This window comes from Amyelois transitella, chromosome 6, assembly GCF_032362555.1.
Source record: "Amyelois transitella isolate CPQ chromosome 6, ilAmyTran1.1, whole genome shotgun sequence".
Taxonomy (NCBI): domain Eukaryota; kingdom Metazoa; phylum Arthropoda; class Insecta; order Lepidoptera; family Pyralidae; genus Amyelois; species Amyelois transitella.
The window spans coordinates 7,984,139-8,272,496 of record NC_083509.1 but is presented as its reverse complement, the minus strand read 5'-3'; the positions used below and the strand labels follow the sequence as shown (position 1 = coordinate 8,272,496).

Here is a 288,358-nt window from a genome sequence, read left to right as displayed (position 1 = left end):
TAAAAGAGTTGCAACCGCTTATAACGACTGTTAATTTTCTTGAATTCGCTTTTAACTTTATAACTTTGTATTTTTAATTGTGTTAAAGATTACTGATTAAGGCATTGTAAATTAGGGAGAGGCTATGTAATAATTTCACCAAAGTATATTATTAAAACAATGTTGGCTGCATTTAAAAATTTTATGTACGCGATATTTCTTTTTGTTATTTAAAATACAAATATGTTTGTAAAAAGTACCGTTGTATTCCAAGCCTACCGATAATGGGTTAATATAAAGTCATCTCGATTGCCATCTAAAAATGATTGATAATTTAATTGATCTATATCGCATCTGACTTAATGGAAGGAAAGGTAAGTACGTACACTGTTCCCTTCGGCTTTTGCGAACTAAAGCAAATTACACGGAGACCAATAATTAGCCTGTCATTGTAGAATTTATTATAATTTTTAATAACCGCATCGATTTCGTTGCAAGCATGATAGCATAGTATCCAATATTTATGTTAGATCGTCATTTCATACTAGAAGATTAATAAATGTATTAAATTAGTGTAAAAACGTGATTGAAGTGTCGAGGAATAACTTTTTATGTTTCAGATTTTGTTTATCTGCCAGAAAAGCACAGATTAACACTGTACATTGTACAAATTTAAAGTATATAATTAGTTTTCATTACAGATACAGGTATAATAACAAAAACACATCAAATGACAACGTCTAGCTTTTTTTGTGTTACGTACGCACATTTACTGCTACTATAGTACACATATTACCATAAACAGTCATATTATATGAACATAATTAAGATTATCCTTACCCGCCACTGTCACAGGTGTATAACCAAAGTTCCTTTAGAAACTGTTAATAAGGACCACCAAGTATTTCGGTCATATTTAGCATAACCAGTGGATAATATCGCCGCAAACAGTTATTTAATACCCCGCCAATTGCAGTTTTATTTCAAGTCTAGCAAGAGTTACAAGCATTACAAATGATAATACCACGGTTGCGGACACAGATAGATTCTGATTGTTATCAAGACAAACGCTGTCCAACGCTTTCTCCCACTAAATAACGCGGGGTTGCAAGCAATAACTTGTCTAGCTATCTTGAGGCCTATCATTTACGAAATAAGAATGTATTGCCCACCGCATACTAATAAAGTTGGAATGCTCAGCGTTTAAGGGTGAAACATTTGTTAAATTTATTGCTCGTGAAAATATCCGCTTATTTCGCAAAATATTGTAAATGCTTTGTCTTTTTGCGAATTAAATACAAATTGATATAAATTATACCTACGAGGTTGGCTTTTTGTCATTTTGAAAGTAGAAAAAACAATAATTGAGTAGAATAATAATGAAACTACGTCAAGGTGCTGACACAAGCAATAAGCAAATAAATATGAAAGCTAATAGAATAAGATGAATATTTCTTTGTTATAAAGAATTTTTTCAATATAAATTGTAAGAATACAAACATATGTCAATAAAATTATAATGGTTTTAATTCAAGGTTTTGAACACTCTTGCTTCATAAGTTTAACTGCAAGGCCTGGCTAGTTTTATAAACATGTTTGTGTATTTATTTCGAGGTAATAGTGACGTAAATATAAACCGCAGTCACTCCCAAATTAATAAAGACACAAAAGAGTAAATCAAGTAAAATGCATTTCCGTTAAAAATTTAAAACTCGAAAAATCTTATTAACTGTAGGTTTAATAATTTTCAAAATTAGTTGATGTAAAACTTTACCCTTTAATATTTATACAAATAAATTAGGTTATTACTGTAAGCCACTATTGTTTTACCTTCTCAATTTTTTTCAGTAAAAACATCAGTTATCTGGATGTGCCGGATTCCTCACGTTTTCCCTTGCCGTTTAATTAGAACATCGGTTAATAATTTTTAAAGTAAGTAGAGTAATTTGTAAGTAAGAGCCGCAGTAAAATTTGAATCTGTATCCCTCTGTGCATCATGCTTTTTGGCCACCGATGCTATCTATGCATTATACAATTTCGCGTCCACTCTTGCGCACTGTTGTCAGGCTATTTTATCCTCTATTTTTCGGGTGCATGTGATACTGGTTTCTTATTGTTATTAATAAATTTAAAATTATTACGCCTCTGTTGCTATTGATTACCGTTTCTGGTTTACCGCCGTCCAAAAGGACACATTACTTTTATCTGAACCATTTTCTTGTGGACATGACCAACGTTTTCCTCCCAGTTATTCTCAGTTAGTGTACTTACCTTACTGGGTAACACAACACGTGATCCATCTGTACTATCTTTAATACACCATCCAATGTATAATTTTACGTCGACCGCTGACACGCTCCTCTCCGTCGAGTACAATATATCACGTGGCCGCTCTGGCACACTGTATAATTCGTGTAATTTATAGGCTACCGTCGACTAGTAGCAGGCTAGCCAGGCGCCCGCCGCGGCTAATAGCGCGCAACCACGCGACAGACGCATTCTGCTTTGAGGGCGAAATCTTTTAGAATACGGAAAGGAGAAATAGTGAAAAAAATATAGATAAATACATAAAATCATGCCTGTTTCCCGATAAATAACATACATGGATTAAATTACATAGAAAAAGCTAAGTGAGTTGGAAACTAATGGTGAACTTACTTACCTATATCATATTTTAAAAGAAGAGAAAAAGTGCGTATCTCTATTTCGATTTAGTAAGTCATAAATATTTCAATTGATTCAATAGCAAATATTCGAGAAAGAATTTATGACTGACTCGTTGATGTCTTTTGTTAGACAATTTGAGAAATTCAATCAAAGTCATAAAATATAAACTCTCCGACCCTGTGACTCTATTATATATATGTTTGGCATTGTCATTATTCATATTTGTTCCGGTATCAATTGATCAGAATAGAAAAACTAAATTTAATTGTGTTTCATAATACAACTTTACCTGTTTCTATGATCTAAATATTACTTGACCAGCATTAAGCAGAGCCCTAGGCATCCCATCATTGAACATTTGATTAAATGGCCAAACATGATAGTCATATTTAAGTATAGAAAGCATTAAGTTAGCTTAGATAGCAAGTACTTACATTTTATGCAGATGAGTAGCTTATTTATTCAACATTACGACCAAGTGTGTTAAGGGTCGTTAGTTTAATCGCAATAAGTTTGTTGCATTATGCATAAACTTATCTTTTTTAGTTACCTAAAGGTGGAAAAGTAACCCTTAACGATTTTTAATAAGATGTTTTATGCATGTTTGCAAGATTTGGTTTTTAACTTTATGTTCTATTGCATGAATTTATTGTTAATAAGATTACTTTGTTAAATTTTCTATAAAAATTACATACTTTATACTTGCTTTTGAACTTTTTACTTTATTTCAAATATTATATTTATTAAAGGGTATGTTAAGATGGTTCGGTCATGTGGAGAGGATGAATGAAAACAGGTTGACTAAGCTGATATACATGGGGAGTGTGGAGGGAAAGGTCGGAGTGGGGAGACCTAGACGAACGTATCTTGATCAAATTAAGGACGTCCTGGTAAAGGGTCAGGTCAAAAGTACCCGAAAGCGAAGGATGTATGCAGAGATCGTGGCAAGTGGAAAGAGGTAGTCTCTGCCTACCCCTCCGGGAAAGAGGCGTGATTTTATGTATGTATGTATGTATTATATTTATTGATAAACAGATTGATAAATGAGATTGTCGCAGGTGAAAAAATGTCGTCTCTTTCTCAGATAGACAAACATATTTGAAGTAAAAAGTAAGAAACTTAGTTTCAAGAAGTGTTCGAATAGATTTTTAATGTTTTTTTAAACTTCAGATTTACCATTTATTTGTTTAAATGCGAAAGTGAATTTTAAATTAAGTTTTTCTTCCTTTTTGATTAAACATTCTTTTATTTTTTTATTCCCGTTACCGGTTTATATATTTTTATGTTCTGCTAAGGATATTTATATTTCGTTTTACGCACTTACTCAAATTTTCTATCATTAATCAATAACATTAACAATGTAGCTTTGTATTCATATTTAATAAAGTATTCGGCTTGATTTATTTCATTGCAATTGAAAAAATATTACTGCTTCAATAAAATTCAGATACTTACCCGTGGTTAACTCCGTAATCTATAAATAACACGGTGTATGCGAAATAAACTCATACTTCTCCGATGAAATATTAAAAATGCACAAAGTACATTGCGATTCACAGTATTTACAAGTTAATAAATATTGCAATAAATTATAAGATTCGAGTGTACAGCGCGTCTATGCTCGCAACGCGGTGCTTTTTTATTTCCACGGTGTAAAGTTCTGCAACATGTTACTACAACTTTTATTTCTCTTTAGCTAACGTAGCAATTATTCATTGATCAAACAAATGGCCGGTCTTCATCAAAATAATATCTCCCCCATCTTGTGTTGTATCGAATGTAATATTAATTATTGGATTTATTTCGAGGTGTCGATTGAAGTGTAGTTTATGTCGCTAGATATGCAGAAAAGAAATGCCTTGGGAAAAAACGCTTCGACATTTTGTTGGATGATGCACGTTGTCTTTACTTTAATGATTTTAATATTTTATATCGTAATAAGGCGCCACACAAGAACAGATCGAATTTATGTTCTTTATTGATAACACATTAATGCTGCTTATACGTAGGTTATGTGTTTTTGTAACCTCAGCCATGTAGAGTAATAATGTAAGAAAAAAGCCCTGTCTCTTTCAAGTAGGATTAAAGCATGATTGAATCTTAATAAGACGCTGCGAATCGGTCAAGGCGGAATGAAAAATGTTGGAAAAGAGACCCCAGGCCCCGAGGCACAGTGGCACTCTTCATAACTGGGAACACGCAAAGATGAAATAGACATACCTAATTGAACTTTAATATTATATTAAAATATGAACCTCTTATATGTCTAAATATAGACAAAATGATAAAAAAAATCGAAAGAAGATATTTCTGATACTAACATAACTACTAACAAACTATATACCTACATAGTACTACATAAAACTTACATGCGGCGCACATATAACTCGCACGCGAGTAAATCTTAAAAGCACGAACGCCTTAGTCAGTACCTTTAGAACCACTTAATTTTTTGCCGCGTGTGGTTATATTTAAGTTAAATTTATGCTTACGGTACACAATTACGTTGTTGATATAGACGTATTAACTAACGAAGATGGAGGACGCGGTTTTACAAAAACCTAAAGCTGGCTGGAAACCAGTAAATTGCGGGACAAGAAATTCGAAATATTAAATAATCGATTGAATGTTTTTTTTTTTCATTTGTATTTTTGGTGAGATTTGTGGATGAAGCGAAGGAAATATGCAGAGATCGTGGCAAGTGGAAAGAGGTAGTCTCTGCCTACCCCTCCGGGAAAGAGGCGTGATTTTATGTACGAGTATGTATGTATTCTTGATAAGAAATATGTAAAGTAAGAAAAAGTAACTATTTTTGATTTGAACGCATTACCTATGATAAATACCGTTAGGTAGGTACTTTTATGATAAAGGAGGTATGATTTTAACAATTTATAAATCATAATATTATGAATAATAAAAATGATTTAACTTAGTATTTTTGCGACAGAAATATGTAGATGCTTTTTATAGGAACGTTACTTGACGGTTTAAATATTTATAAATATTATATAATATATAACTTTATATGATAAAATTTTTAGGTATGTAAAAAGCAAAAAATCTGGTTTTTTTATCTGTATTTTATTTGTAATAACTTATGTCTAAAGATCAGATCAAAAATAAAAAAAAGTTTTTCGATTTGGCTTAGATTTCGAAATGTATGAATTTACTAGAATTTGTAACCAAAATTGCATTAAGTATATGATTACAAAAGGCATCTTACTATTATATAAACATAATGTGTACCTATATAGAGATTCAAATGACTCCTCTTAAATCGTACCCAGACAAAACAAAACACTAACACATACACTGCTAAAATCACGCCATCCTTCCCTTGTGTAATAAGAATACTCAATTATAGGAATTAATGTGTTGCTATAATTACAGTTCTGGATTCCCTCGGGGTATCATGAGTCGTGTTAACCCACGTGGCTAATCGCACACGACAATTTTATTAATTAGTATTTTTCTCAAGAACCTATTACGGCTCCCAAATTGCAGGGCTTGTAAGAACACCATTTATTATCTGTAAATTTTGGTGATTAGTGGTATTACAGATTTAATTTAGCTTTTGAGGGAGCGACGTGATAAAGCGGGTCTACAAAGATACCGATTTAATTAAGTAAGTAGTAAGTATTTGTATTTATTACATTGATTCATGGTAGTTTTCGTTCATGTAAGATCAAAGAAAGTCCTTCTCAATTTGAGGGACTTTCATATAAAATCACCACTTTTTTATCATTTTATACAATCACACCTATTTTCCACAGATAGGCAGAGTCTAATAGAATTAAACTTCTTTTGATTTAAATATGCAGATTTCGCTTGCACTCTATATAAATAGAATTTTTGTTATTTTTTTTTTTTCATTTATTCTCGACGATAACGGATACTTCCTAAATCACTATTTTTAAGACATTTTGATTGTATAGTTAGTAATTTAAAATAAAACAGCTAGTTACTGAAAAAGTAAACAACAATAATCTAATAAGACATCTAATTCCAGTAAGATACCTATATCAATAATATTTGGAACTACTCGAATATTTAAAATAAAGTCTTATTCATTTCACCGAGTACCGACGTTTTCACATTATATTTCTACGAGTACCTATAACCCGTAACATAGTAGGTATTGAGCAAGCTAAGCCCAAGTACCGTTGCTATTCGGCCTATTGTTCAAGTCTTTCCTCTTGTAGGCGGGCCCGCCTCCTCCAATCACAGCTTAGAAAGGTTCTAACTAGCTATAGATTTGTGACCATTCAGTAGCTACGCATGCGCAATGCAGTAATTAATAAGAATTGCGAATGTAGTTATAATAATAGATATATTCATTACAGAAGTAGATTATCATACAAACATTTACTTAAAAACCTAAAAATATATGTATTTTAAATGAGACGTTTTAGTTGTAAATCTGTTATTTATTTTTTACAAAACAAAGTACTTAGTGTTATAAAATATTTCTTGATACTCGTAAAACTTTCAAACGAGAATTTCTAATTCGAAAATCGGCCTAGTCATGTCTTGTAAGACTTGTAAATGTAACCAAAATTTTAGAGAAATTAAATGAAACATGTGAAGTCTGATCTTACACAAGAACAATTCTTACAATATTTTTTAGGTACTAGTGAAGTGAAGAAGTGAAATTTTGCATAATATTAAGTCAAAGGTATTTAAATATAAAGTCCAATAAGAAAAAATCCAAACAAGTGAACAACTACTATGACAAATATTTTTTTTTATTTATTACAAAGTTTTTCATAAAAATATTCTTATCTCTATTTTCTACTAAACTCTATATATTAAAATTTTCATAAAATGGTTTATTTTACCAAAACTTAAGGGTTTAACAAAACAAATATAGCGCATCTCATATGGATCTTTTGTGTAACATGTCTCCACTTTCTACAAAACGGCAACGATTACTGAGAAATAAAACATTCATTCATAAGAGACGCCATTATCTTTATTCTCATTCAAGTCGCATCACCAATTTGACTTCCGAATACGCGCTATGGAATAGAGGTCGGGACTTTTACTTTTCTAAAAAAAACAATTCAAAAGAGTCTCGATACGTCACGTATTTATAATTTCCCCGTCATTATGGTGAACGTGTTATAATCTGTGACGAGATGGCGCCAGATTTTTATTGTCTGTGGTGGTTGGTGGCATTCGAATTACAAATCAGAGACATGCATAGGAACGTGATTAGATTAATAAATACTGTTAACTTTTTACGTGGCTGAGTAGTATTCTGTTTCTAATCTAAGTGTATTAATCTATTTCAACAAGTTTGAAAAAGGAAAAAATTAAAGTCTCTTTAAATTGACGAAAATTTATTAATTTAAATTTTTTATCGATCAAATATGATGGATAGATTTGTTGCTGTTGCAATTTTTTGAAATGAATGTAAGTCTTTATTACAAAGAATTTTTTTTATATATATTAATTAGTAATAAGGATTTAGATAGACCCTACTCTCATCGTATATTATACCAATTTTCTTATTTTTACTGGTCACTGAACTTCCTTCGCTCGTCGGAAGGTACTTTTATAAATGATCAGCAATCATTCCAAATTATATATCGGTTAATGGTTGGATCAGTTTTTGGATGTAAGTACGAACAATGGATACATACGTGGGGGACAATCCGATATATTTTGATTGTCAAATTGCTACTTGCAGAATTTCGCCAGCAACAATTACAGCTTATTATGTAATATCAATTTTGGTAATCGTTCTTTAAATTTCATTGCGACGGTTTGCATTTAGAAGTGCTGATAAATGTTTTGTCGGACGTGTTTGAAATACAAACTTTGTTTTTGATATTTATTTTTTTAGATGTTTATTGTTTTAAGTAAGTATATCGAATTAGGTAGTTATAAGACTTAAATCATCAAGTAAATAAACCTTTCTCTGTATTGAATTTTGCAATATTCATTATTCTTTTTCTTTTTTTTTTTAATGAAAGTATAGTTCTTCCAAATTATCATTTCGTTTTAAAAAAGCTTGGTATTTTATGAATTATTTAAATTTATATTAATGAGCGAGCATGCATTCTTATCAGAATACAGCCAAAAACTTTCATGGTCTTGTCAAGGAAATAAAACGACCATAAAACTAATTACTATTCGAGGTTTTACAACGTCATAAATAAATAAAATGGCGCCCAACAGTTCACATCAGTTGTCTATGGTTTTTGTGAAAATGCTCTCAGATGAAGACGTCTTGTTTATTTCAGTCTTAAATAAGGCATTTGTCCCAAATTTCTTTTGTATAATAAATAAAAATAAAATGAAGAGACAAAGAGTTGATTGTATTGTTACAAGAGATGTCTCTTTTTTATTTAGAATAATTTCTCAAAATAAAATAAAAATTGGAATAAGAACTGCGCGTCTCTGCAGAAGGATTTAAAGCTAATTTGGATAATGGTTACACATCGAGTTGTTGCCTTGTAGTAACAATGACCTTCCTTATGATGAGATAGTTTCCTTATGAGGTTTAAGTCTCCATTTTAGTTAGAATTAAAATTAATTTAAGACTTAAAAGATTCATAATATTGTTGGAAGGGAATATACGAGTAATAATTGAGTTTTAAAGTCAGATACCATTACCTTTCAGCCATTAATGTATAATAAGGAACATAATAAGTATCTACAGCATAGCAAGTATGGTACTTTCCTAAACCTGATTGAAGTCGTGGGAACGCATACAAGTCGTCGCTATCAATGTAAACCAAACCATTAATTGAACAGGCCGTCCGTTACTACGGGAGGTCCGAAAAAATTAAAACTATAACAATATGATATTGATGAAATGCCGATTAATTAACATCACTCCGCGGTGGGGTGCCATCTTGAAGTGATGCATAAATATTAAAAATCGTTCATTTTTAAAATGATCGGGTTATACGGTAAAAACCGATTTGCTGAGATTAGGTCAATCGCGACATGGGGTTACCAGCGGGATGTATCCAGTGTGAATTGACTCTTACATTCAGAAATTCAACGATTCCTATATTACTTATAACTTGTTAGGTCGTTAACATGCTACAACCAAAATTATTCTGTACAAGTCTAATTGTAATTTTATTCCCTTATGATCAACATAATTGTTTTATTTATCCCATTCTCACTACAAACTGAGATAACCATATTTTACCTACTTCGCCTTAGATATATAAAACGTTTGGTTTTTAATGAATAAAGCAAATTCTCAATTCACATATAATCTAGAAAATTAAGCAATGTGTTAAAATGATAAATATTTTTTCAACTTATTTATTTTCCGAGAAAAGGTGTTAAAGGTAACTTATAAATTTCCATTATGAAATAATGGTGGCGACATCTTCTTGCGCATAAACTCGTTTCTTTTTACTCCAGACTGCCTGAGATCGGTTAATACAGCAAACGGAATAAAAATGGCCACGGAATTACCTGACCACTTGGTAAAAATGCTTACCATTACCAACGCTTAAGAGCTCCTCACTTAATAAAGAAGTAGATTTTATACAAACCAGATAATCAACTTTGGATCCAGTCCCAAAATAATCCATGTAAGGCGTGTTACACATGATAAAATTATTAATATAATTATTATCATGCTAGAATAACTTTAGATAGCAAATATACTTATATAAAATTATATTTTAGCCAATATAGCTTGGCTAGGCTACCTAAGTTTTATTTTTTATAAATCCATCTTAAACCCAGGTCAATCAAAGAAATCACTAGACCAAGAGTTGAATGCAAGGTATAGGTCCGGAATAAATTGAATTATACTAATTCGACTATCTATAGCATTAAAATAATGTATAATTTAACTGACCGGATTTTTGCTTCCCTGTGTACCGCGCCTTAGAATTTAAATACTTCGCCAATTAGTACTGCTTCAATTGATGTAATGGCATTCCCTAGTCTTTTAAATTATCAGAGTAGCATAAATTCTTTGACATTTATCACTAAGCAATAAAATCATGGAGGCCTGCATCTCGAATTTACTAAATTACTTAATTAACTTACTACATTTTTGTTTACCATACTCGGGAGAATTAAAAGGTGGGTATGAAATTGTACGACATAAGTACTTTCCAGCCATTCGTTCATTTCTCAGGATAATTACATATATATTTAAATAAAGCGCACGATTTATTCAAAGACACGGTCTCACGTAAATAGTTCTCATACAAATTGAATGTAATATTTAACGTAATTATAACCATTTAAGCTTATAAATAGGTACGTTCAAAAGTAGCACTTAAGGGTACAGAGCAGTTATTAAATTAATATTTCTTCATAATCATATTTCTACAGAGTACAGTGAGCTAGCCGAAGTGGCGTGGAGTCAAATCCGATAATTTACAGCATTTCACCATAATTTGCATGTCCTCGGCCACAATGGCTGTGTGTGGCGCGATGTAAAAACTTTTGTAACGTGAAACGATAAATCAAAGTACAAAAACACGTGTTATCGAGGTCCGTTGTTTACACATACGCATCGACATTGTCGCGCACATAGAACATAGTAAGCAACAGATAAAATTCATGTTATGAATGTGAAAGATATCATGATTACTATAGTTTTTATGTAGGTATGCTCGGTAGATAGTAGACACAAAACTCCAGTCACAATTATCCGAATGGCTTTCAAATGAAATATATATTTAGTTATAGTAAAAAGCGTCAGGTTTCTGGCACATTGTTTTCAAGATTTTTTCTTTCCCAAATTTACAAACCTTTTCATCGGTCAATGTTTACAATCTACGTACAGCATGTAATCTAATAATAATCTGTCATATTATAACAAAAAAATTTGTTTATCATACAGCTTAAATAAAATCTTAATAGTAACTTATAAATCATAACGATAAAAATCATCACAGTATATTTAATACGTATCTAGGCATGAATGTCCTCACAGTAAGTATTTTAAAAGATTTAGCTAAGTTATCGAACTTAGCTAAATCTTTTAAAATAATTAGTTGATGGTTGTGTTATTCGAATAAGATATAATTAAAGAAGTGTAAAAATTGTTCACGTCCCTTTTTGAATCGAGACTAATTTCTGTGCTCTAAATATTTTGTGTCGCAGTCTTTTAAACGAATGTTGCACTTGAGTCGTTTAAGGCGAAGGCATTCTGTTATTACAAAAATAATGAGCGCGAACCTGATTTTCGCAAAATCGATTCACAACATTGTGAATCAACGTGTTTGGATTCTGTATAAAATATTTTAATTGTAACCAGTTTTATATATTAGTAGAAATTTATTATGGGCGCTGGTGGTGCAAATAAAATAGTTTAATATTTACAATTCAATCACAAAAATTAAGCTAGACCCAAATTATGTAAAAGACATAAAATTTTTTGAAGTGATAAAGCTGTTTCACTGAAATTTAATATTAAGGACTTGAACATTTCTATATAAAAAGTCTTTAAGGAATGGAATATAAATGTAACTTTCTAATTAGCTTCATGTTCATAATTACCCCTACAATTCCTCAATACAATTTCAAATATCAAACATTAATAAAAGCAATAATCTGACTGTATCTTAAGCTACATACGAATAAATACTTCTTCCTCATTACCCTACCGCCCAAACAGACGACGCGTGAGCAAAAACGGCAAATGACATACGCCTATATTTACGTACGAATTCACTTAGCGAAATTGAGAAATAAAGGTTTTTTGCAAACCAAAATGTGCTCTAATTGATATTTTATTCAATGCTCTGCTTTCTGGGTGGCGGCATATAAAAATGTCAATGATGAATACGACACCAGAAGTAGAGATGAAGTCGGCTTTTTATACTGCGTATTAAAATCCGAAAAGTTATGTGAATGGATTATAAAAAATGAATTGATTATAAACTTGTCTTTTATTCTTTTTGCTTTAACAGTTGATTCCGTGGTAGCAAAATGAACGAAGCGATCGGGATGACAGGAACTTTTTAAGGGACTATGGAAAGTGGAAAAATATAGTCTCTGCATACCCTTCGGGAAAGAGGCGTGACATTGGGTGATCCGCATATTTTTTCAATATTACTTCTTCCAGAGATTTCGTATGAACATCATACGAAATCTTAGTAGGCTAGTAACTGTGCATTCTTTGTACCAAAGTATTTAACAAAGTGGTTTTAGTTTTGGATTGAAAGATAAGACATATCCATTTTTAATTCATGTTTATAATATTTAATTTAGTTAAAAAAAAAAATAAGACTAACAATGCCTTACCACTACCAACAAGCAGATGTTACATTGTAAACCCAATTAAAAATAATAACATGATTGAATCACATAAAAAACAACCCTTTTCATCGAAACAATTGATTTGATGTCTTATTCCAAATCAAATTATACGTTTCAGTGCATCGTGATCTAAATACTAGTTGCGTGTGGTATCACTAAGAACATATAACTAATTAGTGTAATAGCTTTCGTGACACAACACATTTATATTACAGAAGTTGTTTAGTTTCAAATGATAGAAATTAACAAGTGGGTAACTCGCCCTACCGTACTTAATTTTTTATCGGTCGAAGATAATCGCATACTTTCAAACAAAAATTTGTACTAACCCTTTCGGACATCTATTTTTTGTAGATCATTCCCAGAGAGTAGGGAACCGATTTCATCAGTCTAACAGTGACAAAATACTTCGAGAAACCTTTCTTTGTCACGAGTATATTACCGAAGCAAGGAGATGTGTCCCACGATACCAACTTTGTTATTATTAAGACATCACTTACCCGGTGGCTGGGCCGATCTTTTTGGTGATAATATACATCCCACATTTATTTAGCCTGTGAATAAATGAACGAAATAAAAATTATCTTTTCAAACACAATGGAGTGTATTGAGTTTAAAATTCTTAGAATAATTTAAATACGAATAGTTATAAGTAAAAATTGTTACAAAAACTTTTATTTTTTTGGTGTTCTGAGATGTTCTAAAATTAATTCTGCTCTGATGAGCGATAGAATCGTGTCTTCTAATGCCAACAAAACTGTTAAATCGAACGTGAACGACTGTCACAAAACGTCCGACGAAGGAAACATTAATTAGTAGAGTGGCCTTAATTAAATTGTAACGTCTCAGCGAATTTCCTCGCGATGGAGGTGGTCGCGGGCAGTAGAGCCTTCCTGAACTTTATGGCAGTGGTAAATGGTACATTTTAATGATTTTAGTAATTAAATAGAAAACAGGTAGGACCGACCGATCGGAAGGTTAGTTAAAGAATCTCAAAAGGAAAGTTTCAACGTTCTTGATTACTTATTACCTCAAGGAATTACATGATAGTTAGTATAGTTTATTATTATCTTCTTATATGTTTTTTTTAATTAGGTTCCTATAATTATCTCATTCATAAAATTCAACACGTTGACGAAAATACCGTAGAAGCTTACAAATAATGACAAAAGATATTATACTTTTTATATAACATCTAATAAAAATTATAGTGGCCACGATTATGTAAAAAATAGATTATAACACATCAAAAATAAGTTATTAAATTGATGAGCGGCAATATCTTTTTAGAAAAAAGGCGTTAACCACAGAGAATGGATTCATATTTGTGTTTAATTAAAGAATTTTCATGCTATAAAAGGTACGACGTAATAATGCGAGGATAATAAAAAAGGATGCAACCGCGGCAAGGGGCGTAGAACACAGAAAAACATTTCGGAAGCCTTATGAATGAACTATGGATAAATATTTGATATATATTTTGATGTAAGTGTAAGAAATTTTAAAAACATGTATCAATATAGTCAAAATCGTCTTTTTTTAATTGAAAATAAATGAAAAAGTAGTGAACCAATCACATAGATTGAGCTAGCCCCTAAACCGAGACTTTTTGTTAAGAATACTGTATCAACGTTTGCAATACATTGCAAATGAACTAAATTAAATGAAATATATTTATTGTAGAACACAGGTTACAAAGCCTAAGCCAAAAAATAGATTTGAATAAGTTGTTTTGGCAGAGAATTTGTTCATTGATCAAAAATTAATGATGAATTAAGGAGAAGAATAAATAATATGTAAATTTTATACGAGAGCAGATCTCTGATTTCTAGTTTGAAGAGCCATTAGGATATTGGGTCTTTTTAAATTTCTCCTATCGATAATGGCTCCTCAAACCAATATAATCTGACATTGACTCTCCACAAAAAATATTCATACCTACTTTGGCGTGACACGATGATGTCACGGTTCAAGGAGTTTGGATATCTGTTTCGTCAACAATGACATATTAGTATCACCACACTGCCCCCGTTTCGCTCAGGCTGTCCAATTTTCTCAGCATGATGCCTGTCGTGCTGTGCCTTTGTCGAACTTGGAATCATTAATCAAGGCCATTTTATTTTAATACGGCTTATTAAGATTTGTTTCGCATTCTGCTGGGGTTAATTTTATGGCAAACGTATCTTTTGATAAATAACGATTCAAGTTAATCTTCCGTCGTTTCAATATGAAATGACATTATATTAATAGAAGTTTTTGGTCATTGCAACAATCAGTGGGAGGACTTTGTACCATAATGGAAAAATCAATGTTTTTAATTTGGTATTTTAAACATGCAACTATAATTATTAACCAGGTATGTACACTACAACTTATTAATACTAATTAATAATTCTAACTAGATCGATTCTAGGTATATTTTTAAAAGGATTTTCAAGAATCTTTTTCAAGAGTTTGACGTTGTATTGTTCTATTTATACACCACTCCTTTGTATTATAAATAGTCGGTATAAGCTCCAAAGGGCTACTCCCAGACAAAAAGTTTTGACGTACGTCTCGTATAAGTACTATTAGTTTTTCTGACACTGCGGTATCATACACTGACGACTGGTTAGGCTACTGAAATGACAAACTTGCTCATTGCCTTTAGACCATACCCTAGAACAAGTTGCCAAACATGTTGGAAGCTGCATATTATACATGGTCATAGGCTCTAGGGTGGAATACGCGTGCTAGGAATACTAATGAGACAGAGTACTATTTTAGAACATATTATTAAGAAACAGGTCACATAATGTTAAATGCAGTAGATCTGATCATCGTTTAAGTATACTTTGTTCAAAGTATGTACCGTAAGACAGAGATAAGAGATATAATCAATGAAAGGTGAGAATGAGAAAACCAATAATAGAGGCAGGTGTCACGATACATCTGCGCTCGCGCACTGATCGGCACGTGCTTCTCCACCAAAGCCTTCAATGTACTGCGCTTTAAGCTTAACAATTTACCATAAATTTTCTATTTTCTGCAGGTTTTCTATCTTGTTGTAATCTATTTTTTACTTATCAACGATGAAGACATTAATGTAGCCGCAAGGACGGGTTAAAGAACAATGCGGTGTTGTAAGATAAATTGCCCTCCATATGTCAATCTCGGATCATAATTGAAAAGCAAAGTCTTGAGTTTTTTTTTTGGTATCATTAACAACGGTGTGGTCGGCACGAGCGGTCGCCAATTTTATAAGCAATTTTGAGAGCAGGAAGCGGGCGCGCGACAGGCTGATTTCAATAATAAATCGATTTCTCCACAATTCATTGCCGGGCAGCGTTTGCTCGAGCTTCTAGCCTGAAATTATCGACATTGGCCGGGATCATCGGGGCGGGGCCAACGGTTTCTGCAGGCACCGCTGAATTTAAATCGGTAGCTGGAACCAACGATTAGGGCAACGACTTGCCACTTGACCTGCTATTACGTAGCATTGGAACGTGTCAATGATCTTTAAAAAGAGCACTAGGGAACGGAGTGCTGAATGATTCGTTGTTTTGACTAAAACCGAGTGAATGGTGAAGCCAAGATTAGAGTATATTCGTGTAACATAAAATATTTTTTTTCGAAATTTAATAAAGTTTAGTACTTAGGTTGTAATTTACGTACTAAACGTGATTTTTCGGCTTAAACAGTAAGGAAAAATCAATCGTTCGAAAAGATACATTTAACATTTTAACCTTAAAAAAATACAAATTACAAGGTTAATTTAATCGAGCATTTATTGTTTTACAACAAAAATAGTTTATAACAAATGTGATGTAGTAACCCTGAAAATGTTTAAAAAATAACATGACACTTTAACGGCAACTTATCAAAATATTTAAAATCATTTAACCTTGATTTGCAGAAAATCCATTATGATAAGCTTTTTATGTATTGAAATTTAACAGGCTATAGTCTTAAGGGGCAGCTGCTTACTGTATAATACGTTAAGTGTCCATTCAACCTAAATTGATGCCATCGGTTTTCCGAATCGCGTCGGCGATATACTGTCGCAAACCCGGTATTAACGTCTATCAAAAACGATTATTATCATATCCATACGTTGCGTAATTTGATTAAGAAAAATATGGAACCTTTACTTATAGTAATTCGGTAATGTTTAAAAGTGTGCAGTTTAAAATGACTGAATTTTGAATACCCACGTAAGTGTTCATTAGTTTCAAGGATTTTTTTCTACTAACTTCTTGCTTAGATGTTAACCATTTTACAGCTGAAATTACTGTTAAAGATTCTCTTAACTAAAAAAAGTATTTCAATTTATACAATTTTGTACAAAATAACAACACGTGTGCATACTTCCAATCTTGATCAAAAAATAAAACCAAGTTTAATATTTCTAAAACAATATAACGGAGACCATATTTTTTTGGCAGATAACAACAAAAACTTTAGGTTCACACCTAAAATGAGGTGTCGGCTTGTTAAAAAGCTATCAATTTAGGCGTATTCCAATAAACGTTTTAACACCTTTTCCTTGGGGTATCATTAGGGTGATTATTGCTTGGTGTTGACCATGATCACTATCAATTGACTCCGAATGTTTATGATTTTATATAAAAAAAAAATACCGTTTTGCAGTTTATATTGTTCATTGCATCTCCAATTACTTAAATAAAATAACTAAAAGATACGTGTTATTGCGTATTGTATGCATAGCGAGCATATGCGCGCGCATAGTGCTAGTAACTAAAATATAATGGATTCTGATTCTTCAGTGACAAATTAAATAATAGGCCTACACTTTGATTAACCAAAGCGAGTAATTTCCAGCTTCAAACATATCTACTCTTCTCCTATATTACAGTTTTCAAATAAAATCAATTAGCAGAAGACTAAAATTTCCATTTTACATTAGATATGCATCAAAAGTTCAAGAATTCAAACGAAGAGCCGAAAACGTATGATTGTGGGAGTTAATAAAACATTCAGAGTTCAATTAAAGGGTTTAAATTTTATCTTTGCTCAGTTTATGGTGATCGCCAGAACAGGGATTTGTTTCCGAATCGAACTAATTGGAGTTGAGTTTTGTACTAATTAGGATAAATTGTTGTTTTCATTCCACATACAGAGAAAGTTACACTTTTTATCCTCATCCTCAAATTAACTTAAACTTACTTCTTTAGCCGATGGGCTAGAAATTTGTCACTCAATTCATCATCAAACCATACAGCTAATTGTGGCCTTTCAGTTTTTTCAAGGCTGTTGGCTCTGTCTACACTATTAGGGATTAAACCGCGAAAGGGTAGTGAGGGATAACAATTCTTGAATAGATTTTAGGGCCACATTAAGCTGCATGGTCTGATGATGAAATTGAGATTCAGACAGGGAAAGGTCGCATTAAATACCTTGCTCAGAACGGATAAAATTGTCATTAGTATAAAATTAATTTAGTTCACGCGTATGACATAGGTATAGTAGGTAATATTAATTTTTAGGATTCTCTCAGATATTCTTCACATACCCAAAAATATACAATAATCTGGTTTTTTTCTCTGTCGAGACATTGGAATCCTTTACCAGTAACACGAGTTGATGACCAGGAAATGATCAGTAATTACTTATTGTAATTTACGGCATTATGGCTGGTGACCCAAATATTTTGAAAAAGAAATGTGAATTTATTTGATTGTTCACTAATTGTAGCTTGAGTCTCCTTGTACTTATACAAAATGTATGAGGCAAGAGAAAAATGCATTAAATTTGAAACGCAGCTCAAAGTTATTTTGGAAATGGTTTATATTTGCAATAACTTGATCAACTATAATAGCACTTATACCATAACATAATAGAACTTAAAGCCGCGAAAATATCAATAAATATTTAAGATCATTCTTATTTCAGTCCTAGAAATAGGCATATGTGAAGCAAAACTCTTAAACTGTAGCAAAAATATGAAAGGTACAAACTGCCCAAACTTATATGTAAATTCTGATAAAGACCGACCTCTATATAAGCTATTTTGTAATATTATTATCAATTTAAACATTTTTTTTTTTTACTTTCTTATATCCTAAGCATTGCTTTTACACTTCAACGTTGTTTGCATTTAGACCAACAATGTGGAAATTTCTCACAGTCAGTCTCATTCAACCGTGATTGAATCCCAAGTACAAATGATCCGCAATAGGTTAAGGGTTACAAACGGACGGACACAATCATTAGCTTACCGGATATGTAACTTCATACCCTTCACACCGGTTATGACACTTCATAGTGATTTATGTATACGTACAAACCATCACACGTCTCTGCTCATAAGTGTAGGCAGATACTTTGGATATGCACTTACTATAATCTTTATAGATTTTGTCTTACTTCCTCTACACTCTATTTATGTTACTCCTACTTATTTCTCGACGGGTACTAATAATAGTCACGTTGACGAAAAAAAAATTCAACATCAAAACCCATCAAAAAAATTAAAAGAAAAACACAAAATAAAACTAACCGTTGCCAAAGATTGAACTCGAGGCCCTTAAACTTGAAAACCGATCGCTCGCTAACAAAGCTACCGCTTCGTATATCGAGAAGCGGTCATGGCGCCGAAATGATCGATCTCTAGCGACCATCCTATACGGGAAAAATTTTTTGGGAATAAATATGGGACAAACGAATTTTCCTGGATGTGGGACCCAGCTACATCGATAAAATGCACTAATCGCAAAATGTAATTTGTTTTTAAACTTACTCATTTTATATACTTCCTCATTGAATTTTTTTTAATTTACAATCTCGTCCAATCTAGGTACCTTCTAGTACATATTCAAGTAATTAAAAGACAATATCTCAAAGGCCGACACGACACGCCGCGTTGACGTCGCGTCGCCGCACCGTCGCCGCCGCGTCGATGCTACAACAGCGACGTATGAATAAGTGCGTGTTGATTGGAATTTTAATGGGCGATAATGGTCGGTACAATGATATAATCCTTAGCGGAGATTGTATCATCCCTGTGTCCTGATAAGATAGACATCGCGGCTGTTTCAAAGGCAAATTGTGGACAGAACTGTCACTGTGGCCTTTAAAAAGGTGTACTTACACGAACTAAGTTATACATACGGCAGCTAAGAGTTTTGCTTAATGTATTAATAGCATAGGAAAAGATATAGCCGAACGTGGTCAATTGGAGACTTCTGGGGCAAAGTCAGGTCGAGAAAACCCTAAACCGACATGCTTGATGAAACAAAATTTCTGTGCAGTCTCTACCTACCTCTCCAGGAAAATGGCATTTTTATCGTAAAAATTATCAACGGAATCATTCACGAACTGGCTCTAATAAGACGTACGTCTTATCTTTCTCCTCTCTCTTTTTTTTGTGCTCTCGGATTCCAAAAGAGAGCCCAGATTAGAAATATCTATCCTTTAAACCTTATGTTAGTGAATAGCCTCTCAGTGTTACTTAGTGAAGTTGTATGCCAATAATACAATACCAAAACAAACAATAGCAAAACTCATAGTATCCGATACTTTTTGAAGTATTGTGTTTTCAGTATTTTTTTGATTACGACTTTTTAAAGTAAAATTTTTACGAGATATATATATATATATATATATATATATATATATATATATATATATATAGCAACTAAAATAATAATTTAAAGTACATACATACCTACATATCATCACGTCTATATCCCTTACGGGGTAGACAGAGCCAACAGTCTTAAAAAGACTGAAAGGCCACGTTCAGCTATTTGGCTTAATGATAGAATTGAGATTCAAATAGTGACAGGTTGCTAGCCTGTCGCCTAAAAAAAAATCCCAAGTTTGTAAGCCTATCCCTTAGTCGCCTTTTACGACATCCATGGGAAAGAGATGGAGTGGTCCTATTCTTTTTTGTATTGGTGCCGGGAACCACATGGAAACACACATAATTTAAAGTAATAAGAAAACTAATATTTATATGTAGCTGCCTATATCAAAAAATAATTTCACTATTAAATAAATCATGATACGTGACAATATTTAACAATAGAGGGTTACAAAAATACTGCAATTTAAATCTCTGTACAGTCCGTGGGAATGTATGAAGGATATGAACATTAGCCCTTAATTGTGGGTAATTTGGCTACAGGGGCAGACAACTATTGGGGACAAATACGTAGGACCCGGACGTAAGGGGTGATAATGACTAAACGCTTTATCAAACTGGCAAATCATCATGCCATGCCGTATTTATACGTGGGAATTCCATCATACCATATTTCTATGAAAATGTAACTACATTTTGTAACAGAGCTGAATTACCGTCCACTTTACATTGCATACAATTATTAGCAATGTCAACATGTAAGTCCATTCATCATGGTCAAATTACTTTGAGAGCAAAAATACAATAAACACAATAATTTGTAGGAGTACGAATTGGTCGCTATGTATGCCGAAATTCAACCATTTGATAGTGAAGTTTTTAATTATAGTAAAAACTTAAGTGTTACATTCAATATTCTCAAATAACTACCTAAATATATTCATCTCGCTGTACAGTTTTCTTTTAACTGAACATTAAATTATTGATTAAAATTCATCTAATTATAATTTAACAAACTATAAGTTGAAACATGTTCTTCTCTACACAATAAGAAAACAACTTTTGATTTGTATTCCCAATTTCCGTCAATGGCATGTTTTTTCTTGACCCAATAAACTAAGGTATAATGTTGTTTTATTTTATTTTGACTGTGGCTAATTTTGTTAGTTTTAACGCTAAACCCGGCGCCGACCGGAGTAAAAAACAAACAAATATCCCCTAGAACTAATGAGTGTGTAATTTCGTTAGGAAGGCTCTATGTAGGCGGTCCACTATGTAAGGATAGAGGAAATTAATATTCCAGTCAGGAGACTAAAACAAAAAATATCCTTTAAGGTTAAAAAATATACTCGATTTGCATAAATATTTTCCAAGTTTTGAAATAAATGCGCATACGCAAGCCTCTTCTTGCATGTAAATGCATCAATTGATAGTTATTAACAACTTTTGAGCGATGCGTCGTTTAAGTTAAATTCATCGTTGGGATCAATTGCACCCATGTTTATTTTCAGTTATTTTGGTATACTTTGTGTATTTTGCAATAGTGACATAATTATATAAAACTATACTAAACTAAATATAAATTTTTAGAATGCATAATGATAAGATTTCCTAACGCTTTTTTGGCATTATCATGATCTAGTATAACATTTTAAATGTCTGATCAAGTAATATAAAAGCGACAGATTCAATTCATTTATTCAATATTCATAATAAACTTAAGTCAATGTCTTCTTTAAGAATAAAACATAAGTAACTTGCAATTCTCTAAATAAAGAATGACTAGATATAAAAATGTACCATGTATCAAATAAAAGGTGTTCTGTAAAGTTCTTAGACTTTACAACTAAGGCATGCTGATTAAATCATCTCAGCGGGACCAAATAGGCGTAGTAAAAACAGAAAAGGCACTACCGATCACTAGCCTTGGTAATAAAACCAATTTAGATGTCTTTAATGAAGTACCATCGTGATCCTTTAAATGGCGTACCGTTTGTGGCAAAAAGACCAGGGATCGTATCTTAATTTTAATTTAGAACACTATAAACTTGGCGATTAAGGGGACCATAAAATCTTGCATTAACCTTTCACCACTATTTAAGTGGAATAATTGATTTCGTCCTCGCGGAATTAGGTTTTGCGCCGATCCATCCCATTGTTGCCGGCCGATCAAAATAACTCTACTATTTATAGGCTTCAATTATATAGTTTTATTGCTGCCCAGTCACAATCTTCGTGTTTCACGGTTGCGCCAATTATGTTGTTAATTTGTACTGTTGTCGTAAAATGCGAGTTGGGCACGTGGGTTGGTTCAATTGACGCGAAATGTATTTACGAAGGTTTTTTTGGATATCAAGTTTCAGAAATTTGATTGTAACAATCTTTGCTCTCCTTATATTTTTTTCTGTTTAGTGATTCACTCATATACCTACACTGTACATCTGAAGTTACTACGTATAGAAAGCTGAAAGTTTTTAGATCAAAGTGTCATATAATTTCTCTAAATTTCCACAGGGAAGGGAAATGTGGGTGATTAAGCGGGCATAATCTATCATTATAAAACCAATGCTCAGATCACTTACAAGATACTCCCGCCTTTGAAAACAACAACCTATAATGAGGTTTAATGAACACTTTAGATGTTTAACACAATGTCGCGTTGACACGTGGTACAGCAACCGTTTCTGATCTGTGAACAATCAGACAATCGGACGGGTGTCATTCAGGAGGCGATGCGTTAACGAGCGCATGCAAATACAGGCAAGGTTGTCGCGCTAACAATATTCTGTTGAGGATAAGTGCCGGTTTTATACGACGAATATCGATAGTTATAGTAAATGTAAAACCTTTTGGAAATACTCAATTTTAAAATTGTAAATATTGCATTTACCTAATTTTCGAGTATTATCTTTGAATTTGGGGATGATTGAATTGAATTTGATGAATTGAAGGATCTGAGAATTTTTTATACCTCTCTCAACTTCAGTTCTCATTTTTACTCGAAAAAATACATAAAAGTAGACAAAGTCCAGAATTCAAGACTAATAGATTCAAATAATGTGATAGATTCTAAACATCGTCTAGATCTATATCTATCATCATCTAAGTATTAAGGCTTAACCCCAGACAAAAGGAAAGAAGCTGGCTATATTTTTTCTCCGCTGCCAAACCAACATAATTAAAAAGATATAAGATTTTTAATAACAAATTGCGAATTCGTCCTAGCAGAGCAATACTTTGTATTGTAACAATTTGCAGTAGGTAGTAGAGGCTGTAGGAATTTTAAATTCGGATTGGCGTACGCAAATCCTTGCAAATTGTTCTCACAGCGACCAGTGACATCCGTCAACGTGTAACAAGGCATGGCTAGATGTGAAACATGTTCAGATCGTGTAATGACCGGGATTCTTTTATACGATCACCATTTCACTCTGAAGTGAGCTGTTGAATTCTTTCTGGGCATAAGTGTTCTGTGGTCGTTTTGGGTTTCATGCTTCCTTTATTTAAATTACTATATTTTAAGGTTTGAATTATGACTGTAAGAATTAGATACTTACATACATACATATAGTTACGTCCATACAAATATCCCTTGCAGGGTAGACAGAGCAAACAGTCTTGAAAAGACTGACAGGGCACGTTCAGGCTTTTGTCTTGATTCAAATAGTGATAGGTTACCAGCTCTTTTCGCCAAAAAAAAGAATTCCATGTTTTTAAAACTATTATTTAGTCGTCTTTTACGTCGTCCATGGGAAAGAGAAGGAGTGGTCCTATTTTTTGATTAGTGCCGGGAACCACACGGCACTGACGGATAGATAAAATTTAGAAACGAAATAAATAAATTGCTTACAATTTAGACTTCCCTAAAAATACACATGTCATTGATCAAACGACTCCACAATGTTTTTGCTAATTATCAAATAAATTTTTTGATTCTTTATTATCAGATGACACTAAAAATATATTTATGGCATTACTTTCTCTTTCACGATCCAATAAATAAAAGTCCCAGCAGGACTTTTGATCCTATTTGTTTTGAATCACAATAAATAATACAGAATGGATTCCATACTCCGCGTGATTCCTACGAGTGTACGCGCTAAGGTTCCGATAAAAATGATTAACAGGCGTTTTTGTCTGTAAAAAATAGCTATTGCCTTATAAGTCGAATATTGAAGTGACTGTGCTTGTAAAAGAATAGAATACTGCAAGTTTTGGTATAACATATAAAAATTGTTTCATATTAATTGTACCAATCTCTAATATCTCAAATCTAATAAGTCAAATGATAAACTTCACACATTGAACTTTTACTTGGTATTATAACCGAAAGTAGAAGTTATGATAATCGACTAGAAACAATAATATAAATGAATGTTCCAATTAAAACTGGTTTAATTGATATATTATATTAGGTAAAATTTAAGTCAGGTTTTGATTGCACTGCATTTTGTGTAAGTATGCATCTGAAAAAAAAAACAGCTCTAAAGGGTCAATTTATTCAAACCAAAACTACATTAAAACTGGTTTTTTAACTTGATATTATGATATTATTACAAATGAAAAAAAAAATGTTTTCCTGTTTAAATTATTCAAACTTAAATTTATCAATAGCCCTAACTTAATCCTTTATATTAAAAGGTGACAATTTAATTTCATAACTGAATAAAATAATATAACATCTGAAATATAGAAGGAGTATGCGATAAATTAAAGCCGGGCTTTATATCATCGAAAAGCGGACTCATCAAAGACTTAGAAAAACAAATATACTTTAGAGTATTTCAACATGACTGACCGACTATAGACCATAAAAATTTACAAAGTTTGTCGGTCTAAAAATATAGAAATTTGATTCTTAATCTTCTATTGATAAGATATATATAATAACCTATTGGTGGATTATAAAATTGGTTAATATATAATTCGATTTAGTTCAAGTTGTCCACACCTCTGGGTGGGCGCCGGCCTCCCGCTAACAACAGATTAGAGGAATACTGAAATAAAAAGTGTACGGAATAAACCTATGCAGTACCCAGAAGATGCTTTTGTCGCCATTGACTTGTAGTGCAGTCTTGTACATATGTTAAAAATATTAGATATCATATATAGTAGTAATTGTCCAAATTACACTAACTAAATAAATAATGTAAAATCCAATGTACCCCTGATGCAATCTATACTTTCCTTTTAATTACCTTTATAATTAATCATTATTGACAAGTCTAATAGAATACTTATTTAGTGTTTCTTTCAAACTCGCACCTTACTTGTAATAATATTTTTTTTTATTTAATTTTTATTAGTTATAGGTCATCAGTCTTAGTAATTGAATATGACAGTAATTTAAATTGACATTCATATAAATTATATCCAGCCAAAAAGATTTTTAAGTTTAAGTAAGAATATTATAAATCTTAGTTATGAAAATTCAGACATGATAAGCGAAAAAAGCACATTGCGAGAATAATAAAATGAGCATTCAGTTATCCTTATGTAATTTAATTATTTTACATAAATGATCTAAATGCTTAGCGTGGGCAATAAACATTTATTAATCGGGCGTAGATATTTGTTTCAACACCGTCTACTCACTGATTAAGTGAATTAATTCGATATAACATATGTACATGGGAAATATGTTCAGAGATACCTAACGTTGGACTGAATTAGATAATAAATATGTCAATCGTGAATTTCGAAATTTAATTTTATATTTATTAGCGTCATTGCCATTAGGGGAAAATGGTTTATAATTGTCTATTGCTAGATAGAATCTTTCATTAAATTTCAAAAGGTAAGAAAAGATATCTCAAAGCTGAAATTCAGCACTACAGTTAGTAAAGTTGATTACACAAAAACCGTAAAACCGTAAATTAACCGCAATTATATAAGTACAAGTAACAATTTTGGAATGTCACGTACCAAAATTTATAACGCTCATACAGTAAAACCGTCGGGCATGCGCGCGCGCAGCTTTACGACGGGCGGCTAGCATAATCGGCGCATTTACAGCGGTATCAGTGCGATGTGCTATTGTAATCGCCGATATGGTAAAAACTTTCGCGATCGGTCGTATAAACTCTTACGTAAATAACGAGAAAACAAATAAGACGTTTTATTTATTTATTTATTTATTTATTCTTTATTGTAACAATTACAATTTGTAAAGTACAATAGGCGGACTTAATGCTAATAGCATTATCTGACAGTCTACCATTGGGTTAAGCAGAGAACCTTTGTGTGGGTGATAATAAAATTTATAATAAACATACTTACTATACCATTTATACTATAAACCTATACTTAATATATACATGTATATACCCATAAACTACACTACACATACAATACATACATATATAAATATATATATACATATATATATTTGCAGCAGATTACATACAGAGATTATTTACTCTCTCATGACTGGGTCAGAAACAACTGGACCACGTGCGACTTAAAACTGGCGCGGCTCAGAGAAGCTTGAACGGAAACGGGAAGTGCATTCCAAAGTCTGACAGCTGTAGCAGCGAAAGAATTTGAATAGAAACCTGTACGGTGAAAAGGTGTTGCGAGGGTCAACCTGTTAGAGGAACGTAGGATTCTTTCATGGGTGGAACTTAAAAGTTGAAATTCGGATCTAAGATAATCTGGAGCTAGGGGATTATTAAGAATATTATAAAGTTGACAAAGAATATGAAGATTCCTACGTTGTCGGATGGGCAGCCACTTAAGCTGAGAACGGAATTCAGAGACATGGTCATACTTACGAAGACAGAAAATAAATCTGATGCAGTTATTGAGAAGACGTTCAAGCTTATTAAGTTGTTCTTCAGTTAGATCCAAACAACACACATCAGCATAATCAATAATGGGTATAACAAGTGCTTGCGCCAGCATTACCTTAGTTTTGATGGGAAGAAAATGTTTAAGACGTTGCAGGTAATGTAGGGACCCGTAGACCTTTCGACTGAGCTCAACGACATATGGGTTCCAGCAAAGGTTTGAATCAATAAGAAGACCGAGGTCTTTGACAGTCGGACTAAAAGGTATCGGAGTGCTGTCGAACATCAGAGGCGGCGTACTATTGAGGTCTAAATTATTTATTTGATAGGCACTTCCCACTACAACCGCCTGACACTTTTTTACATTAACGTGAATCCCAAAGTTTTTAGACCACCCTAGTATAGCGTTTAAATTGTGATTTAATATGGAAATTGAACTATCTATGTCGTCTATATTAGTATGTGTATAAAGCTGCAAGTCATCTGCATAAAAATGATAAGAGCATGTTATATGAGACGAGAGAAGATTAATAAATATAGAAAAAAGGATAGGAGATAAAATGCCGCCTTGCGGTACGCCGGCTTTCAGATCACACCAGTCAGATGTCTCCGCACCGTTGCGAACCTGCTGCCGACGACCGCGAAGATAACTCGAGAACCAATCAATCACCGAAGGGGATACGTTGCAACGGGTTAGAATAGTTAATAAAATATCAATATCGACAGTATTAAACGCGTTACTAAAATCAATTAACACCAATATGGTAACTTTTTGGTTTTCCATCCCCTTTCTTATGTCATCAGTAACACGAAGCAGTGCAGTAGTTGTACTGTGTCCGGGCCTAAAACCAGACTGATATCGATTGAGAAGATTGTTGTCAATCAAGTGTTTTAAAAACTGATTAAAGACAGATGCTTCGAGGATTTTAGACAGAAAGGGAAGGATGGAAATGGGACGCACATCATTTAAACGGATAGGATCAGGAATCTTGGGGAGAGGACGAACAAAAGCATTAAGCCATGAGGTAGGAAAACGATGTTCTATGAAGCTGGTATTTATAATGTGCGTGATGACAGGGAGAATAAAGCTGAGAATTGGGATCAACATCACGCGACTAATTTCATCTGGCCCAACAGCATTAGAAGTTATAGATCGGATGGTTTTTGAGACATCGTCCTCGGTGACTGTGGAAAATTCGAATAAACTACCATCAGGAACAGGCAAATCAAAAATATAAGAAATAGTACAGTTTTTAACTGTGCGATCCAAGAGTGGGACAGTTGTAAAATGATTGTTGAGAGCATTCAAGGAAAAAGGTATTTTTGAAGATTCATTTTTTATTTTGCCTATGCCCTGAGAATTGAGAAATTTCCAGAGATTAGCAGAAGAAACATTTTCGATGTGTTCAGTGAAATAGCGGCGTTTAGCGTTTCTACAAAATTGGTTGCATCGATTCCTTGCAGCTTTATACAATAACCAATTTTCATTACTGCGTTCCCGTTTAAATCTACGAAAAGCATTGTTCCGTCGCCTCATGGCTATACGAACTGCATTAGTTATCCACGGTGCGGGAGGACGCTTTATTTTGACTGCTCTCACTGGAGCATGCGCATCATACAGAGCCAAGATTTTATTATTAAACAGAGAAATTTTCTCATCCACTGTATTCGCTGCAGTCACCGGAGACCAGTCAATTTTAGAGGCGTCAGTTATTAAGGCCCTGTGGTCTATTTTTGAGAAGCAGCGCAGTTGGAGGATTTTAGGCTTTATTTTGGGAACTCTAAGCTTGTAAGAGACATAAATTAAGTCATGATGAGAAAATCCCGGGGCCGCTATTTGACCATGACTGGCGACAAGCTTTTCTGAGGAAGTTATTATCAAGTCAAGCAAAGTAGGTCCATGTTCTGTGAAGTGTGTTGGCCCAGATGGGAGAATAGAAAAATTAACCGACTTGACAATATTTAGTAATTTAGAAGTTCTAGAATTTCCCTTCAAAAGGCACGTGTTAAAATCCCCAAGGATCAGATGATGTGCATAGTCTGAACAAACCGATTCCAGAAGCGACTCAAAGGTAGAAAAATAATCTATCTTTAAAGAAGGGGAATAAAAGATGCCAAGAATAGATTTACAACCCTTAACTGTGACCTCTAACAAGATATACTCCATTGAAGCTGAATATTCAGAGGGTGACATGGAGATTACGCGGTAAGGAATGTCACTACGCAAATATATAGCAACACCTCCCGACCCCTTATCAACACGATCATTTCGTATCAGTACGAATCCAGGCAACGAGTAGCTAGTAGAAGGTAGACTAGGCTTAAACCAGGTTTCTGAGACAAGTACTGCACTCAGTTCATCAAAAGAAAAAGCTTCAACGAGGTCAGAGTAATGAGCGGGAATGCTCTGTGCATTTATGTGGCACACATTGAAATTTTGAGAAAAGCGGTGGAAGGCGTCCCTGACAAATTCTCCCAGTGTCCCTGAAGAGCCATGAGAGGCAAAACTGGAGGAACCAGAGTCCTCTGCAGTGCATAAGGAGTCATTATTGTTAATTGAATGTTGCTGTTGCTGCATAATAAATAAACACAATATATATATATATGGTTCTTACAAACTAACTATTAATATAAGGGTGTATTTAGTTTGACGAACTAAAGCAAAAGTTCTCGCCAAACCCGCCAGCCGGACTCAACAAACAAAAGAAATAAAAAAGTAAAAACACAAATTATCACAAACCGAAGCAAGAACACCATGGCTGTATGTAAGAAACAACTAAGCATACAATTGAATGAAGTTGACAGTTACAAAAACAAAAAAAAAGTTGACATTGACATTCACGAAATGAACGGCGAACGGCAATAGAAAAGAAGGAAAAAAACAAAGCAAAATATTTAAATAACGCCTGTGAAGTGCCATTTACAAAACAAATAACTATAAATTTTAAAACTGTCTACCCGTTTTTGAATAGTATAAAACTATGTATTAAAAGGTTCTGAGTTTGTAAGCTAGCTACCTACTTTTTACAATTGAAATAGCCTACAGGCAAAAGTACACAAACCAAACAGTACAATAAGGAGACGTTACACCCTTTACTTGGACTTGCCTGCCTGCATCTGACGACGAGTCATGTTTTTAGCAACAATGGTGGCAGTTTTTTTGGAAGGCTGCGTCTGCAACAAGGAGCTCCGCGGTTGATCGGTTCGCTGCTTGTTTTCCACTGGCGACACTCGCTTGTTATCAGCATCTACAGCAGGAAACCTCTTCGTCAAAACGGCCAACTCAGCAGCTGTGGTGAACTTCACGCGGTCACCCGCCGGAGTCCTGACACAAATTACGCCATCCATAGTCCAACACCGCCTCATACCAAAGTGCAATCGAGTAGTCATGAACACCTCCTGCCTGGCACGAGTGAGGAACTCTGAGACACTTATTGGAGATCCTTTTAGAACAGTTTTTTTGTTCCACACAGTTGTTCTGGCATCTGTCGAATTGAATCGGACAAGAACAGGTCTTGCACGATCCGGTTTAGTAGCTCCTAAGCGGTGACATACTTTGATGTGACTACTACCATCAGTGAAACCAAATTGGTCAGCAAGAATGCTGCATATTGTATGAGAGATATTTTCATCGGAGTCCTCCTGTATGCCATTAAACAGCAAGACTTTCCTACGAGTCCTCATCTCAATGGAGTCAATTTTGCTGCTCAAATTATAGATCTGTTGTTTCAACAGAAGGAAGATTGAGTGCACAATATTCTTAAAATCTGAGTACTCTTCCCGCAACTGACTAACCTCTGCAGCAGGAGTGATGGTTAGCCGCTTCTCAAAATTGGCCATGCGATCAGCCAGTGACTTCTCCAGTTGCCTCTGTGTCATCTGTACTTGCTCTAATTCAGAATGGTTTGATGTCTCCATTGTGATAAACTGTGTTGTGATGTGGGAGTCCAGAAAGGCAGGCTAGCGCAGAATTTATTATATGCACATAAACCTAAAGTTATTGTTTATATATATATGTCAAAATTATATATTATTATTATTGTATATTATTTTTAATCTTTTTAATAAAAGGATCAGCTGATTTTAGGTCTATTATTTGCAACTACCCACAGCAAAAAAAAAAAAAAAAAAAAAAAAAAAAAAAAAAAAAAAAAAACGTTATATGCATTGATTGTTTTTGATGGATTTTATCTACGTATTGTGTTTTTACACCATTTCAATCATTAGAAAACCGGAGTAAAAGTAACAAATGTTCCCCATTTTACTTGCGACATAACAATCTTTAACAATATTAAAAAAAGTAAGCTTTTAATAATGTATCAACAGCAAATAAGGGAACAAAATAAAAAATAAAATCATTGATAAGACTGACTACTTCCGGGGTAACATTTTAGTAACAGGTTGCTTTTATTCTCTTAAAAGAAATTATAACTTATTGCTACATATCCTACATATATAAACTTTCATTATTTTGTAACTGCACAAAGAATATAAGGAATAATAAATATTTATAGAGCCTTTGCCTTCTCGGGCAAATTGCGGTGTAATCGAGTAATGTGTATAACAATGTTTACATCAATACAACACGAGATTGCTACAAAGTACTCAATGTCCGTAGCGGATCAATCTCCAATTAGCTTTCAATAAATTGTTTTATTATTGCTGGTTGAATCAACCGTAAAAATTCGACCGTACAGAAGCTGCTATAACGAGGAACAATCAAGAATGTAAGTGTATCTACAAAAACCATCCCAATTTATGTTAATGTTTCTTGAGAAGTTTTTCTCAAATCTGCAGAACTTTGATCCTGAAACTAATAAAAAATTCAAGAATTAATCTATTTTCAAAATAACATGCTAGTCTGGTATAATGAACAAAACCAATTCCAATACTTCTTTTTTCCGCAGATCAAAAAGTCAATCCTAGAAAATGCTTTCATGGGGATTTTTCTTTTAGACGATTGGTAAGAAATCTGTCATTATCTTTCTTTGTCCAGCATTTTGAGTCTTTCGTCTTTTGGCTATGTCTACCCAGTAAGGGATTACGACGTTAGCAAGGTTATGGTTATTACACTATTTAGCGTATTTAAAGAGAAAATACATTAACGAGATTTATTTTATTTATATATTTATATACATCAAATAAAAAACCTAAACTGAAGATAAATTCTAGAGAAATGTCTTCCTACTAAGCCCATAGATTAATCCACCTTCTTCTATTACTCCTTAAATTGCATAAAACATTTTTGCTTTATAAATACTATCTACTATTTTTAAATATTGACATTTTGTTATCGTGTATTGCCCATAAAAAGCTTACGATAGAATCTGAATAATATACGGTTCACACTAGAAGCAAAATATTTGCATCGACACGTTTGCTGAGCAGAAATAAATTAAAAGTTATGATCATTAATGAACCAGTTTTAATTTACGATCAAACTGTAGATAAATAACCAAGATCAAGACACAAAACACGGAGGACATAGAGCTTCAACTACATAGATTTTATTGATTTTGGAAATATTATCAGATAACTGCAACAATATTTATTGTAATTTAAGGTAGAATGGTTAAGTTTTCTTTAAAGAATATAATGACACCGAGTATTCACGATCACGTCGTCAGCCGATGACTAGCTTTGAAGTTCTATGCCCATAGATAAATTTAAGATAAAGTTACTTATCTGCTATCTTAGGATTTTTATTTGATAACTGCAAAATTAAGGCCGATTGAGTTTAGAGTAACTCATGTTTAAACGACACTCTGCAAAAGCATTACTCTGTTATTATCTGCCTTAAATATGAGCTTTATTTCTATTCAGTTTTTATTTCGCGCTGAAAGTGGGTAGGAAAAAATTAATCGGACAGTCTGCGACATTCCGCCGATCCAGTTCGACTTGCTTCATCTTATTGCCTTCCATCCATATTTTACTGTAACATTTAAATTGCACGTAAATTGGCATTTATTGTTATAAAAGAGTCATCGATAAAATTTATTCATTTAAAAAAAATCAAGTGTTGTTAATGTGATATAAAACAATATGGCCAACGATTCGTTCAAGTTTTTTAGCACTAATATGAACGATTAGAATTTTCTGCCTTTTATTTGTATTTACTTAAAATTAAAATATTATTAACAAATTGTGGAATATATTCTGAAATAAGTATTATTTATGTTTATAAAAGAGATAAGCGGTCTGACATATTACTTTTTGTATTAAGTTCGGCAGTGAAAAATACAAAAAAAGTTGAAAAAAGGGAAATTAACATCATTAAATGTCTTGAGTGTTTATAATCTCATTGTGGATAATGTTAATGTGAATGTAATTTCAACACATACTGTATCTTTATTTAAAACAGAATAATCATGTTGTAATAATACATAGTAGGTACTATTATCTTGCATGTTATCTGTTACAAATATTATAATCATTCTGCACTGAAATTTTTGTTTTATAACTTTTTATGTAAATATTTCAAAACGTTTTTTTTTTTTACAAAATTAAATGAACAATTTGTTTGAGTCTGAAGTTTAAATTGTTTAAAGAGATTCTTTTGGGCCAGTATTAAAAGAGTAAAATTACTTATTTTACAAGAAATATCATCAATTTAAAAATGGAATTATTATAAATCGACACTCATTTGTCAGTGGCGTGACATTCGAACAGAGGCCGCGGGCGATTCGTCAGAGCATATCGATGGTGCGTCCCCACCGTCCCCACTCCGTCATACGAGATGACCCGATGACAGCGATGAGGCCAGATACAATCACGTCATAGTACAAACCCATGGGGGGTGTGTTCATTACGTATTCAACTATGCACTGTGTATGCGATAAATATTTAGCAGTCGATATAGATCATTGTAATCTATCTAAACTTCTAAATCAATATTTTAAAGTGAAAACATTTGTGTTTTTGTCTGTTATATAATGTTTGATTTTGAAGATATTTGATACAGTTATAGACAAAATTTTTAGAAGTAATATTGAGCTTATTAATATGATCAAGTTCTCTTCATTACTTAGAAAGCTCTTACTTCCAATAAATAATTTCTATACTCTTCACTCATTTTTTGAAACGATAAATATAACATTGCCTTAAAGATATCAATGAATGTTTAAAACTGGAAAATCCAAATCGAAAATCGGCAAATTTTGTTAGTAAGTAAATCTAGTAAATAGTAGTAAATCTCTGTCTTTTATATTGAAAATTTCACACTTAGCGGTTGTACGCATTTGCTCATTCAAAATTAGACCACATACATCTTCCGCCGAGATTGTGTCAGCAATTTCCCACGGCGCGTAATGGATCGGAGACTCCTTCGCTTGATCAAAAGCCGAGGCGCTATCGTGCAAATCGCCTATCTGATGTCCGAGCAATGGACCATAAACGCCAAACTGACAACGATGCCTGTTAATTTAAACGGACGTCATCAATAAACACAATTATCAATTCATCAGGACTTTGAGGTATTACATGCGGTAAAAGACTTCATTTAAAATAACCAAATCATCAATCTGAAAAAAGAAGGTAGACATCTAGAGAATACTCTTACTTGAAAACATAGTGACAAAACCTGCACTTTTAACAACCATAGTTATTAGCTGTGTTATATTATAATGCATTTTCATTAGACAGACTTAAAAAACAGTTATTTTCATGAATTGGAACAAAAATAACAACTAACCTTTGAATATCCTGTGACCAAACTTGATGACAAAGGAGATTCGCAACAGCAAAAGTTATTCTTAGTACATTTCTTATCCGAAGTATAAGTGAGGTGTTTTTGAATTACAGTGTTAATAAACACAAAAATAATAATTTGAATGAATCAAACGAATACGAATTTGATCGAGTTAATGTAAATGTCAACTCAATTTGGTACACTGCAAAATATATTAGAGTATCAAAATAACCAGTTAAGCGCAAAACTTATAAAGGCGATAAGGTTCTGTAGTTAGAAATATTATGATATTGTACATACATACATATAATTACGTCTACGTCCAGGGTCAGACAGAGCTTGATGCTGTATGGCAAAATGATGAAACTAAGATGCAAAAAGTGACAGGTTGCTAACCCATCGCCTACAAAATAATGCGAAGTTTATTAGCCTTTTCATTAGTCATATTTTACGAAATTTATGGGAAAGATCATGGCACAGTATGATTATCTCAAAACTAACAAATACTATTGTTTCCTACCCAAAATATTTTTGAAGGCTGACAAATATCTACAGCTACATGAAACTAGAAGACTTTGAGAGATATATATTCCAGCAATACTTAGAGAAAGCGACACCAAATAATACGAAAAAGAATCCATATATTCAACTAGGTATATTGCACTTAAAAAATATACAACATATAAATTAATGCCATATGAACCTGAGATCTGTGTACGGAATATGTTACTAAGTATACTAAGTTTATAAATAAACTTCAGACACAAAATTTGCAGTGTAAGAGTATAGCTATTTACAAAAAAAAATATCTTGGTTACACCGATCTCTAAAAATACACTCATCAGCACAATGCAAATTACATTTCAAGTTCAAAGCCGCTTTTTCAAATGCCTGTTGAAAAACTTTCGTTGCTAACAACATTATTTCAACAAGCGTGCCAAATGTTCTTCAATTGAGTAGGTGCTTATTTTGGATTGGAAGCATACGAAATTATTAATTGCGTTTACAATAACGTCTTACTTATACACGAAAAAATTGACGGATGTAAATTTAATGATTTCGGTGTTTGTGTCTTGATTAAGTTTACCGAAGAAGGGTGCTTTTTGTTGGGAATTAAAAGGTCTTGTAGTTTCGTTTTCACACATATATTTTATTTAAATGAAAGTATAAAGCATTATACTTCTGCCCAATCGTTCGATTGGATGTTAAAATGGTACCGTATTGTGACCTTAATTACTAACTTAAACTATAATTAATCTTTTTTGAGTGGTTTGGTGCACTATTTGTAATTGTTTATCGTTTATTGCATACTAAGAATAATACTATTCCCCAAGGAACATGAAGAACTTTGTTTTTTCTATTAACCTTATTTGTACTCTCGGCCCGAAACAGAATTTGATTACGTATAAAAATTACGAGTGGTATAAGTTGTTTCGACATTAACATAACTCCTGATATTATTTAACGTGTAATTAAAAATAACGCCCTCTTCCTTTACTTATATCAAAATACGAATAAAGATCGCTATACCAATAAAGGAAATGATATGATGACACGTAGCTACACTTTAAGCCCAAACTTTATGACATTTTGATTTCAATTTGAATGATTATGAAAGAATTTCTACATAAAATTAAGAAAAAGAAAGTAAATTTGAGGCTGTTAGGCTAAGACAGGTTATACTTAGAATAAGTTCGCCCTTGGACAAAATTTAATTACAATAGTGGTGCATTTTTGACAGTGACGAATTTTGTTAAATTAGATAATACTTAATTGCATTGTTAAATCAAAAATATAATGCCGGCTTAATTTTAATGAATATTTGTCATTGTCATTTTATATATACATATACATATAATACTTAATGTCAATATTTTCGAGAAAAAAGGTATTTTAGATAAGACAAGAAATTATTATATATCAAGAACTACATTATTTTCAGTATTTGATTTTAATACCATTATAAAGAACATTTTTAACGCATGTGTGTTCATAATTATAAAAGTTACAAATGCTGTACATTATGAATCTTACTTAGGTCCCAAAATGTCTAGAATACAGAAGTTTCTTATCAGTAAATTACAATTACCTTTTTATGTTTTTGGACCTCATTTACGTTTTAACATTATATTGTTGTGTAACCCAAATTACCAGACCAATAATTACTTATAAAATTTTATACATATGTATGTATACCATACGAGTTTGCCAAAACCAATAGTCATAAGACTCGTAAGCCACGTTTAACAGAAAAAGTGACAGGTTGCTAATATAAAGTCTAAAAAACGAGAAGATACCACGTTTTTAATCCGTTCCTTTATTCTTAATTTTGTGCTCTCCTTACTTTGTAGTTGAATGATGTTGGTTTTTGAGGTGGCAATTCGCCGCCCAACCGCGTCAGCACTGCGCTTGCGCCTCTGTACGTTGCGATGTATGGAATTTGTATTCAATAATTTAAACAGCTGCCTTCAATACATCAGTTTTAAAGACGTAATTATTTTAATCCCTAAATAAGCCATAATTCGTTTCAACCGACGCTCAATTTGACAGCTTACAAACCGTTAAGATCAATTATTTCTGTAAGTGCAAAGAATCATCATTCATCTTAACTTTTAGTGAGTATTTTTCTTTTTTATGTATTTGTTACATGTTTAGTACAGGTCATTATATATGTCTATATGTAAAATGGAAATATGGAATCATGTCTAATTATAAAAGAATTGAATCAATATGATTTTATTATTTGGAGATAAACTTCAAAGCTCTAATACAAAAACAAAAAAATATACTTAATAATTTAACTTAACTTTGTTATACGTCACAGTTCACAACACTAAATAAAAGTTGCCTATAATATCAAACGTTACTCTATCGGTAGCCTCTTTAACAAGATAAATGATGGATGATCCAGCCTGATTTGACCCCGATCGACTTTTTACTTGGTCTTCCTGTCCGATGTAAGGGAGAGGGTTCGCTTTATTGTCTCCTCTGTCGTTTTACTTTTCTAGAATAAATCAGTAGGATTACCAAGTATTTAGAAAAATACATTAACTTTTTAATAGTTTGTGGATTATTTAATTGTATAAAAGGTATTGAAGGGTAGTTTAATGATAATTGAATTTTTCTATCACAGTTTCGTTAATGTATTACTATGTTTTATGGCTTACCATCTAAATAATGTTAGATTTAGATAACGACATAAAATATGTAAATTTTTAATTTTTAAAAACCACCAATCAAATCTTGTCCAAAAAAAACGCAATGACCTTTTCTAAGTTTTCGAACCTGTACTGTACAGTTTTTAGCTCAGTTTGTGCCTTCTGTAATAATCAGTGTTAATAACATACTGATTGAGAGATTTGATATATTCTAATTCCGAGTTTTCCCAAAACAATCATATTTATTGGTCACCATAAAGAAGAAGGTTCATCAGCGGACGCAGGTGTTGTTCGCTCGAGGACACACTAGTATCAAAATGGACCCCTCAACAGTTGTGATTTAATTATTCTCGAACAAAGAGATTTAAATGTTGATAATGGCAATGATTATTTTGCAAGGTAAAGACAGTACTTACTTACTCAGTGGATAAAGTAATTTTTAGTTGATATTTATATTATTTAAGGAATTATGTAATATTACTGCTAAATCTTCGATATAGACATATCTACTATATACGAAATAATTGCACTTTTGAAAATTATCTCTCGAAAGCTAATTCGTAATATCGGGGTGTGTTGTATTCCATACATCGCATACACTCAGTTTAATTTGAGGAGAAAGAGATAGGTAAAGAAAATCCCTCAGTTTCAATCTCTGGAAAATATCTTGAAATAAATAATACTTTGGCTTTTTCAATCGTCTTGGGCGCCAATAGCTTCATAGTTACCCATCATAGAAAAATATACACTTTTTATTATTTTGAGTAAATAAAGTCAACATTATACTTAATTATACCATAAAAATACTTTTCATATAATTATTTCTAATCATAAAATTGTAATATTTCTTACCATTAAAAATCAGATGTCACAGGAATTCAATATATCGTCTTTACATCCACTGGATAAATTTCATAATTACAGTGTAATAATTACAGCACATAATAATCAATGTGATGTAAATTTATTATGACGTGGTCCAAATAAAGCCGGACGCAGGTGTGGCACAACACGGATGTTAAGGCCGGCCTACCAAAACTTACGAAAGAAAATAAACACTGAAAAGAAAACAAAAGATTTGAGCCAATTGAAGAGCGCAGTCTGCGATTCGCCTGCATTCGGAAATAATGGTGAATGTTTAAAGGTTGCGGAGACTTATGAATGTAGATGCAGCGAAAGAAGACGCGGTTTAGGGCCCTGAGATTCCTAGGACCACTTCTTTATGGATGGACAGCAGTCTTGCTGTAAAGGCGATAGAGGCGAAATATCTCTCTGAGATTACCTGCTTTTGGAATATATTAAAATAATGCAACGTTGTGTTACAAGCTCCTTATCATAAACAGTAATGACTTTCCTCTTAATATCTATATAATTATGGATATGAATAAATTGATGCTAGGAACATCTACGCAAAGTTTCAAGTTATTAATAACTTAATTACCAGTAGCACTTACGCTAATTGCAACCTCTTAAAATATAGCTCTTATTATCTCAATTTCAATTTAAAGTAATTTTTACTGGTTACTAGAAAACAATAAATTTCCAATAATACTAGTTGTATTGAATATAACTGAAACCTTTATCAGTAATGTTCAGTTAATAAAAATGAAACTTAATTGTAATGTTATATTGTCTAAAGAAATAGGTTATAAATAAGGGGTCATTATAGCGAATCTAATTATATGAAAACTTTTTTTTACCAAAAATAGATTCATTTTTTTGTCAAAAATGTCTCACCTCACAAAAAGTAAGGCCCTCATGGGTCCCTAATCCGAAACTAATCACAGCAATTTCAATGGATTTTTAATTTTATTAAACCTTTTTTTATTTAATAATATTTTGGAATAACCTCTTACACTATATTTTTCATATTTGAAAACTTAAATGTAAATCCACTCAAGTAATATAAGTAAAGATACGAGTATAGCACCTTATTATTTTACTACGTTTTGCGTCTATTAAACTTACAAATTTGTAGGTATATGCAGCCACCTTTATGACGTAAACAAACACAGGGACAAATAGATGAGCTATTTTGTAAAATTAAAAACCGGTAAACCTATTCTTATAGTAAACCGCACATAAAGTTACCGTTCATTGAACTCTATGACGCAGTAATAGAGGCGAATTTGCAGTAAATTTGGGTAGGTTGATATGTTGTTGTATTGTTGCTACTGTACTTGCAATGCATCTCATCATCAGTAAAGGATTGTGGCTAAATGGTTAAAATTTCTATCTCTTTTCACTGTTTGAAGAGTAAAAGAGATGTCTAGATTATGATTGAAAGTTACGTAGATAGCATTCATTTAGCCTTAGGGGAGCTATGTAAGAAGTAGTTTAATTGATTTACTTGAACATGGGGCTCTAATGAATTTTTCAAAGTGAGATATTGATACTTGTGAAACCTTAAATGAAGAGTTCCAATTTAGTTAAAAGTCAATTTCTTTAGATTACAATCAAACAAAATTGTAAAATGAAACATATCATAATGTGCCTCTATATCTCTAGTTTATCTTATTTGTTTCATAAATTATAGCATTTGGTCGAAAGAATCCCAAGAAAAGAGTTTGTAATGCCAGTTTCAAAACACGTCGGCTCGTATTGTTGCGATCGCAAGTGCGTTAAGAGATTTAAATTACAAAATGTTTATGGAAATAAAGCTATAAATCTTGTACCATTTTATTTCAATTTTATGATCGTTTAAATTTTTTTTTAATAAGAATCTGCACTCGGCGTCCCGTTACGCTGATTAATGTCGTGTAGATAATATGCGCAGGCGTAAATTAAAACATAAAATTAGCGATCGTCGATAGTAGCTCCCGTTTCATTAAAACGTAATGAAAGCTTCCAAGGATTATTAATTGATCAAGTTATGTAACAACTCGATTGGTTTATTTCATATATATGAAAAAAATTGAAATTTATAAGAATTATTATTTAGTTTTCAACAAGTATAAACTGCAAATTAAATTGATTCCAATGCTACGATTAACATAAAATTTAATTTCCCAATAAGCCTTAAGCTATAAGCATAAATCCACACTAATTCTCATCCACACTAATGATTAAGAAAAAAGCTACTGAACTGGTTTTCACGATATTTGGTACAGATATAGAGAATTCTGAAATTTCCCATGGCAGCGAAGCCCCGCGCAAATGCTAGTAATTTATAAATAGCCTGCCAGTTCTAGTTTATTGACCGTTCTCCTTTCTATTTAACATTGTAAAGCGACATGAACAAAATGACAGGACAAATCATTCGCACGACAGTGTAAACATATGAATTTTATTTCGCAACCAATTATCAAGTCACTTTTAGGATTCCGTGTATATAGAACGCCGTAGAACCATAAGTCCTGCTGACTGTTAACATACACACTTGGTTTGGTATGCTGAACACGTAAAAATAGCTTTCAATACAGAAACAGAAAAAGAATCATCCTCCTTGGCTTTAATCCAGAGTTCGTCCCCACTTTTCTGGAAACATCGAAGTCCGCTAATGACAAGGAGCCTAAATTAGAAAAGTGAGATTTTTTACATCCATATAATCACATCTATATCCCTTGCGGGGTAGACAGAGCCAACAGTCTTGAAAAAAACTGAAAGGCCACGTTCAGCTCCATGGCCTAGTGATAGGATTGAAATTCAAACGTTGCTAGCCCATCGACTACAAGAAGAATCGCAAATTTATTAGCCACTCCCTTTGTCGAGTGGTCCTATTCTATAAATTATAGAATATAACACAATTGGATCATGTTGACACATCTTGAATGCGCAGGTTTCCTCACCGTGTCGGTGAATCTAGTAAACAATATAAATGTCCATAGAACTCGTAATAGTTACACAAAATAAAATATTTTAGTAAACGTTTCTTTATAACAGTTTATACGGAACCCACGAAAAATAATCTGATCCATTCTTTTTTTGTTCCTCATAACTAGAGTCACGGACACAGACAAAGCTATAATTGCATACTAAATAGACACGTTTTAAATTTAATACTACCTCAATATCTTCAGTGCAAACAGACTCTGTCAATTTTATAATTAAGTTGAGACGTAATAACATAATGGCGGACTCAAACATATTTTTAAATTTGTATGCGAAGGCATGAGCCGAGCACGGGAGAATTTTAAATGTACTTATGACATAAATTTTGCCATTTACTCTTCCTAACTATTACTTTAAACAGGTTTTTTAAGTTTGGGTTCGCTGGAAGAGTTTCAGTGTTGAAAACCACATAATCTCATAAGCAGGTATAAGTAAGAAAGAAAATATTCTTCTATATGCAATGACTGTTTTATTTTTGTTATATTTATTTTTATGTGCAATAAAGAGTTTACAAACAAAATAAATCTTACTTGGTCATTTATAATTATCATTATAAAAAAAAATATATTAAGGTAATTGACGTGCATCATTGATCCTAAAATTATTTTATATTTAATTATAATAAAAGTAGATCTATCGAGTATGCACGTGTACTAAATATTAAAAAATACAGATTTTTTGGCGAACAGGGACGACGATAAATATTAAGAAAACGCTTGTGATTATTTAAAAATGTAATTAAACTGAATAAATGTAATGTTCGATAAACTGTGTAATAATGGAATTCCATTATTTTTAACCAGAACCCTCAAAGTTCAAAGAGCGCTCACAAAACTCGTACGAGTACTTATTCAAGTTTACGTTACTTTTTTTGGTAATTTGCACAACACTAAAATTAAATTATTAACGTGAACGTGGCGGCGTGTGTCTAATCACCATATTATGTAAATTCATGATATCGATGCCGGTTTATGACTAAATTTACTTACGTTATGTCAAAAGGGAACCAAGGACCATTTTTCCATACTTTTATTCATAATTTAAAACAAAAATAATTTCATCTTTATCGAATAACTTGCAGAATATCCGTCTGATGCTACATTTAAAATGTTCAGAGTAACTTTTTAAATAACACATTGGTAGTGGGAACCTTTCCAATGTAGAACCAGCATAGGATCGATTTTTTTTAATAAAAAATGATTTATAGGAACTCCCGCTATTCTTGTTTACGAAGTGATCGCCAGCACAAAGCGAGATCCGTATCAACAATAATGTGTTCGGCATGATGCGAGACTTTTGACACCAAACACGTCCGATAACATCTTAAAACATCTAATGTTTTAAACAAACTCCTTTATGTGGGCTAACTTAATTTTGTAAGAATAAAAGAGATATTTCCCGTCGTTTTGTTTGATATATCGATGCTTTTTTACTGTCAGGAGCAAATGAAACAAAAAATTTTGTTTTACATAATTAAAAATATCAGCCCGCCTGCTTGTTTATTCACGACCACTTAGGCGTAAAAAGAGTCGATCAAGAGTTAGAATTCGTCATGCATATTTTGCTATGATCTAGGTGCGCTATCTGACATGCATATGCAAATAAATTTCTATATTCAGCCAAGTGGCCGTCGCTACAGGTGTTCATTTACCTCAGACAGGAATGAAGATTACCTGTATTAGTTACAATCAGAAAACAGTTAAAGTGTTGGCGTTTTATTGACTGATACTAAGACCTTTTTCGTGAATGTATATGATTATGAATAGGTTCTTGAATTTGCATGCTTATTTTCTCAACTCAAATTTACAATGTGAAGTGCGAATGTATAAAATAATTCATAAACGCGTTTTAACGTTGATTTTAACTTCATTTTTATTTAATCATGTTTGACATCGCCCAAGGAAATCCTATTATTCAAAGTTTTATAGGTCCAAGTACCATACTTCTTTTAGATTACCCAGTAGCCTAGGTAGTAACTTTTTATACAACTACTGTTCAAGTGTCATTATTCATGTAATCACACCTACGCATAGCCACCACGTACGACATAGCCTTAGGTTATGATCCCATGAATATTAAATTGTTATTACATTTACTAGCACTTTTCATTTTTTATCAACCCACACTTCAGTATGTACGTGTATATAGTTTCTATATTTATTACGAATTCGCTTAATTTTTTACCGAAGAATTTAGAACCGAAAAGATTCATATTAGATTATAACAAGAACATTCTCCGTTAAATAAATACGTCTTTTTTGGAATAAATAATTTAAATGCGTAATTATAATATATATATTTTTTTGTGTTGTTATTATATTGATCAGTAAATTACATTATAAGAAAAATCTGCTTCATCGATAGCTTCAGCTAATAATTATAACAAGTTGATAAAAATTGCATTTGGATACACATTCCACGCTATTAATAATATATTTTACGGGCTATTACTCTAAAAATAATAGCAACATTTCTAGCATCATTCTAAAAGCAAAATATATCCAGATCTTGAGCCAGATATATTAAAAAATGCGGGCCTTAAGCTTGTTTCTGAGGGCTTCTACCTGCATGCATTAGGATTCCAAGTGGCACTTAGTCGCGCTCACCTACAGACCTGTTGCCCGTATTCCGATTTGAAACATAAAAAATAGACGCTGGATAATGTTAGGATCTATTCCAAGGACAACGAAATGCGTGGAGACGATTCAAATAAAATGAAAAGGTCTTTTAATGCACTTATTTTTACAGCGCTAGCTATGTAGTTACGATCGGCATTAGTAGAAATTCGATATCGGAGTTCCCTATAATTCTTACATGATAACCTTTTTAGTATATATAGTATATGTATATACTACTCTGTCAAGAAAGTAGCAGGAAAAGATCAATAATACACAAACTGTTTGTTATTCATCCAAATTTATTTTATCACCTTCAAAATATGCTCCTTTAGAAACGATACACTTACGCCAACGAATAATCCAATCATCAAAACATTTTTTAAACGCTGTTTCCGGAATTGAGGTCAGTTCTCGCCGCGAATTCTCTTTTATGTCTTCTACCGATTGAAAACGGGTGCCACGAAGTGGTAATTTGAGTTTAGGAAAAAGAAAAAAGTCGGCTGGAGCCATATCTGGTGAATATGGTGGTTGCTCGATGGTATTTGTTGAGTGTTTGGTTAAAAATTCGTTCACAATGATGGCCTTGTGCGAAGGTGCATTATCATGGTGCAAAATCCAAGAATTTTCTTTCCACAAATCTGGCCTTTTTCGTCGGATTTGCTCTCTTAAACGCCGCATAACACTCAAATAATATTCCTTATTTACCGTTTGACCTTCCGGCAAGAATTCCGAGTGCACAACACCGCGATAGTCAAAGAAAACAGTCAACATGACTTTGACTTTTGAACGACTTTGGCGTGGGTTTTTCGGTTTCGGTTCAGTTGGAAGGCGCCACTCCGAAGCTTGTTGACTAGTTTGCATGTCAAACTCGTAAACCCACGTCTCGTCACCAGTAACAATGCGTTTCATGAATGTTGGGTCGGAATTGACTCGTTCTAGCATGTCCTCAGCGACTCTCACACGATTAAGTTTTTGAAAAAAATTCAGGTCTTTTGGGACTAGCCGAGCGGCAACATGTTTCATACCCAAATTATTAGTTAAAATGGTACGGATCGACTCGTGAGATACAGAAAGTTCGGTGGCTATCTCTCTCAAAGTTGAATGAGGATTTTCAGTCACTATTTCCTTCACTTTTGCGATGTTAACTTCAGTTGCAGACGTTGATGGCCTACCAGAGCGAGGCAAATCTTCCATCACATCTCGACCGCTTTTGAACGCTTTGTACCACTCATAAGCACGAGTTTTTGATAAAGTCGATTCACCGTAAGCCTTCTGTAACATTTTCAGTGACTCCGAACACGATATTCCATTGGCAATGCAAAATTTAAGACAAACTCTTTGTTCGATGTTTTTATCCATTATGAAATTAGCAATACACACTAGATATGATATAACTAAAAATAGCACTGTATTTAATGTAAACAACAGATGCAACTCAAACTCCGCGCCAAAATGGAAAACAGTTGTGCCAATCTAACAACAACAAAAAAAACAAAAATTTGAATTTGGAACCATATATAAATAATCCATTCCCGATACTTTTCTGACTGAATGTAGTAATGTGCCTGTTTATTGACTTTGCATGCAAGTGCAATAAGAGCTGAAATCTATTGAACAGCAAAATCTTAACGTCTTTTTATTTGTAAATAAAATGATTCTTTATCTTATTTCGCAATAATTGTCTATAATATTCTGCAACATTTTATATGACTTGTATGAAATATAACAATAGATAAAGGAAATGTATTTATTAACAAGCAGAGGGGTTTATGGAGAAAAATAAGACAAAATTTTGAATCTGAGAACATGTTTAGTCTTTATTATTTTATATTGATTCCATTATTCTTTGTTAACCACTTTGCCACATTATTGTTTTATAAAAAAAATTGTACACAATAAGTCTCCATCCCTCATCCTAGACTTCTATGTCATGTATTAGTGGTCATTGTGGTCGGATGTGTGCAAACCCGACGCGCAGGCGCACCTGTAGTTTAGCCACTATTAGCCGATGCACAATCTACATATAAATTGTTTCTGCTCCTATATTAAGGTATTAGGATCGAAAATATTACTATCAGGCTGCAAGCTACTTAATTATGGACTGCAAAAAGATATGACTTAACGAATACAATATTATAATTAAACGTAAAATAAAATATTTACGTTACATACATACATACATATGATCACGTCTATATCCCTTGCGGGGTAGACAGAGCCAACAGTCTTGAAAAGACTGAATGGCCACGTTCAGCTATTTGGCTTAATTATAGAACCGAGATTCAAATAGTGACAGGTTGCTAGCCCATCGCCTAAAAGAGGAATCCTAAGTTTATAAGCCTATCCCTTAGTCGCCTTTTACGACATCCATGGGAAAGAGATGGAGTGGTCCTATTCTTTTTTGTAATAGTGCCGGGAACCACACGGCACTATTACATACTTATCACATTATATTTACGTTAAATTAAAGAAAACATACACATATCCTTTTTTTGTCCTTTACGGAGGGAGTAGGCAAAACTAAAGTCACAAGACTCAAAGCCACATTCAGCTGAATTATTTTAAAGACTTTTTTAAGTAAATAAAAAACAGATATTCAGAAACTGAACACTATAGGTACTTTGGATGGATACTCGTAGATTGCATTTTGGTTATGTAATAGTGAACAAATTATATTACATGAAATAAATATTATTTAGTAAAAAAAGTTGGGATTGATTTATTTGGATTTAATTTAATAAAATAATATGTTAATTTAACAGTAAATAAATAACTGTTACGAAAACATCCCGCAACATTGTAAATTTTACAACTACATGCATACTAACAACTAACTTGCTAGATCCACAGCCCACGGATGCGAGACATAATGACAAGTAATTATTACATCCGTTTTAGTATTTTAAGTTTTTTTAAGCGTGCCTATCAATTTGTATCATTAAACGCTTATAACATGTACACAATGATTTTCTTCTGCCACCAATAATGCAAATAAACGCTGATGTCTTTACCCTGCAATACAATTAACTCTTCTAAGGAGATGCACCTGCTAAAACTATTTAGTACATGGTAATTGTTAAGACTTCGCAGTAATAGAACGCAGGATAAATTCAGGGAAGCAAAAAAATGCACTCGTCTAATTCTCGATACAAATATTATTAAAAAAAAAGCATTATGTAGGCGTGCTTCACTTTTGACTACTAATTAAAGAACGTAAATTAATTCTGATAATAGTATACTTAGGTTTCTGTCTGATTAAACAAGATGTAGCTTATGAAGAAATCATAAAGCAACAGAAATGTTTTCATAATTTTCTACGTAACTATATAATGCGTGTACAAAAATAGTCCGGCATTAGAATAGCAAATGAGATAAAGAGCCGTCCTTCAGAAAGGCCGCAGGCTCGCGTGTGAGTGACCGCAGTCCGGAGGCTGTCACCGATCGGCTGCGCATGCGACGCTCGCGCGCGCCGCTCACGCCGCCTGGCCCATGTTAATTACTACCAGTAAGGCGCCCGACCAACGTCAACATACTTTTTTTACCCATTCGCAAACCCACTTCATTAATAACAGATCTATCTGCTTTTTTCAGCCGTGACCTTGAATAAAATGCCAAGATTATAAACCATTTTATAACGCAAGCACGAGTCCATATACCTTTTTCGGTATGATGTCGCCACTTGCACGTAAAAAGTTTCTAGGGTTGACACTAAATTCCATGACCTTATACTGCAATGTCTACATTGAATATTCACTAGCAAAAAGTGCATATTTAAAAGCAGATAACTGCAAAGAACTTGTTTTGTTTGGTGAAGTATTGTTATATTACATTAATTAAAATTCTTCAAGTTTACATTTATTTGTCATCGTTTAATACAGGACAGAGATGATCGGATTTTATACGAGTATTTTACGTTTCTCTTCAGTTGTATCTAGCTTAATTGTATTTAGACTATGATAGGAGCCTAACTATAAGTTTCTTATTGGAAAAAATAAACCCTAAGTAGTCTCAAAAGTTTGGAAAACCTAAATCTAAAATCAACGCCTTGCAAGTAAATAATTCACATTACAAAGTACCAAACCCAACTTTATCGATATATTTTGACGTGGAAGCAAAAACTACGCCTCATATTTTAATGCTTTATGTACCTTATAATTGATTTCTTAAAGGATAATACTCACAGAACATTGCACTTGCAACTCGATTGGTCGCAGAGCACGTCAAGCGATATCAAACGCGCCGCTGTCCGGCTCATATCGAACAACCAATCTCTGTCATTCGCGCTTGACGCGAGGCGACATAGCGGCAACGCAAGCGCCGCTGTTGGCAATTAATGTAACTAAAGATCATCAATAAACATCTTTATCACCTCATCGATGTTGACATCTCGGTACTTAAACAACTAGGTACCTGTATATTACGAGTTTTGAATATACAGTCACGCACATCTTTCAACGTGCTTCAAGTTGCTCTTGTATTTTGTTATTTATTATTCGACTACTGTGCGCGTATTAAAATATAGCATGTGTTATTTATGCGGTTTCAATTAATTTATTGAAATCACAAACTTAATACGTTCCCTTCGTCCTTGCGTTCAGGTTTCTTTTTCTTTTCCAAAGAGATAAACGCGATATTTATCTAGTTTATACAAAGTATTTTGCAATCAACATATCACATTAATAAAATATTATTCATTTTTGTGCCATTTTTAAGTTACCGTTTAGTTGATATCAGCCTCAGTGCACCCAATACCTTTTAATGATCAAGTGCTGTATTTTAAACACTCCTGGACCAATTATGACCATTTAAACGAATAGTATCGGCGTATGATGAACTGCGGGCGATACGGACGGAGCTAGCCGTCAAGCCTTCTATGGCAATCCGATGTTCGATCAATGTCGGCCTTCTCATATTGTTTTTCTTGGAAATTTAGACTCAATTTGAAAGTACCTCAACAGTAGCCGCCGATAACGAACACTTATCTTAGACCTGTTTGTCTCGTGCTAAATATTTATGGGTCTCTTAACGAAGTCCTAGATTGTAGATGACATTCATAAGAATTGTTATTGCACCCTGTGGGCTAATAATCTAAAAAGAGTAGGTAGTTCTGCGTGTTTCCTTCGTTTAGAAACTGGATATTAATCATAGTTTATCGTTGGCAAACAAGATTGGAAGGGCAACGCATCGATCGCGTGGTGAGATTCGGAGGCGAGTCGCTAAATTACGAAGACATAGAACTTTAACTCGAAGATTATTTTTATCCAATTCCATCAGCTAAACGTGAACTTTCAATTTTTTTAAACATTCGCTCTGTCTACCCCTTGAAGACGTGATGTAATGCATGTACTTTTTATTATTAGATTGACTCTCCCTCTCTTATCATTCAGTACTATATCTCCAGTTGCATTTTTATATTAAGGACTCAAAGTATTGAGTTCACTTAAAGTGCAAAGCTATTGTTTTTAATTATCTGAAGGTTACGTATTTCTTATACTTTCATAAAGTAAGCAAACTGCTCATTGACGTGTCTGCTCTGTTCACATCTTTATGTCGTAGTCGAGTTGCGCATAAGATTTGCGTGAGCGCAGATACAAAGGGATATGCGATTTAGATCATGCGCATTGATAAATTGATCACATACGTATCAGTTTCGTGGTCTGCATATCGTGGGACTATGTAGAGACAAGGAATACATTGAAAACACCAGTTTCTTTTTTAATAAAACCGATTTTTAGCATCCCTAAATAAATCCGATTTGCTTGAATTTCTTGTTTGAATTAAAAAACTTTTTTTAGAGTATATATATTTTTCATAGTTGACTGTATCAAACAAATCGTTTGTTTTAAATAAAAACTAAAAATGTCAACTTTTTCAAACACATTTATTATTATTGTATGAAATGTATTCTTTTCTTTATTTTAGATAACAGTAATAGATTTCATATTAGGACTAAAAAGTTCAACCACACGTAAGTCAAACCACACGAAATCTCTCATATAAAAAACTACTAAATAACACATTTTTAAGATTTGTTTACTGTTACAACCTTTTACTGGAACCAAAACTGGAACACATCAGTAGTGTACCGTTGCCACGATGTTCGTTCTGACTCGGATCCTCCTACCAATGTGCTTATGTCCAGGAAACCAAAAAATAAGTCATACGTCACATCGCCAAGATTTTTCATACAAAAAACAAATAAATAACATGTTTTGAAGAAATTCTTAACTGTAAAAATGATATGTAAACGCACTTGGAACATATCAGTAGTGTAGCCACGAGGTAGCCTCAAGCGCGGGCTCCTCCTACCATTGTGCCGGACAATACGCTGTAACTTCTCACTAACGAGACCAATTGTGTTCAGAGAATAAGCGGGTAGCGATTTTACATGTAGTGCTATTTAGATTAAAAAAATTACAAGAGAGAAAATTGCTTACCGTGATTAATTAAAATCCCTGTTGCCATGGAAATTCCATGAAACATTTACATAGAAATTTCTATCCAGCTGTTAACCGTGAAAACATAACAGACGAACTTCTGATTTCATAATTGTAAGGAAGTATGGATTTTCTTGAAGGAAAACATATGTTCGCTGTTTCGGATCCTGTCACCCAATTTTACACGGACCGTACTTTATAACGCTCCAATATCTACCACGTTTCTACTTTCATGTTTTTTTCTGCGTTGCCCAACTGTCACTTTTACACATAAGTTTTGGAACCAACATTGTACATGCACTGCCAGAAGAGCTATTTTTATATACCATTGGATATGGTTTTAAAAAATTCATAATCTTCTTCATCCTCCTGGCTTTAGTACTGGTTGGGTATACCTTTGACCATGGATTCTGGAGTAGGTGAGTAAGGTATAAAAGAAGCGACTCCCATCTGACCTCCGCAACCTTTGGAGGTAAACCTTACCGTACTAGATTAGACCCTTACCGATTGAGTTTACCCATCCAGTTGGCTAAATGTGTAGGTTTCCTCACTCTGATTTCCCTCACCGTCAGAGCATCAGTTCGTATTCTAACTAATGAATGAAAAAAAAATTCTCCAAAAGGCAAAATTATAACGGATAACACCGCTACATGTTTTCATTTGCACCAGCGGTTATCGCCCGCAGCGCACTCACATTTGTAAAAACCGTAATAAGCGCCCGCTTTTGGCATATTGCATTGACACACGATAAATATTTGCAAGATTATGCTGGACCGAGATTGCGGGTCTGATCAGTACTGGCTTTAGGCTCCGGGCATCTTGTAGTTACTACGGTAGGCTTAGTAGACTTTCCTGCCTCGCTATGAATATAACGAAATATTGAATGAGTCAAAAATATAGATAGTGGAAATGAGCTTAGTAAATATTTCCTAATCTCATTCCATTTCAAGATAAATCTATATTGATTTAATTTTATTGATTCCTTTGTTTATGAGATCCTGGTAACTTGTGGAGAATTCAGTGGTTAATTAAAATTTCATCATTCAAATAAAAAATATATATATTTATTTTACATTGTATTGAAGAGATGGGTTGGTAAAAAATTTAACATTTAATTAAATGTCATATAGCTGAACATGGCCTATCAGTCTTTTTAAGACTGTTGGCTCTGCCTACCCCGCAAGGATAGACGTGAGTATGTGTATGTATGTTAAATGTTATTTTGAATGTATGTTATGATAATTGAGTTTTGGAAGAGGAGGTAGTCATCTTCTATTATCTATCCCAAGTAATAGTATAAATGCGAAAGTAGGTTTATTTGTTTGTTTTCTTTTCACATGTTATAGGACTTACGTAATTACCATGAAGGTGGTATCTATATAGTATTTAAATAAAGATTTCTATGCAAAGATTTGAATGGCCCTAAACTAGTAGGTATTAAAGATTCTAAATAGGTTAATATACTTATGCATACCATCACACCAGTTTCCTATTAGGGTAGGCAAAAACTATAGATTTTACACTTGCTACGATTCCTACAGAGCTCTCCCGCTTCCTCCACACTCATAACTGTTTTCATGCACACTCGAAGATTACGGATACTCCTAACATCAACCCATAGATTTATTTTCTATTATAACCCTGCCGTAATGTAAATGAAAACACAGAGTAAATTAATGTTAATTAAAATCAAACTCCTCCCACCGAGAGTACTCATACAAATTATTAAAAAGAGCAATCATAAAAACTATTAACACGTGTGCGCCTTAATATTCGATGAGTCCGTAAATTAATACTGTCCTGTTTCTTTTTTAAACTCCACTTTTTAATTCGACTTACACCATTGGAATGCAAGAGCGCCACCCTTAAAAAGCCTAATTTAATTTAACAGGTAGGCAGGCTTACTTTAATCATAGGCTAACTTCTAAATTATAGTGTCCGTTAATAGCTCCCGAGCAATCAGCAATTCTTCATTTTCGCTACTGTTTTTTGTGTACATAAAAAGCGAGTATAAATCTCTACCCGGGTACCGTTTACTACTCCTTCCGTTTAACTATAGCAAACCCGGAAGAATTTTAAAATTTGATAGAAATAAAAATTGAAGTAAAAAAAAATATTATTCTACTAAAATACTAGGAGAGTTAGATGATGCTAGGCTGACAGAAAAGTGATAGAGTAATCACAGTAAAACACTAGATCAATGTAGATCAAGCAAAGCAGGCACCGGTATGTACTAGTGAACCCAAAATTTTTGGAATAGATCCTCAGTATAGGTATTAGGTATTCAACATTATTGAACTTTCCAAAATTATATGCAAGGAATACATTGTTAGATTTTTCAGCCTCTGTTATATTACTATTAAATTCCACAAAAATTACAGAGCGCAATCAAAATTTTTTTATGATTGCGCACATCATTAAAGTACGATGACTCTGCACTAATCGAATATTATTAAAAAACATGAAAGTTATGATCAGGGAGCGGTTCAGGATGAACACGTAGCCGGTAGCATTACACCCCAGCATGGGCTATCATGAGGATCACGTCGGCAAAATTATAGGGAGACTGAAGGAAAACTTAGCACGTTAGAGGTGTCAAAATTGCCATAATTTTAAAGGGACGCAGTGCACCCCGCCTCCTGTAAAGCAAGCCGACTTTTTGCTTGATCCAAAAATTCGAAATTCAATTTTTTTTATGATTTGTGGCCGCAACCGATATCGGGAATTGGTCGATTGGAAACAAAGATCGTGTGAAATTATGTCGGTTGTAATATGCGGCCTTCCTCTTGTTTGGTGAATTTAGTTTTTGTTTGTCTACGAATATCAATATTCTTCATAAATAAATTGTAACTTCGTTTAATATTCTATAATATTAAGTGTTAGAACATTATCTAGGATCTGGTCTTGGAATAAAATATGCTATTTATTAAAGTATTTGGAGCTCATTTATACTCACTTCCTGAGACTCTCACTTTTCCCTTTGCACCGTGACTGGCTTGTTTGACTCGTTACAAACAATAAACACTATTTCAATGAGATGATCTTAAAACAAGATTTACTTTCAATTACGAGACGATGACAACGCAGATTTATTCATAAATACAAACTCTTTTTATTTTTAAGTAATAAATTGAATTTCTTTCAAATTCCTATTAGTTGATTGAGACACATTTTGATCCAAATGGTTATTGCTCTGTAAATTGCTTTGTCAACCTTAGTTCTCTTCAAAATTAAGTATAAATTAAGTTTAAAGTAGTAATCAACGAAAATCTTAATTTCAATTTTTATGAGCAATTTTAAAAATAGATACATCTGTCTATCGTAGTTATTATAGTTAACGCATTTTTTTATTTAAGCAGGATTACGTTAATCTTATAGTTTGTAGAAAAAGGGACCTTCAGATACCATAATGTATACTCGTATAGGAACCAAAAAATATACATCACACCGAAAATAACAATGACTTTAATTCGATTGGGAACGCTCTATTATGGACAGCTTCAATAATAGAAATCGTTTTTATCAATCTTTCAACCCGTCTATCGATTTATTCATATCATATCTATATTCATACTTTCGGAATTTCATATGTTAAGAATGTTAATTAATTATATAATCAATTGATACTCTGGAATTTTATAAATATCTTAAGTAGGTACTTAATTTAGCAAACTTTGTATGAAAGCGGTGTAAATAATAATAAACCTAAGGAATTTTTGAATTAGGAAGCCGTCTATTTCACGCAAATTTTAACCGATTGTTACGCATTAAACGCAATATATCTTATGTTTTGATGTGTATTGATACACAAAATTAGTTACAAGCATTCATCGGTCAACCAGACGTGAAATTGAGTCTGTTTAAAGTGCCTCGTCGGGACAAGTGTGGCGACAACAACTCCTTACCTTTGTTGGCGTTACGGCGAATTGTGCAAAAGGGGTCCTACCTGACCGTACAGTCCACGTAAAAGATTCTCCGCAAAACGCAAAAGAATCCATAGAGATAACAGCCCAACTTGTGGGATGGACGCCGTGATGTCGTCTCGGTACATTACACAACATTCACAATAGAACCCTTCGTTCAATCTACTTAAGGACCTTTACATTTTTTGCACTTCATTTCGGTCTGTGTCGAAGTCAACAAGATGGACTTAAGGGTTTCGGTAAACTTCTAAACAATTGTTGCGTCATGGTCAATAGAATGGTTTTTGCGTAGTTTTTTTTTCATGTTTGGGTGTAAGAAGAACCGTTAATAGTTCGCCAGTTTTAATTAAGTTACTGTTAAAAGATTTTTTTGAGATTAAGTAATATAATTATGTTTGACATGACAAAATCTTACAAGCACGAAATGTAATTAATTTAGTGTTTACTAAAAACTAACACAAACTAAGTGTTACAAAAAATAGATAAATTTTAAATTGTTAAATTTTATCTTGTCTCACTTGTATTATAATTTAATGTGTTTGAACTTACGAACATAGTGCTTTACAATTTCAAAAAGAAATTATTTACACAAATCATTTTCATATCAAACCAGCAAGGTGGACCTCAGGGACGTAAAAATCCTTATCTCAAATCTTAAAAAAATTAAAATCATCCTTTATTGAAAACTAATTTACTTCATTATATAAATACAAAGACCGTGAAATTGGTGAATGGTTTTTTTCACAAAATAAATTTATACTCTTTTAACGCCTATTGTGCGAAATAGATTTTTACAAAAGATAATAGTCACAGGCATGTGCTTGTTAACTTCTGAAAGAAAAGGAAGGAAGTATGAAAAAAAAAGGTTTGTCCATATAAAACTCATCTGACAATGTGTAACATTTTGCCAATAATTCTAACATTGCAGAGAATCTATCACACTCATGTTGCGATGGGCCCTAGAATAATAGAAACCTACTTGTGGTTGTCACGCCTAAAGTACCCTAATAAATTTCAAAATCAAAGAATTGGTGACATACGTACACGCTAAATACACAATTATATTAGTACAATCACCCATACTCTAACCATACAAAGAATCACTCGTGCCATTAGAAAGATTTATATCTTGACACAATAAAAATCGTAAATTCGTTTCCTACTTGGGCCTAAACAATTTTATACAAAATGTGAGATTCCTGGAGAAGGAAATAAATGGCGTAGCAATTATACACAGCAGCCAACCGGAAACGCTCGAGTATTTTATCGATGTATCTTTTGAACGCTGTTCTGATTTTAAACAAATATGAAATGTATGGCCGACGTCTAAGCTGGGAACAATAGAGGATTACAGTGAAATCCTGTTTTTGTTTGTTTTCTTTGCTTTAATTGTATTGTAACGCTTAGGGCTCGGTTTGACGGTTCACGCACGTATTCACTAAAATAAGAAATGTTACAAAAATTAAATTTTCTATGCGATTTAGTAGGATAATGCGAAATGGTATTTCGAATTGATTTACCGTATTTCGTTAATCACAATCACTAAGCATAGCGTTTTACATTATGTTTTATGACAGTCAATGTGTGTTTTTTAATGGAACACGCAAAAGATAAACTTTAATCACAAAAAAACATTAGGACGTTGAGCTATCAAAATATAGCGGACAAGGATCAATTTTTTCTTGTTTACAAAATTGAACAGCTAAATTAGTGTAAAGAACGAAATCTTTCGAAGTTGACCACAACAGATCTTATCATCAAATATACGACGGGTCGAAACAACGGTCCATCTAAAAAAGTATCTAATCAAATAACCCAAACTAACACCTTTTGCGAAGAACATTCTCATGAGATGTTCATTTTTCACTGAACCTCAAATTGTATAAATTAAAATGCTAGATAAAGCTAAAAGCATTGGCTTCTGTATCCTTGGATAGGTGTCATACTTATCAAAATTAATGCTATGAATGATTGCTATGGGATCTCCCGCGAGGAGATAAACTCACATTTTAAGAAGCACTCTACCAGAATATTTCTCTTATTTGTAGTCATTCATAAAAATAACTTTACTGTTTATATTATACTTATGCTAATATGTATATTCATTCAAGAGTTAAATTTAAAGTGTCGATATTAGTTAACGATTTGTTGATAATATTTTTTTTCTCGTGTCGCCTTTGGTTCAACAAGAAGCGGCCGTAGTATCTCCAACATTTATTTAACGAAGGAAATCATCTTTATCGGCGACATGTTAAGTAACGTTGGGTACACTTTAATCAAACAGCTTCATTTAATTGGCCCCTCTTCTGGAGAATCTCAAATTCGATTAATAACACGAAAGTAATTGGAGCACCAACTGAGGCGCTTGTTGCTGATGGATGATATCAATTTTCGTACCGGTTCATTATACCTACAAATGATTAGATATCAAACGACTATTTCTAAAACAAGTTATAAGTGAATCAAAATAATAATAATGTAATCCAAAAGAAAACAATAAACGATTAGACTTAAATCACGTACCGTTAATTTTGTGGTCAGACAAAATCTTAAAGCTACCGGATTTCCACCTGACTGAGGATTTGCTAAATTATCCCTAAGCTATTGTCCAAATGGACATGTCTTTTGCAGCCACATCAAAGAAGCGACCGACAATGAACTCGGATCTCGATATTACTGGAGCGCAGACTCGTGCCTCTAATCTCTATTGATATAACGGACCGAACGAAACTTTGTATGAACACCTTACATCTTTTTATCCACACACTTCAAGCGAGAAGTCCTTATAAAACGATGCACCGCTACTTATTGTTTGCCCTTTGATATTAAAGAACGGTACTCCACTTTGCCGTTATGACAAACAAAAAAATGAAATGTTACAGTTTTTTGACATAACTGTATCACGTCCCTCAGCTTCCGAATCGATCGAATATTACCTACTTCAAGGTGTAAGGAAGCAATACATTTTACTCAACGATAAACATTATGTTATTGAATTACTTTTGATGTTGGTTGGGTTTGCAGAAGGTTTGCATCTGCTGGGGCATTGATTTTTTTTTGGCAAAGTCTCATAGTCTGTTTCGATGAGGGCTTTAATTATGGTGCACGTTGGTAAAGATAAAGTAATATAATCCTCGTTGCAAACAATTGCGATTCTACAAGGTGATGCGGTGCCCTTATAATTAATTCCAAAATGTGCTCGAAACGCGATCTTGGTCTATCAATCTGGAAAGGTGCCAGGTGTATTCGTTTGGCACGCTTCTGACTGTGCATGATTTGGATGCATTTTGCCCTATATTTTGGAACCAATATGTGGAACTTCAGTTGATTCGTAACGCATCTGCAAAAGGGTTATTGTATAAAATATTATTGTTGTGATTTGAATGGATCATAAGGCAAGGTGTGTAATATTTTTAAATAATAGCATGTGCTCAACTCGACCTATATATACTAGTGACAAGATAGGTATTTCTTGAAGACTAGAAATAGTTTGGAGTCGTCAACGCATACGTGTCTTTTATGCAGCGAGCGTTCGTTAATTGCGACAATCACCATCATTTGAACTATTATCTGTATTTTTACAAAATAAAATTTCACATCAAGTTTGTTTTAAGCTTGAACTCCGCATGTTGACTCGTAAATTTTTATATCATTGGCATATTTCGTCGCTGATTGTATCATACTGCATTTAAGCTGAAAAAGGCTTCAATAGTAAGAAATAATGGCTACTTATTGATTAAAGGTTACATGTAATCCCATAGCTTTTGAAAACCCTAGCGATTGGGATTGTCGGCAAATACTCAAAGCCCAAAAGCCGATGACAGATGACGTATCATTGCACAATGCAGCAGATGAAGGGGTGGAGTGCATTGCGATGCAATTCATAGGGGTACTTCACGGTCAAATGGCGTAACTTAACACTTGGCAAATCCTTTGACAACCCTTACACATGTGCAGATAAAAAACAAAATATTTAATGTTCTGTTGTCATTTTGATAAATTATTGAACAGACAATAACAGTCGTATTTATAACTATATTCCTATACTCGGTATCTTCAACAATTTTGCAGATTACAATGACAATAAAGCAGTAATAGGTAAACGCCACTGCTTACCTCAAAATGTGCAGTCAAATAGAAAAAACTTGGCACATGCTACAGACAAAGAAAACACAGGGGAATTGACTGACCTAAACAAACATTGCAGTTTGCCCACCGGCGCCTGTAATTTGATATTTCATTTGTTTGTGCACTACGTATTACCTATGTATTTTAGTTTTGATTATTACTATTTTCAATAGTTTAGGTCAATTTATTAGATTTGAGTCGGTTGGTTGGCAAATAGAAATAAAGAAAGTCTTGTAAGAACAAAAGTACCATACAATTTAGTAAATTATTTTTGGAATAAATATTAACTTATACCTACGTAAGCACTGATTTTTTAAAGCATCTTGTTCAAGAGAAAGCAGAAACACTTATAAAATAGTAGTATTTTGTGTGTTTTTTAGTTTGTTACATATAAATAAACTGATAATTTTATAATTAAATTAAATGACCTGTTCACGAAAACTATTCAGTGTAACATATACGAATTTTAACAATCCAAACATCTACATTTAACGACACAATAAAATGTTCCCATGTCTCTTTATTTCAAATTGAAGTCTCAATCAGGCCGTGTATGGGAACAACATTAATCACAAAGCCCAAATAAATAAGCTTCCGGATGCAAACTAAAACAATCGACAGCACTCAAAAAATATCAATCGTTCAAGAAGCCGAATAATTTGTATTCGACATACCGAACGATTCTGACACACGGCTCCTTGAAATTGCCAACAGACTTGTATAGAAAATCTTTATTTAAAGATTCCAACTAAAAGTAACTTTTGATTTTATTTATTCAATCAATTTTTTATAATTGCAAAAATGAAACGAATATTATATTCTTGCCCTATTAATATTATCAACATCCATAAATATAATCACGACTGGCTATGGCAATGTTATGTTCAGCTGTATGTAATCTAACTTAACAAACAAACAAATATTATTAAATTATCTAACTGTGCTACATAGAATTATGCAGTTTAATATCGAATGTAGGACTATCACGTATTCTCTTTGTCATTAATATCCATATCTCAAAATGCTTCCAATCAACTACATCATATCTCGAAATGCTTCCAATCCTTGTACAATTTCAACAACAGTATGTAGTCTAACATCCATGACATATAAATGGCATCGGCGGGGTCCCGATCAAATCTCCCCGGAATATAAGGCCAGGTACAAATTACTGGGACAGGATTCGATCACTCGAGATGGTGGTCGACGATAACGCGGCCCGACGTATAAAGACATAATTTAGTTAGCGTCCGACGAAATGCTGAACTAGACAATGTAGCCCCGCTTTAATTAACTAGCGGCTGCGTCCTGTGCAGAAAAAATTGTTTAATTGCTCGTTTTTTGTTATTGATAAGCACATTTCGCGGCCCTTACGAGAGCCGAAATACGTTTCATGGGGTCAATAATAATTATATATTTATAAATATTATGTATTTATACGAATTCTAATTCTTCTTTAGCCATTTTCGCCACCGCCTCCTCCTCTGTAGGCATCCTTCAGTTTCTTTCAACTCTTTCGCCTTAGAACAGTTCCCATTCATTTTGTTAGCTATTTGTTTGACAATATCATCGGTTTTTTCGAATTTGTCGAATTGAAAAAAGGTTATTGTTTTAGAAAATAAATAGTTTTATAAAAATAAGAGCATCTAACAAGGTTTCCGAAACTTCAATAGATGCTGTTGAGTCAATAAAAAGGATATATTAATAGGAGAACTTGTCCGAATTATTCAATTATCTCAGTAATAATTTTAGACAGTGAATCTTCAAATTTTAATAACTTAAGTGTGCGAGATTTATTAAAATGCATGAATAGAAAGGCTTGCATACACCCATCCAATATTACATGCAGGATCTAAACAAACTAAGTGATTCATAAAAGCGCGAAATATGAAAGAGAGATGTATTGTCGGCTCCTTTGAAAGGATTCTCGATGTGCACTTTTAGTGGCCAATAATGTATGGCTAATGAACCTTGCAACTTCCGGTAGGAACCGATTGAGTCGTATTCGCAACCCGGATACGTCTTTGTTGGACCCCATAAGAGAACGAAAGGGTGAATCGGCATTCTATTATGTTAATGCACGATAATTTTACGCCGGTATAAATATCTTTGATAATATAGACGGACCTTGAGACACAGATATTCTTAAGGTGCCGATTGTGAAATTGCTTTATAGATTTTAATAAAAGAGATTTCAGATATAAAAGGCAAATTGTTATTGTAATTTCTTTTTGTGCAGAGTTAAAGAAATGAAAACTTTGTACAGAATACAAGTTTATACCAAAAATTTATAAACATAGGGTTTTTTATTTATGGTTAAGTTAATATTTTTACCGAACTGTTTATGAGATACTATATATCTTATTCTAAGACTAAAGTGGTACACAAGAATCAGTCGATTTTCTCATGAGTTTGATCTAATTAATGTAGAAAGAAACATTTCCGTTTATCAACATTGTAAATCGTATAGACAAGGTTCATGACAGCCATTTGATCATAAACCTTTTTTCTTAGCGGGAGACGCCGGCCACCAAAGGTGTGGTGTTCATCATAATGCTAAATCAACCAAACGAATTATTTGTTTTAGATCTCCTTTGTATTCACCGCCCGAAAAGTATGGCACGAATAAGTTAATATATTGTTTGGTTACGTACTAATCTGTCTATAAGGAAATAAATTTCAGTGTTTCGTGTAGGTACTTTAATAAAATTTGGTTTATGTTTTTCTTTTAAATATTAGGTATATTTATTTATTATAAATTTTCACTTAGCCATAGCTGGAGGTGGTACTTATTTCGGTCTTTTCGTTTATTGTTGGCTATGTCTACCCCATAAATAATGAACATGTGACTATATTGATGTTGTTATGTACGTATTGATAATTTTTATTTTAATATAATTTAATATAAAAATATCTTATTTGGTAATATCAATATATTTAATCTTATTTTTATTTCAAACATTACGATATCATCCAGTTCCACAAGTGACGATCGCAAACTCTTCAGTTCATTTATTTATATCCCTATATTTGTAATGAGTAATTTACTGCTCAATAAGGAGATCAGAAAAATCAGCCTTAATACAGTCGGGATAGTCGAAGGAATCCCTTGCTGCGACTTTAAAGGGAACATTCTCCCATCAACGACAACTCTTGTAAATCTATCTGCGATAGCCATCTTGATATACGCACGAATGCAAAACGGGATCCCAGCACACAGTTTGATGTAAGCCTGTGTGCTCATCGAAATTATGTTTGCAGCAGTATTAACAGATTGACAAAAATAATATTTTCTGCTTTTAATCACTTTTTCTATCTAACAGGACACAAACAACTTTACATAGCTATACTTCTTGTTTTCGATTCGTCATGTCCATCCAAATGTCACACCGACTTTATTCAGGGAGCATTTGTACATAGAAGTTTAAAGATGATGATGGAACAAGTGAGAAAGGTGTTTTTGCTGAACCATAATAAATTGAGCAGCATGAACCTGAGAAATACAATTATTTACATTTTTCATTAAACTGAGGGATATAATTTTTTTTTGGAGAGATTATCGTTGCGATGTTTTATTAAGAGTTGACACTATCGATTTGACTAGAAAGGTCTTACAAATGACATTTTATTCAAAGTAAACATTTTAGTTGATACAACTTATCACCGAAAATTTCTTTCCTGCGAAGGGAATAACATTTGTTTTGTTCCACAGTGAAGACCTTGCTTGAGAACACACAACATCCCGACGAAAACAAGTATCATATGAACCATCGAATGATCTCAGGATGAAAAGCTTATCCGATGTAATCTCAATAGTTTAGTGAAATCATTCCATATGTAAATCGCATCTGATGTGTATTTCGCCACCGCACTTACCGAGTTTGAATTTAAAGATCATAATTGTTTATAGTCAAAAGTAACTTAATCAATTTTAAAGTAAGTTAGAATATTAAGTTCGAGTACAGTAATTTTATTATATGGTTATGTACATACATGTTATCACGTCTATATCTCTTGCGTGGTAGACAGAGCCAGCAGTCTTGAGAAGACTGATAGGCCACGTTCAGTTGTTGTTTGGTTAGCTAGATGATAGAATGCGATTCAAAGAGTGACAGGTTGCCCATCGCCTAAAAGAAGAATAAATATGGTTATTTACTGAACTTTAAAACCTTTATTAACACAGACATTAGCATTCACCAAAACTGCCTATGTCGACTAAATTAAATTAATGATTTTCATATTTTCTAGTTTTGTATATTGCTGCATGGATGTCTTGCTTCACCATTAACTAATAATTCTGAAAACCCATTTTGGTGGTTTCAGCGCTTCTGCCACCAAAATAAACTAAACCTTAAGTGATTATGACTCTTTTTATATTGGAAGTGCATCGACGATGTCGCATTCTTGTATAAACATTTATCGGCACCTTGTCCGGGGCTGTGGCACGTGCATGATGCAACTAACAAAACCAGGACTTCGATATTAAATTTTGGCACGTTAACGACCAGTCCTGTCGGCAGATGTTGTTTTTGGTCATTAGCTGAAAAAAATCAATTAATAACCTCCGTTTGTATACAAAATTGATTACCAGGCTTCTGAACTCAGCCGTCCAGCCACACCCGAGGCATTCGTGTGAACTCTGAAAATAATATTTACGTACTCTCTAATCCATCTCAACCCGTCTCTCTCTGGTTCAAATAGATATTATACGATCGAGAGGGACACAGCTTAGGAAGTAAATGCTGCTTCCACTCTTCAAGCCTACATTTTGATTGATGAACAGAGAAAACGCCTCGAGTGAGTTAATCACGCCTAAATTTAATTTAGAATATACAAAAATACGTGGGTCATTTATAACTTTTGTTTGTTTTGGAGCATTTTTCAATTTAGCTCAGATTTAATAACATTTTTCACTTATAAGGACTTTGGATCGCCTTTTTTGGTAAAATAAGTTATTTTGCAAAAAAGGTTCTAATGCATTATCACTTAAAACAATATTAGTAGTTGATTCTCGAACATAATGAGTTCATCTTTTTCTTTGCATTTCTGTTTATTTATTTTTATTGGTGGCATAATTTTACTTTTTTTTTTGTCAACGGGCGTCAACTCCAAAATATGTAAAGGGTCGCGTTAAACGTTTTGTGGAAGACTAAAATTAAGATAAACGTTTCCTATTAGATCCATTTAATGCCAGAGCAATTCACCGCTATAAATATAATGCTTTTAATCATAGGACGATAGTAAGGACGCATTATATCTGACACGATCACAAAAATACATGGACACCTTTGGTTTTAAAAATAATATTTTTTACCGAATATTTTCATACAGCCAAAATATTTGAATTACATTCTCTTTGAGTTTTTTCCTCATAATATGGTTTTTATTTCATGAAATTGTTACATACTCCATTATTACTGAAATACCTAATGGTAACGGCCTTTCATAAACACGAGTATTATATGAAGGATCTATATACATACTCGTACAATTAAGGTAGAGCTGTTATAACTATTGGCGTATGAAGAATATATAAATCTCATGTTTAACTCGACATCTTTTGAGCTGTAGCTGAAGATATAAAATAAGGCTCTGTATAATTTCATCGGCATCCAAAGATAGACATCGTGTTTACTAGCAATTTATTTGAATAATGGATATTGTAAAGCGGCTTTATTGTTTATAACCAAACAGCTCATTTCCAATAACAGCGTAAATTGTATTCAAGATATATTGTTCGACGCCATCCCAATTATATGAGCACCTATTTTTTATTCATTCATGAGATGTAAATAGTCATGTTATGAATCAGTAAGTGCAGGTTATGACAAAATTATTAATGTATTGTCAGACGCTCTCGTTATCTTTATTGATATTGTAGTGGACCGTGGTCGTTTATATCGAGTATAAATAAAATTATTGTAACATTGTATTCAGTGCATCTAGACTGATACGACAATATCTTGCCGCAATAATAATTCTGAAACGTTTTATGTAGGTATTTGTTTTTATCACGATTCTGGCTATTTGTTTTACTGAATGTTGAATTCAAGCCTTTTTGACCCAATTAGATCTCAACTTGGAAAGGATATATAAAGACGAGACATATCCTATTTACGAGTATGTTGTTTTAATTCTTAACCACTTTGTCGTCAAATTTATTGAACTCTTTCTATTCGGGACTTTTGTCATTAGAGGTTCCTCTCATATATATTTTTTTGAAAAAAAACAATGAGCCATCCAATGATGTTTAACACCTATCTTTAATTTGTCTTTATAATATTTGATTTATTTTAACAATCATGACTATCTTATCAACTATTCCACACAAGTCTATTCCACATCTTTTCTGTTCATTTCCACCACCGTCGCTCATCATTCAAAGATTACGCATAAATAAATAGATAATAAAGTAAATTGAAATCCTCCAATGATCCGTCGGCACGGTCATTGGCTGTAATAGCTTCCCTGAGTTGTAATGACACCGGACCCTTTGAATTAGAGCCCACTTAAAAGATACCTTGAGCAAATAGATCATCATAGTTGGAATTCGAGATTTAAATCACTTGACCTATTTTTTGTAAGACTCGAGGGTGTGCTCATTGTTTGAAGGTAACTAAGTACTAAGAAAACTAATTTATGGTAAAATAGTTGTGACCTATGTTGACCAACGGTGAATGTGAAGACCTATCCATAGTAAATATCAATAAATTTTTATTTGTGAAAACAGGTAACAATGGTTTGTGAAAACAGTTTGTTGAAATAAGTGCTTTGCATCCTGTCTACAGGCGTACAAATATACTTAACCTTTCTAGAAACCTCTCTTATAAATCAAATGACACTTATATTTGTGAAAACTCTGAACCCTAGTAATTCATTAGGTTACAAAGATTTAAGAAATAGTCCGTGACTCCACTTTATTAAAAAGTCAGGGAGTTTAAAAACAAAATATAAGTTGCAGAAAGTTACATTTGTTTATCATGTAGCAAATATACAAGGTAAGTTTTAGGTATATTTAAGGGAAGCGTCGAAAAGTGGAGCCCATACCGAACGCACCATAGAGCTTGCGTAAAAAGATTGCCTTATAAGAATGAAGCAATTGTGGCAAGAGGAAAGTTCTATTTTTAATGTGTTTTTTATCATTTTGACAAAGTGCGATTTTATCTCTTTTCCTTTATATTTGCATGTCAAGTGATTTTTCACTTGAAAACATTTATTTATAATTCCATAACATTTTACCTCACAACTGTACATTCTACTTATTATCTACGGGCAGATGTGTCACTTGCTATTTGCATTGCGTGGGTGGACGTGTGCTGAGGTGTTGCCGGTCAAATGATCTCAATGCTACCTTTGTTGGCAACCCCAGCAGAACTGCTAACGATGATAGTTACTGAATATTTCCTTATTTGCATATAGTTAGTACAGGCAGACACTCAATATTACTGCTAATAAGTAATTTCGCACGTAGATCTTTAGTGCAGTGGTAAAATTCCTGCATCTCTACCCAGAAGCCAGGGTTGATAACATATTGAATTCTCTATTTTTAAATTTTGTTTTTTTTTTTATGAAGTTCTTTAGACACAAAAAATCCGTACTTTGAACTTGATCAATTTGTGTAACTTGAACTTAATCCTCATCTACTTTTTGTCATCATGGAAACTAATTAGAAAAAATATTTACCTACTGCTATAATATTGAAAATCTGAAACTATTTTTCAACCCTTTCAACCATAGTAAGTAAACTTTATTGGAAGGAGGAACTTGTTAATTATTTATCACCTTTCTTCTAGTTCTCGCCTAACACTCTATCGGCTTAAAAAGTTGAATAAATCCGTTTTCGTCTGAATTTGAAATCTTTTCTTAGTGCTTCTCCATACTATGACAAATTTACTTTTAGATTGATTTTATTTCATCAGATAGTTGTATGGTTAGACTGTTAACTCTCTCTCATTTTACAGCTATATATAAAACCGTAAGAATATTTTAATTTATTAAACTAAGTGAATCTATCATTTAGGTAGGGAATATAAATGATTTGAACCCCAATCAATATTTATGAGGTTACTCGCAATAGTTAAAAAGTTAATCTTTGTTCAATCAGAGGGTTGCTGAATGAATCATATTCCCTCTTACATTACACAATAAAAACAACCATGTGCTTCTTATTCCCAAAAAATTGCTATTAATGGTTCCCAACTTTATTATGTAAGAATATGTTAGTTTTTTTTTTTTAAGAGATCTTTTGAATGAAAATGGAATGTTAGATTTTTCATAAATTAAATATGAAAATATACCCTTTGTAAGTCAGAAGTGGGATTGTGATCACAAAAAGAAAATTATATTGACAATTTTAACGGAAGCTTCTTTATAACGACGTAGATTTTTTAGTTTTTGGAATTACATACAAAAGTGATTCCCAAAAGCAATCTTACACATTAATTCAGTAATAAAGCATATATTTTACCGCGGAATAATTATAAGGAGTGATTCTTAATGACTCAAATGACGAGTAGAGATTTGATTAATACAACGGCAGTTCCATACCCTAATGATACAGCACCCTTCCAGGTAAGGGTAGGCAGACCGCCGGCCGCGAGCCACCCTCCAAGACTAACAAAATTACACACTCATTAGTTCTAACCCATTTTTATTTTATTTATTTTTTATATACCATGCAATAATCTACTGGCGCCGCGATTGGAACAGTTGATCAGTCACGACATACTTTAATTCCAGTGGTATTTTGAAGCTTATTTGACTGCACAGAAGGACTATATTTTTGATTTAATTAAATTTATAGTTTGTGATACTTCGAGACAACACAGGACTTCCTTCCAGCTCCATAAAATAAAGGTGTTAAAATGAGGGCATCTTTTACAATAATAATAAGGATTTTTTTTCCAAGCTTTAGTTCTACTCCTAGGTACAAAAACCTACGGAATAATTTATAAAATTAAATATATAATTACTAGTGATACATACATACCATCACGCCTGTTACCCATTGGTAAAAAAAAAACAATATTACTAATGATAGTCTCTGTAATTATATATACTTATATGTTTTTGAAAATCATCCATATAACTTAAAATGCAGCATACCTAATAAACATGTAACATGTCTTACTTTCAATAATAATAATATGTAAAAATGTAACCGTGCCCTGAGGTCTTGTTGACAGCTACCTACCGCGAAATGACTCTGAACATACACGTTACTGTCGATCCCGTCGGAACTCTTTGCATTCAAATGAGCCGCAACGCAATAAAATGTTGTATATTACCGCATTTCCATTTGCACACTGTTTAAAATATGAAAAATTGTCACGCACTTTCGGAATCCTGTTTGGAAGTTAATATGGTTTGAGTTTTAGCATTGTTGTTGGTTGGTTGCTATGATAGCATACCCATTTATGGGTACGTTAATTTATAGGTTAGTAGCTTACAAATAAGTTAGTACCTACTCGCTTATTATTAACGAAGTAATACTTTTTACTACAATTTTAATACAAAAGATTTTGTTCCTTAAGTTCTGACTTCAGATTGAAATTGTAAGCGTTTCATCTTGAAAATAAGGGCTAATAAAGGCAGTAGTTTTTGATGGAAGTAAAAAACAAAAACTTACATCATTTAGTTATACAAAGTTACTAATTTTAATTTCAATCCCATATTAACAACGGTTTTTGAGACTTTTTGCAAAGTATAGGATTATTCATTACGTCTTTTTCCATTGCAGGGAATGTTAAAAAAACTCTACTAATGTTATCAAAATAAAATAGTTTTGTTTCTTGCCCCATGCAAAATCTAAAAGGAAAAGTGACTATTAACTTATGCATATAAACGGGCTCGGAATCCTGTTCCACAGGCTACTCATATAAACAGACAATCACAACTTTGTACTCTGCCATTTTCTCTCCTTAATATTACAACTGGGGTTTTTACCCCGATATTAAACTTGCTTTGATTATAAACGGCTCGTTAGGATGGCGCCTCATAGTGTTTAATCTTCATGGTGTTGTTGACTGTGCCATGACAGTCAACAACACATCAACCAACGTAAATTCACTGAAATTTCTCCTCTATTATCTCGTCATGGAGTTCCTTGCAGGAAAACTCCATATCTCGTTGACTGTACAATTATATGCATGTTGTAAATTTATGATATCCGAGCCTTGAGCGAGTGTGATCCGTATTTAATTTTGGCTTTCCGATCTGATTCAAGACCTTTGCCCTGTACCTGTGTGGTGCCTTATCCATAGTTGGGTTATTATTATTTTTTTAACCGTTTTGTCATACGCGATTCCAACTTACGATACATAAAATCATGCCTCTCCCACAGAATCACTTTTTGTCATACAAACGATTATTTTACCTGATATAAAAATAATAATTCATAATGCCATTATTTTGAGTCTAGAATCCTAGTAACCAACTTAAAAGCATTTTGCCTCACTTCATGACAGCAGTATTTTCTAAGAACATCACACATTGTTAACAAAGAGCATTATTGAGAAGGATATTTATCATATCGCTTTATTTTTGTAAAGATTTGGCCCTATGAGTTCTCGAGCCCGTTTAAAAATATTTAAATATACAATGTCCTTTTCTTAAATGCTAGGAACCAAACGACAAAAAAATTTCAGTACTAAAATCTCTCCTACCTGTAATATAACTATAAAAGAAACTGAATAAAGACGAGACTATAGATTTATCGGACCTTTAACGAATGTAATGCGTTCGTCCGATAACAATTAATAAGAGATCTCGGTCGTGACCACCGAAGGGTGTCGTGATGGCGGCCTCTCTGACCTCCGCAGATTGAGATATCAAATTCGCGGTCCCACGTTTGTTTTATTTCAACCCCTGTAGGCGGACTTAGTAAGACTGTTAATTAGTTCAGTATTGTGATATACACTGTATTTGATATTTGGTTGACCGAAGTTGTTATGTAATATAATATACGAGTATTTATGAATGATTTATTTATATATTTATGTACAACAAGAAAAAATAGCAAAAAAAAAAAAAAACTTAAAATAAAGAAAAATTCAGTACAAGGGCACTACTTATTTCTAGAGAAATTTCTTCCAGCAGGCCCACGACAGGAAAGTGTAAAGAAAGGTATTGGCTTGTGTACATACCTAATATTTAATATATAAACTTACATAAACTTACTGATATTAATAGACCTAAAACATATTATCATAAAGTTATAAATATCAAATAAATATATTAAATAAATAAACATACATGAATACATTATAATATAATATAAATACAATATAAATGAATAGTGGATGCATCACGACGACAACGACAGGTAGTGTTCTCTCACTCCCCTCTTAAAACCTGATAAGGATTTACTATCACGTACGTCTGGCGGCAAACAATTCCACAATTTGACAGCCTGGACGGAAAACGAGTGGCTGTATGAAGCAGTACTATGCTGTGGCAATTCCAGTAGGAGTCTGCGGTGCGATCTACAAGGCGCGTCAAGTGGGTTTTTGTAAGAAAATCTTTCGCGCAGGTAGGACGGGTATGATATTAAGTTTATATCTTTTAATCTATATAATTTATAGATCGTTGGAAAATTGTTGATATTTGTAAGTAACGCAACGAAAACGAAACAAAACAATGCGCGTGTTATTAAAATTTACCAAATTCTAACATAATCATTATTAAACGTGTATACTTAAATAATAAACATAATTATAAGGTCTACTTACTACTTCGCGCGCTAACACTTTCTGTTAAGTTCATACTTTTTTTTATTAATGCTCGTCTAATCGAGTAACAAAATTAAATATTGAGCAAGTTTTAATGAACTTTATTCGTTCCACCACTACGAGCCAGACAATTTTTATTTTCAACATATCAAATATTTGTACGCGCAAATACTGGGCGTTAAAAGCCCGGAGCTAATAAAATTTAATGTAATCGCCAAACAAACAAACCATAAGGCACGGGAATAGGCGGTGATTCGCTCTTTATCTAGATTAGCCTTATAAAATTAAATGGCTCAATCCGAGCTCGGGGCTAAACAAACACTGGATACTATCGCTAGTACTACCGATTTGATCGGAGAATGCTCTACTGCTATTTGTTCAGTTTGCAATACAAATCAATTAGCTTGGGACTTACAAATTAGAAGAATAACAAGTCAATGGTTTTTGTAATTCGTTGAGCGTTTATTTTCAAATTCAAATTTATAAATTTTATTCATTTTTATGGCACACTTAATAATTATCATATCTTTTTGTTTAACAACATTGGTTGGTTGCTAACATCAACCAATGTTGTTAAACAAAAAGATAAAATTAATAACTTACTTAAAACTAAGTTTACTGCCGCTTCCAAAGCGTTAGTGCAGAAGAAGCGGTAACAAACTGCACTGCAGCATTTTCTTCAACAACGTCAACTTTACAACTATCTCAACTTAGAATATGAATGTGGACGAGAGAATACATTGTTCAAATTGACTAACAACTAGTAATTATTTTTGTTTGAGTTTATGGGGCTGTAATATTTTCAGGTATTATAATACTGGACTACAATTATATAAATACATAGGGGGAAGTCCCCTAGCGCCGAACGGCAGGTAGTACCGAACGAATGCGGTACCTTTAAAAATAAGCAAACGAAAGCGGTCATTTGTGGTGAGAAAGCAAGAGACAAAGCTAGATAAGCCGCGGGCGGCGCTGCAGCAGTCAGTTATGCTCAGAGCGGCCGTGAGAGGAGATGCATTCATTTTACGCGGGAACGTGACGTATCGTGTACAGAAGAAAATACCGGTTCTTACAAGATTTACGAGTGGAGACATTCCTATTAGAGTTTAAGTTGTCTTTGGTAAGTATTAATGCAATTTTAGTACTTAAAACTAATATTAAATAAGTACGTTTGAGTTAATTCTCATATTCATTTTTTTCTATGAGCCCCTAGTACCGAACAGTGTATTTTCCCCTATGACCGAACAATTATTTTTCTGCAATTATTTTATTTTCATTGATGTTAAAAATTTCATTTTATGGTTTCAGATAATCTTATATATTAATAATGGTGAGGGCGAAAAAAGGTCGTTCATCGTTCAAAACTCCAGCTTTTGGACAGGTCGTTCATGAAACCCTTTAAGAATGCCTATAATGAACAATGTGGGATCTGGATAAGAGCTTATTCAGGGGCTAGAATGACTGAATTCGATATTGCTGGACTTGTTTCAGAGGCTTTTAAAAAGGTAGCACGTTATGACATAGCAGCAGCATTTTTGACAAAAATATTTTCAGTGATTTGGATTATTTGCCAAGCGATATTACGAATATTCTAATGGAAGATCGTTATGAAAATCTAGCCTATCCATCCAGTTCTTCACGTGCAGATTTTGAGGAAGTGATTGATAGACATGCTCCTAGTATTCCTCAAAATTTACTGGAACAAGCGCCTGTTGTGGATATTTTACCAGAAAGCCCATTAATGTCGGTTGCAAGAGAAACACAGTCTCTCACCTCAGCCTTCTTTTAGCAAAGCCCCAGAATCAGTGCAACTCGTGTAAAGAATGGGCTCAAGAGGCATGCGCTGATATTCCAGAGTGCTCTGACATGTATATTTGTGACAGGTGCCACCTTTACTAGAAGTGTTAGGTCATAAGGACCATTTTTAGGTATGTTCGGTACTAGGTGCCACAGAATGATAAACCAAAAATTAATGCCCATGATTAGCTATAATTTTCACTAAGAATTTGTATTCTGTTAATTATTTGTTAATTTACTTACATGTCTACGATTGTTGTGTACCCAATAATGTGAAATAAATTAATAGAAATCAATTCGTATTTTTTTTAATGCCCTCTAAGCTTAGGTGTTCGGCACTGCGGGACTTCCCCCTATATTGACATCTATTCAGATTAGTTTGGCATTATCAATAAAATAAATAAATTATCTCATTGTGACCCCAACATAAATAAAAATAAATACCTAATATTATTTTAATGACTGTATTAAAAAACTAACATATAAAAAATAGGGATATTTACCCCACAATATTAATTTTCTTTTTCTGCAGAAGTGATTAAACATATACAACATTTTTTGCAATACAAAAATAACATTACCTATCTTGTTCGAGTAAACATAAATTATTTTGTAATTATTATTTTCATTGGAGTCTTGTCATCATTTATTTTCTAGATTATTATGTCATTAAGAAATCCTCATTTTTGTGGAACACAGTGACATGCATACATCACCCGGAGGCAGCTACCAATTATAGGCGATCTTCATATTCTCATAATATTATGGAAATGCACCCGATGTTATGGACTAAGAAAAATGCATGCATATCGATTCCTTGCCTACGCAGTTTCTCGATGGATATATTTATTGGAAACTTTACTAGCGAGGAACCAAATAATTAAATCATAAGTAGTTCTGCGTTGACTAAATACTTACCGTATCTTACTTGTCAATGTCCTCTTTGCATTTGTTGCAGCCTAGATTTCTTTTTAAATGTAACCACGAGTGAGAAACAAGACCTTTTTACCTTCGTAATTTTGTTAAATTCAGAAGAATTGAATATAGTTTGACACTTTTTTCTCCCACAATAAAAAAAGAACTTGTTTAATATTGTTTGATATTTTTACGTCTACCTAAATGAAATGGCAATGAAAAATATAGAAATTGCCTGCTCTCAATTTTTTTTCCTAACCAAAAATGAACTGGCGAGAAGTATCTACAATGAAAATAAATCGAAATTGTAAACCTTACAATGCCGTGCTAATACCAAATACATACAAACGCTTTAGGTCGCGATAAATCTGTTAACGCAATGAAATATAAATCGGGGCAGGACCGCCTCCTGCGCAAGCTTCATGCAACGGATACGATAATTTGCTACAAACAAAACAATTAACAGTTTAGGTGCCCACGATATTATAACAAGAGCTTGCCCAACTATTAGCTAGATTAAGATAAGGATACTCTGTTGTACTGCTAGTGTTATTGTTAGGTGCGATGGCGTATCGATTTCCAATCTGACCGCTCAGATAAAACTTTGATCTAGATAAAGCAAAAAATTTGCATGCTTTTGCATTTATGTCTACTGTCACTGTGATTGAAAATGAATGAATTTTTATTGTGTATAAAATTAAAACGATCCAGATGCTTTTTAACGATAGATTATAGTGATTTTATATATGTATATAAAAGGATATAGTGATTTTATCGTCACAAAGTATTTTACACCAACAGATTTAATTTGAAGATTGTTTTATTCTAGAAATAACACAAATGAAAATTTTACCGTTTGCACGTTCTTATGCAAAATACATACTTATCAATAAATCAATCAATCCGACACTTGAGCAACCTTGAAGGCAGCTGCCCTGTTTCCATTTGTGGGTTACTAACACAATTTTAAAATTCACGAATTCAGAAGCGTGACATATTACGAATACAACGTGAATGTATGTGCGTTCACATTTTACAGCGTACGGCGTAAATACAAAACCTCAGTTGTGCTTCCTTCTAACCAATGAATAAAATATCGTATGCAATACAAAGTTTTGCCATTTGAAACACGATTTTCTTTATACTTACCTATCATTAAAGAACTGTTTTTGTTTCCTATATATAAAGTTGATCTTAATCTCAATCGCCTACTGCAAACGTAGAATTATCTTAAACAAACAATCCAATTTGGAATATAAATTTTCTGTACACGAGTACCCACATAAATAATTAAGATGTTCATTCATCCCAATGAAATGTACATTTCACCATGTCATCAATCCAACTCAATAAACATTTATTCATTAGTACGCCAGCGGCGCCGGCTCTAACAAGTAAACGCAGTTGATTTCATCGTTACCTAAACGAGAATCTCAATATTACGATGCTTACTTATGAAAAATAGGTACTAAAAATTCAAGCCAGGGCTGTCTGAACCGTTGTCCCCGCCCCATGGGCAGCTGTGTCCAGAAGTCGCTAAGCCTCTATTAAGGATCCCGGCATAAACACGCGTCGACCCATAAAAGTACCCAATTGCCGGGCGTCAATTTATTCTTGAAATTAACCTGTCGCATGCACTTACGGCGCCTGCGCACCCGCGTGCCTTAAACGAATCGTTGCAATTTAAAAATGTCCAAAGTAATTAGACTTTTTGAGTAAATTACGTTAAATATTTCACCACTTCTGTTCAGTTCTGAATATTTTTTCGATATTGTCGTGATAAGGTTAATACACTTGGATTAAGGCATTTGCCAATTTCGATTAGGAACACTAAATTTGAAAGGAATGCTAATGGAAAGTACATTAAAACTTAATTTACATATTTTACAGATGAACTGAAAAACAATAAAAACAAATATGGCTTAAAATGTTTCTGATAAAGAAATTAAGTTAAAAATACGAGTACATTAGTCATTACAGCTATATTTCCACTCATTAATTAAACCTGTCATATGTGTAATTTCCGACACGTCTTTATGTCCAAAATGAACGAGTACACATTCAGTAACCACATAACGAGAGAATACCACACGGATGTGGTTCCCGAGATTACAAGTATAACAGGACCATTGAAAAACTTGAGGCGAAAATGACTTTATTAGTGGAATACATACCATTGAATATATCTGAGTCTTTTGTGTAGTTATTGACAAAATTAAATGTGTTTTCACTCTCATGTGTGGCGCCGTGTGGCTCCCGGCACCAATACAAAAAAGAATAGGACCACTCCATATCTTTCTCATGGATGTCGTAAACGGCGACAAAGGGCCTATCCCTTTGTCGCCGTTTACGACATCCTTACAAACTTGGGATTCTTTTTTAGGCGATGGGCTAGCAACCTGTCACTAGTTGAATCTCAATTCTATCGTTAAGCCAAATAGCTGAACGTGGTCATTCAGTCTTTTCAAGACTGTTGGCTCTGTCTACCCCGCAAGGGATATAGACGTGACCATATGTATGTACGTATGTTTCACTCTCATCAAAGCTTATACCTGTTTACAATCTCAAATATAAGCCACCGCAGTATGTTTGCTAAATGACGACTATAAGGCCTAAAGACTATATGGCCGGTTCAACAGATATGAACTCGCTCTATAAATATTGATTCATTTGAGTGATTCCATACTTGTTAGGAAATAACATACATACATATGGTCACGTCTATATCCCATGCGGGGTAGACAGAGCCAACAGTCTTGAAGACTAAATGGCTACGTACAGCTATTTAGCTTAATGATAGAATTTAGATTCAAATAGTGACAAGTTGCTAGCGCATCGCCTAAAAGAAGAATCCCAAGATTATAAGCCTATCCCTTAGTCGCCTTTTACGGCATCCATGGGAAAGAGATGGAGTGGTCCCATTTATTTTTGTATTGGTGCCGGGAACCACACGGCACTTGGGCAAAGAAAAAAAAAAGCATTTTTCTTACCAACCTGGATTTAACCATTACATTGAAATCATTATATTATTAACTAAGAATTAAGTTCGCATCTCATCTCCCGTCTCCCATGTCACAAGTAATGATTTATGTTCCATACGTACAACCTCATGAATATCAATTAGACCGATATACTCTAATGACAGCACTGTCATATTCAATACAAATTATTCAAGTTCTATAGGTACATACCCCGTTAACATATACGTTAACCGTATATGTAGAATAGCACCACCCCATACATTTCCGTGGATATCGTAAGGGGCGATAAAGGGATTAGGCGAGAGGTTACCAGTAGCGCCTCCTACGCTGATATGACAACATTGTCCAGAATCAATAGACACTGCGGTCACCAACCCGCTTGCCCAGGGTGGTAACTATGGGTACAACCCCCCATTTCTGGGGAGGCCTTAGCCAAGCAGTGGACTTTTGTAGGCTGCTAAGGTAACATAAACGGTATTACTATGGATAGATACAGTTATTTGTTTTCACAAGTTTCACAACAACTGTAATAAGAACTTAATTGTATATTTCTTCATTAACGAAAGAAAACGGCACATACATAAATACATGGGAGCATTTCAATCTATATACAAATTGTATGAATAAAAAATCTTACCTAACCATTAGATTTCTTAATAAAGCTAACAATTTCAGTTAACTTACTAGTAAAATTGTTTAGTTTATAATCTAAAGATGTACTTACTACTACTTATCGTTAAAATATCTTCCAGATTTGAATTTTTAAAATTGCTATATCTTTGAGATTTGTGACTGTTGGTTCTGTTTACCCCGCAACAGATAAATGTATGTGTGTGTGTGTGTGTGTGTTTATGTATCTTTAGAACCTATGTGCATAGTTACACGATTGTTCATACTTCTTTCATTACTAGAAAATAGAGGGGGAGAGGGGATCGTGGTCAGCGCCCGCGCAGATGTGCTATGACACCTGCCCTGTACATTTTACACCCCCCTACATACTTACTACTAGCTTAGTGATTTCTAATCGTCTACTTAAATCGGTATTTGCTTAAGGCATACTTGACAAAAAATATTCCTCGAATACATAGATTATATCGAGCGTATATTTATGAATAGCAATTTTTTGATGTATTTATATTTTAAGTATGCTTAAAAAAATATTTTATTATTTGATGTTTATCTTAAAATTAATATTAATCCAAAATAAATGTCGGAAAAAGGAAACTCCATTCCTTTTCATTTCATTCATTTTTATCATTAAGCTATACAGCTAAACATGGCCTTCCACTCTTCACGGGATTGTAGTCTTTGTATACCCCGCGTAAGGGATAAGGACGTGATTGTATTAATGTACTTACATTTGCGAAGGCATCTTCTCAAGACGAGGCGTGCAAAAGCGTTAACTGTCTACAAAAGAGTTATGGAGTACTACGTGAAATAGGCAACAATTAAGGCTAACATTTTTGCACTCCACCTTATAATTACGGAGAAAACTATACCTTAACAAGCACCTAGAACTTCACCATCGTTTTACTTATTTTATTTGAAAAGTAGGTATTATTTTGTAGTTTGTTCAATCAAAACTCGGTCCAAATGATCAGCTTGTAAAGACGGACTTGTTCTGGCAATTTTAAACAACATTGTATGAATTCCGTTTACAGTACGTACTACATACATGAAAGTTTGCTCCTAATTGTATATTATTAACTTAACCGTCCATCTACACCTTGAGTCGGTTGACAAATCTAATTGACGACAGAAAAACAGTTAAAATTACATGTTTACGATTTTCAAGTAACTGCTTTCAGTTTCTTTGAAAATGTCTCTATTTATAAAAATATTATTTTCTGCTTTCTCTACTTCACTCTTGGATCCTTTTAACGTTAACTTTATGATCCTTATCACTTTATAGGTTGTGATACAAGTATTTTAATTTCATACATTTATAACATTATGCTATTAGCTAATAAACATCGACAATGCATTTCACAGATGCTTATAGAATGTGACTAATTTTACTTTGTCAGTACCAACTAATACAAGAGCCATAAAAATATTGAAATATTACTATGTATAATAAGACATAAAATGGATGATTACGGAAGAACACCTCAAAAACATACCAAAAAGCAGGTGCTGGTGCTACTATTTTAATTACGGCCTTATGATTGTTGTCACCCATAAATTTCAAATATTTCAATGTGAACTTCAACAACCATACTACCTACTATTTACAAATACTTTTATCATATACACGAACACACTTAAAGAGTTAATTGTTGAATCTTGATCTAGCAGAATATACAAAGAAAACACAAGTTTATTTCAATGATATTAAAGATCTTTTCCTTACAACTACTTTTTCATATTTACATCATAACAGCTTAAAAAATGAGTAGAGCCGGTATTAAATTAATTTACGTAACTTTCAGTAGTATAAATGTATAACTTTAAAAATTAATCTGAAAGTGCATATTATCTCTTGTTAGAATGGTTTCGTGACGTATGTAAGGAATTCCAATACATGTTAAATGCTTAAATGATTTAATCTTTTCAAATACATTTCGTTCAACTTGTAAGTACATTATATCTAATGCCATAGCGTGTGAGAATATTTGAAGTTAAGTCTTGTAATTTAGCTACTTTAGAATCATATGCATGTACATAATATCACGTCTTTATCCCTTACAAAGTAGTCAGAGTTACGTTACGTGTGCGTTTAATACCTGTAGTATTTTATAAAAGTTTAATGTAGCGCGAAAGTTCGAAATCAGTTGAAGTGGTCAGAGTCTACTATTTTACATCTTGAGCCTGACTTTAACTATCCACTTGAAGCTGAATAAAAATTCTTACCAATTAAATTAATTCATACATCGGTTTTCGACTTATTTAAAAAAAGAACAAAGTGTCTCCACAGTTTTTCGTTACGTAGTTTCAGTAAGTCGTCGACTGGGCAGGTGTTGTCCGGGCGCACACTTCTTTCATTAAAATTAATACCAATGTCGCGTGTGCACATTCTTACTCGATAACGCCTTACCGTAATTAAGGTATGGTTTTAAAGGCGAACCCGTCCGCCGTCGGCCGCGCGCGCGCCCGCCACGCGACTCGCCCGCAAAATATTATGGAGAGGAAGCTGTTTATTTTAAAATTCAAAATCGGTATAATCTTCGTTCTCATAACATTAGTCTTGGATATTTGATTGCGACATGGTCAAAACGCGCAACTCGGGGGTGATACCCCTGGATTGTGTAAGTCAGGTTTTCACACTAAGTGACTCCCGTTTGGCCTACGCGACCTGTGCAGGGTAACTTACGTTAACACTTTTGATTGCATGAAGGCGGAGGCTTCCTCACGATATGTACCCTCCCGTAAGATAAGTTAGCATTTAAAAGTATAAAAAAAAAGAAAAGTATTAAAAGAATAGGATAAATAAGAATAGCATAGATATTTACAAATAGGTTTTTTCATATTTTGCAATTGATTTAGGATTTTTTTTAATCTTCATGGAATTTATAAGTAGGTTGTAATTTCTACCTGGAAAATAATAAATTTGAAAAGTAAAATAAAGCCAAATACATTTTTTAATGATCCAAGCCTCAACAATCCGTTCATATCACAAAAACATATCTCGAAGAATTTGTTAAGTTAAAATAAAACTTTAAATTTTTTGAACTCGCATCCAAATAATGCAGTCATGAACATTTATTGCTCAATTCCAAATCTCCATTTTATACGGCTTTTACTCTGTCCAATTAATGTTTTGCGCGTCAACGGTACTTCACAAACATTTTATTAACGAGGATTTTGGCTGATCGCATCAAATTAAACGATACATAATATCACGTTAGTTTATTGGCAATCAAAGCTTTATTTATTGGCAATTCAGTTGTCGCAGCCCATAAAGTGATTGTTAAGTATCCATAAAACTATCAACAAAAAACACAAAAGGGAGTTAAATAAGAAACAATACTAATTATCTATTTAGGCGTATCTTATCGCCGTTGCTAACGAGGTGCTGTAAACGAATTCTACCACACTTGTTTGTCGGAAATCGCGCCAACGAGACGAATTCCTACAGCCTTATTTATATACCACCTTAACTTAGAGCAACTTATACGTAGAGCGAGCTCTACGATTCTCGAGAATCGTTACGTAAGTATGTAACACAAGTCTCGATCTTACTTCGAGGGTAACTCAATCTGTCTTATTTGTTCCATATTTATTTATTTATAACGGTCAGAACCGCCTTACGTGATCCCTCGGGAATTTTCGAAACTAGTAAACATAAATTGTTCTATGTCTTCTGTCAATACTCTTTTTTTCATTTTTTTACGCCCTCTATAGCAAGCAAGGCACGACGAACTAACACTACGCCCTAAAATAACAACATTTTTATAACGAAACGTAAATTATTAGGTACACTAAAGATAGGACAAGATTTCTCAAGAGGTTCGATTTTACGTTCTATTAAAAATAACGTCTTAAATATTAATATTTACTTTGTTACATAAATGAATGTCGTAAGTAATTTATTTTAAGCTTTAGAGGTAATCACATATTTGCTTAGTATTAAATTGATTGATGATTCTTTAACTGGTATAAATATTATATGAATAATGGTACTTACAAAAATCTATATTACTAGTTAATTATATATACCCAACTCTAAAATACGTAGTATTTATTTACCTTAGTTTATATTTATTAATAAAAAAAAATCCACTTGACCGTTTCGCACGAGAGGAGACAAATTTTTCGCGCATAATAGGAACATGGAATCTTTATCTCGAAATTTGAATGTCGATCAGCGGCGGTGCCTAATCGATTACAATGCGAAATCGAATCACAGCAATCGTATCTCGGTCACCATCGGGCTGTCGGGGTGTCGTGTCGCGAAGTCGGATACGTCTCGTCGGACACGGACGTTTGATGTCGAACACGTTGAAGATTGGGCAGACGTGTCCGACGACTTGTATTCGATTGGTGTGCTGATAACTGTTTTATTTTTATGCACTTAGTTTTATTGTTATCTCTAAATTCGTTGCTAATTTGCATTAGCATCTAACTCTTACATACATACATACATAAAGTCATGCCTCTTTTCGGGATGGGTAGAATCTTTGCACTTTCCACAATCTCTGCGTACTACTTTACACACTCATAACTTTTTTTATACAAGCTTGTCAATTTCGGGTACTCTTGACCCTTTAATTTGATGTGTCGTGGCGTATCGTTATAAATAAATAAATATATACGGGACAAATTACACTGATTGAATTAGCCTCTAAGTAAGTTCGAGACTTGTGTTACAAGATGCTAACTCAACGATACCTACTATATTTTATAATAAATACTTATATAGATAAACATCCAAGACCCAGGCCAATCAGAAAAAGTTATTTTCTCATCATGCCCAGGCCGGGATTCGAACCCGGGACCTCCGGTGTCACAGACAAGCGTACTGCCGCTGCGCCAAAGAGGCCGTCGTTATTTTTCAACATTAGTAGGCATCCTAAACGTTAGTAACTGTAGATGATACATATTTATTTTAAAGTATTATGAAATATATCTTTAATTGAAAATGAAATAAATGCGATACATTTATTAACAACAATAGTGACCAGCGAATCATTGGTCACACCCGACACAGCCCGAGCTTGTTGGCGGAATGCTTTATAGTCCTCTCCTTTATGATGTCAAACACGACCACGCTTGAGGTGAAATGTAAAACATTCCCTTTATTAATACTTTATATGATCACCCTTTGACGTTGCGATGAATAGCAGTCACTCAACACGTCGTTAATCAAGGTATATTGGATACAAATCAGGTAGTTTCATTGTGTCGGCAAGCTTTACTAGCATGATTTATAGAGTAGTATAATTTTGAAAGAATTAATAGATCGTCAATGAATATAGCCAACTGAATGTGGGAGCCTATCGTAACACGGGTTAGTTAGCCTACTGGCGTGACTAAACAGAATACCCAACCATGAATGAATCTAATTCATGCTCACAGTATGTAAAAACTAACAAAATCATATTTCTTCAACGTAGAACGGTGATGCTACGCCCTACAGATAACATAATATGGTCAAAAAGTCTAGAATTAAATTCAACTGTTATTCGTTTTAATTCACATTATCATTATTTGGTTTTAGAACTTTTCCCAAAAAAAATTACATCAAACAATTCGACAAAACTAATTTGTGAATTGTATTGTGAATTCAACATTAAATTGTTTACCCGCTTGACCATCATGTCCCACGGAATTGAACCGTGAAAACATATGATTCAGTTCTCACAAAATCATCACTCACCCCATACGTTCATCTCATTTGTGTCTAATTGTTTTATACCGAATAATCGTTTCACATAAATGTCACTCAATTTCCGCTGTCGACTGGGAAAATATTGCGTGTGTAATTAAGTTTGTTTATTTTAATGTATTTTTGTTAAAACTTAATATATTATCTCTGATATTATTCTGATTTCTATGATTCATACTTATACACAAATATGTACACTCTCACATATCATATTTTAACTTAACGAAACAGCCAAAGCATTAATTTCAAGTTCAAAAATCAAAAGCCGCGTTTAGCTGGGTGGAATCGGGATTCAGAGTTCTATCTCTTGGTTGACTGTCATATGCACTACGGTATCTACGAGTACGCTTCACATATAACTTTCATAAAGTCATTATTATCGTGGATTTTATCAAAAAGACGTCCTTCGTGGGTATGCCATTATAAATAAGTCATCCCTTTAAAATATTAATATTTGGTAAAAATTCCATCTGTTCCATATTTTTTGGTGTAAATTCTGATATCATCTTTTAGTGCATACTTACTAAAATATTGGAAAAAATGCGAATTTTTCGGCTGTACGTTATGACTCACTCACTCAGTTACTTATAGTAACACAGGAGTTTTATAAAGTAGCTATAAAAAAAAATATAACAGTTTGGCTGCCAAACGCTTAAATCAATGGTCAAGGGCAAAACGGGCTTTCATTAAAAATGTTTTAACACTATTGGACTGATTGGTACATTACTGCATTTGGTACCTTTCCATCATTATTGTCCAACTAATGCTCAACCCGACAATCCTACAAATAAACAAGGACAGCTCGTACTCGTGGGTGGTTCCTTTTATCCCGTGATGCTTATCTTATTGGAATCACTCACTAATTTTATAAATTGACTCATAACAAGATACTTTAGCTCATTGTGGTACACGTTAACATATTAACGTCATTTGTGCCTATTGAAGAATATTGTAACAATTTAACCCTGCATTGTTGTTGGTCCTTTAGCTTTAGAATGTTCGGTGAAATATTTTTTACACTAATTTTATATGAATTCTATTTCGATTATAAAATGTAACTGACTTTTGGGGTATCAGGAATTTCGTTCCATAACTCGTAAATTAAAAAAAATCAGTGTTGCATGTATATTTATCTAATCTAGTTAGTATTATTGAGTATAAGTTTGTTGAGTAAGGAATTAAATATTTGGCGTTACGTAGTAAGAGGCAATTAAAGAAAATCATTTTAAATAAAATTCTTAAGTGGTAAGCAGTAATTTGTAAAAGTTTACAGTTCTTTTGCCACTACATTTAGTTAGCCACCTCGATATTAGAAACGAACAACTGAGAATGCAACAGAAAACTTCACTAAGTTAAACTTAACTCTGACCATGAACATTAATTAATAATCCTAATATTTATTATCATTTGTTACACCCCTACAGTTATTTAACCTTCTCCCCTCTTCCAATCAACCCTAACGGAACATGCCTTAGTCTAACTTATTACGCGTAATAGTCGAGAAAAAAAAAATATTTTCGGAACCCATTAACACTTCCCCGCGGGTCATATCCGGTAAAGAAATCAAAATTTTCAAAGTCATGGGATAATAACAACTATTGCAATACCATAAGGGTCTAGGCAATACATGTGGTATTCGGTTGTCGAAACTAAATCACGGGGTTTAAGCCCCAAAAGATGACTGGCCGAACATACCTCGTTACTGTGGCCAATTTAAATCTAATACACGATAAGTGATTGTAACTATTTTATACAAAAAGTTACTGTTCCCCTCTAGCTATCGATTTTTTCTATGTTATCTATACTTTCAATCATTATTAAGGTATACTTCATTCATAATGTTGTAAAGTACCTTACGTAATTCCATGTATCAAAAAGCTAAAAATTTTATTAAAACCGACAAAATAGTCGGGACTTGCTCACTTATTTAACAAACAAAAGGACATTTCTTCTATCCCGTCTCGTATAGTTAGAAACGTATAAAATAAAGAGTTAATTATGTTGATGGATACCACAATTAAGGAGGTAGTGGATTTTTATGGAAACCGTAAAACAAGCTAACTGCCTTTTACTAGATGAGACAAAGCCTTTTGTAGTGTTCTCGAAGCTCGATTGGTGGATGTATTTGGTATTATTGTCATTACATTACTGAAACAATGCGTTATTTACACGATTCAATTAAGTTTTTTGCTTACAATACATTCTCCACTTTACCAAACAGCTTTTTATATACTCGCCATAATCACTAGTTGACGAGTAAATGCTTGTTTTGTATAAAGTATTTTCGTTTTGGCTGTGTTGCGCGTTGGTGCTTATTTTCTGAAGAGATAGTTCCGGATTGAAGATATGGCCTGATCATAGAAAAGTGACATGTTGTGGACTGAATTGGTCTTGCTTTTTATAATTTTACTGACTCAGTATATTAATAAATACTACTTTAATAATAAAATTAATTACCTAAATCCATTAATACTAAGTGTTAACTAATGAAAACAAATGCCGCCTAAACACAATTTCGGATTCAATTAGTGCCGTAAAACGGATAGAATGATCGTTATTCGATTAAAGAGAGATTGTGTCTTTGATTAACCCGCCGACAGATAAACAAATAAGCAAGAAGCGCAATACGTGGCGTGTTTGGTTGGACGCTAATTGATGTCCAAGGAGAAGACACAATTTTTATAAAATTGACGTCTTGGAAAAAAGGCAACAGGGGAGTTTATTACGCCGCGACGCATGTTCTCTTTGGGAGCGGTAATACTTTACAACTTAAAGAGTACTAATTCATTCTTCTCACATTTGTCTGGGGTCGAGTTTATTAATTACATGAAGCAACTCCCGTTTGACCACTGTGACTTTGTTAAGAAAGAATCCATAACCAGCTCGGACACAATTTGTTGTACTTAGTAAAGTTAGTCTTCCTGAGTATTGTATTTTATCTATGGAAGAAATGAAACAGTTTTGTTATAAGTGCCAATAACCACACGGACACCCACACCACAACATATTTAATTGATGTCAAAAACATACCTGAGAAAGGATACCGTATATAAATAAAGAGTTTACAATAAGTTATTTTAAGACTTAACGTCTCGCATATATTATTATGTAAACGACGTGTAAAATAAATATACTGTTCATTTCCTATGTGTTAAAACATAGTCATTAACTAGATAAACAAGCGAAGCGGTCGTAAGACGACTGCAACACTTAAGTTTCACCCCTTGCTCTTTGCGTGTCTCAGCAAGTGTAAAATGTAGTATGACATATTAGCACACTACAATTAAACTCTTAAGTAAACATGAGAATGAAAAATAAACACTACTTGTCTAAGTTTAATTTTCAGTATTTAATTTAAAATAAAATAAAAAATTACACCCGTGGTTCTGCTGGAATAAAACGAAACATCCTTTTAATTAATTATTTTCTATACTCGCGAGAATTCCGGAAATATGCTCCCTTAGGCCATAACCTTAGGAACAAACGTACATACATACAGTTTCATACATACAAACATGTAATTGCGACTATATCCCTTGCGGGGTAGACAGAGCCAACTGTGTTGAAGGACTGATAGACTACGTTCAACTGTTTAGTTTAATAATTGACATTCAATTTGTAGATCCAGAAATTTGGGCCATGCATTGATATATTAGAACGTCAGTCAATTAGTGTCCTCTTGCACTTATCTCACAAGCTGCTTGCTTATTTTGACACCATTTTTGTAGCAATAGAACCGAACATACTTAGAACTGTTGGCATACCAAGCCCAAATTCAAACTATTCTCTTTAGAAAGTATTATAAATCTGTTGTAAGTAATACTGTAAATTCTTCTTTGGTATTCATTAATATCAATGAAAAATTTACAGCTTGTTATTTGTTTGTAGGAATTGTTAAATAACATATTTTTGAATCGTATAATAAACTGTGCAAAACGAAATATTAATTTATTAGAGTACGCCAGCAGTTCCGTTCGCGTAAATGAAGTAAGAAATATTTCCGTCCGCGGGGTGATTTCAGTAAATCCTCTCTTAATACACCCCATTGAACATAAAACAACACAAAAATTTTCTAAACACAGTTTGTGCTGTGCGTGGATAAGTCAACTGATTGGTCCGCTTTTATTTATCAAGATTTATTTACACTAAACTTTCCAGTCAAGTTCCATTGCATCTGTCTTGCAGTTAATACTCTGAAAATAATATTATTGTTCATTAAAGTAAAAGTTTTACTAATTTGAAAAAAATGAAAATACAATATTACCTAAATTTTAAATTCGGGAACACATCAAAGTTAATGTCAGCGTTCTCCACTGATAAAATGTTGATAACTGTGGTGCGACGTTTATCCGCCGGGTTTGACTACCTTTATGAGAAATTCCCAGTCAGACACTTAATAAGATACCCAGAGACAGATAACACTGATGTGGATTCTTAATACGATTGATTTATTCAAAGTGTTCCGAAATCGATAGGGCGATTATAACGTGCCATCGCTGGTGCCCTTTGAAAACCCCGTTACGAATTTGTAATTCTCTTTAACTCATTATTAACTTGATTAAGATACGCGCATTACCATCCGCCTGTGTAAAACGGAATGTTTGAACTGCTGATAACGCGAATTCAACAAATATTGAACTTATTTTTGTATTCAGTGGTCAGCACAAAAAACTGGGCACGCGTTAGCCAGTGTTTCCCTGCCCGTGCCGCGCTCCCCTAGCCAAGCCAGGTACGAGCCCGCACGTAGAGGGAAGGGATGATCGAAAATAATAGGGGAGGAGAGGAGAATTTTAAAATTTATATTTTTTGCAGCCGGCGCAGGTGATATAACGAGTGCGCGTGCGCCGGCGGCTCACTTGTGCGCGAAGCTCCGTAGCCGCCGCTCGCGTCCGCCCTCACGAAAGCTCCCACAAAGCCTGCTACGTATCAGTAGTGCTTTAACGTTCGCCGCGCGAACCGGTCGTGTGCTCTTATCTCGCGAACACGTAAACACGATGCTTCAAGAAATACAACTTGTTCAAGGTCAGACGAATTACGTGGTCGTCTCATCGGGTTACCCAACGGCGACTGTAACCAAGACTTCAGTCGAGAAGAGGAACATACCAATTGCTCCGGCTCCTGAAAAAAATTATGTCACACATGATACTCCGCCTAATCTTCAGTATAGAAAAAAGGTGCATTTCCGAACGAATCCATACACCGGACCTCAGGCTGCGTCGATCGCTCGCCGCAATGCTAGAGAGCGTAATCGAGTAAAACAAGTGAATGACGGATTCAACGCGCTGCGCCGTCATCTGCCCGCTTCAGTGGTCGCTGCGCTATCAGGTGGCGCTAGGCGCGGTTCTGGGAAAAAACTTAGTAAAGTTGACACTTTAAGAATGGTAGTCGAATATATCAGATATCTACAGCAATTATTAGAAGAAAGTGATGCGGCATTAGGGATAACTCGTGACCAGGAAAATAGAGAAAATATACCCAATAGTAACACACAGCCAATGACATCTATGGACTTAGACGATGGATTTTTCTACGGCAGCAGTTCTCCGAGCTCTGAGAAAGCCGCGTCCCCAGCACCTTCAGAATGTTCCTCGGGAGTATCATCAGCGTACTCCAATGTAGACCGGTATGAAGTTTCAACGCAACAAAACCTTGGGCCGATGGACGAAGAGGAACTCCTAGACGTAATTTCGTGGTGGCAGCAGAAATAGCATTAATTTATGTAAGTAGATTTTATACAGTTGTAAAAATTAACAAAAAAAAAGTTTTTATTATTTATTACAAGTTCTACAGAAAATATAATATGTCATAGTGGAGTCACTACTCCAACTTCACAAACAATCCGATTAATGTTCATTCACTAACCTTTTATTTTCTTTTGTTCACAGGTATATACATACAGCAATTTGGACGAATCCCTCCGAGAATGTGCATTATTTATTGCATTGTGAATTAGTACGAAAAGACTCTTGTAAATCTAGTCAACCCCATAGTGCCTTAATTAGTTCTAAGATAATTACCACAATTTGATTCTAATCAATTATTTTTATGGACTAAAAATGTTTCGATAGCATGTTGGGCTATTTATCGAGAATTTATGAATTCCATTTAGGTACGATACTTTTGAAAAAAAAATCGATGTTTATTTTGTCTGTGGCCCAGCGCAGTTGTTACCTGTAAGTGAACGATTTCGAGGCTTCAACGGAATGTTGTTACACTTTAAACTCTGAAGCCAGTAAAATAATTGTACATAATTAATTTAAGTGTTAAGGTTAAACATATAGAAATACATTATTTATTGAAATGGTTTATATCTTTTTTTCTTTTACATACATACATACATAAAATCACGCCTTTTTCCCGGAGGGATAGGCAGAGACTACATCTTTCCACTTGCCACAATCTCTGCATACTTCCTTCGCTTCATCCACATTCATAACTCTCTTTTTTCTTTTACCCCTTTAATATATGCATCACATCGTACGCAAATTATTACTGAGACTATTTAAGTAAAAGGTTTGGTGCTGACCGATAGGTGCAATTTGCTATTGCAGTATTAATAATGTTAAGGCTAGTTAAAATAAAAAGGTACTCGTACCATACACACCCATACTTATCATCATATACTTGGATCATCATATCCAAGCTTAAAGCTTTTGTAAGAGTCAATCAAGAAAAGGGTAATAAACTTGGAATTCTAGTCGAGCGCAGCCTTTGAGACTTTTCGAAACTTCTATACTATATCCCTTGCGGGGTAGGCGTGCCGACAGCATTGAAAAGACTGATAGGTCACGTTCAGCTATTCGGCTTAATGATATTCAATATGTCATTAAGCCGCATAGCTGAACTGATTCAAATAGGGACAGGTTGCTAGCCCATCGCCTAAAAAAGAAACCCAAGTTTATAAGCATGTCTATTAGTCGCCTTTTACGACATCTATGGGAAAGAGATTGAGGGGTCCTATTCTTTTTTGTATTGGTGCCATGAACCACACGGCACTAAGTTTCTGTCAGTCAGTCATAAGTTTTATACATACTGTCAGTCAGTCATTCAATCGGTATCGAGTTTTATGACCACAAAGTATCAGTTGGCTGTCCACCATCAACCTAAAGTCCATAAAGATAGCCTTCAATAATCCCTATGACCAGAATGTTTTTCAATATCTAATATAAGAACCTGATATTGGTGATCTGAGTGTGTGACAATGTATGTTGAAAAAAGTAGATATTTCTAATTCCAACCCTATTTAAAGGTAGATACGGTCACTAATGGAGAAAAATTCTATAATTAACTCCAAGATTAATTTAATAATCTTATACATTAGAAAATCCTTTTCAGTATTCCTTTTATGTCATAGCTCCCGCTTAACAAGGTAACAAAAAATAAATTCGATCCAACTTTATTTTATTTTTGCACCCTAGGGATTCGTGAATATTAATTTTCTGTAGACAACACATAAGATAACACTGTTTAAGTATTTTCTCTCACTTATAATAATAGTTTTTATTTGTCGGCTAGTGTAAACAAAATTAGCACGCGCAACTGGTCATCAATCGTCCATTTTTATTCGTGATAATTGGGACGTAAATGTAAAATACTAATAATTCCTGAGTATGGAAGCCAGTTTTTAATAACTACTCGATCCGCTCTGGTCTGGCGTTCATTAACCTCCTGTTTGTACTTTTTTTGTCCCTTTCATTGACGGACTGCCTTTGTACAGCGTTCCATTGATAAATGAGAAACTGCTTTAGGAAGTAGGTTGCTATGGCGCACGCTAATCTTTTTGCGCATCAAATATAAAAAAAAAATAAAATTAAAAATATATTTGGTCTACCCATTGAGCTGTCTGGGCTAGGATTGAAAAAGCGGTCATTGAAAAGAATTTTCATATTTAGCAACTTTAACTTCTGTTTTGTTCATATAACGCTACATTCCCCAAGACATGCACAGCTTTTACTGAACAGTTTTTTGGCAGCATGTCGGTCAATATTTTTGTTCTAAGTACTAAAGATATACCTAATCATACAAAATAATTTAACCTTTATATTACCCTTTTGTCATAAATCATCGATTCCCAGATGTACCAAATTGGCCGCGACGTGGCCACGAGGAAACATTTCCTAAAAACAATAAAAAAATACCTCACACGATCCCGATATACCATTATTATATGACACAAAGATGAGGGCAGATTCTATTAATTTATAACCAATGTGGGTGGATATACCAGCATTATTTTTTTATGTCGCAGATCATGCCCAATGAATAACTGTAATCATGTTTTTATTAAGACGTCGGATAGCTAAATTATCGCAAGGGTTGTCGTTATTCTGGGACTCGGGTTGACAAAAATACGAGTAAGTCCAAAATTAATTCAAACAAACAACTAACGACCATAACAATTTCAAAATTTAGACGAATGTTTAGTTTATTAAGAGGTATAACGAACACACATTAGTACCTTGCCACTATTGACTCCTTTGGCAAAAAGCACTTTAGCACAGGATTAAATTGCAATTACATATAAATAACGGGAACGATATGTGAGAAATTATAAATATAATTGTATTATTGAAAACAACTTAATCTATTGTTATAATATGAAACTGACAATAATTTAAACCCGGTTTGGTCCTCTGGGTAGGTACCTTCTTTTTCTGAGAAAGTAACAAACCAAAACCATCTAATTTATACGTCTACGTAAATTATACTTGATGCGATTGTTTGGCTTTTGACAAATTTACTCGTTATTAAAAGCTACGCGTGAGACCGACGGTTTTTAGTAAAAAATGTTATTGTTTTGATAAAAAATGACATGTATGCATCTGATAATAGGCGTGGGCGGGGTTGGACAAAAGAGAATTGGTTAGCACCACAACAACACAATGCGGGCTGAAGTTTTGATTCGGGTGTTAAATTAAGTTCTCTAACATCGGTCTTCCTTTGTTTGTCGTGTTTTTTCATGTCACACTTGTCCGACAATAGCATTATATACGACTGTTTGCTTTACAAATCATCTATCAAAATGATAGTTTATTTTTTTAACTAATGACATGGTCATTAAAAATGCTATGCCAAAACTGTTTTCAAATATTATTTTTATTGGATATCGATGAGGTGTTAGATATGAAAAATGTGCGTATCTCGGTGACTTCCTGCGCACGGCAAGATGAAGGCTGCTTTTAGGGTTTTTATCTTGCTAATGATGTTTTACGATGTAGCTCCATACGCGTTATCACCCGCCGTCGCCTACGGTAGCTGATGCACAATCTATCTTGCATCCGAAATTTCTCCTTATTTCTTACACTTTAGGGTTTGGTGTCATATTGAAGTTGTATAATTTTGGATGAAAGTAGTAGCATCTTCCCATCGTCTGTACCGTCGCCGCCTCTCATATCTTTGAGACAGTTAATTAATTGACGGATTGCAGTAGCCGCACGATTAGTGCCCTTTTTGTGCGACATTCGAACTCTTTTGTCAATCAACTTATCTAATAGATAATACGTCTCGGAGACAGCCGTTAAAATGTGATAGGTTACGATAATGAGTTGAATAATTAATAAGTAAATGTGGTAATGCTACGAAAGCAACTGGATGTGACCAGTGATAACTAATTAACGTATCACATTTAGAAGTTTCTGTGGATATTATATTGTATTACACACAGAGAGAACATAAAAATTTTCTTTCATGTTTTGAATCGAAGGTTATTTCAAGATAATGACGGACTTTATTTTACAGTTTCGCAACATAGAGGTTATAGTTTGATCTTAATTTTCATTATGCGGAAAGGTAAGTACTTTCAATTATTTTACACTTATTTTCAACAAAATCTAATCAATCTAGTCACCAATGAATTTATACTCAAACCGATGTTCAAACAAAATACTCGTTTCAATCTGCGTGATATCTAAGTACTCTTTAACGATATCGCTTTCACAACCATTATTAATTCAATTGAATATTTCGGGCAAGAGAACAAAAGCCGGCACCACGGCTGTCGGTCTTAACGCCTACTAATAAATCGGAGTCCGTCGCCAAAGGCCTAATTACTCTGAATATTCTTTGATATACTGTCTACTTAGTGGTCGTGATGTATGGCCGAAGTCAAAGGATCGGACGCCGCGTGCCTTGGGCGAGAAGATGCAACGATTATAAATAAGCATGTTTAGGGTAACGATTGTCTTCGCTATCGTAATGGAATTTTATGAATTTTCTAATCATTTTTGAGACTAATAGCTGAATTATTACTTTTTTATAAGCAACACCTTTTCCTCTGATATTAAAAATAGTCTTACATATGTATTTTTTTTTCTAATACGCACATATATATCATTATCCGTTAGATTCTATTTTCATAGAAGTCAGATTTTTTTTTATAATAATTTAAAACAAGAAATATCAATACAAAGTTGCGAAGTACAGTCAATAGTTATTAGTTATGCTTCGTGTATAAACCATGATACCTAATTCAGGACCGATAGTCACTTCTCCTATGAGTTGAAGATGAAACCCGCGAGGTTTACTATGATAGAATCAAAAAGAAAGGTTAAAAAAATAACCATGATAAAAAATCTCGTGTCAATGCGAATACTTCTAAATAATAACGAGTTATGTAAGAGTTAGTCAATGCTACGAGGCGTACCCGTAGAACATCTGTAGATGTCTACGAGATAAAGCTGTGCGCTACGAACATTAGAACTTAACACCATCGCAATCAAATAATATTTTAAAGTAAATTCATTTTAACAGTCGAATAAACATGTGTAGAAAAAATAAATACATATTTCTATAAATGCTCTATGTATTTTACATTACATCTGCCTGTGTTTATTAAATCAATTCTGATATAAAAATTAACATTACATTCGAAAAATAAAGAACGCACGAATTCAATTTATCTTTAAAATAGTTGAATAATGGAGCTCAATATTTTCCTGTTTCTCACAAGCCATTGTCGTGTCCAGATTCAATGATCGGCATATTCCTTCATTGAATTTACCTGCCGTAGTACAGTAATTTCTTTCAAATCGACATCGAGTGAGATATCCAGAAATGCAGTATTGTCTGGCGCGGCACACAAAGCAATGATCTAGATTAGTGCCGCATTGTGTCGCCAAAGGGTTGCTTTGTGTCGCAGACGCAGTGGCGCATTATGCGCACCCGCAAACATCTCGATACGGGATTCGCACGATTCTATGAATTTCCAAAGAAAATAAATATAACTTTTGACAGCGGTCCGATGGTCATTTGTCTAGTTCGGCGATCAGTTTGAATTTCGAATTTGTTATAACGTGATACTCAAATTTAAATCATTAACCAGAATGACAGTAGAATACTTAACTCTGAATGTTCTCACAAAATACGTTAAGAGTATTACAATATTATCGGCAAAGAACTGCAAAGTTAATTAAATTAGAAGCATTGGTTAAACTAATTATTAGAAATTGGGAGTACTGTTTTGTATGAAATTTACATACACATAATATGTATATAAGTACATTATTATTATTATATACTTTAAACACACTAGCAGTTCATTAAGCTGAAGCGATACATTCATACATAAAAAATCGATGTGCCGTATTTTGCATGATACAAGAATTTTGTCTCTTTTGTGTACATATTAGTACTGATAACTGCTTACAAGTAGTAATACTTATACGGTATGGTACAGGTTTTTATTTATTTTTGAGGTTATCATTCGATGCGAATAAAAATCATTATTCCTAATAATATTAGCCTGAGTTAAAATACTTTAAATCAATCACGTGACATCTCAGTCGTTGGTCTGAAATACGGCGTAAAATATAACTATGCTGTCTATGCATTCAAAACGAAAACAACAATTGCATTTAAAAAGAAAGGTGTCGGTGCGTAGATGTAATCTGTGAAACCCGACCATAACCACAATACCACAGATAAGATCAAATCTGCAGCTTCAGTAGACAAATTGTACTCATTTCGTATCTTTTAATCTATGGTTGTTTACAAAACATGTCATTTTTGCGAATAATACATTGTAATGTGAAATTGATTCTTGCGATATTGCAAGTAACAGATTTTGACGTTTGGTGGTCCGAGGAAAAGGAAAAAAGCAGTTCAATTTATAATAATTTGAAATCATTGAAGGGAAAAATTATAGATCTTTAGGGGAAATAGAGGTTCCGTCCAGTTTTTTTGCTTTTAACTAAATTTTTTTTTATTCATATACTTTAAGGTACTTGTATGTAGCTATAATTTATCAACAATTATTGTTTTTGTTGAATATCTTGCCGTTGTAACATAAATTAAGCCAACATTAAATCTTAATTGTATCTTGAATATTTACGTAAACTAGTAAACGACCAGTTCCCTTAAACTTGCTTATTTTGAAACGATATATCCAATATTAATAAATCAATCAACAAACAAAGCTATCGTCGATATTTTAATTAAATTTTGTTACTAATTCATTTGATATTGTGAACATTTATGCAAAATGTTAATAACTTAAAATCGAAATAGATAAATTTTAAATCTATCAAACTTTAAATAATCAAATTTTTATAAAAATAATTGAAGATTTAAGTCGTTAATAACTTTCCAATTTTATTAATAATCACAAAAATTTCAAAGAATTATCTCATCGATAACAATAACAGTATTTTATCACAAAATCTTGCAATGTCTTTATCAAGAATGTCTGCCCAATTCATAAATTAAATACCGAAACTTATTAATCGACACGTACAGTTAGCTATATTTTTATCTGAACATCTTAATCATCTCGATGTCGCAGGAGCAGAATTCTGGTCGCAAAGTGGACGTAGTTAAAGGCAGATGTTTGGATTGGTGGCAAGGTGTCCCGGGCTCAGGTGGCGGCTCTGAGTGGCACAAGCCTGAACTGTCAGCGAGTACAGTCATATGCGTAAATGATGTTTCTATTTAGCTCCCAATTGATACAAAATCAGAATGGTTATTTATTACCATATACAAATATTTATGGGCTTTGTAAAGTAAAAATAAAAACATTGTATTTTATTTTATTAGAGCATTAGTGTATTCAGTATTGCCTTATCGGATCATGGTTATAGCACTCCTCTCCTGAAAGGTAAGGGAGAATTTAACCAGCACTAGCGACATGGAGGAAGAAACATTTTGACTTGCAAAATTATGTACGAGTAGTTCTTTGTTTGTAGGAAAAGTAACCCACAGACTGACAATGTAGTCACATTTCTCAAAAAAAAGTCATTATTCATTGTTTTAACATCAAAATCTGCTCCCATAGCATGGCACGCGCGTCGCCGTTTTTATCGCGCGATTAACTATCGCTATTTAGCTTTCTATTATGGCGTGAAACGAGACAGCAATAGTTTATCGCGCGATATAAATGTCGTCACGCGTGCCATGCTAGACCCGCTGTACTCATTAGACGCCCATAAAATAATTGAAAAATGATAGCTTATTCTTCACGTGACTGTACGATGTGACTTCACAAGAAGTTTTTTAACATCCGGCCTGATATACAGCGAATAAGTGCAAAAGTAGCACGAGACAATTAAACTTATCATATTTTATTTTACTGCCACATAAAGTTAAGTTTTGGCCGTAAACATACTTTGAACTTTTTCGGCGGTAGGAAGCAAACATTACCAAATATAATAAACGATATATAAGATACGATATAATGCTTTACAATGTAGGTGTATTTAACTGGTAATCATTGATTAAGCCAATCTACATGAGTAAACTTCATTCCAAATACTTTGTATCGATAATAACATGAATGGAATTTATGTTCAAATGAAGCGTTAATAGTTTTAATTTAGCTGCACGTTTCAGAGAAGACTTCTTTTTTTTGTTTTTAAACAAGTTTTTACATACTGTACGATGTTTAACATCGATAAAGATAAAAAATACAAATAAACAAATGGTGCGATATATATCCACGATGCTATGTGTAGCCTGATAATAAAATTCATCTATTTCAGTAGTTACTATTCCATGAAAATTAAGACTTTAGTTGTAGCCGGAAAAAAATGTCTTAAACTATTCCTTTCAAAGGATTACTGAACAACCAGTGCTTAAAAAAGCCTGCGGTAATTTTCATATGGCTTGTTAAAAGGAAATAGTACTTACTTAGTTTCGATCATGGTTCCCCTGCATGGTTGCAAAGGTCAGACAAGAGGCGCTTCATGTGAGAATGTAATAGGAATTTATCAGGAGGTATAAGAATTTTCATGACTCGACTTGAGGCATCCGATTAAAGAAGTGCCAAATGTTTTACACCATTTATTTAGAGTGAGAATTACGAATATAGAATAATAGAAAAGGGTATGTTGAGATGGTTCGGTCATGTGGAGAGGATGAATGAAAACAGGTTGACTAAGCAGATATACATGGAGGGTGTGGAGGGAAAGGTCGGAGTGGGAAGACCTAGACGAACGTATCTTGATCAAATTAAGGACGTCCTGGTAAAGGGTCAGGTCAAAAGTACCCGAAACCGCCGAGCTTGCATGAATTTAATTATGAATGTGGATGAAGCGAAGGAAGTATGCAGAGATCGTGGCAAGTGGAAAGAGGTAGTCTCTGCCTAGCCCTCCGGGAAAGAGGCGTGATTTTATGTATGTATGAGAATTACGAGTATATGCCGCTTAACAGGCCCTCTAACTTTGACCGAATTTACTCCAGCTCTTTATTGTCAGATGCATTTAAATGAACACTATTTTCTTCATGTATTCTATAATTTAAAAAATGTGGTTGAAGATCGATCAAAAAAGTTACGTAGGTACAATGTAATCTTTTTTCAAAACTCCCAGTCATACTTTCATCAAACCCGTCTGCCCTCCCTGTAGAGGATTCGGTCCACCTTTGACCACGATCATCACTGGTAAAACATTAAGTGTTTATTAAAATATTCTTCACTCTTAGCATAAGGGATTTCATCAAGTAAATATTAATCTAATGCAATAAAAGCTATTGGTAGCGTGATTCCAAAGTCGCCCAAAAATAACCTTTTTAATGCAGTAACAATTGATATCCTCGTGCCAATGCATCAAACCATCATCAAGGTGCATCTTCACATATGTTCTCTTGACAAATGTTAACCGGTCAAATAGAGAGTGTTTGCGCAAAAACTTTCTATTCTACCCTTTCCTTTTGTGCAAGCCGACACCTGAAATTTGCACAATATTAGGCGCAAGCGACGCCAGGTGAAGATGCCGAATCGATTGTTACAACTCAAGGTGTTAAGAGTATTTTTCATTCATAATTTCTGTAAATTTTTGAAATAGGTGTTTGTTGTGTAATATTTTGAAAAATAAATTCGCATTTACAAGCAATAGGTATACCTAGGATTTAATTATCAGAATTATATCATATATAACGTTACTTTAAAAAGTAGTTAACTAATAATAAAAAAAAATCCATAAATTCCAACTAATTCCCAACCATTTGATAATAAAGTTCTCTGCCGCCATACCATTCCCTACTATACTTTCCCTATTAATTCGTCAGAATTTGAATGACAATGAAGCGAACGTAAAGCAAACAAACTGGCCAGTCCGAATATTTATATATTTTATAAGGCGACGTTTACACCGGTGTTAACGAGCCATCCCTCTATAAAAATGTTGTATCCATACATAAATCTTATACTAGAATCGGGGGACACATCAATGTAAACGTATAAATTTTGTGTATTAATGAAATATCTTTATTACACTGTAACATATAATAGGCATTGAGAACTTTCGATGGCATGTTTTGGGAGATTACCTGTGATTTACTGTTTTATTACAAAGTTGAGTTTACAAAATGCAAACGAAATTTTTTTAACTGCGTCAATCCATTGAAACAATACTCCTATCAGTTTATCTGAATTCGAACACGGCGTTCTGATAAAACTGCACTCATTGAGACATCACAGCCCTTACTTTCCCAGCATTTCTCAACTTTTTGCTCTGACCTGCCTAAGAATTCGCTCGCCACTTATCTCGTCTTATCGCTTGTGGTAAGCGATCTAATGAATTTCTTGTGTTACTATTGATTATAACTCCATTCTACAGTCTATTTTATACCTGATTCGTTCAATGAAAGTTTCCAGATCTGTAACTAAAAAAGGGAACTTACGCAAAATTCTATTTAAAGTTAATTTACGGGTAATATATTTCTTATTATTTTTGATAAAGTTTAATCAAGTAGTGATACACACTACAAGGCATGGTCTTTTGATCTTTTAAAATACACCGTTTCGTCGATCATCTTCCTTTTTCTCTATTTTCGCCTGTAGGTTTCTAGGGAACATTTCCTTATGGGCCTTATCGTTATAGACTCAACTTAGCCACTATAATCTTTTTACTTTGAAAAAGATGTTTTGTTGACATCAAATAATTGTTGTATATTCATAATATATCACTATCCTTATAGCTTTTATCCGATTGCATACCCAGCATGGTTTAACATACGTACATTACCACAAACATATGATCACGTTTTTATTTCTTACAGGGTAGACAAGAGCCAACCACGTTCGGCTGTAGACTTAATGATTATATTGAGATTCAAATAGTGACTAGCTGGACTGGTTGCTAGCTCATCTCCTAAAGTTGAAGCCCATTTTTACTCTTACCCTTTCTTGCCTTTTACGACATCAGCGGGAAAGATATTGAGTTGTCCTAATCTACAGTGCCGGGAACCACACGGCGTATTAAGTACTTGCTTTATATATCGATATAATAAAAACATTTCTGTGTTAAGATTTAAAACTATCAATTAGATGTCATAAAATATTATACAAATCTCAACGATTTAATTTAATACTCCCAAAGTGTAAAAACTGTGATAAAATATAGGTCGTTCAGCTAAGTGGCTGATAAGGCGAATAAGGTTGAAAAGTTATTTTTTTAATTAACACATTAAGGGCAGATATCTTAATCTGAGTGGCGCCAAATCTAAAGAGCTCTCTTACCCTTTGATAACAGTCCCCGACGTAGTTATCGCGCTTAGCCCCAGGACATATCTAATAATGTGCAAAAAACCTATCGTTCCCTTTTAATTAATGGTTTCTAGAGATATATTATTTTCCAACTAAGACCACCCACTCAATTTTATGACATTAAAAAAACATATAATATACCTCTTTTAAGACAATCAAATAGTCATAAATCTTTTTCGTTAATTGTAGTAGTTGCTGCAAATTTATGCGACGTTTATAAATTAGTTGGCGAATATGACAATTGTAATAACGAGGCACGCTATCTTCAGATGATAAATGAGATCATATCTACCCTATAATATTACTTACGGCCTACTATTTAATAGAGTACGTCTGTAAATAGCATTGTAATTAGTAATAAATTACAATTAATTTTATTTACTCTGTATAAAATTATTATATGCTCCATTAATATGTGAAGATATTTTTATAATGACATAAATGTTTTAAGGAAAACACTTAATGAATCAAATATCATCATGTTTTATTCCTAAAAAAATAAATATATATAAAATTTAAGTTGTAATTAAGTAAGTTACGATAACTTTAATTTTTTTTTGTTACAGGTGAATTATCCTGAATAGAATTGTATAGTTTGGAATAAAAAACGCTAACGCATGTCAAATTTTATGTCGTATGAATGGCTTAACAGTTCGTCGTGGGAACTACCGCCAGCTTGTAGTCCGAAGCTGCCCAGTAAATCACAAATATCAACTTGAGATGTATACGTCCCAAACTGGTAATTATGTCTGAGTTACGACGCAGTTTTACAGTGTGTTTATTATGAAATTTTCGGCTATGATAATGACGTGTTTTTTTTTCGTTCGGTGAAAATTTTTTTGCTAAATTCTATCACTTGCATTTAACACATTGTTTTAATATTGCTGTGTTTCTGATTAAACTTAACACGTAATTTTTTTAACTAGGCACATAAAATTAATAGTTTTGTAGATAATTTTAAAAACTATTTCAAATTCTATATCAAAATATTCAAATCCAAAAAGTTTACTATCGAAAAAAAACAATGATTGGAGATAATTATATAAAATATCAAAACCTAAGTAACTCTTCAATTCTGTTTCTCTCAGAACAACTAATAGAAGCACGTTTATAAATTAGCACAATCGCATAAACTTAAAACATGAAGAGAGTAAGATATTGGATCCTTTAACAAGCTCTTAGCGGAATTCTTTTGTCAGATATGAAATATGCCGAGCACATCCCGAAATTAAATCGGTATTGTTCCAACTCGGACATATATCACGGCGGGCAATAAACTTTTGAAATATTAGGGTAATTATAGAAAGGCAAAAGAAGAAAATTAATACGTATAAACACCGGAAGCCTGGGGGTATGAGGAGGGCCACTGTTTTGACCGCCAGTTAGAATATTTTTAACTAAATTGAGCACCATTCATATATTATCTTTTGGAGATGATCTTGAAAATGTGAGCGCCATATTTAGATATTGCTTCTAATTTTTTAAAAACAAGTAATCACAAACTGTTGGTATTCTGGGTAATTTCTTCAAAAAATATTGTTTATTAATACTCCATCGTCAAATACAAAATATTTTAAACTTAAAACTACTGAATTGTCATAGACAGTGATGCAAATAAAATCAATGCTACACGTCTATAAAATCAGTATTTGATTTCACTTGTAAAATTTAGCATCCACGTTTTTTATTGCTCAATGCGACTGCCAATATGAATGGGCCTTATAAATCCCTGAGATGTTATCAAAGTGATCCTATATCTTTCATTATGATTTATAACCGAAACATTTAGATTCTAAGCGGCGCTTGTTAGTATTCACATCAGATTTGCATCTAATTAGGTTAGTAAATTTTTAGTTTTATTATATTAGATATTTTTTCACGTCATGGTATATTGGCTGCTGTTTTTTTAGACCGCCAAAGAGGCGAATAATTTTTCAATGAATCATTTTATGACCAAGTATTTTTAAGATATGCTGCACTTAACTCTGACCAAGTGTCAGAACTTACTGTTCGTTATCAAAATCTTTCTTTGTGTCTCGTACCGTATCGATCGTATTGTCGGCCATTACTTTTATATAATATATATAAAACCTATTTCTTATTAATAAACTAAAAAATAATAATCTATTTTTTTACCTTTTATCAATAGTTTTCCAACCACGCAGGCAGCAGTCCCGCAATAGCAGTAAAACCTAACGAATGAACACCTCTCTTTTTGACCTAGGTTAACACGCTCGCGGCATGCGGTAAAAGCCGAGCGGATATATTCAAGGCGAGCTCCGAAGCTCTAAAGCTCCCACGGTTGAAGCGGCAGTCTCGGCGTATCAGTGATTGAACTCCATAGTAATATTTTTATTGCCACGGTCTCTCAAAACTTATTTTGCTTCATCCACATATATCTAGGTATATCTTGCAGATCGGTTAATTCTTAAAACCTATGTAAACAAATTAAACTATTATGATCGTTTACATTATTACATAAAAACGTACATCACGTCTATATTCCTTGCGAGGTAGACAGAGCTAACAGTCTTGAAAAGACTGACTGGCCACGTTCAGCTGTTTAGCTTAATGATAGAATTAAGATTCAAATAGTGACAGATTGCTAGCCAATCGTCTAAAAGAAGAATCCCAAGTTTGTAGGTAAGCTTATCCCTTTGTCGCCTTTAACGATAACCATGGGAACGAGATAGAGTGGTCCTATAAACTATTAATCAAAAGGAATTATTAACAAAAAATTTAATTTATGGATTGCAGAATAAAGTTAAATTAATAATGTGACAAACAAAACAGGTGAGGAAATTGGCACACATTTTATCAAGCCAATCATTGCGATATAAACCATATAAATCAAGGAGCATACACGATTTATCCTTGATGCTGCGCGGGCGCACCGAAGCGCGGAATTCACGGCAATCCGCGGATTAACGAATGCCCCTTGCTACAACAATGAAATACACACGGACATCAAGGATCACTTAATTCGGTAAGGATATTTTTTATCTGAATAATAATATATGAAATAAAAAATCCCGCATATTTGCTTTCACGCGGGTATTTTTCAACATTTTATTATATGCACATTTTTAAATACAATTTTTTAACTTTTTTTAACCGTTCAAAACACATTTAATCAAATAAAATTTCGTCACTTTTAAATCAAGTCGCCTTTGATATTATTTTGTCATTACCAAAATGGTTGCGGATGCTTGGATTGTTTTATGTTTATAAAGTCCGTTTGTGTAAAATGAATGGTGAGAATCTAATCGGGTCTAACGCCAGAAGGAAGAATATATATACCTACTTCAAATGTTTGCACTGAGGGCATCATCAAAATATTTATTAGGGTGAATTTTATTCCGAGTTGATCATACGCATTGCACCTATGTCAGACGACGCCAGAGGCCTTCACCAACCGCCCAGGAAGAACAACTCAACGCGCGAATAAGAAATAAATTTACTGGCAAGCGTAACAAAGCTAAAGTAAAAAGGAAGCGGCCACCCCCTAGGCCATGCGCAGATTTACTTCTGCCCTGCGCCCCGTGTGAAATGAGAAAAATTGCGGTAAGCTCACGTTGACTGTGATACTGATAACTTGTAATAAATTATCATGTACAACTTATTTTGAACAAAACTTGTTTAAAGTATTCATAAGTTGAGAAGAAGCTTCTCAAGAGACAAACTTTTGCCAATCTGCTTATAACCAGAAATAAAAGATCAACAAATTATTTCACAGCTGTTCAGATTTGCAAGTCGGTGTCATTTCAATGTAGGTAACATTAAAAACTTATATTCTTATATGTAAACCCAAACTTATATTCAAGTATACATAACTATCACACAGCATTGTACAATTGAAATATTAACATAATTATTTAACCAAATACAGATTTAAGACATGAAAAACGCGATCTTGATCATATGTTAACAGCTATAAAGATATGACCGGGAAGCCATGATGTATGGATCTGCAAGTATATTAAAAACCAATATATTTTGTTCGGGTCCTCTTGAATCCAATTAAGGGTGACATCTTGAGGATAAATCAGTAGAACAGTGACAAGTTTCGGTGTTCAGTGACTAGTTAAGTTGGAAGCAATTTGTCTTTTTTGTAGATAAACATCAGGTCGACAATCTTCACACGTAGTGACCCTAAATCTAAACTAACATGACCACAACAGGTCCTAGTGATTTTCGATATTTTATTTATCGAAATTACTTGATACTTTAAAAAAATATATATTTTAATAATTAAAATTATTTTTTTTTGATAAGCATTGAATGGACAAAGGATGATAGAAAGGTAGCTAAGAAAAAATACGTTTTCAGCGAGGGAGATGCATATATACACTTATCGCATTTTTAATCACCAGACTCTGGCCATGGTACGCTAAAGAAATAGCTTAGTAATTTTTGATAGATATAATTACTTAAAAGGATTTTTGAAGTTATGGTGGCTACTCAATTCAGGTTTAATAAAACATAAATAGTTCAACATTGCTAAGTTGGAATTATTCAAAAGAGAAGAATATAAATATTTGCCTCGACTCAATACTTACCTACCTGTAAATCTATATTACATTTACCCCACACAAGAACTAAATACAAAAACTATTTCAAATTTAAAATTACAAAGAAATAGTAGCAACGCTGTCAAAACACTTGAAGTGAGTCCAAATGTTTATACAAACAATTGTAGATTTGTGATAAGCAGTAATCTAAACACGATCTGGGATTGTACGACTCCGCGCATGCGCAGGCCCCATTCAATCCTTTATGTACGAGGTATTAAACCTTGCTGCTTTACAATGAAAGTTTTTCTTGGCGCATGAATAATGAATAAAAGATATAATCGGTCGTTCGTATGACGCACTCTTTAAGAGCAAAAGATATCAACGCGTTTTGGTATATTTTGTGAGAAAAATAATGTTATTTTATTATATTAGACTTTATATTCGTCAAAATATATTTTATTTTGTGGTTCCTGTAAAAGTTTATAGTCTGTAAATTTAAGAGTCTGCTCAAAATATCACGAAGTATAAAATATAATCTTTCATAAATCTATTACAACAGACAAGACTGCTACAATCATCTTCTTAAGAAGCTATTTTACAACTTTACAATAAGTCCACTTCCATCACGAAATTATTAAAATTAATTCCAAGTCATAAACAGCCATTTTATTTTCAAAGCAATCAGACGCAGTTTGCACAACGCGACATGGACTCGTAAATTCAAGACATAGGAAGTGAAATGATTCCATAAACTCCCCCACCATTTATTGCAATTTACTGTTATAAAAGCCAGTGGTTACGAGTACGATTTAAAATTATTCCCGCCAATTAAGTGGTGCTTGGTGGCCGACGTCGTATGACACCCGAAGATGTCCTTTGGGCACAAGCCGACAAGACTTGCAAATTGGAACAAGGGGCAACATGGAGACGAATATTTTATCGTTGGAAATAAAACGACCCCAAAATTACATTTGCAATTATACGATTGTAAAATATTTAATCGATTTCTTGTACGTTACTACCCAATAAAACTCGACAGCCGAAATTATTACCAACGAATTACTAGAAATGTTTGTTTGCTCACAGTAGTTGAGTTTCAACATTCGATTGATTTGTTCTTGGTGAAGTGTAATAAAATTGTTGCTTTACTCGTACACGTCTGAGATATCGGTTGTAAAATAAGAACTGACTGTAATTAAAAAAATTAAAATAGCATCCGCAAGAAGTTATTTTTATTTAAACAAATATAAACATTCTGTGTCCTTTCGATCGAGTTTTAATTCTATAAATTTAATTGCTACATTGTTTATTTTTTCATCAGCAATAAAAAAATCAGCGACTCAAATTGTCTGCATACAAACTTTATCGCACCGTTAGTCCAAGCCAGCAGATACATAGTAGTAATAAGCAGTTAAAAACAAATGAGCCGCTCAATACTTTTACGTAATTTGAACAAAATTATTGTGTACAAGCTAATGATTGCGCGAACCCCCCTAACCACTGAGCTTCTTCGATGCTGCCAATAAGCTGTCATTAAAATTCGGTGAAAGTAATAAGAAAAAAAAATCGGAAGCCGTTTTTCGACATTTTATGATACAAACGCTGTAAACGTCCCACACAAAGTAGCAAATAGGAAGCGGCGAAATAATATTTTTCATTTCCTGTTTGTAAAAGTGAGTAAATTTTTGAGTGCGTAGTTTTTCTATTGTTAGTGTACATACGTCCGTGGGAGCGCTACCTGGATACCGGCGCGGTAATTTCTCATAAATTGACATCGAGTGAGATATCCAGATTCGCTGCTCTTTTCCGAGTACGGGACGGGCGGGGACGGGGGACGTAACAATAGTGCACAATAGCTCACATGATCTAGATTAGTGCCGCATTGTGTCGCCAAAGGGTTGCTTTGTGTCGCAGACGCAGTGGCGCATTATGCGCACCCGCAAACATCTCGATACGGGATTCGCACGATTCTTTGAATTTCTAAAGAAAATAAATATAACTTATGACAGCCATCTATTCATCTATATTATAAGTGCTTGTTCAAAGGATATTGGTCTTAGATAACTAATGAAATTTCAAATATGTGTGCATGCTAAAATGAAGAATAAATAATTATACAGGAATGTAGCGTTTTCATAATTAAATATAGAGAGGTAAGCGTGGAACTAGCAATCATCATTTTAACAAAATTAGTAGTTGCTACAAGTCGAGGAAAGGGATGAAGCAGAAATCTACAATCTTTAGGTTTGAAATATTCTAATAGTTTTTAATAACCCTCTCTTTAAGCAACATGTAATTAAACCACTTAAGTAAAGGGTAAAAAGGTATGTTGTTCTGTTTGGGGTGCATGGTTCTCTCTGCCTTACTATGTAAAAAAGTATTATGGCAATGAGGTAACATTCTTAATTTTTATTTATAGTTTTATTACTAAAGTCCAAAATAAGTTGCATTTTGTGGAAATAAGTTCGGATTTGTTACGATCACTAAGCACAAATATGTTTGAATATTGTCTTGACTATGACACTAAAATCACCTGCTCCTTGTGAATATCTACTAAAAGAGATGTCAAAATATTTTATAGCTTTAAATGTTAACACTTTTGTCAATTGGGATCACCCACACGAAATACAAAGGATACCGATGTAAATCTTGACTTCTTTACGTTTCGAGCACCGCTCATAAAATATAGATATGGACCAAATATGTACGAAACGCTATAAAACCCCAAAAGGACCATTGAGATCGGATTGAAAAAAAGTTCTTAATTTTGTAAAAATTCTGGTAACTTTTTACAAACAACCTGACCGCTGTCACGTTTAATTGTGCTTGTAGGCCAAAAAACGGATGAATGGGTGCGGGCACAGGCTTCGGGCACCCTTTGGTTGACACAGTTGAAAACGATTTGTCTTACATGTAAAGATTTGATCTTAATGCCGAGATGGTTTTTTTTGCACCTATGTATTTCTATACCCCTTATAACGATTTATTTTTTCTAATAAAATGTATAGTAATCAACATTGTCTTTCATTACAGTTTACTACGGTACCTGTGCTTTACTTTTATATCTTTTATTATAAACAAAAAGATATAAAATATCTAGTTATTTTCCATTCAAATCTGACCCTCTTAAATCAACGCCTCCCCATTCATCACCGCAGCGACACTTCTTCTATCTAACAAATACAACGAATTGGATTATACAACATTTTAAAACCAACTTTATTTCACAGGTTTAAAATTATATTTAGCTCACTGTAAAATAGGAAGTCACTTTAATGGAATAAACGTAGATGCAAGCATTGTTGTGTATGCTGTATCTAATTAGATAATATAATTAAGTAAAATTCCATTCTCGCCTTTGGGTGGTATAACACTCAGATACGCTTATCCAACGATTCTCAGTCCCAGTCACACTTAAATAAATCTACACAAAATATAATGCATAAAAAATTGATAACACTATGTTAATGTATAGAATTTTAGTCCACTCGATGTTTTATTTATTATTTGATTATATTAATTAACAGTTGCAGTGTTTAAAATTAAAAAAGAACAACTCATTATTATTATTTTTTTAATTTCTCTTTTCATTTTAAAGAACCTCTCAGGTTATCATATAACATTATAATTTTTTACTTAAATCCAAAGAAAAGAAATTCTACATTCTGTGCTAAAAATGCATTATACGTACAAATTGAAAAAATGAATTAAACGTTAACAATTAATAAATCTTAACAATATCCCAAAATATTAAAATATCTTAAAGGAAACATTCATACAAAAACAAAGTAAACTAAACGTAATAAAACAAAGCACTAAAAGCATTTCAATTAAAACACTTTTTTCCGAAATGCAATGATGGGCAAAAAAACTAGCGGAAGAGGATGGGACCTTCCAATATTAGTTTTATATCTGACATAAAAAAGGCTGACGCTTGAGAGGGATTGTCAATCAGAATAACAATAATAATGGGAGCCTTTGAGATATTTATGAACCCTTTCGGTGGACACCTGATGCGGAAGTTTCGCACTTCGTGGGAACATTGCTATCCACGTTTTGGATTTTTTGAAATCCATTTATATTGCATGAACGTGATAATGCAATTGTAAGATTGCAATCGTCTTTTTACTTGATGGTATAAAATAGGGTGGGAACCTTACTATTATATTTCGCTTAATTTTCCTTTTCCTTGGTCACCGTGTACCTAATATAAAAATAGGCATGAAAAACTTTTGCGCGGGGTTTCGCTTTCATAGAAGATTAAATTTTCAATGCAATAATTCATCGAAGTTAGATCAGAAGTACTTACATATATGTATACTTACATATACTTACATATATGTATGTTTAGATACATAAAGAATAAAAAAGTGCATACTGCACATATATGTATTATACTGCTAAATAAAAGCTTATTAAACAAATTGCATCTTTTCAATACTATACATGTAAATTATTTGTACAGCCATCAACTAATGCCGAAACAAGTTCAAAGTGACTACTCAGTCACGTTCTAAATACCATCGGAAAAACATTGCAGGAATAACGCACACTTTATCTACCATCCCCGTTGCATTTAGGAACCTATTGTAATACAGTTTAAGTTAACATTAGGTTGTAAGGAACATGCCCGCATATTTGGATGTAAGGACACGCGCCAGCGCATCGTCTGTTCGTCGCAGATAGGCTATCTCCTGCACTTGACTTTCAAGATATGCAATGTACTGCGTAGGTAGTAAGCATTTTACCGATAATGCATTGAAGTAATGTTCTTGTTATTGGGAAAATTGGGTTGAGAAATAAATGGTCAAAGGCGGACTCTGAGAATACATTACATACATTCTCATTTCTCTGGTGATAATCCGCAATCATATATTGAGCATATTTTTGGCATTTATTCGTCCCTTAATCACCTATAGTTACTTTGGTAAGTGAAGACAATATTCACATTCAAAGTTATTTAGGTTTCTTTAAGTTAAACATGATTGACGCAATACTAATAAGAGGTACTCAGCGATAAAAAATATTATATTCAAGTTCGATAAATATACACATTTGCTAAAAATATTATTTTTATAAAATATCTATACTTATAAAAAGTGTGATTTAATTTAATCAATTGCCCTTATTTAATTTACCCTTTATAAAGGGCCATCAACTTTGATCGCTATGAGCATCCTCGGAAGCAAATCTGACAGACTAATGTCACAACAGGATATCACCAAATTAAGCTTATTCCCCCTAATTGAATCCTAGCGCATTAACTCGCCTAACCTATAATCCCCTTTATGTGTTTCACGCCGACAGTTTTTAGGGACTTTTAACCTGTCGTGGATTGAATTTTTTTGTCTACAAGTGAAGGAGCAAGGTGCATTTTTGACGTGTAATGAGAAACAGAAACAATTTGAACAAGAAGAGCATTAAGTTTTTATTGTACTAGCTGTTAGTGCATTTGTCCTTAAGTTACTATGTTTGCTTATCAAAATAAGATTTCTATCGGCTTCATCGCACTTAATCCCGTTAGGAATACCCAATTAAGGAAAATAAAGAGGTGAAATATTGCTCAACAACTATCACATATATTTTATAACCCAAGTACATCGACTGTCAAAGTAATATTGTAATCAATAGATTCCAATTGTAAGTTAAAGTCAGGAACACGCTGCGCTCAGCGGTGTTCTAACTAAATCACGTTTTCTACCAAACTACCGTAATATGATGTTTTATGATAAAAGTACACATTGCAGTGCGCCACTGTCTTATGTAATTTTTAAATTCTTTGGTCTCAACGTATCTATATAAGGCATGATTGGTCCAGGGAACTTCAAACTTTTACTGAGGTTTCTGAAATATATAGTTTAATTTTATAGTTTTAAAAAGCTGTTTGGAAAAATATTGTGTTACGGTTATACAACCGTACACACATACGTGTGGCAAGACATATTTTGACCTCTGGAATGTTATGCAGTTTTGGAAAATTATTACAACTTTATATAACTAGGTACGTAATTTTTTAAATATTGAATTGCCTTCATTCATGATTTAGTTTCCTAATATTGGCAACAAAAAACTTATATAATTTTTACGAAGTTTTGAAAGCCGTCGGCATTACACAATTCAATAAAATGTTTGAAGAAGAAGTTATGTACAAAAAGTAATAACGTAAAAAGTTGAGTATCCCCCAACCAAAATCGACACAAACCGCAATAAAGACACGAAAGAAGTGAAGGAAATAAAAAAAAAATTTGGGGCGAACAATTTGATACATTTCAAGCGGAAATCATTCTCAAATTGCACATCTCAGAAGTACCTTCCGATTGCAAAATATGAATAAAATTTGAAGTACAGCTAATAAAAAATTCTGACATTTTTTTCCATTTCTTACAACGTGACTATTGTCTTCTTAGATAAGAAATTATATGAAGAAATTGCCCACGCTATGAAAAATTAAACATATCAAATATCGCGGAGTATTGATGATGAAACCAGATATTTTCCAATTTCGCGGTCAAGTGCATTCGTACAAATAATGAAATTAATAAGTTTTAATAGGTTACCTTTTGCTACTGGTTACCAGATGTTTTGCGTAAATATCCTATTCATTGATGATGCCATGAAACGAAAAACTATACACATATTCAGTTCGTATGAATGCCATAATTTTTAAACATTATAAAAGCACTTTTATAAAAATAAACCTCAAAATTTTACCAAAATTTTATTTGATATGTGTTTCAAGTATATTTGTTTATTATGTGTTATATTCAGTTCACGAAATATAACTTTATCTTTTAGATGTTGTTACTGTAATACTTTATCTCGTATTAACAAGACATTCATTCATTGAGTTGGATACGATAACCGTATATCTATTGCAGGCTACAGGTTCCCAGCGAGTTCCAAGAGGAAGCCCATATCCGACAATTATTTATGTCTGTCTGTCTGCCTTCCAGAGCCGGCATACGAAGACGAATGTAGTGCGAACAATATTGCGTATGTAACAAAAATCCTACAAACTACCACTATAAATATAGCGTGTGAAATGGAAAAGTCATCGGCATTATATATGTATTTTTAGTTTTGAACGCCGTCGTTATTATTGATGCTGGAACAATAGCTTGCAATTAATGATACAAACTACAATAGATTTATTTTCAAAATAGAATACAATTTATCACTTATTGACGTCAACATAACTTAAGTATTTACTACGTAGATCTCATGATCTTCTTTTGAATGCAATGAAATATTAGATCTTCCAAACATATCCTACTTTTTAAATGAATTATTCCAATGACAAATTAAATGAAGTCTGACACAAAACCAATTTACTTATAAACGAAGAGGACAGTAATGAAATAATAATATATTCTCAGGCAATATTGTCCAATATCTTTCAGTATAATTCAATGATACAAGTTAATTAAAGGCATATTTCGGTACTTACTTTATTGAGTTTTAAATATTTTGGCCATAAACGATAGGGGCGTAATTATTATCTTGCCTAAATGGGTTTATTTGATAAGAATTAAGACATTAAATCTTAATAATCATCAAAGAGTTCGAGATATCAAAAATGAATCAGTCACCAAAATTTGCATAAAATCTATTTCATTATAATAATGAACTGTTCTTTTTATACTTGCAAGTAGATAGGGATACTACAATATCTATTTATTTAATAAACTAGGCTAGATTTTTTGTCATTCAAAATCCGTGTTGTAATAAATGACCATTTTAAATTCATGCCTTCGAATAGAAAAATATACAAGATTAAATTACAATTTTCTTCACAACGGACATAACAAAAGTGAGAGTGAGATATTAATTAAAACTTTACAAATGGATAAATCTATTGAAAGGAGTTAAAGAGATGATTGAGAGTTAACATTAACAATCGCATTATACTCTTTTTAAGCGGCAAGTTGAGCGAAATCGCCAGACAATGGTGACCACAGAACAACGGATTAAAAGTTACGATACGATCTCGAACAAGTGAGATTTGAAGATAAGTATTTAAATACATAAACCGGTGTTTAACTCTGGTAATACAATAAATAAATATAAGCAAGTGCGCCGGCTTTGAAGTGGTTTTCGAAACAATAATTGGAATTCGGAACTTTCTCGCTGAATGTTTTATTTTTCTGTTGTTTTGTATTAAGTAATTTAATATTGTGAAGTTGACGTTGTTGATGAAAATGCTGCAGTGCAGTTTGTTACCGCTTCTTCTGCACTGACGCCTTGGAAGCGGCAGTAAACTTAGTTTTTAAGTAATTTATTTGACGTCAACCAAGTTGTTAAACCATACGACAATTATTAAGCGATATAATAATATCCTATAATAATGAATAAAAATTTTGAATTTGAATTTGAATTTGAATATATTTATTTCAAAGTTTTTTTTTATATACCTACCTACTCTATTGCTTCTCAGAAAGTTTAGTTATTGACTTCGTAGAAAGAATAACATTCGCATATGTATTCTGTACATATCCAAATAAGTAAATATAATGTGCATTTTGTGATTGTTTCCATAATTTTTGGCCGTGTTGGATTGTCGCCGATGATTGGATTTCAATATTATCGAATGTAAGTACTTAATACTTACATTTATTGTTAACACAAAAAACTGATAGCTTATCGCTTAACTTTGCCAAAAATCACGAACGCAACAAAGATCACGTGCCCCGTGTAATACGATTACCTGGTTTTACAAAAAATAATCGAATTATTCAATTTCAATGGTTTCCGGAATAAACCAAATTCGCTTTAGTGCGCCTTTTGCCGCGACCAACAAAACGGAAGCAAATAAATGTAAAAGTAATGGTTTTAACTAATCTTTACACATGAGCGGAGGAGCACGCAGTCAACAAAAATATAAGTACAGAAGTCAAACTTAGCTCACAAATATTTAAATCTTAAAATCTCTAGAGTGCAGTGGAGGCCACGGGAGTGAAAAAGAAGTGTAAGTGAATTAAAATAAGTGGAAGGACGTCATAGTATAGGTCAGGGTCACAAGTGGACTTGAAATTTCCGAAATTATTATGTAAGGAGCCGTGACCCCTTAGACTTATTATACATATAAATACAGTCACGTCTACATCCCTTGCGGGATAAAAAGGACCAAGAGTCTTGAAAAGACAGAAGATCAATGACCAGCTGTATGGCCTAATGATCAAATTGAGATTCAAATAGAAACAGCTTGCTAGCCCGCTTGCAGCTTGGGCCATGGCCCAATGAGCCCTATTTATTACTAGATACCGCGTTGCAGTTAGCATAAAAATGTTGCCTCCTTTTTTAAGCGATGAATATATGGCAATATTCCATCTAGTGATAAATTTATCTATTGCTATCGCTTTTGAAGATTGACATTTGGCTAGAGGGGCAGAGCCAGTTTAAGAGGACGATGACAATGTCAATGTTTACTTAAATTAAATTTTCAATTAGACAATACTTTAACTTATTTTTAAACTTAACTGTATACATTCTTAAACTACCTAACACACTTCTGCACTACCGCTATTTTGAGACGCCACGTTCATTTAACCGCTATCAATTTTCTCACGTGGTAATCGCTGCGCTTATTCATGGTATAAATATAGTTGTATCGACTCACGTAAATCTGAATCCGATTGCTAACGTTAGGTTAATTGCAATCAGTAAGGCTCCTTTTCTATCTGAGTTTTCCATAATCGTAAAGTTCAATCTGCAATTCCGTATAAATCCGCCTGATTGGACACACGGCCCATGAGAATAAAGGTTAAGCTTTTGAATTTTTATGTGAAGGTTTTTTAAAATTTTGAAAAAAAGACGCTTATCTATTTATTGTACTCAATTATTTCAGTTCTAGGAAGATTTCAAAAAGTGAATAAGCATTACATTTTTAAAGGTTTTTATAAACAAATTTTATTTTATTTACATTTGTGCTATAAAAATGGTGCCTCTAGAAAATTGTCGAAAACATTAAAAGAACTTTTATGCGAATGACCGAATAGTATTTTCCTCCCATTTTTTAATTTAACTTAAATCAATTTAAATTCATACTTGTGATTTTCAAGTTCTGTGTGTACTTTCATAAATGATACCGTTTTTATTCGTCGCTAACTTCTTTGTCCCTTTATCAGTCTTTTTATTCGCACATGTAAATGCATTTAGCTCCCACCTTCTTATCTCGCAGAACACCATTAATCTTGTATAACAATGTGCCCAACCGCGACTGCGCTTGCGCATCGACGGCTTAATCAAGCAACTGGACTCAATATCACTGGAATTCTTTTTGCTTATGTAGATAATTTTAATCTCTGTCGTAGGCGAGTCTATGACATAAATCTGCATAAATCTGGAATTTTGTTACAACGTAGTTGTTCCCTCATACCTACAACTTACGCAGTTTGAGAAACGCGCTCAATTTTCCAATTAAACATTGCAAAAGTCTTTATATTATGAAATAAGATAAACATAAAAAAAATTACTTTATTTTCATGTAGTAGACTGAATAGCAATGATTTTGGGTAGCTTTACATAACTTTGTTTGCAAGTAAGTGCTACCTATTATAAGGTTTTACCCTCGGGTTCACTCATATAGAAATCATAAAGATAAAGCGTGAAAACTTGACGAACATATATAACATATACCTACTTAGACAGTACAAAATGGTTTTGAAAGATTATAAGAAAAGGATTTGTTACTTCTAAAATATTTTTTTTAAATGCTTTAAAAACAATTGAAATAGTACGAAATTACCATCAGTCATAATTGCCATCGTTTTTCATTGCTTGATCTTATACTTCTAATAAGAATAAGAATTCTAACTAGATTTACCACATTAATATACTTATCACTGCTGTGTGGTTCCCGGTACTTTAATAGAATAGGGCTACTCCATCTCTTACTCGTGGATGTCGTAAAAGGCGACTTAGGGAAAGGCTAATAAACTTGGCATTCTTCTTGTAGGCAAGCATCGCCATTTGAATTTCAATTCCATCCCTCAACCATAAAGCTGAACGTGGCCGGTCAGTTTTCCAAGGCTGCTGGCTCAGTCTACCCCACAAGGGATATAGACGTGATTATATGAATGAATGAATAAATTTACTACAATAATATACTCACCACTTACAAATAAAAACTTATTGTATTTATTACAATTATTAAAACCAAAAGGTATGTCCAATATATGAGATAAAGGACACATAGATGTAGAAAAGGGTTAAATAAAATATTCAAATTTTTCTAAATTCAATTTTATTTTCAATTCGCTTACTTAATTATTTCATATTTACATTCACTCATTACATTCCTTCGACATTTTAAAAAACAACATATACGTCTTTGTATTCACTACTATTTATACTACTCACAGCCGTAACAATGTATATATTAAGTACTATTATATTTACAAAGTATACAATTTTTCAATTTCTGCAACTGACTAGAAAAGTAAGTGAACTACTTACATTATATAATGCGACTATTACCTACTTGTTTTGCCACCATGAAATTGCATCAAGTAAATCTTCTTCATCCATATGTGACACCGGCTCTTGCACTTGATATTGATGGGGATAATAGTTAGCAGCAGGAAATCCAGGGGACACGCCAGATGAACATTCCGAACTAACTGGAGAAGGCACTGATTCCGAGTAAGGTGAGCTCCCACTAAATACGCCTTCATCTTCATAGGAAAATGATGATTCCATTGCAGTCATTCGTGGTTCTTTCTTCCCGATTCCAAGAGCTGTGTCGCTCTCATCTAGTAATGTCTGCAAATGCCTGATGTACTCGACCACCATTCGGAGCGTGTCGACTTTGCTGAGCTTCTTCCCTGACCCCCTGCGAGAGCCGCCTGACAGAGCTGTGACGACACTGGCTGGCAATCTTTTTCTTAAAGCGTTAAATCCGTCATTCACTTGTTTCACACGATTCCTCTCGCGCGCATTTCTTCTTGCAATCGAAGCCGCTTGCGCACCGTATGGATTACTTTTATAAGTATATCTCTGCTTTTCTTCAGTTTCATGATGTTCTGGAGCCGGAGCAATAGGTACCATTTTGGGGTAATTCGTCTTGCCGTAAGACGAGACGTGTTGTATGCCTTGAAGCATCGTCGTAACGTTTACTGGATCTACGAATTTAGAAGCTACGTTCTCGACAGCGGAGTAATGAATGAGCGCTCCGGGCACCTACGCCGCATTTTATGGACGCACCTTTCCCAAAAAAATTGGATAGGGAACCCTCACTCCCTTTTTTTGGTTCTTACCTGAGGTACTGGGCCTATAACGAGGGAGATGTAAGCCTTCGTACGCGTGCCATTGAATTTATTGACCAGCACCGTGTTATTGTTCTCCTATCGCCCCAGTCGTGATTTATTAGACAATATTTGAATAATAATCATAAAAGATGGCCAAGGGTTTACTCCTTCAATGTTCTTGTAAATATATAATATGCAAAAATATGTGTACCTACTACCCAAAAATAAATAATTAACCTTTTCACAAAACTTGTAAATAAACATCTAACTTAATTTATAAATTATATAATTAAGAAATGTTATGCACTTATGAGAAGTTTGACAATAAACAAAACTGAGAAATATTAAATATTGCTAGAGAAGTGATGGACGATTAAATGTTCGAAAGCCGTAGCTTAATTTCACAAAAATTATAACTAAAATTTTATATTAAACAGAAAATTATCCAGACCGAAAAATAACGCGTACTTGAATTTAAAAAAAGAAACGTCCATACTCGTAATATTTTTTTTTTTTAAATATATTTATAAGTTGCATGGCGCCTTAAAATATCAGCTGTTCTTGGCATTTGAATGGGTTGCACAAATATTTATTAAATTTAAGTTAGGAGGGACAAGTGGCAACCAACGGCGACACATAATGAACTTTGAAATTTATAACCCAAAGTGAAATTAAACAACGGACTTTCATTGTATTTAACCTAACAACGGACACCGTGCCCAATAGAAATACCTACAACAAAAATATAAACGCGAAATAAAATCCATATTATAAAGGACTCTATGTAACAGCTAATAGGGCTGATATTTAAAACAATGAGTCTGTTTTATGAGTGACCATAACACTGGCCAAGCTAAACCTGCGCTCTGGGCGGCAAAACCTTCGTTGAATGCTGAAAAAATGTTACATTAATTTAGGACGAAAAGCCAGTATTTTACTCGGTCTCCATTGTGAAGTGATCCTTTGTCACACGTATTGTCCTCTTAAAAAGATTACACAAGGAATGTGGGCCAGGCCATTGAGACAGTGGTATGAATTGTTTGAACCTTTCAATCATCCCATTGAAGGGGCGCTAAACTAAGTTTAATAGACTCGGTGTCGCCTCTAAGAAGCACTTCATATTCAATTTTGTTCCATTGATTTTCTTTGGCTTGTACTACCTGCTCTTGACTCTTGTATTGTTTACATCCAAAAAACTGTGAAACTGTACTTAGATAAGTTTGAAGCGCCAATTGTATAACTATTATGATTTTAAAATTTGTTAACTCAAAATTATATTAAAGTAAATATCAACATTGTTTATTAGAAATTAACTTGTTTAATCTACATATGTTAGTTATATGCCTATAATTTTTATGCTCCTTAGTGTAAAATTGTGAACTTACATATACCTATATACATAAGGAATAGTCACGTCTTTATCCCTTGCGGGGTAGACAGAGCCACCAGTCTTGATAAGACTGATAGGCCACGTTCAGCTGTATGGCTTTATGATTGAATTTCAAATAGTGACGGGCAGTTGCTAGCCCATCGCCTACAACGAGAATCTCAAGTTTATAAGCCTATTCCTTAGTCGTCTTCCACAACATCCATAGAAAAGGTATGGAGTAGTTATGATATATACTAATTAAAATTTTTATGCATAACTTGGTTAAATTAACATTATATTTTATTAGTATAAAAAATTAAAAATGTCAAATGCGTGATTTTCTCAAAATAAAAGTAACTAACCTATATTCAATTGGTGAAAATAATAGCCTTACGCTTACTGACAACCTTATATGGTAAAAATACGAACCTCATACTTAAATTCGTGAACTAAGTAGTTTCCCATATTTCCCTCGAGTCGAATAACTTCTCACGTATTCATATCCAAATCCCAAGACGAATATTAGACCCATCGATCATTTAAGGCCAAATCTCTTTGCGAGTGATTCGCAAAATATAATATAATTGTGGGAGTGATACATCTCGCAGAATGCACTTGACAATAGCGCCGCAGGCGTTCTTACAATACGATCGTCAAATAACATTTAGCCCACACCTTAGAAAATCGCAAAATGGAGACATCGCCAACACAAAGCCTCATGAAGGAGCAAACGGAGCCATAACCGATAATTACAACCTTTGTTACTTGTATATTTTGCGAATCTAAAACGAAACCAACAATGAAATGAATGGGCCCATTGTAAAATTGAAATGGAAATACATTTTGATTGAGCAGTTTGAAAAGCATCTACATAAGTACGTACGGTCGCGTTCATAATTGCAGTCATAGTTCGCAAAACTTTATAGCTTGCAGTCACCGCTGTCACTCACACATTCACACAAATAACACAATAAACAACAAGCGGTTAAGCGTTGGGTAACGCGCCATCAAGAAGAGGGTAGTGTAAAAAGTCGACCGCTCAGCGACCGTCGTCCGCTAATCAACACAGCGACACGCCACACAGCGGAGATCCATGGTGGAACAGTACGAAAATAATGGCTTCATATCGACCAGAACATTTGCGGAACAGTTCGACACATCAGTGGTTACTGTTCGTCGAGTTTGCACCGTGAGGGACTATTCCACAGACAGCCAGCAAGAAAGCCGTATTTATCCGAAATAAATAAGCAAAAACATTTAGAATTTGCTCGGCAGTATTTGGATTTTGACTGGAACACGGCGATATTTACGGACAAAAAGTTCGTTTACGTCATCGCAACACGGTAGGCTTCATTTATGGCGAAGAAATGCAACTCGGTATGAAGAAAAAAATATTGTGCCAAATGTGGAGTCTGGACGCATATCTGTAAATATGTCTGGCTGGATGAGTGCTGCTGGACCTGGGGAACAGGTGTAGATAGCAGGATGCGCTACAGCTGCTCATTATGTGCAAGTGCTGCAAGAAACCATGTTACCAACTGTGCGGTGTATTTATCCGATTGATGATATGCAATATCATTTGTGCAAGACAACTACCCTGTGTATCGAGTCCATATAGTGCGTGAAAGGTTCTGCCAGTTTATATTAAAACTACTACTTAGATAGTATTTTAAGGACAGCTTCAATATCTTTTCTTTATGAAAACGAATAATTAAGCTGTAACCTTAATAACAGGAGATAGGTAAATTAGTGTAATATGCTGTATGTATACCTTTATTATAATCAGCAATATGTAAACAAAACTACAGGTAAACTGTTTCAATAAAATTTACTAATTTTAATTATTGAGTGTTTTATTTTGCTCCCTCTTGTTTAATATTTCTTGCTGATTTCCGTGTTTGAAGATACGGGTATCGTAATTCTTAGATATCAGTTAGTTAGTTAGTCAGTCAGTTACTTAGTTCAAATGGCACCTTGAAACATTAAAAATTGTCAGTAACAATATATATTTTTTTTAATAGACAGAAATTCCTTGAATAACTTCGGAATCCGCTAGTAACTAGAACAAGCGAGTGTGAGCAAGCGAGATTATCTAATATATCTTAGATCTCACTTGCACAAACGAAGTAATAAAATTGCTACCCAATAACTTTCAAAGGAACCACTACCTATGTTAGGGTCGTGTGCAGACAAACTTTCAACTTTATTGAAATGACATAAGTCTGGCAGTCGCAGGCTTCCCTCTATAGGCAAATGTTATGCAAATAATGAGAGACGACGATATCTCGATCGACAATTATCGGGCCCAGTTCGGACATCGTTGATTACCCTCTCTTTCTGTTTTGTTATGTTATATGTCATAGAATAATAAACTATTTTACTTAGTAATCATTGGTATTAAAGACCGTATTCATTTGAAGGAATATTTATTCTTTTTAAATATGCATGTGTGTGTTTACCTAGTGGAACCACAGTGCACGCTATTTTAACCCGTAAGAATTTTAAAACTATGACTGCAGATATGAACGCGATCGTACTTTAAAAATTTTACACATATTTTTTGTTTTGCAAATCGTAATAAGAGTCGTCTTTAAAACCTTGATTGAAAATCTCTCAAAAATTATTCTTGAGTGACACTTTTGGTGTGGTACTAAAACAAACGTTTCACTTATCATAGCACAGTGATTATTATGTAACTTATTTTTTATCCACTCCATGAGGTAAATTTGAATTTTCATAATGTAACTATCTTCTTAAGCTAAGTAACTTATGCATATTTGAAGCAGTTTGCAAGGAATTTCCCAGCTCAGCGAGAATATTTGCAATGACTCTATTCTCATTTCATAAATAAGTCGTCGCTATTTGCTAACATTTCCATATCAACTCAAATAGTTAAAAGAAACAAGTGAAATTGTGTCTGCTGTCTTTAACTCATAAAATTAATGGACTGTTATCCGTATTTGCCTGTGGTTGACTCGATCGAATCTACATATAAGTGGGCAGAGCTCTCGTAATAAACTCATTGGGAGGATTATAGACAAGGAGCAGTCGCCTGACAGTTCCATTACGCGACTGAAGACTAGTTTATATTTATAAACCGTTCAATGCAATCCTTGCAGATAGAGCCCGGTGGTCCGCATGTATTGGTAACTCTTTGATCGATAAAGTTGTAAGTTTAATTACTAAACTGGAATTGAGATCGTCTCAAAAGGACCGCGCCACGCGTTGACCATCGTCCCTAATTTCAAAAATGTCAATGCCACGTTTGTGGGCGTTGTATACAGATGATTTACATGATAGTAGTATTCCTTCGATTTCAATCGATGATTTAAAAAATATTTTACAACTACTTTTAAATTGTGCTCCTTATAGATGGATACAAACTTGGATCGAAAAGATTGCAAAATAAATACAATGTAGTTTGATCGGCATCGGGATTTTGTAAGAGGACGTGAAAGGGGTCAGGATAGGAGAAAGATGCGTAACACACAGATGCATAGATACGCGAAGTGTTTGGCACAAGCCAGTGCATTGTAGAAAGCGCACCTTGCCAGCATGTGTGCAATCCTTTACATCTGCCGATCTTGCACTGATTTTTATTTATGAATAATATGACGAATTATGTCTGAGCCTTTATTCGCGACGCCACCTTTCCGGATGCGTTCGACAGCGGATGTTGCCTATCCTATAATGTATGTGTCGCAGATTTTAAACAAATATTTCTGCTGACTAAGGGTAACTTATTCCAAAGATATAAAAAACTAGCTGTTATACTTATATAGTAGTAGGAATTAATATGTAATATTATTTAAAATTTTAAAATTACTCTAAACAAGTAATCACGTCTGCATCCCTTACGGGGTAAACTGATTAAAAAATCTGGAAAGGACTGATAGGCCACATTCAGCTGAGTAAATGATGGTATGGTATGGATAGTGACAGTTTCTTAGCCCATTGCTTAAAAGAAGAATCTCAAGTTTGTAAGCCTCTACTCTTGATTAAAATTTATGTCTGAAAGGTGACTTTTTATAACTTCAGTGGTGAATTAGTAGTGCTGCTTTTTGCAAGCCGAGTTTTTATACCTAAGCTATAAAAGTGTGCCCGCATTTTGCGCAAACAAAATTGACATCACCAAAGACCACTCAAGATTATCTTTTTTTAAGGAGACCTTCTATAAATAGAGGCGTGCTGCCTATCAATCCTCCACGGGGGCATCCATTTAATAAAGTTATACACGCATGACAGTGACCAGAATGGCACATTGTTGCACAACAATATCCCTCTATTGACACAGAGCTTTTTATTGGTCCCTATCCGTTGTATACACGTGTTTATACGACAAACTTTAATTCCATTTTGTCATGTGTGTGGTTTTAATAGAATTAGAAAGTTTTCAATATAACTATAAACGGTTTTAATTACCATTATCGCTCCCCACGATCCGCGGCGCATCCCACAGAGAGACGCAAATTTAAAACCAATTAGTAACTCATAAACGTAAACTGTCGTAAAACCTACGAACCATAGGTTTATTTTGGTAAACAGAGATGTAATTATTAATTAACCGTTTAAGATGACTTATATTCACAAGAACGTTATTAAGGCAGTCGGCGGCACAACATGCCAGTTTGAGCTATTAAGGGAGTCATTTAAGTAAGATTATTTCACTAAAATATTCGTTTTTACATGTGCTGTAGTCGAATGAAATATTGCCTCAATCCTGCCTTAAGGGGCTAAGCCTCGCTCCCAAGGCAAGAAATTAAAGAGGTCTGGAAACAATAACGGGGACTTATGAATGAAGATTTGTGGAAGAAAACAGGTAGTTTATTTTTTGAGTAATTTTATGAAATTATATATATATAATATAATTAACAATGTTATATTCCTTAGTATTAATCAAATTTTATTCATGTACTTACATCTTATCGTAATGTACAAAATTATATCAAAAATGAAATTAACTAATCCAAAATTAATGTAATCAAATATGTTGCATGTCATGTGGAATAAAATGCATTAAAATTACATTTTATATCTCTCGGCGGACTTCAAACTATGATTATTAATTCCACTTAAATAGAATTGTGATTTTTTATAGACGCGTGAGCTCATTATGTAATTGATTTTAATGTGTTATTAATTCAAATACCTTTGATATGTCTTTACGAATTCAGAGTTACGTGCAGGGTGGTCCGAGGTAGAATGGTAAAATATTTCGATTTCATGAGAAATGGACCGTCAAAAATTGCTATCGTTATAAAGGTCAAGTCTACTGTTTGGTGGCAACTCCTGACCACTGATGTGCCGTGACAATTTATTACTGTATAAAATATACCCTTTGTATTCGCTTGGGAACGTTTTAATTTGATAAACGGGAAACGGGTGCTGTTAATAGGGTTATTTCGTGACTTTTATTTGATATGAATGTTTTGATTCTCGCGTTCGTTCACGAAATTCAAACGTGGATCAGGTCTTGGAATAAAAAGTTTGACATGCAATGCTGTATATGCATAATGTGCGTTTTGGACCATAAAGCAAGTGTTAGATTCCTAAAAAAGTGCCAATATCCAGTTAGGTATACTTCACAAACAATGATAAAAAAATCAATCTTATTACGTTAAACTAACAAGCTTAAAGGAATGCCTGCTAAGTAGGCTTTACACCTCTATATCTCATTTAAGGACCAGCTTTCAAGTTTAAAAAATCAAATCAATGAATAAAAATGTACAATAGGCAATGAACCAAAATTTTTGATTTCATTTTATTTGCGAAAACTTTATGTGATTCAAGATTTTATAATTATCATCTCTTTTCTTAATACCCTTTTCACCACAAAAAATATTTTAATAATACATATAAAAACAAATCACTTTAAAAAGCATCTAAGAAAAATGATTCACAATGTAATAAAGTCATACATATCGTAATGAATGCGCCCGCGCACAATGTTGTCCCCACCCCTTGTCACCGTCATACGACACTTTATACTCATACATTTTTTATCCGCTCTGAATAAAGACGTTAAATGCTCTTACTTGACATTTAATACTTCATTATATTAACATTGGACCCATCTTACGGGATCAGGACTCGTAAAAACGTCTCCTTTTAATATATTGGGTGCTACGGGTTCAAGCATTCTTGTAATATTCTTATTTTAAAGGTAACGAGTATTTGTTCATTCTTATACATTCAGTCAAAAAAGTATCGGGAATGGATTATTTATTTATGGTTCCAAATTCAAATTTTTGTTTTTTTTGTTGTTGTTAGATTGGCACAACTGTTTTCCATTTTGGCGCGGAGTTTGAGTTGCATCTGTTGTTTACATTAAATACAGTGCTATTTTTAGTTATATCATATCTAGTGTGTATTGCTAATTTCATAATGGATAAAAACATCGAACAAAGAGTTTGTCTTAAATTTTGCATTGCCAATGGAATATCATGTTCGGAGTCACTGAAAATGTTACAGAAGGCTTACGGTGAATCGACTTTATCAAAAACTCGTGCTTATGAGTGGTACAAAGCGTTCAAAAGCGGTCGAGATGTGATGGAAGATTTGCCTCGCTCTGGTAGGCCATCAACGTCTGCAACTGAAGTTAACATCGCAAAAGTGAAGGAAATAGTGACTGAAAATCCTCATTCAACTTTGAGAGAGATAGCCACCGAACTTTCTGTATCTCACGAGTCGATCCGTACCATTTTAACTAATAATTTGGGTATGAAACATGTTGCCGCTCGGCTAGTCCCAAAAGACCTGAATTTTTTCAAAAACTCAATCGCATGAGAGTCGCTGAGGACATGCTAGAACGAGTCAATTCCGACCCAACATTCATGAAACGCATTGTTACTGGTGACGAGACGTGGGTTTACGAGTTTGACATGCAAACTAGTCAACAAGCTTCGGAGTAGCGCCTTCCAACTGAACCGAAACCGAAAAAACCACGCCAAAGTCGTTCAAAAGTCAAAGTCATGTTGACTGTTTTCTTTGACTATCGCGGTGTTGTGCACTCGGAATTCTTGCCGGAAGGTCAAACGGTAAATAAGGAATATTATTTGAGTGTTATGCGGCGTTTAAGAGAGCAAATCCGACGAAAAAGGCCAGATTTGTGGAAAGAAAATTCTTGGATTTTGCACCATGATAATGCACCTTCGCACAAGGCCATCATTGTGAACGAATTTTTAACCAAACACTCAACAAATACCATCGAGCAACCACCATATTCACCAGATATGGCTCCAGCCGACTTTTTTCTTTTTCCTAAACTCAAATTACCACTTCGTGGCACCCGTTTTCAATCGGTAGAAGACATAAAAGAGAATTCGCGGCGAGAACTGACCTCAATTCCGGAAACAGCGTTTAAAAAATGTTTTGATGATTGGATTATTCGTTGGCGTAAGTGTATCGTTTCTAAAGGAGCATATTTTGAAGGTGATAAAATAAATTTGGATGAATAACAAACAGTTTGTGTATTATTGATCTTTTCCCGCTACTTTCTTGACAGAGTAGTATTTAGCCTTTTGTCTTAAATTATTTAGTTCCAATAATTTCATTATCTCATGTTTGTCTGTCGCATTTGCAAGAACATAGTGACAAATGAAGCGAAAAAAGTATCCAAACATCATGTCAAGTGGAAAGATGTAGTCTCTGCCTACCCCTCCGAGGGGTAGGCAGGATATATATATATATATATATATGTATTGTATTTACTATTTTTATTAATTATATACAAAACGTATGTATTTTACGTGTTGATATTCTCTTTCATTCAAAATTAACATACTTACGTACTTCGTACGTATCCTCTATATTTGTAGTAGGTATGCAAACATATTTATTAGTATGCAAGGAGTTAAAATTAAAATGTCCGAACTCACACGCTCTTATTTCACTACAGCAGTTAACAAACATCGGTTATCGATATGTGTAATTTACGAAATCGAATACATCCATCATTTGTTATTTGTTTTTGATATCAGGTAAATTAAGACAACGGACACTTAACTTGAGCTCTTGAATTAATACGCAGTTTCCAAGTACAGTCGACTAAAGAAACAATCGAACCAAAATATCTTATCAACCGCCTGATTTAAAAAAAAAATGTACAAAAGGCGGTAATCAGGGATAGGAGAAATTATGATTTAACACTATGATGCCTATTAAACGAGATAGTGATCCTATTTTTAAAAGATTTTAGGTGGCCACGGCCTTCAGCCATTAGGATTTGGCTGAGTCGTCTGCTTTGTCTTTTTCCTACTGCCTAGTTTGTGTAAGTGGAAAAATCTTCAAATGAAAAACCATCTATTTTAAGTCTAAATTTAAACAGTGCAATGTACAGAACATTAACTACACATTAAATAAAAGAAGTGTTGAATTGGTCAATCTGTTTTTGAAAAGAGTATTTCTTTTTACTCGTAAATATTACTTGTTGGAGTATAGTTAAGCATAACTTTTCTTAGTAAAAAAACGTTCAAGAATAATGATGTTATTTCTTTAAACAGAAAGTCCATGTAATTTAGAATTGGCGATGTAAATATACGGTGACTTTTTACAAAAACAAATTCCTTTCGTCAAGAATTCGCTTTAAATTTTAAATATGGTGAACAAATCAAATCGACCTACCAATTAGTGAAGCGAAGAGTTTTAGGTTCTGATTCCATTACTTTATGAAAATCTCTACGTCTATCTTATAATATATTACTAGCTGTAAACTTTGTTTTGCCACATAAATAAATTTAAAATAATTTCTTGTTAAAAAAAATGTTAAGGCTGTACAACCCTTATAACTAAGGGATATGAAAAATAGATGTTGGCCGATTCTCAGACCTAGTCAATATGCTCACAAAATTTCATGAGGATCGGTTAAGCCGTTTCGGAGGAGCACGGGGATGAACATTGTGACACGAGAGTGTTATATATAAGATGTAGTATAAGTTTGGCTAAATTTTACTACATACACAAGTATTTTCATGGGAGAATGTTATTATAACAAATTTATCTACCCATAATCGGCGAAACTAAGGCGAGACAAGCTAAAGCGTTAAAAAAATCGTATAAAAAAGAGATAAGGCGTAGTATTTAAGACAACCTAATCAAATATCTTGTAGTGGTCACTGACCACGTCAATGAAAAGTAACGTTCAATATTCGGTAATAACGAAAAGTATGAAGAGTTCTGATTGTTTCAACCACATTAATCTGAATATAAGATTTCTGTGGTTTTAGGCTTATATTTAAGTAAGTTATAAAAAGGGTATTAATCCTCTCCGTACATCTGCTGCGCTTTATATTTTTAAATTAATAAAGACTTCGTAAAATTGTGTTATTTAAAATTTCGTTATGACATAACACCATAAACGCGAGAATTGCATAGCATACTTACTACTGGATTGGCGCCTTTACGTGTACTCTATAGAAACATTACTTTAGGTAGGTAATACCAACTGACTTTAACTACCTTCAGTAAAATAACCACCAATTACAACCTCGTAGCCGTAAATCAGAAGCGGTGTAGACTATCTTAATTAAAATGATCCAAAACCAACACAGGTTACGACCAGAACTAATTTAGTATTGTTTCAAGAGCTTTCATCAACGAGTGTGCCTTTTTACTGACCTATCTAAGAGCCAACCTATTTTAACAATATTTCTTTAAAGTAAAAAGCATTTATGTAATAATTCAAAGACAGCTTGCTAGCCAACATCTAAACGATGATTTTTAAGAAACCCTTTTCTTAACCTAAACTCAGAAAAGAGAATTTTAGTTTTTAAAATTCTCTTTTCTGTTGTCTGATTGTCGTCTTAGAACCTTATTGAAAGAAAAATTGATGTAGCTAAAACCATAGTGACATATTATACAGTTTTCTGAACTCATAAAAAAATATAATAAATTATTTTTACAAAGAAATCCGCTATAAAATGTTCTACTCGTATACAAACCTCAAGATATTATTGGTACAAGATTTAATCTAGAATTGCCTTAGGTTATTTGAATAGCAAATGATGTATCAATTTCGGGTGGGATCAAGCCGGCGATCTTCGAAATTAATACTGTTTTACTTCGGATAAACAAACACGCATTTGCATATCTGGATCAAAGTGAAGTTGATTTCCAAAGATGTAGAGAATTAGTTTTGATCTTTATCATTTATGTCGAATCTCATCCATTTTATACACATTGCTTGTTTCTAATTTAACATGTATGGAGAATGTATTTTGAGATGTAGGATGTCCATAAATTTCGGTTATTCTTTCACAATATGTATATAGGTAATATAAAGTACTTCATACAAAAAATTATCTCATATGACGCAAATACTACTCTTATTTCTCTGTTTTGCTATTAGTCACATTATTTTTTTTTTATAATTTTGCTGTAACAAAAGTTCACTAATTGTATTCAAGATTGCGTGAAAAAAGAAATTGAAAATTAAACACCAAATTAAACTTTCGCAAGTTCAAAAGTATCAAGAACATTCTGTAGTATCCAAATAATGGTTTAAGTTTATTTGTTAGCCGAAAACAACCGGATAAGTAATAGCTTAATACCGGGGTCTGAGTCGTAAGGTGCCAGCGTTCTCGGCTCGTTGAGAGCCACTTAACAAATACATGTTATTAGCAAATCGGATAACGAATATACGGTGAAAACTAAGAGCGTTTTATATTTGTTTGTTATGTTACCCAAAGATCTGGTTTTATGAGTGAAGACGTAGTGATGATTGTCTTTTCATATTTTTGCCTTAATTTTCAATGCTTATGTAGTAGCTAAGAAAAAACATAGTTTATCTCCATCTATTCCCTTACCGATTATAAAAGTTAAACAAGGGCAGACTAACAATTTTGGGGTACTTACTTATCCTGTCATTAAGCTGGACGTGGACGTATTTATAGCTGGACATTTCCAGTTTTCTCGAGACTGTCTACCCCGTAAGGGATAATGACGTTATTATATTCATACATACATACATACATACATATGATCACGTCTATATCCCTTGCGGGGTAGACAGAGCCAACAGTCTTGAAAAGACTGAATGGCCACGTTCAGCTATTTGGCTTAATGATAGAACCGAGATGCAAATAGTGACAGGTTGCTAGCCCATCGCCTAAAAGAGGAATCCTAAGTTTATAAGCCTATCCCTTAGTCGCCTTTTACGACATCCATGGGAAAGAGATGGAGTTGTCCTATTCTTTTTTGTAATAGTGCCGGGAACCACACGGCACTACTATACACTATTATATTCAGATGTGTGTATTCATGTATTAAGTTACTATGATTATCTAGAGCCAAGAAAAATTATAGTTTATGCCAGCTTTTTTTCTTCCCGCGGTGATTAGCAATTAATGGAAACGATTATACAATTTAGATTCTTACCTTTAGCCAAAGGAATAGCAACCTTTCAGTATCTCTGAATCTTAAATTAATAAATGAGGTCTTTGAGCCTTGTGGCTTCATAACTATTTGCTCTGTCTACTCCGTCAGGGATAAAGATGTAGGATGAGTTTGTGTTTGTTTTCGTACTGAGGTTTAATTAATATTTTATGTGGTGTATTAGGACGAAATTAGAACATTCCACTGAAATAAAAATTAATTAAGACAATGTTTGTGGATTGCAGTGAAATTAAGAGCTATAAAAGAATTACTACACTCTGTATACTTTACAACGTACAAGTTTGTATGAACTTGATTGTAATGAGGTATAAAAAGTTACATAATGCAGCTGGTTGGGTATGTAGTACATTTAGGATGCAATATTTAAAGTTTCTCAATGAAAATTATGTAATTTTCAAAGAACTCATAAATTATGTATACATAGGTAAGCCTTTTCTTTACGAGTATCTACCACAAAAAGCACAAATAAATGACGGTTATATATTCTTTGGTCCAAGAATAATAGGAAAAATAATTTAACATTTATTTCTGTCAACTCTTATTAACGAGACAAGTAAAGTATTTCAGTTAAAATTGTTTGAAAATAATTATAAGGCCAAGCAGTCTTCATCAAATGACAAAAAGCTCACTAACGACGGAGAGCATGGCCTGAAGCGACACTAAAACATAGAATTTTGAATAATTTAAGTCTATAGAAGCGGTAAATACTGGTGAATGTGACCGTGAAAACTGATAGTCGTGCACCATATCATGTTCATATTACATGTGAATTCTGAGAACTACTTAACAGTTGTGAAACTGTTAAATGTAAAAATTTCTGTTCGATTCAAATAAATGTACACAATACAAAGATTAAAATGAATATGTGTAAGACAAATAACACAGACTGGAACTGGAACTTGTGTATCACAGGCAAGAATATGCCATTTCTATTGCCTCGATTATTCCGATTACTATGCACTAAAACAAATCATCAAAGCAAAGATTAATTTTTAAATGCATTAGCCCGTGCACATTACTAGCGTTTATTTCTTAAGGTATAGTGCCATGATCCTGCGCCACCCGGCGCGCCCCCACACAGCGCCGCCACTGTGACGGATTCCCACCACGCCCCTAATTTGTTATACAAATTTTATACTACCCTCAGAGGGAAACAGACCCTTTAGGCATTGAGGAACAATGGCGAATCCTTTCTTACATCTAAAATGCGCGTACCTGAATTAAGATATTCAAATGTCACATTGAACGGCCGAGATGTTAAGAAGTAACGTAGTTGTGATTATACATATAACTTTTTCTTTTGTAATGATTGCGATTATAGTAATGATTGTTTCATACATGAAAAGTATACATATTTCGATGTTAAGACTCGAATGCTATATTTGGCTGGATGAATTATTATTGTTCTATATCCGTTAGTTAGTAGGTAAAGCATAACGATAGATAGAAATTTAAAATAGATAATGCACTTTTTAATTTTCTTATAATTAAATGCTGTTGGTACCTATATACCAAAATTCTGTTGCAGTCATATAAAGATATATTGAATATATGATATAATTTTATACCAATTCATTTTTAATTTACCCCATAATAAACTTTTCCGGGGGCATTTCATCAACGTAAATGCAAAAGGTAATATACAAATGGAAATTACAAAAGAATATGCCTTTGAAATAAATTCCTTCAAGCAGTGATTGTGCGCAAACAGTAAAACAACTACTGATTCGAACAATGTAATTCGAGGACAGCCGTGAAGAAATTTCATTTCGCATAATCGAAAAATAAGGTCAGTACAGAAGTGAAGTTATCTACAAGATACTCGTATGAAACTGACACGGCAGTAACTTATTGTATAAGTCATCCAGTGCAACCGATTCCGTAGTTTTAGTTAATCTAAAATAAATAGCATTTAGGAGGAAGAGGCTGCGTGAGCCAGGATCCTCAGTAATAATATAAATAAATTAAAATATACTCAATTTTATTACCTTATTTTTAAGTTAGCAAAACTAATAAAATAGTGTTATTACGAGTAATAGAGATTATACTTTGTTAACAAAAATAAAGAAATAAGTTTTTTTTACATCGAGCTGATCTTGCTATTTCCTATTAAATTGGTCGACCATGTACCTATATGAATATATATTTCCATATCTCTAAACCGCTTTTCCAACGGATTAATAAATAACAGACAACTAATAATTCCGATATAGGTGTACGAAGAACCTATGTTAAATTTGTATTCATATAGAAATACAAATCATCGTAATCATCTTAGTATTAGTTCTGTACATCCAATGTTTTGTTATTTAATATTCTCTATCACCCGCGGACAATACGCGATTGTACGGAGGCAGTCGAGATTGAGACGGCAGGATTACCAGGCCTCAGGGTCCGAGGTCTGGTACCGCTTCTTGATTAAATAAACCTTCAAGTAGATGTCAAGCCGGCGGCTGATGGCGTCAATCGTCGGCATATTGCACGCTTCCATAGGTACCATGTCGGTCAAGTTTATCCAATAAATTACTATAACCTGCCAGTGATACTCATTTTGACAGAATTTCGTCCATGTAAATCATATTACTATATTTTAAGGCTTATAATCTCGGGTTTTTTTTCGTTGGACGACGGGCTTGCAATCGATTATAACACAACCAGCTGAACAGATTTAAGTTGTTTTCGAGACTATTAGCTCTCTTGTTCTATCTCTTAGATATGTGATTTCCTATGACTATATTTCCCAAATCATAAGTGCCACCGGCGACCACTGCTGAAAATTAATAAGTAGGTAAACTTACTACCTTTTGCCTGGTACCTCTGAAATTTTTAAAATTCCTTCCTTAGCAGATTCTTACGTCATTGGTACTCTCAGTACATTCAATTGTTTATTCTAAGCATTCATTCATTTATGAGTGACTAGCAATCGCCCCGGCTTCGCATGGGTAGCATTTATATATACAAAAGCAGGAACAAAATCCGTCCACATCTTTCAGAGATTTTGTGTGCATACAGTGAATATAGAGATATTTTATAATATGTGGTGATAACACTATCCTGTTACGAAAACTTTTGCCCCTTGTTTATTTATATTACGTTGCATTCACTTGAAATATATTGTGTTATATTCAATAAATAAAAGTATAATTCAGCGATGTCTGTGATTTAATGACTCTACAATGGGAATAGTAAAAGTTTTTCTTAACTAAATGCATTTTACGCGAAGAAGATTCAACGCTAATTAATATTCATTATACCGAAGCTAGCCTTTTAATTTTATATTTGCCATAAAAGCGAAAAGTGGTGAACTGTTCCAAAGTCTTAAAATATCTAAAGCAAAGAAAGATAACTTGATGCGGTATATCTATATCGGTATATTAATTGTTTTACTTAATTGTATGTTTCCAATAATAACTTGTTTCTGATGGCTCACTCATATTTATTATAAATTATACATAAGATTTTATTCCGTAGTCAAAGTATGTCTTTTAATATTTTATACGAAAATCCATTCAATTTGCCATGAAAATAGCATTTTTTTATATGCAGTATATATATATATGTATGTTTATATACAAAGCAATAAATATTAATATTTAATGAAAAACACTTGAAGTTCAAGTCAATATTGGTATCTATCTATCTAGGTGCGTTGTAATTTATAATCCCATGTTTAAGCGGCTTCACTAAGCAATTTGTTGTAAAGTCCGCCGCTATTTGCGCATATAAGACGACATTTATTTTACTGGAAGCGACAGATAATTCAGAACTCTGTTTGTCCACTTTTTATTAAAATTTATGATTCAATTGTGCGGCATCGAAATAATTTCTATCACAACAGTCCATTTTTAAGTATGCTGTGTCGTTCAGGAATTTTATTAAAGTCACAAAATTAAGAGGCAATTAACATCAAAACTTGAAACCGAAATCAAATGTTTCTCAAAAATTAATAAAATGTTTTCACTCGGAAGCTACGCTTATTTAATGACACGGCTACCTGTATCAGTGGATCCAACGACATGATTTAATTGACTGATAATAATCCCTTACGAGTTCTCATATCAGTAGGTAGATGTTAATAACATAATTATTTTGTACTAGGTACTTATACGACATTTTCGATTTCATCTTTTGATAATTATACGCGGCCAACATAGTAGCAATCCAGTATCGGATTTGTAATGAAACGATAAGAATTTCAAATAAAAATATGTGACGTAAATTTCGTTCCGCCCAAAAATTATGACTTCATAAAATGGGACGTCGATCGTTATTCATAAAGTGATAAAAGAAGCAACGACAGCCGCGGTCTTAGATATGTTATGGAAAAAATCTATTAGATATGGTCGAGGTATTTAGAAATATGTACTGGATTGTTCATAAAATACTCATATAAACATAGCTAAAGAATATTTTATGTTGGAGTTAAATTTTTAAGGACAAATGTTCGGATGAGAGTTTCTGGCAGTTAAATTCTAGACTTCTCGTAATGTGCTCCATAGATTAACTCGTTCGTTACTAGTTAAATATTTCCATGTCTTTTTGGTGGTCAAGTACATCTTACCAGTGCAGTTCGGATTGGCAAATAAAAGTAAATATTAACCACACTGATTGTTTAAAATGAAAGAGCATTGCTCTTGATAGCACGTCTTCCTGGCTTCACCTCGCATGTGAAACAAAACGAGTCCGATCTACATAAATCAGCAATCAAACAATAACCTCGGTACATTTAAAAGGGGACTTACGTACGTCACTAGTGTCTCCCTTGCCTAATAAATTCAAAGGCTTGTCGCAGTGAGTAGTGAGAAATCGTCCATTTACAGAAGCCGCTATATAACAAGTGCATAAATCTAAGCGGTGTGTCGTCGGACGCCGTCGGATCATGAATGGATCCCAGCGATATGAAAGATGGCCAGGCATTAAGCAGGGTCGAGCTCACTGGTTCGCATGTCTCGAACAGCCTTAAACGGGAGATTGTGACAACAACTGATATGCCCATTGAATTATGAAAGCCACTGATATACCCGGCTCCACCGCTCAACTGATTAATGATCTACAAATAAAATCAAAACATTTCAATATGATAAAAGAAGACACTATCGTAGATGTCACGCATGTTGAATAAATTCAAATGAGCGAGGATTATTATATATAAATTCATCACTTTTAAGCGTCTCTTCCGACGGGTTGACGTCAATTTGGCGGCTTTGAGCTCAGTTTCAAAGCGGAATAAAAAAACACAATAGGATTATGCAGCCCTAATGGTCGGACGAACATGGGCATTAATCTCGTCATAAAATATTGATGTTGCCACAATTTATGGTGAATGCTTTATAGGTGATCTTAAAGTCAAAATACTTATTAATGTGTGAAGAAACTCACCTACTTCTGAAACGGTTTCCAAGTGACATATTTTTGTAAATCTCGAGCTCGTTAGCAGAAATTTTCTTATTCATCTTCAGAATACAATTGAATGTGAACGTCAAAAACATAAGTCGTAATTATAATATATATCAAAATCTGTTATTATACGCGGGTTGAGGATAAACAAAAAGGGATTATTCACATAGGCTACCGTGAGTTTTTGGTAATATTTTAAATCTATATGACAAGACGGCTATAAGAGGCAGCATTGAGTAGTCGCCCGGACAAGTCTGACTTTAATCTGCTTAGAATCGGGAGGCATTCGCTCCCAAAGCACGTTCCATGATTGAATGACATTTAATGAATGAATGAATGAATGAATGAATAATGAATGAATAAATTTATTTGCAGGCAAACACGGTAAATATAGGTTACATATTGCGACAAGAGTTTGTCTATATAAGTTGTACAGGCGTGTTGCGCCAACAGTTGGCATGCAAATATTCAATTTAATTATTTACAATTAATTTTACGTTAGTTACATGCAGAATTTTGAACAAATAAATAATATAAACATAGAAATTATTACTGAAATTTTAAATATGTAATAATGTCAATTGATGAAATGATCTTTTAATTTTTGAGGGCGCTGTATGTCATAGTCAAAATTTAAATGCAAGAAATTCATTAATATTATAAAAGCAGTTAGTGACCAACAATGTATGAAGCTGTTTTTTAAACTTTGTCAATGGCAGGGATTTCAAACTTTCTGGCAGATGGTTATAAAGTTTTATTGCCATATTGTAACTATTCGCTTGAAACAATTTAGTAGTATGAGATAGTGTAGCCAGACGATTCGGGTATCTAAGTGCAGAAGGATACGGTAGTTTACAAAATTTCTGTATGTTGCTCTTTACAAATAGACATATATCCAACAAATACATACAAAACAATGTCAAAATTTTTAGCTTCCTGAATAATGGCCTACAGCCATCAAGAGGTCTGGCACCACATAGAGCTCTAATGCATTTTTTCTGTATCACAAAAACTTCGTTTATTCTAACTGAGTTTCCCCAAATGACCAGTCCATAGCGCAATGCCGAACAAACATAGCCATGGTAGGCGAGAAGTGCTGTTTCCTGTCCACAAGTGTTTCGCAACCGATACAGAGCATATACAAATCTGTTTATTTTCTGACACACGGAGTCAATGTGTTCTTTCCATGACAGATGTGCATCGATGACGATGCCCAGGAACTTTGTAGAAACACATTCTGCGATTTGCTCACCATTATACGCCATAGACAGGTTTAGAGGTGTACCATTTCTGTTGTAGTATTGCAAAAACATCGTTTTTGAAAGGTTGACACATAGGTTATTACATTTCAGCCAGTGTATGGTACTGCTTATTGTGTCATTAATTTGCCTTTCATAACTGCAGTTTGGTTTTTTGTTAACAACAATGGACAAATCATCAGCAAAGAGTGTACATGGGTAAGCTGTAATTGTTGGCAATTCATTTATGTACAAAATGAATAAAAGTGGGCCCAGCACACTCCCTTGGGGTACCCCTATTTTATTAACTGTAGCCGAGGAGCGGAATGCAGTAAACTCTAAATCATTGTTGAAATTATTTACTTCTACGCACTGAGTTCTTCCAGATAGATAATCGGCAATCAGATCGTGAGCTTTTCCTCGGATTCCGTAGATCTCTAATTTTGCTAACAAAGTTTTATGACAGACGAAATCAAACGCGGAGAATTCTGTTGCAAAAGGGAAATTAATCTGTTTCCCTTTTGCAACAGAATTCTCCGGCTTAGCAATGAATTCGTTAATCGTTGAATAATTTACTAATGTTTGTTTATTTTTCCATTCTCAAGTTTATCTCGTTTTATTTTATTTGTGTGATTTTCCGTAAATTACTTTTACTTAGTCCCACATGATTTGATATGATTAATGTTTGTCAAGTTGGTAAAGTTGGGGCGGTCATTTCGATGACAAAAATAGAAGGTACACACAGACTGGTAGGTACCTACTCTATTTCACCAGCATACTATAATAATATTTTACGAAAACTGATCGGAATAAGAATACGTATGTGCTGAAAAATTATAATCGTCACAAGTCAAGTTTATGAATATGAGAAATGGAATAATTTTTTGCAGAGTTTTAATTAAATAAGGTGAGATATTATCATAACACGTTGTGATCAAGTATAATAACGCATTTAATTAAAGGGCTTAAACATCAGTAATACTGTCAACCCACCACATCACCTTCTTGACACCTTTAATAAAAAAATTAAACGCGTATTTTTTTTATTCGTGGGAATGCATAGCTTGATGCTCTACGGTGAATTGTTTAACATTATCTTAGCGATCGCACTGGATTGCGTCCTTCAGTGTACTCTCACTGGTTCTTCGATTTTTGCCTCTTTTAAGAAGTGTTAAATCTCAGAAAAAGACAATGCGTACTCAAATTTTGAGTTATCGTCTTCATATATTAAGATGTTTAAACATGTTTGAACTCAACCTAATTGTATCAAAACTACTTTTAAAACAATTTAATCAATAAATATAAACAACTTAAATCAATACTTCGCTGAAAAATGTATCTGTAAATTGCAAAGACATTCCCCAAATAAATAAAAATATATTTGTTACTTTCTTAATGCGAGCCTCTAGTAGTCCAATGTTAATTGTTTGTAGCTGTTCTTTTTTTTTTCATTAAGTAAGTATTTTCTCTGATTTCGAAACACTTGCTTATATTTTATGACTTAGATTTTCTTTAAGATATTAACAGAAAATGAGATTTATTCGATAATACAAAAGGTAAGAATTCAGACAAGGAAGTCACACAAAACACAGTGAATATACCCGATAATTCATAAAATATCTATTTTCACGAATTTTGGATTAGTTTCTTTGACATATTGATACAAAATAAGATGTATTCAAAAGTACTAAAGGGAAAAATTGTCTGTTCGGCAGCAAGTCTCATGTACCCGACAAGCGGACATGAAGTGTGACACCGCTGAAGATGTATACGGCTGTTCTCATGCGTCACACGAAGCGCAGTGAATTAATGCCCTCAGCTAATCCAATGACTTTTAACATAGACTGCTGTGATTTAGATTTTCTATGCAAGCGATGTGTGTTCATCGATGCGTGAGATGCAATAAAGTTGATGCTGATTCGATTAAAGATTATGTTGACTAATGTAATTTATTATGCGTGTATCAAAAACTGCGACAGATATCGCTAAGCTTAACAATTTCTTTTAACTTTTTACTTTCATCTCACGCATTTTACGCAATAATAATAACTTCAGGTTTTTGGCAACCACAAAATGATCGCGATTAGGTATTTTCATTTATTATATATTTAAGAATGTCAGACGGAAGTCGATTTGTGTTATTAAAATAACTGACTTTCTTGGTCTACATATCAAAAACAGGAGAAACAGGATAATAACACCAGTACGTAGTTTTTTTTTAAATCTTGCTCGACTCGAAATGCTTTACTTGTAAAGGTTTTTGAAAACAACGAACTCCTAATAAATATTATAACTGATACTTTGATAACTCTGCATCAAACAACAATCGCATCACCCTCGGCGCTAGGGCGTAACTTTGGTGAGTATTGTAAATCACGTTTCTTTAATGAAAGTATTCATATGGCAACACCGACACGCGACGACAGCCGCTGGAGGCAGAGTACCATTTGTGAGTTTGCATTACACTTAAAGTGCGCATTTGATCGCATTGGCATTGATGTTGCTGAATATTAAAACTCAGACCAATCAATAGTATTAAATAAATAAAGTGCACATTTAAAAAAATAAAACTTAACAACAGCAACTGTAGTCACTTTTTTATCGTGTACTCATAATGAAAATACCACTTCTGAGTTTCATTGCAAATATAGTGCGCTTTGAATCTTCACTTCTTAGATATAGCGTCAATGAAGTCGAAGTTATGCTCTTTCCACACTTTTACTTCTACATAAAATCACGCTTCTTTTCCGGACGGTAAAGCAGAGACTACATCTTTCCACTCGCCATGTTCCTCGCATACTTCTTTCGCGTCATCCACATTCTTATGTCTCTTCATGCGACCTCGTCGTTTTGCACACTCTGTCTGAAATAAAACACCTCTGTTCCTTCCTGCCTCTAAATACCGGCAAATTATGGCAATTCTGACACCTACGAGGTGTTAACTACCGCACAACCTACAATTTGGTCGACGTGCACTGTGCATGTGTTGCTGTAGGCGCCGCGGCAGAGCTGCTCTGATTTACTTTAAAGTGTGTGTATATCTGTTATAATATATCTCATTTCATTTTACACATAATGGTGATATGGAATTAAAAAAAAATATTATAAATTGTAATATTTAGTTATATTAAATGTAGGAAACTTTCGCAAGAAGGCTGGTTTCGTATTCAGAGGGTTGGGAGTGGTGTGCAAGCTGCCACAAATGGACTACAAATATCCACATTTCAGGATCTGCGATGATAGGCAAATCGGCAGTGCTAGACAGTTGATTTTTAGATGACACCATAATCAGCTGACTGACCTGCGCTAGCGGGACTTTATCTACAGGGTCTGAACAAGAGGGTCGAGGGCTCTCAATATTAGATTTCATGAGGTGATTACACAGATTGTTTTTATTGGGTTGGCATTTCCCTGTGAAAAACAATAACGGCAAATAGAAATGTAAGTGCAATTTGCCAAGTAAGACCAAATTGTACCTTAGTCTTGTAATATTTATAGATTTTTATTATCAGGCCTTTATAGTCTTTTGAACGCTTGGTGCGTGGTAGTTTACTTTATCTATCAAAAATGTAACCTCTGGGTGGTCGGCTGATATTTGTAATTAAACAACATTCAAAAGCTGGTTTTATTATACATATATCTTTAAAAATGTCAAAGAAGATTCTGAAGATTACACTTATTTAAACTCAAAATTCTCATTAGTAAATTCTTAATTACCTAAGCAATATTTACAAATTGCAATAATTTACTCTTAATTTTAGCGGTGGTTATCTAAAGCCGACTGTTGATAACATCTAAAGGATGCTCCGAAAAGCACCTGGAATATGCTTCCGATCGCAACCGTGGGTAATTCGGACCGGGGGGCGACCGGGCCGGCTATGAACACCTACTGACCGGCAGTAAGACAATAGCCGATCAACGAAACAAAACGAAGGCGATCATACTTTAAAGGTTTATCCCCACTATTACGGCCGTACCCAGGTCGTGGTCGAAACGTGTATTAGCCCGGAGACTAAACTTTTTATAAGAATATTATTTATACAAAATTTATATAAATGAAAAGAAAATAAATAAAAATATAATCTAACATTTTCTTGGAATTTACTCTGAACCCCGTTTCACAATGGGATGGGATGGATGATTGCGATATTTTTAAGCTCCGGATGTGCCGCGTTCCGATGTCGTCCCAGACACGGGCCTGATGTGTGGAGATAGACCTTAATCCGCTCCACAATCTCCGGATGGTATTATCTCGCAAATATTTATTATATGTCAAAACAATATGCCGAAACGGAGCGCTTATTGCGGTTTTTACAAATGTGTCTGGTTTGCTTGGAGGGCTCGTTAGCGTGAGGTACGACGCATTGTGGGGCACAATGGAGGGCGGAGCGGGCCCGCGGCGCGCCAAACACGAGCCCTATACGTACTCCAACTCCATACCAAATCAATGATACTTCTCACAGAACATATACTACGAAACAAAGCACAACTACATCTTCATTTCCCATAAAGATATGAACTCGTCCGCGATCATGGACCTCGCCAGGGCGGTGACATTTATAAAGCAATACAAGAACACAACCGAAGAATGCAATTAAAATAGCAAATCTTAAAGCCTCTTAATTGCTTATTTTATTTCGTTATATAATAAAAAAATGTTTTCGCAAACGCACCAGGTAATGAGTCTGATACTGGTTTCTTGATCGAGAATCGAATGTAATTTTCAAATTAAAATATTGGTTGGTATGAGGTAAAACTACCTGTCATATCACATACACGCGTGCCAAGAATACATCGGGAAGGAAAACCAGATCCAAAAAAGGGGTTTATATTATTATTCTCTTCACTCAAAATATGTGGACAAGACTTGTTGATGTTCTTTCATTTCTTGCACAGGAAGTGTAATTGTAACGCTTTCTTTTGACATACTCTTTCTCTTCATATTAAAGTCCTTGAAAAAAAATTGCACCAATTTATTATTTGAAGCTCGCATTTATTAGAAGAAGACATATAATTTCTTTTAAGTAAAGTTAATATCTTCAACGCGGAAGTGTAGAGTCTGTAGAGATAATCTCCATCTTACTGTCTCTCCGAGTAATATTCACTTTCTGCAATTCAAACTGTCCGATTTAAGCGATAGATAGCGTTTCCTTGTCAGGACTCACGAACCAACCGCGACTCGTTTCAAATTAAAGGCTTAAGCTGATAAAGAAATAATCATAACATCGGAAAGTCCCGTTGAAGCCAATAGCGATTATGGCGCGTGGCCGACGGTACGCGCTCACTTTTACGACAAAATAATATTCTTTAATTATAATGGAGCGTTGCGATGTAAAAAGAGGCGCACGCGACATCTGTATTAAATTTTAATGGAATAAAAGTTGCACCTGCACCGAAGACCGGGTTTGCAGTACCGGCACGAGTGGATCACTTGCCAATTCGGCTACCTGGAATCAGAAAAGTGTATCTAATTAAAAATTAATTACTTCAAAGTCCTCAAATGCCGCGTGGAATGCGCTCGCGCACTTTAGATTAAGCCGGGAACGAACAAAGTAAAGGATTATCTCCGCAAGTTATGATGTGCCTGGATGTTCATTAGATTTATAATTACTGAAAAATTCACTGTAATAATATTAAGATGGACTTCTTAAGAGGCTTCATAATTTTTACCATGATTTCTTCTTCAGATATGTATTTTTCTTATTGGGATTGCTTGCAGAAAAAAGTCGCTAAAGAATTTCGTACTTTGAATTAGACTACTTATACAATGTAATCTAATAGACTTTGAGTGAATTGTTCCTCGTAGGAAGCGAGCTTGCATTTTTGACGGAGGGCATAATTGTCTATTCCACACTTGGTCTTGAATTAATTCTGTGACATTAGCATGAATGAATAAATATACGTGCATGTCTCTGTTTATAGCATAGTCCTGTTCCCTCACTTGTCATATGGAACTAGTCCATGGCACCTTGTATGGAACTTATTTTTATTTGCGTCTATCAGGATGATGTATCGCCTACGTCTTAGGAGTTAGAGATAACTCGTCTTAAAGTCAATTATACAAATATGAGTAATAGGCGTTATTTTATAGCACCTATATATGATATTCGAATCAAGAATCAAGTTATTCATGTAGAGGTCTGTAATATGTAATATAATGCAGTACAAATAATTGACGGCCTCTGTGGCGCAGCGGTAGTACGCACCGTCTGTGACACCGGAGGTCCCGGGTTCAAATCCCGGCCAGGGCATGAGGAGAAAAGAACTTTCTCTGATTGGCCTGGGTCTTGGATGTTTATCTATATAAGTTTTTATTATAAAATATAGTATCGTTGAGTTAGTATCTCGTAACACAAGTCTCGAACTTACTTCGAGGCTAACTCAATCTGTGTAATTTGTCCTAAAAAAAAAATACTATTTAAAATGATACTATTTAACAATGATACTAAAAGAAGTGCAGGGAAATTATGGAAAAAGAATGACCAAGAATGAAAGTATTTCGACGACTTAATTAAAAGCTTAAGACTTTTTATCGCACCTTTCTTTGCTTCAGCATTAGCTAGTGTACTCTTGTCTATTCTGAAACCAGAGGGGTTAGTACTAGTTATACTCGATCAAACGCGTCGAGCAGGTAAATGCGAATTTGTATGGAACTGAATTTGTACTATCGTTTAATACTAGTTGGCGCTGATTAAATCGCATACAAATTTGCGTTTACTTTCTCGACGCGTTGACATTTGAACAAATAAAACTGGCACTAACCTTACATGGATACGATCATGTGAAAAAAGATCGTGGGAACTGGCAAGTAGAAAAATGTCTCCAAAAAAGAGGAATAAGAGTGAATGATCATTATGTTTGCATGTTAACTTCTACCTTTCCACCTTCATAGTATTCTGACTGAATGACTTCTAATCTCAAAATACATACGGCATATAAGTGTTACTTTTTATGCTACTTTTTAAGATCCACCACCTCCACCTCAGTCAGTTACGGTATTTAGCTTTGATTCACTTTGTAATTTATTAGTATTTTTATTCTTATCTCGCCTCCCGCGTTAAAAGTCCTACGCGTTATGCGTCCTACCTATATTTAACTTAGACGTAAATATAAACAAAAATTTTAATTCTTCGATATTTTTTAATTAATTGATATTTGTTAAAAATCGAACATTATAGAAGAACCAAGGAAAAGGAGGGAAATGATTCAAGAACAAAGTTAGGAATAATGAAAGAATGTACCTTTGATTTAATTACTTCTAGGTACATTATCGTTTTACTTACAATGTGAGTCTCCTTATCTGCCTGCAAACTAAGCGTTTTAAACCTAAAATCTTAAAAATTTCATGAAATTTACATTTTCTGGTAGCTTCTTAAACGCAAGTTCAGTAATTAATAAAGCAGCTAAGGTAGGGTCATTATAACCGACGCGAGGTCCATTCTAGTTACCGTCACTTTGTATAAATTATATAAAAATAAGCACATCACGAGTGAGATAAATATATATGATTTGTGTGTATCAGAGAGTGATGGGTGTAGTGGTAAGGGCAGGTGTCACGGTACATCTGCTGGCCCACAGACACGTGGCTCAACCCTCTTAAACTGACCTCTGCGTCGTTATACGGATGGAAAAGAAATCCCTTTAGGTTTTAATTACGTATTAAAAGCTTTCTTTTTTCGCGACTTTCACCTAAGATAAGTTCTTACCTAAAACTTCTTCGAAAAAGATCAATGGCGAACAAAATTTAAATTATATGTACTCACCCTATATATAAAATAGGGGAGAATTTGTAAAATTGGATTAAGTTGGTATTTGAAAACTTTATTATAATTTTAAAACTAACGAAAGCGAAAGTGTATATTTTTCCTCTTATTTGATCCAATGCTGTGAACGTGAGGGAAAACTTCGTATAATTCGGGACATACAGGCAACTATGTATATGTATATGTATAACTATGTATGCAGAGATCGTGGCAAGTGGAAAGAGGTAGTCTCTGCCTACCCCTCCGGGAAAGAGGCGTGATTTTATGTATGTATGTATGTATACAGGCAACTTAATGTGTTATTTTAAATCATGGTCTAATGTGGGATTGTTTCTCCTGAAAGTTTACGAGCGTCAGAATGGAGTCACTTCGTTGAAAAACTCAACTTATCTGTTCCGAGATCGTGGTCATATGCGGACCCAGAGCTCCTCTCCAACAAGGTGAGGTTGTTATTCGCCCTAATGCTCCTGGAGTTTGATGACTGAAATAAAGCGTTTTAAAACGTGAAAAAGCTGTGGAAAGAATAACATCAGTTGTTAACTGTTCCTGTGTATGAAGTATGAACTGTATAATTTGTGAGCGGTAATGGCGGTATCGGACATTTTTCTGAACAACCACCGTGAAGCGATTAAACATAATAACACATATTTTGTCATACAAGCGCACTTCTGAATTTCGATTGGTAACTTCTTGACCAGTCCTCTGTCACACCGTATTCTGTAATTATTATTTTTGGTATAACATCGCAACCGATAAAGTTATGATCGGTGAATAATAACACAAGATTATATTTTACCTAAAGTTTATATTAGAAATGCAAATTGGTAAATATTAAAAATATTTATATTTGTAAAACAAAGACATTTTTGTACATAAAGTTGCCATCTTTCCATTTGTGTATTCGTTAATTTCATTTACTATAATTATTATTCTACAGGCTATCGCCCGCGTCTCGTAACCGCGTAAAATTACTCCTGTACTTTTCCTTACTCCAAACTATATATAATACATTGAAAATTTCATGATAATTTGTCAAATTATATAATTGTGAAAAAACAAACAAATAAATACAATTATCTACCTTCACACTTTTATTATTAATTGAGACTACTCTTCTTATTCTAAACGTGGCCGTCCAATTTTATAAACATTAACTCTGTTTACCTTGAAAGGAATATAGACATTATAATTATTTTTGTGCTATTCTAAGAAACCAATAAACATTGATATTGTAGTAGAGCATAAATATTTTATTCAAATACGATTTTATCTTGATTTTATCTGCAGACGTGTGCCCACGTAACGTAAATGAATTCTAGCAGCCGTCACTTTATAACGAGCATGCATAAGGGTATATATAAAATAAGACAAAATAAAACAATTTTGCTTTATATAAAATCATTAGATTATTTTTTCTGAAATAGTTAAAGATATTTTATTAAACTTGACAAGAATTAATTGGATTGATGTAATTTTGAGGTACAACAAAAAAATATTTAATACTCTTTTCGGTCCTCGTAAAAGGCGACTAAGAGAATAGGCGCTATTATCGTCAGAATTAATTTAGTTCTAGATTCCACGCTAGTCCAGTAGCGAAAAAGTAGAAATGTGTTTTTTTTATTATGAGACCAAAGACTGTGACATAGAATTGGGAAAATGTAATTCATGAAACATTTTAATAAATTACCTTAGTATGTACCTACCTGTATGTACTTTTCAACGCTCACTTCGGTGTAAATGTAGAACTAACTGTAAATGTGTTTATTTTGTCACAAAGTTGATGTTTACTCTTGTACGTGATTGTACAGCTTATTATTGACCGATTTCTTATGATAAGTAGTGTTTAAAATTATCTGTGATATTACGCCTAAGGTAGTATCTTCTTTAATTTTAGCTTTGAATTTAAGGTGGTTATAAGTAGCGAACAAAAATTCACATAATATTGTACCAGCTTCCCCCCTCACCTCAACTCGCTTATTTTGAAGACGCTGTATTATTATTATTGTAAAAATCCGTAGAGTTTTGGAGTGAAAGATAAAAAAACATAGAACATATTACTTTCGCATTTATACGTGCAATTCTTGCGCTTCAAACTTCGAGAACACTTAAAATTTTTGCAAAATTTTGTATATCCCAATAATTACTTAATCGATTTTGATGCTCTATAAATCTATTGAATCGAAAGTCATCGCGTTATAAACATACATACAAAGTTTGTTTACAAAATAAATTAAGTAATTTAATTTTATCTATCACAACAGGAATTAAATTAAACTAAATTGTTTTGAGTTTTATATTGAACCATTGACCGCTCTAGACATTTTTGTATCTAAAGGCGAAGTTCTCGCAAAAACGAGAACAATCGTATCGCTAAACATTGCGGACACTATAGCCGTATTTTACATATTTAATTATTCTTTGATTTGATATAAAATCATATAACAGGCTATCAATAAAATATTTATTAACTTTTTAACGGGGCATATATCTCTTAACGTAATTAAATTAAACAAAAATTATGACTCCCTCCCGTCTCTGTCCATTTAATCGCGCCTTATAAAAATACCGCTCTCGGCAAAAAGGTGATGTATCCAAAGTGGCATAATTTCGGCCGTGTCTCTTTACGGTATTAGTAATGTAAATGAGAATTGGCCATTATTTATTAGCCACTTAATTAAAGTGATTGGAGCCTACCTGCAATTACCCTTTATCAGATGAATTACCTTCCTACTTCTTATTTAAATTTTGCATGAAGTTTGCATAAAAAACTATTTAAAAATATTTCAATTACAATTATTGTACTATTGCAAAATTGCTAATAAGCTTAAATGCACATTTAATTTAAAAACGTGTTATTTTCATAAAATACTATTCTCAAGTATTTTATGAAAATAACACGTTTTAATTTTCCCATTCCATCTACGCTCCTTTTATGAAATCATAAAATAATCAAGAAGTGATAATTATAAATATCAATTGGTGATTGCAATAAGATAAGCAAATTATATATATCCACCGCACAGCAAGAAATGAACTCATGATGGTTCATTTACTTGAAATTACTGGAATCTTATTGGCTAACTGTTAGGGTTCCCCGCAATTTATAAAATACTTATATTAAAATTAAAATATTTGAATATTTGCTAACAAACCGTGTTGTTCCTGATAAGATAGAATAAACCACTTCAAGTCGCTACAGAAACTTTAATTTTGAAGCTAAATAAATAACAATAATATATCATTCTAGCCTAGCCTTTATGGGTCTAGCCTATCCGTTGCGAGTGTACATAAATCAGTCAAATCAAATTAAAATGCTACACGAATCAAAAATCAAATATAGCTGTTTGTAAAAATGAGTATGAACAAGTTTATTGGGTGAGTTTCCCTTTATTCGACACCAGCAGCAACAGAATTCAGGGTAGGTACATTTTCTTAAAGATTCAAGCCTTCATTTTCATTTCACTTAATTTATTATCACACAATGATAATTGTGTAGTGAGATTCCGGCCCATAGTTTATAATATAAATCCCGTGCCATGACATCTATACTCAAATTATCATTTAGTTTATGGCGTATTAATTTTAATTTATTTCCACAATGCCCAGTAGGGTTTTATTTTAGTTTTATGATATCTTTTATAATTAAAAGTTACTCAGTCGCTTATTGGTGTTACGATGGTAAAGTATGTCTGCATTGTCTATACCTACTAGTATGTAGAATTCTTCTAGATCTAAGGTAGGTGCGGCTAATAAGGCCTAGCTAAGCGGAAATTTAAATAAATCAAAGACTGTTTAAACAAATCAGTAAATTTTAATGTTTATTAAACATTTATATCAATCACTATTAATTAAAAAAGAAAAACAGCAACTTCTGTTATAAACATAGTTAAAATTAAACAATTTAAAAAACACTGTCTTTAGGCCTTATTAAACTATGGTAGTATATTAAAGCCTAAGACTTTAAACTACAAAAATAAATGAAATAATCTTCTTATATTTGGTAATTGAGATCCATAAAATAATAGTAATATGATAATCACAGTAAAGACTTAAAATTAACATTTTTTCTTTAATTAGGCACAATCTGGACACTCAAAATCATCATCATCCTCCTCTGTTAAACCAACGCACTCCTCGTGGTACCACTTGCTGCATTTGCAACACATCCTCATAGCAGTCTCTTGCTCCCGTTTACATGCGTGACAGTACCAACTTTCTCTATTCTCTTTCCGGCTCTCTGCTCCTTTTGTGCTTTTAATTTTTGAGGTCTTTTTTTTCTTTTTTGTTTTTATCAAACAGGTCTTTGGTAACTGGAGTTCCTCTATAATTGATGGCTTTTTTTCTGACTGTTGGTGTCTTTTCGATATTTTTAGCTGGTGTAGGCAGGAGTTGCTTAAATGATGCTCTTTTCACTTGAGCGAGAGGTACATTGTCCTCATCAGAACTGGAACTACTGTAAACCATTCTGTAAAACATTTCAGATGACTTTTGGTATTATCAATTCTTTGTTCTTGCATGGACGTCGATGTCTGGGGTGTCTCGGAAGCTGTTGGCCTAGGTGGGACGCGAGGTGGCGAATTTTCTACATCTACAACGTCTGGTATAGAAGCGGGAGCTTCTGACAATACAGATGGAGCAAAGGCTGTTTCAGGAATAGCGTGCGGATTAAATGGATACAAACCAGTCGCTCTAAAACCACTTGTTATGTTACTATGCGTCATACATTTCATTTAGACCAGACAGTAGTAAGTATAATATTGAAGCGTGTCTTGGTAAGCTTTTTGTCTGGATTTTGTTCCTTGAATAATAAATCTTCTGAATCCCAGTGGTGTTCTAATGATCGATAGACAGCTTTGTCAAGTGGTTGCAGTTCATGGGTTGTATTGGAAGGTAAGCAGTACAATGCTATGTCGAGTGAATCCAACTTCCAAGATGGATAGATCTAAGTGACAAGCTGCCCCGTCAAATATTAAGAGGCACTTTCCTGGAGTTTTGTAGCGGGCTAGGTGCTTCAAAAACTCTTTAAACAGTTCGTTTGTCATATAACCTTTTGCAGATTTTTCTACTAATGATCCCGGTGGTAAATTATCATATAACTCAGGCTTCAAACGTTTGCCTTTAAAAATTATCGGGAACCATTTAAAATTGTGTTTCTGTTACTTAGGCCTTATTACCCGATAGGCCTTATTGGCCGCACTAGATCAAGACGAGATTTGATCGATTTTTACATTTGAAAATTTTTAGTTTACTTATTAAATTATTGTAGCATTTTATTTTATTTTTCGCTATAATTACCACAATATTTCTCAAAACAGTTACTTAGGTAGGTACATAGTTATAGATTTACTATTTATTTACTACGATAGACGTTACTATGTACCTACTCAGAACTCTTTGAAAAATATCAACTCAATAGCTAATCTCTCCTTTCATCTTTTATCATTTTTTTGCCCTTAGCTGACACCCGTATAGCAATAGTTGGGAACGGCTCTCCAGCCCTTCGATGATTCATTCCTTGATGAACTATTTTATCGAAAAACTACCGCTTAACGCCTACCAAATATTGTTAGCAAAGTATTTTATAGAACGCTTTTGTATTCTAAGCTGTGACAAAGGAGCCATAGTTAAGCAAATAAACGGATTTTATCCATTTTACTCTTTACTGGATAGCGAATGCTTGAAATTTGATTTTGCGATTTTTTATAAGGAGATTTACCTACCTACCTCATTTAAGTACTGAAAGGGGCCATAACAATATGTTGGATATAAATTCTCCTCGCATTTCCGATCGCATCCTCTTTAGAAATTATCTAGTTTAGTGTGGAAAATTCTGGTTATTATTAGCTATTAAAATTTAGTATGATGCCATGTCGATACAAAATTTAGACAATTTACGTTATACTCATAGCATTCCTTCTGCCACATGCTTGTAGAAATCGAACAAGAACCTTGGAATTTTTGAGCATAAGAAAATTATATCGCGTGCACCTGTACATTGAGCTATTAAAAATCAAGGAGCCAGTTCTAGTGCTCATGTGTGACCACAACCCTGTGTCTATTTTAAGACAGGTGTTTATAATGGATTCCTCTTCAAGGGAGACCAACTTGTTCCCAGATATACAGTATTTTTAACAGAGTTCCCGTGGGATTTCGCAAAACAAGTCTAGTCAAAGAACGCTTTAATAATTACAGTAGTGGATACCATTCTTACAATTTTTGATACACATTCTGATTTCGACCAAGACTTTATTCGCGAAGTTCCTGACGGAAATTTGGTAAAACCTTTACCTAATCTTAAGAAACCTTAAAAGAATCGAGGCAGTTTCTCATGCTACCTAATGTAGTATGAGAAACTGCATCGATTTTCTAAAAAATAACTTTTATGCGTTTCGTGGCTGCTATCATTTTCTCAACTATTTTCTTCGACATTCAGAAGTAAGCATTTAAATTACAGCAGCAATATTTGGCAAAGTTTTAACGGTTGGCTGCCTGATTGCTATATATGTTTCTGTGTATCCATTACAAATTCTTCAGATTACTACCACAGTAACTCAATCGTAACATTATGTTGCGTGCTAGCAATCGCACCAATCGGCCAAATATACATCCGATGAACCCTATACGAAATTGTAAATTAATATCATACCAGTTCATATTAGGTCTTAGTTACATACTTAGTTAATGAAGATATCAAAGGAGTTTTTCACTGAAAAACGCTAAGTTATTCCTTAATTACATATAACGTAAGTACCATTAATTAAAATTAATTGAAATTAATTAAAATTAATTAATATTACTATTATTTAAATTAAAAAGATTAACTAAAAATAAAAACACAGTGCATACACATAAATAAAACATATTACTGCTAAGTTTGAAATATTGTTAATTCTGGAATTCAATGATAACTAAAGAATATTTTAAATACAAAATGTTGGTCTTAAAACCATTATTTTCAGTACTTTACATAAGAGTAAATACTTACATGAAACATTAATTAATAGCTCATTATTGTTTATTAGAAACAATCAATTCGACTATTAAATCCAGCAGATGTTAAGTACCTTTTAGTCCTAACAATGCGATTATTGAAGTTTTCCTAGGAACATTGGTGCAAAAAGTGTGGACACTTTAGTTCTCACAGGCACGCGACAGAATTACCCAGGCTAGCCGCATTGACGGGTTTCCTAATCGGGAATCGTATCGACACAGGAATGCAATAAGGGTCCGAAATAAAGTATTATGAAAATCCCAACACACATTATAATTTTAAACAACAATCACGTACTTACGCGTTCGTGTAAATCGGTGATTTTTAAATCTTCACAAATAAACAATGATAATAACATTAATAAATACTTCACCGGCCTGTCACTAGATATCCGATAAGAATTCTTTAGTTTAATTTACGATGAGCAAAATTACTCACTTTCATATTTTGTTGCATCCAAAGTTTCAGGTGGTATGTTTAAACAATCAATACTTACCTACCTACATATGTGTGAGTTTAAGTACCAACTAAACGCGGCTCGGTAACCTTGAGATATAATATTAATTTTTTTGCACACATTAAATGAGAGAAGGTATATTATCTTAGGACGATTATATTAGGATATCGCAACTTGAATGCTTACCTACTAATTGGTTTTCACTATGCGAAGCCTAGTCATGGGTTCAGTTCAGTGTAAATGTCGCCAGTAAGTTAAAGATTTAAAAACCCATTGTCTTTCTACCTATTACAGTCTATAAATCTCCAAGGCTTGCGTTTGAATAAATCCCCATGAATTCCTATACGGTCGTGTGTAATCTTACCAAATGAGCAATATACGAGCCTGATTCCCTGATTAGCATTGAATTTAAGCCTTTATTCGGACAGTCATTGATGCACAAAGGAGAAGGTCGCTCGTGCTAGCGACCGTCTTTTTGTCACCGTCACTCAATACCATACTAGTATTTGCTCGAGTTACTCCTTAAATATTTATGTACATCTTTATGTACAGAAACAATGGCCTCAAAATACATTTATATTGTCTTATTTCCAGTACCCTATCATAGACAGATGGATGGCATGGGAGACCTAAAATACGAAACGTTCAGTACCCTGTGAATATTGAGTGACAATCATACAGGTATTGCATTTTTTGTTCGTTAAATGTCACCTTGGGGCGGTCGATAAAATTCAATGCGTTTTTAAGGTTCCGTGGGTTATTTTATGAAAACGTCCACAAGTTTAATGGCCGATCCAACTTGATAATCTAGGATGTGAAAAGAATAAATGAAATCAAAATTGTGTATTTTAAAATAAACGCCTGTACAACTGGCCATTAAATTCGATGTATTGTCATTTACAAGGAAACAAGAACTTGTAAGGCTCGATTACCAACATCGGCTTCGCTTCCTATCGTTTACGAGTTGTAAAAGACTTCGTATAGGCAAATATTGCTCTCTCAGATATAAAAGGCAAATTGATATTATTAGTAGGTAACTATGAGATGCAATTTAAAAAACATAATTCTAAGGACACAAACTTATTCTCTATTATTAAAACTGAAAATTCTAATGTTTTCACGCGATTTTATTTGTCTTATTTCTATTAGATTTCGGAATATGATTTTTTGCACTACCTATGAGTAAAAATTTTTAGGAAATTGATAGGAATCAAAATTAAATGATGATTGATGATTTTGTTAATTGGACATCCGTTCTAACGCCAAGCATATTAATAACAAATTAAAACTTTAACAATGGACAGTGTTGCCATCTTTTTACCTATTCTCAATTTCAAATGAGTTAATCTCTCCGAAACATCGGTGAAAGGAGACAAAACAATTTTTGATAAAGCTTAATTAATATCTCTGGAGTGTTTCGCAATACTTTTATTTTGACTCCGTAAGTAGTTTCATTGATAATGTTGACGAATGACGTGAGAAAAATATAAAGTACCTAATCGTGGGCCGGTTTTATTTTCCGGCTAAGTAATTAAAACTAAAAAAAAAACTATGAATATCCTAAGTATGTTCTGTAAATAACATTTTTTTACAACCCGAATTAGATAACGAACGAAAACTAAAAAAAATAATTTACAAAACGAATTAGATAACTAGTAGATAAAGTATAAATATTTGTTATAAAACTATTAAGGGCTGATATCTTCAACTTATTAAAAATAGATATTAAATTTTAAAGTACTCCACTATAATTGAACAAATTTTGTAAAAAGTCATTTATGTACTTACATACCTATTACTTGCATTTTAATATTGATCCAGTAAAAAGTAAACAGTTTAAGCCTACACCTACATATTTCTAGTAATAAGTACATATTCAGCATTCCTGCATTTGCTAATCTACTACTAGTTTCATTCACGCAGACTTGAATTTACCATTAATCATATCTGTACACAAATATTACCTACTATCTAAACTAGTTTCAAATCGTATTCGATGTTTTAGCGATCTTATGGGGAAATATAACTACATTCTATATAAATCAAAGTAAGTAATTTTCATTCGTAGCGTGTAATCACTATACCCACCAGATGAAAATATTTAAGACATTAAGATTACAAACTCATATAAATCGGAATAAAATAGTCCTTTTTAAAAAAAAACTACGAATTACAAAATCATATATCATAGATAGATACTTAATAAATTCCGAATTAAAAAGATTTTACGGTCGGCTTTCTGTATGTTAAGACTTAGTGCCTTTAAAAATACAAACAGTTTCACATTTTTGTCCTTAAATCAGCTAACTAAACACACCCTATAGAAGGCCAGCAAAAAGTTCCGCACTTTGATTCGAGCTAAGCCGATGTATCGTCGACTAATCGCATTTGTTTCCAATAAAACAAGCCGATTAAACTCGATTAGAAAGCAGATGTCACTAATGAGGAGATAATTCTACAAATGCTTAGCACACAGGTGGGGTTTGTATTAGGTATCAGACAGCATATCAAATTAAATAAGTTTTTTCTGGAAAAAATATACACACATCGTTCTTACTACATACACATATATCTTACAGTTAGATAGAGACGATAACGACTTAATTATTGAATTCCAATACAGTTATATTGACAGACGGCCCATAGCCTAAAATAGTCCCAAAATAAGATTTCCTAATATTAAGACTATTATAATTTTGTCTTTTTTCCTACGTTCTTAAAAAATTAACAAGTTTGGTAATTATAACTTATTAATATATAAATAATACCTATTTAGCCAATTTAATTTTTCCACTAGCCTGGCCCGTAATAATAGGAAAATGATGATTCCGAAGAGTTATTATTACTGTGTTTGCTTGCTACGAAGATAACATACTTATATTTACAAAAAGAAACTACTAATAGCGGCCTTATCACAATACCATCTCTTCTTGGTAATGACTACATATTATAAAACAAAGTCGCTATTTTAGTCTGTTTGTCTGTATGCTTAAATCTTTAAAATTACGCAACGGATTTTGATGCGGTTTTTTGTAACAGGTAGAGTGATTCAAGAGGAAGGTTTTTATGTATAATAATATTTATAATTTTGCACTCGTGCGAAGCCGGGGCGGGTCGCTAGTAATGAAATAAATTAAAAAGAATAATATCTTCACGTTGATTAACCGTAATATTACGTGACTTATTTATTTTTATACCAATATGACAATAATTTTACACGTTACCGGTTACTACCTTATGTCCTTTATCATTTGTCAAAACGTAACAACAAGGAACAAATAATATATTTTGGCGAAATTAACAACTACCTATAATTGATTAATTTTCGGAGGTATGACGTAAATGGCCGGTGACCATGTAAAGTCTAATCTTTATTACAATCAATATTACCGCGTAATCAATTTTGATCGATGTTAGCTTTACTTACCACAACATAGTTATCTATCACTTTAAGATTAGCATATTTTTTAATTTCTCAGCTGACACAGACAACAAGGCCTAAAAAGACATTTCATTTTAATGACAATTTGTGGATGTAAGCAGTGTTCACACTGATGAAAACTTATTAAAAATCATAATAGAATTTTGTTTTTATATTTAAAATGATACAGATAAAAAAATAAGAACTCATAATGGTGGAAAAGATAACAGTGCATTTTATATTAAGACGAAGTATTTATGATATACTCAAATGTAAAATCTATCAATTCATTCAAATTTAAAAGCCAGCTAAAATTAAACTAATAAAGAAAGAAAAATTATCTTTAAGCTCTATTTAACCGCCATACTATAAGGACGAATTACGGATTTAAAAAAGGCCTTTTGTAAATCACGGTCAATCACAAATAATTGCAATATATTTGTCTAGTGAAAAAGAAAACTTAATTTATTTTAATTATCCGACAAAATAAAAGATTGAAATGTTATATTTTCGGTTCCCAAACTGACTCATACATATATTGAACACCAAGCTTTAAATAAAGGAACCTTGACATTGATTACCGCCTAACAACTATACGAGCTACTCTACATTATGCAACGCCGGATTAATAAGTGCTTATACACCAACCAACACTTACCAAATTGATTTCCGTGGGAGAACCTAATCACTAGCAAATTACTTGATTCGAATGCAATTTGTTGCAAACCACCTTGTTAGAGCTGAAATCTAGAAAGTGATATGATTTAAAGGTTATGTAACATAAGTTATGATAAGATCGGGATTACCTAAGCAAGGGCTATGATTACACTGAAAGATGTTAGGTATAATGTAATCAATTCTTCACGCATAGTTTTGTATTTTATCATTCTCAAACGAATTGCATGAATTATACGGTTGATTTTCCTTTAAGTCTCTACAAAACCTATAATGCAAATTTCAAATATCTATGGCCTTCAGTTTTGGGTTTATTTGAACCAGAGACTTGTCGTTTGTTTGTTTGTACAAATATATAGAAGTATATACTTAGTATGGCAAAATGCCGCACGGCGTTGATAGGGTTTAATCAGTGATTATTTATGTGTTTGTTTTAATAATTTACTTTAGCTATTATGTCCTTAAGTACTTAAATCGCCTGCAGAAGAAATCTAGATGTCGTTTCAAAAGTCAATAGCTAACTTATAACCAAATACGGAACCTCATCTCTCACTCAAATGGATCTTATACGTATCAAAAGGTTAAAATCTTAAACAGAGTAAATTTATATCAACATTTGGACCTCAATTTACTTGCCATTACGTATTGTATTATCATTTCTGTGGATAATAAACAATGGCATGCTACGGTAGCGTCGTGTGCATAACACGTGGAATTATCAGGATGCAACCACGCCTATACTGGAACCGAAATGGTTCAACTACATCAAATGCGCAAATACATCAATGTCCATTGCTGGCTTTATATTACCTAGTAAACCAGAGGTTAACGCTACTGGATACTACTAGGATTGACTTACGGGTTTTTCTAATTACGGTCAAAAAAAGCACAAGGTAATTTCCTTACTTGAGACAGGGAACCAAATATAAAAAAGAATAAAAAGTTGTATGCGGATGAAGTATATCGACCTACAACAGAATAAATATAATATACCTTTTATGTACGACGTGGTTTTGAAAACTAACCCATACCTATCGTGGCATATGTAGCCAATGTCGCAAGACACAGCTAGTCAATGATGCGCAGTGGATGATACATGGTAAGTGGAAACGTAACGAGTATAAAAAGTAAACTGTACTGATAACAGTCGTGTTACGCGGCAAAAAATCAAGCCGAATCATTGACTCGTGGCGTAGTACTAGTAAATCAATTAGACTATAATGATTTCATTAATCGTTATTTTTCATGCATGTTGAAACGAGTCGACAAAAAACTTAATAAGATATTACTTACCTACTTCAATCATTTTTTTAGTTGTCTAGTTTTTAAGAAGTACTTTTAGTTGTCTGGTTTTTTTAAAAAGCACTTTATCTTTTTAGGTTTACGGAATTAGGCAAATATACAACGTCGGAAAGGGAAGAACAAGACAAAGTTACCTTAATCAAATCGGGAAGGTTTGTTGAGAGCTCAGGACAAGGGTGCCCTAACCCGGCGAACTTGCAAGAAAAGATTTTTAAATGTATGTACCTACATATACAGGAATATATAACTGGCAATATATCTTTGCCTGCCACTCTGGGAATTAGTCGTGTTGTGTGTACCTTATGTATGTCAAATCACAAATCAATTATCTAAATAGTAAAGAGGACTTTAAATTTGGGTAAACATACTCCTTACTTACATTAGATTACTTAAATACTCGGAATAAATGTATCTATTTGGAATAATTTTTCAAGTTATTTGTCAGCTAAGGCCGATGACTTTCTACAAATGAACTAGTTTCAATTATTTCCATATTACGCAATGGTAATGCTTAATTTTTGTGGTATCGAGTAGGTGCACCTACTTAATTCGTTAATTCATCGAGCCATTTTTAATCTCAGTTTCTATTGATTTTACTTGCATCTTGGAAGTTATTAAATTCACGGAAAAATATATGCTAGTAGGTACCTGCATCTTAAACATAAAATATTCTTACCTACACTAACTATAATATTTTTTGTTGGTATTTTTCATATCACACGGAGGAAATTTTTAAGCTAATGCTTACATGTAGCATTTATCATAGCATTGAAACTGTTGCATAATTTGCCAAAAGGTTTTGTGTTAATGTTACATTACCGAGATGTCAAAGTAACCCATTTTTAATAAATACATAAAATATTAGGATTAAACTTTATTGTACAAACAATATTGATACAGTGGGCGGACTTAATGCTTAATAGTACCTACATATTAATATTTAATTGATAGCGCATGATAGCGTCACTAGCCTAATAAAATATCTAAGTAGGATCAAACTTTCACTTTTTTCAAAAAAGCAAGCTTAACCTTGGTCACAAGACTGATCAAGGCCGCCAAGTCATGTTTTAGTTTTGGGTTTAGGCCAGCTCATTACGCAATTCACCCTCAAGACATCATACAAAATGTCAGAACAAAAAAGTACCAATGTTATAGAAAAAAAATCAAAAAATATTAGTAAAAGTAATCGTTTTTAACATTTGAAACTTCAATCATTTAACGATTATAAAACACTAGCTATCCCGCGGCTTCACCCACGCGAATTTAGCGCCACCTACAAAAGAAACAAAGGATTTTCGCAAATATCACGGCAAATATTGTTTTTACCGGGATGAAAGGTTCACTGTCTCCTTCTACATTAAATAAATAATGCGTTAAGAGTAAACAAACAACTAAACTCCCTATCGAATTTAAAATATTTGATGAATATGAGACTTAATGCCACCATTATATCTTTCAAAATAAAATGTATGATTAAGTAAGTTAATTATACCAAGGGCGTGCTAGGCACGGTTGCGTCGGCGTAATGCTAAGGTATCAGAAATTCTATAGGCCTGTGGTTTCATGGCTATTAGCAGATATGTTCCACCGAATTCCACACCAGTGCTTCTCATCAAGTCGTGATTCTAACAAAATTTTAAAATTTGTTGTCTCATGAAACGTCTGTTTCGATCTGTTTCACTAAGCATCAATACCTTATATTTCAGCCGTTTTCATTTGTTGTTTTTAACTTTTACACTTTGATTATTAATCCGAGCTAGTGGTCGGCATTACTGTGTGTGTATAATAATGTCTTAAAATGCATTAGTGGTAAATATACCCGTAGTGTTCGTTCACCCCGCACCAAAAGCGGCAGATTTTTTCTTTTTCGTTTAGAAACTTGTTCTTGTATCAGCTCCTTTTCTACTTACTCTATGACTTTACACTTCGTTTTCGCCATTATGTTTCTGAGTCACTACTTTTTTCGCACGGTAAAACTTAAGACCATAACCTGGTAAGATGTATGCAGTCGGTCATACTGGTATACCCCATCCTTCTAGGCACAGCGAAGACGTCATGGTCACATATTGTTTTATGATTTTACCTTTTTTGCCAGGTATACATTTCTTACATTGTAGTATAGTATAATCATTGAAAGACAACCTCAAGTCCTGCCAATCGCTTCTCATACTGGATTTGAAATTAACCATATAAATTTTATCACACTGAACATTACTTTGTTTGGAGCAAAGGAATGTTAAAGACAATAAATACTTATTTAAAATGGTCTTTCTATTTGGATTACAATTTAATAGGGCATCAAGTTCAGTCAAAATACTTCTATGATGTAGCAGCTTACCGTAATTTTAGTGACCGGAATAAGTTTGATCAACCCGAGCGTGTTATCATGGGCGTGACTACGTGACTACGCACTCGCTTCCAGCATACGCCTATTACCTAATATTGCATAACTAGGGAACTACCTAACAAGAGCGTCAGTGGTCAAAACGGCAAGGTACCGCTTAAAATGCGTGATACGCAGAAACGCACAGGTTAGAATCCCACCTCAGCCATATACCAATGACTATTTTCGAAAGTTATGTAAGTTAAGTGAGGGAAAACATCGTGAGGAATCCCGCATGGTCATTAAACTGGACTGTAACAATACGAGTTAGGTTTACCTGCAAAGGTTGTGGAGGTCAGATGGAAATCGCTACGTGTATAAAGCAGACTCACTCATTCCAGGATCCATGGTCATAGGCATACCCCAGGCTCACACACACACACATTATTTATTTAGAGGTTGGCGTAATATTAATCAAAATAGCTATGGATGTTAGCTAGAAATTATCTTAAAATCTGGCCGTGCTTAAAGCATGAAGTAAAGCAAAGTGGCATAAAACAAAGCACGACCAGGTTCTTCTTGGAGAAATATGCACTACTTACTTGAAAAAAAAACATTATACATAAAATCACGCTTCTTTCTCTCTGGATCAGAGAGTTGATCTTTATACTTACCATGTCCATGCATAATTCTTTCCCTTAATTCACAATCATAATTCTCTTTATGCAAGCTCGTCAGTTTATCTCTCTAAACCTGACCTTTCGCCAGGACGTAGGAAAATTGTACCCAAACTTGGTTAACAAATTTACAATAATTAAAAGAGTTTACTATAAAATAGTAATTTAATTCCATACACGTGACTTTGCGGCCAATGACCGACATAATATGCCCATGACAAAATTAAAAATGGTTTAATAAATGCCATACTAACCACAAGTATAGCGGTATTAAGAGCCCGTTTGAATTATGAAATTTTATTCATAGTTCGTGAGGCAAAATTATAATAAACCTACGTCGGGCGTAGCGTGGCAATCTTTTCTGCAATATTGATTTTTTTATTACTATAAAAGAGTTCCTTTTTCGTCATTTAAAATGTCATCATTATAAAGACAATGAAATGCGGTGTTAACCTGCTTGTTATTTTATTCCAATTACTGGATCATTAAAATAAATATTATTAAGAGAGGAAACGTATTACGAGCAACCAACTGAAGACCAATATGAAGATAAGTAATCAACTATCTTAGTTATTATAGATTACGTAGTGATGTTAAATTAACAAGATTCCCAACAACATAATATTCGTATAAAAAGTGTTAAATTTGTTTTTTTAGTTACCAAGCTACATAATTAACAAAATATGTTTTATGAGTAAGTATATGAAATTTCAACATTTTAGAAAATATATGTGACCAAACTATTTATACACGTGTTAAACATAAAAGATAAAACTAAGAAATAATAACATCAAAAATATTGTTGAATGAAATGAACCGGTAAACTTCTACTATAGAGTTCGGCAGAAAATTATTCTGCGACAATTTGTGGCAAAACCGGATCAACTTTCAGGGTTGTCGACTTTGAAAAATAAATCATAAGTGAGATAAATAAAATCTAATTAATACCTTCTGACTTCTCAATTTTATACTAAACAGAAATATATATAGAAATATATTGCATGTCAAGAATTTGCTACTGTAATTATCATACACATACTACTATTAATGTAATAACTATGTTTATGATGCACGAATTTCTATTTTCCGACGAACTCGTTGTATTAATAGTTCTATGAAATCAATTTACACTGAATATTTTTTCTAATAAGAATAAGGTTAATATATACGTATCTTAATATCTTGCATTTTTATCGCACGTATTTTAAAAAAATTACAAAATATCTAGTATTGTAGGCAAATGTCTAGTTGTCTATGTCTATGTTTATGTACCGGACATGCACTAGGCTTATTGACTGCTTTTGATAGAAATAATTATAAAGAAAACACTTGCTGCGTACGTTACGTACCTGACAGCCTCTTTAGTGCAGTGGTAGTACGCTTGCCTGTAACATGGAAGATCCATGGTTCAAATCACCAGTCAGGGCATGATGGAAAATGAAAATTTTCTGATTGGCCTAGGTCTTGGATGACGTCATAGAGGCTTCACTTGCCTCGATAACTGCATACTTCTATAGCTACATTCACATTCATATCGCTCTTTTCATGTTAGCTAATCTTTAAAACTTTATGATTTAAAATCTTTGAAATTATATGAATATGAAATCTTACAAGTAAAGCAAATTTATTCATTTCATTGATTTAGTACTCATGTCATCAAATCTCTTTTATTTTTATGATTTTTTTATTGAAACTATAAATGCTAATCGAATAGGCTCAGTGAAATTCTAAGAGCCAACCCTAACCGCTAAAGGCCGGGTAGGAGTCAGCGTAAACAAAGTTTTATAAACTAGAGTGGCATGCATGTGTTTCAGTCGCATCTAAACCGTAGCACCAACGGTTTTGGTCCTGGTATACACGTGAAACGTAGGTGATCTTGGCTTTATTAACTTCATTTTAACTTAATTATGTAGAGACAACTCACACAGATTATACTAAGAGGGCATCTTAAGATCATAAGTAAATGAGCATTAGAGCAATCAGTATTGCATAAATTAATGTTTACTTGATTAGTTATGTGTTATTAGTGTTTAAATGTGTGCCGAATAAAAATAAAGTACTGTTTTCGGAAAATCCAAATTTTCAAAATTTGAACATGTTTGTGGTGGAGTTTTTAAAGTGAATTTAATAATAACGTTTGTATATTTAACACAATACTGGTTTATTGAAAAGTATGTAAGTAGATTTCATTTTATTGTAACACGCATCGTTATACTTAAAACGTACCTAATAAAATTATAATGGTACACTGAAAACCTCCGATCAAACCAGAACCTTTAACCAGAAACCAGATATATTTTTAAAATGAGAATATATAATACTATTTTCTCATTTTAAATTTTTTTCTGGTTATAAGTTACAAAACGTGAACTAATTAACCTATCGGAAAATGTCATAGTTTAATTGGAATAATACAAGTTAAATATTTACTCACACTACTTATAAACTTTTGAAAAATGAATAAACTAATGTCTGATTTAATTAAAGATCTTTAATTCAATAAGAAAAATCTATATATAATATGGTTTTAAAGACTGAATAACATTATCTTCTACTGATTTGGTTTTAAAATTGAGATGCTTCGTTTTCGTAAACAAATTTCAATATGAGAAAATCTCACAGGAAAATCGCAATATGTGAATAACTTTGTTAAACCTTTATGTTTTGGATTACCAATGTGAAATTGGCAGCTTGGAATACCAATTCATTTCGTATGGATGTCGTTATAAGTGACTAAGGAATAATTGTTTTTTAATTTATCTAGTGCAAGTTTCCAGTATTCTGATAGTAGTGTGTGCCAGCTGATTCTCTACGCGCGCATATTATTAAAGACAATACTCTTTCAGTTGAAGGTAGTCGGTCAGTAGAAGAAGTCGTCTGTGGTTGACGTCTAACGTTCATGTTTATCCAAGATATTTAAGCTACATCTACGTGAACCATAGTTTTTTCGCAAGAATCGTCATCACTTCAAGTTCCCATTTAAAACTAATAGAAGTCCCATGACTTCCTTCCTGAAACGTAAATACTCTTTCCACTAGCCACGATTCTTACATATTTCTTTGGCTTTTTATCAACCTTTTCATGAAACATCGTCAGTTTAACTTAATTTTCACCACATCCAGGATATTATCCAATATTTTATTCTGATTATGTTCTCGAAGCCTAAAACAATAATAATAAATTTTGTAAAAAGAGAACCTCCAATTGATATCCTCCTTTTTTAAGGCCGATTGAATTTATTAAACCTTTTCCTAAGTGTTACAAACAGTTTCCTGAAAACCGCATCAAAATTGGTTCAGCGAAATGCGATATAATTGCGGACAAACATGCGTACATACACACATATAGGTCAAACTGAGAACCACCATTTTTTAAAGGCGGTTAAAAACAGTTACACCGGCATGTAAGATAAGTAATCCTCTATGAAAAGGTTATGATTGGTTGACTGACTATATGATTGACTGTTACGACGTCCATAGAAGATAATTCTTCTTCATCGGAAAACTTCCACCTAATTAGTTTAACTTTAAATTTCAGACTGCAAGTATGGGAGCTAGGATCCTGCTTCTCTGCTGTATGGCCTCCTTGGCCTCAGCAGCCGTGAAACTCCAAGAGATGTATTCTTGGAACGTGTTGGACTGGAACTACCCTGACTCCACATCGAAGCAGCAAGCCCTCGCTTCAGGTGCCTTAAGACCTGAGAACGCCCTTCCAGTAGGAGTGGAGAGATGGAGAAATAAACTCTTTGTGACTGTTCCTAGATGGCGTCCCGGTAAGCTGTTATTTTCTAACCTTCTTTTATCAAAACTAGCTGTCCCGGCAATCGTTGTTTTGCCATATATATAGATAATTTTTAAGTAATTTCTAGTTAAAAAAACACTACACTACACACTACACTTTTGACAACCTTTATCTCTAAGAGGTATGAAAAATAGATGTTGGCCGATTCTCAGACCACCTTAATATGCGCACAAAATTTCATGGCAATCGGTCAAGCCGTTTCGGAGGAGTATGGGAACGAATATTGTGTCATGAGAATTGTATATATAAGAAGATACATTGTCAAGATGTTTGTTCTGTAAGTACTCATAACCACGTTGCAATAGTGGGAAGATAAGGTATTACGAACAACTGCCACCCGGCGTACCTGACCTAGTACTATTCACAGGAAAACTTTTTAATCATAATTAGGTACTTATTAGCTTTAACCTGAGATTTGCCCTCGGGAATTTAGAAGAAAACAGGTATTTTCGCAAATCCTATTGGAAGTTTTACTAAGATGAAAGGTACCCAATATCCTTTTCCAGACCTTTAATTATAAGATTAAATTTAAGATTGATTTCGTAGATAATGCTTGAAGAGGTAACAAACAAATAAACTTACTTTCGCATTTATAGTAAAAGTTGGGATTCTTTTGCCTTAACATTTGTTTACGACTTCAAGCCCCAATAACAATAACTAGGAGACAATATCAGTAATGAAACTTTAAATTTCCTGTATTTATTAATTTGAATGTGGAGTAGATAATAATACCTACTTACATTGATCAAGCGCAGTAATTTGTTCCCGTAACTCTTGCATCTGCATTCGACATGCAATGCAACTGCGCAGAATTATATAAATTAGTGCAAATTAGTTACTGCGGCGATGCCTATCATTTCTTCGCAAAACAACATGATTTTATGTTGTGATTTGGTTCTTTATTGAAATAGATTTTTGTTCAAGTCAAAGATACAAGGTTTCGCTTAATGACATCAACATAACTTAAGTATAATTACATCTACTACTGCTTACAAAGCTCAACTGTAGAAGAAGAATTAATACAACAGAGTCCTTTAAATGCAATTAAAGCGATTGTATGGACGTGGAAACTAAATGATCTTATGGACTTTTATATCTCAAAAAACATCCTAAGACATAATTTTTTTTATTTGAAAAAATTTTATATCCACTGAGTAGATGTGGTAGTCCGGAACTGAACCAATCCTCTTATCTATAAAGGAACCTTTTGTAATTTTAAGTTGTTATCAGTTATGTGTTTGGTAGCAAGTTAAGCATACATAATACATAACTGCATGCATGTCCAAGCACATTGATTAAACAATGATCATAGATCAATCAATATAATTAGTAGTACATACAAATTGCCAATATCCACCTCGTTAGCCCTATAATCATATAATATGGGCTAATAGGTCCATAATAAATCAATATTAGACATACAAATTGCAAATATCCATAAGGCATCTATAACCGAACAACATGGGTTATAAGTAAGTATTATAAGTACATTATAATATATACTTCAATAATAATTACAGGCGGTTTTTATGTAGAGTTAGTAATAATGTCTTCTAACGATCATACTCCGTGAGTACCCGAAGTTACGACAAGTTCTGTAATCAATAATTAGCTAAAAACTTGTAGAAGTACATAGAGGTACCACATGTGGTAGATGTACCTCATGTAACTACCAAATATCTCCGGTTTCTTTTTCTCCCAACACAGTTTTCGGAGAAATATCTTTAAATATAGTTACCTACTACAAATAAGTATCTCAGTTGTATTATTTGTACAGATATTATTCCAAAACTTTTAAAAATATCTTGTTGTTTATTTTTATTAATCTTTCAGACATAATCTACCTTTCTATCAATCCACCTAGCCCACCTAGCCTAATTGGTTCTGTACCTGTATCTACACTTCACGACAAACAGTGACTACTTCTTACAAACATATTTTTACATTTTCTAGGCATACCAGCGACCCTAAACTACATATCGCTAGATGCTCCCTACGACCCATCCCCTATGTTGACCCCCTACCCAGATTGGAAAGGCAACGAGTTGGGGAACTGCGAGACTGGGCTCAACACGGTGTACAGAATCAAGGCGGACAGCTGTAACAGATTGTGGGTTTTGGACACTGGCACGTATGGATATGGTAAGAAAATAAAAACAATATTACAAATATAGAAAAAAAAACTATACATTTCTGTACAATTTTTTCAAAATAACATGAATTTTATAAATTAAAAAATCGAACCAATGAGAATTTTTTTTTGAAAAATATTATTTTAATTGTTCATGTTTCATTTCACTCCAAGGAAGTATGTAGTCACAATTATTTTTATCAATTTCAGATCCCAATGTCACCAACGTCTGCCCATACACATTGCACGTGTATGACCTCAATACCGACCAACGCATCCGCAGATACGTATTCCGTCCAGAAGACATAGTCTCCACCACCTTCATCGCCAATATTGCCCTCGACATGGGCAACAGTTGCGAAGACACCTTCGCATACTTCTCCGACGAACTCGGATACGGATTGATAGTCTATTCCTGGGAACAAAATAAATCCTGGAGATTCAGTCACAGCTATTTCATGCCTGATCCTTTAGTCGGGGATTTCAATATTGCAGGACTCAACTTCCAGTGGGGCGCTGAAGGAATATTTGGAATATCCACCTCGGCGATTGGAGCCGATGGATACAGAACCCTTTATTTCAGTCCTTTATCAAGTCATACCGAATTCTCGGTGTCCACGAGAATTTTGCGTGATGAAACAAAAGTCAAAGGATCATATAAAGATTTCAAAGTATTGGGACCGCGCGGTCAAGATGCTCATACTACTTCTAAAGTAGTAGATGAATCTGGAGTCCAACTTTTCAACCTGATCGATCAAAATGCTATCGGTTGCTGGAATACTGCTCTTCCACACCGACCTCAGAATGTGGCTGTAGCAGACAAGGATGATGTAGGATTAGTTTTTCCCGCTGATATTAAAATTGATGATGAAAAAAACGTTTGGGTGTTGTCAGATCGCATGCCAGTATTTTTAGAAGCCGAATTAGATTACAGTGACATTAATTTCAGAATTTTCACAGCCCCACTTCAGACTTTGATAGAAGGCACTGTGTGTGAACCGCGTTTAATTCCATTTAAACCCGTGAAATTCAGAGCACAAGATGTAGCTTATAAGACGGCTGTTGATTTTCCCATTAAATCCCAATTCAATTATGTACCTTCTACTATTCCATGGCCGTCATCCACAGCGTCATATAAAGGCCAGCCCCCAAGTTACATGGAAATAGATTATCCCAAAATTCCAGCCATAACTTACAATATACAGCAATTTGATCGACAACGGTCCCTTATTAAAAAGCCTTGGTATATGCCTCATAACTATGACGTTTATGAACGATCATGATTTATCACCACTGTTAAATTTTGACTTGTTAATAAAATAACACCTGATGATGCATATCAACATAATTTTAAACATTCGATTGTCTCACAGAATATTAATAATCTAACCCAACGGAAAGAAGAGAAGATATAACTACCCTTTCATGTAATATTTGACAAATCATACCAGTGCCAGCTGCTTGTTATAGTCCGAACAGGCTTTATTACGTTTTTCTACTTACCTTACAAACCGAAAATAAATTTGACTAAATGGAGTTACTTTAAGGCTGATAATGATTTAAATAAATCTGTATATATTTTTAACTACAATGACTTTATCAGTAGGTACGTTAAAAATGTACACATGATTACAAAAAAAGGAATGTTCAGACAAAGGTTATTATATTTTCTATAATAACTTTTTGTAGCAAAATAATATTCAAATTACGTCATAATGTGCTTTATTCTCAGTTTTGAAGTGATATCAAATACAATACTCATGTTTTATTGTAAATTTATTTTACTCATTTTTATGTTATTTTCTTCAATTTAGTTAAAAGATATAGATAGTGTTTTTAGTCTTAATAGCCATAAATTACATTCCTATTTTCGCGTTTCAAAATATATTATATAGTAATAGCTAAGATATGTAATATAAGATTTTGTAATCTTTTGTTTATATTTTTTTATGGTTTTTTATCCTATCGACTACTTAAAGATTTTAGATTTAATGTCAATCTTTATCTTAAAACAATAAAAAAAACAGGTTATACGTGACTTTCTTTTATGGTAGACTGACTTTATAAATAATTTGGTAACACCTACCTACCTTTTGAATTAGATAAGTTAACTAATCCATTTAAAGTTTTAAAGCATTCTAATTTCAGATAAAAATGGAGTAGACACTTGTTTGACCTTTAGTGGAAAGCATTAAAGTCGTTTTATTTATTATAGCCGCAAGGAAATTAAATAAAAAACAAATAACACTCATATTATGAGTCAATATATCGTAATAAAGAACCTTGGTTTAAATAGCCAAAAATTAATTATATATAATAAATATTATAATAAATGGTTCATGAAAACTTGATAAAATCTTAGTTTATAAGCTATAACTAATAGGCTTACAAGCTACAAACACTACTTCAGCTACATTAAATTGTTCCTGAAGGAACACATACCCATTTTTTTACAAGTTTATTGATACTAAACTAGGACTCCTTTGAAAATCAACGTGAATTATTTTTTCAAAGTCGACCACATGCGTATTATTTTTACCGCAACTTATCATCAGATAGCCTTATGCTAAAATGTATGATGTATTATATTGGTAAACTTGCCTTTAATTCTACAATTATTTAAATGTATGTATGTATGTATGTATGTATTATTTAAATTAAATGTTTAAACAATTACAATTTAAGAAAGTACATTTGTATATATGACAAACTTGACATAGGGAAGACTTAATTTTTAGTATTGTTAAACTGCCAATCCACTATTCCCACAAAGTTAAGGTAAGGCAAGCTATGTACAAGTTTCCATAAACCTTAATTAAAATACGTGTCAAGAATATTCACGTGGGCCGTGCACAGCTACAATGTTTTCACAACATGATTAATTTTACTGCCTGTATATGGTAAGCAAATAAAAGATTGTTTTAAATATTTGTTTCCCCAAGGATTTTTAATAAAATAGGCTCTACGAATATTAAATTATTTCTTGGTAAATTTTCTGTATGGTTTTCGTGGGATTTCCTTAAACGTTATTTTCATATTAAGTTGTTTTACTTTCATTTCGTCCAAATAGAATAGAATGGATATGGGAAAAAAAAACAAAAATATGTTGTATAAAAAATTTGCGTACAGGAAAGTCTTTTATTACTCAGGACAAATTTTTACTTTGATAGTTTTCCGTTTTTTAATACCAATCATCATTTATTCACATGCCAATAATGCAAATTGCGGTTCAACATCGCCTAGCATTGCTTATTTTTATGTAAACGTCATTCGTCATAAAGGACAATGAGATAGTTTCTTTTTCTAAGACTACAGTATCATCATGTTACGTTACGCGTTTATATAATTGAATACCAATAACTTTAAACAATATAGAAAAATCATGTCTATTAATATGTAGAAAATTATGGAAATACCTATAAACTTTCGCTAAGTCAAATCAAAATCAAGGAGAAGTTATGCCTTGACATAATATGAGTCTCAAATGTGATGAAATAACAAAATGAAAACATAGTCACCGTTTTCTTCTATATTTGTGTCTGGAGAACCAGAATAATCCTTTGAAAAAACAAATATTAATTCAAAAACATGAACATTCTGAAACAGTTATAAAAATAAAAGGGATGAAAAATTTAACACCTTAAATTATAATAACACAACACCTGAAGCGATAAGCAAATTAATTTGTGCTTATAATTTTCATAATCATGTATTATGAAAATTATAAGCACAAATTAATTTGTATCAAATGGGGTACAATGCACATGCGCAGCGCTGTCACGTTTTTTGTTAGGTATTTAGCTTTTTGCGCACCCTACTGGTACACCCTACTTACAGTATATAGTTTTTTTACTGCGGTAACTACGGAAGCCTACATTGCGCATGGCCCGAAACACACTCGGCCAGCAAATAGTCAGTTTGATTTTTTCAGCACGTGTCGCATTCACTTTAATGAAGATACAAAAACCTGTAAAGACTTATTTACACCGGAGCAATAGTGCGCGATATTGTAGCAATCTTCAATGTCGCAAGCAGCATGTCGCTATTTGCGGTATGGATGACAGCCTATGTCATGTGACCGCTATACAAAGATGACAGATTCTATGTGACCTTTATTATTCCAGACCATGGGGCAAACGAAGATTTGATCTAAACCACAAGGCACAGAGTCGTTGATGGAATGTTCATGAGTTGATGAAATAATAAAAAAAAATCGTTACAAATTTTATTGTATTCAGTGTAAATGTTTATATAGGTCAATTCGACTAACTTTAATGAGTAAATAAATTAAAAAGTAATTAGCCAGTGTCGACTGGTTGGGACAGAAGGCTGCTGGTATAACTATTTTAAACTATTACTGCTATTGCTAAACCGCCTATAACGTTAGCATGCGACGTTAATGAATAATGTTGCCATAATTATTGCCCGTTTACTATGTGATTTAGGGGTCATACTACAAACAATGACTTGTAAGTAAAGTTCATTTTTTTTATTAAAAAAATTTCTTACAATATTGTGCCGTGTAGTTCCCGACACCAATAGAAAAAAGAATAGGACCACTCCATCTCTTTCCCATAGATATCGTAAAGTGAAATATGGTCAATTATTGTAACTTACAGTTTTCTTCATAATATATCGTTATGTATTGTAAATACTTCAATATTCAAATAAATATTTTGGGTGCAGCAAATCACCGTACTTACTTAGAAATGACGTAGCCTTACTCCTTTGAACAGCGATTGAAATTCCCTGTTTATTTGTAAGAACGGTTACAATCATCGGAAATTCGTGAGACGCAAGTGTAACAGTGCCTTAAGTACAAATATAATAACTGCACGAGTATCATCACAGAGTTTAGAATCAGATACCTACTTGTAATGTTTATCTCAGTGAGTTCTTGTCGGCGTGTGAGGGTATGCGTAGTTGCCGTTAGTTAGATCAGAAGATATAAAACAAACTAATGGTTTTATTGCACTGAATAACTTAATTGCAAATCCTTTTTAATCTAGTGCGTTATTTTGAAGGTTTAAGATAAAGATTAAAATGACGTCGTCGGAAAAGAAGGAAGTGGAGGCTAACGAATATAACCCTTTTGAGCATCGACAAGTCGAGAAGCCGAATTCGTAAGTTTATATTTCATAAGATGAATGCTTTTGTGACATATCTTCTTACTTTAAGTGCGTAACTAGTTGTTTGTAAAATTGACTTTTACGGCAAGAATGAAATCTTAATAAACTCATTAATTTGATGACAATCTAATGCCAAATTTCAGCGCAAATCATTACATTGGTTTTAATTAGGCCAAAATATACAACAGTTACATACATACATACATATTGTCACGTCTATATCCCTTACGGGGTAGACAGAGCCAACAGTCTTTTCAAGACTGAATGGCCACGTTCAGCTATTTGGCTTTATGATAGAACTGAGATTCAAATAGTGACAGGTTGCTAGCCCATCGCCTAAAAAAGAATCCCAATTTTGTAAGCCTATCCCTTAGTCGCCTTTTACGACATCCATGGGAAAGAGATGGAATGGTCCTATTCTTTTTTCATTGGTGCCGGGAACCACACGGCACAATATACAACAGTTAGGTATACTAATATATTTATAATACTTATTTTGTGCTTCAAATTTGTACAGCTGATTAATTTGAAAATCATAATTAAAAGGGGAAAACATATAAGTGTCATTATTTTGTTACTTTAACTTTAGTCTTACTTCTGTACTTTAATTTATTTGCACTTGCACTTGGCTTATATGACGCAGTTTGTTCCTTCAATTCTTTTCAAATTCTTTTCTTTTATACAAAACAGCGAAGAAAAACCTACAAATTTCCATACAGCTCTGATCATTCTTATCTAAAAACTTTTCCGTATTATAACGTGTAGTATGCTAAAATGCCTTTGTCTTTTATGACTTCTTTATCATACGATAACAGTTATAATAATTATTAAGTAAATACATTTAACAATAAAGTTTCTTTTGAATACTATTACACTTCGTACTCTATTATTATAAAAACTTTCATTTATTTATTTTTTCAAAAAACATCCTTTGCCGGACTTAATTTGCTAAATTAACTTTCTTATGATTTTAAGTTATTTTTTTTTAAAGAAAATCTCAATATAATTTGGCCCTTATCTTTTATTAATTGATTTAGGACGGTTTTCGTTTTCATAAATAAATGTTTTGTGTCAGCGTCAGCGTGAGGTCATATTCTGAGCAAATTTCATAACTGCGTTTTTCTGAAATAAAAAGGAAATCTAGGTGAAAACACATCTTTATAAATGATTTGTAAGTTAAAGTGTATAATTAAACGCGTAACGCAATGACCTGCTAAAAATATGAGGTTACGCTACGAAAATTCAAATATTTTTTTTTAAAATGAAAATGTTTTTAAATCACTTATAAAGCCGAAAGGTGAAGTTTAAATATTCTTATGTACTATTGAAAGAATAAAACAAAATACACAGATTAGGATACGAGTAACTTTACTCAGCCAATTGTACGAGACCTGCAATTATTACCAGATATTTTTATTACGAACATTATATACGTAGAAGGTTCCTATAACATTATTCTTCCAAATTATACAAAATCACGAGCATGGTTATTAACTTTCAAGTGACTTTTGACTACAAGTGAAAACCGGCGCATCATTCTTGTGCCTTCCATCTCTGGTGAGCTATTCATTTTTTATTGTTATTAATTTGATTTTATCGAGTCCATTTCCCATTAGAGATACAAAATATTATTATAATGTACATAAATTAGTTCATAAAAAATGAATATCGCTCATCTTAGTCGACAAGGGAAACTTTTACATTTTTGACATACAAAAATTCAAGGTAAGAAATACTTACCTGTCGATCATTTTTTATATCTGGATGACTTTTTCAAGAATTGAAGTTTTTTAAATCGCGCTTTTTTTGCCGACTGTATTATGACAAATTATAAAAAAACTGAAATTTCTTTAAATAAAATTCATAACATTAAACTAGTCAAATCAAATAACACTTTTATTATTATTGTTACCTATCCCTAATGTGAAATGGGCTTTCAACCTTAGCTAAACCAATATTTTACCCTCATTTCATAGTTGCTTGTAATAAATTCTAAGATTTTAGGTAAACGCAGACTTGGCCACATCGCACGCATCGCAGACGCAAATTCTAATCACATTTTATGAAATTGTATGCTAATCCTTGCGCACTCACTCGTAAAGCGGTTGCCGCAGAACTTAAAAAGAAGCGTCCACTGCGCCGGCTGCGGTTCTTGCGTCCCGATTAGACTGCGTTCACCTTCAAAATATAGGTATTCTTACAAATCACATCACAAAGTTTAAAATCTACGATCTACCGAAATATTGCATACCTAAAACACAACCTTTCCACATGCCACGATCATGCATATTTCTTTTTCTTCATTTACATTAATCATTTTTGTCATAATTACAACAATATTTCGTTGTTGCAGAGACGTGAGAGCAGCTGCAAATATAATCAAATCTTCTCTCGGGTCAGGCCTACTAGCTGGTCCTTTAGCCTTTTCAAACTCAGGATGGGGTGTTGGTATCGTAGGAACTATTATCATAGGATTCATTTGCGGCCACTGTATTCATATATTAGTTAGTATTAATTCGCAAACTATTTTTTCTTATAGAATTATTAAGACACTTTTTCATTAATTAAATTAATTATTTAGGCATTAGCATGTATTATATGCAGCATGACTTAACATGCTTGGTAAAGTAAAGGTTGATGTAAAGCCACGAAAATCTGTGAACACGTAATTGAATTTAAAATGTTTATTTTTCCCTAATCATGCGTCAAAAAAAAGAAAGCCTTCTTAAAAAAAAAACTCAACAGAACCATAGGTATGCCTCGAAGCGGCTGAGGTCTCTGAGTAGAAAACGGATTATCCGAACACGAGAAAAGGACCTAAAAAATGCTGAATTTGTACATAGAGTATGAGTATTGTAGACAAACTTTTAACAACATTATAAATTCCTTTCAGGTGAAAACATCCCGCGGATGTTGTAAAGTGGAAAAAAAGCCTTCAATGGGATACGCTGAGACAGCCAAATCTGTTTTCATGAATGGACCGAAATGTGTGAGACCTTTTGCAACTGCTGCTAGGTAAATTTTAAAGTTGTATTATGTACGGTCGGGAACAGAAAACTGACCACCCCTTTCTTATAAACCAACACCACAACGTGGTCACATTTCTAGTTTATTGGGTGACGGTTAGTATTCTAGTAATAAATATATTTGGTCCTTAGTTTCACGAAATTTGAAATCTCATTTTAATAGAACAAGTTCCTTTACGAATCACAAAATCTCTTAATGTTATTATTTGATACTTCAAATCATGAGACAATTACTCGTGTTTAATCATTGTCCAATTTTCTTTTCAGTATATTTTCCGAGTTTGCTCTAATATCAACTTACGTTGGCGTGTGTTGTATTTACACTGTACTTATATCGGATTCAGTGAAACAGGTAAGCAAACCCGACAATCATTTGTCATATCAAAAATTCCGTTATGAATATTATATAACTGTAAAAATAGATCATCCTTTTACGTTTGATGTTTTTCTCAGTGGATGTTAAGTATCACTATCTGAAAAGTCATGACTCATAAACCCGTTTATGATTTGTTAAAACAAGTGATGTTTTGATGATATAGAATAAGTATCTGTGTGCAATCAAACTATGATGAGGTAGTTATGATGAGGTAGATATGATGAGTTAGTATGCATTGGCATTAAGGTGGGTTGTATTAGTTCCGAAGATGATACGCTTGTAACAGTTTTTATAAAATTAAAATAAAAAATTCCTCAAAGATTACAAGTCGGTTAAATAATCTTATGTTAACTCAATGTCAATGAACAAGTTGCTGTGGAAATTGCCTGAAATCAACATTTACTACCAGATTTTCTTTTCTGCCAACTATTTCCAAATTATTTTATTGTCACTTTAAGTTTAAATATTTTTTCGCAACCTTTTAATATATACAGATAAATGTATACACAAAAAGATGTAGAAGTATACAGTGCAGAAGTACACAGAAGCAACTGGAAAGATGTAGTCTCAGCCTACCCCTTCGAGAAAGAGGCGTGATTTTATGCATATTTACTGCTCTAATATATTGATTTATATGCAAATTTTCAGCTCATATCACGTGACGTGCAACAGAACGTCAACATTTAAGTCGTTATAAATTACAGTATATTTGTCTACTTCGTACACAGTAATAAATCACGAACCCGGATTTCATTACCTTCCGCCAAAACAGACATACTTACTGTCAGCTAAGTTAAAGTAATTAGTTTCAATTTTATTTATAGTGCTTACCTACCGATGGGGCTGGATTTATTAGTCCAGGTATTAGTAAAAAACGTTTAAATTGTAATTAAATTAATTTATTTGCATTTTTTACGTTTAATATTTGCTTACACATAGTATGATTAAGCAAAGCGAGCTAACTAATCTAGCTAATTAATATTAATTAAAGTAAGTTTATTATCCGTAGCGTAGTGCCGTGAGGTTCTCGGCACTCCATCTCTTTGCCATAGATTTCGTAAAAGGCGACTAAGGGTTAGGCTTATAAACTTGGGATTCTCCTTTCATACGATGGGCTAGCAAACTGTCACTATTTGAATCTCAATTCTATCATTAAGCCAAACAGTCTTTAAAAACTGCTGGCTCTGTCTATCTCTACCCTACCCTACCGAAATGAATAAATGAAGTAACTACTTATACATAAAGGGAACGAATTAATTTTATTCTTTTGATGTTGTAAAACATTTTTTTATTGTTTCAGTTGGTAGACCGGTATGTGCCTTCAGTGGTTTGGCCTGTGGAATATTACTGTTTAATATTTTTAGTGCCACTATGTTTACTTTGCCAAATCAAATATTTGAAATTCTTGGCAATTTTTTCAATAGTTGCGAATGTCCTCCTAATGGCTACGTACCTAATTTGCCTGTATTATGTGTTTGGGAATGACATAAATTTCGCTGATAAGAAAATAGCTGGGGATCCGGCTAGATACCCCGCGTTTGTCTCGTAAGTTGTTATATTTTATTATGCATTACGATAACGCGTCATTTCCGGATGGGTTCAGACTTCATTTTTCTACTTGCCAAAATCCATCCTCTGCTTCATTCACATTCATCATCTTTATATGCAGGCTCTCAGGTTTACTTACTCTTTACTTAAACGTGATATTTCATAATAGATTTAAACATCCTCGGCTGTGCATAGCCGTGTTAACTAAATAAACATACATCCATACAAATTCATCCACCTTTACAAACCATATAAGTTCACTATAAAGAGAAACATAGTTACTAGGAGAATATTAGAATGGCTAATAACCGGAGAACCTAAATGTTCCATAGTTGAGATTCAGTGAGAATACCGATAATATCCTATATAATAACAATATTACAGTTTATATATATACTACTTCAATACTATTACAATAGACTGTTCGTTTGTCACTTCTTTAATCTTTACAAGTGTATAGACAGCTGTTTAGAAATGTCGCATTAGAACATGACATTATAATTATAATTTTGAATATATTCGCTTTTCCACCTGAAATGTTGGTTTTGGTCGAAGTCGAATATTTAAATGCGCAAAACTACTATGTAATATGTTTTCATACCATTTTCAGCACTGTCATCTTTGCAATGGAAGGCATTGGTGTAGTGATGCCGGTAGAGAATGCCATGAAGAAACCACAGCACCTGTTAGGGTTCCCCAGCGTTCTCTTTGTTTCTATGTCCATTATCGTATTCATGTACAGCACCCTGGGTTTGTTTGGATACTTCCAATATGGAGATGTATTGAGAGGTTCTATCACTTTGAACTTGCCTATAGATGATTGGTACGTATTATTACTTCTTTATTATTTCTTTTTTCTCGGATTTCAATGACAGGGCATTGGAGGTACGGATTAACTGTAACTGGTGTCATATCACATATTTTTCCTCAATGTAAACAGCGATATTAAAGAAAATCATTACGTAATTATGGTACTTATCTATGTGAAAAGGGGTGCTATAAAATTCGGTAGACTAACAACAAAAATTCTTGTTAATTCGTCATATCCGTCTGAACGGGTTAAAAAAATTTCAAAGTTGTTTTAACTTCTTATAATTAAATTGGAAAGCCACATCGATGGTCAAGTGATTAAGATAGCAGACTCAAAAAACATCCTGCCATAATTATTTATCAACTAGCCTTTTCTGAGTCAAGTTCTATTCTCACTGTATAGATCTCCTACTCGGGAAAGACACAAGTAAGACTAATTCTTAGATGAACTTAACTCAAATACATATTCACTATTTTAGGCCAGCAGTGTGTGCAAAAATTTTCATAGCTTCGTCCATTTTCTTCACGTATCCTCTGCAATTCTTCATCGTTATGGATATCTTCACCAAGTACACTGATCCTCACATTAATCAGAAGTACAAGATGACCACCCAAGTGGTGGCTCGGACCGTGGGCGTTTGTTGTTGTGGTAAGTTGCTGACAAACTTAAACTGAAAAATAGGCCCTAGCGAAAATAATAACACTAGTGAAAGGTTTGGTCAAGAGTACCAAAAGCCGACAAGCTTCCATCGAGAAAATTATGAATAATAATACGAATAAAGCGAAAATAGTATGCAGGGTTCGTCGCTAAATTAAAGTGAACAGAAAAAAATAAGGTAATATAAATAATAGCGATTTATTGTATCAATCATCTAATATGAAAAATGTATTTGAATAACTTATTTTAAAATTGAAATTGTTACACCAAAAATCATTCAGGTCCACGTTTATTGTAACGATATAGTTTATTAACAGAACAAGTAATGTAATAGGTACGTCAGAAAGTGGTTTAAGTTTGATTACTATTATAATCTTCGTTCCAACCTTGAGTTAAATTATATAAAATGAGGTAAAGAATACTTAACTACATGCATATGCACAACCTCAACCTTCTTTCAAAGATTTAGCAACAAATATTCGGAATCAGAAATAAATCCTGATTCCAGTTATGTACTTAATTTTTTTTTAAATAACATCTTTACGTAGTTGGGCGAGGATGAATGAAAGCAGGTTGACTATCTAGATATACAAGGAGAGTGTGGTGGGAAAGATCGGAGTGGGAAGACCTAGACGAAAGTATCTTGATCAAATTAAGGACGTCCTGGTAAAGGATCAGGTCAAAAGTACCCGAAACCGCCGAGCTTGCATGAAGAGAGTTATGAATGTGGATGAAGCGAAGGAAGTATGCAGAGATCGTGGCAAGTAGAAAGAGATAGTCTCTGCCTACCCCTCCGGGAAAGAGGCGTGATTTTATGTATGTACATAGTTGTTACAAAATTAATGTGTTCACAATTTTACAGTGGGCATCGGTGTCGCCTTGCCGCTACTTGAGCAGATCATAAACCTGGTGGGAGCCGTATTCTACGCTATCCTGGGTTTCATCATCCCAGCTGTCCTGGAGACGGTGTTCAGATGGAATGACCTAGGGAAATACAACTGGGTCCTGTGGAAGAATATCCTTCTCCTTATATTCGGAATCGGCACTTTGTTGTCTGGCTGCACTGTCACTATTATGGATATTGTCAAAATATTACATAGTAAAAGGGAATGAAATGTTGTAGATTTGTTTTTTAATTGCGTAGCAATATTATTTTTTATTTTTTTATTAATTATTAATTGCGAAACTATAATAAGGCTTAAAATTACAATAAAAACATTAAATAAACACTGCAAAAATATGAACGACAAATAATAATATGTCGATATAGATCTTTAATTTATAAATTAAATAATGATAAAAATTTAAATGAATTGGAAATAAACATAAAATTCATAATGACATTCAGATTATTATGAAAGTTATTTACTTAAGTATGTAAGTAAACAAATTTTTCGTATCAAGATAGTCATAAAAATATTTGGGTTTTAGTTACAAGGTACCTAATATAAAACTTATCTCAAATTATACCAATGTAGACGCATGATATTTACTGATAGGCTAGGTTCGTGTAATTTTTTATATTTGTCACGCTATAGTAGAAGTGCCTTGATTTATTAGATTTATTACTGAGGTAGTGTTTAATCCAGCTCAAGTGTTTGTCTTATGACTTATCGGTAGTCTTAATTTTTCCGATAATCAATATTATCACTATGAACTGCACTTAATTATTGCAATACATTATTATCTCTCAACAACTCTACTTCAAAATGAGAGTTTCGAAACAAACAATATGCGTAGACGTTAACCGACATTGCTCACAGCAATATCCTGTAAGAATTGCAAATAAATTTATTTTATCCTAATCTTAGTCTTAGTGATGTTAGTGTAAATATTTGTAACTATACGTTTAGTGATATCACGGTGATAACATAATGAAAGATATTATAAGGAAGATTAGTTACAATCCGTTTGAACACAGAGAACATTCCAAATCTGTTAAGTATGTATGAATTTGTTTTTGTAAGTGGGTTAAGTTCAAAACTGTTGCTTATTAAACATTTTGAATATCTTATTTTGTAATATATGGAAAATATATATATATATTAAACCCATTACGTTGTAAAATTGCACTTAAGTAAAAAAAATGTACGTGCTATTTTTGTGATCAAAGTAAAACCTCTTCAATAGTCTTGAGAATAATGTATTATAGAGAGAAAATCAAATACAAAGAGATGGACTTGTTAATAAGAGAAATAGAAGCAGAGTATAAGACTATTAATTTGTGGTACTTGTATTTAGCTGAACCACTTATCATTGTTAAAATCAATGTACCTGAGTTTTTTCTGCCGTATTATCAATTATAGTAATTACTAGGGATGGTATTAAGAGAAACATCAGAATGTTATAGAGTTAGATATAATTGTACCTTAATTTATTTTTTTGAATGTTTCAAAAATTTTTAATTAAAATGTTTATTAAAAATATAATGAAATTGTCATATTTTATTCACATTTTATACTTTTGCCTTTCAACTATGATAACACAGGCACTTCTGCACACGCACTTCTGCTTACGATAGTTTTTCTCCTTGCAGCGATATCAGAACACTAGCTAATCTTGTAAAGGCATCTCTTGGTTCTGGCTTGCTTGCTATCCCTCTTGCATTCTCCAACTCTGGATGGGGCCTCGGTCTGATCGGCACGGCTGTCATAGCTTTAGTTTGTACACATAGTGCACATATTTTTGTAAGTATATATCTTTATAAAAATATTTTTTTTACTGACCTTAGCTTTAAATTTTTATTTTATGACGAGATCTATGTGTAGGGAAGAAAGATTAAGATGATTTACTCACTCTCATTTTACCACCATGGATTACGGTTACAGATTAAATTACGTACCTACCTGGTTTTGTAATTTTCTTCCAAAGATTTTGCACGTTTGAGATAAGATTTTTTAAATAACATAATTCATAATTAATAACATACAACTTATACTTAGTGAAATTAAAAATTTCAGGTGGAAATATCTCAGGCATGTTGCCGTGCAGAAAGAAAGCCTATTCTGAGTTATTCAGAAACGTGCGAAGCTGCGTTTTCAAATGGTCCAAAATCCGCCAGGCGAATCGCAGGCGCTGCCAGGTAAATACTATTAGTTCTTGAATCAGAAAAGTTATTTTTCTATCTTGACATGACTCCCGGTCATTTTTATATTGTGATCCAGAAACGAAAACGCTTTTACTAAAGCCACTTTCACTGTATTTATTAAATTTTCCTTTTCTGTTGATTACAGAATATTTGCAGAATTCGCATTACTCTGCACATACCTGGGCGTTGCTTGCATTTTCACAGTACTTATAGCAGATTCAGTCAAACAGGTATGGAAATTAAGTTTTATACCAACCTGTGCTATTTCCATAAATACATATGACGTCTTTTCTTACACCGAGTAGATAAAGCCAATAATCAAAAGTCTCGACGACCACGTTCAGTTTTTTGTAATTGGATAAGTGATAGGTTGCTAGCCCATCGTCTAAACAAAATCCCAAGTTTATAAGCCTTTCCCTTGAGTTTTACAACTGCGCGTCCAAAAAGCAGCTGATATTTACTATGTTTTTTCTTCACCATTAACCAGACCAGCATGGTAGCTAGTAGTAAATGTATGTACATTACATGCGTAGTATCTTAGTTACTTTTTTACATCCATAGGAAAGAAATGGAGTAGTCCTAGTCTTAGAATTTACGATATCCCAAATATGTATGTATCCTCATAATCATGGGTTTCATTTGTTTCAGCTCCTGGACACATATGCGCCTGCATATATAATGCGCGTGGAGTACTATTGCCTCATATTGTTGATACCTCTTTGCGTGCTTGTTCAGATCAGGCACTTGAAGTTCCTAGCTCCCTTGTCGTTGGTCGCCAACATATTATTAATTATCACTTTCGCGATTTGTCTTTATTATATCTTCAAAGATGGGTTTACGGTAGCAGATAAGAAAGTAGTTGGCAACCCGGCGAGGTTTCCAGCATTTTTATCGTAAGTGTCTCTTTCTCTGAATTATTTTGATATTTCTAAAATAACAAGTAAAAATGATTTTGTTTTATTTTATACAATGACTTTATGTACAAAGGTTTACACAATTTTTAAAGAGTAGGTATACTACGGTTTAAAATTTTTGGATAAAGATTTTCTACTTTTTTACTCCGCATGAACCTTTACGAGTATTTAATTCGGGCTTAACATTTGAACCAACTAACAATTGTTTTGATATTAACAGGACCGTCATCTTTGCAATGGAAGGTATAGGAGTGGTGATGCCCATAGCTAACCAGATGAAGAACCCTCAACGGTTCCTGGGCTGTCCTGGCGTCTTATCCATCGCAATGACCCTGGTTGCTGTTCTCTATGGTTCTCTGGGCGTACTCGGATATTTTAAATATGGCGACGTGCTTCGGGGATCTATCACTCTAAATCTGCCTATAGATGATTGGTTTGTATTTTTAAAACAATACCAAAACAGATAATGGAAGCTACGGTTAACTGACTGAAATAATGGTTTCCGCTTAGTGGAGCTTATATTAAAAAATATGCTTTAGTAAACTCTGTATGAAGTTATCAGAAAATTAAATTCTCAATAATATATATACATAAGACAATTTTTTTTTCAATATCTATGATTGTGATAATAAATTTCAAAATCTGACAACGTATTCCAAATGTGGATAACGTCATAATGCTAACATATTCTACCTTTACTCCTTTTTTTTGTTTTGATTTTCTTTCTTTTTTCATTACAGGCCAGCTATTTGCGCCAAATGCTTCATAGCTGTGTCAATATTCTTAACCTACCCACTCCACTACTTCGTCGTCATAGATCTCCTTACAAAATATCTTCAGCCGAGGGTTAAAGAAAACTACAGGTCCATCTTCCAAGTCGTGCTGAGAGCACTCATAGTCTGTTTTTGTGGTAAGCATTACATAAGGATGTCATGCATATACTTAATTATGTATAGGTACCTATAGGTATCCAAAATTATTCCTTCCAATTTATTTACCTTGAAAATGTTAAAGAGCCGGGATCAGCTAGCTGTTTTAATAATGAAGAGATGAGATTATTATAGTAACAGGTTGCTTGCCAATCGCCTAAAACAAGAATCCCTAGTTAATTAGCTTTTCTTTAGATTCACTTTTGCAATTAGCGCGAGAGGAGAAACAGCTGGCCCAACTATGTTCATGCTTTATCACCAGCCCACTTGCACTTGATGTCTATCCTCTTAGTCGCCTTTTACCACAATAAGATGCCAGAAACCACGCAACAGTGGTAAGTTTATCGCACATTAGTACTATCATCATTCTCCCGGGTGTTGGTCCCGATTGCATCATTACCTCTGGATAAGAGCCCGGTGCCCACTTGTGATCACGATCCTAGATTGTCTTGCAACCCTTGCAGAGGAACTTAACCTACTCGTAAATTGGATCGAGTTTCCTGAATATTCAAGGTTTCCTCACGATGTTTTCCATCACCTTACCTTTTTAAGTTATTCAGTTGGACACCACCTTAATTGGAATTTTCTTTTGTTTCAGCTGGTGTTGGAGTCGCCTTACCTTTCTTGGAACAAATCATCAACATTGTAGGGTCCCTTTTCTATTCATTACTTGGTCTTATCATTCCTGCCATTATCCATAGCGTATTCCATTACCAAAACCTTGGCAAATGGAACTGGATCTTGTGGAAAAATAGTCTAATCGTTATATTTGGATCAATTTGTTTAGTATCTGGATGTGCAGTTACAATTTTCGATATAATCGACAAATTAAATGCTAAAACTGAATAATATAGCTGTTGCGCCGCGCCGATATTAGTCACAGCTAATCAATGCATGCGTTGTAAATAATTGTGACATGTTTACACTTGATGTTTTCTTATTTTTGCCAATAATTTTATTTACTCACAAACAGCTTTATATTTATTTCCTCATAATTGTTTATGCTATCTTGCTTCCATTGAATGTTTTTTCCTATAATTGGAATTTGAAAAGATGTACTTAATACCATTGAAAATAACTGCTCAGTATGACAATTTTTATTCGAAATATTTATAAACGTACATAATAATAATAATATTCTATTAATTTCTTACTTGATCGTTTTAAGTAAAATAATTAGTTTTTTATTTTTATAGTTTTTAAATCAATATAATAATTATTATTTACATTGTTTTATTTTATCATACATATACTTAATGACTTCATACGTTGACATTCTCGAAGATCCTCGATCCTACGATCATGAAAAAAATCAAGTATTATCAACTTGATTTTCAGCATTAGCATAAGCATTAACACCTTTTCATTAGTCATTTTTCATACTATCTTTTTAATCACAATTACTACAACGATCTTCAAATGGCTTTCTAAAACATATAAGATGATTGTTAGACGAGCAACCTTTATCATTGACCATTGATTGAGTAGGTCAATCAACTTATTGCGCTTTGCGACGTCGCGGCGGCAAAGTCTATGACAAATTTTCAGCAAGGCATTTTGCCAGAAGCGACTCGGTGGTATAGTTTATACACACGAGTATATATACGAGTCAACCTTTGGGCATACCCTAGTGACTAATGTTATCATTTTTATTGGCTTCATAATAGAGGTGATTTGGCCCATGAAATAAAATATGTTATTGATTAAAATGTTGAATATGAAAAAAGTCAAAATATACTTCAACATTTCTTAAACTCCCATGGATGTCGTAATAGGTAAGTAAGGGATAAATCTCATAAACTAGGGATTCTTCTTTTGGATGATGGGCTAGAAACCTGTCATTATTTGAATCTCAATTCTATTATTATACCAACCAGCTGAACGTGGCCCATCAGTATTTCATCACTTTTGACTCTGCCTACACCACAAGGGATAACTGATAATTATACATAATGTATGTAATTATCAGTTATCCCTTATATTACTTTTACTTTTCTGATAATAAATCAAATGGTGCTAGAAATTTAATGATCAAAATTAATAAGACTTCATTTAAATTTTAATTACTTTAAAAAATAAAACCTTTAGCCCATAAATTTCATGCAAAACGATATAATTATAAAACACCTATCTAGCTATTAGTAGTAGTAGCTAGTACTAGTATTTTCTATTTGAACTTTGATTTCTTGCGATGACTCATTTATTCATTGGCTCTTAAAAGCAAGTGCGCAGTTCTCATATGTATGAGTACTGAAAATAGATGAGAAATCTGCTGATTAACCAGATTTATGTCGGCAGAAACCAGCCATAAAATACAAAAATCTCATAGCTACAGCAAAAAAAATGATATGTCTACAATAAGGATTTATAAAATTAACTTCGTAATCAGAATATCAAATTACAAATCGTTCATCGGTCTGATAAAAATAAAACTTACGGTCTCCGATTCTCCAAACAATCAACAAGTCTGACGCCACGTTATTTTAACTCTCCCGTAAATATCTTCTTGTTTTTATAAAAAAATAAGAAGTAGGTAGTGTTTTCTTCCTGCGTTTGCGATCGTGGCGTAGGAAGTAAATGAGTGAAAACTATGATGTATAATTGCCAATTACCGTCCTAACCACGTGTACGGTATAGGTTATTGGTACACATTGTGGGAAAATTGCCAAACTGAATATGAAGTAACCTTGGAACATCTTGGTTTTTAACCTTAACATGGGTTCAAATAAAAGGCATTTGTTATAAGAAGTATCAAGTTACGTGCTAGCCTAATAGCGAAGAAGAAACATATTGTATGCTAAATGCTTTCCACGCAGATTGAAAAATACGACCCAGGAAAAGATTTATAAACTTAGCATTCCAGAACTGTCACTGAATCTCAATTCCATCATTACAGCCATCATCCACCCAGCTTAATCGGGCCTTCGAGTCTCTTATAACTATTAGCTCTGTCTACCTCGTAAGAAATAAAGATCTGATATATGTGTATCATTTTGTTTGTCATCATCTATTGAGTACAGTTCACTGCTGGACTATTTCCTTGAAGTCTTTACTTTTCTATTGACACAAAGAAATGTCTTTATATCCCGAGTTCTAGTAGCAACAACTTAATGCAATGCTACCGACAATACTGTATGATTTTAAACAGAGAGTAACTATTTTTTCCTGCCGTCATTCGTCATATTAGCCTGCCTTAATAATTTCCACCTCGCTCCATTGGAAGCCACATCCATCCAAAGTTTCAAGTCGTCGGTTCATCTCGGGGGAGGCCGTCCTACGCTGCGCTTTTCGGTAGTGAGGTAGAAAATAAATGGTCAAACTCTGGTTTGTCACTGACAGACCCAGGGAGTTTGACCATTTATTTATTCTCACAGACAGAGTCTCTGTCACAGTATGTAAACCATAAGGCCATAATACGTCATAACATACCACCTTCAGCAAATAAACTCCCAATTTTAGAAGCGTTATCAGCAATGTTACTTATATATCTTGTGTGATCGATTATTTTAATCTTCTGCTTAAGACATTGAAGGTTTTACATTCATAAGTGAAACAAGTCCTCATTTTATGGTGCCTACATATATTTTTAAAGCCAAAGCCAATTTATGTCAAACCTTATAAAATGAAATGCTAAAACAAAATGATAAAATTAAAAAGTACAAATAATATTGTTCATTCGTGCGCAGATGAGTGGAGTGATGATGATGGTGAAACCTATTATGACAGGTAATAAAATTTTAAAGATTTACTTTCGTTAAATGGTATAAAAAGGTACAGATAGAACCATCAGGTATTTTTGTTTTTGTCACTTCACATTTCATGACAAACAGAGAAGTTTATACTTACATTAAAACCCAAGCCAATCAGAAAAATTTCCTTTTCAATTATGTGTCTTACTTGGATAATTGGTAAAAACAGCGGTAATTTATTTCAAAAGATTAAGGGAACATCAGTAAAATATCTTTATTTATTTATTTATTTATTTATTCTTTATTGTAACAATTACAATTTGTAAAGTACAATAGGCGGACTTAATGCTAATAGCATTATCTAACAGTCTACCATTGGGTTAAGCGGAGAACCTTTGTGTGGGTGATAATAATAATGTATAACAATAATTTTAATTTCTCTTTCTTTTCTCAACACCGCATGCATTTATTTCTGGCTTGTTTACCTATCTTCCTGCCTATACATATATGATATAAAATCATCATACAATGTTTTCTTCGCAACATTATAAAGCACGCATTGCTCGGATGTCTTTGGTCTGGTTAGCAAGCCAAAATGTTGTCTCCAAGAATATTCCTTTGCATGCATCTAAATATAGTTCATTCAGTACACATATGTAGATAGGTAAAACTTACAGGAAATTGAGACGGTCATTTATTTCACTGTTTTTGCGCATTTGGCATTTCATAAAATACTCAGAAAATCGAAGAAGTCATAACGTACATTCTTACGCTGGAGAAATATTTTTTATACTTATTCCTATACATATAATATGCCGTGTGGTTCCCGGCACCAATACAAAAAAGAATAGGACCACTCCATCTCTTTCTCATGGACGTCGTAAAAGGCGACTTAGGGATAGGCTTACAAACTTGGGATCCTTTTTAAGGCGATGGGCTAGCAACCTGTCACTATTTGAATCTCAATTCTATCATTAAGCCAAATAGCTGAACGTGGCCATTCAGTCTTTTCAAGATTGTTGGCTCTGTCTACCCCGCAAGGGAAATAGACGTGACGATATGTATGTATGTATGTATGTATAATGGTAGACTAATTCCGTTTCTACCAGTTAACCAACTATGTTTGTCATAGGCTGTAAAATAAGAAGTTGAAATTAATACTGCAAACATGAACACCAGGATGTGCGGTAAAATTAATCTTATATTGCTAAAAGTCGCGTTTTGGCGGCATATTTGAATATTTCATTTTCTTTTTCGATTTTTTAATAAAATAGCTGTAATAAAGGCAGAAAAGTATTTTTGTAGGGTTCCTTATAAACAAATAAATACCCTAAGATAGTTTTTAGAACTTTGTCAAATAGCCTATTGTACCTACCACCGGTATTGTACCACCGTTCTATCAATAAGTCAGCGATAGAAATATCTACTCAGGTCTTTAACTGGAAACAAGATATATTTCATACATTTTTCTTTATAAAACTCTTTCAAGATGATGCAACTGTGTTTACATTTATATCAAGCCCAGTGATACTGGCTGTTAATAAAATAGGTAACGATGCCAAAGTCGAAGTCGCTCGTGCATGAACTATAAATAGGCGATCTTGTGTGCCAAATCTACATTCACACTGTTAACAAATTAAAGGGCTCCTAGCGTGAGAAAATCATGTGAGAAAGATAGATAACACTCATTAAGTAGTTACATCTATCCGGGCCAAAAATTCTTCCTATGCGAATACCGTCGTTAATATAACTAGATATAATTATGCCAAATTCAATAGATAAAAATGTTAAAACAAGATCACTTCAAGTATCTCGTTATGTCCTCCATTAGACCATTATTAACCGGGATCACTCTTAAATGAGAAAATGTTTAGTGATCTGGGATGAAAATGAATTGAGCAAACCAGTCTGTAGGTAACATACGCCAGTTGGTCTTGGGTACCTACCGGTTGTATCTTCACGTCTTGGGAGATGAGTCCGAGACTCACCTATAACAATCAGTCTTGGATAAAATAAGTCAGGTTATTACATGAAGAGAATCCCGTTACTTTCGCAACCGTGGCTTGGAAATCCCGTTGCTAAAATATATGCAGGATTTCTCACCGGTAGTTTATATTTCGTACGAATTTTATTGGTACACCTCTGTATTTCTGAAATGAATACTTTAATAAGATAAGAAGATAGCTGATATTTACCAGGCGTCATTCAGACTTATTTGCATTTTTTATTTAATTTGGGATATCTGATAAGAATAGGCTTTGAGTATTGAAATAAATGAGATGATGCGTTTTGATAGACACAAAATCAACGATTTTGGCTGCCATACGCATTTTTTACCGACAATCAGTTATTTCAATACATACTACACGTTCATTTTTAGTTGTGGCAGAATGAAATATAGTGGTAAAGCTTAATCACTCAAAGTTCGCAGGTTCTAATTTCGAGGCAAGCATACTTTTTGGTTATTTTGTAATGAAGTTAATTATATTCCATTATGTATAGTGAGTGCGATAGTTGAGGCCAAAATGCTTGAAACTATACCTAATGGCCAGAAGCTGTAAGACATTTTTGCAAACAAGGCAAGGTGGGTCAAGCTTTAATTGAATTAACGTACAAATAGAATAGGTAATTAACATTCTCAAATCTCGAATTAAACATAGTCTTAACAAAAGAAACACTACTCCGAAATAAGCTGATCAATACAAACAATCGGCAACAATGATATCTGATTCAGTGAAAGAAATAATAGCCTTAGCTTACAACATGACCTAGCTTGATATGCTCGTACTAAATCATAGTCGTGTCTTTACTAGATTTAAGATTTATTCCAGCCAAAGCGAAATAAAAGACAGCCACTAGGGTTTAATGTAACCTAGAGATTGATGACAAAAAATAAAAAAAAATCATTTACCTACAACTTATTCGTAAAAAAAATTAAAGGATCGATTTGATTTTTTTAAAAAGGATTAATTGTTATCACTGACCAACGTAAAATCTTTGGCGAACCTCTTCACGGCATTTTAACTAGAATGGAGTCCTCAGCGAAGCTCATTCTGCTACGTACAATGAACACTGCAGTAAAATTATAATTAAAAAAAAAGACGCGACCAAATTGAAAATCCTCTTCTGTTTTAAAAGATCCCAACTGGAAGAAATTAACACGCAGTTTGTTGTAGGTACGGAAATTGTCTATTCTCCTTTGTATACTGGTATATAATAAAGGTTGTTGCCAAAACATACCTCATGACAGCACAGCATAGATATTTTGTATTTATAAACATCACCATTTGCAAGCCATCACTATATGAGCATTGAGTGGTCGCCACATTACGAAAGATGTCGTGCGCTCGTCAACATATCAAATTAAAAAAATAAACAATCGTTTACATTGTGGCAGTGTTTTTCTCTGGATTGTTAACATTAATGTTATCTGGTGCATCATGTCGAATAGTTACAATATGAAGGAATTCAGCTCAACGTAAGTATTTTTTTTATTATCAGATATTTGATATAGAAAATTTAATAAAAAAATATTCAATCGCAATTCAAAATGATGATTATAAAATATTCCAAATATATTTGGATATAAAAATTCTGAAACTTAGGCGCGTACTTACTGTCAATTTAACACGAGATACTAACGATACGATGTGATGTAAACGTTGATACTAAATATAAAAATAAATATTTATAGGACAGTACGCTATTGCTTATATATTGGAACCGGGGTGAACTCCAAATTAGATTTAATTTTGTTTATTAATTCTTATTTTACTCATGATAATATATTTTATTATTTTAAGAGGTAGCTACCACTCAAACAAGTTTTTCAACACCGAAATTTAAATGGATGGAATAATTTTCTTTAAATTTAAATATTTTTCTTTTCTTTCGTACGTTTTGATTCAAAATACATGACTAAATGACAATTCAATAAATAATTATTAATCCATACACGAAGATTTTTAGACACTTTCAAAGTTGAACCTAGTGTTGCAATGAATTATTTTCTACAAAATGCCAACAACAGCACACACAGATTTCAATACTTATAGTAGAAGCTATGGTATGTTACCCATTAAAGAATGAGAATATTTTTTTGTTGGAATTCGTTACGCTTACGCACTCTGTAAATATGTAGGTATCGCGCTGTAACGTTACACGTCTACTGAAGTCGACAAGAAGTGTCCAATTTAGTGTTCATGTATTTTAAGTTTATTATTTTTTCATACGATTAAATACGATATAATAACAGAAAGGTAGACAGATCCAACGGTCTTTAAAAAGGCCACATTCATCTATATGCTTTAATGATGAAATTAAGATTGAAATATGACAAGTAGGCTTAAGCCTTAAAGAAAAATCCCAAAATGCCTTTCATTTTACCATAGCAATTGCCCTATGTCAATACGCTTAATCGCTCATTTTAATGGAAATCTATTATTCCCTTTCGTCTTCTTTTTCATTGTAAGGATAAATAGAAGAAGAGGATTTGAATAAAACTTATAAAAACGGTTTCTCAAAATCGTTGAACCGGTTGATCACGCGGCCAGGAGTGTGGTTTAAGGTGATATCTCGTGACTATACCAGCATCTTGTGCTGTCACACGAGTGTCTTCCGCGCCATTGTATTATCTGTATTTATATTCGTTACAGCAGAACAAAGAAAAAATAAGAAATATGTCATAAAACTTTAAATTTTTCTTTGAAATTTGAAATGCACTTATAAAAAATCAATCTATCTGATAAGATTTAAAAAATTGATGCATTTAAAAAATTTCAATCTCCCTCGTGTTTATTCCTCATATATAGCAGTATGCCAAATTTTCTGTTGTTCGTATGAGAACGATATATCGTTTTTATAATACCACATGATTTCTATTTGTCGCTGGTAGAACCACATGTATAAAGTAATTATTGAACATAATTACTAGATGATGGCCAGGCTAGGCCAGTATAAGTTAGAAGCAATGTAACTGAAAGCGCCAGTGAGAGTCTGATAAATCCAGATTAGTAGATCATTGAAGTTCAATCATGCATTACAAATACATGTGTAATCCTCACTCTAACGTAAATATGCGTAATTAAAACCGATACCGAATGCTCAAATGATTTGTCATGTTGAGAGGATGAATGAAAGCAAGGTAACTAATAAGGTTGAAAAATAGGTAGGTATATACATATAATGAAAACCAGTAATTGTGATATTTTCCTCTTTTCCTTGTAACAATTTTCAAACAATATAAGTCGCGGTCATAATATTTGCATGAAAATGGTGCATATTTTTCCGCTATTTCGGTGCTGCCAATAAATAAAAGATTATGATAAACATTCCACAGCCATAGCATACGTAACGACAATTTTTTTTTTATTTCGTTTCTAAACGGGCGTGAAAAATGGTGTAGTGGTGGAGCATATTACAATAACCGATTTGGATTTGAATTTGACGTTGTCGAACAAGTTCCGAGAAAGGGCAAAGTAAAGCATCCACAGCTAATATTTGACCAATATACTCGTTAGATAAGGAAGAAGAAGGAATTAAACTACTAATACCTGAAACCTACAGATTTACCAAAAAAAATCCCTAGTTCTAGCGATTTTATTTTGGATTTCATCACCTTTCATACTTAAATATTTATTGATTTAATTTTCATTGCACAGAACACAAACCTATAGCACAATAAGCCGCAATTGCTCATTTCTAATTGTATTTTTCTTTGATGTACATAAATATATAAATAAATAATTAGGAAAATCGTAATCTTCTTGGCGTTTGTTCCCGTGTTTGCGCCATCTCTGAATCGAAGTTTATTTTCTCAGACCTATCTACGTAGGTATTTCATTTTTAATAAGATGTATAAGTTGAGAATATTACTTAGATACCCTTACATGCCATCGGATGGAATGAACTCAGAAAGAGACAGTAATACATGACCGCAGTGGAATTGAAACTTTACCTCTAGTTTATGAAAGAATTAAAAAGCACTCATCCGTCTCAGATTTAAAATTTATATTCAGTACCATTATCATAGACTATGCAGACATCATCTTAAAGTATCAGTTAATATCTTATCCAAATTGTATACATAGTAAAATAAAGCGAATTCAACTTTGTAGTACAAATGACTTGCACACGATGCCTAATAAGCCTTTAATTACACAACTCATTCCTTACACGGCCATTTTATGTCTCTATATTTAAATTAAGATACAATTATGACTTATCAGCAACTAAGCAAATATAATTCATACGTTAAAAGTATAATGAGATTACCTTTTTATTGGCAGGACTTTCAATGAATACTTTGTTTAACATAAAAAAAAAACACATCTTGCAATGTTGAACAAGGATAAAATTATGTAACAGGTACTTACATAATTTTATCCTTGTTCAACATTGCAAGATGTGTTTTTTTTTTAAATTTTTTTGTAAATCAATGGCGTAACTATCGATTTTTCTTATGGTCTCAGGGCGTAAGTTACAGTAGGCCCAGGGTTTACTTTCCAATGAAAAATACTATTAGTAATTTATCTAGTCTCAACATAAATACAAGAAGTCGCAAATAGTGTTATTTCTTACTGTCAAGACGATGAGATTTCTTGAAGAAGCAATATAATACGATGTTTACCTACTTAGTGTCTTTACAACAGGTTTAGTTAACTCTATTTTTCCTCATATGGAAGTGTAAAGTCGTTATCCTCATTGGACTAAGAAGTATAAACATAAATTTGATGTACTTACATAAATTTGATTTGATGTTCATACTGCCTCTGAATGCCTATTTCACAGAAAATACATACACTAAAAATCATATTTAGTATCGTACCTAGGCATCAATACAAAAAAAAATGAAATTAAGAATTATAATGGCGTGACTTCCTTAAATATGTAGACAAATATAATCGGAGCTTATGCTCGATGATTGTACTATAATAATATATCTATTTCGCGAAAGGCATAATAAACTTGGGATTGTGTTTTGCACGCTGGGTAAGCATCCTGTCGTCATCTGAATTTCAATAATTGCCGTCTTGTTAAATGTCTGCCTAAACAGCCTTGACTCTTGTGATTATTGGCTCTGTTTACCCCGTTTGTAAAAAGACGTGACGTGTGTGTTTATATACATAATGTTTTATATAAATAATGTCTATTTTCAGAGCCGTCATAACAGAGAATGGAATTTACCCTTCGACAATATCCATCAACACAATCAACACAAAATGTAAAGGCAAAGGGACTGAATTGGAAAGCGATGGCTATGATCCATTTAAGAATAGGAAGTTGGAGCATCCTAATTCGTACGTATATTATTTATTATTAATATTTATACATACATACATACATAAAATCACGCCTCTTTCCCGGAGGGGTAGGCAGAGACTACCTCTTTCCACTTGCCACGATCTCTGCATACTTCTTTCGCTTCGTCCACATTCATAACTCTCTTCATACAAGCTCGGCGGTTTCGGGTACTTTTGACCTGACCCTTTACCAGGACGTCCTTAATTTGATCAAGATACGTTCGTCTAGGTCTTCCCACTCCGACCTTTCCCTCCACACTCTCCTTGTATATCTGCTTAGTCAACCTGCTTTCATTCATCCTCTCCACATGACCGAACCATCTTAACATACCCTTTTCTATTCCTGTAACTACATCTTCTTTCACATCACAACATTCCCTTATCACGCTGTTCCTTATCCTGTCACTCAATTTCACACCCATCATACTCCTTAACGCGCTCATTTCCACTGCATTTATTCTGCTTTCATGCTTCTTTTGCCATACCCAACTTTCACTCCCATACATTAATGTCGGGACCAACACGCCCCTGTGCACAGCCAGTCGAGCCTTTTTGGATAGTTTCTGACTGCTCATAAAGGCATGCAAAGCTCCATTCACCATGTTCCCCGCGTTCACTCTCCTTTCAATATTACTATCATACTTGCCATCTGATGTAAACTTTGATCCTAGATATACAAACTCTTTCACTTGCTCCACTTTTTCTCCTCCAATCAAAATATTACATGCTGTCATTTCTTTCTCCATTTCAAAAACCAGTGTTTTAGTTTTACTTACGTTCACTTTCATTCCTTTCTCTTTTAAAGCTTCATGCATACAGTTTACCATCTCCTGTAACTCCTCCGCTGATGACGCCAGTATAACCTGATCGTCGGCATAGAGCAGACATTTGACGAGTAACTCATTCATCCTTAATCCACTTTTAGACTCTTTCAAATCTGTCAAACAGCTATCCATAAATAGGTTGAACAGCCACGGTGACGCAACACATCCTTGCCTAACGCCTTTCTCAATCTTAAACCACTCAGTGTGCGCTCCGTTTATCCTGACACAAGCACTCGAATCCTCATATAAGGATTTCAGTGCTCGTATTAAGAGACTGCTCACCCCATGCATAGAAAGTGCTGACCACAATTCATTCCTCTCAACTCTGTCATAGGCCTTTTCCAGATCTACGAATGTGCAATAGACTTTTTGACTCTTGGCCAAAAACTTTTCGGCTATGCACCGCAAGGAAAAGACCTGATCAGTACATCCCATTCCCTTTCGAAATCCCGCTTGAGCATCCCATATTTTGTCATCAGTTTCATTCCTGACTCTATTAATCAATACCTTAGCATACAATTTGCCGACGACGCTAAGCAGGCTTATACCACGATAATTTTTGCAGTCCAGCTGTGACCCTTTTCCTTTGTAAAGTGGCATTAATATTTATTCGGAACAAAAAAGTAATATTCCTCATATTTGTTTGTTTATTTCGTCCTTGAAATGCTTATTTACAGGCAATTTTTGTTGTTTCCAACACAGGTTTTCTAGATAAACAAAAACGTTATGAAACCAATATGTTTTATAATAAAGCGTATAATTTTAATAACAATGTAGTAGTAACCTATAAGAAAAGTTGTTAAAGTATATCAAAAGATTCATTCAGATAAGTAGATAATCGGTATTTATACTTAACTAACTGTGCCCGCGACTTCGTCCGTGTAGAATAGTTAGCCTAAGTCCTCAAGGATAAATAATTTCCCCCGGTTTTTCACATTTTCCATTATTTCTTCACTTCTAATAGTTGCAGCGTGATGTTATATAGCCTTAAGCCTGCCTCGGTAAACGGTCTATTTAACACAAAAAGAATTTTTCAATGCGATCCATTAATTCCTGAGATTAGCGCGATCAAACAAACAAACTTTTCAGCTTTATAATATTAGTATAGATAAAAAAAAGGAATCAGCTTTTTCGTTTCTTATTCTAGGGACGCGCGGTCTTTCGCCAACCTGCTCAAGTCCTCCTTAGGTTCTGGCATCCTGGCTATGCCAGCAGCTTTCAAAAACGCCGGATCTGTAGTCGGTATATTTGGCACCATTATTTTGGGATACATTTGCACACATTGCGTTTATTTGTTGGTAAGTATCACACTAATCGACATTCTTCAATTTTTTATCAGATTCCTACTCTTCTATTTAAGGACTTTATTCACATTTTTGGTGTTATGCAGAAAGATAACTGTATTAATTTTACTATATATTGTCGAAGAAGTGACAAAGAAGGTATTACTTAAACACTACCTTTAACGAACCTGAAGATTTGAAGTAAACGTAAAGTCAAGTCAAGTCTTAAGATAGAGATTACCTACTATAATCAAACATAGAATCATATAAATAAACATCTAGATAACTTAATTTTAACATTTAACTTTAATTTTTGTATTTCAGGTAAAAACATCACAGGACGTATCTAAAGTGTCAAAAGTGCCATCTTTAGGGTACGCCGAAACAGTTGAGGCGGTGTTTGCTACGGGCCCACGACCTCTCCGGAAGGTTTCAAAAGCTTCAAGGTATTTTTGCTACTACTTATTTGTCGATATCGTCTGTTTTATTTGGCCATATTTATTTGAAATTTGTAATTCACCTCATAAACCTATAAAATGATCTAGGCAACGTCAAAATTTTATTTTTATAATACGTGTGTACCTCTCAACTAAGTATATTTATCTCTAAAAAAATTTCATCGAGCTATTCAGTCGTCTGTAGTAATATAATGATAATGTCAATGAGCTTGATCTTGCCAATAAGCACATTGTAGGGACCAGACTGATAAAAAGTGACCCAGAGACTCGGCCAATATATGCCAATTAATTATTATTAGGTAATTTGGCAACCTTGATTCGTGATAAAACACACAATGAATGTACTGTTCGCAACTGTCTATTTCGCATTGATTTATCACACCCAAGATTGAATATTTCAGTGAACAAGCTTTTACAATTTTATGATAAAAACCATCTTGTTGTTTCTTGACATATTCAGGCAACTAAATATTACGCAACCACGTTCAACCAAGTTCTTTTTTGTACCTTTACTTCCTACGTACTTTAAGCGCTCTCCCGATCCTTTATAAAGAAATTTTTAATCATATACGTAATCACAAAAATAGTCAGGACATTTTAAAATATCTATCTGTTGAATGTATATGGCCTTGACCATATATCTAATTTTAAATTATACATATAATTATACAAAAAGCCATAAATCATTCATCTTCTCAGTCTACCAAAATACAGAGTTTTGTCACGTGATTGTAATATTTTCGTTGTATGCACGTTCCAGGATATTTATAGACTGGGCAATGGCTTTCACCATTCTTGGCGCCTGCGCAGTGTATGTCATACTACTCGTTGAATCAGTTAAACAGGTATTTGGAATTGTTACAATTTCTTCGTCATGCAATCAATATTAGATACACAAAGGAGTAACATAAAATTTTACATCCCGTCACCAGCGACATGTTTCGTCATTATGATTGTATGATATATGATTTGTATAATTCATAAGAATTGTAATGATCATTATAAGTAGTTTTTTTCCTTCAATAATCTAACTAATTCATAAAGTTTTTTTTTTTCAATTTCTATCTTCCCGTTTGCATAAATTCCGTACTACCAAATGTTTATAAAACTTTATAACCTTTTCAGATTATCGACCATTTCTACAAAGACAATGGTATAGATGAGACGATGTACTGTCTTTACTTCTTAGTGCCTCTTCTTCTATTCACCCAAATCAAGAACCTAAAGTACTTGGCGCCATTTTCTGGGTTCGCCAACGTGCTGCTGGTCATCACGTTTCTGATCTGCTTGTACTATATCTGCGGAGAATTCCCAGACGTAGCAACTAGACCGACGTCCGTTGACGTCGGGAGATTACCCCTGTTTATCGGGTAAGTCTAAGATTCGCAATCTTATCTCACTATTTCGGTCTATGCCACTACAGTTGTAAAAGTATAGTCATTGTAATACCAGCGTAAAGCGCTTTATCATTCGTTAATCTATAGATTTATAATGTTTCTTTGATTTTTTGACAAAAACGAAAACAAGTTGATAACATTATTGCTTCTTGCTAGTTCTACGAGTAATCTACGCAAAAATAAATCTCTATTCTTTTCCACTTAAGTATTTAAAAGAAGGAAAGTTTGCAACTCATGACTTCTTGCATACCTATAATATGATCATAGTCATATTGATAGAAGTATTAATAGAAAATTAATGGTGATTCTCAAATACCTCATAACTATGCCTTACCTAAAATTATTCATGACGAATTTTTTCAACCAAATATAAACTTTATTTCAGTACAGTTATTTTCGCAATGGAAGGCATTGGGGTGGTGCTACCGGTTGAGAATACGATGGCGAAACCCCAACATTTCCTGGGCTGCCCAGGAGTCCTCAACATTACAATGTCAGTCGTAGTACTCCTGTACATGTTCATGGGCTTCTTGGGCTACATACGTTACGGTGATGACGCTAAAGGAAGCATAACTCTCAATCTCCCCACTGGAAAAGATGAAATGTAAGTTAAATAGAATAATAAAAAATTATTCGCAAGACTGGTGAATTAGGTATACATAAAGCAACTAAAGGACGATAAACAAATATATCAAAAACTAAAAAAGCTGAAAATTCAATACAAAAATAAGTTTTGGTGAGAGAGAAAAAGATATTCCATGTTTTTATTCAATGTTACCTGATACGAAACGCTTCTTTTGGTATTGTTTGTTTATTGTATCCCATTGGTTTGCCTAACTATATTATTTAATGGTATGACAACAAATTGTTTTTTTTATATTTCCAGTCCTGCGCTGATGGCGAAGTGTTTCATCGTTTTCGCTATATTTTTCACGTACACACTCCAGTTTTACGTGCCAATGGAAATAGTGTGGCGTAACACTAAGCAACACGTGAAACAACAGTACCATAATACTGCCCAAGCTATAATGCGAGCAGTCTTCTCAGCACTTACAGGCAAGTACTCAATTCATACTCAATAACTTACCTATCGCATTTAATAAATTATTGCATTAAATAAATTATTGCATTCCGTTAACATGGTAACAAATCCACATACATAACACTCAAAACACACCCTCCCTCTATAGAGATCGGGTACAAAGTACAGGATCGAGGGTCCTCTAAGGGAAAACACAACAATTAGTTAAGTTGACCCAAAATTACGACAGTAGCTGATCAAACGTGTGCATAGTATTAAAAAACCGGTTTATGAGATACAGACAGATAAAGCTTAGCGTTCCATTTATACAGTTACGAAACCTGAAATATCCTAAGTACTGAAGAGAATTTCGCATTTTTATATCAATTTCTGGTTTATTATTACAGTGGCCGCAGCAGCAACTCTGCCGAAGCTAGAGCAAGTTATTGGTCTGGAAGGAGCGTTCTTCTATTCATTCCTAGGTCTTATTGCACCCTCCATCTTGGATCTCATTTTCAACTGGGAAAGAGGCCTCGGAAAATACAAATGGATCCTCATTAAAGACGTGCTGCTAATAGTATTCGGGACATTTGTCCTTATCACTGGTGTGACGCAAAGCATTAGAGAAATTGTGAGGACTATGTGATTCTGTGATGAATTTTATTTAATTATAAGTGAAAATTACAGTATTATACTAAGTATGATGTGGTAATTTTAGCCAGATTTATTATATTATTATTTAACAAAAATGTGTGTTATTTTTACTTAGACCTTCTACTTTAGATTTTGCCATATAAGGCCATGGGCGAGCCACCTGTCACTGTCTGAATCTCCATTAAATCAAGCACCTGCATGCGGTTATTCAAGATATTTAGGAGAATTTTGTTGACAAGCAAAAAAAGTTTCGTCCATCTAGTTTGCACAATATTTCGTTCTCATCATCTCTCAGGAAAAGTGATTTTATTTGAAAAATGGAAAAAAAACAATATTTTCGAGATTTGAGACCAAGCCAGATGTGGTGCCCACGTGTGCACTTCAATTTAAAATTTTAACGAAATCGTTAGAGCCCTTTTCGAAATTTATGACAGGAAAAATTTGGATAGGATTATAGGATTTGAGTAAATCCTATACACTTATCGAAATTGTAGTTTGCGAACTTGATTGTTGCAGATCGTACTAGGCACTAGTAGTCAGTCGCATGCTCTATTCTACCTATATGACGGTCGTGAGGCTGCACTGCGCCGTTTAATACACATTTAATCGAGTCTGTCCGAGTCGGTACAACCAAGGTTGGATGAAGGCATTAGTTGGCTCGGTAGGCTCGTGCGGTGTGGGCACCGCAATCGCTGACTAAAACTCTATTCTTATATAACCCGACACTGGCAAAACAGCTTATGAAGAAGCTTAATTGTCACAACCATTATTTTCCTATTGGTGATTGTCACAAGTCGATACTCTAAAGGTCACAACCAAGAAAAGTAAAATAATCTATGAAAATAATAGATTTTAGAATAAGAGACTTTTTGGCGGGAACCCAAACGTCATGTTGTTTTATGCTATAGCGGGAGCAATGATTCAGCTTCACCACCATACGAAAGATCTTCCGCCAGGCTAGGTGTGGTGCCTAAGGAACCGCGGCTCCGACGATGTTGAGTCGAAGTAAAATCTTTGCACGATTTAAATTCTTCGCTGCTATTGGCTGAGCGCGTCAATTTCTTCGCGATAATTGACAGATGATGTTTGACGTAAGCGATGTCACCACAGTACTTTTGATGTTGTCCCTAAAAAACCCAAGAAAGAGCGAAGTAAAGCACCCACAGCTATTATTCGACCAAAACAAAGTATATTCCTATGAACTATAGAATTGTCTAAACTCTAAACATTGACAAAAAAACCTAATGAAAAAGTTTGATTGCCAAAACGAAGAAATGAAAAATAAGAGAGTTCGTAATGTTAGTGTCACTGCCAAATGCCAAAACTAAAATGGCGGCAAGTTTGACTTTCATCAGCTCAACTATTCAAAAAATAAAAATACAATTTTGAAGTGAACCTGTAAAGAAAGTAATGTAATTTCGTGTAATCTGTTCTTATTCTGTTTCCTTATGTTAGACAAACTTGTTCTTTATTGTTATTTTAGTTTTGGTTAAACTTGATTACAATTTTAAAACTACAGAAAAGAAAACTAAACGTCTGGCATGCGAAGCCAAGAAAATACATCCGCAGAAAACATTCTATTTTGGTCTCGATTGTCATCTCCCAAAACAGTGAAAGGTAGCCGAACCATACCATACGACTGGTAGGTACGTATTTCTGAAATTCTTTCCTCAATCGTCGAGTTAGTTACGTTTACGGAGTTACGTGAATAGTCAGCGATTCCACTTCGCTGAGTTTTAAACTTTTTCCCTTCACATCGCCGAATGAAAATGTCCAAATAACCCTATTTAAGTGAATTTGAAATTTTCCAATTCTAAGCAAATTTGTTACTATGTCTTATAATATCAACTCGAAAATCGTAAGTAAAAACTATCACGTATTGTAGGTTATTTTTAAGACTATCAAATCACTTATCTTATTTAAACTGATAATACATTTATTAGATATGTATTTAAATGTATTACGATTATTAATGTGCAAACTGCTGGTGAACCAACATGAGTGAAATAACAAGTCCGGTTAGTGCACTCACGTAATTATATTCACTATCGTACCCGTGTTTTTGTGGATAATCGTCGTAAAACTAATATAAATAGTTAAAATTATATCTAACGTATCTACCTACTCATATTAAATTATTAGGTGTTATTCGTTTTTTTATCAGTGGTTGATGTTTTCATGGTTAATTAACTGCATAAAAAAATCTTGAATGTCACCACAACAATGAACAAATTTGTCTTATTCAGTTATTGTGAAGATTGTGTACATATCAGTAGTGTGTGTTAGATAGTATTAATTAATTTACTGTATGCTTTACCAAGAACATATACCAAAGTCAGTGAAATCATGAATAATTTAGAGGCAGCAGCTAATGATTTTGTTGAGAATAAACTACCAGTATGTATTTTTGGCTCTAGATTTACCTACTCTGGATATTAAAAAATAGTTTAAAAATACATATAATTCTTAATGATAACAAACCAAAGGGACATGATTTCTTATTCTATACTCTATATTTGGCAAATATGTTTAATTTGTTTGAGAAATTAATGTCATGTGCATAACCTTTCAATATTTTTGGTTGTTACTTAACTTTGACCTTCAGAATCACCTTACTGTTATCAAAACATGAGCAATCACATAACGTGATGATTTATCAATTTTGTTCAAACATGACTAAGGGTTTTATCTTGGCCACTTATTTTGTTCTACTGTGTTAAATTATACTTTATATTTCCCAGTAAGGAACCTTTATTTTAGGTTCTATATTGATTCACTTTTGTTTTATTTTTGACACTATTTGTGACCTTAATGAGGACCTATGATATATGTTAAAATGTAATGTAATATGGCAAAATCTAATTACTTAAACCATTTACATTCCTACTAGGAAAAGCTAGGTTTAATGTTACAATAGTAATACCTGATAGATTTGTATTGAAAACATCATCAAATTATGTAAAAAGCATTGGCAAACAAAAAACTTACATGGCTAGTTTTATTTTTTTTTATGTTTTGATCTAGTATATTTTACTTCTTTGCAGGTTATTCCCATCCTAGTTGGAGTGGGTTCAATTGTCGTACTAGCGACTGTGTTGGCCAACTGTGCGTGGGGCAAAAAGTCTACAAAAGGCAAGAAGAAGGTAGCCTTAGTCGACCCAAACACTAAGTACCAGTTGCCTCTTGTGGAACGGGAAGAAATCAGCCATGACACAAGGAGGTTCCGTTTTGGACTGCCATCAAAAGAACATGTGCTAGGTAAAACTAGCCTTAATTATTAGAAAATAGTTAATCCTGAATCTCAATTATACTTCATAATCTTGAGCATTTCCAAAAAACATATTTTTTTTTTTTTTTTGTTTTTATCAGAAAAATAATGGTAAAAAATGTCTTTTCCAAAGCACAACATAAAGTCAAAGCCGAATATGCTGGAAGCATACACTGAATAGCCAGACTTTATATTTATTGATATTATCAGTTGTGAAATAGATTAGGTCCCGGTTTGAAATGTGTGATGCTCAGATAGGCACAGGTTCAAACCAATGACAATTTTCGAAGTTATGTACATTTGTTTGAATACTAACCGATTCTCTTACTGTGAGGAAACCTGCATATTCAGGCAACTGCATGTGTTACCATGATCAATCCAAAACAGATTAGTTTTACCTGCAAAGTTTGAGGAGGTCGGATGTAAAACACCTGACTCACCCAATCCAGGATCAATGATCAAAGGCATATCCCAGGCTCCTCTAGAGTTGTGAGGATGTAACCGGGATTAAGGCCAGGAGGAAGAAGTTATGTTGAATTAAAATGAAAGCTAAAAGCTTTCAAGTACATTCATTATGAAGGAGCTCACAAGATTTTTAATAATATTCATAACAATATGTACTTTGCAGGTCTTCCCATAGGACAACATATTCACTTATCAGCGAAGATTGACGATGACCTCATTATCAGAGCATACACACCAGTGTCCAGTGATGATGATAAGGGCTATGTTGATTTGGTTGTCAAAGTAAGTAGAAATGATGTATTCATAATTGCTTCATCTGTAAACAGCATTAAACATTGATCCTTACTTCAACCATTGATCTATTGGAAGATACACATACATAAAATTGGTCGCAGCCATGTCCACATCCGTCATAACTTTTGTAAAAAAGTAAACCCTACAATTGATATCTTCATTTCTTAAAGCCCGTTAAATTTCAAAACTTCTTCTAAGTGTAACAAACACTTACCCGAAAACCGCATCATAAACGGTTCAGCAAAACGCAAAATGTATAGATAATGATAATGGCAGACAAACATTCGTACATACGGGTCTAACTAAGAACCATCTTTTTTGAAGGTGTTTGAAAAGTTTTCACAGCAGGTTAAGTACTACAACTGGGAATGCAATTAGAATTCAACTACATATTTAGATAAGCCATAATAAATAATATAGAAATACCATTTTAATTATTTAATAAATTTCCAGGTATATTTTAAAAATATCCACCCAAAATTCCCTGAGGGTGGTAAAATGTCTCAGCATATGGAACAGATGAAACTTGGCGAAACTATCGACGTGCGAGGACCTTCAGGTAGACTACAGTATTCTGGAAAAGGCCTGTTCCTCATCAAGAAGTTGAGGAAGGACCCTCCTACCAAGGTTACTGTGAAGAAACTCAACATGATTGCTGGTAATTCATACTTTATTTGTTCGAGATAGAGTTACAGTAACTACTTATAATAAAGTAGCTATTGTTTTTATGTAGGTATACTTATGACAAATAAAAAAAATTGATAGTAATATGCCAATTTAAAAAGTAATTTTTAAAGGCAATAATTAATTTAAATAATTTCGTCTGTTTATTGCCTTTTCACGATTTAGTCAAAATGTTAAAATCTCTTTAGCTGACAATAAGAAACTTTTCATTTAGCCTAGTGTTAAGGAAACAGCGATTCAAACTCAAAATATTTATTGCATAACTGTGTAAACATGTAGATGGAAATACATTTAACAGTATCAACAGTTTGCCCCTTCAGGCATGCAATATTTTTTATTATTGAAAATACTAACGTATAGATTCAGGTACAAATTATTCTGCATATCTACTTGAAAACTATATTAACTGATAATGAAAGATGATAATTATCTGTACTTTTTGCTTAAAAGGAGGCTCCTGTACCCAGAATTATTAGTTTCCTAATATTTATTTTTATTTTTAATTATTGTGGTGTAAAATAAAAAATGTGGAATAATCTATTTGTTCTACAAGTTGGACGTTCAAATCTGATTGAGGTCAAACCTATTAAATAGTTAACGCGATTTCACAACACCTCGTTAGCGACGGTCTCCGTTCGTAAAAACAGGTGTTAGACATTATGTACAATGTGACACCTGAACAACAATTACTCTGTTCCCAGGTGGTACTGGCATCACTCCAATGCTACAATTGGTGAGACACATCTGCCAAGATGCCAATGACCCCACGGAGCTTCGCCTGCTGTTCGCCAACCAATCTGAACAGGACATCCTGCTTCGGGACGAACTCGAGAAATTCCAGAAAGAATATCCATCACAGTTCAAAGTTTGGTACACTGTGGACCGACCTACTGAAGGTAAATAATAAAACTATATTATTAAATACATATAGTATTTCCCGGCGGAACCGGGACAAAAGGGTGTATTCATATCAATGATGATCACTTGAGATTCATCGTCATCATTCCACGGAAATGAAACAAATGAACACAAGTTCATATAAGCAACCCTCTTTACATCTCGAAATTATCTCGCATTCGATAACTTTCAACCGTAAATAAATAAATAACTTCGCCAATATTGTAATCTAACCGTGCACGATCTCACGTCGTAAGATAAATGACGATAAATTACAACATCACCGCGTCATAAAATATTGACATAGTTTTATCTCAGGTGTTCACGGCAATAGAATTCGAACGTAACATATCTTTATCGATACCATGCAACTACAATCACAATCTGATAAATAGAAACCGATTAAATATTTTCATGATACCTATTATGAATATTTTAATGTCAAGTCACGAGCTCTAGTCCGCATGGCTTCAGTATGAAGTATTCATGTATGAAGATCCGTCGGTAACTATTTGCATGTTATGCGAATACATGCATTTGATCTCTCCTCTTTGCGCTTACATCCCCTACCCTACTCTACGGGTAGGCAGAAACTATATTTCCACTTGCCGTGTTCGGAATATTCGAACAGAGAAATAAGAGGAAGAAACTTAACTCCAAAAATGAGTTTGTGTAAGTATTCTTCAATCCAAATTATTGTTTTCATCAACATTTACTACCCTGCTACGTAATTTGTGCGATGGCAGAGCGATTCCAAAGCACAACAATGTAAATGGAGAATGCTACTGAAGAACAGAGATGATAAAAAGAGAAACAAAATGAGTGTCTTTTTTATTTGTGCCGGGAACCATACGACACGGTTATATTGACATCTGCTTAACATGCCTTTTGCACTCAAAAAGCCGTTTCCAGTACATAATATTCATATTTAACCAAAGTCAAATCTTTTTATCAATTGACTTTAAACAAAACTTTTTCCTTTCTTTCAACAGGTTGGAAATACAGCTCAGGTTTCATCAACGACGAGATGATCAAAGAACATTTGTTTGCGCCGGGCGATGATGTACTGGTACTGATGTGCGGGCCGCCGCCCATGATCAACTTCGCCTGCACTCCGGCCTTAGATAAACTGGGATACAAACCGGAATTGCGTTTCGCCTACTAAAGCGTAGTTTTATACATATAAACTTTGAAAAATATTACTGTAAAACTACTAATTTTTTTACATGATATAGACTTGTCAAAATACCTACTACTACTAGTTTCATGGTTCCGACATGAATTTGTCGCGTCCTGCGCAAGAGTGAGTTAAAAAAAAATGTGGAGTCGCGCAGAAATCTGACCCTCCTATGATTTTGGTTTGTATGAACCATAAACCTGCTTCAAATAACGGAATAATAAACGCCAAATATATTATTTGCTTGACATGTGATGGTCGGTTCGAAATCTGTGACCACTAAGTATTTGCGATTTTCGTAATTACTAGTGAATAGCGTTAAAAGTTCAAAGATAAGATTTTGTGTCTAATATCTACGCACAAAAGTCGATATTACTCGTCATATCATTATTTACATTGAAAATGAGTAATTAAATTTAAAGTCCATTATGCTAAATATATCACACAGTGTTTTATTATTTTAAAAACATGATTACATACGTAAGCAAAACAAAAACATTAAATATTATTTATTACAAAAACCCAGGAGACTTCTTATGTTAAACTAGCAATTGCTCGCGACTTCGTTCGCTGTAAAGTTTACAGAAAAAGCTAGCCCCCTTTATTGCCCCATTATAATATCATTCAATAACAGACATAGGTCAGTACTATTTTAAATACAATAAATTATCATTTCAATTACCAAATTAAGTTACTGTCATGGTGTATAAGGTATTTTTTTAAGTTTTGTAAGATAGTCAATTCAGTTAAACGCTGTTTTTAGATATTATATTTTTGAGGAAGTTGGTTATTTTCAATCAAACTTATTCTATCATTGTATATGACATCTATAAGTTTAACGATGGTTTTAAGATATTTTTATTTTTTATCTCTACTATACGTACAAGTACACGTACCATTGATATCACATCTCGTGTTTGTTGCAGAATAGGAAATTGTGGGTATATTGTGTAGTTAAGGCAAAGTGAAAATATTGTTATTACCTAATGATATTACTATGTGTGTGAGCGTAGATGCAGGAACGTTGTTTTAATAAACTTTTTTTATATTCGCTTATTTTAATTAATATTTAATACTTTGAACCACTTCAGGACAATTATTTAAATCAAAGTGAAATGAATTTACTCTCAAGAGAAATCATCGCCTATGGTTATTAGATTACAATGTCAGATAGGAATCTAATTGACAAATAATAATCAGTTTCATACGATTTTCGGTGGCATGCTGCCGTTACCTATCATGGGAACAAGAAAATCTGATAATCTATTTCAGGATATGCTCGATGACGACTTCATAAAAATATTTAAACCAGTTCATACAATGCAGAAATGTTTGGGTTTCCAAAGGGTGCAAGTGAAGCACAATTTCGTTACAAGTGTCTCGACCCAGTCACAACTATATGCTGGTGCTCTTATATTTTTTAACATAATATTTGTCGCAGATGTGGTTATAAACTGCGAAACAACGTTGAAAACGTCGTCTGCAGACGAAACGTTGAAATTATGCTTGATTTTGAACGCAATTGTCACTAACTTAGCTATCTGCACAAATAACTTCTCGAATGGAAATTTGAACAGTATGATCTATGTGAAACTGCAGAAGTTGGATCGACAACTGATCATGGAAAATAAACGATTGGTGAACAGAAAAATAGCATCGTTATCACTTTTCCTCACAACTTTAGGCGTTACTACAGCTTTAGTATGGATAACTGTTTTGAACATTGTGACTATGAAAATGTTTTATCCGTCCATTATATTCGCAATAATAACCTCGATGGGAAACTATTTGGAAATACTCCTGTGCATCCTTATGCTGTTGTACTTAATAAAACGAGTAGATTTTCTTAATAAAGTGTTGCAAGCTTCGATGAAAAAGAGGCCAAAACTGCTCAGTAATTTGAATGACTTGGCCACAGTCACCTCAGGGGCAGACGGCTTTAGGATCGATGTAGTCATTGCAATGCATAATATTTTAGATATTATTTCTGATTTCATAAAACTTTTCCAGTTTCACGTAAGTCCTCTTTATCTACGAGTATTATGTAACTCTATCTTATGAATTTCTATTATTTTACTCATATTTTTTATCCAAGACTTTTCAAATGCAAATAATAGTGCTATTGACATTCATAAATACAATTTATTGTGTATTTAATTAGGAACTAATTCTATTCTGTTTTCTACAGATTTTCGGTTTTACTTGCCAATTCATCATATGGGATTTTATAACGATGAGGAATTTTGTTTATTCAATTAAGGAGCAGGTACATAGATACAATCATGTCTTTATTATTGCAGGGTAGACATAGCCAACAGGTTTTTGAAGAGGATAGCCTATTCAAAAGACCTCCATTACATTTCTTGCATTCCATCATGATGATTTCGATTAAATTATAGACCGGTTACTTGTCCATCTCCTAAAATAACAAACCCAAATTTGCCTTTCCCCTATAATATATATTATAATATATAATAATTATAATAAGAATCACTGTTTCTAGACTTCAATCAATATGGATATAGACATGTTTGTTTGCTATATTCCCCTCTCTGTAGTGATGGTGTGCATCATTAGTATTATATCACTACTCGGAGGAGCTCTAACCAGAAAATTAGAGAAATCTAGAAAACTATGCATCAGTTTGACATCCTATTGTGAAGGTATTCTTAGACTTTACTTAATATTACCCTTTTTTAAGTTTGCGAAAAACCTGTATCCTTTTGTAGGTATGTAAGTTGCGCTGAATTTGTGAGTGTTGGTAGCTAAAGTTAGTTATATTATGAAAGTGATATAATACTTAGTACCTAGTTTTTTACCGGGTTGAAAAGTACACAAAGGATAGGTAAGCAACGTCACTGTAAAAGCCCAAACTTAGCCATATTAAATCTTATACCAATCTTCTTCCCACATAGGTTCTGCGAACTTAAAATACAGTTAATTATGAGGAATAATATGTTCCTACCTAACTACTTAGTTAAAGTATTGAAATGTAGTTGTTAAATATAAAAATCAATATCGTGGGGTCTATTCAGAAAAGTTGATAAGGTTACCTATATGTCGTCATATTTTGCTTTTCTCTTTCTATCTCTTAATTTAAAATTTAATAAAAATCTTAGTATCACCCTTTTTCTACTTCGTTAAGGTTGCAACTGGCCACTTACAAAAAAAGAAAAAGATTTGTTTTTGGGTTACTTGAAATTGTAATAGTTAAATAAAAATAAGAGCGGATGATTTGGTGTATTGTACAATTTCATGTTAATTTAATTAAAGTGCGTGTTTTTAAGTTCAAATCATTGTGCAAACTTTCAATTCATCAAGAGTTTATTTGGTTAATATTCAATTATTTGCCAGCGAGTGCTTTAACAATTGTTAGAGGGGTTATGAATCATAACTTATGATACAAATGTATTTTGATAACGTTCTTGAAAAACCTCACTTATCGTTCAATAGATAAATAAAACAGTCAATCATAGTAATGGTACGACATTATTAATACCTAGTACTGATGGCTTTTCCGATACGATGGACTTTTTGTTTATGTGATCACTAATTACTTTGGTATTAATTGTTATAAGTACTTTAAGGGACTGTTCTTATACCTTGTAATAATATTATTTTGTCTCTTTTCTTGACTAAATAGTGAGTCGAAAGCATTCCTACAATTCAAAGCATTATACGGCATGGGTGTTTTAGTTCTCTTTAAGTAATAATGTTATTCAAAATAAGTAGGTTCTTAAAAAATACATAGGTATATACAGCCAAATTCAAATTTAAACGGTAAGAAATAGTTTGTCATAGGGGTCAGGAGTTTGAAGCTACGCACCTTTCGTAGCAATTGTTTTGCGTCACCATTTGTGCTTTATTGTTATGATAATATAATTTAATTATAAAATTTCTATACATTTACAAGTGATATTTATTGAGTATAGTCCTTTTTATTTCAGACAAAACAAGAGTTAGCGCCAAACAAATATTAACTCTGATGGTACAAAATAAATTGGATGTGTCCATTTACGATATTTTTAATTTAAACAGTCAATTGCCGCTTGAGTTACTCGTCATTACTGCTAATTATACCATTGTGTTTCTACAATTCGCTATGTTGTAACGTACCTACTAGTTTTATTAATAATCACTTATATAAAATATTTATTTAATTAGTGAGAAAATTAGAAGTATTTGTGCAATCATGCCTAATAAAATATCTTACATACTAACAAGACTAAATAAAATACAAAGATTGAGCTGGAATTCTGACATCTATAAAACATCTATAAACATACATTGCGAGGCTAATCATGTTTCAAATGACATTTTAGAAGAAGATTTAGTAAAAGTATTTTCTCCCTTTTATCGTCTTCAAAAATTGCTGGGAGTTTGCAGAGTGGACACAAGAGATAATATAGTGACCAGTCTGAAGATGTCGCAAAAACTTTACACGTGCCTGTTTTTAATAATAGCCCCAATCTTAGTAATATCGATGATGCTGCTCTATCTAGATCGATACAATAATTATAAAATGCTTCAAGAAGTCATAACATTCATGTCATATTTAGAAATAATATTGTACATATGCAATGTTACTAATTTAAGATTTTTCAACAATGTTGATAACGTGAATTTTCTGCTTAAAATGCATAAAATTGACTGTCTCATGAAGATCGAAAAAAACAATCTTTTGACTAGTATAATGTACAAGGAGAACAGAAACACTGTGCTAGTTTTGATCGTTTTGTACCTGGGGTTGTGTGGAATACTTATATTTAACGAATGTGTAATTTTCTTGACTGCTTTTGGCGTGACTTACATTCAGCTGACTTATATGTTGGAATTTTTACATTTCTCGTGCCTTATGTTTTGCTTCACGACACGCTTAAAATTCTCAAATGCAATAATTATGAACCATTTAAAGCCTGAGAGTGTACATATAACAACGACAATGCCCATCAAGAAGCTCATGAGGAGATTAGCCGCAGATAATAATGACTTCGTCGATTGCAGAATAGAAAATTATATAAAAGAATTAATAAACTGCTTTTACGAGTTTCAAAACCTTTTCCAGTATCAGGTAAAAATATGGAACAGCCCCCGTAGCATGACACGCGCGACGCCATTTTAATGGGGCAAGTAACTATCGCTGTCCCGTTTCACGCCATAAAGAAAAAACAGCAATATATATTTTTTTGCGCGATAAAAAAAGCGTCAAGCACGCGTGCCATGCTACGGGGGCTTACTTGTACTGTGACAGGAAATAAATTGAACACCGGATAATTTATAACAGAAATATAATAAAGAATGATCTTTTGTTTTCAGATCCTTCTATTTTTCTTAAAGATGTTCTTCAGCTGCATGTGTTACATGCATTTTCTTATTGTTTCACTAAAAGACCATGTAAGCTTAAGTTATCAAATTGGTATCTTTAACTTGTGCATATTGAGCACATAATTATGTACCTACTACTTATTATTTTACAGAGTCTTCGGTTAATAGATACGTATATAATGATATTTTTATTCATTATTGACGGCTTACTTATAAGTTTAGCCTGCGTCCGATGCGAGGCGTTTTACAGAGAAGCAAAAACTACAAGACGCTTGTCCATATCGGTTTTATCAATTTATACTGACGGTATGCATTTCTTTTTGTTTTCGTTATTTACTTTTTGTATTGGAAAATACATTAATCTTAATTGTTATGTCTGTATGTACAAAAATGATTATTTATTTTCTGAATTCAACGAAACTTTATCCTTTATCTGAATATCTTTTCTACAGGGCCAATAAGAGAAAAAGCAAGAACTATTTTAAAAACACTAGACGAAAAGCCGCCTGTATTCTCCGTGTACCAGATATGGAATTTGAAAGCCGATACTATGGTGCATGTCACTGGAATTCTGACGACAATATTTTTCAATGTTTTACAATTTAATTATCTATGAACGTGAATACAACAAAACAGACCGTAAAAATGTTCAAAGTCTAGCCTAGCATTTTATGAAGTCATAGTACTTACCAGAGAATGTTTATTTGTACACCAATCGAGTTCTGTCGACAGCCTATTTTAACCTAATATAGCGTAGGTATATTAGATATAAAGGGCCTACAAAGTTTGAAAAGCCTAATATAGCGAATACAAAACATTCTATATCGCTTCCTTAGTAATAAAATGAGTGTCTCTAAACATTATGGGTTTCTATTTTGTACCCATATGTTTGTTTTGTAAATCATGTAAGAGTTTTTTATTTTATTTAAGTATAAACCATAAGTTTACAGTTAAATACCTTATTTACCTTACCGATGCAAACACGCAGATCTACTAGTCGATATTATGTTTCTAAAAATTATGCTTAAACCCGTTTTCCTGTGTCGGTTTTGTCATTAATCGTATATTCACATAAATGTAAATTGGATCAGGATCACTGTGTAAGTAAAAACCAGAGCTATGTATTTGAATGGCAGAGTGCCGTCCAGCTTAAAAAATCCGAAGAACATAAAATCCGGTGGGGTTTCTTCGATCAACCAAAGCATTGTGCTCGCTCGCTCGTGCACTTTGCCTGGAAATCAAAAAAGACAATATAGCGACTGAACTAGTACAAGTATTATTGACGAACATAATCGGTGATTATTATGTTAATTTTGTGCTTTTATCCGTAGACTCAGAGTTTTAAACTTAGGTGCACTTCGGGAAAATTTATATTTTATTGTAATCTGGAGGGCAACTAAAAAGCTTAGATACCTTTTAATTCTTACTAACCTAAACATTTTAAATTTGACAACCTGACTTATAATTTAATTCTTAAATTAGGTTGGTAGTAAAAAACTTACTTTTCTCTTTATAAGAATCCAAGATTTGCAAAACAATTTTTTTTGTGTCATCGAATTCTTTACAATACAACTCCGAAGTTGCGCCTGCTAGTGATAAAACTAAGAGGTTCCTTATATTTTTCAATAATATTAACTTTGTATCTTTACTATATAAAATGTCCTGAAAAAAAGTTTTTATTAATTTCACAGTAAATCACAATTGTGATATATATTAGTCAGAGTCCAAGATCTGACAAACGTTTAGGTATACAAATGCTTTGACATAAAAGTTCTGTAAATACCTTAGTACCTATCTAATAAATATTAACTAACCTTATCGTGACTCATCAAAATAAGGATATTCCGAAATCGTACCAAGCCTATTATAAAACTTTTTGCGCAATATATTAAGATCTGAAAATCGTAAAAATTGATAAGTGAGTGAATTTAGGTACGTCTTTGAGGGCGAAAGAGAAACATGACATTCTTTTGACATGGAAAAATAAGTAGATAGCTATCATACCTAGACTATAAAAATAATTTTAAGTATTTTAAAAACTTTATTACCGAATATTTATGAATTTGTTTCAATAATTTCAAGGCATAGATAATTCTTTCAAATACAAAGATACATTTGTCCAAAACTATTTCATCGCCTTGATTTGATTTTCTGTCCTCAATAATAACAATTGTCACATTTTGTCCCGTTTTCCCAAGTTGCTTCTTTATATATACTTTTCTTAGAACTTTATTAAGAGATCGTAAGTTCAGTCTGAACATGTTACAAAATTGTATCCAAAGTGCTAATTCCAGATCCCACATTAGGGGACGTATGATTTTGTGATAAAAATCTAATATGGTACGTTTCCAGTCTGACTTACAAACAATGCAATTGTAAATTAAATTACCAAGTTCAGGCAAGAAATTTGATAATGTTAGTAATATCATACCGCAAACCCAATAATTTTTAAATTTCTCAGTAGATTTGGTAATTTCATGACAGGAAGTCGTAATTACTTGGCATAGTTTATGCAATTTTACGGATAAATTTCTTGTTAATATTACATTGATCAATAGAGCAGTATTTGTTAATATTATAACAATGGCGACTTTATTAGCTGGGGTACTTTCATGAGGAATAAATAATAGGTAACCAATGTACAAAATAGGAGATAAGAAAGCTATCACAAATGTGGGATGAAAGTTTGAACGTGAGTAGACTTTATCCCTTGTTAAAACAACTCGTGGTGTTCCCAAAAGTATCTGGCAATAATATATATATTTTGTAAACTCATAAGTCATATAATTCGGTGGTTTAGAATTTGACATTTTGATTTGGTAAAACAGGACTTATTCTTACAAAGAACGAAATATGAGTGACATAGAAATAATAATTATTTACTCTAATAAATGACGTACATTCATAATAAAGCATAAGCTCTCTTTTTATAATAGCTTGAAGACCGGCCATGAACCCAAAGAAAACATTAAGGGAACAAGGCCTAGTTAAAATGGATGTAGAAAGTGATGAATTACTTCCCAGTTTTCAGTTGATAATATTCTTATGTTTGATACAAAAATATTTCCTCTGTCGACCGACCGAAAGTGGGTGATTAATATAAACTTGACAATACCCAAAATCATACTCAAGCTATTCTTAAAATTAAGTTTTCTTAAAAACACTATATTAATTATAAACATTAAGAAAACAAAATATCCCATTAGAAGAAAACCTATAGGTATACCTAGATAATGTACCCAGATGGTCTTTATTCATAAAATAAAACGCAATTTTAACGTACCTACTTATACGAGTACGTTGATTGATCATCAACAAATTGTTAGGTAAGTACTTACTTTGTTTCGAACAAAATGTTCATCAATTCAAAGTCTGGGTCGCTAATGACAAATACAAACGGCATAATTTTATAACAGCTAATTAAACCATTATATTCTTACATGTCACAAAGTTGTAACGTCTTTAATATTATTATATTTTCCCAAATTCATATACGTATAAATACTTATTCATATTTTAGTCCCAGAAACTTTAATAATTGAAAAGCAAAACGCTCTTTTATTTTATAAAATGCATAGTAATAAAACTGAATATGTTTCGAACGACATTTTGAACGACGCTATAGTCAAAACATTTTCCCCTTTTCATCGTCTGCAAACTATTTTCGGGGTGTGCAGAGTGGACATAAGAAATAAATTTGTAACGCCTCCGAAGGCCACACAAAAAATATTTACATGCGTTTTGCTTGTAATAGTTCCGTTTTTAATTCGTTTTATGTTTATCGCTTTTGAAAAAAAGTACAAAAATAATTTTACTATGCTTAATACTATGCAATATATGACATTCCTACAGTGGATAATGTGTTTGTGTACCGTATCTAATATAAGATTCATTAATAATGAAGAAAACGTGAACTTCTTTTTAAAAATGCACCAAATAGATCGTCTCATGAAGATCGACACAAACAAGTTTATTATGTCAACCGTTTACAAGAGGAATAGAAATACAGTTCTTATTTTATTAATAGCATATCTCGTATTGTGCACTATGATAATATTGGATGATGTTCTATTTTTTATGACTTCCTTCGGTATCATGTATGTTCAAATGACACATATGATAGAAGTTTTGAATTTTTCATGTCTCATGTATTACTTTACATTGCGCTTGAAGTTCGTAAACTCTATTATTTTGAATCATATAAAGCCGGAATTTGTAGCGGAAAGATTTCCAAGCTCTTTAAATATGCAGCATATGATGGTTTTAAGGAAGTTGGCAGCGGATACACATGATTTTGCATATTGTGATCTTGATGTGTATTTAAGAGAATTTTTATATGGGTTTTATAAATTTCAAGAACTATATCAATTCCAGGTAAGCATCACAGCGAATACCTACTAAGTAGTTATGACTGACAGAAATGTTTTTGTAAGCCATATAATAAAAATAAAAACTAGTTTATGTGGAAAAAATTTGAATAAATATGTTCTCTACTCTAATACCTACTTACAACTTAATTACAGACATACATGTAAAGTCAATTATTTTCTAAACCTTAGTATGATTATTGATGATATTACTTGCCTACTTACTTACTTACCTACCTTCAGAAACGAAATTTACAAAATGCTAATTTGCTTCCTTCAGGTGCTAATTGCCTTCCTGAAGATGTTTGTTAACAGTGCAGTCTATTTGCATTTTATTATCATTGCACTAAAAGATAATGTAAGTAAGTTCCAAATTTTACTTTCCATTCTCACCTATCTGGATGTTTGATTCCCGGATTTCGCCTATGACCACATCTAGGATTGGGATTATATTTTTTTACACGAAATGACAATAGTCTGCACGCCACAACCTTTGCAGGGGTTTTCCCTTACTCTGCATAAACATGAACTAGATTGGCCACATTCTCCGAAGGGAGCCTGATCACATACCTAGAACAAGACCTGCGGGGGTCTATCATTGCAGAGGCGGGGAGCATAGGCAAGACCTGGATTGAAGTGAAGCGCGAAACATATAAGACCGACTGGCGACACACTGAACACCCGACGCCCCAGCTAGTGGGCAAAGATCTCTTACTCTGCGGCTTACCTTAGAGATATAAAGGAAGAGGGAATCGGCCCCTCCAAGCTGCAAACCGCTAAGCCCGTTTTTATAATTTTAAGTTTGTGCCTTGCAGCTAGACAAAGGCCTTACTCTTTATTCCCACCTCCATTTCTTTTACTCAGTATGTCAATTAAAATTATTTTCAGACATTACGCTTAATAGATACAGTAATGACGATTATACTTTACATAACTGATTGTTTGCTAATAGCACTGGCCTGTATCCGAAGCGAATCTTTTTACAGAGAAGCTAAACTAACTAAACATTTGTCTATCTCCACTTTGTCAATTTATGACGATGGTAAGTACCAATGAGCTACCAAACGTATTATGATACTATCATTTAAGTGTGCTGGTACCTAACGAATAAACCACAGGACTAATTATGATGAAATTTTATACATAAATAGAAAAAGCCCTTCGGGAGTAACGTAAGCTACTTTTATTTCTGAGTATTCCAACGAGATACTGTTAAGCTATAAAAAATATTTATGCTATTATATTTTTTATTATTAAACTCCATAACTATCCCATGGATGTCGTAAAAGACGACTAAGGGAATGGCTAATAAACTTGGGATTCTTTTTATAGATGATGGGCTAGCAACCTGTCACTATATGGAATCTCAATTCAATCATTAAGCCGTGCAACTTAACGTGGCCTTTTAATCATTGCAAAAATGTTGCCTCTGTCTTCACCGCAAGAGATATATACATATATTATATGTGATATTTTTTTATTAATTGAATCGCCTAATTTCAGGACCATTGAGATACAAAACGAAGAGATTATTGAAAATACTAGAAGAAAATCCGCCAGTTTTCTCCGTGTATCACATGTGGAACCTCAAAGCTGACACCATGGTGAAGCTCACTGGCGTTCTAACGACAGTTTTCTTCACTTTGTTACAGTTTCATTATTTGTAAATTTTTGTCCCCGTTTTCTATGTAATATCCAGCACAATGCACATCTATGTCATAGTAATATTATGAGAGAGACATTAAAAAAAATGTTTTATTTGTCCTAAGAAGGATCCGCTATCCATCTATGACCTCGATCTAGGACCAGGCTAGCTTATTTTTGTAAGAAACAACTTCCAAGATTAGGTAGGCCAGACCTCCTTTCCAAACAGTCAGAAAAGTCTAACTGAGTTAAGTTCGTGATCACATTTCAAGTTGTCTAAATTGTTGATCGTATTTCAAAAGATTGTACGAAGAATGTTACGTACACACGAAACAGTCATTGGCATGGCTGCGGTCAGATTCGAAACTATGCATTTTCAAATGATCACGCTTTTTTGGACCTTCATCACTCTACCACCGATGTTTAACCCTAACTGTTTCTCGTGGCTCCGCTCGCGTGTAAGTCGCTTTTCGCGGAATCTATCAAAAGTACAACTATCCAGACCTAAAATAGTTAATTCTATAGCCTCCTATTCCTGTGCCAATTTTATATAGCGGTTACATTGCTACGAAATCAAACTGAAAATAATAGCATATTTATCCATCCAACTATAAGTAAACTTTCAATTGACCATGACTTCATATTCCCTTAACCGATTTTGGCGAAACGAAGATTTGACAACGCTCCATATTATATGTAATCGACCTGTGAACAGCGCGTTCAAATGTGTTAAGTAGTTTCGAAGTTGAAACGTACCAGACAGACAAAAATGAGAAAAAGTGAGAGTGAGTTGGGTATTGCAGAAACAAAATGAAAGTACAGTAAACGCAGTTGAATTAAGAGCTTTAAGAAATACTTCTTAAAGCTCTAATTTCAACTTTCTTCGATCTTTTAAACTTACACCGCATATACTTACATGCGGTGTCAGTGTGAAGATGTGATGACCAAAAATAAAAGAGTATGTGGTTTGGACATGCCGAGAGAATGGATGAGGACAGACTAACGAAAGGAATTTATAAGAGAGAGCTGACTGTAAAAGTGGGACAGGGCCGGTCTCGTCAAACTTTTAAGGAACAAATTTCGAATGTCTTGAAAAAGGGAGATGTTAGGAGTGCCCGTAATCGTCGAATATGCATGAAAAAAGTAATAAGTGTGGAGGAAGCCGGAGAGGTCTGTAAGGATCGTAGAAAGTAGAAATCCACAGTCTCTGCCTACCCCAATGGAAAACAGGCAATGGCATGATGGTATGTATCTATTTAGTATGGGCCGCCTACTGATAAGTCTTACTACATAGAAGTTGTCGATTAATCATCAATAAATTGTTGCTTTGTTTTGAAGCTCACATGGGTCGATGAAGATACCTACATTAAAATTCATAGTTCCATTACTACTAATTACACCATTATATTCTTACAATTTGTAGAGTTGTAACGTCACTTATTTTACATATTTTGAACTACGAAATAAATAAAATTATATTCCTACCGTTAAAACCTTGATTGATATACGGTTTAGGTTTCGAAATCTACAAAGCAAAACGCTACTTTTATTCACAATATGCATAATAAAACTGAATATGTTTCGAACGACATTTTAAACGACGATCTAGTGAAAACATTTTCCCCTTTTCATCGACTTCAAATTATGTTCGGGGTGTGCAGAGTTGACATAAGAAATAAGTTCGTAACGCCTCCGAAGGCATCACAAAAAATATTTACGTTCGTTTTGCTTGTAATAGTTCCGGTCCTAATTCGAATAATGTTCAACGCTTATGAAAAAAAGTATAGCCATGCTTTATATTTGCTTAATACTATGCGATATGCTATATTTTTACAATGGATTATGTGTTTGTGTACAGTATCTAACATAAGATTCATTAATAACGATCTAAACGTGGACTTCTTTTTAAAAATGCACCATGTAGATCGTCTCATGAAGATCGACACAAACAAGTTTATTATTCGAACTGTATACAAAAGGAATAGAAATACCGTTATTTTGCTTATCATAGCATATATTGGAATTTGCACGATTTCAATGTTCGATGATATCTTATTTTTTCTGGCCACTTTCGGCATTAGTTATGTTCAAATGACATTTATGATAGAAGTATTGTATTTTTCTAATCTCATGTATTACTTTACTTTGCGTATGAAGTTTTTAAATTCTATCATTTTGAATCATATGAAGCCAGAATTCGTAGCAGAAAATTCTTTAAATATGTCGAATACGATGGTTTTAAGGAAATTGGCAGCGGATATACACGACTTTGTATATTGTGATATAGATATATATTTGAGAGAACTCTTATACGGGTTTCATAAATTTCAAGAACTATATCAATTTCAGGTAATTTTAGCTTTATACTTTTTGTAGTTAAACGGATAAAAGAACTTATGTGACATCAATTTGATATTTTTATTTCAGGTTTTCATTGCTTTCCTAAGGATGTTTGTTAATAATATAGTCTATGTACATTTCATTATTATTGAGTTGAAAGATAATGTAAGTTGACAAGTTTGGCTATAACGGTCAATGTTAAAATTAGCACGTATTTATGTGAAATAAATACGTGCTAATTTTAATTCTTTTTTATATCCCTATTTCTTCATTTTTCAGTATAACGTAGGCTTGAATTGTGTCCGTTAACCAATCATTGTGTGAAAAGATTTGGCTAAGTTTTTACAACGGTAAGGTACTTATTGTGTCGATAGGTTTTCATTTCACCAAAATTCTACGCTTACAAAGTAAGTATAGTCTAACAATTTTTTAAAAAACTGTCCGCTTTCATACAGACCCCTAGCGACTTGATACTAAAGTCTTCCAAATTTAGCTACATGAAGGCCTATATATAAATTACTATGTATTAGTAGACAATATTTCCTAAAAGATTCATACATTTTTCATTTACAAATTAACTTATAATTCATTCCAGTCTTTAAGCCTAACGGATACAGTAATGATGATTTCACTATCAATAATTGATGGCTTGCTAATAGCACTGACCTGTATCCGAAGCGAATCATTTTTCAGAGAAGCTCAACTAACCAAACATTTGTCCATTAAGATTTTGACAATTTATGATGATGGTAAGTACAGGGACACTTTCATAGCAGCCCCCGTAACAGCACGCGCGACGCGGTTTTTATCAAGAGACAAACTAACCATATTTCGCATTTTATTATGGCGTGAAACGAATCAGCGAAATGTTTTCGCGCGTTAATTGCCGCGCGTGCCTTGCTACTTGGGCAGATATTGTAAATGTATAACGAATAGCGTATCCCCTACGGATATACATATATCTAAATTTACGAATGAAGTGAATAAATTATTATCATTAGGTACTTCCTACTTATTTATTACGGTTTTACTGTAATATTATGATTAATTCCATGAAATTCATCAAGAGAAAAAACTTGTATTTGCGTTTGTAAAGAACGATATCAAAATTTACATTATATAGTGTAGGTATAAAATATCAGTAATCAATGTCATTGAGCTTTCTTCAGTTTTAATAAATAAACAAATTAGGAAGTAATTCTTCAATTCAAAATGTTTTTAGGACCGCTGCGAGATAAAACGAAGAGATTATTGAAAATATTAGAAGAAAACCCGCCAGTTTTCTCCGTGTATTACATGTGGAACCTCAAAGCTGACACCATGGTGAAGCTCACTGGCGTTCTAACGACAGTTTTCTTCACTTTGTTACAGTTTCATTATTTGTAAATTTTTTGTGCTTTATTATGTAGGTCCTTAATACAAAAATTTTAAGATGTACACATGCATTTTAATTACGCGCATGCATAAAAGCCTTTTGTTTTAATAAGTAGAAGTATTTAAATGACTTTTTAGGAGTCGATGGCAGATGGTAGTAAAATTTTGTAACAGTAAAAAGTAGATTTGTGCAACATGCCTGAAAAATCATAAAAAGTTTGCTTCACTGCATCTTTTTTATAGTCCTTTCCTAAGCTATGGCGTAGCAGCTACGTGGGTTCTACGGTGTAGCGGCTACATTGGTTCTACGGCATAGTAGCTACGGCTACGTGCTAATTAAACGTTCATCAGTTATTCAAATGAAACTTCATTAGCAGCTAAAATTTAATAATCTTACGCCAAAAGGGATAAGGCTGGTAATTGTTCCATTTTGCCTCACTTGCCGGGGCGGCAAGTGAGGTTGGTGCAGAAAATTAAGTGGAACGCCTGAAAATAAACAAAATTATGACAACGGCTGATGAAATTGGAAAAATCAATTTTAAACTAGTAGAAACCACCTTACTAGTGTTAAGTAAATTAGGACAGATTCAAATGGAATTTTTTTGGCGTAATATAATTATTTATAATAGTAATATAATTTATTGTATAAAAGCAATTATTGTTAATTGCTGATAATATAAATTAAATTGGAGCAGTCCATTTACGGTGTTTTAATTTAAACAGTCCATTGCCGCTAGTGTTTAGTTTTCATTTAGCAATTAGGTACCGATAATTTTATACCACTGTCTCTATTCATGTTGTCATGTGGTAACGTCGCACTAACATTTTAATTACTTTAAGTATATTCAAAGACAATAAGGTCACAATTACAATTATTTATTCCCAAATTTACAAAATATATAATAATAAAATAAAAAAAATTAACAACAAAACAAACAAAGCTAACAACAAAAATAAAATGCATCGCAGTACTGAATATGTTTCACACGATATATTGAATGACGATTTATTAAAAATATTTTCCCCATTTCACCGATTCCAAACTTTTCTTGGAGTATGTAGAGTGGACATTAGGAATAAATTCGTGACACCTTTGTCGACGACACAGAAAGTATATACGTGCGGATACTTCATAGTAACTCCTATATTTCTCTTCTTTATGCTACATATTTACCTAAATATATATAGTAGTTCGTTAAACTTGCTCAAAACCCTACAATGCCTGGTACTACTTCAGTGGGCAATATTCATGTTAAACGTATTTAACGTGAGATTTGTCAGCAATGAAGATAACGTGAACTTGTTCTTACAAATGCACCAAGTTGATCGTCTCATCAAGATCGACAAGAATAAATCAATTATTTCCATCATTTACAAGATGAACAGAAATACAATTCTCGTGTTAATCCTCACATTAAGTGTGTTATCAGTGTTAGTACTTTTCAATGATTTTTTACTCGTCGTCAGTTATTTAGGTATCGGGTACGTGCAGTTGACATACATGTTGGAGTTTTTGCATTTTTCATGTATTGTGTACCACTTTTCCATACGGATAGAGTTCCTGAATGCGATTATAATGAATAATTTAAAGCCGGAATTTATGCTCATAAATTTTATGGACGCCTTGACAATGCCCAGTTCAATGCTTTTAAGGAAATTAGCCGCGGACACACACGACTTTGCTGATTGTGATATTGATATTTATTTTAAAAAATTAATATATTGCTTCTACAAATTTCAAGACCTCTATAAATATCAGGTAAGCACCATATTACAAAATATTTACTTAGGGAGTTATTTTGAACAAAACTAGTGTAGGTAAGGGTGTCATTCAATGTTTTGGGATCAACCTTTTTCATGTTTGGTTTGTATACTTTTCTTAGTTAATCACTGACGTGAACATTAATCGTAAAAAAGGCTTATCATTTTAGTTTACTAAAACGCTGTCGTTGATTTTTCAGATCCTTATTTTTTTCCTGAAGATGTTTTTCTGCGCAATATTTTATATGCATTTTATAATAGTTGCACTCAAAGATAACGTAAGTTACCTTCCTCATACTTAATGATAAAAGATTTTTAACTGTTGGCTTTTTTTATTAAGTAGGTACCTATATTTTTTGGATTATTTACTCGTAGTGTTAACAGGGACAGCAATTTGAGAAATCAATTAGGTACATATCCCAATATTTTTTAAACAAGCATTTAAAATGTTATAATACTGTGATTAGGTATTAAAATGTGCGTTTGTAGAGAACGCTTGTTTTTTTTTTTAATTATTTTTTCAATATAAAAACAATATGTTAAGTTATTGTTACTTATTTCTCAGTAAAAAAGGATACACAGTATGAAAAAATGTTACATCAACTGATACATTGTTAATTAAGAAAACAGCTTTTTAACTTTACTCTTATAATCTTTTCAGTCCCTTCTCCTCACAGATACATATATGATGATAACCCTATCTCTAATCGACAGCGTGCTAATAAGTCTGGCTTGCACCCGATGCGAAAAATTTTTCAGGGAAACTAAACTAACAAAACGCTTGTCCATTTCTGTTCTATCGATTTATTATGATGGTGAGTAACTTATACAACATGTTATCTTATGAAAATAAGATGGAAGAAATTGTTAAGGTGCCACATACATACATACATACATATGGTCACGTCTATATCCCTTGCGGGGTAGACAGAGCCAACAGTCTTGAAAAGACTGAATGGCCACGTTCAGCTATTTGGCTTAATGATAGAATTGAGATTCAAATAGTGACAGGTTGCTAGCCCATCGCCTAGAAAAGAATCCCAAGTTTGTAAGCCTATCCCTTAGTCGCCTTTTACGACATCCATGGGGAAGAGATGGAGTGGTCCTATTCTTTTTTGTATTGGTGCCGGGAACCACACGGCACGGTTAAGGTACCACCCGATTAAAATCGTGATGCACATGGAGGCACAGGTTTCTACAAAGTTCATATTTCAATGAATCTTTCCATAATATATCAACTAACATTGTAAAGGTTTTTTTTTATGATCAGTATACTTAGTGAAGTTTTGAATTTAACTATACTGAACCGCATTTCTATAATGTTAAAGCTGTAATTAAGTATGATTATTTCCCATCAGAAACAAAAAATAAAATAAATACGATTGTTTTTATCAACAGGACCTTTAAGGGGAAAAGCTAAGAGAATATTAAAAATACTAGAAGAAAACCCGCCCTTGTTCTCCGTGTACAATATGTGGAACTTAAAAAGTAGCACCATGGTCCAAATAACTGGCGTTCTAACAACAATGTTCTTCACTGTATTACAATTTCATTATCTGTAAAAGACACAATAAAAACACGCACATTAAAAAAAGGATTTCTTTTTAATCTACGGTGTGAGACTATATGTGACCGGTATGACAAAGCCATAGACATAAATGCTTAAGTTCATTGAAATACAGATAAATGCCCTTGTACTGAATTTCTTTATTTTAAGTTTTTTATTATTTTCCTTGATGTACATAAATATATAAATTAAAAAAAAAATCTGTGAGTGTCCATTACATTATACCCGTTTAAAAATAAGTCATAATTGAGATGAAACTTTTTTTAAATACATGTCCATTTTTTATACCAATAAAACTTGCTCTGAACTGCTCATTATATTTGGTAAGGATAATAATATATCATTTAATGAAAATCATCGTAAAGGTAAAATTAAAACAAAGTCATCATCTAAATCACATTGGATTTATTTAAAAAATTAACACAATTTGACAAAATATGTATATGTATAGGCACTTAATATTAGAATTTAAACTTACAACTATTAAATATTACAAAATGGACGGCATTTGGAATGTAAAAAATATCCTTATCAAAAAATTCAGATTAGAAAATTTAATAGTACTGGAAATGTGTCATTCAATTACAAATTTATTACATACTCCTGATAAATTTTTACAAAGACTGTTTAATAAATTACAAATCCGAAAAAGACAAAATATACAGATTGGAATAATAAAATACAACAGCCTTAATATACTTGAATTATGAGCTACATTTTATGATAGAAGGAATATTTATAATAAATACCATACGGAAAAACTGTCATAGAAAGAAATTCTAAAACTTACGAACGAAAGCCTGACCTGAAATCTGTTATTCCAAAATATAACAAAACCTAGGAAACGAAAAGGAAATGGTATACATCTTTGGGCCAGCTCTTTTTATCATTCTTCCCCATATACTTCTCGATTTTGGGTCGTCATATGAATGAAATCAAAATAATTACAGTGCAATCTATCAAATGCAAATGAGATTCCTGGTCTCACAAAATATTGACTATAAACTAATAGTGTCTGTATCTCAAACATTTATTAAATTATCTTAAACCTGGATTCAATGAAGTCTCTACCACATAATACTTACTATGGACGCTGATGAAGATATAGTTCTTAGTAAGACTTCATTACAGCCAATATTAACTTCAGATCATCAAAAATGAAATGGAAAATGTAAAATCGCATCCCTTTTGTATGGAATGTATAGGAGTACTCTCAATTATTACATATTTTCAGTCTATGCTAATAGGTTAAAAAATCAAGTGCATGTCAGAACCTTGACGATTGTGTGAGTAATACAATAGCTGCTATTAGTAATGCCATTGATGTGGTTATATATGATGCTGAGTTACATCTGTGGTCGAGGAAGCAGAAACACCAGATAGTCTCGTCAAAGTTATCCCTGGGAAAAAATTACACATAATTTATTTCAATGAAAAACATACAAATTTACTGTCACAATGGGTACATTTTCGAATCACAAGACACTAAATGCCTTTCTGTAAAATGTACAAGGCCAAAATACCCGTATTCTAAACATATTATTACATATACCATAAATTTGAAATGCAAATTATTTACAAACAAAAATTATAGTGCCATATGTTAAAATAGCTTAAAAAATATAATGGAACTCTAATAAGATGAACTTTAAACAGAACTAATATTAATGATTTTATAAGTTTTAAATATTCATGTAGTACTCACAAATTGTAGCAGATATAAAAAATCTTTAAATTTTTACATATAATTTTATTTAATTACTGTGAGAAGGGCAATTATTTTAAATGTTGAGTAAAGTATAACTCTGCATTAATAAGTGTTACCTCTTCAAATCAAGTTCCTTAATGGAATTGTTGACATAATGTGCCAAATTCTGATCCTTGGCTGCTGGTCGACAGCCCTCATATGTGTCCGCTGGGATGTCTGTTCTGAAAGCTCGGAAGTTGCTCAGACAGTCTCTTGTTATCACTTCTTCAGCTGTAATAAAGAAATTATTAATATAAACAATCTCTACTACTGATTTAATGCCAGAAGGCATTCTCTGCAATGCAAAACTAAGAATTTGATTAAGTCAACAAACAGAAAACGTGTTAACAGTGATATAGGTATAGCATTTAAATTCATATTGTGTGTTTCCTCCTCAGTCGTTCACTCTTAACAGAGTGGTCGCGGTTTTATGATGGTGCGTCTTTTTTGGATAATGCAGCCCCAGCGATGCACCTCCATTTGTTGCAGTCTTCAGCGTTACGGGTTTTTGTGTTTTATCTATTAAAGGGTTATAGACAAACTGATATAAATTAATTCTTTAAGAACAGAATTAAAAATGAGAAATACAAACCTCCTTTCCTTTCAATGAGTTTGATACATATATCTTCAGAGTCAGGACAAGGTGTACCAAGGTATCCAATTCCTCTCCAGTTGAAATCTTCAGTGCAGCCCGGGATACCCGCATGACATTGATAGCACCATATAGCGAGACCTGACAATATTGATTTATTTTTTTAGAGTTTGTTTAGCATTCTGTTGGTGTTGCATAGTTTTGTTACCAATAGAGTAGAATCACACCATCTCTTTCCCATGATTGTTAGAAAAGGTAACTGAGAAATAGGCTTATATATTCATACTTGGGATTCCTCTTTTAGGCAATGGGCTACCAACTACTATTTGAATCTCAATTCTATCATTAAGCCAAACTGCTGAATGTGACCTTTCAGTCTGTTGATAATTGTTGGCTCTGTCTACCCCACCAGGGATACAGATGTGATTATTTGTCATGTTATGTTCATTGAGCATAAAGTGATGATGAACGGTCATGAAATTGAACTTATTCTGATTGGCCTGGCGCTTGGCTTGAATAAAAATATATTGAGTTAGTAGGCATCCCATAACACAATTTACGATAATGGATATAGGTTACTTTTTTGTCATTTCAACAGCACTCCATTAATATAAATTTATAGAAATCTCCTAACTTCTCTCATCTCTCCCGGGTTTGTTTCGAATAGACGCCAATGACAGTGATAAAGTAAACCCGTTAAATTTTGGGAAACTCTTTCACCGGATTCATATTAAAGCTTGAATCAGTTGTTTGATAATGTTTAAATTTTGCAGATAGGTATATGATGCATGTTGATAGGACATCAATAGGTTAAAAATCTTAACTTATTATTATGATTTACACATTTCTAGTTAAGGTAAAAGTTGAAACATACATAATTGTTAAATTTAAAATAAGTAACGCAGATACAATAGGTAGATACGGTAAATAACAGGTAATTACTTGAATGAACCACACCCTGACTGACTGTTAGTAACAAGAAAACTAACTTACTGGAACCAAATGTTGTTATAAACGATAGAAGAAAAATCAGCTTCATCTCTTCTTTTGTCTTCTATTTAATATGGTATTAATTCAAATAAAAAGAAAACCAGGAATCGGCATGCAACTTTACAGTGGAGTGTAACTGAATTGGAAACAAACAACTTTGCAAACAACAAACAAACTTCAAAATACCAGCTATCAATGTCATTAGAATTCTATATCACTGTCATTTTATTATTTTTTCTATGATGCCAATGTTGCCATTTTAATAATCACCATGCATAAATCAAGTCCGTTTTATACATACATGTATTTATATGAACAATGTACTTATTACATCCATTAATTTGATCTGATGATTATGTATACCTACCATGAATTAAAACATGCATTTGTATGTCCTATGTCCGTACGTGTCAATGAACTAAATATTTACGTTTGATAGCTACGCACAATTTGTTTAAAAATTCAAGATAAAAGATAAAGTTTTGTAGTAAGAACCCTCCGTGATAAATATATATATGTCCCGTACATACACAGATTGAGTTAGTCTCGAAGTAAGTTCGAAACTTGTGTTACGAGATACTACTTCAACAATACTATATTTTATTATAAATACTTACAAATAAAATATCCAAGATCCAGGCCAACTTGAAAAAGTTCCTTTCTCATCATGACCTGGCCGGGAATTAAACATACTTATATATATAACTGAGTCGATCGGAGACCCTTCAGGCTCCGTCACTGGTAGAGATATTGAAATTAATTAATCAATGATAACTTTCAATATCTCTAGATACCAGTAGCGGAGCCTGAACGGCCTACGATCGACTCAGTGGCTGCTTAAAATGAGGTTTGAGTATAACAATAACGGGGTTCTTTTGTGAAGAACCGCATATCTGTCTAACGCAGGTAGCCTTTCAGTCTTTTCGAGACTGTTGACTCTGTCTACCCCCAAGGTGTATTTAAACGTGATTATATGTAGGTATGTCCCATATGCCCCCTTCCACTTCCACGACTACCTACATGACGACCACGGCCACTCTGTCAAGAGTGTATCTTTGAAGAAGATGACCTATGTTATAAAAGGGGTAAAAATATATGTTTTTGTTTGTAATGAATTGAATTGAATTAACCCATTTTGGGTTTGACAGAGACAAAATAGAGCTCCCTATTGATACGGGCAACCTTGTTCCTGGAAATGCCTTCGGAAGGGAAGCGTCACGCAAAATTCAGTTTAAAATTAAAACATCTGTATTATTGTATCTGTATAATGTACTAGGCTGCTTCATCATCTTCTGGTGGGGGAGCCTCATCAGGATACAATGACGCCATTAGCATCTGCAAATCCTCTTTATTCAAATCAATGCACATGGTCCCAACGATATCATCAATTCCAAGAGTCCCGTCATTGCTCATATCTACTTCCTTAATAAGACTATCCACCATCTTCTGCGATATTTTATGACCTTGTTTAAGAAGCACTTCTCTCAAGTTTTCTCTGTCGACTAAACCAGTTTTCTCAGGGTCAAATACTTGTAAAGCAGTCCGCAACTCATCTTCAATGAGAAAGTCCCTCTGACGTATGGTCACCATCTTCACAAATTGATCAAAATTAATGTGTCCTTTCGGATGTGGCGGTCTTACACAGTATTCTATCAACTCGTAAAACTGTTCTTCTGTGAATGTCATAAGCATTAATGCTTTGAGCATATACAGTAATTCTTTTTCAGTAATGTAATTATCAATATCAGTATAAGCAGGAGTATAATTTTGATATAATTCCCAAAGCTGTTCTACTTCTGCTAGCTGATCAGGTCTTAGCTGGAAGGGATCCTTCAGTGCTTCTTTAGAATCACTAAAATTGAAAGGAGCTGCTGGATCAGGTGGAGGTTCTTCAACATACACTTCTTCCTCTTCTACAACTTCTTCTACTTTTTCTTCTTGCTTCTCACCTTCTTGAGTTTCTTCTTCTAATCCTTCACCTGCTAATTCCTCGCCTAATAACTCTTCTCCTTCTCCTAAAACTTTTTCTTTATCAATGTGCTCGCCTTCTACGTGTTCACCTTCAACTTGTTCCCCTTCAGCATGTTCACCTTCGAGATGTTCTCCTTCAACATGTTCTCCCTCTATATGTTCACCATCCACCTCTTCTCCACCGTCACCACGAGCTCCTTCTTCACCTACTTTCTCCGGATCGGCACCTTCTTTTAAATCTTCAACATTAGTCGTTTCTGTTGTTTCAGTAGCGCCATCAGTTTCAAAGTCATCCATAATTTTGCTATTTTACTTTCACCAGTAATTTTGTAGAAGTTATAATAATTATGATTAAATATATTTCATACTAAAAAATCTTCGCCACGTCGAGGTTTCTGGAACTGTGTTCTAAGAATTAACATTAGATTACCGGTAATTCTGTCGTATAAATTAAGACTTCTATTAGATATATAATCGAGAATTTCTATAATCTCTTCTGAAATGTCATTGCGTATATTTTCTATAAAATCAAACATTTATAGAAAATTGTTTTTCCACAATCGCCGCATTATCTTGATATTATCACACTTTTCTTGTCATGATTGTCATTTTATAAACTTCAATTTTTGAAGACTGTGTAGCTGGAGCTTTAAAGAAGTCTTAATACAAAACGCTTAAAAATAACACAATATAAAAAATAAGTTATCTTCTCACCTAAAAAGGAAATGGTTATAATAAATCCTGAACCAGTAACATTGTAAAGACAGAATTATGAATTTATCGGTAAAAATAATGGCGATCTTTCATAGTAAATAAAGTTTTAATTCACTACCATAGTTAAGTACTAAAACTAATGTAAAAGCATTGTAAAGTTACTCACCTACATGTTTTAGTCCTGTGAAGGCGCTTTCATAACGCGGCTTAGCTCATCGCATCACGTGCTTTTATTCTCTCGGGAGAAAGAACGACTTTTGTACTTAGATTGTGAACGGACGAAACCGTGGGCGCAGAATCAGAAGACAAACTGTGTTGCTACCTCGCACATGTGTGCGAATCCACTGCGAAATTCGGTGGGAATAGATCGATTGCGCGCCAACTTCGACCCGAAAACTTTTATTTATCGAAACGAACAGTTTTATTTTATTAAGAACCAGTGTAAAGTGACGATAATAATTTTGATTGATTCAGTCCACCGAAACAAATGGTAAGTAAACATGAAATTAGTTGTATGTAGGTACATAAAAGTGTGTTTTGGTTTTTTAATTATGTGAGAAATATAGTAGAATAGAATCCCAAGTTCTGAAGAAAAACACCTAAGTAACTAGGTACGTAATGGAACAATCTTGCACAACTATAACTATAATAACACACAAAAAAATTTTCTGACAACCTCAAATATATAAATAGCTTTAGTATTTAAGTACAAAAATTAAAAAAATATCCCTTATATACCTATTAGATGATATCCTTATTTTTTGAAAACCCATCATAAATTATCGGGAGTTAATCATTTTAAAGAAAAAATCATAAACCTAATCGTCTCAAAATTTACCGACTTCTCGTAATAAACATAAACACTTCTCGTAATAAAATAAAACATTTTCAAACCAAGGAGGTTTTGATATCAGTTGAAAAATAAAAAGGAATGCAGCCGATCACCTGTGTAATTTTTCTTTTTTATACCTACTTACGTTTCGGTCGGTCTTGGAAAAGTCTTGGTAAAGTTAAATGAACTTATTCTTAAGTAATAAAATAATAGTACCTACATTAATGCAGCCTTCACTTCATTTGTTCACATTCACGTTTCGGAAGAATATGGCAATATCCACAACATGATGCAATTCTGTTTCTACCGAACTCCAAAAATGGTCATCCCTTTTTTTACCGGGTACCGAAGTTAATAAAGAATAGGTTTGGTACATATTTTTACAAAAGCTTAAATTACCGTCTTTTGAAGCTCATCGCATTGACGCACAAGGTCCAAAAGCGGGTCTAACCCATGAACTCTCTTGCTAACTTAGCTCGAGCATAATTTATCTGCATCAGGTTCTCTGAATAAGGTTGATACTACTGATTGATACAATACGGGTTTAGTCGGTTCTTGTCAAAACCTTACTCACCCAATCCAGAATCTATAGTCAAGAGCGTAACCCGTGCTCCTTTCCAGAGTGGTGAGGATGTAACCTACAGCCAAGAGGATGAAGAAGGTCCTCTGAATGAGCACTGCATAAATTTCAGAAATTCCGTGTATTGTATCTCAAATCCTTGGGGATAGTAGGGATGTTTTTCCGACATTGAAAAAAAAAGAATTCAGAGATCTCCCTTTTTAGCTTTGTTTGTGTGTACATATTCCATTCAACTGAATTAAGATAATCTAAAAACCTAATTTAATCTAGTGGATAAGCACATAGGAAGTTGCCAGATGGTAGCGGTCACTTGTCTTATTACTGAAGCATTCTATCCCACTAGCCTATATAGTTGTTCCATAGTGAGACAAGACTATTCCGTTCCATGGGACTGTGGCACTTATAAAATCGACGTATTTTATTCAAGGCAGTAGCACATTTGAGTGACAAAATAAAAGAAAAATATTTACAGTGTACATAGATTAGAATGTCGTATGGTACCCAGTACTTTATAATAGAATATCCATATCTTTCCCATAGATTTCATAAAAAGCGTCTGAGGCTATCAAACTTCTTCCTGTAGCCTAAAGGCCTTTCAGTCTTTTCAAGACTGTTGACTCTGTCTACCCCGCAAGGGTTATAGACGTGACTATATGTATGTAGGTAAGTAGATAAATCATATAAAGTACGTTTAAGTAATTTAAGCCCTTGAAACACACTTGCACAGTGAAATGAGTTCAAACTACTAAAAACCATTTGTTTGTAATTCAAGCGGAATATCTCTCACGACGGACCATAGTGTAATTTCCCTTCCTCGCTCTTACGAAGCTTTTGTTATTAACGAAATTATCTCAGGCACAATTGCATAGCTTAAAGAACTATTAGTAACTTGAATAAGTAATTCTCCTTGAGTATAATAGTGTAAATAATTTTAATGAACATTTAACTTTTTTAGTTTAAAATGATTATTTTTTGCTTTGTGATTCCCGGCACCAATAGAAAAAAAAACATCTCTTTTCTATGGATGACTTTGTCTGTTGGCTTTGTCTACCCTGCAAGGGATATAGACGTGATTATGTGTGTGTATATAGGTATGTATGTATGGCTTTTTTTGTTTTACAAATGTATGTATTACATAAAAAAAAAACAAAGGAAATTCTGTCCGCGGCATCGCTCGCGTATAAAATGTAGCCTACGCATTGTTCGGTGTTACAATTTATCCACAACAACTATACCTTCATACCTTAAAACAGTCGTAATAAACTTTTTTTGATGTCATTATTTCTTTTTATTCGTTAATAACATCATACTTATTTACCGCAAGTTTATGTAGATGTAAACTTTTTTCGCAATACTATGCTCGTACTACTATATCCTATAGTTATGCTAAATCATAAATAGTAGGTAATGCAATAATGTCAGCGTTAAAAGGGAAATATAAACATACAAAAAAACTTTCCCACGACAAGCTTAACCTTCGGGTTTAAACTTGTTTTAATAAGTAAATTAAAATGGATCCTATTTTTTTAGTAAATCAACAAATAATTTACTGCCAAAAATTACAACAACGATAATTAAAAAAGTCTACTTAAATTGAACTTTCAATTGCGCCCATACATTTTCGTCACCGCCAAAACCCTTCACCGGACAAACGCACGTATGTAGGTACCAAGGTACCAACTACATTTGGCATGCACATTACTAATTGGATCGCAAACACACGAAATAATTGACAAACAAAATATTTCGCTACGTAATCGATGGCCCATTAGACTAGGCACTAAAAGCTACGCTAATACCTGCAGATTATAAAACAAATAGTGTGTTTTTTTTTGTGAAAAATTTTATTAACTGCCATTTGCTATAGGAAATTCTGAAGTGATTATTTTTTTTTATTTGACACCTGTATAACTGAAATGCCTTCAAAGCTGACCCAACAGATGTCTTTCCCTACAAATGAGTTTTTGATAATCAGAGCTCTCGTGCGCAGCTTCCATGACCTACTTACCTTGGCCAGTATACGAAGTGGCTTACTTCAAATGTCTTCCTGCAACCCTAATGAGGTCGTTGGTCCACCTAGGGATGTCTAGTGTACGTTTACCGATATTTGCTTATCGTTTTCATAGCTTCATGAACAAAATATACTGTCACGTCTATATAACAGTGTTAATAAGAAATTAGGTAGAAACATTTTCGCATTCCTCCCAGCTAGAGAATTTATAACATATTCAGACAACTGAATGATCCAATATGAGTTAGGTTCCGCTGAAAGGTTGCGATAGTCAGATAGGAATCACTTCGTATAAAAACCTGAGTTAGGTACCCATTCCAGGATCAGGCCTACCTCGTGCCTCTCTTCCGATAGGTCATGAGAAGTCGCAATCAGGACGTATGATTGGGACTTACGCCAGGAGGAACAATAATCATTACATTGACTGAACAGTCTTGTTGGGTGCTAAGATTTAATCTCGATTAGAAACGCTGCAATTATTTATCGCAGCATCCAAATTTTTGTAACACGCACAACGTGAGCGTCCTTGATAATGATAAATCCTCAACCGCAATTAAACTTCACCTTGTTATTTATTATCTTTATTGAACAGCCATTGATATAAAATTTTGACTAACTGAGTGAATCATTCATCAAACTTATCGATAGAGACTCACGCGCGTAGTAGATATGATTTATATCTATTAATTCATTTTGACTAATGAAGATTTTTTAAATCAGTTAATTGCTGACTTTGATCATTTTTTTTAAGGTACGCAGGATGAATGATGGCGTTATTTTGTACCTAATTGGTTTTTCGATAACAGCTAATAAATAAAGAATATCCGCTTAAAACAGCATCCGCAGTGATGTCAGAAGTCGTAACCGACTTATAAATAATATTAATTGGCATGTTATAATTTTATTGAGTAACTTAAATTTATATCATAAATAAAAAAGAACCTAAGTACTTGACATGTATGTAGCAAATTAAAAAAATATACTTAACGAAACACACAAGTAAGTACCCAGAACCTCATTTTCTGAAACAAGTATGGAGGTTCCATCCCATCCATAAACAGAAATTTGGTTAAAACTTAAAAAATACTTATCTCTTTCATAATATACTTATCTCTACAACCCTTGAAATTGCTAGTTACGCATACGATAAACTATGTTGACTTTGATTGTGTTAATTATATTCTCTTATATATTTTACCTTTATTTATCATATCTATAGGTAGATATATCATAAACTAGTGTAAAAAAATTGTATAGAAAGGATATATCGTATGAAGGTCGGGAGTTTGCGCAATCGATCGAAATGTTGTGCTCCCATTGTGCGATTGTGGATCACGAGCCATGAATTGACACGGATCGGATCGCTCATTAATGGTCTAAGTGGGCTTTTAGTGTGTCAATACCATAGCAGATCGTATAGCTTTGTTCAGAGCTCTTCGTTTGATATCACATTGGGAATTTAACGTGACGTACGTGAGGTTAAAACCTCAGGAAAATTACCTACGGGGTACTGAAGATGTACCTATCCTTAGTTGAGTTATTTTGTTTTGCAAAGCAGGACTACCTATTTGCGAATTTTAATAATGTGCCTATGTGTATACTCTGTCTCTATCAAAAACATATCGGAACGGAATAAAAACAGGGAATATAAATACCCCCACAGGTTGTTTTAAATGTGGAATGGTTCTGCGTAGTGGCATAGATTTGAAACTTTGACAATAGAATCTGTAGTTTCAGTTATTCTGCACCTACTACATTAGATAAGAAAAGGAATGTTCATAATGGAAAGACAATACTTAAACATAATTATTTTTATATAAAACAACTTACAATTCTTCTTCAAAATGATATGGCCTCAGGCAAGCAAGTCTAATTATAAAAAGAACGGATAAATAATATAAATTCCAACCTCTTAAAGAAGCCATTTCAGAACAAATTATGATTACCAATGAAATCAATCATTGTTTTTATTATTATATTTTTTTGTATACGTTGATTACAAACAGCTGCCAATATTTCCTCATAATTTGTATTGTTATGAGATGTAATTGATTGAGATGAAGGCAAATAGTGTTTTTTCCTTCTTTATATTTAATCAATAAAGCGATATCTGGGGTCATGTACATCAAACATTGGAACTTATTTTTTATAAATATATATATATATATATATATATATATTCATAAAAAAAGTATTAGCTTCGAGAAATTCGAAAATTCCTACGCTACGAAAGTGGTAGGTACACCTTTCAACGTAGCACACTGTAGGTATTACGAAAAATATAAATACATAACTTGAAGTGGTGGAATCGTCGCGTCTGTCGTAAATTAAAGTTAAATTACGTTATGGTTTTATTATTCCTTTATCTTAAGTACCCACCACGTACCTACCTACTACCTTACTATGTGCTGCCACTTCCATTCTTGAAGCCCAATTTCAAAAACTGCTGGTCTCCACCTAATGGCCTACCCATTTCTTAAATCGACTGAAAAAGAAAAAAACACGAAGAGATTGAATCTAAGTCCATTTAACACAGTGTTTTGGTAGTTAGTATTACCCAGCTCAGAAATAAGTATTATTCAGCAGCAGTAGCAAATACAGAAGAATTCGGAGAAATTGGCCATTTGTAAAACTTGTATTTCGAATCCTGGTCGACTCGTTTATTTTTATGATACTAAAACCAACAATAAAAGTGTCAAAAGCCAACGTCCAGTTACAGACTTAAAGTTAATCTCTTTGTTTTGTGGTTAGCCGAATTACCCGGACTTTGTGGCGGCATCTCTAACAATAAAACAAACATGACTCAACATTTCAACGTTCATCGACACATATGTATATAGAAAAGAGAAAGATTTGTTTGTTTTTGTGAAAAAAAAAACATTATTAAACTATTGTGTCGATGTTACTTACAGTGTTGAAGGTATCGTTTCCTGGTGAAAGTAAACGTAAAAGGGACGAGTTGATGTACATCACGTCACCATGTCTCTTGACCGACCTCAGTACATACATACACTTTATCATTAATCTTTATAAGTTACTTAAAACTAATCTATGTTCATAATATATTGGGTGGGTGTTTCTCATACGGAAATATCTTTTTGGAAAAAAATATTCCAGAAATTAACAGCATGAATGGCAGCGGCGTTATTTAAAATAATTATCTACGTATTCTAAATAATAACAGAACAGAACATTATGAAAAATGTCAAAATAATCTTGATGTGGTTGAGGAATTCGCAAAATAGAAACTGGATACACAAGATTAGATTCGATTTTGTAACGAGACATTGCTTCTTTCTTCTATATGTGTGATGTAATACGCATAGCGTATCTAAATATTATATTATGCAGTTCACTACGATGTCTTCTGATCGTTATCTGGTGTAATTTAAAACCGCTTATTTTCATGGTTTTCCCGAGAATCGTGAAATGATGTCTTCAGTAAAGGCAATGCCCGCGTGACATTTTTAGGTCATTACAGAAATCCAAATAAACATTTATAAAAGAACTAGCTGTTGCCCGCGACTTCGTCCGCGTAAAGTTCGAGTTGAATCTTAATCATTCAGTCAGATACAAACAGAAAGACAAAAAATGTTAAAAAAAATTTCTTTATCCGTTTCAGTCAAAATATAAAATGAACAGACAAAATATTTTTACCGTTTTAGTATTTATAGATTTTCAGTTTTTTTATATAAAATACTCAAACAACACAAAAAAATATATTTTTAATAAAAAATAATACATATCTTGTTTTTGTTGGGACTCGAACTTGTAAAAGAATAAGAATGTTTAGGTAACGAGCCAAAAAAAGCATGTTTTTGAAGAATAAAATGCTAGAGAATTTGTGCATTCAATTATTAAAATAAAATAACATTCACAATAAAATAAATAGCACTCTCCTTCTTAGATAAGCATAGTCATGGTGTAGGAAGAGGAGGGGCAGAATGAGCTGAACCTCAGAATAGCGTGTGGTCTAAGCATGAACTCTCTGCCAGAATAATAATGTATTTTATTAACAAAATAGTCTTTTACAATGGGGAGTAATAGAAGTCCATTTGCTCATCCCAGAATTCCAAAGAAGGAGCCGGAATGTTTGACGTTACATTCACCAAAACTGGCCATGTCTATAGTCTTATATTATTCTAATTTCTATGTGCCAAGCCTATTTTGAAAAAACTCAACACTTTTTTTTATTATTATACTACATATATTTATAGGTACAGTATTTATATTAAGTAATCGAATCACAATCTCTTCAATAAATTCCGAAGACTAAATTGAAATCTGCCAAATGATTTCGCAACTAAAGTGTATCAAATGACGCTTCGTGAGCCGGTGTCGAAGTTAGGCATGATTAACTATGGATTTGTGTTTCATTCGCATTTGACAAGTTCAATGGAATTTATAGAAATTACACATATTAGACCTACATACAAAGTTTTTATCCCTTACGTATAAGACAATGCCAACCGTCAAAAGATTAGACGGAAAGACACGTTACTTCTAAAATTATTTCAAAGTAGCTAACGCCCGCAGCCCTAATGGGGCTAACTTAAATTTCCGCATTAGGTACCCGTACCCGTGGTTTCTCAAAAAATAAATTAACTAATATTCACACAAAATTTCATCAGCGCCATAAAAGCGTAACAGACAAACTTTAGAATGTATTTGTTCATTTATTGTAATATTAGTATGGAAATTGTATGGATTGTCCTTGTTACGATCAACGCGTCAACTTGCGCGTGCGCTGTATCTTTCTCATTAAATTCTTATCAAAAGTACCCTAATAACTATATTATTTTTGTTTTGTACATAAATAAAAAAATACCCATGTAATTTACATTAATTTGTTTCGGTATATCATTTTCTTTCTTAATGTAACAGGTAACCCAGTCTTAGGGCTATAGTACAAAAAGTTTCTTCAAATATAGATGTAGGTAGATTATTCTAGTGTATATCGCATACTCAGTACAAATTTAACTAGTAACCTGTCTGTATCAAATATAAGTTATATATATGTGAATGGTCAATCTAGTTACAATGACTACTCTCTCCGATGCCCCTCGAGTTTCGAACCTTTCCTCTACGTCACCACTAGAAGACATACAGGTTTTAGGTGCGGCATTCGGTGCCTAGTGGCAGTCGTCACTGGTTTTAAGAGATTTACTTTTATTGTTTTTAATACTCATTGTCATTTCTCAACTAATATGATAATTGTATTTTTGTCTGTTATTAATTAAATCAAATAAAAAGTCTGGAAAAAATTGATGATACAATATAGAACATACTTTTCAGGAGTAGATGAGACTTACTCTTTCCATGAATTTCGTAAAAGGCGACTTAGTAATAGGTTTATTAACTTGGGATTCTTCTTTTAGACGATGGGCTAGCAACCTGCCTATTAAGCCATACAGACAGCTGAACGTGGCCTTTCAGTCTTTGCGAGACTGTTGGCTCTGTCTAACCTGTAATAGATAAAGTTATTATATGTATGTATAATCGCGTCTTTATCGCTTACTTACATATGTATGTATGTTAAGCGTTAGTATTCAAGTATTCTTTATCTCCAAAAAATGCCAAGTGATTTACAAAGGCACCATTTGATTTATCTTTGGTAGGTATATATGTATTCTAAAGTTTATGGTCATTTGAATTAGTAACACCAATACGAGTAAAATTGACGAATTCGGCATTCAATTAGCACTTTACATTCTTTATATACCTACTCGTATAAACTCTTTATACATAAAGGTTACATTTATATATTAATAAATAATTTATGAAGAGGACTTAATTATAAATGTTATTCTATCATCTAAATTAGAGATCTGCATGTTATTCTGTCATCTAAATTAGAGATCCTTTACCATATATTTAGAGCAAGAGCCCGTGAACGCCTACAGCACATGCTGACACAAACGAATTTTTTGGTCAAAGTTCAGTAATAACTGAATTTAAACTTTCGCATTGCATTATATACTATTTATACATAATACAAGTACCTTTATTTTATCTCGGACGTTTCGAATAATCGAACGTCTTCGACTAACGTCACCGAACGACGTTGACTAACGTTTGAGATAAAATAAAGGTACGTTACCTGCGTTTTTAATACCTGTACTATTTATAAAAGTTCAGTAAGTAATCTTTAACCTTAAGTGGCAGGTAGTCTGTCGTATCAACAACTAGTAACAACTTAGGAACATCAGTAGGTACTTGGAAACTAGTATACGCTAGCTAGATCAAGGGAAAGGCTTACACTGTATATCCACGCTTAGTTGGTGGGTTAGAAGCCTGCAACCTCTGCACCTCAATTCAATTATTAGTTATCAAGTAAAACGTGGCCATCAATTTTCGGAAGGTAGGCTCTGGGATAAATACTTGCTATGTATGATGTCTGTGCGCAAAATTCAAGTGTCCACTTACCTTCACATTACTATGTTAATCTGTGTACTTTAATACAAAAAAGAACCGAATAGTTGTTTGTTTTATAAATCGGTCAAGTGCACGTTCTAACGAGCTAGTGCTTACGCATTTTCAAAAAAAAAATGTTTTTGTTATGAAAATGTTAAGCCTCTATTGTAACATGAAATAGCCTACCGTACTTGGTTGACGGACCGTTCCTAACATCCGTGACAACACAAGCCGACAAATTTAAATATCGTGAAATGGTAACTGATTATTTAAACAACTGAAAACAAAGTATTAAATGTACAAAATCGTCTAATTGATTTACAAGCGGTTAGCGAACCCAAGGGCCTTCCCAGAGAGAGGTCATAGTGCGGTGTAATAGATGCCTTAAAATCAAAACCCGAAAAAACATTCACCCAAAAATATAGTGCGAGTCTTAGAGTAGGTATCGACTTAATTTTAAATATGCGTTTGTATATCGGTCGGTTGTCTCACAGTCTTGATCTGACTCCAACTCTACAGCAGAATTAGAACCAAACGAGTTTTGAAAAAAAAATAATAGTATTATATAGTAATTTCTATGCTGGTCTGGTAGCGAACAAAAAACATTCTTCATGCGATTCAATCAAGGGCCAAAGCCCTACACTTGGAACTCTTCTTTTAGGCGATGAGCTAGCAACCTGTCTCGATTGAATCCCAGCTCCATTATTAAACCAGACAGCTGAACGAGGCCTTCCAGTCATTCATAGAATTTTGACTCTGTCTACACCCTAAGACAAAGACGATGAATGTAGCAGTATACAGTAGATAAAGACTAATCATATTTAAATTACCTCTCTCCGATATACAATCGCTTTGCATCATATTCAAAAATACTTACGTGAATAGTGATTTTATCGGAGAACGGACGTGCTTACGACACGTGAATTAGGACGAACATGTTCGTAATAGGAGCAGTAACAAATTTATATCCTTTTGTCCTTGAAACACTGGCTAAGGGCCCTCCCACACTGGGCGTCTTTCGGGCGTCGCGTCGTCGTCGCAGTGGTATGTGCATTGTGCATCATACAAGTGGGTGCACGCCACGTAGGCGCTGGCAAGACGGCAACGCTCGAAAGACGTCCAGTGTGCGGTGGCCCTTAATCGTGGGTTCTGTTTAGTCACATGACATCACGAGATTGTCGTGACAGTGCGACTGCATCTCCTCCTTGCAAAATGACTGGTTTAATTCTCAGATCATTGTGATTAGTGCCAATCCGAGACTCAATGGTTGGAGTATGCCTTAAAGCTACATGGTCATTTATAAATTGAACATATTTGTGTAGACGAAAGATAAACCGTTTTGTAAAATGTTTTGGAAATAATGTTTTTAACTTCTTATCAAAAAATAATCTGACCAAAACGTTTTCAATGGGAATATGGCCTTGGAAACGGTAGTGAAGCAGTTCCTATGGAAATGATTGTTTCTAATAGAAATGTGACGAATAGTTTTATCTGGTACCCAATAAATAAGAAAGAGAGGCAGTAAAATATATCGAATGGCAATCGCGAGTACAAAATACTGTACATGCCTACCTAAAATGATGTACACTCCACCTTCTTTGTAAAAAATCGACTAGACTAGAATATTTTGTAATCGGGACACGGCGGGTACATATACTGCTGAATTGATAATAACAAACAAATTGGAGTGATTGAACTAGTCACGTTTTGCAAAACCCCCTTTTGACAAGTGACGGATAGATTGTAGGTTCCTAAGACAAAAGGAACGGTTGAATTTTAGAGCTTAAACGTACCTAATTACTTAATCACTTGACGAATAATGAGCCTGCTGCTTGGAACTATTTCACGTGATGAATTTCATCATCTTGGCGCTTCTTCATTGATCCAACTCATCACATTACAGATACGTAACTAGTTATATATATATTTTATGAACTAACAGGTACCAATATGAACTGAACGACTACGATCACTTTACCAAGAGGGTAGCGACTCGGCAGAAGGCATATTGCTACATTTCTCCTTAAAAATTTCTTTAAAATCTATAGCTATTGAGCATTTATTAGCACTTTACCTACTCACACAATACTTGCGTCCAAACGTGGTCATTGCGGTTATCAGTATGGAAGACTTATGCATATAGAACTTACTTAAACTTGAACTTACATTACCTTTCACAAATAATCTTAAATTTTACTTAAGAATAATCAAGATTGGGCGACTATAAGATGATACGTGAAATTTGATTGATAGCCCTTTTATGACTTCAAATAAAATCCAAAATCCCAATCAAGCAGCCACATCCTTAATCGTGATAACGAATTAATTTCATCCATTATTGTTTTCAATAAAATCAGACATTCAAACGAGTTCCGTAGAAGAATATCCGTGTGTCTTTATCTTCACTGCTTTGTTGTTATACTTCATGTCTCACCTTGGTGTAATAGTCTTTTATATGACTCCATTAGAGGTTTCAATCGTTAAGCCATCTGCACTAATGTCGGAAGGTCACGGTCATGAAATCCCAGTTTCGTAATTTCTCTCACGGCACTTTTGATGAATCCGTGTCAAAAATTAGAACAAACGTAAACAATAGTGAGCAAGGTCTTTAAGAATTATAGGCTTCTGTAGTAATTTAACTATATCATTGCACGCAATCGTTTTAACGAGTTCATCATCTGCTCAAAACCTAATGATAGCAATCATTTTAATAGCTAATCTCGTCTCACATAAAATACCTAATTCTGAAATGAGTTACTTACCGTTAGCTATATTAGTAAATGTTTATGTGTGTAATCTTATATTAAATCGGGTGAAAGGAATTCATCCATTGAACTATACCAACTTTGGATTCATTGCAATGGTTTCATTAGACTGAATTCTTATTGGTCTAAAACTATCATCTGAATCTGAATTTCTGAATTCAATCATAAACTCATCCAGATGAACGTGATCTTTGAGCCTTTTCGAAATTTTTTGCTCTTACCATTTAATTTCTATTCTATACCCTTCATGCTTTTAACCTTCATGAGAGATAAAGCCATGATATAAATAAATATTGGCAAGGGGTTACAAGATATAGAATCAATCGAATCGCACCGCGTGTGTGTAGGTAGGTAACTACTGGGTAATGAAGTTTCCTAAGTTACGGAGATCATCTAATGCTAAATAATTTATATTTATATTCAATATAGGATAAAAGACATCATGAGGAAGCTTGTAATATCCAGACAACTAATAATAATAAGAAAATCCAAGATATATGTATGTTCTAACCCATCTTAGATCATGGTTTTACGAGTACTTCTGGGACAAGTTTTATCACAAACTCTAACCACAGAGTCATTAAGTATATACGTCATTGTATAATCACGATAATATTCTTTTAGAAATTTCGAATTAATCGAAATGACTAATAAAGATATTACGTCTGATAAATTTATTCGAAACCTATCGATATTTTTCTATCTAATGACTTAATAGACACTAATAAGATAAAACAAAGATAAAAATTACCCTAACCGCAAAACTTTTACTTTTGACGTTCAACCGTCATTTGCTTTTTTAACCGACTTAAAAAAAAGAGATTCCGAATGCGACCGTATTTTTTCGTTATTTTGTACTCTCTTCGCCCCAACATTATCGTTTCTACTAAAATCATAATAAGTATGAACTTTTTTTTTCAAAATAAATAATTCTAGGTTTAAGTAGGTATTATATTTGTTAGTAAAACGCATCATTTTCAGTTTAGGCCTACGAATAGTCGAAATCTATTATATGAGAAAGACCAAACTTTCAAAGCAGTTCAGTTATAGGACTTTTAGTTTACCTACTTCTAACGACCCAGTAAATATGAATAACCAAGTTCTGACTAACAGGTTATTCTAGATAAGGTATAGTCAGTGTCAAAACTTAGGAAATCGTGTGTTCATAACATTTAGGCTGATGAGAGGGCATGGTCAATTAAATTCACGATTATTATGTAAGTAGGAGTATTCATTCATAATTTTATACACAAAAGTGCATTTGGTATGCACGTAGGTAATTGAAATAACTTGCAATGTTAATACTTACTCGTAATTAAGCTGAGGGCTAAACGACATTAATTTTTGTGACAACGACGCCGAGCAATTGCTATGCACAAGTTAAATAATTACGACACGCATAAGGCTGATATAGACGGATCTTCGAAAATGTAAAAAATATCCATACTTCTATAGATATATTTTTTGATTGTTAGTTTGATATTATCAACAGTACTGAACAGCACATACGATAACATTTTCATCGTAGAAATAAATACATTTCCCGCGCGGAGTTTAGATATAGGACAATGAAAGCACACTAGCAATTAAAAGCGTGGGCAACCGTTAGTTTTTGTTTACACGTTTACCGTGGACAGTATATACCTACCTACATACAACTACTTAGATATAAACGATCTGTTTGATGAGCCAAATGACCTGTATTATTCTTTACTCATCACAGAAGAATCTACATAGAAGCACAACTAAAACTAGAATGCATTTAATGCAGTCCCACGATGTTGCGACACAATGCATACACAATTGGACCTCGGTGGCGAAATTATGAAGAGCACGTGGGACTGCCCGCCGCCGCCATATAAGAGGCATGCCAATACATATAGGTATACAACGCATATTTCGTCCCAGAATGGGAGGGTGCCTAGTAGGTACGATTAATAAAATATAACTAACATACGTAAACTTAAAATCACGCCTCTGGCAGACAGATGCCTCCTACTTCTTGCCACTTCCCATGAATACCTGAATATCGCTTTATCCACCTACAATCTACTTTGTCCGGTTTACGGCGTCCTCAGATTTAAACGATAACGAACGACAACTATTTCATTACGTTATCTACTTCTAATTATATATTTCATTTTCAGAAAATCCCAAGCAAAAGAATCACATGCAGCTTGCTGTGCATCATGCTAGCGTCTACCGTGACAGCCAGCACGCAGTTTTCCTCTCACATCAATGTGAATACGCCCGCGAGGAGTTACTCACATGGAGTGGGGGATCCAGTACATTTGCTGGAGAGACGGGCCTTTCAGAGGCAGTCGCAAAGGGCGCAGGCCAGGAGTTTGCGAAGTTAGTTGAAAGATTGTTAAGTAGTACCTCATTTAGCAGTTGATTTTAAACATCCACGTGAAAATGCCTGTTTGAAATTTTTCACATGGAGTGGGAGATAAAATGAAAGACAGTCAATAGATTTTTATACTACTAGAACTACAACAACTACTAATATACTAGGTACTACTACTAGAACTACTAATTACTACAACAAAAAATTTACGTTGCAGGGAATCCCTCACAGGGCTACCCGCGAGTGAAGCCGACAGTGCCCTTCACCGTGGAGGAAGCACCGCCCTCAAACTCCTTGAGTGCCTTACCATGGCAGTACAATAGCTATACAGGTATGACGGGAATAGGGGGGAAAATACTTACCTACATACCTATATATTTATAAATCCCCCGGGCTCCTCTCCAGAGAGGTGAGGATGTAACCGGGAATAATGCCAGGAGGATGAATATTATAAATCCGCGCCCTTCCCAAACAGGTAAGTATGAGAAACTACCGACCTTGAGACCCTTGATACCTACCTACATCCTTTTGTTTTATCAATCTTTTCATGCTAGCTCGTCAGTTTAGAGTACCTACTCTTGATCTTATCTTTTCATTAAAGTGACTAATCTACCAATACTTACGCTGGAAATTTACAACATATTAGTCAACCCTTTGATTAACCTCGTAATTAAAAGTTAGAAGGTAATTATCAAAGCGAGTAGATAGATGATGCGGTTTAAAGTGATGATTAAAATACCTACTTACAATTTTGATTCGTTTTCTTGAGAACATAATTAAATATTATTATTAGTGTACTCTTAGTGCATTCCTGGCTCCCCTTAACTGTAACTCTTCGGAGTTCTTATTCCAGACTAGCAGTGGACTTCGCGTCTAAAAGAGATTTTTGTAGCTTACTTAACTTAACTTATTAAGTTGAACCAAGGCGAACACATCTGAGATAAACGCATTCTAAACAATTCTAAACGAGGCTAACATACAGGCAGACAGAAATTCTAAAAATTACATGTTTCTCTTCTGTTGATCTATGTAAGTACCTATAGATCGCCCATATCAATCCAATAAATTCCATTCGTCACCGGTTTGTTCTGCGCCTCTTTTCGCCAAACATTTGCTAACATCTAAAAATAAACAAATTATATTCCCAGATACAGTCATCCCAGTATTACCTCCTTCTCCGTACAAAGTGGACTCTCCGGACCCTGAGTCGCTGTGGCCAGAAGGTCTGTTTCTGCCGCCCGTGCCAGCACCTCGCTTCGGCGGCTCGTACGGCCGCAGAGTCGACAATGGAGAGGTAACATCAGGTAAAATGTATAACAGAGTTAGCTTATACCTGTGCCGTGGGAATGCTGACGAGATGACACGTCTTCAGGCTGTAAACCTTCACCTTATAGACCAAGACACAAGAACCAGTTTCTATAGTAGCTCCATCGAACTACCTACAGAGTCATAAAAGTAATTAATGTCACTCCGGATCCCTACCATTCATAGAACTCAATGGTAGGTGTTTTATATGTATGACTCTGTACACGTTACGTTTTGTAGTCGTAAATGTGATGTAGAAGAGTTGCTACAGAATGAAACCAAAGAACTTGAAACACGATTTATGGCGATTTCCTTAAAGTTAAAAAAACCGCCAGCATTTAGGTACCTGTCTCCATTCCCAGACCCACAAAAGAAAAACATACACACGTTAATAAATAATGAAGATCATCGCTTCTATAACCTAATAGAATAATATATTATCTAATAGAACAAGTTCTGTTCCTGCCACCATTAACGTTTTTTAGTATTTCATAATTTTAGTTTTACAATGATTTCAAGACTACTGGTGACCATCAAACCTAATATTTTCTTTCCAGAATTGGAGATTGAGGACCCATACCTTCTAGAAGGTTCAGAGGCCATTGCTGCTGTTGAGAGAGCGAACCTCCATGGCAACCTATACTTCCACGACATCCCACATATCAAGTCTTTGCTTGAAAACCAGAATCTGAGGATCAAAAACCAACTGAAGCCTTACCGGCTAGCCAGCATACGCCATACTTGGCCCTACTACCGTCCTTAGCCCACACAATAAAACAAACCAATACAAATTAATATGTATATTTTTATAAGATTGTAAAAATACTCATTTACAAAAGTCATAATTAATTATTTGCATTTCATTTAATAAAATATACCTCAATTTATGTTGTTTATTTATTAGATAACATTATAAAATTATGAACTGCGTCACATCGAAAACACTGTGGTACTTATGATACAAAAGAAGTATACTTTTCTTTGTATTTACTGAACTTTCTGAAAGTATACCTAATTTAAATTCTATGTTTATTGTCTTTTGAGCAATAACCTTGGACGGAATGTTGAGATTCACTTACAATAATACATACATACATATGATCACGTCTATATCCTTTGCGGGGTAGACAGAGCCAAGAGTCTTGAAAAGAATGGCTATGTTCAGCTATTTGGCTTAATGATAGAATTGAGATTCAAATACACATACAATAATACATTCAATAAACCGATATTAAAAAAATCCATTTTAAGTCTACCACAATCATGTTGCTTCTTTTATGTGTTATACAATAGAGTATACAAACAAGTCCTGTATACTAAAAAACATTTGACATTATGAGAAAAGTATCTAGAATAATTGTAAGTTTTTAGAAAACCTTAAATCCAACATAGCATAACAATACGGCCAGAGCAAGACCCTTAGTATAACTTGGGCTATTCACTATTTGCAATTATGTTCGATTATAATACAAAAGGGAAGATAGGCTTTGATAACAGGGTGACGTATTTGAACTAAACTGAAGTTACAAAAAAAATATCACCGCTGTTTGCATATAAATATATTATATGCTTAATTATTTTGATTACCACTTTAATCCTCTTTTTACGTTGGTATGCTATAAATTACAATTAATTCCAGTTGGTAACATTGTGTTACTAATATAATGAAAAACACAATATACAATATCTAATTTACATGTCAGTTCAATGAAATAACATGGTTCATTGAAGTAATAGACTAATCTACATCACATATAAAATTTACAACTAGCACCTTGCCATTACTTTATGAGTATATAATGTTGAAAACGATTAACTATCGAAATCATAAGCACAGTTATTATATCTGAATATTGTACTATATAAAATCAATTTCACATTAAATTTTATTAATTTATAAATAAGTACAATTCCCCAAAAATATGAAGTCCCAACATGACTAAGAACAAATAAAAATTAGATTAAAATTAATTTGAAATTTTAAACTTAACATGTAACACAAATTACAAATTCTTATAATACAATTATATTTTATTTTTTCATTTAAACGTAGCATACTTACAAATAAGTACATAAATGTAAAAATATAAAAAAAGTATAAAAATATATCCTAAATACGGAACTGTTAAGAGGGTGAAAAATGAATCATCAACTTTTAATTAGATAAACTTTACACTATATGCAAAGGAATGTTTAGAAAATGACATTTTGAAATTAAGTGTTTCATAGTCTGATCTGAATACAAAATAAATTCAATATTTTTACAAAACAGACTGAAACAGATACAAAAATATATATTTATATATATATATATATTTATGTAATCATATTAAAAAGTTGTAGATTATTGTAAAAACAGGTAATAAAATCAAAGGAGTGAATATTGTTTTAGTTATTGCAGAATTACACAGATCTCCATTGCAGAAGCACATGTAGACTTTCTTGTGATTCCACATTGTGTAGGCGCAACGTTCTTCATAGTCACTTGGAGGCCTTTGAAGGCACATTCTTTCTGTTGCAGCTCCGTAATCTGTAATTAGATTTTTTATGGCTTATTTAACAAGTGAGCATAAGATCTCAAGTAGCAAGTTTGTTCTTAGTTCTGGCACTAACATGACTTCTTGCCATTTTGGTACAATTTACTACTAGAAATTTGGTTTGAAAAATTACTTCTGCTTTTGGGTGCCAAATCAATAAATTTAGTTTCAAAATTATTTAAGTAAGATAATAAACTGCAAGGACTTTGATGTGAATTGATTTTAATAGTTTTTAACAATCACAAATTAATGAAAATATCCAACAATATAAAATAGACAACCTGACGGACTAGCATCAACCAAGTTCAATGCAGAAATACTAACCATCTGATCTAAAAGTTCCTGTGGTCCCTTCAATCATTTTAGCACACCATCCTGAAGAACATGCCATGACATGAATTCCAGCTTCAGCCTCAGGTTCCGTCACATTGAATGGAAATGGATCACCACATGGGCCAAGTTCACCACGAGATCTGCACCTAATGCATCGCTTATTTAGACCTGCAATTTTAAAAATTACCAAACTTTTTATAAGAATTTCATGAAACTGCTAGATAAAAGCCAAAGTTAAATCACCATCAACAAAAACCAATCACCAAATGTGCTGCTAAACATAAAACTCAAAGACTGCTTGACCAATTTTGCAAAATTTTGAAATGTTTTTGTTTAGGCACAAGGAAGGTTCATTCAGGGAGAAAAACATAAAAATTACAAGGAAAATAATAAAAATTACAATTTTTGTTTTACTCTATTCAGGAAAAGGCTTTATGAAATGGGCACACAAAATATACAAAACACCTTCCTGGGCAGATATCAGCCCAGGAAGGTGTTTTGTATATTTGTTATAGTTTGTTACAGTCGCCCCAAGAAATACCTACCCCTACCTATTTTCCTTAGGGCCACTGTAATGATTTATTCCATTAGAATGTCTGCATTGTAATGATGTGTTTGATTAAGACATGAATTAGCTACTTCATCAACAAGGTTACCTTATATAGGTATAAGTTTTGACATTTATATTATATTAATATATTTAATTACTGCTACTGTGCTCATTATGTAAATTTTGACTAAAAAGTTTTGCCTCTATAAGTTAGAACAATAATTTTATTGAAACTAGTTTGTAGTGTATTATAAGATAATATTATTGCAAGCGTAATGAAAAACTTCAACATAGCCTGAACTCTCACTTTGCCTTGAAAACATGTCCGTGTCACTAAATGCAATTACTTACAAGTCGCTTCCTTTATTAGAAGTAGAAACAATGAGATGCTCACAAAAGATATATTGCACTTCATTTTATTAAAATCTTTAGATCCAATTAAGTAAATCTACTTTAAAAAGTTTCCATTTTTGATGTATGTGCGAAATTACAAATAAACTTTGATTTACTCAACGACACAACACATTTGCTTTTGCTTGCTTTGCTTCATTGGCTTGAATTTATGTTAGTCTGTTGCCAACTCTCTTAACGATATGGCGCTAATAAGGACCTGAAAAAGCGCCAGATTACCAAAACAAGCGGCTTAGAGAGTCGAGTATTTGTAAAAAAAAAATTGTAAGTACGTACCATATAATCACGTCTTCTCTTAAAAGGTAAACTAGACAAAGCCACCATTCTCGAAAAGAATGGAAAGCCACGTTTAGCTGTGTGGCATAATGATGATATTAAGATTAGGTAAATTCCAGTAGATTGCTCATTGCAGAGTTAATACAACCTCCGACTTAACATCGTTGGAGCCGCGGTTCCCCAGGCATAACACCTAGCTTGGCGGAAGATTTTCCCTTTGGTGGCGGTCGAGCGGAATCATCCCTCCCGCTACAAAGTCTATAATCATCATTTGCTTGCCTTTTCCAAACGAAAATACTTTAAATAGACACAAAAAAATGGTGTCCGCACCCCATCACGTCTCGTTCCCGGCGGGAGCGGTATGCGGTCTGCTGAAAGCCGCTTTGCGACGATGAATGTAAGAGGAGGAATGAAGGATAAGATTGAGGAAGTATGCCAGATGATGGATGAAAGACGTTTGGATGTGTTGTGCGTGAATGAAACGAAGCGGAAAGGATGCGACGCGACGCAGCACGGCCCTTACACGGCGTATTGGTCTGGAATTTCCAGTACCAGCCGAGGCTGTCAAGGGGTCGGTCTAATTCTTTCTGCACGAATGGCTGAGTGCGTGAATGAGTATGAGTGTGTCAGCCCTCGTCTTCTATGGATTAGGCTGAAAGTTGGAATCACTCGGATCTTCGTTCTAGGTGTTTATGCACCTTGGGATGTGGGTTCGAGGGGTACAACATCAGCAAAAAGCGAAAACGAGGAGTTCTGGAATAGTGTAAGAGAAGTATTGAAAGTTACCAAGCCAAATGAGAAGATTATTATGTTAGGTGATTTTAATGGATGGGTGGGTGTAAAGCGTGATGGATATGAAAAGGTGCTTGGTGCGTTTGGTGACGAAAAGGTGAATGATAATGGAAGAAGTGTATTAGAAATTTGTCTAGAGTGGGATCTTTTTGTGTCGAACTCAATGTTTCAACATAAAGAGATCCATACCTACACAAGAGTGGAAGGTATTTTAAAAAGTATGATAGACTTTGTGATTGTAGATGAAAGATTGAAGAACAAAGTGCTGGATACCCGTGCATATCGCGGTGCTGGCATTGACTCGGACCATTTACTGGTGATATCCCGGATAAGGGGTATCTTCAATCGCTGGCGGCACAGGGTAAGGGAGCAAACCAGCGCTTTGGAAAGAGTAAAAGTAGAAAATTTGCAAGATATGGATGTAGGTAAGAAGTATATTAATAGACTGAAGGATGAATTTGAAGATTTAGAGGAAATGAGCGATATTGAAGATGGATGGAAGGAATTTAAAGAAAGAATTGTGAAAGTAGCTGTTGAAGTGTGTGGTGTAAGTAGAAGAAGGAAAGGAAAAAATCACAAAAATGCGTGGATGAGTAAAGATGTGCAAGAACTTGTGCGATTAAAGAAGAAAGCATGGCTGGATTTGTTAGCAGCAAAAGCTAACTTAAGAATGCAAGAGGTTATAGATGAAGATGTGAATGAAGCACGTAAGGAATATAAGAAAATGAAAGATTTGGTTAAGAAAGCTGTGATTAGAAAGAAAGAAGAGTATAAAGAGGATTTTGATAAAAGGCTATCAGAAGACTTTCAGTCAAATCTGAAAGTATTCTGGAAATCCGTAAGGTCAGCCCGAGGAAATACTATAACCAGAGAGCTGACTAGGATCAGATGCCAGGATGGTAGCGTTGTGAAAGGAGAAGAATGTGTACTAAAGATATGGAAGGACTATTTTGAATGTTTATTTGAAAAAAAGGAAGGAAATAAGAAAGATTTCTGCTATAGCGAAGAAAAAGAGAATGAGATGGAAGGCGAAATTGAAATGTTCGAAATTGTGGAAGCACTTAAGAGTATGAAAGCGGGAAAGGCTGCTGGGTGTGATAGAGTGTCGGTCGAGATGCTTAAAGCAGGAAAAGGCGTAGTAGCTAGTCAGTTGTACTGCCTTTTCAATTTGTGTTGGAGAAGCGGCCGAGTACCAAAAGATTGGTGTAAGGCTGTTATCGTGCCACTTTACAAAGGAAAAGGGTCACAGCTGGACTGCAAAAATTATCGTGGTATAAGCCTGCTTAGCGTCGTCGGCAAATTGTATGCTAAGGTATTGATTAATAGAGTCAGGAATGAAACTGATGACAAAATATGGGATGCTCAAGCGGGATTTCGAAAGGGAATGGGATGTACTGATCAGGTCTTTTCCTTGCGGTGCATAGCCGAAAAGTTTTTGGCCAAGAGTCAAAAAGTCTATTGCACATTCGTAGATCTGGAAAAGGCCTATGACAGAGTTGAGAGGAATGAATTGTGGTCAGCACTTTCTATGCATGGGGTGAGCAGTCTCTTAATACGAGCACTGAAATCCTTATATGAGGATTCGAGTGCTTGTGTCAGGATAAACGGAGCGCACACTGAGTGGTTTAAGATTGAGAAAGGCGTTAGGCAAGGATGTGTTGCGTCACCGTGGCTGTTCAACCTATTTATGGATAGCTGTTTGACAGATTTGAAAGAGTCTAAAAGTGGATTAAGGATGAATGAGTTACTCGTCAAATGTCTGCTCTATGCCGACGATCAGGTTATACTGGCGTCATCAGCGGAGGAGTTACAGGAGATGGTAAACTGTATGCATGAAGCTTTAAAAGAGAAAGGAATGAAAGTGAACGTAAGTAAAACTAAAACACTGGTTTTTGAAATGGAGAAAGAAATGACAGCATGTAATATTTTGATTGGAGGAGAAAAAGTGGAGCAAGTGAAAGAGTTTGTATATCTAGGATCAAAGTTTACATCAGATGGCAAGTATGATAGTGATATTGAAAGGAGAGTGAACGCGGGGAACATGGTGAATGGAGCTTTGCATGCCTTTATGAGCAGTCAGAAACTATCCAAAAAGGCTCGACTGGCTGTGCACAGGGGCGTGTTGGTCCCGACATTAATGTATGGGAGTGAAAGTTGGGTATGGCAAAAGAAGCATGAAAGCAGAATAAATGCAGTGGAAATGAGAGCGTTAAGGAGTATGATGGGTGTGAAATTGAGTGACAGGATAAGGAACAGCGTGATAAGGGAATGTTGTGATGTGAATGAAGATGTAGTTACAGGAATAGAAAAGGGTATGTTAAGATGGTTCGGTCATGTGGAGAGGATGAATGAAAGCAGGTTGACTAAGCAGATATACAAGGAGAGTGTGGAGGGAAAGGTCGGAGTGGGAAGACCTAGACGAACGTATCTTGATCAAATTAAGGACGTCCTGGTAAAGGGTCAGGTCAAAAGTACCCGAAACCGCCGAGCTTGTATGAAGAGAGTTATGAATGTGGACGAAGCGAAAGAAGTATGCAGAGATCGTGGCAAGTGGAAAGAGGTAGTCTCTGCCTACCCCTCCGGGAAAGAGGCGTGATTTTATGTATGTATGTATGTATGTAGACACAAAAAATCACTTTCACGGAAATAGAAGACGTTTCCGCGCACCGAGATTTTTATTGAAAACACTGGGTGCCAAACGGTGCCTTGGACGAGTCTGAAAGCTGAACCAATGCTATTTCTTGAAAATCGATTTAACATCGAATAGAATAGAATAGAATAGATTTATTTTCAAAATTGGATACAAGGTATCACTTATTGACGTCACATCATAATAACATTATATCGGTTTAATTATTATATTTTTCTGTACAACATTTTAATACGATTTTTAAATTAAATTCAAAAATTATATTAAATCACATTAATTCGCCTTCAATAATATTTTTATATATATAAATAACATTTTTTAAAAATAATGTATTTTTGAAAAATATTTTATAATCAAAAATATTATGACAGCAACAATTTCTGTTGCATTTATAAGTAGATAGGTGGTCGGACGAACTCGGTGGCACGCTGTATATAAATGATCGCAGGTTGTTGCAAGCGACAAGAAAATGGAGTAGGAAATTATATATTAATGTCTGTGAGTAGGAACCTTTAATTAAACGTCAAACAAATGTTTGTTCGTGGTTGTATCCGAACGAAACAAATCTTTGGCGCTCTCGTCTTGTCTTCAAATTGAATCAAATTTTATACCATCAACATGGCGGATAAATCAGAAAGTAAGTTGTTTACGAACCATAAAATGTATTCCTTTATTCCAAACCACATCATCGTTGAAATAAAAATGATTTTAACCTGTATCCTCTTGAGTGCAGTGTTTGTATTTGCCACACTTGTCTCCAGTTTCGAATACGCCACCTACTTAGCTTCGCTACATTCAAAATTTGAAAATATTCAAATCTTTAGATGAAATTGTCAAGTTATATATCGAAATTTGAAATCTTTCGATTGCTTCATAGAGTTAATGCATGTAATTTTGAACAAGCCCTGATAAATGAACAATTTTTATATTTCATTTATAACACCAAATAGGTAATTGTGTTTATTGTTTAGGAGATCAAGATGAAGAAGACAGTAAGTCTCGAACTCGAGTTAAGGATGAACCAATGGAAATGGATTTCGCGGAAGAGGAAGAACCCCCAGCGTTTGGCCCAGCTGCACTTGGGCTACATAGAGTCGGCACCAAGTTGCCGCCAAAACCAACACCGAGTGAACCAGTGCAAAAACTAAATGCACGAGGCATGCCGGCGCGGATTAGGAAGAAAAATAGGTTTATATTTGTTGATGACTTTGTGAATACATCTCCGCCAAGACAGTCACCAAAGAGGACTCCGAAAATAATATCCAAAACTCCTATTAAACAATCAAGTGCCAAAAAACAAAAATCACCATCTAAAGTTCAAAGGAACAATGACAAATATGATGACAAAATGCCAGAAAGTCCTGGCAGCCAGTCTCCAGACAGAAAATCTGGTCAGCGGATTGGAATGAGACTAAGAAACTTGTTGAAATTGCCAAAGGCACATAAGTGGGTGTGCTTTGAATATTTTTATAGTAACATTGACAAAGCCCTTTTTGATGGAGATAATGATTTTATGATTTGTCTCAAGGAATCTTTTCCTCAACTGACAAATCGCAAATTGACTCGAATTCAGTGGACAAAAATAAGACGAATGATGGGTAAGCCGCGCCGATGTTCCCAAGCGTTTTTTGCAGAAGAGCGCAGGGAACTAGATAGGAAAAGGAAATTAATACGATATATACAGCAGAGAAAAACTGCAGATATTTGCATCAAAGATCTACCAAATGAAATTCCCATGCAATTAATTGTGGGAACTAAAGTAACAGCAAGATTACGAAAACCCCAGGATGGTTTATTCACAGGATGCATTGATGCTGTTGACACATCTAACAATACTTACAGAATATCATTTGAGAGACCCAAGCTGGGAACCCATTCAGTGCCTGATTATGAGGTTTTGTCCAATGAACCACCAGATACGATAAGCCTTGCTAGTATTTCAAATAAATTTAGGCCTCGCCATGTCATGCAAGGAATCTTTAATTTGTTTCAGCCTTCTGTCCCAAATTCTAACAACAACAACGCTCAAAGTGATCCACTCATAGGCTGCTCAGATATTACTAAGCAATTTGATTCAACATTGGGAAATTACCCAGTTCCTTTATTGGAGTTGGTGGTAAAGTTGACAAAAATATTGCGTGCAAAGAGAGTGAAAATAGATAGACTTCGGGAATATAATTGTGAAGCTGAAAAGAGAAAGTGTTTTGGAGAGAAAATGCCAGAAGATTTTGAAAAAAAATATGCTGCTGTTGTTATTGACTTAGAAAGAATGAACATGGACTTGCAAGAATGTATAAATGAAATTCAGCTGTACTGCCAGGAAATAGCCCCTGGACCTAGCTTGGATGCTATGTTAGCCCCCTCGCATCTAAGAGAAAAATGCAGAGAGGAGGCTAGTGTCCTTGTAGACAAGAATAACAAGGGTTCTGTGAAAGATGACTTCTTGATTGAACTTATTACAGATCTTACTGCCCTAATGTTACAAGTTAAAAGTTTATCTGATTCAGATGAGAATGCTTATGAATTGAGTGTTTTGCAAGGCACAATGGACCAGATAAAAATGAAGTTACAACCTCATCATCAAAAGTTATTCCAAAACAGCGTGGAAGTCCATATGCACAGAATACAAATGGGATTAGGTCAAATGTCTTCTAATACATCTCATCACACATAATGCCATTATTTTCACAAAGAAGTTCTTTCTAAATTTGTTTCATTATAATTATTAATTCTCAATTAGGTATATTCAATGAAATTTGCATATTTTAGTACAATGCTCATACTATCTTTTCTAAATTATGGCTTCCACCTGACTTTCGGTGATTCTGCCTATGTCATGATTTGAAGAGACACGAAGTTACGAAATTGATGATGAATCATTATGCAATATGAAAGAAGGTTATAGACAGGTGTATAAACACCATTGTGACAATTCTAGAGTGAAGTATAATTATACAAAAAAATGTGTGATAAGACTATTTTATAAAACTAGTTCCCTAGATGTAGTTCTTTAATGTACTGTTAAGTACCAAACTTAATTCGTTTTTTTAATATATACTAGCGACCCGCCCCGGCTTCGCACGGGTGCAAAATTCGGAAAAAATTATACATAAAAACCTTCCTCTTGAATCACTCTACCTGTTACAAAAAACCCTATCAAAATCAGTTGCGTAATTTTAAAGATTTAAGCATACAGACAAACAGACTAAAATAGCGACTGTTTTATACTATGTAGTGATTTGGCAATAAAATTTGGTACCAGCTTCTTTGAAATTATATGTTAAAATGGATTTTACTTTTAAATATAGGTAATTAAATACTTTTATAACATAGCCGTTGTACCTATATTGCAAAATATTTAAGATTAAAATTAAATAATATAAGTGTACATAATAGATGCAGATATGCACGCACCAGAATAAATTGCATCATTTTTTAAACAGGCCTTATAAATTTTACCTAATCCCAAAAATACACGACATTGGTGTTTTTGTGATAGGTATGAACTACAAGACATTACTTTTTTAGGAATAAAATCAATTGATTGAGATGTACCTATCTAGAAGCTTTTGTGCTGATAGTGTAATAAAAATATTGGTTTGTATTTAAAAATAAATACATGTTATAAATAAGGTACCGGCTTTTTTTGTACCTATAAAACGGTAAGTGAAATTTGTAAGGATTCTTCGTCAGGTTGCATCCACAACTCTGTCCAGGGTCCGTGTTTGACCATGATCTTAGAATATGTAATTCAGGTTTATACCCGAATAGAATCCCGTCTGACCTCTGCAACTTTTGCAGGGGAATCCAATGTATAATGTATCATAGATTGGATTACCTACCCACAGAAATTACCTGCCCTAAATTTTGGGATATAAAATTCTGAGCTACAGCTGTCAAAGATAAATAAACTCGCAATCATAAGTATAGATTTAATAACAAATAATTACTCCCAACTGATAGGAATCGGCTACCTTTCCACATCTAATCTCATGGAAAGAACACCGAAGTATACCCGCCGCGACGTATTCACCTATGATACAATAACCGTGATCCCCACTCTAATGATACTGGTAAGGAAGGAGTAGATAGTTGTATAAAAGAACAAAGTACTTTTTTCATAGGATACCTAGTCTATTTAATTCTTAGACCAACGCCATCTGTTGAAAGGTTTTGTGTAGGCGCTAGTTTCTTTGGGGCTTTTATTTGACTAGAATATACCTACTAGGGCTTTGTCTATAGTACCTACGGTAGGCTCAGGAGATAGCTGTGTTGATCGATATATAGCAGGGGGCCCAGGTCAACATCTGAAATAGTATTGGTGCCACAAACATAGTTTCATTATTTGACAGCCGACCCGCATGTGAAGTTATCTTGCTCGGAAGTCTTTGACGCCGCAATAAACGCGAATTAATAAACGCGAATTTTCAGTGCATTTCGAAGTAAATGTGCAGTTGATCGTACATTTTTTCATCTGTTATTAACTAAGATGATAATATGTAACTGTTTTTGACTGATAGCTGTGACTTGTGGCGTAGAGATGTAATGAATGTAATGATGAGAGAGAAAGCAAAGAATGTGCATTTTTGTGTGTTCAGGCTTGTATAATACAAAAATGTGTGAGCGACAAGAATTCTGACCTTACATATGGTCGTGTTTTCCCGGAGAAATAGGTAAAGACTACTTCCTTTTATTTGTCACAATCGATTTATTTTAATAAAATTAGTTTTAAGGCAAAATAAGTGAAAGGTAATGTGTTTAAAATCAATACAAGCTTATTATATTCCAGATTTCCTCATGTACAATTATTACTTGATTTACATTATAAAAACTGATTCAATATAAATTTTGAGTTAAAAATTAAGTTATTACTACACGATGACTTTAAAAAACATGTAAGTACTACTAAGTAAGGTAATATTGGATTATTATAGTTAACATAGTTTTCTGTTATGGTCATAACTGATTTTAAACTTTTACTTTTATTAGTGAGAGATAAAATAAAGGTATATACGCATGCGTTAAATATGCGCCAAATCATAAATAGTCTAACTTTTGTTCTAGGATATATCATAGAAACTCAATACAGCAGCAGCATAGAATCATGGGTACTTTCTACTTTTTTGCAAGTTTTGTCTGTTATTTAAGAATGTAATTACTAATTCATACTAGAAAATACTTAAAAAATATTTCTACAGTCTTTTCATTCATTTATATAATCACGTCTTTATTCCTTGCGGGATAGACAGAGCTAGCAGTCTTGAAAGACTGATAAGCCACACACTCAACTGTTAGGCTTTCTGTTCCTTCGGTCTTAGTTAATAGGTCTAATTTTACTTGTTAATTAACTCATAACAACCCATATTGTGTTTCATAATTTGTAACGAGCAATGTAAACAAAAATCATTAAATCAAATGATAATAATTATGAAAATTTCAATTTTCTTGCCTGAAAATAATACTCAAGCTACTTTATTTATGATTTGTATTTGTTCAGCATTTCTAGTAACTCATCTGCTTCTTCTGTAGTCTTTACTCTTATAAGTATTTGAACAGGTGGAGGTTTGGAATCTGGAGTTGGAATGCAAACCATTATAACATTATTCTTGCCCATACGCTGGGTTGGTATTGCAGAAGCAAGAATTAAATTGATCAAAACATTTCCCAAACTGGTGTTTGCGCGAACTAATAACTGATGTTTATTGTTTTCTTCAATTTTCTTAATGTAAAGAGTACCAACACCTTTATCAACAAAATTTCCATCTTTCTTAACAAAAACTTTACATTTCTGTTCATAAATACTGTTTTCCTCTGCTATAGGTTTGTATTCTACTTTAGGTGGTGCATCCTCATCTTCATTATCATTAGTTTTAGGTTCTGTAGTGGCTGGCACTTGGACATTAGAATTAAAACTGAATGGCTTTCCAATACCGAATGAAAATGGTGTAGTCCCATTAGAGTTTGTAACTGTGTTTGTCGAAAATAATGATGAACTTGCTGTTGTTGTTGTTGCTATCATTGGAATACCAAATCCTACTTGTTTAGATGCTTCAGTTTTAGATTCTCCACTTTCAGAGTTATTCAAAGTGCTGCCAAGTGAAAAACCTGTCGATTTTGATATATTATTTTCTATTTGGAATGTTGATACATTTGTAACAAGCTTTGTTTTAGGCTCTTTTGTTTCTCCTTGATATTCATCTTGAATTTCCTTCAAGTACTTTTCATAGTCTTTGAATATTGGAGTAAGAATACAAAATGGGGTTTCGTCAACATGTTTTTTGATCCAATCAGACACAGACTCATTTAGTCCTTTCAACTTAGAACAGTAAGTTATTTTTTTATCATCATCTTTCTGTGCTGGCTTGTCCTCTTTAGTAGAGCTAGAGTTGTTACCAGTTGTAAACAATGATCCAGAGCTGCTTTGTGCTCCTCCAATAACAGGTTTTATACTAAATGGTGATGAACTTGATGTTCCTGTAAATAATTTGCTGCTATTTGTAGTTGATCCACCAAACATAGTGGACGACACTTGTGGTACTGATACATTAGGTTTAGTCTCATTCTTGCCACTGGGTGAACTTGTAGTGGTTTGAATTTTAAACGGTGAATCACTAACAGTTGAGTCTGCTTTGGAAGCAGTAAATAGTGACGGAGCACTGGTAGCAGAAGAAATTGATGTAGTACTCCCAAACATAGGAGTTATTTGATTTGTTCCCAATCCAAACATAGGTTTGGGCTCAGCTGGTGGGTGCACACCAAATATACCATTGCTTGAATTGCTGGAAATTGGTGTATTGCTGAATATTGTTGATGTAACAGTTGTATCACTTTTATTTGCTGGAGATAGTGAATTCTTATTTCCATTTGTTAAATTTGACAAAAAATCAAATGATGATGGCTGTGTCTTGTTGAAACCACCAAATCCACTGAAGACTGTCTTGTTTGGCTGGAAGTAATAAAAAAATATATACCAATTCAATTCTTGTATGTATGATAAAGTATATATTCTTCTTTGAAAAAAATATTAGGCACTAGCACTAAGGTATGTTTATATTGCTGGAAAATAAATTGTTTTTAGAATTGTATATAGAGATGGATTGAGTACTCGGTTGAAACTTGGTTTTGCTTAAAATATATAAAATTAACTCATTTAAAGATGCCTTCCTATAAAAAATAATTGATATAACTTTAATTTATAATTAAATTATTATATTTAACCCTTAACCACCTACCATACGTCTCACAGATCCTGTTGATATTATTATTGTGAATATTTTTGCGCCGGAGTGTTGTATCAACTCGTTCATCCCTGTACCTTTTCCCTGCGCCCCTGAGTACCGCATAACGGCTCATCAAGGTTAGAAGTGTGCGCGTTTGTCTCAGGTGAGTAGTTAAATACTAGAGTAGGTCTGACAGACCCCTGTTAGGAGGTTACGTGATTTTTTTTTGTTATGTATATTTGTTTTTAGTTTTAGTTATAGTTTCTTAGGGACGCTGTAATTGAGCGGTGGTTGGAAAATAATTTATCGGACGATGAAAAAATACCAAATGACGAATGCAGCGATGTGGAGCCGGTCGAAATTAGTCACGTCCCAGAAGAAAGTTGTGCGTCTGATTCCGAGTGTCATATGTGCCAAAACAAAATAAGGCAGTCATCATTGTTTAAAACATGCACCATTCTCCAGGTGTCAACGAAGTGACGAAGAAACCAGAGATAATATTATTTTATAACCAAACCAAAATTGGAGTGTATCTTTTAGACCAAAGGTGCTCGAATTAGTTGTCGCTTTCGTAGGTGGCCATTGGCAATATTGTACAGATTACTTGATATTTCCTGCCTCAAATTGCTATGTTTTGGACCTGTCTGTGCAGACACTAGGACAAAAGATTGAAAGCAGGTTCAAGTTTTTGAAGAAACTTGCTGAACAGCTAATAAGACCGCCTATGGCACGTGAAAATGCAACGAGATATACGTGTTAGCATACAATGCATACTCCAGATCAGCGTGACCCCTCCAGCAGCTGTTCCATGCATCAGCACTGCTGAAGAGTGATTATCAGGTCGTTATAATTGTTCTACTTGTGAATGCAAAAAGAAACGCAAAACACAATACATGTGTTTCAAATGCAAAGCGTCCATTTGCCTTGAATGCTCAAATAAAAATTGTTCTAAACAGTACATAATTGTCGTGAAAAGCTCTAAATTTGGCGTCTGCAATTTTGTTAAATTAATTATTTTATTGAGAGTTTTTATTATTTTTAAAATTCCTTGTTAATTGAATTATAAAAAAATATAAGAATAATTGCCTATTACTTTAAATATTTTTTGTGGATGTAATTTTCTAGAACAGTTAGAAAGTTAACCATAAATAAGAGATAATGTCAATTATTGAAGTTAAAAAAAAATATTGTTGATTTTCATGTTCCTATTTTTTTTTTTAATGAAGAGAATAATAATGCACCAAACATAATTTTTATTCATGTTTATACCTTACTTAATATTTAACAAAAAAAAATTTTTTTTGTTCTGGGGTCCCTCAGACGTATGGTAGGTGGTCGTGTGACAAAAATATATGCTAGGTGGTTAAGGGTTAATGGAATGTGTTCTCTTAAAATATAAGTACATGTATGTCTATCTTGCTCTTGAACTAAAATAGAATATTAACCAAGGTACGATATGCCAACATATGTATTTTGCTAGGTCTAGTCATAACGCGATTTGGTCGTACTGTGCTATAAGTATACAACAAGTAAAACATTTTGCTTGCTCAGTCAATTATCTCATTCAAACATTTTTTTATTGAAATCTATAGTGCCAGATAATAAATAATATTATCTCCACATTTGAAATTAAAAAAACTATACATTTTTAAGTAAACTAATTTTGTGGTGAGAACCTACCTCATTGCCGGACATATGAGATCGCCTCTTAGCAGTCCTGATCACACGTTTTTCAAGGACATCCTTGGGTGCAGCTTTGAATGTCCCTATTTCGTCCTGTTCACTGGGATCATCTTGATCCCAATTTTCATGGTTAAGTTCAGTGGTAGCTTGCCGTTTTATGGACATTGTATTTCTTTATCTCGAATACAACAAGGTCCAAGCAGAAATCTTTTATTAGCTACTTTGGATTGATCATTTTAATAACGACGCAAATGATCTACATGGACGATTTCTCTTATTTTTTAATAATGAATCCGCTGCTCAAAAACTACTAATAAAATCGAGACTGGATGAAAAAATTACAAAACATGCTTGCAGGAATGGTTAGATTGGAAAGAGAAGATGAATTGTATGTGATTTGCACTGTCAATGTCAAATATTTCATGTCTGGATCCTGCAAAGATCAAAAATATAGGGCCAGCCAGCAATAAGTCCGAGGATGGAATTGGTACTGGGACAGACTGGGACCGAGGACTTTTTGGCGGGAACCCAAACGTCATGTTGTTTTTGCTGTAATAATTTTCCAAATGTGTGTTTATTATTGATTATAGTATTTGTGGACAAGCATGACTGTCGAAATGAAAGTCATTTAAATGGATAATGTAACAGATGTTGTCCGAAAAAAGAAGTGCGAAGTTAAGCATCCACCCACAGCTTTTACTCGACCAATACACAGTATTCAGTTCAAGTCTATGACTAGAACTGTCTAAACTCGATATAAATAAATTGCTCCTGCAGCCAGAGTCAACTCGTTAGCCCAATGTGTACAGGGCTCATTATGTTACTTTTTTATTAAGCGAATACAAAATGTTATAATGAAATAGCTGTTTATAGGTATTATACATATTGAGAAATACACATAATAGTATGTCTAGAACTGTCTAAACTCGATAGATAAATAAATTGCCGCTGCAGCCAGAGCCAACGCGTTGGCCCCAATGCATTGGCCCAATGCGTACAGGGTCCATTACGTTAATTTTTTATTAAGTGAATAAAAATGTATATATTATAAATATTTATTTAAATACCCATACTATGTTGCATAATTAAACTGTAAAATATTAATTCAATATATTGGGTACTTAACTTTTTTTTGGTTTGGTTCGAGTCGAGCTAACGCATTCTTTTGTTTTATTTACTACGGATAAGATGAAGTGAAGGAAGTGAGTGAAGTGAAATGTTCATTTCATTTCTTAAAGTTGGTTTGGTTGTTTTGAGTGTCGTGTATTGGTAGTGTACTTTTGTTTTCCTTGATAGCATAAGTACATAATTTAAATAAATAATCCTTCTTAAACTCTGCATCTTATAATTGAGAATATGGAAGTCTCTAACGAAATAAAAGAAGATATTCGCAAAACTCAGACTGATTTGAAAAATGCAATTCGAGTTCATCAGGTGACCAAACATTAATATTTTTATACATACTTTTAACAATTACCAGAATTTGTAAGTAATTCTGTATTGTACTTTTTAGTAAGCATAATTATTTTATTTCTAGGTTTGGGTCGCTCGTCTTCAGGACGACGAAAACGTAAGTAAAAATACCACTACGTAGTGGTACCAATTGTAATTTTTTCATCAGCATTGGTTTCATGAAATTGTGTGTTTTCAGAATGTGGTTATAAAAACAAAGGTAAAGGAGGCTGAGAAGGATATTATTGCGATTGGACAAGCTCAAGTAAGTGTTAACTTGCTTTCTAAGCAAATATTTTTTTTTATCCATAGTTGGTTGTTAGAAATTACTGTTTGAAGGTTTCTTAAAATTACATAATTCCATGGTATAAATCTTTTATACCTAACCAGGTACTGCAAATAATTTTTTGTTACATAAGAATATTTTCACATGAATTAATTTTGTTCTGAGAAAATACTTTTCTCCACATACATAACTATCTTATGCAAGTTCAGTGCCTTTGGATACCATTATGATCAAGGATGCTCTATTTAACATCTTAATTTTTTTTCTTTAGAAATTAGTGGTGGAAAGATTAAGGAGGGAATTAGAACTTTATCAACAGCGCTTGAAAGCTAGAAACAAGCAGGTTAACATTGAGACGGACAATCACTATGTAGCGCAGCAATTGCGTGAACATCAGCTCCAGTATCGAAACAGAAGCAGAACAAACTCATCAGTATCATTATTAAAGCCATCCGTACTCACTGAAATCCGTATCACAACAACAAATAATCAAGAAGATATAAAAGAAACAAATATATCAGATTCTGAAAATGAAATCAAGTCATCCAATGAGAAGGAAAATTCTAATCACAGTGAAACAGACAACAAGGAAAAGTACAGGAACTTTTCCCAATTTCCCAACACAGTCAATGACAGCCGCAACAATTTCGTGAATGCGCTCAATAAAGTCAAACAGGCATTCATGTAAGTAAATTTCAATATTTAGTACTTTTAGAAAGTTATCATCTCTTGTCTGTATATATATTGAGGTATATTGGAATATCATATATTAAAAAAAAATTATATTTATAAATTTGTCTTTTATTAAGAAAATAAAAAGGAATTACATTATATTAGTAAATATTATTTAAATGAGATTTTATAATACTATTGACCGCTCGCAGGGGTAGCATTTATAGATATAAAAATTCCTCAGAAAACTTGTTCCAAGATTTTAAACAAGAACAGAATCGTCTACAACTTTCCGAGATAAGCGCATACATACAGACTGAGAAAATATAAAGTAAAATGATTAAATCCTTTTTTTCACAGTGGTTCCAAATTACAAGAAAATGACTGGCAAGAACGTAGATCGGACTCTGACTCTTCTCCAGGTGCTGAGCCTTCCCCCACACCTTCTCCACCACCGTTACCAGAGCCTGGACAACCTGTATCACAAGAAACTTTCATGAGGTCAGTATCACAGGTACTAAGTAATCATTGAATTTAAAACACTGTAGAAGTGGTAAGTGTATAATTGCATCGCATCTCAATTTGAGATTTCGACATTATTACAACTGCTTAGAAAACTTTTTTGACTCAGAATGACAAAACGTCATTCCTACGTTTTTCCTAAAATTTCATTTCATTCCCATATTGACTCTGGACCAATTTTAATAAAATTTTGTATAATAATTTTTGTATTGCTTTTTTCTGAACATGAACAGGAGAAACGGGAAATATAGTTGTTAAGTTAGTTTCCCATGACTTAAGAATGTATATGCATCATCATGTGTCTGATATCTCCTAAATTTATTTACTATTTACTAACTTTTGCGCGTTTCCGTTGGAATTTCCATAAAAAGTGAAAATGAAAATGAAAATATTTTATTTGGAAACAAAAACAAGTACAATTTAAGTAACATAGGATAACGATGACATCTGCAGAAGTTATGAAACTGTGTCGCAGATCTCAACGCCCACCTCCAGAAAACATTTATATAATGTGTTTCCTTAATTTTAGCACCTAATCCATTTATTACAACAAAAGAAAAGGAAAAAAAAAAGATTTGATGATTGATTTTTCCATAAAAAGTAACCTATGTTACTTGGAGCCTATGTTATCTTATGTGCCAATTTTCGTCAAAATCGGCCCTCCTTATAAAAAATACAAGGACACATTTTTTCTCTTTAAATATAAGTAGGTATCTATTTATTAATCTTATAATTTCTTTTAGACTTATTGGGTTAGTGACTACAGCCCAAAGAGATATTCTATTGAAGAAACGCAATGAACGTCGCAAGCGATCCACTACATGTACAAAAAGAACTGATTTCTTGTATGGAAATTTTGATATGATACCTGTAAGTGTATATAATGCTTATTATTTTTAATTCATACTTAAGTTTGATTAGCTATAAAAATAAAAGTAATTTTAAAACTTCATGGTTTTATATAATATGATTATGTGGAATTCACAAAGATTTTATGATATCTAAGTTAGCCTTATACAAGATAAATAGATGTATGTATGTTTTATTTATTATTTTTTCTATAATTAAACATTTAAAGTAAAAAGATTTTTGAGAAAAATTTAAAATATGTACTAAGATTTATTATTTATATTTATTTCAGAAACGTAAAAAATATAATCAGTTCCCATATCTACAGTCGCATAGTGAACCACCGCAAACGCGCTCTGCTAAACAGAAAAAACAACAGGTAAGAATGATATTATATTGGTTCTGTCTACACCGTGATGGGATTAAGACATGATATGTCGTTATTATATAGTTACGTTGAAACTAATATTTACGTGACTGAATTTGATATATTTTTAGGGTCCAAACAAATCTTCGCGTGAAGGTTCACCATCAGGGTCGTCCACAGAAAACAAAGGTATGAATTAATTTTATACTTTTACCGTTTTAGTAAGTACCACGACATTATTATTTATCCCTTCAGACGACATCCCATCCAAGGAAATAAGAAATAATAAACATTTATTTAGCACAAAAAATAAATTTAACAAAAGGACGAAATATTATATAGTGGTATTGACCTCTTATGCGCGAACGTTAACAATACATGTCTTATCATCTCTCTTTATCACTCCGGATAACCAATGAGATAGAAAGATACATAATGATCACTTCTGTTCGTAGCTCATACAATCAGATTTCAAACTCAGAAAATATCGTTGTATTTTCTTAATTCCGTGGCTGTTCAACCTATTTATGGATAGTTGTTTGACAGATTTGAAAGAGTCGGAAAGTGGATTAAGGATGAATGAGTTACTCGTCAAATGTCTACTCTATGCCGACGATCAGGTTGTACTGGCGTCATCAGCGGAGGAGTTACAGGAGATGGTAAACTGTATGCATGAATCTTTAATAGAGAAAGGAATGAAAGTGAACGTAAGTAACACTAAAACACTGGTTTTTGAAATGGAGAAAGAAATGACAGCATGTAATATTTTGATTGGAGGAGAAAAAGTTGAGCAAGTGAAATAGTTTGTATATCTAGGATCAAAGCTTACATCAGATGGCAAGTGTGATAGTGATATTGAAAGGAGAGTGAACGCGGGGACGTGGTGAATGGAGCTTTGCATGCCTTTATGAGCAGTCAGAAACTATCCAAAAAGGCTCGACTGGCTGTGCATAGGGGAGTGTTGGTCCTGACATTAATGTATAGGAGTGAAAGTTGGGTATGGCAAAAGAAGCACGAAAGCAGAATAAATGCAGTGGAAATGAGAGCGTTAAGGAGTATGTTGGGTGTGAAATTGAGTGACCGGATAAGGAACAGCGTGATAAGGAATGTTGTGATGTGAAAGAAGATGTAGTTACAGGAATAGAAAAGGGTATGTTGAGATGGTTCGGTCATGTGGAGAGGATGAATGAAAACAGGTTGACTAAGCAGATATACATGGAGAGCGTGGAGGGAAAGGTCGGATTGGAAAGACTTAGACGAACGTATCTTGATCAAATTAAGGACGTCCTGGTAAAGGGTCAGGTCAAAAGTACCCGAAACCGCCGAGCTTGCATGAAGAGATTTATGAATATGTATGAAGCGAAGGAAATGCAGAGATCGTGGCAAGTGGAAAGAGGTAGTCTCTGCCTACCCCTCCGGGAAAGAGGCGTGATTTTTTGTATGTATGTATGTATGTATTTTCTTAATATTTTAAAATTACATACATATAGTCACAACTAGTAGAATTGACATAGTGACATTTTGCTAGCCCAACGCTGACATGAGGAATCCCAAGTTTATAAGCTTGTCCCTTAGTCGCCTTTTACGACATCCATGGGAAGGATATGGAGTGGTTCTATTCTTATACAGGAACAGTTTTTTATAATTTATTGTTATTTAAAAATTTCAAGCATTTTATATTCTGATGTAGGTTGGAGCAATAACAAGCCGGCGTGGGCCGCGTCATTGCCAGCCGGGCTGTCAGTCGAACCTGTGTATCCGTCGAATAAAAAAGTTTGTCACGGCTGTGGAAGGAATGGTAAGAAATGCATTCAATTATGATGAAAGAAGATTTGTAATCATCGTCATAAAATCATAATGCGATATTATTTATATTAAGCTGACTGATCGTTCAGGTTTCACCAGATTTAGTTTGCCTGCATTTACCAGTCTTCACAATATTTTCATCAGTTCAGACTGGACGTGGGTAATCTCGACTCCGAGGCGTGTTTCGACTCATTGTATCTTATTCCATAAGGGATACCGGTTTCTCTTAATGATTCAGACTCCCTTATCGACTCTCGTTCACAGAAGTCTAAAAAGTTCGGTCGGTACCGTTTTTATTCAATACAGAGCATATTGAAACCGACACTGACCTCTGTCTGTGAATTCAAGTGATTCTTAGTCTGTAACAGTGAAACAAATATCAGTTCGCATTTCACTCTATTTATCAGAGCGAATGGCCGGCCGCCTCTGAACACCCGACTACCGAATGGGAAGTTTTAAGAATAGAATAGATTTATTTTTCAAATTTGGATGCAATGTATCACTTATTGACGTCACATCACTTAAATCTATAACTACTACCGCTTCCAAAGCGCTCTAGCTCCCCTAGTGAGTCGATAAGAATTTCTCGTACCTATTCGATAATGGTATCGGCTCATTTAATTATTCGAGTCCGGAATCGGCCATATAGTTGTGACATAAAAATTGTCTGTCTAGACGTGACATCGCTGCTGGTGTGGTGCTCGGGCTGCCTGGTGTGGCAGCACACGGGCTGCGGCGCGGACGGGCGCTGCTGCCGCTGCGGCGCCGCGCTGCCCGACCCCGCGCTCGGTGGCGGCGACGGCGGCGCCTGTCTCTTCAGAGGTGAGTGTGACGTCACTGCTGTGTGGACTCAGTGACGAGACAGTCCAACGCGGCCTCGCTATTTGACGTAATTTTAGATTAATTAGCGCAATCTGTTGGTTAAAATTGGACGATGTGTGGTTCCCGACATTTTAGAATAGGACCACTTCCTGCAAAGGTTACGGAGGTCTGAAGCGATTTGTTTCGTGCAAACCAGGCGCAACTCGGTAGCTGGGACTGACGTCCGGCGGAAGAAAAATTTAGTAGATTTTTTTATAAAATTAAATGTTATTCAATTTAGTGTCACGCAATGTAAAAATGAATAATTAATATTTCATGTCACAGATAAATTAGCTGAGCGTAAACGCCTTCAAGAGAAAAACATAGAGCTTTGCGTAGAACTCCGCAAACTGGAAGCCCGCGCGGCATCATTGACGAAAAACTTGAAAGAGCACAATGACGAGAAGAGACAACTGCTGGCCAATCAGATAAAAACACAAAGGAACCTGCAGAAACTTCTAGACTTCATCAGCCAGTTCAAGGAGACCTCAATTAGTTTACGCTCCACGTCCGCCAGCGATACTGGCAGCGAATTGAGTAAAAGCAATGAAGAGTAGAGTAAAGTAAGTATATAGTAAGAGGATTCTTCTTTTAATTTTATCTTTTAAAATTCTCACTATTTCGTTCTCGAAACGGTTCATGTAGAACTCGTGAGTCGTGAATACTATATTCTTTACTGTATTCCTCTTTTTCTTAAACCTATTTAAGGTTCTTTTAGTAATATGACCATCCTCTCATGATGTGCCCGTACCAACCCAGCTATTCTCTATTCTCATTACTTTAATTTCAGTTTAATATCCATTTAAATATAATTCTTTTAACTGTATTTTTGCGCTCTTGATCATAATATTTAGAACATGTTTCTAATTGTTACAGGTGTTGTACTTTTGCATGCGTGCTGTCCTGTATAAAACTAAGTCATGGTCTCAATTAATATTAAATGTATTATAGATCTAAATCGTTGTAGAATAAGGTTTAGTGAAATGAAAACACTATTTGTGCCACTAGTTAATATTTACAAGTTTTGTATATGTCGCAGAGAAATGAGGATATCAGAGATTTCACGAAATCCCTAGGTATACCACGAAATCACGGAAGATGGTGAATATTCCTATTTAATACATCTTCTTGCTAAAAAATTATTAGTGATATGACAAAATACTATTTCAATCTAGTGATATATCATTTCACTCATCTAAATCTAGTGAAATAAAGAATGAAAAAGGTTCGTGCTAAGTCCTTTTAAAAGTACTTACATAATTATTAACCCAACCTAACCTTTTTTTTACGTGTGGAAAGACCTTCGTCTACCCGGCCGGGTACGGGAAGCCGGACGGGTTATGTGGGGCTTGAACCTACTAAAACCACACGGTGCCATCGTCTACCGCTTCGTTGCCAGGAGCATGGGCTGCCCTCGCTCATATTCGTGACGCGGCGGCCGCTTCCACGGCGGCTTTCTTCCGCTCCCATTTGTGTCCGTTTGGGTAGAGAGAGGGAGAGAGATACATTGGACTATTTTTACTCGGAGGTATCCGTTTTTCTAACAGTTCACTAGATTTAATTTAGTGAAACGATATATCACTGACTATTTTAGTAAGAAGGCGTCATAAATAAGAATATTCAACATATGCCGTGATATTCCTAGGTATTTCGCGAAATCTCTGGTTAATTCATTTTCCGGCAACATATGTATATACTAGGTACTTACTTACGTAAAAGGAAATTTATGTTCTTCCAAAAAATGTATTTTGGCAAAAATAGTTTTTTTTAATCAGTTGATCAAGATTTATTTTTCTTTGAATTAAATAATAAAATTAAAATATTAAATTGATTGAATGATGATTATATTTTAAACTTATTATATTTTCTCACCTTGTGATTATGTGGTCGGATGTTATTCATGAAATAAATTAACACATTTCCGTAATAATTTAAATATAATATTTATTTATTTTTTCTTCAAATACATTTTATAGGTTTCTAAGAAATATCTGCTCCTCAGAATCTGATCACTTGTCCAAAAGCCACATATTTTTTATATTTTCGTGCCAAGTTGAGGATTTCCTGTAATGCTTTTGAGTTGAGCTCCCTAGACAAGACTGACATTAAAAAGTTATTTTTGTCTTTGTCTAACTTGACTTCTTTTGCTTCTTACTTAATAGATAAAATTATATATACTAGGTATGTTATAATTACAACATGTTTTGTTTGATTATAATAAAATAAGACTTTTACAAACAGGTGGAAATTTAATGAATTTAGCGCATCATTAGAAAACCTATTATATTTTATAAGGCAATGGATACGGGCAAATAGATTTACGCCTGTGTCAATGGATTAATATGTAAATAACTCATATCATTGTTTTTTTTACAAATATTTTTATCGGCGAAAATTATATGGAAATAAGTACCTATATTATATTTTAGGTAAATCAAATTTGATCAACGGATAGCCAAAAACAAAGTGTTCAGTATTGTTTCAATGTAGTAGGTCTAAGTGTATGTGTAGTTGACTGTATTATTTTTCCTTTTTTTTTTATTACGTTTCACAATTAGTTAGATTAAAGAATTGACATTAGAGTTCTCTGTGATATGATTAAGTTATCCTTGGTTGTTAATACTTTACTTATTTTGTATAATAAACAAGGATGATGTGAAATTGTCGTTTAATTTTTTATTTAAAAGTACAGTTTTATGTTGAACATGATTGAATTACTTTTATAAAAATATTTGTTTGTTAAGTATTTTGAATGCATATTAGGCTAAATCCAAAATTCTTTTCCCTTTCAACACATCCTTCCTGATATTTTCAATGCCCCGTTCTAGTAAATAGCACTCGTATTGTGAAAGATGAGAATATCGTTGCATATCAATGGCGCCTGTGTCGTCAACCGTTACCAGTCCACCAAAAAATCCTGTGCCGAAGTCATTATTTTCGACAAATGCGTTCACTTTCGATACTCCGCCGCTTAAAGCATGCAAAATGCCCCGAGCAAAAATAAGGATACTGTACGCGATAGATAAAGTGGGAGGACGGCCTTTTTTCGCTTCAGTAACGTAGTCTCCAGATCGTCGGATCTTTGCTATCAGCTCGTGGATTGATTTGCCGTTCATGTCGCAGTAAGGCTTAGCTTGAGACAGCAATGGGATTATTGAGTCTTTCGAATGTCCACCTATTACAGGGACTACACACTCGCGTGGGTTCCATTGATTGTGCAGCGCGTATAAAGTCTGCGCCCTTATCGAATCTATTGTTGTTATTCCGAAGAGTTTTTTAGGATCATACACCTGGTGGTTCTTTAATATTTCCGACGTCATCGGCACTAAAACATTAAGAGGATCTCCAGTGATACCAACAAATGGCATTGTTTTCAGTTTTGATAATTTGTACGCAAGTGTTTTGATCAATTCCGTATTCTTTAATGTGCATTGAGTTTTTGACGTGGTCTTATCTGGTACAGCACCGACCGCTAGCACAAGGTCTGCTTCTTTCAATGCCCTGTCTAATGTTTCTTCTCCTATGTAGCCCTTGAGGTGAGCGTCTGTAGGTATGTGTGACAGATCCATCAGGACACCATTGATTATATCAGGTTTGTCGTAAATGATCAGTTTTGACACGGTAGGTTGGGCTCTCAACATCATACATAACGTTTGTCCAATATCGCTTGCACCTCCTATTACAGACACTGCGCAGTTTCTCACAGGAGTCGTGATACATTTCGTGCACAAAAGTTTGGGAAGTCTCTTGAGAACAAACATTGTGGATGATATTTCGAACAGCACCTACCTTTGTAAAGGAAGAATATGTCTAGGCTACATATTTTTAATTAAAATTTAACCAAATTTTTTTAAATGCTTATTTGAATTTTTTTTAATATTTTTTGACCGATATTTGCTTGACAACCTCAATGTCAAGCATTGTGACAATTGAAAGTGTGTAATAGTTACCAGAGGAAGTGGACTTTTTGAAATAATAGTCTACATCTTTTTAAGTGTTCTATGGTTCTGTATTACAGGCGCTATAGACGCACCTGTGAACACTTTTCTTGCTCTGTACGTGCTTCGTTTCTTTTAACATTGCATTTTCCCATGTGACACGGATCATAATAACACATAGTATAGAAAATTTCAACTTTGTAAAAAACTACATACTTTTTCTTAGAAAATAGGTATGTGGATACTAAAATACTTTGTTTCCACACGGTTACCGGTGTTAATCGAATTCGACATCGTTGTAATGGGTCAATAAAGGAGGGATGCCGCGGCGGCAAGGCGGCGACGCAAATCGGCCATCGGCGTCGCATCTCATTCCGAGACGACTGCCGATGCAGACCCGTAGTTATAACCTAGAGGAAATACTGAATGGAGACTACATGTACTGTACATCTCTTCTAACTTCTATCGAGGATTGTTTTTCTTTAAGTAGGTCGCTTGTTCAATCGTTAGCATTCTGTTTAGATAGTACAAGTAGTTACTTACGTACATGGTGCCTTGGAGAGGATATTCATTTAAAACATACTGATCTCTTTTATTGCTTAAAACGGGTCAATCGTAAACGATAAATCATTTTACTGGTCTGAATAAAATCCAAAGTTCGTATGCCTTCTCCAGTGAGTAAATACTCCATGTAACCTCAAGATGTGTTCATATTATCCCATTTTAGCGACTAAAATTTTAGTAAATGCCAATTGACCCTTTATAACCGGCAGTGTTATGTCATTCTTAGTATGATCTTGATATGTTTAAATTCTAATTTACTTAAGATTAGCAAAAGTAGACATTGCCATCCCGCAAAACTTAAGTTAGTAAATATAAAAAATTTCGCTGAGGTACAAAATTGTGGTTTGTAGGTATTGATCTCAAATTTAAAAATATTGTTATAGATAAGCGGCCTTACTTGTCATCTCCCACCTTTGAGTATTCTAAGTTGGACCTCAGCTGGAGGTGCAACCAAAACTTTCACAGAGTTTCAGAAGCAATCGTTAATTTATGAAGACTTCTGTTTCATTCACAACTTGTTAAACATGTGAACACGGCTTTATGCAGCCATCGAGTTGAAGTCACAACCACAAATAAGGATCGTAAACGGCAGGGTTAACTTTAAGATAATAGCGAAGTAGTTTAGTTCCACCGCCGTCACGCCGAAGAGCCATGAAGCGTAATGTGTCTTGGTATGGCCACACGAAGGGTCGACCCGCTGATTACGGTTAGGTCCTTTATTACGGTGAAAACTGTTTGTGATTGCGTGTTTTACGATTAGTATAGTATTAATGTCGTTATATGCTCCTTTGATTAAGTTGAGGCTCATAAGGGCAGTAGATAGCATTGGAAGCAACTTTTCATCACCGCAATTCGTTTGCAATCACCTTGGAAATTACTGTTTGTTTCATGATGTACCTAAACATCTTTTTATGGTGCTGTAAAGAATAACTTTGTACGTGTTGTGAAGATCAGAAGAAAAATCTGATTGTATTCATAGTAATAGAAGTAAAACCAATTTGTGTGGGTCAGAATCTTCTCTTAGCTGCAATCTGAAAGTTATTGTTTTTAGGAATTGCACATATAATCTACCTCGATAGAATGAAATGGCACATTGGCCTAAATTGGAGATATAAAATTCGCAGTAATATGGCACTAGATATTCTGATTTCTCTTTACATATATAGATTTCAGCACCTAAATTTTTCCTATTTAAAACTAAGTACTTTTGACTCGCAACTTTTCCCGTGGTATTTCAGTTTCAGAAATACACTCATGTAATTAACTAAGATGTTGATTACGCACAATTTTATCGAAATCGATATGAGTAGTTTTTATAGCTTTCTATACTAAGAAACCATCTTAATTTTTCCGCATTTCGATACTCTGAATTCGGCGATGTTCGACGTCCCCGGGGCCTCGTCTGTCGTCGCCCGAGGCAACAAAAGCTGTGTGGTATAAATTTCATCTATGGGAGTAGGTAGATACCGTAAATTATAATAAAAGTGGTTAGTTTAGTGACTATTGGACCTAAAACCACGATTGTATGATTGCTTATTACCTTCTTACAAAGATTAGATTTCTGTTAGGTACTACTAGGTACCCGATAAAATCAATAAATTATATTTAAGTTAGATATACTGCTTAAACATATGTAAATTTCACCTACCTACTACCGAGCTGTTTCTTTATCGGACTGAACAGTTGCTCATTTGCACAACCCTATTTCACCAAACTTCTTTTCAATTCAATTCTTAAGTGTTTCGATAGAATGTTCTACGTTGGCTTCCTTTTAATTAATACTTAATTTAAGACAGCTAATTAATCTGCGCCATCATACCACACACACAAAATAGTCCAAACTCGTTATCTAAAGTCGTAGTCGCGGCAAGAATTGCAAATGGCGATAATTCCAACAACGGCTATAAATCAGGTACACCCGTTCAACTTTTTTCCCCGGGGTGCTACTGGCTTGCCATTGTTGGTGATTGATCGCTCCTTACCCGCATTTAAAGTTTCCACAACGCTAACATGTGTTCCCAACTTCTTATCGACATTTTGACATATTCAAATTGTATATGCTAAGTTATTGCCGTTTAATATGCCAATAAGGAACGGTAAACGTTTAAGCCAAGATTTGTGTCGCAGAGCTGCGCAGAATTCGAAGTGGAAGGGAGTATGAATTTAAATTTTCTTGATTTCTTAGGTTTAATTTTTACATCTTGAAAAATTAATGGATTTAAGTTAAACCGGCAGTCCCTTATGTATATAAGGTGAAAAACTCTTCTGTTAGTTAGGCAATCACTACTTGGCGTATGTTACCGAGCATACCACTACTATTACGTAGGTGCATTTGTAAATGAAAACTCAATAATAATAGGCCGTAGGTACCGTATAGACTAAGGCTTTATTGTTATTACAATGATACTGAATTGTAACAAAAATAGGCCTGAAGTTCTCTCCACCTTATAAATCTTCAAGCCATAGAGCATACAAATATATCACTCTTGATGTCTTAAATTGCCGGCAAGCGCAAGAAAAGCAATAAATTAGACATTGATGACGCCCCTGGGAGCTGACCATGATACCAATAAGGCAATTTATAGCCGGTGCTAATTGCCCTTAATTCGTAACTGTACCTTGTATGTATGATGCAAAATGAACCTACTTCAGTAAGCGTAAATAGATAGGAATTAAACCGACTACAATAGTATCAAAACAAATAAAGATAATAAAAACGTGTGGTTCCCGGCACCAATAAAAAAAAGAATAGGACCACTCCATCTCGTTCCCATGGATGTCGTAAAAGGCGACTAAGGGATAGGCTTATAAACTTGAGATTCTTCTTTTAGGCGATGGGCTAGCAACTCGTCACTATTTGAATCTCAATTCTATCATTAAGCCAAACAGCTGAACGTGGCCTATCAGTCTTTTCAGGACTGTTGGCTCTGTCTACCCCGTAAGGGATAAAGACGTGATCATATGTATGTATGTATATATAAAAACAACAATCAACAAAATGTTCGAATGAAAAATTTCAATCGAAATTGTGGAAAGTGGAATAAGCGAGAAATATCCACAAATAGAAGAGTAATGTGAAACAAAGGATTTATTGTTTTATATTCTCACACTCCTGTTTTGACATTGGAGAAAAAGCTTGCCTTCCCCTTGGATAGGTTTCTATCTTCTTTTAACTTACCGTCATTTCCTGAAGCTTCTTCGACTGCTTTTTAAAAACTATGCCAGAGAGCATTTCTAAGTAATATTGTGCGAATAATATATTGGTTTAGTAAGTATCTAATGTTCGAGGTGCAAGGAGATATAACCAGAATGAAATGACTTCATACGCGAAAATTCTTTACTTATTTTGTTTTTACCTTCAATAATGTTGCAAGAATAGTGGCGCTTATCGATAATTCTCGATTCTCAGAGCAAATAACAAGGTATCGCTAACAAGCAATTACAGGAATACTAACAATTGCATGAGTACCTACTTATATCTGGAGTGTGTTACCTGTTATTTGTTTAGTTCTTGCAATTGTATTAGTCGGGTTACAAGTACCCAGTAAATGTATTTTTCGTTAACTAATTATTGATAAACAGATTGTTATGAAAACATTATGATGTAGGTTATATGTCGACCTACACGTGGCGAGAGTTTAGGCCGTTTGCAGATTAGATTTAATAGTACCTTGTAAATTATTTTTGTAACATCTTCACCAGTCGTTCTTATTTGTCGTTTCGCTCTTGGCAGAGTAGTCGTGCTTACAAGAAGGCAGTCACAGCTTTTCTCCCGTCTTCCAATATCTCTCCCTGTTAGCAAACTGTCTGATCTGATAGCCGGTTTCCTATTGCTGATTGTACTCCAACGCATAGGTGATCAGCCGCATGATCTGGTTCCCTCTACTTTACCCTTCTTTCGTTATAATAAATCTAGATACATATGTTTTAACATATTAAAATAGTTGCAATATTTATCTGTTCTGTCAGTTGTTACCACAAATATGCGCGGCCTATATAATATTTAATTGTAATAAACTTTAGCCACGAAGGTAATATACTTACTGCTCTCTCTCAAAAACATAATCCTCACAGTATACAATGCATAATTTAATTTACGTTTAAATAAGTTAGTAAATGGAGAATACCTTCGTAAAAACTTCGGTGGTCGGTGGTCGGGGATAAAAAAGCGAGTCAATGATTTTTTGATTATTTTCCGAGGTAGTATATTAGTTATTTATATGTCGGCGATGTTCCAGCATACCTAGTGATCGATAGGTTCCATACCAGGAGTATAAAGAAAACTATTCACTCACACTAGTAACTTTTAATTATAATTAGGACATAATAACGATCTCATAAACAATTCAATATCGAATAATCACACTGAAATGTCGATCAGACTTAAATACTAAATGACAAACAACTCCACCATTCCCATCACTATTTTGCCTACGCAACACAACATGTGATTCACAATAAATTTAACTTTTATTAATCCATTTTTACATTAAAAACAAGAAATAAATATGATAAATATCTTTAGCATGTAAATATAATTAAATAATTAATTAGGTAATTGATTACAGAATTTAAACATAAATACTAAGCGAACAGGAAATCGACAATTTTTAAATCAGCACATGAATTAAATAATTTTTAACATGCCACTAATAAAATTTCACAATCATTATTTATTATTATAAATATTTTTATAAATATTTATAATAATAAATACAAATAGTACGCCGCCCATATATATGTACTCGTATTAGTTTTTTCTTAGTTTATTAGTTTCTACTAAGTACAAATTCTTGCGGTGAGGTAAAACATCGTGACGAAACATGCACGTTTAGAAAAGTGCATATGTTATATGTGGATACCATGATCCCCTAAAAAGCTTGCGAAGTTCAGAAGGTAGTCGCTTTGTATAAAAATTTGCTTAATTCAGTTAGTTAGGATCGTGGTTATAAGTGGTGCCCCGGGGTTTTCTTAAGGGAGGAAGCTCTCATTAGCACATTTTCAAAAGCATTTTTAATTGTTGGCTTTATGATCGGACTCCGTGAAAGCCATAATGTACGTGGTGAGGCGGTAACATGTAATTAGATGTATTCTTTATACTGTACGCTGAAACTATTAGCTAACCCTCTATATTATAAACTGGAGATGAAAGACACATGTGATGAACAATATAAACCAATTCTTACGCAGAGTGGAGCGATGTAGACGCTTTTAATAATCGATATAATTGAGCCAATGAACAATTTAATTAAAATTCTGAAGACACGGAGGCTGTGGGATGCGCGCGACGTACGTTACTGTTACCCGACAAAAATAGGATTTCTAGAGAATTGCTATGTTTTGTACTTGTGCCTAATCATAAATATTTGCATTATAAATTGTATAGTTAATATAAGAATAGATTTGAACTTACTACTTTATCAATTTATCATATCTTGCCGCCTGTGTGTTATATGAATATCCCTTATCCCTGAATACCCGAAATCTTACACCTTTTATTCAGTCGAGAGAAGAGTCAAGATATTAGCGCATGGATTAACATCATTTAAATAGTTACTTAGATATTTAAAGTTGCAGTTTTAAACTACGCATTTTATTTATTTAGAAAATAAGCCAATATTTTTTATTAACGAGGTTTTAGCATATGGTAAACAAAGGTAAAACTTACCTACAATATTTTATATAATTAAAGGAATACAAAGGTAAAAGTTTCATAAGTAATTGTGACTTCTTCTTCTTATTGTGGACTGGGTGACCTAAATAAATTCTTCCAGCCACCTCTATACTTGGCTAGGTCTCTTCAGCATCTAATTTTGAGTATATTCGCGTCTCACAGTACTCCATCTAAAAGTAGGCATAATATTAATTAAAAACATTATTGGCTTTTCCGAAAATACCCCAATATCATTATTGCCTACGACCCGTATAAAAATATGCGATTATTAAAATATCGGAGTACAAATGAGCGGCGTGGAGCGCGTGGTATGCAGGTATTTACGGTACGGGTTATTGGAGGCGAAGCCGGGGCGGTGTCTCTGTATAGCTTTCATTATTAGCGATGTGCTGCCACTGTTTGCACGTAGATTCTAGTACGGAAGAAAAAGAAGACAGGGTTAAACAGTGGGGCTTTTTACAACGGTTAAAATGAGGCTGTAAAAATGGAAGAATATTATAGTGAGAAGTTTTAATTATCGTTGGAAAGATGTCGAGATTCCCAAGAAGAAGAACCCCAGTTTAAGAAATATGATTTAGTAGGAACTTGAGTTGGGACAATTTACGATTTAAAGATATAGTCTTTTAAGAACTAGGAATTCCTATTTTCCATTAAAAGTTATGAACTATTCAGTAACTATTGTTTATACCAGATTTATTTAACCAGTTCAAGCGTTGCTCTCTGCGATTGCCGCTCAATGGGGCTTGAAGGATAAATTGCATGTTGGTAAGAGGTCATTATGACCCTATGCAAGTGTCACACGCACGCGCGAGGTAAGATAGAGAAGATAAACCGCGAGCCGACGCGTGGCGCACTCGTGCTCATTTCACAGTGTGATCGTAGATATCGGAATAATATGAGGCAATAGAAATGGCTTTTACCGTGTAGTTCTCAGAATTTTTGAATAGGATCACTTCATATTTTATTCAATGCCTGGTAGCGAAGAAAAAATATAGCGTACCAAATGCTTCTCATCCCGCGCAGATTGTAAAAGAAAATAAATTAAACTTGTGATTTCACTTTTTGTCTGTCACTATCTGGATCTTAGTTTCATTACTAATCCATCCAGCGGAATGTTCAGTTTTTCCGAGACCTTTGGCTTTCTTCTTTTAAGCAACGGGCTAGCAACCTGTCACTATATGAACATCAATTCTTCATCAAGTAAGACAACTGAACGTGGCCTATCAGTTCTTCCAGACTGTTGACTTTGTCTACCCTGCAAGGAATATGGACGTGATTATTTGTATGTATGTATGTGTATGTATGTACTACAAAATAAAAAATGTTTTGTACTATCGTATGCAAAGAAACAATGACCTCCTCTACATACAACCCAAAACCATAGATTATTTGCATTCTACTGTACCTACTTTTTTATTTTTAAATTCGGAGACCGCTCTACGTCGTCGTATGTCTATGGCGGGGACGCGGGGGTTGATTATGTGTCCGTGAATGTTTGAATGCGATCATTTTGCCGCTATCGAACCTTTGTGGCCACCAACAGGCACAAATCCGAAGTAATGTGCATACGCCATGAGAATTAGGCGCAATTGTGCGATATCGATGGCGGACGATGCGATACGGGGTGCGCAGTTTGTTTGTAGGCCAATCTAACCGCTATAGTAAAGGCGAAATGAATCGGAGGTTTTGCGAAAGCTATTTGTATTTATTTTTACTGATTTAAAATAAACACTTAAAAAGAGTCCGTTAGTTTTTATATTAAAAAATAAAACTTTTTAATAAACGTAAGGTTAAGTTAATAGAACACACGTGTCAATACCACGTCTCTTACCAAGGCAAATTTTAGCTGGAAAAGCTTAGAAATAAATATTGAGATTCAAAAATCGTGACAAATCTGTCACGATTTTTGAATCTCAAGCTAGCATATCGCCTTAACCTTAGATTCAGAATTTCATTTATCGCAAGTTAAATGTTGGTATCTATGTTCTAAACGAAGAATCCCATGTTTATAAAGCTTTTTGATCGTATGATGTAAGTATAATTCAAAAGCTCTGAATAACAAAGTATATTTTTTTATTACTAGCTTATACCCGCAGCTTCGCCCGCTCGAATTTAGCGCCACCTAAAAAACAGGCTTTCTCACAAATCCCGCGGGATCTATAGTTTTTTTTTGATGATGGGCGGGATATGCGAGATGGACCCTATATCCTCCTTCGTATTCCATACTATATGTAGGCAAAATTTTATGCAGATCGGTTCAGTGGTTTAACTGTGAAGAGGTAAGAAACAAACTCATTTTCTTATTTATTATTATAATATGGATTATTTCTGTTTATTTTTTAAATATTTTATTATTGTACTATTTGTTGCAATAATCCCGTATAATGTGACTAATACTCCAACGTTACGCAGCGCATTGTCCCCTAATCTTTGCTGTGCGTTAATACAAACTCTGGATAACGCGCCATTAAGTTTGGCCGCCGCAAAATAAATAAAGATTAATTTAACTGACGGTTAAGTGTCGTGAGAATGACATGAGCGGAAAATCTCGGATTTGCCTTATCTGGTATTTAGGGTGAATTGTTTTGTGACATATATTCTGGAATGATTACTTTGCATACTTTATCTTCAAATTAAGTTTATGCAAAAAAAGTAATTTTTCATCCTTACACATCTGCTGAACATTTTTGGTATAATGTTTTTATTTAAAACAATAGCTCTAAATGAAGTCCTTCTCTTAGACTAAGATATAATTAGTCGTTCGTCGTGAACTCAGACCTCGCAAATACAAAAGATTTTTTAACAAAATTATGAATATTTCAAAATCAACTTCACCTATTTTGCCGATGCCCTATGAACTTAAAAATTCCATTGACACTATTGATACACATTTTATAATTCATCAAAATCAGATCAACGGGTTGAAAGTTATTGCGTTATAAACAAATATATGCAAAAAAAAAAATTTGCCCCAACTTGATTGGTAGACCTCACACGCTTCAAACACGCGGTGGTAATCTTGTAAGTCACACGAAATATTATAACTTTCTGATTTTGAATATTTATAAAAAATACGACTTAATAGTTTAAAGACCTAATTAATTTCTAAAAACGTAATGTGGTCTGTTCTTGCAATGAATCCAGAATATTAAGTACAGCCTCTGATCCCTTCAGTGCGGATCTTAGATCTCACTTATCATTTAATTAGATCCGTGTTGGGCGCCCTTGCTTCAATTTTATTTTATAACGTCATACACACGTTTGTGCTAACTATACTGCAGGACAAAATAAAGATAGAGCAAAAGTGTAGTTCCAATATAATTGATATCATAAGAGGCGACTAAGAGTAAACTCACAAAATAAGTGAATTAGTGCATCAAAAAGTTTCAAAAATAAAAATACTTTAGCTCTATTGGTATTTTTGTTAACAGCCACTAGTTGTAACTATTGACTATTAAATAAACAATACCTAACTACTAATCGATAAAGAAAGATCGCAAATTCTGTACTGATTTAATTTTGTACACACGTCTCTCCCCGTTAACTATTGGTACGACAAATTTACAGATGCGAGTCAGAAAATCTAAGGTTAGAATTCAATAGGGTAAGCATGGTGTAATAGGGTTCAAAATGGCTTATATTAATCTTGTTTAACAGCACAATGCTTGGTTCGAAAGCTGGCATGCGTCCCTATTGCTACGGGTGGTCGTATTCTATTCGCTACTGGCCAGTTGATGTGGCAAATTAGTAGGGCTGTCATTGTTAAGTTTTAAACAAAAATATAAATAATTTTTTTTTGTTAGTTAAAACGTATGTCCAATTTATTATTTTTTTGTTTACGATAAGTAATAAAAATAAGATATAAAATAATTTTTGTAGGTATAACTATTTGTGAGTAAAGTCTTTCGGTGGCGAGTATGTTGACAGTCTGTTTTGAGAAAGTGGAGAAAATATAACTATACAAATCCCCTTATAGATGGTAAACAAAAGATTTTATTCATATTACAGAATTGTGTTTTTTGAAATTTGAAGGCATAATTATACCGGTAAATAAATATTTTCTTGTGTTAACCCTGCTGATATGAGTCAAAAGTGCATTATATCTTGCGCATCCGAGGCGCATCCCCGCCGGATATTAAACCCCAAACTTAATCGGATCCCTCTAGCAATATTATAGAGAAAAAATGTGTACAACTCATTACGCACCGTCCTATTCCCACGAAACTTTTTTTTAATGTTCTTTATTATTTTCACAATTATATTCTGTAAGTAATGTGTTCACGCTGCATAATTTCTTTGCCATTCAGTGTACGAATAAGGAGTTCCATATTTAAAATTGAATGAACGCTTTCATTTGGCACAAAAGACGTAACGCGCATTTAATTTATCTAGCTAGAATTAAATTATGCAACGATTATACGTGACGACTTTTTGATATTGGGTCTGTAAAAAAGTTGCGGTATATTGCACGCTGGAGCGTTTAATTCAAAATTTTACGTACTTTTTACTGATAGCCAACTGGCGTTCAAAATGAAAAATGTGCTACGCAAAAAGGTGAGTTTAAACTGTGTTTAAATTTGCATCAGCGTTGGTTGTGATGCAGATGAGTGACGTCACGTGTACGCGGTGAGCACGTCCGCCCCCCTGTTCCGTGCCTAATTGACACCCCCTAGTGTAGGGGGTTAACTTTTTAATTTTTTAGGCAAGGAAATAAAGTCCAGACTTCTATCTATTGATTTTATTTTGTGGTATACGTATATGACACTATAATAAGATAAATCTATTATATACTATTAGAAGGTAAATATAGCAAATTACCATTTCAAACTAAGATTGGAGGTCAAAATTAATGTACATAGTCATAGTCATACTTTTATATATGGTTAACATCGTAATGATCTTTTTAGACAAAAGTGTAGGCTATATATTTTATCATAGTCAAAAACTAATAACATCAATAATAAAGTAGTAAGGTAGATATATAGATAGATATAACCAATAGTTTGTACCAACTGCTTATTTATACAATAAAAGTAAAAGATATAGTTGATCAGAGGTATTGCGTGGGGCGAAGGGCTAAGGCTGTATTATTTGTCAACTCGCCAACGTTAGGGCAACGGCAATCTTAAAATCAATTTCCATTTATTCGCGGCTTAGCTATAATAGTGCGTGCCTGATGACGTTTATAGAGCTTTGTGGTTACTAGAGATGACATACTACAAAAGAGATTCAATGAAAAATTTAGTGAAGTATACCTAACATATTTTTAACTAGATTTATTTAAGACGGAAGAAATATATTTAGTATGCAACTTAGAAGCTATACATAATGGCCGGTTTTGTCTACAGTAACCAAAAACACATTATTTGTGACATTAATTTAGACTGTTTATATTTTTATTGATAAATTTTATGATTATAATCGCAAGACGAAAATCTGAGTATAAGGAAATTAAACTTAAAATTAATTAAAGCCTATCTGGACAGCATGGGCCTATACACTTAATCCTTAAGTTCGTCTTAAGTGGTTGATGCAGTGAAGACTTAAAAAAAGATAGCATAATAAAATACAATAACGACGTTTCGATTTCATCCAAGGTCTACATAAACGTATGGCCACAAGTCCTCAGTATAGTCTCGGATGGCGTGGCCCGGCAAAATCTTTACAAATGTGGGCCGTTATCGTGCCGGCCGATTGACCGGCGGGCGCTGCGACGCCGCACATTTCTCAGCTTGAAAAATAACGGATTTATTTAATTTTATGGCCACGCCGCGTGCTGAATGGACGATTGGGCAGCGGAGGGTTAACTTCATTTGTTCTTTTTGTTTTTCGTGTTTACGGACAGTGTCAGAAAATCCAAAGGTTTCGTTGGTTTGTGTTCAGCGATGGTAAAAATTGTAGGTAATATTGTCTGCAATTATAACAAAATTTACTACAGGTAGCTATATAGATATGAACATTTTATTACATTTGACCCTCAAAATTACGGTTCTTTCCCGAAGAAGTAGGCAAATAAACATATACATACATTCACATTAAATTCTTGACCGGATTGACTGACATATCAAATTAATGCTCAGCGTAAACTGCTGGATATTTGAAATTTAACATTTAGAGGTACTTACGTTCCAAAAAGGGATGCACTTAAACAAAAGTGCGGAATGTTTTGTTTTTACGCGGGTGGAACCGCGGGTGTTTTCTAGTTGAGGCTTATTTGAAAAGGAAGGAATGTTTTCACTAAGTAATTTTGAAATGTTCGTTCATCCTATACGGCTCTAAATAATGTATTCTCAAATTTAACGCATTAAAATTTAGCCTCGAGCAGTAAAACAGCTACAGGGGTGCACTTTTAAAGCAGCAGACTGTTTATCGACTAATTTGGGGATTAGCATAGGTATAATGGCGCTTCTTCCCTTGTTTACATTTCCCATGGTACGGCTCAATTTTAGGGCAACCGATCTCGTAATTTTAAGCCGCGTAGATAATTTTGTGATTTGTCATGTCGCTCGCATTCGATTTGCACGAATTTTGAGAAAGCTGAATGAGATAATAGTGAAAGAACTTAGGTGATTGTAACGGAATCGGTACAGTTCAAAATTAAATAACAATCATTTTGCTTTATGGTGACTGCTCTTTCAGTATACACAATAACTATTAAGACTAATTTTTTACATGTTGGTATCATTTGTAGTGGTATAAGAATGTTTAGCTGTAAACGCTTCTGTCCTAGAAATGGGTTAGTTTATCTCCGTTCAGAAACAAAGAAAAACACTTTTATATTTGTAAATATTGAGTAGTAAGAAAGTATTGAGTAAATCATCAACACAATCATCATCTTATGCTTAGAAAATAAAAGTGAGCATAGGGGTAATGAGAGATCTATAATCCTAGCACGTGAATATCCTTAGTATCTACCTACCGCTTAGAGAAACAGACATGATTCATGTATTCATGATGTATTGTAGAGAGTGTGGAATCTTGCTCTTTTAAAAAAAGTGGTAAGCTATGAAGTAATGCTTAGAAGAAATATTGCAAATTGAAAGTAAAACGGAAACTTAAGAAACTTCTAAAAATAATAACAATATGGTCGTTTTCACAAACACTGTGAAAATAGGGTATTATGTTCAATTGTTTCATCACATCTTTGTACACCTAATGTGTGAAATTAAATAAATCACTTACACTCGTTTGTATATTTGGTAGAGCTAGAATAATGCAAAACGTTATCAAAATTACCGCCATCTAAATAATAATTGTCCTTTATATTTAAATTTACGGTAAGTAAAAATGTAATTATTATGCGCTCAAAATTCTGTGATTATACGCTGTTAAGAATTCTATATGTTAACTATTTTGAGCAGAGTATTTTTTCTCTGTGACGAAAATCCTTAGCAACTTGTACTTTTCAGCGATGATTATTATGGTATCAAACTAAAAATTAAATTTGTTCACTAGACTAAATTGTAAAAAACTCATGTGATCATTTATATGACCATCAAATAAGTGGCCGTTATACTTATCCTTACATGAAGAACTTTTTACATAGGTAATAGATAAAAAAACCAATTCAGGCGTGGTTATTAATACGTTGGACAATTTACTACAAGTCGATAAGGCATATTACTAACTATTAAAAATTTTCCCCTTGTTCTCTATCTGAGATTCGTCGAAAAGAAGTCAGTTTGTCAGAAGAAGTTTAATTTTGACTGTTTACATTTTCACAAGAAATCATTCACTTGTACCTAGTATAAAAAAAACTTACTATCGCAATTCGTAGGCCCGTCAATTAAGTGTCTTTTTGTTTCCATTATTTGAAATACCACTAATGGCTGTAACTTCACGGTCGTGCGCAGACGCAGGTCCGCTGTTTTTTGCCCTATATCGCAACAACAAAATTAGGATTTATTTTACACTTAAATGAACCAATTTATTATTTAAGGTTGGAGTTAATTTTGTTGGCCTTATTTTTTAATTACTTGAGAGTTTTTGTCTTATTGCTGTAACTATAAACAAGGGTACAGTTTTTTATACAGATACCTTAGTGATAATAGTCTTTGTACAAAAAATAGTAAGTCTAAGAAACTATTTTAATAATCCTATGACTTTTTATTATATTTAAAACATTCTAATAATGTATTTAAGTATTGTCATCCAATTCACAATATATGTCATGTAAATTCAGATAGACCGCAGAGACTTTACTGTTTCTTTCTGTTAATATCATGGGGTGCGAGGAAAGGATAAAAGTACTAACTACGAGTGCATGAAGAAGTCACAAAGTAGGTCAAATTAAAACAAAAATATGAGTAATTTTTAATAATATGACGTGACACCGAATCATTCGCGTGAGAGTCTTAAGCCGTCATTAGCACATTTCGTAACTGCCGAAAGAGCTTTGTTTAATTTATGCAAATTCTCATTTTGTTGTTCCCTTTAAGTTTTAAATCTTCGGGGTGGGAGCGAGCAGAGCTTTACGTAAGAGTTAAGAAATTACGCGCGCATTTTAAACCCAGTTAACTCGACAATGTATACCTACACAACAAATAGGATTAAAATATTGTCAACTTATGCGGTTTGAAAGACCAAAATGTAGGAGACCCAACACCAGTGAGGTCTGCGCTTACTACATTATAATCCGAAGTTTTTAAATTGTACTTCAACGATTAGTATAGAAACAATGTGAATGATAACGAGGCCTGTTGAAAATTTATTGATGGTTCTCTTCATCCTTACTCGTATTACGAGTATTATATTATTTATAGGCAGATAACAAAATATGGAATTTGGCCACCGTACGTTCTTTTAGATACATACAACATATGACGTGTGACGAAGTGATATCTATATCCCTTGCGGGCTAAACAGAGCCAACAGTTTTGAAAAGACTGAAAGCCACGTTCAGCT

The 288,358-nt window shown here is 33.7% G+C and overlaps 17 protein-coding genes across 26 annotated transcripts; 11 read left to right on the top strand and 6 right to left on the bottom strand.

Annotated features, from left to right (window-relative positions):
• Nucleotides 1-84,920: 84,920 nt before the first annotated feature.
• Nucleotides 84,921-227,240, bottom strand: LOC106131170 (uncharacterized). The gene is made up of 5 exons (XM_013330172.2): nt 227,076-227,240; nt 226,083-226,223; nt 225,568-225,721; nt 224,953-225,143; nt 84,921-84,932 (listed from the first exon to the last, which is right to left on the bottom strand). The coding sequence occupies exons 1-4, from the start codon at nt 227,119-227,121 to the stop codon at nt 225,011-225,013; spliced, it is 474 nt and encodes a 157-aa protein (XP_013185626.1). The 5' UTR covers nt 227,122-227,240; the 3' UTR covers nt 84,921-84,932; nt 224,953-225,010.
• LOC106131269 (achaete-scute complex protein T3-like) lies at nt 87,800-88,513 on the top strand. Its single transcript, XM_013330300.2, has one exon. The coding sequence runs from the start codon at nt 87,800-87,802 to the stop codon at nt 88,511-88,513; it is 714 nt and encodes a 237-aa protein (XP_013185754.1).
• On the bottom strand, nt 115,770-116,393 carry LOC106131270 (achaete-scute complex protein T3-like). Its single transcript, XM_013330301.2, has one exon. It carries the CDS (start codon nt 116,391-116,393, stop codon nt 115,770-115,772), a length of 624 nt encoding a protein of 207 aa, XP_013185755.2.
• LOC106131267 (protein yellow) lies at nt 163,087-167,181 on the top strand. Its single transcript, XM_060944654.1, has 3 exons — nt 163,087-163,315; nt 165,298-165,486; nt 165,686-167,181. Exons 1-3 carry the CDS (start codon nt 163,090-163,092, stop codon nt 166,756-166,758), a joined length of 1,488 nt encoding a protein of 495 aa, XP_060800637.1. The 5' UTR covers nt 163,087-163,089; the 3' UTR covers nt 166,759-167,181.
• Nucleotides 170,334-183,122, top strand: LOC106131290 (proton-coupled amino acid transporter-like protein pathetic). 3 transcript variants are annotated; one of them, XM_013330343.2, is made up of 8 exons: nt 170,334-170,598; nt 179,559-179,709; nt 179,983-180,104; nt 180,256-180,340; nt 180,759-181,003; nt 181,245-181,457; nt 181,765-181,934; nt 182,552-183,122. In XM_013330343.2, the coding sequence occupies exons 1-8, from the start codon at nt 170,519-170,521 to the stop codon at nt 182,800-182,802; spliced, it is 1,317 nt and encodes a 438-aa protein (XP_013185797.2). In that variant the 5' UTR covers nt 170,334-170,518; the 3' UTR covers nt 182,803-183,122. The 3 variants fall into 3 exon arrangements, with proteins under 3 accessions (XP_013185797.2, XP_013185799.2, XP_060800632.1); XM_013330345.2 differs by lacking the exons at nt 179,559-179,709; nt 179,983-180,104; nt 180,256-180,340; ... (2 more) ...; nt 181,765-181,934; nt 182,552-183,122 and adding exons at nt 172,958-173,108; nt 173,498-173,619; nt 173,898-173,982; ... (2 more) ...; nt 176,844-177,013; nt 177,885-179,546 and having other exon boundaries at nt 170,336-170,598; XM_060944649.1 differs by lacking the exons at nt 170,334-170,598; nt 179,559-179,709; nt 179,983-180,104; ... (3 more) ...; nt 181,765-181,934; nt 182,552-183,122 and adding exons at nt 171,590-172,795; nt 172,958-173,108; nt 173,498-173,619; ... (3 more) ...; nt 176,844-177,013; nt 177,885-179,548.
• LOC106131289 (proton-coupled amino acid transporter-like protein CG1139) lies at nt 188,929-198,666 on the top strand. Its single transcript, XM_013330342.2, has 9 exons — nt 188,929-189,120; nt 192,800-192,940; nt 194,915-195,065; nt 195,375-195,496; nt 196,269-196,353; nt 196,634-196,878; nt 197,291-197,509; nt 197,792-197,961; nt 198,334-198,666. The coding sequence occupies exons 1-9, from the start codon at nt 189,083-189,085 to the stop codon at nt 198,570-198,572; spliced, it is 1,410 nt and encodes a 469-aa protein (XP_013185796.2). The 5' UTR covers nt 188,929-189,082; the 3' UTR covers nt 198,573-198,666.
• Nucleotides 200,301-206,413, top strand: LOC106131285 (NADH-cytochrome b5 reductase 2). 3 transcript variants are annotated; one of them, XM_060944902.1, is made up of 6 exons: nt 200,301-200,438; nt 201,625-201,838; nt 202,477-202,595; nt 203,061-203,265; nt 203,993-204,187; nt 205,181-206,413. In XM_060944902.1, exons 1-6 carry the CDS (start codon nt 200,412-200,414, stop codon nt 205,351-205,353), a joined length of 933 nt encoding a protein of 310 aa, XP_060800885.1. In that variant the 5' UTR covers nt 200,301-200,411; the 3' UTR covers nt 205,354-206,413. The 3 variants fall into 3 exon arrangements, with proteins under 3 accessions (XP_060800885.1, XP_060800886.1, XP_013185786.2); XM_060944903.1 differs by lacking the exon at nt 200,301-200,438 and adding an exon at nt 200,462-200,598; XM_013330332.2 differs by lacking the exon at nt 200,301-200,438 and adding an exon at nt 200,787-200,977.
• LOC132901875 (uncharacterized) lies at nt 206,565-207,442 on the top strand. The gene has a single exon (XM_060944904.1). It carries the CDS (start codon nt 206,587-206,589, stop codon nt 207,424-207,426), a length of 840 nt encoding a protein of 279 aa, XP_060800887.1. The 5' UTR covers nt 206,565-206,586; the 3' UTR covers nt 207,427-207,442.
• LOC106131283 (uncharacterized) lies at nt 208,936-211,552 on the top strand. Of its 3 annotated transcripts, XM_060944901.1 has the most exons (6): nt 208,957-209,093; nt 209,313-209,353; nt 210,281-210,436; nt 210,682-210,759; nt 210,843-210,996; nt 211,143-211,551. In XM_060944901.1, exons 1-6 carry the CDS (start codon nt 209,078-209,080, stop codon nt 211,304-211,306), a joined length of 609 nt encoding a protein of 202 aa, XP_060800884.1. In that variant the 5' UTR covers nt 208,957-209,077; the 3' UTR covers nt 211,307-211,551. The 3 variants fall into 3 exon arrangements, with proteins under 3 accessions (XP_013185782.1, XP_060800884.1, XP_060800882.1); XM_013330328.2 differs by lacking the exon at nt 209,313-209,353 and having other exon boundaries at nt 208,936-209,007; nt 211,143-211,550; XM_060944899.1 differs by lacking the exons at nt 208,957-209,093; nt 209,313-209,353 and having other exon boundaries at nt 209,428-210,436; nt 211,143-211,552.
• Nucleotides 214,436-216,762, top strand: LOC106131085 (uncharacterized). 2 transcript variants are annotated; one of them, XM_013330074.2, is made up of 4 exons: nt 214,436-215,064; nt 215,338-215,415; nt 215,946-216,099; nt 216,561-216,762. In XM_013330074.2, the coding sequence occupies exons 1-4, from the start codon at nt 214,465-214,467 to the stop codon at nt 216,722-216,724; spliced, it is 996 nt and encodes a 331-aa protein (XP_013185528.2). In that variant the 5' UTR covers nt 214,436-214,464; the 3' UTR covers nt 216,725-216,762. The 2 variants fall into 2 exon arrangements, with proteins under 2 accessions (XP_013185528.2, XP_060800805.1); XM_060944822.1 differs by lacking the exon at nt 215,338-215,415.
• Nucleotides 227,241-228,344: 1,104 nt separating the features above from the next.
• LOC106131083 (uncharacterized) lies at nt 228,345-229,367 on the bottom strand. Its single transcript, XM_013330073.2, has one exon. The coding sequence runs from the start codon at nt 229,338-229,340 to the stop codon at nt 228,345-228,347; it is 996 nt and encodes a 331-aa protein (XP_013185527.2). The 5' UTR covers nt 229,341-229,367.
• Nucleotides 229,368-244,516: 15,149 nt separating this feature from the next.
• Nucleotides 244,517-246,883, top strand: LOC106131281 (uncharacterized). Of its 2 annotated transcripts, none has more exons than XM_013330321.2 (4): nt 244,517-244,711; nt 244,924-245,037; nt 245,855-246,010; nt 246,569-246,883. In XM_013330321.2, the coding sequence occupies exons 1-4, from the start codon at nt 244,549-244,551 to the stop codon at nt 246,772-246,774; spliced, it is 639 nt and encodes a 212-aa protein (XP_013185775.1). In that variant the 5' UTR covers nt 244,517-244,548; the 3' UTR covers nt 246,775-246,883. The 2 variants fall into 2 exon arrangements, with proteins under 2 accessions (XP_013185775.1, XP_013185776.2); XM_013330322.2 differs by having other exon boundaries at nt 245,855-246,000; nt 246,569-246,742.
• A 349-nt stretch (nt 246,884-247,232) lies between these two features.
• LOC106131282 (uncharacterized) lies at nt 247,233-250,008 on the bottom strand. Its single transcript, XM_013330323.2, has 3 exons — nt 249,783-250,008; nt 248,873-249,049; nt 247,233-248,541 (listed from the first exon to the last, which is right to left on the bottom strand). Exons 1-3 carry the CDS (start codon nt 249,844-249,846, stop codon nt 248,336-248,338), a joined length of 447 nt encoding a protein of 148 aa, XP_013185777.2. The 5' UTR covers nt 249,847-250,008; the 3' UTR covers nt 247,233-248,335.
• A 3,964-nt stretch (nt 250,009-253,972) lies between these two features.
• Nucleotides 253,973-257,168, top strand: LOC106131278 (protein lin-9 homolog). Its single transcript, XM_013330315.2, has 2 exons — nt 253,973-254,197; nt 254,532-257,168. The coding sequence occupies exons 1-2, from the start codon at nt 254,179-254,181 to the stop codon at nt 256,232-256,234; spliced, it is 1,722 nt and encodes a 573-aa protein (XP_013185769.1). The 5' UTR covers nt 253,973-254,178; the 3' UTR covers nt 256,235-257,168.
• Nucleotides 257,169-258,317: 1,149 nt separating this feature from the next.
• Nucleotides 258,318-262,862, bottom strand: LOC106131280 (nuclear pore complex protein Nup50). The gene is made up of 2 exons (XM_013330317.2): nt 262,461-262,862; nt 258,318-260,506 (listed from the first exon to the last, which is right to left on the bottom strand). Exons 1-2 carry the CDS (start codon nt 262,626-262,628, stop codon nt 259,037-259,039), a joined length of 1,638 nt encoding a protein of 545 aa, XP_013185771.1. The 5' UTR covers nt 262,629-262,862; the 3' UTR covers nt 258,318-259,036.
• Nucleotides 262,863-263,261: 399 nt separating this feature from the next.
• On the top strand, nt 263,262-271,870 carry LOC106131168 (uncharacterized). Of its 2 annotated transcripts, none has more exons than XM_013330170.2 (12): nt 263,262-263,897; nt 264,001-264,033; nt 264,115-264,180; nt 264,473-264,885; nt 265,234-265,374; nt 266,139-266,265; nt 266,537-266,623; nt 266,743-266,800; nt 268,302-268,409; nt 269,093-269,239; nt 269,564-269,841; nt 270,155-271,870. In XM_013330170.2, the coding sequence occupies exons 1-11, from the start codon at nt 263,820-263,822 to the stop codon at nt 269,833-269,835; spliced, it is 1,530 nt and encodes a 509-aa protein (XP_013185624.1). In that variant the 5' UTR covers nt 263,262-263,819; the 3' UTR covers nt 269,836-269,841; nt 270,155-271,870. The 2 variants fall into 2 exon arrangements, with proteins under 2 accessions (XP_013185624.1, XP_060800544.1); XM_060944561.1 differs by having other exon boundaries at nt 263,263-263,897; nt 269,564-269,836; nt 270,155-271,869.
• Nucleotides 271,673-273,176, bottom strand: LOC106131160 (malate dehydrogenase-like). Its single transcript, XM_013330159.2, has one exon. The coding sequence runs from the start codon at nt 273,037-273,039 to the stop codon at nt 272,038-272,040; it is 1,002 nt and encodes a 333-aa protein (XP_013185613.2). The 5' UTR covers nt 273,040-273,176; the 3' UTR covers nt 271,673-272,037.
• Between the last annotated feature and the right edge of the window lie 15,182 nt (nt 273,177-288,358).

What these genes read in the sequence shown, in the direction of transcription:
- LOC106131267 (XM_060944654.1), top strand. Translation starts at nt 163,090, where the DNA reads ATGGGAGCTAGGATCCTGCTTCTCTGCTGTATGGCCTCCTTGGCCTCA. An exon ending in TGTTCCTAGATGGCGTCCCG is followed by an intron (nt 163,316 to 165,297) that starts GTAAGCTGTTAT and finishes TACATTTTCTAG; the next exon opens with GCATACCAGCGACCCTAAAC. An exon ending in CACTGGCACGTATGGATATG is followed by an intron (nt 165,487 to 165,685) that starts GTAAGAAAATAA and finishes TATCAATTTCAG; the next exon opens with ATCCCAATGTCACCAACGTC.
- LOC106131289 (XM_013330342.2), top strand. Translation starts at nt 189,083, where the DNA reads ATGTCGAATAGTTACAATATGAAGGAATTCAGCTCAAC. An exon ending in AGATTACCCCTGTTTATCGG is followed by an intron (nt 196,879 to 197,290) that starts GTAAGTCTAAGA and finishes ACTTTATTTCAG; the next exon opens with TACAGTTATTTTCGCAATGG. An exon ending in AGTCTTCTCAGCACTTACAG is followed by an intron (nt 197,962 to 198,333) that starts GCAAGTACTCAA and finishes TTATTATTACAG; the next exon opens with TGGCCGCAGCAGCAACTCTG.
- LOC106131269 (XM_013330300.2), top strand. Translation starts at nt 87,800, where the DNA reads ATGCTTCAAGAAATACAACTTGTTCAAGGTCAGACGAATTACGTGGTC.
- LOC106131270 (XM_013330301.2), bottom strand. Translation starts at nt 116,393, where the DNA reads ATGCTTCAAGGCATACAACACGTCTCGTCTTACGGCAAGACGAATTAC.
- LOC106131285 (XM_013330332.2), top strand. Translation starts at nt 200,927, where the DNA reads ATGAATAATTTAGAGGCAGCAGCTAATGATTTTGTTGAGAATAAACTA. An exon ending in ATGTTGATTTGGTTGTCAAA is followed by an intron (nt 202,596 to 203,060) that starts GTAAGTAGAAAT and finishes ATAAATTTCCAG; the next exon opens with GTATATTTTAAAAATATCCA. An exon ending in GAAACTCAACATGATTGCTG is followed by an intron (nt 203,266 to 203,992) that starts GTAATTCATACT and finishes CTCTGTTCCCAG; the next exon opens with GTGGTACTGGCATCACTCCA.
- LOC106131170 (XM_013330172.2), bottom strand. Translation starts at nt 227,121, where the DNA reads ATGAAGCTGATTTTTCTTCTATCGTTTATAACAACATTTGGTTCCA. An exon ending in TATAACAACATTTGGTTCCA is followed by an intron (nt 226,224 to 227,075) that starts GTAAGTTAGTTT and finishes CAATATTGTCAG; the next exon opens with GTCTCGCTATATGGTGCTAT. An exon ending in ACTCATTGAAAGGAAAGGAG is followed by an intron (nt 225,722 to 226,082) that starts GTTTGTATTTCT and finishes TCTTTATTACAG; the next exon opens with CTGAAGAAGTGATAACAAGA.
- LOC106131281 (XM_013330321.2), top strand. Translation starts at nt 244,549, where the DNA reads ATGCTAGCGTCTACCGTGACAGCCAGCACGCAGTTTTCCTCTCACATC. An exon ending in GCAGGCCAGGAGTTTGCGAA is followed by an intron (nt 244,712 to 244,923) that starts GTTAGTTGAAAG and finishes TTTACGTTGCAG; the next exon opens with GGAATCCCTCACAGGGCTAC. An exon ending in GCAGTACAATAGCTATACAG is followed by an intron (nt 245,038 to 245,854) that starts GTATGACGGGAA and finishes TTATATTCCCAG; the next exon opens with ATACAGTCATCCCAGTATTA.
- LOC106131282 (XM_013330323.2), bottom strand. Translation starts at nt 249,846, where the DNA reads ATGAAGTGCAATATATCTTTTGTGAGCATCTCATTGTTTCTACTTCTA. An exon ending in TCTAATAAAGGAAGCGACTT is followed by an intron (nt 249,050 to 249,782) that starts GTAAGTAATTGC and finishes TTAAAATTGCAG; the next exon opens with GTCTAAATAAGCGATGCATT. An exon ending in AGGAACTTTTAGATCAGATG is followed by an intron (nt 248,542 to 248,872) that starts GTTAGTATTTCT and finishes ATCTAATTACAG; the next exon opens with ATTACGGAGCTGCAACAGAA.
- LOC106131168 (XM_013330170.2), top strand. Translation starts at nt 263,820, where the DNA reads ATGGAAGTCTCTAACGAAATAAAAGAAGATATTCGCAAAACTCAGACT. An exon ending in GTCTTCAGGACGACGAAAAC is followed by an intron (nt 264,034 to 264,114) that starts GTAAGTAAAAAT and finishes GTGTGTTTTCAG; the next exon opens with AATGTGGTTATAAAAACAAA. An exon ending in CGGCGCCTGTCTCTTCAGAG is followed by an intron (nt 269,240 to 269,563) that starts GTGAGTGTGACG and finishes TTCATGTCACAG; the next exon opens with ATAAATTAGCTGAGCGTAAA.
- LOC106131290 (XM_060944649.1), top strand. Translation starts at nt 172,677, where the DNA reads ATGCTAATCCTTGCGCACTCACTCGTAAAGCGGTTGCCGCAGAACTTA. An exon ending in GCCACTGTATTCATATATTA is followed by an intron (nt 173,109 to 173,497) that starts GTTAGTATTAAT and finishes AATTCCTTTCAG; the next exon opens with GTGAAAACATCCCGCGGATG. An exon ending in CCTTTTGCAACTGCTGCTAG is followed by an intron (nt 173,620 to 173,897) that starts GTAAATTTTAAA and finishes TTTTCTTTTCAG; the next exon opens with TATATTTTCCGAGTTTGCTC.
- LOC132901875 (XM_060944904.1), top strand. Translation starts at nt 206,587, where the DNA reads ATGCTGCCGTTACCTATCATGGGAACAAGAAAATCTGATAATCTATTT.
- LOC106131160 (XM_013330159.2), bottom strand. Translation starts at nt 273,039, where the DNA reads ATGTTTGTTCTCAAGAGACTTCCCAAACTTTTGTGCACGAAATGTATC.
- LOC106131280 (XM_013330317.2), bottom strand. Translation starts at nt 262,628, where the DNA reads ATGTCCATAAAACGGCAAGCTACCACTGAACTTAACCATGAAAATTGG. An exon ending in CTCATATGTCCGGCAATGAG is followed by an intron (nt 260,507 to 262,460) that starts GTAGGTTCTCAC and finishes TATTACTTCCAG; the next exon opens with CCAAACAAGACAGTCTTCAG.
- LOC106131083 (XM_013330073.2), bottom strand. Translation starts at nt 229,340, where the DNA reads ATGGATGACTTTGAAACTGATGGCGCTACTGAAACAACAGAAACGACT.
- LOC106131283 (XM_060944899.1), top strand. Translation starts at nt 209,558, where the DNA reads ATGCCTAATAAAATATCTTACATACTAACAAGACTAAATAAAATACAA. An exon ending in AAAACCTTTTCCAGTATCAG is followed by an intron (nt 210,437 to 210,681) that starts GTAAAAATATGG and finishes TTTTGTTTTCAG; the next exon opens with ATCCTTCTATTTTTCTTAAA. An exon ending in TTGTTTCACTAAAAGACCAT is followed by an intron (nt 210,760 to 210,842) that starts GTAAGCTTAAGT and finishes ATTATTTTACAG; the next exon opens with AGTCTTCGGTTAATAGATAC.
- LOC106131085 (XM_013330074.2), top strand. Translation starts at nt 214,465, where the DNA reads ATGTTTATCGCTTTTGAAAAAAAGTACAAAAATAATTTTACTATGCTT. An exon ending in TCATTGCACTAAAAGATAAT is followed by an intron (nt 215,416 to 215,945) that starts GTAAGTAAGTTC and finishes AATTATTTTCAG; the next exon opens with ACATTACGCTTAATAGATAC. An exon ending in TTTGTCAATTTATGACGATG is followed by an intron (nt 216,100 to 216,560) that starts GTAAGTACCAAT and finishes GCCTAATTTCAG; the next exon opens with GACCATTGAGATACAAAACG.